Source organism: Peromyscus leucopus, chromosome 15 (assembly GCF_004664715.2).
Source record: "Peromyscus leucopus breed LL Stock chromosome 15, UCI_PerLeu_2.1, whole genome shotgun sequence".
Classification (NCBI taxonomy): Eukaryota; Metazoa; Chordata; class Mammalia; order Rodentia; family Cricetidae; genus Peromyscus; species Peromyscus leucopus.
Window position 1 is genome coordinate 86,176,364 of NC_051076.1, and position 288,358 is coordinate 86,464,721.

General features: G+C 36.0%; 1 protein-coding gene across 1 annotated transcript; it reads left to right on the plus strand.

Annotated features, from left to right (window-relative positions):
• Positions 1-83,623: 83,623 nt before the first annotated feature.
• Positions 83,624-230,506, plus strand: Cdh7 (cadherin 7). The gene is given in 14 exon segments (XM_028859029.1): positions 83,624-84,407; positions 94,566-94,968; positions 138,413-138,707; positions 142,072-142,191; positions 153,046-153,213; positions 156,150-156,337; positions 177,377-177,630; positions 191,929-192,065; positions 192,796-192,917; positions 193,746-193,863; positions 196,713-196,964; positions 229,895-230,035; positions 230,038-230,325; positions 230,328-230,506. Coding segments are annotated over 13 exon segments (2,349 nt in total). The 5' UTR covers positions 83,624-84,407; positions 94,566-94,758; the 3' UTR covers positions 230,384-230,506.
• Positions 230,507-288,358: the final 57,852 nt, after the last annotated feature.

Consider the following 288,358-nt stretch of genomic DNA (forward strand, 5'->3'; position numbering starts at 1 on the left):
CCTGGAGCTTGGCCTGGTGCATAGTTGAAAATCTCTTCATCTGCTTCCATCAGTTACTGGATAAGGGCTCTATGATGACAAATAGGGTCCTCACCAATCTGATTACTAGGGTAGACCAGTTCAGGCACCATCACTACTGTTGCTAGTAGTCTAATCTGGAGTTATCCTTGTGGATTCCTGGAAATTTCTCTAGCACCAGGTTTCTCCCCTACCCATAATGTCTCCTCTATCAAGATATCTCTTTCATTGATCTCCCACTCTGAACCTCCCCCAGGTCGACTATGCTGTTACCTCATGTTCTCATCACCCATCCCCTACCCTCTACTGTCTCCCTTCATCCCCAGTTTACTTATCAGGATCTCCTCTGTTTCCCCTTCCCAAGGTGATCTATACACCCCTCTTAGGGTCCCCCTTGTTTCCTAGCTTCTCTCAAGCTGTGAGTTGCAGTCTGTTTATCCTTTGCTTTACATCTAGTATCCACTTATGAGTGAGTACATACCATGTTTGTCTTTCTGCGTCTGGGTTACCTCACTCAGGATGATATTTTCTAGTTCCATCCATTTGTGTGCAAATTCCATGTCATTTTTTGCAGCTGAGTAATACTCCATTGCGCATATGAATAAGTATATATTTTTATTTTGAAAAAATAATTTTTGAAAGTTTATATAAACAGAAAATTTAGAGACCATTTGTCCAAACAACACAATTTTTAAAAATGTAAAATTATATTTCCAATTTATATCTGTTGAGAAATGAAAAATCAGTTTTCTCCAGTGGAGTGTCAATGAGTATATCCACTAAATTTCAGGATAGGCCCAGGAGTTGTTCACCAATAACAACAGCAAAATAACTCCATGATTTTGTTTTGTTTTGTGCATGCTTATTGTTTGGTTTTGGTTCTATCTTATTGTAGCTTTTTTGTTTGTTTTTAAAGTCTGGTTTTTGATTGGGGGTTTGAGTGAAAAATGGGAGAAAAGGAGGCAGAATCTGAAGTTGGGTGGGAAAAGGAATGGGGAGGAGCTTGGAGAAGTTATGGGAGTGGAAAGAATATGACCAAAATACAGTGTATGGAAAAAAATTAATGAAAGTAATCATTAATTTGACAACAACAAAGTAAAATGAGGATAACAAGCCTTGTGGCAGTTGGGTGCCCAATTCCACAATGCTTTCTTTTATTTAAAGGTAAGTTCTATTAAATTCATTATCCCTACAAATTTACAATCAGTGGAAGAGAAAAAAGTGAAAGTATGTGAAACACTAAACAAGACAAATGCAATAAATGCAAATAAGTTAATTCTTTAGCATATTTAACTAACATATACTCAGTTTATATGAAGACAAATGGTATATATAACCAGAATGTCAATCAAATCTACCGTGACTTTAGAAAGGTTAAGGCATAAAGGTTCCTATATGAGTGTGGTTCTTGTTGTTGTTGGTTTGGGTTTTTTGTTTGTTTGTTTGTTTAATGCTAACTGGATCACCAAATACATAAAAAGTGGAGAAGTGCCAGATATACTTATTATGCCATCCAGTCTTACATTTTAAATATCCCAGATTATTCAATTTATCAAAAAAATACTGTACACTGTGAGGCTTGCAAGAAAACAACCAAGGCACCTAGTCATCCCCATTCTTTTCTGACAAGGTTCTTTGTAGTTGGCCTTCAAATGGATCCTTTGACTCTTTTTAGTTACTTACACCTAGGTGCCATATTCCATTAGATTTACTCTATCTACACTTAAAAAAATTAATGTTCAGTGTCCTGCATATACATACTGCATAGCTGCTATTGTAGTGTTGGGGGAGAGGAAAATATGCTCTCCCCCTTCACCCCTAATTTCTCCAGCTAGTGAGAAAGCTGACCCGCCCGTTTATCAGCTACAACACTCAGGAAAACAGGCCCTACACCTCACCTGGACAGCACAGTTGAACTGATCCTGTTGACCAGGGTATGGATGAGCTGGCCCGAGAAATGGCCCCAATTCTCATGTGCATATGACAGCATGGGTGGGGGATAGATACCCCACCCCACCCCTGCCCTCTACACTTGAGGAATGAGAGTTGTCCCTGAGGTTATAAGAGCAGGAGAGCTGCTCCTGCCCCTCACCAGCCACAGTATTCAGGAGAACAGATCCTGCACCCCATCTGGGCAGCACAGTAGAGCTGACCCTGTTGGCAGAGGTGTGCATGAGCCAGCCCTGAAGTTAGGAGAATGGGAGAGCTGTTAACAACTACCCATCTGTAGTGTAGAGGCATAGGCAGGGTGGAGATGTCCTCCCTTAGCCCTCACTGCCTGTGACAGGTGAGAGAACTGACCCTCTCACTTATCAACTGCTATGTCACTCAGGAAAGAAGGCCCCGCTTCTTGCCTGGGCAGCATAGTAGTCAACCCTGTTGGTGGAGGTGCAGGTGAGCTGTCTCTGGCAGTGTGAGAGGTGGATAGCTGGCCACACACCCCTTTTCTGCCATGTGGTGGTGAAGTTGAGGGGATAGTGCCCTCCGGCCTTTCCCAGTGAGAGAGCTGACCCTTCCCCTTATCAGCTGCAGCACTCGGGAAACTGGGTCCTTCACCTCTTGTGTGCATCACAGTAGGGCTTACTCTATCGACAGGAGTGCAGGTGAGCCAGTTGAAGAATGTGAATATGAGAGATTTGGCCATGCACCTCATCTGCCATAGAGTGGTGTGGGTTGGGGAGAGATGCCCTCTCCTGCAACTCCTCTAGGCCTGTGGCAGGTGGGAGAGTTTGGTCTGATGTCCTAAGAATGGGAGAGCTGTCTTTGCCCCTCACCAGCTGTACCACTTGGAAAACTGGGCCTTACATCTAGCCTGGGCAGCATAGAAGAGCTGTCCCTGATGGTATAGGTATGGGACAGCCCACCCTGAGGGTGAGAAAGCAGAAGAAATAGCCCCACTCCTGGCTCATGGCTGCAAGGGGAGAACTAGCCAGGAGAATGTTGAAAAGTTTACCCTGTTGGTGAGGACAGGAAAGAGCTGCTGTATGGGTTGTAGTATTAAGGCAACTCCACATAGTGAAAAGGGAGGTTTATTTTGTGGGGGTAACTTACAAGTAAAGGAATAGGTTACAGGGTCCAGGAGAGGTGTAGTGCAGTCCAGCAGTGTTCTCTGGAAAACTCTGCTCAGTCTACCTCCAGCGTCCAGGATCCAGGAACCAAGAAAGCTGGCACATCTGGATCTCAGATCTTAAGGGCTCCTGTCTCAGCCCCGCCTTATAGGCATGGCAGTTACAAAAGCCTTAATGGGGGAAGTACTTCAGAGTCAAAGCTGGAACATCTACCCACTACACTGGTGTGTTGACCAACCCTACAACAACCCAGGTCTGGAATCAGGGTTATGAGTTGGCCCACCCTAACATTCACCCCATCTATAATCTGCTGGAACACATGAAGGGGCTTCTCCTACAGACCCAAAGATGCAGGATCTCCATGTCACAGGGCAACAACCAGATATTCAAGAAGGGTCCCAATGAGGGCCTAGCATCAATAGTATAGCAGAAACCAGAGGCCTCAAACCAAACCAATCATTTTGCAATGAACACTTGCAAGTAAAGATATATGGACAAAAGGTTTACTGCGTGACTCACTGTGTCACACTACAACTTCCATGATGAGATTCATCTTTTCCCCTTTTTTTCTCCTCTTAAATTTTATTTTATTTTATTTTATTTTGGGGGTAGGGTTACAAGGGCACAGGGCAGTTATGAAGGGATGGGAAAATAAATGGGATTGAGATGCATGATATGAAAGACACAAAAAATAAAGAAAGAAAGTAAAAAGAGGAAAGAAATGATTGTTCATGTACAGGAAAACATTCTCATGCTGTGAGTCTGAAAAGAGAAGTACAGTGGTTGCTATATCATAACTGCTCTACTTAGAAGAACAAACCCATTTTCTTTCCTTTCTTCCACTCCCTTCCCTACCCTCCCCTTCCCTGCCCTCGCCTCCTCTCCTCTCCCTCCATTTCTTCCTTTTACCTATCATTTCTTCCTCCCTTTGATCTCTGCTTCCTCCTCCTTTTTCCTCCTTGCCCTCTCTTCCTCCCTTTTTGGGGATACTGAGCATTAAACATAAACTTTTGAATGTACCAAGTCAGTGTTCTATCACCCCTTTTTTGGGACATGGCATGCCAAACTGCAAGGTTAACCTTGAACTTACTCTGTACTCCAGTAGGCTGAAGTGAGATTTTACATTCCTAATGTATAATTATTGCAGCTGTTTGGATCAAATTGCCTTTGCAGTGTTCAAAATATCTCCTAAGCAGTATCTAGTTCACAGTACTGATCGAGATGTTACAGATTCAGTGAAGGATTTACACAAGAATTTTGTATCAGGGAAGTAGCCAGGCTTGAAAGAGAATCATCATTGCACAGATCAGAGTGTGAGACAGAGTGGTTTTACCATTTGATAACCTTTTTTTCTTTGCTATTTTACAAGGCATTAAGGCATTGGCTGATCACCTCATTTTACTAGAAGTAAATATTTCTTAATTACTATAAACAGACTGGCTTCTTGCTATGATGAAGACCATAATAACATATGTGTTCATGATGTTTATCATTGCACAGAGGGAAGATAATATACATAGCCATGAATACTAAATGCCAAGGCTTACTTGACATTTGAGGCCTCAAAAAGAACATCTAGTAAAAGATCATAGCCATGTGTAAGAATACACATCAAAATTTTGGCTTGATCTGTTTGGGAGGCAGCCGTGTGTTAGTGCCGGGTCCTGGGCTTGTTGCATGAGTTGACTGTTTGAATCGTGGGACATATGCAGGGACACTTGGCTCGGTCTGGGAGGGGGGGACTGGTCCTGGCTGGACTGAGTCTACCAGGTCGATCCCGGTCCTCGGGGGAGACCTTGATCTGGAGGAGGTGGGAATGGGGGGTGGGATGGGGGAAGGGGGAAGGGGGGCGAGAGTGGGAGAACAGGGGAATCTGTGGCTATTATGTTGAAATAAATGATGTTGTAAAATAAAAAAAAAAAAAAAAAAAAAAAAAAAAAAGAATACACATCAAAATTTAAAACTATCATAACAGGTTGATCATGTATTATGAGAATTCATGGACTGATAATCAGTTTTGAGTAAACTAAGTTCTCCAGTTCAGAAAATGATGGACATCCAACATTCACTCTCTTACCAGCTTCATGCCCAGAGTTCACTTTAATCTGATTCACTGCAGCATGGTAAACTTTGCTTGTAGCTAGAGTTTTCCTGCCTTGCCCACAGTCAGAACAAATCTTTGTCACCTGCCAGTCCTACAGCCGCTCAAACCCAACCAAGTAAACACAGAAACTTATATTGGTTACAATCTGTATGGCTGTGGCAGGCTTCTTGCTAACTGTTCTTATAGCTTAAATTAATCCATTTCCATAAAACTATACCTTGCCACGTGGCTCGTAGCTTACCAGCATCTTCACATGCTTCTTGTCATGGCAGCGGCTGGCAGTGACTCCTTCTGCGTTCGTGTTCTTTCTTTTCTCCTCTCTGTTAGTCCTGCCTATACTTCCTGCCTAGCCACTGGCCAATCAGTGTTTTATTTATTGACCAATCAGAGCAATTTGACACAGACCATTCCACAGCATTTGCTTCATCAACTTCTTCCAGTACCTAAATCTCAATTAAGCCAACTACTCATTGTTAAGGAGACTCATGTATTTACTGAATATATTATTAATCTTACATCATTTGATTTTAAATAACAGTAGAATTGAATGACTATACATCTCAAATTATGTCTGTTGTCTTGAAGAAATTATTAATAATAGGAAGCACCAAAAGCAAACAGTTTATTATATATATGTGCATGTTATATATGTATTTTTTTTAAGTTTATTTTTTCAAAAATAGTTTTATACTTTAACCTATGTACACCATTCTGTGAGGTTCTCCCCTACAAAAAGTGAGCAAACACATCCAACAAAGACCCTTCATGACCATGTAGCTTGCATTTTGCATTATCTCAGAGTTTTTACATAGACATTTACAGTAATGTACAATCAAGAAAGAAAGGGATTCATATGGAGTTGAGAAGTACAGTTTAAATTAATGGTATACAGTTTTATAACATCTAACAACACACTACTAAATGTCAGGAGCTGATTAGATTCTGATAAACCAGGGATATTTACAATAGCATTTCATCAAGAGTTAACCAATAGATTTTTAAAAATAAAATTACTTATTGTTCCATATGTGTTATAATAGTGCATGACTAAGTTTATTTTTATTCAAAGAAACAACAGATACTAATAAAGGGGTTAATCTTTCTTGCTCAATATATTTGTCTTTTGTTAACAAATACAAGTGCAGGTCGGCATCTTCAGATGAAATTGAGGGATGAACTGAGTTCAAATAGACTTGAAATAGAGCAACACTTGTCTTTATCTGATTTGTGATTTATGTTATTTTTAATTTAAAAAACTAGAAAAGGACAATTTATTAATCTTGAAGAGAAATCTTTGTTTTGCTTAAAAAGTTGACTTAGATTAAGAACTCTACTTGAAGTCTGACAGATAAATGTGAAAGATTTTATGAAAGTATGAGATGGTATCAGGAGGAGCCTTATTAAATGCGAATCATGTGCTGACACAGCCCTCATTTAAGAGCACAGAATAAATGAACAGATCCCTTCTGTAGCTGAGATTCAGCTGGGCTTTTACTTGATCATCTTGTTGCCTGTAATAAACTAGGGCTTATTCAAATGAGTGAGCTGGCACTTCTCTTTTTAAAGCTGAATTAGGAAGCATTTCAACTGTGGGTGAAATCACAGGGATTTCAGATGGGCTGCAGTGCCTCCAATGGTAGACAAATCCCTGACGGCACTTGAGGACATAGCTGAGGATGTGCAGGCTTACTCTGACAAGTCTGAAACCTTTTCCTTTCTATCAAGATTGTCATTTGCATTCTAAATATATTTATGTTGAAATTAGGTGAAATGTTGTATTAGTGGTGATTTAATATAATTTAATGGTTATTCTTCCTCAGTACTATAGAAGTTTATTCATCATATGATTCAAAATTCAGGTTCTGCTGATCAGACTCATAGAAAAGCAATACATGTATGGTGCAGTCATTTACTTCTAGTCATGAACACATTCCCAGATTTCTCTTGAAACAGCAGACCAAATGGTAAATGTTCTCAGTGCTTACTCTATGAGGCAAAAAGTATGGTAACTTGTGGCTGGGTCCTAATAGCTGGCTTCCTTGGTTGAGGGGGTGAGAAGGCAGGGCATCAACAACACAGACACTGGGAGTGTTGTGGGGCTGGCAAGAGAGCTCAATGGATTAAAGTGTTTGCTAATGTTTGGATAAAGGTGTTTGGTGCTGACTCCAATCCCCAGAATCTATGTGAGGTAGGAAGGTGAAGACAGCTTCCACAATGCTGCCCTCTGACCACAAGTGCTCTGTGTGGTGTGAAACACCTGCTATGGTTACCATAATCAGAAAATAATAACAAATGATGAAAGCTTTAAAAATAAAATCTTGTGTTAGCTATGATAAACACTCAAAATTTTGACCTTGAATTTAAGGAAATTGAATACATTTTTTTAAAATCCTTAAGGCAGAATGAATAATTTAAGAGAGCCTTTGTTGAAAAAGTAAGTAATAATTTGTTCAGGCACCAGGTTATAATGTTGATATTTGACAGCAAATAACCTTTAGCCTTGGTGAGTCTTTTGCGCTGAAAGCCATTTCATCCAAGAAAAAAGTAACAGAGTCCGCAAAATTGTAAGCCATCTTTACAAACAGATGGATAATCAATTAGCCAATTTTCTATTTTTTTAATTGTAAGTAGTCAGTAACCCTTAGTCATATGCAAAGAAGTATTTATCCTCTTGGATATACTGATTGAAATAACTTAAATCATTCATCACATGCCCAAAATAAGCCTTGTTACAAGATATTAAAAAAAAAAAAAAACTTTTTTTTTTCTTTTTTTGGTTTTTTCGAGAAATGGTTTCTCTGTGTAGCTTTGCGCCTTTCCTGGAGCTCATTTGGTAGCCCAGGCTGGCCTAGAACTCACAGAGATCCGCCTGCCTCTGCCTCCCGAGTGCTGGGACTAAAGGCGTGTGCCACCAACGCTCGGCCAAAAAGAAACTTTTGATTGAGTGCTCTTAGTTTAACTTTAACTGACAGCAATGTGTCAATGGCATATCATAAATTTTCTCCAAAATGTACTAAATAATTCAAGTTTCCCAATCGATGTAGGATATTAACAACCAATAGGCAATAAGTGTCAGGCTCAGTGTATGACTTCGGATAATGACTAACCTTAATATTGAATCTGTACTTCAACTCTTATTTTCTTTTTTTTTTTTTAATTTAACTTTTTATTGATTTTTTTGTGGCTTTCATACCTTGCATCTCAATCCCACTCATCTCCCCACCTCTTCACATCCACCCTCTTCTCCCTGAAATATCTTCTCACCAAGTTAAAACAAAACAAAACAAAAGAAGAATCTTGTTCTGGAAGCTGTAGTGTGACAGTGATTCACACACTATACTTTAGTCCACATATCTTACTTGCAAGTGTTCATTGCAAAGAATCATTAGCCTTCTGGACTCTGGTTTCTGCTACCTCTCATCTTCCGTGTGGTAGCAATTGAAAGGGAAAGATACTGTCTCACTCTTGCTCCTTACCATCTGTGGATGGCAGAAGAGCTGACCTAGGCCCTCACCAAGTGCAGCACTAGGGACACCAATCCCTGCAACTTGCCTTGGCAGCACACTGGAGCTGGTCATGTTGATAAAAATGTCAGTGAGTTGACATTAAGAATGTGAGCATGGGAGATATGACACTACCCCTCATCTGTCATACAGTAGCATGAGTGAGGTGGAGATGCCATGTAGCAGATAGAAGAGTGAGCCTGAGGTCACGATTATGAGACCTGACGAGCTGGCCTAGCAACTCACCAATTGCAGCAATAGGGAGAGCAGGCCCTGTACCTCACCTGGGCAACACAGGAAAGCTGAGCCTGCTGGTGGGGACACAGGTGAGCCTGCTCCAAGGGTGTGATGTTAGGAGAGCTGGCCCCACTACTTCCCTGTCAAGTGGTGGCATGGGCAAAGACAGATGCCCTTCCTTGCACTCTATCCCTTTCAGCCTATGGCAGGTGGGAGAGCAGACCCCCTGTGTCATGATAGTAGAAGAGCTGATCTTTTCCCTCACTGCTTTCAGCACTTGGGAGAGCAGGTGGACCTTGCACCTCACATGAACATCACAGTAGAAATGACACCATTGACAGGGCATGTGTGTGAGCCAGCAACAAGAATATGAGCATGAGAGATCTGGCTCTGCCCTTCATTTGCCATAGGGTGGCTTGAGAAGGGAGAGAATTTGCCCACTCACATGACTGTGGCAGGTGGGAGAGCTGTAGCTGCTCATGAGGTCACAAGATCAAAAGAGCCGGACCTGCCTCTCATCAGTTGCAGCACTCAGCAGAGTAGCCCCTGCACTTCACTGGGCATCACAGTAGAACTGACCCTGGTGGTATAGATGTAGGTGAACCAGACTAGAATGAGAGCAGGAGAAATGGTCCCCAGCCTATAGATGTAACCAACCATCTTATTAAATAAGAAACACAGAACCAATGCAAAAGAAGAAAGCCAAGAGTCAGAGCTCAGACCTAAAACCTTACCCTTCCTCCTGCGGTGGTCCTTCCTCTCCAAACCAGAGGTACTTCCTGTGTTAAAGTCTTTATATAGAGTTTCTGTTCTGCCTTCTCATTGGTTGTAAGCCCAACCACATGACCGCCTCGTCACGGCCTGTCTGTATAGACCTCCAGGTCTTCTATGGTTGGTATTGAGATTAAAGGTGTGTGTATCCAATGCTGGCTGTATCCCTGAACACAGAGACTTACCTAGCTCTGCCTACCAAGTGCTGGGATTACAAGCGTATGCCACCACCACCCTGCTTTCCTATGGCTTGCTAATAGTTCTGACCCCCAGGCAACTTTATTTATTAACATACAAATAACATTTGAATACAAATAAAATATCACCATACCAGCCCTTGCTGCTTATGGCTTAGGGTGAGCCAGACAGGGCAGTGCAGAAGAGCTTCCCCTGGTATTGAGGATGAAGGAGAGCTGGCAGGCTGACCAATGCAGCAACAGACAAAGCCCAGAACCAGAGCTATGACTTAGCCCATCCCAACATCCATGGCATCTATCATCTGCTGGAGCACATGAAGGGGCCAGTTCTGTAGAAACAAAGTTGCAGGATCTCCATGGCACAGGACAACAGGATATCCAAAGGGACTCCAAGTGAAGGTTTTACCCTCTTTATGATAAAAAATCATATCACTGTTTATAAATGAGAATGAATTATTAGTAATATAATGCACAGATCTATATTTTCAAAATTATATAAAATCATTGATAAATATTATTATCACTGATAACGTACCCTCCACATTGATATTTTATATTGTATACAGACATCAGTGAAGGCTTGAGGGATGAAACTTCATTCATCATTTCCTCTCTTAATCTATAACTGACATTGTCCATAGAACCAAGGCTTAAGGAGAACTACTTTTACTCTTTCATAATTCTAGTCAAATGGATATATATATATATACATATATATATATATATAAATTATTCATTTCTTTTCTTGAGAAATATGTATTTACATGGATAACTATCACTTATAGACTCCTGGCTAGAATAAATAATTATTTTCATTTTACTAAATTACCCTTGCTTGATCACAACACAAAGAAAAATAACATAGTATGTAAGACACTTAGCATACAAAAAAAAAATCCTTCAAATTTTAAGTTACATATAGAACTGTGGATTTAGCTCAGGAAGAACTTGCCTGTGTAGAATGTCAAAGGTATGACTGATCCATGGCATAACAAAACAGGAATAAATACATAATAAAGATAAAACAAAGACAAAAGGAACAAATAAAGATAATTACCTTTATTTATTTATTTAACTTAATCTAAAAACTTTCTTTACTTAAGTCTAAATTATTTAATATCACTATTACATACTATAAAATCTGGGGAGAAAAGATATCATATAAAATAATACAGATCTCTCACAAGCAAAGAGGAAAGAGTAACTATTTTAGCTGGCAAATGTTCCTACATGAAGAGAGATCAAACCTCCAAAAAAGATTTCTTTTGCAGATATGTCTGTAGTTTTGGACATAGAATTATTTTACAAGATTAACATTTCTGTGGTATCATAATAGTTATCATAGGGAAATCTCTAGAGACTGTAGGTCCAACATAGTGACCTGAATGATTGTATTTTACAAATCCTTTTAAGAATATAGTATAAGCAAAATGATGGAAGCATGGTACATATTTTAAAGTATACAAGATAATGACAGGAATTAAAATGAGGTGTTCCTTAATGACATTTACCTTAAGATATAATATACACACACTAATAATTATAAACCAAAAATGTTGTGATGAAGTGTCCTTACATGCTAGCATATGTTACCCATGTTTTTGTGCTTACAAGTTATATGAAGAATCACAAATTAGTTGTTTGTCTCTTTACTGTAACCTATGGTAAAGTTGTACCTAGAGTAAAGGCATGTCTCCCCAATTCAGTTCAACTAATCTAGATAATCCTTCATTGGGGTGCTGTTCTGATGGTGATTTGAGATGCTCCCAAGATTAGAATTGGTGTAAACTTTCATACACAGAACATATAGTTATGTGTATTATACATTGCTTAGAAGAGATAAAACATGACTCTGCTCTATAAATTATAAACTATTATAGAATATGGTATACCTTTTAATTAGTGATTTGAAGGTATGATCCTACTTAGAAAAAGTAAATTCAATGTAAAAAAGAATGTTTTGTTATACCAGGAGCAGGTTTGTATCTCATTTTAACCATTTTTTTTTACTTCATTAAGAAGCTATATAAAAGAATTCATTCATACCTGACATTTGGAAGATTTATATCCAAAATACTTGCACTATGATGTTGTCACATTAATGTATTTTTCAGAATGTATCCATCACTTAAAATCTCACATAAACACATATATTTGATCACACACATACACACACACACACACACACACACACACACACACACACACACACACACCATAAAGGGATTACACTAAACCAAGGTAATGAACACAATTTCTACTTCAAATAACATTGTATGCAGAAATATGCTGTAGATATAATCTCATACAGTTTCAAATATATATTAAAATGCAACTAGCTAAGTTATGCATGTTCTGCATTTGGTCTTAGAACATGTGTATAACTGGAAGTTTTCCTTGTTTTTCTTTTCCACTCATTGAACTGCATTTTAAACTACTAATCTTTAAGTTAACAGTTTCCTTGTTCTGTTTGATGTAGTCTGTCTACTACAGTTGATATTTCATTTAAATTGCATTATTTGATATCTTAAGCTCAGTCATAAATTTTGTTCTTTCAAATGATTCTGATCTCATGCAGTTTGTGATGCATTTCTGATACTGTTGAATGGTATTTATATTTAGCTTATTGCATGAATTGATGACTTTTCGCATTGTTGTACCCATAGCTACCTATCTGGACGGAAAGAAATTAACAGAGAAAAAACATGCTTAGGCCCACAGCTCTGGAGGATACTGTCCATAACAGAAGGGAGTGCATGGCTACAGAACAGATAGTACCTGACAACACTGCACCTTCAGTCAGGAGGAGAGATTTGTGTTGAGCGAAAGGGGGACAGTTCAAGTACCAGGCTCTAAGCAGCACACAATTGCTTTGTTAAACTTTCACGTGCTGAGAGAGCTTACAAAACTAGACATAAGTATATCTGTATGGATATCAATTAGACGTGGGGGAGGAGGTTTGGCTTAGCTGTTAAGAGTGCTTGCCTGCTTCTAGAACTTCCAAAGGACCAAAGTTCTGTTTCCAGCTCTCATGTTAGGCAGCTCATGGCTACCTGTAACTTCATCTCCAGGGGATATGCGACTCTCCCAACCTCCACAGGTACCCTTACATCCATGGGGCAGCACCTGCATTCCCCTTCACTTCTGTCCTACATAAATCGGGCCCTCAGGAATGCTGCCTAGGTTGATTCTCACTTACAGTTCATCAAAAATGTATGTCCTCCTTGTGAACATTAAGCTATATCAACTAAGAATATTACTTAGATTTTCTCTCTCTGGTAGCTGGTGCAGGAGAAATCCAACTGTGATTATAGTGGTGACCAGAGGGACAGTGTTTGGTACAAGATGTATGTTCGTGCAGCCAACAGTGATGTCTACTCCTGCTCCTACTTACCCGAATGTTCCTCTTCTGTAGGTTAATTGGCAACTGTCATTCTTCCTCTCCATAGTTAGTGGTGAGAAATTTTTGTGCAGAATGTCAAGTTCCAATTTGTAATGTTTTTATTTCCACCAGAACAAGTAGCAAGCCATAAGCCACAGTTTTTAGAATGATACATATTTCTATCATGGAAATGACATATACTTCCTAATACCTAAAAATAATTCTATACAGCATATTTTGTTACCACAGACACCTCAACACCTATGGTATGAACCTGGTACATAAGGTTTTTTATGTTATGGTGGTGGGGAGAGAATGGTTTATTCCAGCTTATAAGTTCCTCCAGAGGGAATTCAGGAAAGTAACTTGGAAGCAGAAACTGAAGGGGAGACCATGAAGGAATGTTGTTTACTGGCTTGGTTTCTTCACGAGATCTCATCAGAATTAGGCAGGACGTTGTTTAAATCTGTGCACTTGTTAAACTTGTGAACACATGTTCAAACAACACATGTGGGATTTCATACTTTCTGAACTCATAAAGGTCTATGAAAAAACTGGGGCAGCAGAGATGGCTTAGTGGTTAAAAGCACTGGCTGCTCTTCCAGAGGTCCTGAGTTCAATACCCAGCAACCACATGGAGGCTTACAACCATCTATAGTGGGATCTGATGCCCTCTTCTGAAATAAAGGTGTACTCATATACATAAAATAAATATTTTTTTTAAAAAAAGAAAAATCTATTTCTTTCTTAGTGAATTTACCAGATCATTTAATTCTTCAATGTATCACTGGAATGCCCTACCTAGAATACAAGTATAATTTCTAGCATACTCTCCCATTCATGCTCATTGGTTAGAGTGATGCATAATATTTGATGTGGTAATCAAATATTCTTAGAGTAGCAGAGCATGATTGAAAACTGGGAAAGATTGCAATTTGTGAATCCTTGTGTATTCCTCATATATTCAAACTGCTTTTGATGGTTCTTTTTAGGGAAGGGTAAGTATTCATTTGTCAGACCAAAGGCTGACACATGCTTGAAGTTTTCTTTGTGTTAATATAGCTTCCTTTTAATATAACAAAGATACTATGTTCATCACTACAGGTACAATTAAGGTTAGTTTTCCCTTCTGTGTAGCAGTTCTCAGCTACTGTTCTTGTATTTTCTGTAATGGCTACATCTGTGGATTAAATTGTGATGTAACTAATACTACTACAGCTGAATTAATAAAAACTGGGTGGAGATAAATCTAATCATTGCTATTCCTCTTTGGATGCAGGATGATTTTTAATTTAATATGTTGACCGGGGTTGGGAGAAAAATACCAGATACCTCTACTTGGGCTTCCCTTACTTTGGTAGAGGAAAACAATTATGTTAAACTGTAAGAAATAATATTCTGTTCTAGGCAACCATGCTTGGGTAATCTTAATAGCCATCCTCAAGTATAGTACAGTGCACTTTCATTGCATTTAAGCTATCGCAGAGATGTGCAATGAACATATATGATAAATGCTGGCTTTTATTTCAGAAATCCTAGCTAGTTTACAGAGTGACACCATTTTGATTTCTCGCTAGCACTTCAAGAGAGCTCAAGCTCTTTTGCAATCTCATCAGAATGTACTTTTCATTACATAAAGTTTTGCTGTGATCCATGGGACTCAGAATTACTAAAGTCAGAATTGCATGTTCTAGCTTGTGATGGAAATTAGCTAATTCCTGAAACCTCTTTGTTTAACCTACCTCCTCTCTTATTCATTCTCAGTGACACTTGTTAGTACTTAAAGGGACAAGTGCCAGTTGTTTTTTTTTTCCTCCCAGGGGTCAGCTTACCCCATATTACCCCACCATCCTATGTTTACTCATGTCTGGCTTCAACCAGACCCTCAGAAAATACGTCCAGTCTGGTAGTCAATCAGGATCCTATCCAGCCACAAGCAGGATCTCTTCTTGCTAATTTCACTCAGACAGACCCTTAACACAGTAGGAAGACCCCTGACACCACAACCACAGTTGCTGAACAGATGTCATGAGCTAATCATAATCCATTTTGGGTGGGCTCCAGCATGCTGGTCTATTCTGAAAAATAAATCTGCTTTCTACAATTGTATATTGGGTGTTTTCTGCTCATTTGGAGCCATCTAAGGACCCTATGTACTTAATCATGTCCCTTTAAATTTCCAGAAATGATCGTGATTGACTTGTGAAGAAATCACTCAATATGCTTCTTCATTCCTACATTTTCTACTGGGAAGGTAGAAGAGCACTCTGATCAACCAAGGGTGCTTCCTACACTTCAGTGAATTATAGGAAATGCATAATTTAAATTTTTCTGGGGCACATGCCTACATATTTTCATCCCAAATATCAAGGTCTAATCATTTTTCTGCTTACAATGTCCTACAATGACTGTGAGTTTATCCTAGAATATGTGAATATTCCAGACATGGCAGACACATATGTCTGAAGCTTTCTTCCCTATTGATTAAGGCAGGATACTAGGTGTTTCTGCTCATGGTCAGGCTGCAGAAGATTCTGATCTCTACACATGAGTCTGGCTTCACGCCTTGTTTTGAACTGGTGATTAATCACTCTGATCTGATGAGTCATTGTTTGCTGTGAATAAACAACAGAGACCCAACTTAGCAATCTTAAGGTTAGTTTTTCTTTATACTTAAGTTCAAATGAACATTGATTCTTCCAGAATATTTTCTTTTATTAGAATTCCATCCAGAGCATCGCTGGTAAATATTTTAACTATTACACTGGCACAGCATGCCAAAAGCTATTCATAGTCTACCTACGGCACCAAAGTGCTGACACTGCCAGCTGTCCAGAAGTGATTCATTCTCCAAATCCCATTTTAGAATTTGTTTACTAAGATGTTTCCTGATACTAACTGTCCTAGATACAAATGCCCTTGAAGATACAACAGAACATACAAAACTTGATGGAGAATATTTACTCGAGGGCCCTCTTAGAAGCATACAGATAAGGATGGGAGGAATGAGGGTTGGGGGAGGGGGAGTAAGAAGCTGAGTGAACAGAAACTTCACTCAGGTCTACCTGGAGATCTAAAGCAGCATAACATTTTTGTGTTTGTCCGCAAGTGAACTTTTGTATCCTTAGATCTGACAGCCATTGAATATAGTAAAAGATCAGCCTCAGTCTCCAGGAAGAAACATTTGTCTGCTCTTGCTAGTCCTGTTCAGAAATGAATTGCCTACTGCTAAATCTTAAGGTGTTTCCCTGTTTTTTCTTCAAGTAAATTCAATGATCCATGTCTTGCTTCATGGGCTTTGGTCTATCTTGATTATTTGCATAGGTTGCAGGTGAAAGATCCTGTTTTACTTTCTACATTTGGATATGCAATTTTGGCACGTTTGGTATGGGGATGTGATTTCGCCATTGTATGGTTCTAGGATAAAGTGTGACATTTTTATTAGCATATTTCTGTATCACAAGCAGGTGGCCCTCTGTACTCAAATTCCACAACAAAAAGAGGTTATGCTGGTCCTGAACATGAACAAAACTTTTATCAGTGTTGTAGTTGGGAGTTTTTCTACATCATGCCTGGTCCCATGGTCTCTCAGACCCAGATAGACATGCAGAGATTTTTATTATTTTTAAAGTATGGCAATGGCAGGCTTCTTGCTAGCTAGCTCTTATATCTTAAATTAACCCATTTCTATAAAACTATACTTTGCCACATGGCTTGTGGCTTACCAGTACTTTACATCTTGCTTCTCCTGGCAGTGGCTAATATCTCTCTCGCCTCTCCTTTATCTTCCTGTCTATCTGTTTGGATTTTCTGCCTACCTCTAAACTGCCTTGTTATAGGCCAAATGGCTTTATTTAAACCAATCAGGTCAACACATATTCACAGCATACAGAAAGATGCCCACAGCACAATGTGATTGTTCCCTAAACAACAGGTGATAAAAGACATTTCCACAGCATGCATAATGTATTATGTATGAAAGTGGTTTAGAATTAATTGTATGGGAGGCAGTATTGGTTAGATGCAAATACTCTGCATTTGATAAAACAAACTTGAGAATATGTGAGTTTTGTGTTATGGAACCCAAACTGTATATGTGCAAAGAGTGACTGTATCTTCTCAGGCTGAGGTACTCATTTTTAAATGTGATTATATAAAAATCATATCATTCTTTTAGAGATTGGGAAATGTTTTTATTTAAAAATAATCTTTCATAATTGCGTTGTAGGGTATTCCTCTTAAAAATATAAAGTAGTTTTTTTTTTAAAAAAAAAAATCATTGTAAATAACTTCTTTTTGCCCTTCACAATTATTTTCCAGAGCACAAAACTTTTGTTCCTACCTACATCAAAGTAGTACTTAATAGACTATATGCTATAAATATGAATTTTTAATTATTTGTTTCCTACTTAAAATAACCTTTCACTATTGTGTTTTCATCAGAGCTAATTTATACTTGTACTTTTAATTGATCTATATTCACATATTTTGTCATCTTTTATAACTTAAATTTTTAGAGGTTTCCTTCTCTCACTGAAATATATTTAATGGTCTTAGGTGAAAAAAAATGAAAACTGTACCTTCTATTAAAAATAGTACCATTCTCTTAGTCATGTTACTATTTTGTGTCTTCACATGTCTATTCTACACAACCTCCCAAAGCCATTCTTGCTTTGGCAGGAGGCACTTTGACTGGTCTAATCAGCTCATCAATGTGACTAAAATGTTTTCAGAATCTTAGCTGTGTAGGGAAGGAACATTGGGGTGCAATCTGGAGGCTTGAATACTCAAGACTACATTATTACAATAAGCTAGCTAAAATGTGAGAATGGTCTGGAATCACAACAAAGAGAATAGACTAGCTCAAATTTTAGACCTTATAGTTGGATTATTTCATTTATAACTGGATGCATTAGGAGAGAAGAATCAAAATTGGCAGCAATGACCTGCTTCAACATAAGGTATCCAATACCAAGCACAGCCATAAATACATAGTTATATAATCAACAGGCTTGGTACTATCTATCTATCTCTATCTATCTATCTAATGTTTATATGAGTATATAACAATAATAAGTAACCTAGTAGTGACTCTGGAATTGATAAGAAGCAGGGAGCGGGGATGGTGGTTAAGGAAGCTGTTGGGGTGAGATGAAATTTAGAACGTGGTATAACTATATTTAAATTTAAAAATCATAAGAGGAAGAGTATTGTTTTGTATATTAGATTGCTTTAATATGGGACAGATGTAGACTGAGATGTTTATGAGAAACCAAAACTATGGTACAGATTCAACCAGCTTAAGATATTCATTCTCTAAAGTTTAAATTTACTCAAGGGTGTATGAAGAAGAAGTGAAACAAGGAAAGAATGTTCTAGAACATTAATATTTAACAATTAATAGGATGAACTACATCCAGAAATATCCAAGAAATATAAATTCTAGTATAAGTTGTTATCCAGAACAATTGAAGGAATTTTGCAAGAAATATAGCTTAAGTGAAATATTTATGAATAAGAATTTTGAAATGAAATGTACTGTTTCTACTGTTTTTCTTTAAAATGCCTAAGATGACACAGAAACACCAACTTTCATGAGGACACTGAAAGCTTTAATATATTATAATAACCTGAAGGGAAGTACAAGGCCTTTGGGGCAGAGTCGGGTGTTACCATTGGCAGCTGACATGAGCTTTGCCAACAGGAGCAGATGGTGTAGATATGCTTTGGTTCTGTGCCACCACCTCCCCCTGTTGAGAGACCAGCATCTCTGCCAAACGGCGCTTGGAAGCTGTTTGCCTACTGCGTAGATCAAAGAATTGGAGGGGCACAAAGGATAGCTATTTTCCTGTGGCTACCTCTCATATTACATGATGTAACGTTTTGAAAGGTGAAAGGAGGATGGAGACACTGGTTTTAATTTACTATATTCTGAGAAATATTTCTAAAACATGTTATAATTTGTTGAAAAAAGCATTGATAAGAGTGTCACTTTTCACATCTGCTCAAAATGACAGTTTCTTAAGAATTCTTTTTGCACAATGTCAAAGGAAAGATAACAGTTTAATCAAATAGAATTCCATTACAAAACTTTGTTCAGCCCTGAAAAAAAATACATGCAAGGAACAGAATATACACTGCATATTTATGTTGAAGAATGCATATGTATAAACTTATACATATATGCAATATATTAACAATGAAAAAAGAGTTTTTTGTAAGGCTAAAGCCAATGGAATCAGAAAGTCCTTTTTTATAGAAAGCATCTGCAATTTATAAATGCTTGAAAGTGATCCAGAGATATGGAATGGTTTGGAAGGAAAAAATATTGTAATTATAATCTCAAAATTAAAAAAATAAAATAAAAAGTATTTCCAGGTCTAGGAAGTTGGTCCACAGACTATTTGTCATCAATATACTAAATAAAAATCAACAATTTAGAGTTTGTTTGCTTATTTTTGTTTCTACTAAACAAGGTAGAATTCAAATTGCTCTGTCAAGGAAGAATAAAATAAACTAAAAAAGCTTGTGAAAATGGCCTTTCTTATTGCTTTGGCTTGAGCCTTACAAAACTCTGGCAGTCTCTTGCTTGAATGTGAAAACAATTCATAGTACATTAACTTTTTTTTTTTTTATATAACCTGAAAAGTGTACTTCAGGAACAATGGAAAAACAGAGTGTGGTGGTTTTCTTTTCTTTCTTTCTTTTTTTTTTTTTTTAGTAAATCAGTGTTATAGACAGGTCTCCATTCGAAGTAAGTAAACAATATCAATTACTCACATAACTGTGGTAGGGCTAAGGGGCACGTGTAAGGCTGAAGGAAGGGAATCATTATCACTTTGAGGGCAGCCTGGTTCACAGAGTAAGACCCTGTCTCAATACTAACTGAACAAATGGAAATATTAGAATAAAAAGAAATAAATGGGATGGTAAAATTTTGAGAAAGATTCTCTTTCAGGTTTTTTTTTTTTTTCCCTGAAATTAGAACGTCCAATTCCCTCCACGACCAAGTGGCCAAAATTCTACACCCTTTTTGCTTTATTATTTGCTTTTCAACTTAATGACACTTCTAAACTCAAACTTTCTCTTTTTCATTTCTCTTGGTGTCCTTTTCATTATCACTTTGTATCCATCTTAGATTATATGATCTATTTCTTAGTCATAGTCTTGTGAATATAATAAATATTTACTTTTAATTCTAGTCCTCATAAGTTATAGACTGAAATAAATCCACAATTAGTTGTATTCTCTATGCTAATTTGATTTCTACTTATCTATGCTAGGGAAAAAACATTCAGACAAATCCAGCACATAATTCGAAAGACGGAGTACATACTTACGGTTCTTCCATAGAGGAACTTGGCATGATCATTGTCTTCATTTTCTTACTTTTTGCTCTGATAAAATACTCTGACAAAACCAGCCTAAGGAAGAATGGGCTTATTTTTGCCCGGAAACCAAGGGCACAAGTGCATCTCAGTAGGGAAACCAAGGGCACAAGTGCATTTCAGTGGGGAAACCAAGGGCACAAGTGCATCTCATTGGGGAAACCAAGGGCACAAGTGCATCTCAGTGGGGAAATCAAGGCAGGCAGGAGCTACATGCAGCTTTGCATCTATAATCAGCAGCAAGGCAAAGTGAGTGACCGCTAGTGCTCAGCTCACTTGAAGCACTTCATGCAGTTAGGTTCCCATGCCTAGAGACTAGCCTGCTCACCATCAAGCTTGGGATTCCTTCACTAACCAGTGTAGTCAAGATAATCCCCACAGGCATAGCTGGATAGTTTCTTTCCTCACAGTTGGTTCAAACTCTCTCAAGTGAACAATTAACACTAATTATCATAGTCTTATCTTCCTAAGAGTCTTCAAACCTATCTCAGTTTCTTTTCTCATTCTGCACCGGACCATGCTTCACAAAAATGGTAAAAATGAGATTATAATCCATTTTCCATCACAAGAAATAAAAAGTTTCTGTACTGTTACTAGCTTTTATTTCTCCTTATGATGGAGAAAAAATAAATCTGCTTTCTCTGAAAGAAGTGAAACCTGCTAATAATTTCACATTTCAAAGTACTTGAACCTTTCAGGGGATAGGCATTGACTACTATGGTTGCTGAAGAAAGGTTCCTGAATGTCACTGGTTGGAGGGAAACAGTGAAGCAGCATCCTGTAATGTTCAGCGAGGCCCCTCTTGAACAATCTTCTGTCTTGATCTAATCACCAACTGTCTCTCACATTTAAATACTTACAGACTGTTTATAACTGCAGCAATGCAGCACTCCACACTGAGATGCTGTGTGGACTAAACATCGGGAGAGCTGTAGAAAGCAGCTAGTGCAAAACTATAAGGATCTTTTTAGTTTATTTTGTTCAGAATGTATCCCAAAGTTTTCCATTAACTTATATTTGCTGATGATAGCCTTTTCATATAAGTAGTATAATTTTTAAAATAACATGAGGTATAGAAAAAATAAACAAAACTGAGAAAAATAAGTAGTCTTAGAAATGCAATTGTAATTTAAGCATGATGTACATTGTAGATATGTCTGATGGAGCAAGATTTTTGAATCAACATTGGAGGAGGTAACAGATTTCTTTATTAACTTAGATATAAAAGAAAGAGGAATTTCTAAAAAGAACCACGCACATGCACATCTCTCATGTGTAAGAGTTGAGAGCTGAAACAGCACTTGCTTCCTGTACAGTTCGTGCATGGTCTTGGTGTGAAAATATCAATTGCTCAGAAGAAAAAAAATGCAACAACCAAAGATCAACTTCCCATTTAAATCACTCATCAGAAGCAATGTGACTTCTCTAGTACTATCCAAGATTTACAGAAAAATATATTATAATAGTAAATTTTAACATAAATTGAATTCTATGTTTAAAATTATGAATTAGACATTTTACCCAAAATAATTTAATAAACTATAAATAAATAAGTAATCAATAATAAATTATAAATCTTAGTAACATTTTTTGTGAAGAGATACTGGATTTAAAGAGATGTACACTGGGCTGCAGATATGGCTCCACAAATAAGAGCATATTCTGCTTTTGCAGAGGACCTGAATTCATTCTCAGAACCCATATCAGGGAGTTTCACAATCATCTGTAGCTCCAGCACTGGAGAATCTGACAGCAGCTTCTGGATTCTGCAGGTAACTGCACTCATGTACACAAACCCACACACAGTCACACACATAATGAAAAAAAAACATAAACATAAACTCAAATACTTCCAAACAGGTTTCCAAAAAAAAATCCAAATAGTATACATAATTTTTAGTTACATGAAATCATATAAAATTACAGAGGGAAATTTGTAGGCATAATTAAATTTTCCAGCTTAATTTTATGGGCTTTATTTAATATTATTAGATATTATTGTTAAATATCTTGATTTCACTCAATCTATTAAATGCAACATCTAAAGATAAGCTATGAAAACAAGCACTTATATTGATATTACTGTTATCTCCACTAGCTTTAGAGATTACCCTGTAGTAAGTCTTTAGTAAAGCATAAATGGACATCTACCCATAATTTAAATGTCAATATACTTCTTGGCATAAGAAAACTGATACTGCAGAAAACTCCCATATTTGTAAAGAAAGAATTTGGGATGGGAATTTTGAATTAATCAATGAAGTGTGTATTGAGAGTGTGCCCCACTCTGAAGTTTTCAAAATAAGAATTAGAAGTACCATCTGCTAGGCAGAAGATTACTTCTTCCCCATCAATTACAGTTTGTAATCAGTGTAAAAGCTTTTCAGGAATTATCCATGCTTCTTAAATTAAATGCTATTTATAAATCCAAATAAAATATTCATAAATAGAACATGTAAGTATAAACAATACCAATAATTTTTCTTAGCAAGAACTTCCTCAAGTGAATCCTTGTTGAAGGAATAGAAAAAAGCCAATTGTCTATTATATAATTTGCCAAAAGCAGGGGATTCCTGTAAATGATGTCCTTATTTATTCGAACAGAAGGGTTTTAATTAAAACCTTGCATGATATGAAGAATCTTTATCTTTAAGAAATAAGATTTCAAAGCAGAAGTCAAACTGGGAAGAAGACAATGGGAAAATACAAATGGACAGAAGAGGATAAAATGGTTATGAGTAAGATCAAACTTCATGATACATGTACAGGACAGTGTGTTAATTAAATCATCATCTTGCATGATGAATAGACCCCACAAACAATACATGTATGTGAGAGATTTATAGAGATATTTTAGTGTGGGAATTGTGTGTGTGTGTGTGTGTGTGTGTGTGTGTGTGTGGTGTGTGTGTGTGTGTTTGTGTGTGGTGTGTGTATAATACATATATATTTAAGATAATTATGCAGTTAATGCATTTGTATCTGAACTGAAACAAATTATATTTGTTTAAAATTATTTTTTTAATTAAACTGCACTTTCACTTAGTATCACTGATAATACTAATATAATTACTTGCAGAATATTAGGCATCAGAACTAAATGTCTCCAAATCCAGAGAACACATGCTATGGACACAATTGACTGAACTGTTTTACTTTTTCTTAAATAATTTACCATTATCTAAGTATCTCCTACTTAGTAAATAACTTACTATAATTATCTTCAATTTACAGTTAATGGTTTAACATTTTCCAGACTTTTAATAGTTTCCCTAAGTATCGCATATCACATTATTATATTTTACATAGAAACACAATGTATATGTATAATTTGTAGCACCAACAGTGCAATCAAAATATGTAATTTAAGCATTTAAGTTGTTTTAATAATTTATCTATTATCCTTCTAAATATAGATATTTTCTTTTATTATTTTCAGTACTTTAATTTTAATCAAGGTTTTTGTTTTCTGCTTTCAAAACTAATTTAGTTCTTTACTACTTATTTTATCTAGCAATAATGTCTCTTAGGTAAAACGTTTTCAGAATATAAGAAAAAAAAATGGCATGTGATTGTGTTATCTCAAAAGTGAGTTCCAAACAGACAGAACCTCTGTGAGAATACTGGTAGCAGTGTCTCATAAAATGTATTGTTCAGAGCTGACAGAATTCCTGGCTGAGTCTAATGAATCCACAGTGTCCCTGTCAACAATAAAGAACTTAAGGGATTGTGTTTTCACACTGCCTCATCTATTTTGGTCAATCTCCATTACAATGGTTAATTCAAGGCCTTTATCTGACCTATCAATCACTTATTTTCACCAAATTAAGTAAATACTTTAGTTGCAATTGTAGAATTAGTGGTTCCAAGACAATACATCAATTAAAGAGTAGCACTTTTTATAAACATGTAATTTTGGTTATTGCTGAGAATTTATTTAGGGTATTTTAATGGAAGTTTTTCTTTAATTCTAATTGTTTTACATTATTTAATTAATTCAAACTTGTTGAGGGCACATAGAGATATATCACTTCTGACACATTCAAAGCAATTTAAGAAAAAAAATTAAATTTTGACAAGACAGTGTATTGCTGCTCTGACAACCAGCCTTCAGCAGCTCAGGGGTTAAGGGGGATCCACAGAGTCAGTGAACTCATCCCTTAACTTGATGTACCTATCTGAGGGAGTAAAACAATTCCCTGTGCATGGTGAAAAAGGTAAAACACACACACACACACACACACACACACACACACACACACACACACACCTTTAAGGTCTCCCTATCATCTTGTTTTTTCTTTCTTTCTTATCACTATCCAGATGTATCCATCTGTCTCTCATGTCTTCCTTCCATATATTTCCTGGAGTTTTCTTTCTCTCATGTCTTTATTTTTCCCTTACAGATTATATACTCCTACAAAATATTTCAAGCAATATAAAAATTACAATGTGGTAAATCTATTTTTTAAGTAAATGATTACAATGAATTCAAATAAAAAGCAACATGTTTTCCATATCCCTTACATGATTAAACATTTTATGTATAACAAGTAAAAAATTATCTCCATGAACCCACATGCCCAAGCAACTTTTTGTAGATTAACAGAGTGTAAGCAAGCAAGGTATTTTTCTCAGCCAGTGTTTTCAGCAGAAGACTGCATTTTGTGGTTAACAAAGAAAAGATTGGCCAGGCAGTGGTGGTGCATGCCTTTAATACCAGCACTTGGGAGGCAGAGCCAAGTGGATCTCTGTGAGTTTGAGGTCAGCTTGGTCTATAGAGTGAGAGCCAGGACAGGCACCAAAACTACACAGAGAAACCCTGTCTTGAAAAACAAAAGAAAGAAAGAAAGAAAGAAAGAAAGAAAGAAAGAAAGAAAGAAAGAAAGAAAGAAAGAAAGAAAGGAAGGAAGGAAAGAAGGAAGGAAGGAAGGAAGGAAGGAAGGAAGGAAGGAAGGAAGGAAGGAAGGAAAGAAGAAAAGAGAAGAAAAGAAAAAAAAAGAAAAGAAAAGAAGAGAAAGGATTGGTCACTCTTTATTTCAATAGATCATCTTACAAAAAAAATCTTAAAATAATCACAAATCTAAACTTTTATATATGTAAAACACCCAGTCAACTCTATTTTAAAAACTCATTGTGCATACCCATTCATCAACAGTTTTTTTGGTTTGTTTGGGGTTTTTTTTGTATCAGGAAGCTGAGGGCAGAAATGGATGCAAAGAATTATTCATCACCCTTGATCACCCACCCACCCTAGCAAGAAAGTCATATCAGTTAATGACAACCAGGCAGTCTTTGTTTTAGTTTCTTTACCTCAATGAGTCACTCACTCAACTACTTCCCTTCCTAAACTTTAAATTTTTCCCCAAGATCTAACTCAAAACCAGTAAAAATAAATAACTTAACCTAATGTTATCATTTAAAACCTTGTTTCAGCTATGATGCACACTGAAATCAATGACATCTCTCAACATTAAAGTTAAAAGAACTTGAGCTAGCTTAGCTTCTGGAACACAATTGTTTCCCTTAATCATTATCTTAAGCCACAGTCTATATTGTTCCTCAAGAGAAACTTGTAAGTCCTAGATGCATGACACTTCCTTGGTTCTATTTTCTATACTCTGTAGCCCCTGTTTTATCAGGGGTGGGGGCAACACAATATCCCGACTTTACCTATATTCATTTTCCCATTAAACTAACATCTATCACAATCCCTTACTATATTTATTTAAAACCCCCAGCCATCAAAATTCTATTTAAGCTAATACATTATTGTATAAAATTACTACTTTGGTTGGACAGCACAGCTTAAGAGGAAATCATCTTCATAATAATCTAGAGATAAAAATTCTAAGTAGAATGAGATATTTCCATAGGATAATCACACAAAACCAATGGCAGTGGGAATGCCCCCAACACCCATTCACACCATGCCAGGTACCAGAGAAAAACAGCAGAGACAAACATGCAAAGACACAGCAATATCAAGAGACATCCTGGAACTGAAGCCCTTGAGGTCTTGCCTATACAGGGTTCACCCGTCAGGGCCTTGCATTCCAGTGGACCGATCTCCTGAAGTAAAATGCCACACACTGCTTCTCTGACATGGCCACAGGCAACAATGCATACATGTATAAGACATTCTGATTACCCTCTCTCCTAAACCATATCTCATTTCCCTCCCATTCCTATCAAGTCTCACTCCCCTAATCAATATCAGTCACTTTCCCAGATTCATGACATCCATCTACTTGTCTGTCTGTCTGTCTATCATCTGTCTATCTAATTGGGGTGTGTGTGGCTCCTTTTGTGTAACCATCATCACTTGTGTTATTAGTGGATTGTACCCAGCTGGGTAATCAGAGGATATAGAACCTAAAACAACGATTCCCTTTCTCCCTGTTCCTATCAGTGGTAAATAGTTCAACAGTGAGGGATAGGGCACCCTGAACCCCCTCCATATGAAAGGCTGATTTATGATGGGTCCACTTTTATGTAGATCTAGTACAAGTATTCTCAGCTATTGGGAGTTCTGCATTGCAATGGCTGTCTCTCCCTAAGAGATGACATTTTGTGGCCGTTTCCCCTACCTGTTGTCTCTTACATTAATTCTATCCCCAATTTTACAGTATCTATTAAACCTTAGAGGGTCTGATATAAATGTCTGAGCACTCTTCCATCATTTATTCTTAGTACCCTTTGCAACTATGAGTCTCTGCATTGACCACCATTCACTGGAAGGATAAGCTTCTCTGATTAAGGATAAAAGTATCCTTTATCAATGGTAGTAAACATATATATTTAGAAACAACTTGATGTATGACACCACATCAGTTTGCCAACTGAAGTATTTACTTCCTTCATAAGGACTATGATATCCCCCACCATGTTTTTTTTGTTTCTTTGTTTTTTTTATTAAGTTTACAACAACAGGAATGGATTTCCAACTGATAAACAGGTCTCAAATCTAAAAACAAACAAACAAACAAAAACAAATAAACAAAAAACAGTTGGTTACTGCAGTAACAATACTATCACTATTTCACAAGTAGGCACATCTTGCCTTGCAGTCTGGGCTTATAGATCATAGGACTTTCAACCAGGTAAGACCATTAATACCTCTTCTCTCCCAATATTCCACAGAGCACCTTTTGAAACTATGAAAGCTAGTCATATGAAAGGAAATTTTGGTTAATTCCCTACTTGATTTCTCTATACCATTAATTCAAATTTCTGGTATGTTCAGTAATAGGGTCTTATTATCTAGTTGTGAGCACTCAAAGAGAATGGAAAGAGTCTATATTGTTGATTTATGGTAGAGGGTCTATGGTGAATCCCTGACCTGCCACTTAAGGAGATAAATCTACTGTAGAATGAGAATTTTTGTTTAATAACCCAGTTTCTCTGAGTACCCTCAGAAAATGTTTATTTTAAAAATATTTATATAATAAAAGAATTACTTCTATAAAATAAGTGAATTATTTGTTTCAATGACTTGAGTATATATTTTAGTTTACTGTAGATGCACTAAACATAGCTTTGAAAATATTAGGGCTGGAGTGATGGTTCCACTGTTAAGATCATTTGTTATTCTTGTGGAGTACCCAGGTTTGCAGCATACACTATGACTCAAAATAACTTGCAACTACAGTTTTAGGAATGCACCACTCTCTTTGACTTCTACTGCCTCTTAGACACAAATGGTGCTCATAAACATACTTATAAAATAAACAAATATATTAAAATAAAATTATATTTATATAATAAAATTTGCCAAAAATAAACAAATGTCTGTATAAACTAATAAAATCAGACAATCTTTTGGATGAGTGTAATATGGTTTCAAATAAAATGACATGCTTGAAAAGTGACATGAGTATCAAATGACTTTTCCATACTATTAGAAAAAGCAAATGTTACCTTGTTTTAAAATGGTCTAAATATATAAATTTGAACAAAGTGTCCTATTTCTTTTATAAGAAATCACTTTTACCCTGACTTAAAAATTATCTCCTTTTCCCCTAAGAATTCTTTCTTAAAAGGAAAAGCATTGTTTAATAGGAACTGTGGTGGTATTCTAATTGTACTGAAATGTGATTTTGATTGTATGTTAATAAATAAAGTTGCCCGGGGGTCAGAGCTATTAGAGCCATAGACAGAGTGTGGCGGTGGTGGCTCACACCTTTAATCCCATAGATCTCTGTGTGTTCAGGGATACAGCCAGCATTGGAGACATATGCCTTTAAGACCTGGGGGGCTGTACATACAGACAGTGACGAGGCAGTCACGTGTTTGGGTTTACAACCAATGAGAAGGCAGAATGACTATGAAACGACTTAGACACAGGGAAATAGCGCTCTTTTGGGAAGCTGGAACCACCGCAGGAGGAAGGGTGAGATTTTAGCTCTGAGCTCTGATTTCTTGGCTTTCTCTTTTACATTGGTTCTGTGTTTCTTATTTAATAAGACGGTTGGTTACATCTACAAGGAACAAAGATTTTTTAAAATATTTTTATTAAGAAATTTTCTCTTCATTTTACATACCAACCACAGATCCCCCTCCCCTCCCTCTTCCCAACCCCCAGCTTTCTCCCCACAACCCACCTCCCCTTCCCACCTCCTCCAAGGCAAGGTGGAGAGTCATCAGAGCCTCATACACTCAGTAGAGGCAGGTCCAAGCCCTTTCCCTGCACCAAGGCTGTATAAGTTGTCCCACCATAGGCAGTGTGCTACAGAAAGCCCTCTCATGCACCAGGGATGGATCCTGATCCCACTCTCAAGGGTTCCCTAAAGCAGATCAAATTACACAACTGTCTTACCTTTGCAGAGGTCCTACTCCAGTCCCATGGAGGATCCATAGCTATTGGTACACAATTCATGAGTTCCCACTAGTTTGGTTTGATTGTCCCTGTACATTTCCCCATCATGATCTTGCTGCCCCTTGCTCATAGAATCCCTCTTCACTCTCTTAGACTGGACTCCTGGAGCTTGGCCTGGTGCTTGGCTGTGGATCTCTGCATCTGCTTCCATCAGTTACTGGATGAAGGCTCTATGATGACAGTTAAGGTATTCACCAATCTGATTACTGGGGTAGGCCAGTTCAGGCACCCTCTCCACTACTGTTAGTAGTCTAAGGTGAGGTCATCCTTGTGGATTCCTGGGGACTTCCCTAACTCCCTGTTTCTCCCTGTCCCCATTGATGTCTCCCTCTATCATAGTATCTCTTTCATAGGAGCAAAGATTTCTATAAATGAACATTACAAATAATAGCTTCAAAATTATTATAAAAGCATGCAAAATTTGACAAGTTGCATTTAGTTTTGTTGAAATTGCTTAGCCCTAAGTAATACACCAAAGTTACTCTTTTTCAAGACTGTTCTCCTCTGCTCACTGAATTCAGAGGGGAGTGAGATCAGCCACTTCATATTTTGCTCCTGCATTATTCTGACAGGAACACTTTATCAAGTTAGTTGTTTGGCTTTATAACCTACTACAATGTACTCATTCAGTTTACCAATCCATTTGAAAATGGACAGAAGTGTTGGTCAGATGTAGTGAGATTAATTTAATTAAATATTTTAGGTTGTGAACAGCATTAGTTAATATGTGCCATGTAGTAGACTATTAATACATTTGGTCACCATTTTTAAAGCCCAGACCCCTGTGTTAGCTCTTGAGCCTTCCTGTTACTTAGCGTCTTTGGGTCAGTGTATTGTAGCATGGTTATCCTTTACTTCACAGCTAATATCTCCTTATAAGTGAGTACACACCATATTTGTCCTTCTGGGTCACTCAGGTGATCCTTTCTAGTTCCATCCATTTGCCAGCAAATTTCATAATGCCTTTTGTGGAGTATTATTATTTTTTTAACTTATAAAAATTTATTTAAAAGTTTTTTTTCCATTTTGCATACCAACCACAGTTCCTTCTCCATTCCCTCCTCCTGTTTGCCCTCCCTCCCCCATCCACTCCTCAAAGAGGGTAAGACCTCCCACGGGGAGTCAACAAATTCTGGCATATCAAGTTGAGGCAGTACCAAGCCCCTCCCCCATGTATTGAGGTTGAGCAAGGTATCCCTCCATGGGGAATGGGCTCTAAAAAGTGAGTTCGTGTACTAGGGATAAGTCCTGGTCCCACTGCCAGTGGCCCCACATACTGCCCAAGCCACATAACTGTCACCCACATTCAGAGGGCCTAGTTTGGTCCCATGCACGTTCCCCAGCTGTCAGGCCAGAGTCAGTGAGCTCCAACTATATTGGGTCATCTGGCCCTGTGGGTTTCCCCATCGTGATCTTGACCCCTTTGCTAATACAATCCCTCCTCCCTCACTTTGACCAGACTCTGGGAGCTCCAACCAGTGGTCAGCTGTGGATCTCTGCATCTGCTTCCATCAGTTACTGGATGAAGGTTCTATAGTGACAATTGGGGTAGTCATTGTTCTGATTATAGAGAAAGGTTAGTTTAGGGACCCTCTCTGCTATTGCTTGGAGTCTTAGGTGGGTTCATCATTATGGTGTCCTGAGAATTTCCCTGGTACCAGGTTTCTCTCTAACCCCATAATAGATCCCTCTATACCTTTCCTTGTTCTCCCTCTCTGTTCCTCCCCCAACTCGGCCATCCCATTCAGTCATGTTTTCTTGCCATCTTCCCTTATCTTCTTTCCCTCCATCCGCCATGCTCTCAATTTACTCAGGGGATCTTATCTATTTCCCCTTTCTAGGGAAATACAACCTAGCTTCTCTGAGGTTGTGGATTGTAGCCTGGTTATCCATTGCTTTACATATAATATCCACTTGTGAGTTAGTACATACATACCATGTTTGTCTTTTTGGTTCTGGGTTACCTCACACAGGATGGTTTTTTTTCTAGTTCCATCCATTTGCCTGCAAATTTCATGATGTCAGTTTTTTTTTAAAGCTGAGTAAATCAAGTATATTTATATTTTAATATTATATTATATATAATAAATATAAATAAATGTGTAAATGTACTTTACACTTATCTTTATCCATTCTTTGGTTGAAGGGCATCTAGATTGTTTCCAGGTTCTAGTTATTAAGCATAATGCTGCTATGAACATAGCTGAACAAATGTCCTTGTGGTATGAATGTGCATCCTTTGAGTAAATACCCAAGAGTGGTATTGCTGGATCATAAGATACATTGATTCCCAGTTTTCTGAGAAATCATACTGATTTCCAAAGTGACTGTACAAGTTTGCACTCCCACCAACAATGGAGGAGTGTTCCCCTTACTTCTCATCCTCTCCCAGCATAGGTTGCCATCAGTGTTTTTAATCTTAGCCATTCTGACAGGTGTAAGATGGTATCTTAGAGTTGTTTTGCTTTTAATTTCCCTGATGGCTAAGGATGTTGAGCAATTCTTTAAGTATATTTTGGCCGTTTGATATTCTTCTGTTGAGAATTTCTGTTTTTATTTGTACAGCATTTTTAATTGAATTATTTGATATTTTGAAGTCTAGTTTTGTGAGTTCTTTATATATTTTAGAGATCATCCCTCTATCAGATGTGGGGCTGTCATTTTGTCTTATTTACCATGTCCTTTGCCTTACAGAAGCTTCTCAGTTTCAGAAGGTCTCATTTATTAATTGTTGCTCTCAGTGTCTGCTCTACTGGTGTTACATTTAGGAAGTGGTGTCCTGTGCCAATGCATTCAAGGCTACTTCCTACTTTATCTTCTATCAGGTTCAGTGTAACTGGATTTATATTGAGATCTTTGATCCACTTGGACTTGAGTTTTGTGCAGGGCAATAGATACGGATCTATTTGCATTCTTCTACATGCTACCATCCAGTTATGCCAGCACCATTTGTTGAAGATACTTTCTCTTTCCATAGTATATTTTTGACTTCTTTGTCAAAAATCAGATGTTCATAGATATCTGGATTAATATCAGGGACTTTGATTTGATTCCATTCATCTATGTGTCTATTTTTATGCCAAAACCAAGCTATTTTTATTACTATAGCTCTATAGTACAGCTTGAAGTCAGGGATAGTGATGCCTCTGTAGGTTCCATTACTGTTCAGGATTCTTTTAGCTATCCTGGGTTTTTTGTTTTTCCATATGAAATTGAGTATTATTCTTTCGAAATCTGTGAAGAATTATGTTGGAATTTTGATGGGTATTGTGTGCAATATTATTTTAAAATGTGTTACACATGTTTATGCTGTGGAACATTTGTTTAATGATGCAAACATGTGTTGCATTCTTTTAAGTTGCATTTGTTTAACTCTGTGATGCTGTGTTTCTTTGTCTGTCTAGAACACTTGATTGGTCCAATAAAGAGCTGACTGGACAATAGCAAGGCAGGAAAGAGGATAGGTGAGGGTGATAGGCAGAAAAATCAAATAGGAGAAAAATGGGAGTAAAGCATATAAGAGCAAGTGAATATGGAGCAGGAAAAGGAAAGGCCAGGCACCCAGCCCAGACACGAAAAAAAGAAGGAAAGAAAAGATATAAATAAATAGAGAAACATAAAAAGTCCAGAAGCAAAAGATAGACAGGACAATTAAAGTTAACAGAAGATAGCTAGAAACAAGCCAAGCTAAGGCTGAGCATTTACAAGTAAGAATAAGCCTTCATCTGTGTATTTATTGAAGAGTTTGGTGGCAGACTCCCCAAAGAGTAAAAGAAAAATAAAAAACAACAACAATATTTTGGCATACCAAGGTAGGGCTCTTAAATACCTTTCTAGAGCCTGAGAAAGATTAAAAAAATAAAAAAGAGGACACAGCTCCTTTAAGAGTTTCTGCCTGACAGTTTCTGCTAGACAGTGAGCCCTTGAACAGCCAATATGTTAAGGTTAAATAGAAACAAGAAACTAAGTGAAAAATGCCTGCACAATGTAGGTCACTGGCATTCTACAGTTCAGGAACTATGCAGTTCCTCGTCAAAAGCACCCAACCTGTCCTTGAGCTTTATGCTTGGCTTTCTTGGACTGAGAACTGGGCAAAGCCAGAAAATAGAGCTGACCAGAGAACTCAGCTATAACTTAGCAGTTTAAGTCTGCTCACGAGCTGGAGAGATGGCTCAGGGGTTAAGAGTGCTGACTCTTCTTCCAGAGGACCTGAATTAAATTCCCAGAACCCACATGGCAGTTTACACCTGTCTGTAACTTCAGTTTCAAGGGACCCTGACATGCATGGCAAAAACACAAATGCACATAAAAATAAAATAAAATATATTTTTAAAAAAAGTTTGCTCACATGGTCAAAAAAGACTAGTGATAAAAAAGGTCCAGACAGGAAAAACCTCTAAACAAGTTCCAGTGTGATTTATATATAATGTGCTTAGGTTTAAGAAAGAAGAGACAATGAATATAGACAGTCAAAGAAGGAAACAGAGTTAAAAAAAATAAAGTCTTTAAAGAGACAGTAAAAGTAATATAAAAAAGCCACATAAAAATGGAAATATGCAAGGAGTCTGAATCCTATGTAGGATTGTGTTGATTTTGAATATTTTGATTGTTGATAAGCAAACTATAGCTGTTAAGAGACATGTATTGAAAGGACTGATGAAATAAACCAGTCTAGATATTTTAAGAATGGCTTAACTTTAAAATGGAACTTAAAAGATGCATTTCTTTTGAGAAGCAGTTTTTCTTTTGTTTCCTTAGGAAACAAGAGGCTGTGGATTTGTTCCAGGTTAGTATGAATCAGGTTTGATCAAGAGAGAGTTCCTGAAAATTGACAGATGATATCTATCAAAAAAGGATATAGCTGGTCTTCCCAGGACTTGGCCATTATCTCAATTTTTCTCAGGGACCCCTAAAGATGCTTTGACCACAGACAACAGGAAGCAGTCTGAAGAAAAGGATTACCTAATTCCCAAGAGATGCTATGGGTGGTCTTTGGTTACTGGTGAGTTATGGATATTTGTTATCATTTAGGGGAATATAGTATATTGATACAAATTTAAAGTTATTTTTGTTACACTTTATGTAAGTTTCTACTCTTGTTTAAGATACTGTACCTATGCAGTTAATTTAAAAATGTAAGGTATAATTCTAGTTTTTGAAAGCTATTATTATGAACTATTTAGAAAAATCAAGAAACAAGGGTTAATAATTAGTTACTTTAACAATCAAATCTGTAGATATGTTAAGTGTGCTTTCAAGGTTAAACATATATATTTTAGACATATAGATGATTTTCAAACACTTCAAAGACCTACAGAATATGGCATTGACGATGTTTAATAACCTAAAGTTTTTATGACAATGACACACATCTGCTCCTGGCAGCACCAATTTATTTCATAAAAGGGAGATGGGCATTGAAGAAACTCCTTAAGAGGATGCTTTCAGTGTGACAAGGTTATCCATTTGGGCAAGAAACTGCTTTTGTCTTGACTGTTTGACAATATGCTGTATAAACTGAACATGCAGGACCCTCAGGAAAGTGACTGCTAAACTTGGTCAAAATAAGGCAGGACAGTCTTTTAAAATCCCTATGTTATAGAAGAGTCTGCCAGATATTCTGCAGAACACACAGGAAAGTGATTTCTGAACTTTACCAAAACAAAGCATGGCAGTCCCTTAAAATTCCTGCTTCATAGAAGAGTCTGCCAGATACTCTAGGCCTGTAGGCTGAGGATGAATGCCCCAATGTTGCAGAGGAACTTTGGGTGACTGTCCAGGCAGTAAGATATCTCTGTTGTTAGGTAGTATTCTATCCTTCTGTGTCTTTGATCGACTTAAAAGCTAAATAATTAGAATTATAGTATTCCTTAGTTATGATAGAAAGTAAATTAGATATAAACTTTGGATTCACTAACATAGAATAGATAATTGAGTGTTTTCTCTGAATTTGCTAAATACAAATGGACTGAATATCGTAAATTTAATTCTTTTTTTTTTTTTTTTTTCGGTTTTTCGAGACAAGGTTTCTCTGTGTAGCTTTGAGCCTTTCCTGGAACTCACTTGGTAGCCCAGGCTGGCCTCGAACTCACAAAGATCCGCCTGCCTCTGCCTCCCGAGTGCTGGGATTAAAGGCTTGCGCCACCACCACCCGGCCGTAAATTTAATTCTTACTTGGTAATTGTTTGTGTAGTATGTAGTTTAACTATGATAAAGTTAAAAATCTTTCATTTTTATTTAGACAAAAAGGGGGAAATATTGTAGAATATTATTTTAAGATGTGCTACATTTGTTAAAGCTGTGGAATATTTGTTCAGTACTGTAAAGGTGTGTAGCATTGTTTTATGTTGCATTTGTTTCACTCTGTGAAGCTGTGTTACTTTGTCTGTCTAAAACACCTGATGGTCTAATAAAGTGCTGTACAGACAGCAGCAAGGCAGGAGAAAGAAAAGGCGGGCCTGAAAAGAAGGGGCCAGACATCCAGTCACATAGCCAGAAATGGAATAAGAAGGAAAGAAAAGATACTCAGAAATAAAGAAAGATTAAAAAAAAAAAAAAAAAAAAAAAAAAAAAAAAAAAAAAAAAAAAAAAAAAAAAAAAAAAAAAACAGAGGCAAAATGTAGGCAGGACAATTAATTTAAGAAAAGTTAGCCTCTCAGTCACTTCTCTCTGTGTCCTGTAGAATATCTGGCAATTTCCTCTGTGAAGCAGGAACCTGAAGGACCATTTTACCAAGCAAAGTTCAGTGGTCACCTTCCTATGGGTCCTGCATGTCCAGTTGATGCAACATTTTGTCAAGCAGTCTAGGCAAGAACAGTCTCCTGTCCAAATGGCTATCCTTGCCAAGAAGAAGATAAACTCCATATGGAGTGTCTTCGATGTCCCTCCTCCTTTCCCAAGTAAATTGGTGCTGCCAGGAGCAGATGTCTCACTGTCCAGAAAGTCTACATTTTTAAAACACTTTAATTGCCATATTCTGTAGGTCTTTGAAGTGTTTGAAGATTACCTATCTATCTGAAGCATATCTATGTATATCTAGAAAACTAAAGTAACATGACTATAAGTTTGATTATCATAGATAATTGCTGTGGATATCACTCTGTATAAATAAAATGCTGATTGGCCAGTAGCTTGGCAGGAAGTATAGGCGGGACAAGCAGAGAAGAGAATTCTGGGAACAGGAAGGCTGAGTGAGGAGACGCTGCCAACTGACACCATGAGTACCAACATGTACAATACTGGTAAGCCACGAGCCATGTGGCAAGGTATAGATTTATAGAAATGGGTTAATTTAAGATAGAAGAACTAGATAACAAGAAGCCTGCCACGGCCATACAGTTTGTAAGCAATATAAGTCTGTGTGTTTACTCGGTTGGGTCTGAGCAACTGCGGGACTGGTGGGTGAAAGAGATTGGTCCTGACCTGGGCCAGACAGGACTGGAGGAAACTTCAGCTACAGATGATTGACTGTTAATCTGCATTACTTAATGATACATTAAATTTTTAAATCAGTTGTATACACATAATACTTTAACCAAGAATAAAAATATACATACAGTATAACAAAATTAACTTCAAATTTCTATCAATAAACTAAAATCCATAGCAATGTAAAGTATTTCTAAACAAGTTGTTGCTCTTTAAAAATAGGTTCATTAAGCTATCATTTCATTTTATCATATCTATACTATCCCCTTTTCTTCTTAAAAAAGATATCACATTTATAATCAACCTGCTTTAAATAAAAATATTAGAGACTTTAGGCCTGTGGGCTGAAGACAGATGCCCCAGTTTTAGGGAGGAACTTTGGATGACTGTCGAGACAGCCAGCTCTCTGTCATTCTAGATTTTTTAAAGTTGCTTCTATGTACTTCCTGTTTACTTAGGTAATATTATATCCTCCTGAGGTCTTTGATGTAGTTGAAGACTAGATAGTTATAATTTCCTTAGTTATGATAAAAGATAAGTTAGATATGAAACCTCAGACTCACAAATATAGGCTAAATAGTATATCTTCTTTAATTTTGCTAAATACAAATAGACTAGATATTATAGACTAGATAATTGTAACTATAATTCTCACTTGACAATTGTTTTGTTATATGTAATATTACTATGTTAAAGTTAAAACCTGCCCTTTTGAAAAAAAGAAAAGAAAATGGGAAGTGCTGTGGATATCACTCTGCATGCAGTGATTGTGTTGCTCTGATTGGTTAATAAATAAAATGCTGACTGGCCAGTAGCCATACTGGAAGTATAGACAGGACAAGCAGAGAGAATTCTGGGAACAGGAAGGTTGAGTCAGGAGTCACCAGCCAGACACAGAGGATGCAAGATGTAAAGGCAAAACTGAGAAAAGATACCAAGCAACATGGCTAAACATGAATAAGATTTATCGGTTAGTTTAAATGTAAGAGCTAGTCAGTGGTAGGCCTAAGCTAATGGCCAAACAGTTCTAATTAAAAAAAAAAAAATTGAAAGAAAATTTAGCCACATTTTCTTTATCCATTCTTTGGTTGATGGACATTTTGCCTGCTCTTTGGACACTTTCCTCCTACTAGTTGCCTCATCTATCCTTAGTAGGAGAGGAGATGCCTATTCTTGCTACATCTTGATACCCATGACTGGCTGATATACTTGGAAGGCCTACAATTATCTGAAGGAAGGAAGAGGAGGGACTGAGGGGAGGGACTAGACAGAGAGGAGGGAGGGGGGCAAACTGTAATTAGTCTGGTAAAAATTAATTCATAGATTAATTTTCAAAAAGACAAATATTCATTTGTACAGTTTCCAAATGACTATTACTCCAGGTGGTTTAGTGGTCTGTTCTCTAACCTGCCTTCATTTGGAGAAAGGGTTGAGATAGTGGAGAAAGGCAGTCATCAGACTGAGAAGCAATGCACAGGCAGAAGACAAGGTTCTGGTCATCACACCTGGGTGATCAGACTCCACTGTGTTTGCCAAGATTCAGTGTCAATGCTAACAGCTATTGCTTGTTCTGCTTCTAGAAAGGGTTGAACATCAATGTTAACAGATCATCAAATAAACCATTTCCCAGATCAAGATTATTGATTTATATTAACAGTAAATTTTCTCTTTATAACACATACTAATGAAATTATCAATAACATTAATACTTTAAAATACTGGTGTATTTTTATTTTAGTATTTTTAAACCACTTTCCAGACATTCATCTATTATTTTTCACTTTATCCTAAGAGGATAAACACAGTATTAAGCACATTAGAGCTATGCTAAACTAGCCAGGTGTCAAAGCCTTAAAACATTCCCTGATGTCTTCAGATTATAAGATTTATATCTGATTCCTTGTGTTATTTGGTAATGTTCTCAGTTTTCTAAACAGGACACTAGAAGTGTGAACTTTTATTCTTAAAGCTAAGGCCTTGGCTGTTATGCCCAGATTGTGACCCCCCAAAGAGACCACCGTAGACCTTGGATGTCCAGAATGCAACAGCAAGGTTTATTCTGCAGATACAAGTCTAGACAGGGACTCATTCCTACACCCAATACAGTGAGGCAGGGAGGAGTCCCTCTTTCTTGGGGAAGTTAATTTTTATAGGCAAAACCCATAAAATTTCTTAGAGGGGAGGGGGTTAGTACGGGTCCATCCTTGATTGGTCAAGTTTTTCCTGGGCCTGGACTTTATCTTATTTTATCTTATCTGTTTGCCCTGTCAGGAGTTTTACAACTCATCTCCAGGGTCTGGTCTTGTTATCTCTGGAGAGGGGCATCTCGTGGTTAATTGGTTACCATCAGACATCCTGACTCTGTTCTTTTGTTCCTGAGACTGGCGCCATCATTTCTGGGGACTTGAAACTGGCCTGGCCTAGATCACAGTCCCCAAAAGCCGCCACTGGAGAATTTAGGTACAGAATGCAAAAGTAAGGTGTTTTCTAAGTTTACAAGTCTCCAGGGAGGCTCTTCCAAATTTCTCACTCACAGCAGGGAGGTTGGAAGGAGCGCTCCCCTTTCTTTGTGAGGCTAGTTCTTAAAGGCACAGACCATATAATTTATTTTAACCTGCCTCCCTTTTTAGTCTTTTGGTCGAATATCCTGACTGTTTTCCAAAGTTCCTGTAGCAGATACAGCCACCTGGGAAAAGGGGTCTAAGTTCTTATCTACACTTAGGAATCCTGGTTTAAGCTTCTCTTTGTCTGTAGGGGATAGAATGGGGGGTTTTACTGAGGTATCACATTGGCCATTTATAAAAAGAAACACAGCAACCCGCTGTAAGCTGTTGGCTATCAAACCAATGAACAGCTACATAAATACATTAATGATCATGTTCACAAATAGAAAATGAAATTACTTAACATAAAATGAAACATTCTGCCTTATTTAGGGTTTCAGTTTCTCTGAAAAGACATCATGACCATGGCAACTCATAAGAAGGAAAACATTTAGTTGGGGCTGGCTTAAACAATGTCAGATTTAGTTATGGTGGGACACATGGCAGCGTGCAGCAGACATGGTGCTGGGAAAGTTGCTGAGAGTTCTACATCTGGATTGACAGGCAACAGGAAGAGAGAGGAACACTGAACCTAACTTGAGCTTCTAAAATGTCAAACCTGCCTCACAGTGACACACTTCCTCCAATAAGGTCACACCTACTCCAACAAGGTCACATTTCCAACAATACTACCCCTGATGAGTTTATGAGGGCCATTTTCATTCAAACCACCAAACAATCCAATTCCTGTAATCCTTGCCATGGATCCCTACTTGACACTTTAGATAAGATCTCTAGTTTTAAGGCTACATGTGTATATACAAAAATTGAGGCAGTTTTGTTTTAAGAAATATGCTAAGGTTTTATCTGACTAACTTCTTTTAAGTAGATATGGTGGTGTGTGTTTATGATTACAGATAACAAAACATGTAAATCTATTATAATTACTAATAGGTGTTTCATGTGCTTCCTGACACAAAGCTAAGGAGTTAGTTAACTGCTAACACCACAAATTGGCTGTTCATGTAAGTTGCTTTAATTACAATGTAATATTTAGGGTTTTTAATTACGATGTAATATTTAGGGTTACTATTACTCTGATAAAAAACATCATGGCCAAAGCAATTTGGGCAGGAAAAGGTTTATTTCAGTTTAACCTCCAGGTAATAGTCCAATACTGAGGGAAGTGAGAACAGAAACTCAAGCAGGGCAGGTATTTGGAAGCACGAGCTGATGCAGAGGATATGGACGAATGCTGCTTACTGACTTGTTCAATATGGTTTGCTTATCATGCTCTCTTATAGAAACCAAGACCACCTCCTCAGAGTGCCCCAGACACAATAGCCTGGGCCCTTTGCCATCAATCACTAATTAACAAAATGCCCTGCAGCCTAATCTGATGTAGGCATTTTCAATTGAGGTTTCCTCCTCTCATATGACAATACCTTGTGTCAAGTAGACTTAAAACTAGCCAGCACACATGTGGTGAATGGAAATATTACTAATGAACTCTTTTTAAAATAAACAAAAACAAAAATACCCTCAATAAATGAATAGGGTTGTATTATGTCAGAAGTCATAACAGCATTAAAATTGCAAATCTGTCAGAAGAAAGCAGATAAAGAAAGAATGTTTTATATATTCATAAAACTCTTGAGAATCTATCTGATTCAAACATTACCTTAATCTTAAAATCATTTAGATTTGGCCTTTACTACTTGAAACAAATCCTAAAGGTGCTTGCCTGATAACAAAGATTCAGATTTTGAGGGATTATAAGTTAAATATTTGGTACTGATTATAACAGGATAATGAAGTCTTTTAAAATCTTAAAGTAAAATTCAGGAGATATAGAATTGAAAGATAATTTTATTCTAGATATGAGCACAAATTTCCTTTTAAATAGAGAGCTATTATAATGATGAATCAAAAATGCCGAGACCTAGGAATAAAGTACTTTTTACTTTTGAAGTCAATAATATGATTATCAATAAAGTTTATAATATGATATTATATTATATGTATATATAGTATATATAATATGATAATAATATGATTATCAATATAACATTCATCTCATATTAATCTTCTCTCTACTTAAGAGTGTCCATAAAGAAATTGAAAGTATGTTCTTCAAATATTGAAAATTCTTCTTTGTTATTACTTATATAATTTACCATACTCAATAATTCTGTTCACTTTTCTGTAAATAATAAGGTGATGTTAGAAATGGACATGGAATTACTTTAATGGACAATAAACTGGTGAAAATACTTTATGAGAAATTCCTTTTTAAAACGTTATCATATAAGATATGATAAAGCATTTAGTCTTAGAAATTCAGTCTACAGTTAAATCCTGAATAACTGGTCTTTCTCAAATTACAGAGCAGTATTATAAAAATTAGATTATAGGAAATTTCAGGATGATACTCACAGAAGTAGAAATAGTATTTTTAAATGAAATGAATTATGCAAAGCACAGAGATACAACATAGAAAAATCTAAATGATTTGTCTGAAGCCTATAAAGCTATAATTTGTCTAGACAAACAAATTTGGACATACAATGGTGTATGAATGGTGTACGCTATTAAAGGTAAGTTACTATCAATTTAGCATTTGACATGTAATTGCCATGAAAACTACAAATAAATATTTCAAAAACACACACAAACACACATACACACATGCTCACACTCACCCACGCACACACACATGCATACACACCAAAGAGACTCCAGTTTACTAAAATCATGAATTATCCACAAACCAAGAAATTGCCCCAAAATGTAAGGGATGGAAAGAAAACCCCTACAAGGAAACAGGGTACTGGAGAGATGCCTCAGCAGTTAAAAACACTGGCTAACTACTGTAGAGGATTCAGGCTTGATTTTCAACATCCACATGGCAGTCCACAACTGTCTGTATCTCCAGTCCCAGGAGATCAAATGCCCTCTTCTGGCCTCCTCTGGACCCAACCATAAATGCTACACACACATGCTTGGAGATAAAATACCTACACATGTAAGATATTTTTTTAAATATATAGAGAAAACAAATGGTAAAATAATCAGTCTTCCGTTCTCAATAACTGCTTCAGTGCTGAGCACGGCAGTGTACTTTTGTAAATCCACTAGGGAAGCTGAGGCAAAAGTCATACAAGTGTACAGCCAGCCTCAATCATGAGGAAAAATGAGAGAGGTGGGGAAGCTTCAAATGAAACAGGTGAAACTTTCAAGTCCAAAGACAATAATCAGCACAATTACATAAAAAAAAGATTACTCCCTGATGCTCATAGAAGTCTCATTTTTATTTTAAAAAGCAAAAATAAATAAAAAGTAGAAAAATAGAAAACTACATTGTGTATCCAAATAATAACCAAAAAAGGGCTAATATAAAAATATGATTATTAGGCAAAATATACTCTATATTTAAACGGTTGCAAAAGACATTATGGGTGTCATATACTGATCAGTTTTAATTCCTCACAAAGGCATATCAATTAAAATATATACATCAAGCAAAACTAATTTCCTCTCCAAAACATGAAATGAACATTGACAGAAATAAAGGAGGAAATGGCATTTCTATAATAATTGTTGGAGACATCAATATATCCCTTTTAACAATGGATAGAACATCGAGGCAGAAGATCAATGTGGGAATAGATGACTTGTGCAGCACAATAAATCAGCCAGGACCACAGACATATCTGAAACACTTCACCTAACATTAGCAGCAAACATTATTTTTAAATGCACATGGAATATTCTCTAAGTTAGGTTTAAAATTAGTTAGTCCCTAAAACAAGTCTCAGTGAATGAAAAAATATGTAGTAAGAGTCATGTTATAAGGTCTTTATAAACTATAAAATTGTACAGTCATCACCCACCTTGTGTTGATGTGAACTTAATTTTATAATGAAGCACCTGGTGGATATTAGTTGCTACATTTGATTTTTATCACTCTTTTCTAAGTAAAATAAAGGTTAATTCAGTGTAAGACCAGGAAGAGAGCAGCAGCATACAATATACACATTCCACATACAAAATGGTTCATGAGCCAAGCACACAGAATGGGGTGTGTGAGTTTTCATCATGCTACTCAGAATTATGTTAAAAGCAGTCATTCATAATTTCTGGAATTTTCCATTAAACGTTCTCAGACTATAATTTACCATAGGTAACTGAAACCATAGAAAATAAAACTGTATCAAGGCACAAGTACATCCCAACACCAATTCTGCATAACATGAGCATTTGAATCTCCCTGTTATGTGGAATTTGAATGGAACCCAAGTAGTTAAAACAAGTTTGGAAAAGAATAAATCAAATGCTTAAGACCCCACAGTTCCTAATTTCAAAATTCACTGAAGACTGTAGTTGTAAAAATAGCATAGTGCTGGCGTAAGTATATACAAAAATATCTATGGAATAGCAAAGAGAGACCGTAAATATGATCTTCCAGTTATAGTCTATTTGTGAGTTACATTTCATTAAGTCCACTTAATAGGGGAAAAATATCAGTCTTTAAAAAGAAGGATGTTCCAACTGGATTACACATACAAAAACTGATTGAATCTTACATCAGTATATACAAAACTATCTGCAAATAGATTACTCGAACAAAGAAATAAAACATAGCTTATAGGGAATCTTAGAAAGAAATTGTCATGACCTTGAAATTGCAAATGGAATCTTAGCTATGACACTAACAATATTGAAGTTGATCAGAATAAAAAAATAAACACTTGGAATTGGTAGATACAAAAAAAGAGTATGTACATAATAAAAGAATTTGTAAATGTTTTTTTCTTTTTGTTGTTGTTTTGCTCTTTTAACACAAGGTTTCTGTAGTTGGAAGTTTTCCTGGGTTCTACCTGGTCCACAGTTGCTCAGACCCAAATAAATACATAGAGGCTTATATTAACTATAACTGCTTAGCCATTAGCTCAAGCTCATTACTGACTAGCTCTTACAATTAAATTAATCCATAATTCTTACTTATGTTTAACCATGTGGCTTGGTACCTTTTCTCAGTTCTGCCTTGTCATCTTACTTCCTCTGTGTGTGGATGTGATTCCTGACTCAACCTTCATCTTCCCAGAATTCTCCTTGTCTGCTTATCCCACCTATACTTTCTGCCAGGCTACTGGCCAATTAACATTTTACTTATCAATCAGTCAGAGCAACACACATTCACAGCATACAGAAGGACATTCCACAGCAGGTTTCACTGTGTAGTCTTGGCTGGCTTGAATCTGGCACTGTAGACCAGGCTGGCTTTGACTTCATAGAGATGTGCTTGCATTTCCCTCCCGAGTGTTGGCATTAAAGGTATGCAGCACCACATCCAGACACAAATAGTTCTTCAAATAGACTTTATGTTTATAATATACAAAGAAACTCTAAAATTCAACAATAAGAGGAAAGCATTAAGTTTTTGAAAATATGCATGTTTTTGCAGAGACTAGCCAATAAGTGTAGGGAACAACCCTCAACATTAGAGACACAGAAGTACAACTGAAACAATTAGATGGATTTAATGTCAGCATGCAGTTATCACAGCAGCAGCAACTGTAAAGAAAAAAACAATGTCAATGTTACAGAGAATTTGGAACCTTTAGACAAATCTTCAATCTCTGCAGTTTCCCTCTTAAGCATGTACTTCCACAGGCATGGGAATGTCTTCCAGTTGTAGAACTATGTACAGTTGAAAGGACTTCAGAATAATCATTGAATGAATGTATGAGAAAATAGCCGAAGTTCTTTTTAAAAGAACATATCTTAAATCTCTATGGACTTGGACAGAAATAGAAACATCCCAATGTAAGAGAACTTGATTTAGCTGTAAGTTGTCTCAGGTCCCGTTCTTCCTGGCTAAGAAGCAAGTCCATACTTTTCCACCTCTCCCTTGCCTCCTCTCCCCAACATACCTTCAGTTCACATCTCTCTCCCCTTCCCCTCCCATCTTTCCTTCTCTTTCTCCCTACCTTTTCCTGTCCCCTTCATCCTCCTTGTTCCTCCTCTTCTGAGATGGTACTCATAACAGCCAGGCTGTCCTTCAAGCTTGCTGTGTAGGTGAAAATGTTCTTGAACTGCTGATCTTCAAACCACATCACTCTGCTCTGCATTTGCTTGTGCTCAGATAGTATGGATTTGATGGTAGCACTTATTTTCCAGTACATCAGTATGCAAAAACTCAAAAATATTTTTGAAAAATCATTTATTCGTAGGCAACTTCTTAAATCAGATAGTATTATCCAAATAATAAGAACAACATCTCCTTCCATAAGAAAGAAATCAATCTTTGTAATCACCCACCTAATATTTTACATATAGCCTTTATTTTTTACAGGGTGATACTATGGAGACATTTTGTCTATTTTTTAACCTGTCTGTAGTCTTTCAGTGATTTTAACAGGAGTCTGAGATTTTTCACTAGTTTCATATGATGAGAACACAGAGAATCATAACTCACAATCCGTATAGCACAGATGTAAGAACATGTTTATGCATATGAGAACACAGAGAAGCATACATACAATATGTAAAACACAGATGTAAACATTTTCCTGCAGTTCAGCAGAGATTTTTACCTCTTAATTACTGTGTTACACAAACATTTTCCACCTTTAGAGTAATGTGTAAGCAATCAAAATCCAATACCTCTTGCTTTAAAGATACAGGAAACAGGCTAAACTAACCCACAAATTCAGATGGTAAACACATGGTACACATTCTTGGATTTGCTCATCTATTTCCTTAGTGATTTATTTATTTTTGATACACGTGTTTACCCCTTCCCTCTTATTCTCACTAATCCAATCTTAGTATTTTAGATGTGTGCCTCTTTCTTTCTTTTCATGTCTGGGATGAATGTGTAGGTTGACTTTGAGATCTCCCTTCGCAGTGAAGCAGGTGGTAGCCCTGAAGCTACTGGCACACTTATGCTATTGCCCCTCAGCAGACTACAGATGGCAGAGTCACCGATCGAGACAATGGCCTCATGTGCAAATGTGAGCAACAGGGACAGCCTCTGCCCTTCTGTGCTCCTCACCCCAGTTCCATCAGGGAATGGATTCTATCACTCAGGTAACAGTGACTGTTTATGAGGCAACCACTGGGTGGGGCAAACGTGCACTTTGTAAGAGGAATCAGACCCAATAGACAATTATTTAAAAAGAATAGATAATGTGTTTACTAAGGTATTTTTATGAACCAAAGTTGAAAGTTGCAGTTCAGATTCTAAATGGATATGTGAATTTTCACTATCCAGTTTATCTCCTTTATAATGTTTTATTAATTACATATATATTTTTGTCTATTAATGAAAATATGGTCTCTGTCCCTATGACATACACACATTCTACACAATAAACACAATCATTTTATGCAATGGAAAGGAAATATCAAGTTATTGTTATTTATAATAAAATTTTCTTTCCAACAGATTTTATCTAGTGGGTAATTTATGTCTTTCAGAGTATGTATGTTATAATTTTGCTTCAGTGTGGCAATTTTAAAAATGACAGTTTACCACGTTTTTCTTCTTCGTTCTATTGCTTTGTGATTGTTGTAGTTACATTCATCAAACACCACATTCATATGCAGCAACATAATTGTGGCCATTTAGTGTCTATAATCACTTGCAGAGAATGAGTAGGAATTAGCCCTTCTTTGGAATGTTTAAGGAGGGAAACAGCGAGCTTTGCTGTTTAAAAACAGATGAGCCATTTTCTACCTTCAGATTTCTTGGAGAATTTATGCCTTGTCTGATTTTCTTTAGATTGGGAAAAGTGTGAGTATCTAGGAGGAATGTAAATAAGTATATCATACAGCTGTTACATTCAGAAGTAATATAATATCATGTCCTGTTTTTAAGGGACTCACACACTTAAAGTTTGGCTTAAAAATTGTTCCATTCATATTTTGGTGATCTATACATTCCATGAAAATTAAGTATTTAAAGAAACATTTTAAACATAGGGAAGGTTCTTTCTTTTCATATGTTTCTTACATAAGTATGGAAACCCTCACTGAAGAAGATACCATAATTATAACAGCATCACACTTAAATTAAAACATTTACTGATGCTTTTTATTTTTTTAATGTGGTGTTTTCCTTTTTGTCAAAGAGGCAATATTCATCTTGCTTTTAAATGTGAAAACACTACACGTATATTGACACCAGCAGTTTGGAGAGAGAAAGAAACTCAATGCTGAGTGATAACACTTTTCCATTTCAATTTCCTTCTCATTTGTTCACTGCCAGGAAATTTATTATAGCTAAAAAAAAAAATCCTCTTTGTTTATCATCAGCTTTAAATGTTTTAGAAAGAAATCCCCTCTTTTTCTTTTTAAATGATGAGGATTTGTCCACAACAATATATGCAGTGAAGGCACAAGATTGTCTGCTTTGCTACATGCAACCCAATTTTGTTTAAGTGTGTTACAAAACTATTTGAAAAAAAAGCTGAAAATTGGATTCAGCAACAAAACGTGTTGTATTCAAGGTTTCCAGTACTTGATTGCGACTGAATGGGTAAGGGAACATCTTAGTGTGAATCTTCCTCTGCCTTCATCTGTGACCATTGATTTTTCTGAGGGAGTGCTTAAGAAGAAATTCTAAATAAAGATGATGAAAATTTAAAATATGTATAAATTAGTCCATTCAAACCTATTATAGAAATACTGTGATTAATCAGTGATATTAAGAGGCTAAAGTATCAGTAGGGAGAGCTAAACAGTAAGTAAAACATTTGAGAAACATCAACAATAATGAGGATGATTATAATTAGCAGTAATAACAAAAATCTTAAATGCTGGATAAAGAACTGAGTTCTGTGTAAAGATGTATGTATTTCTAAAGTTCTACATTTTAAATCCAATATTTTGTCATAGTTGAGCAACAGAGTTAATCCCCATTATGAGAAGAGGAAACAATGAGGGAAGATATACATCTACTCAGACATTAGCCAGAACATTAGTGACTGATAGATGGGTGGGAGATTCAAGGTGTCTTGATTATACTTGTTAAAATGAAGTTTATAACTGTTCAGGGTCTGTAGAAGTTTGAGTGAGATGCCCCCCTCCTGCCATAGTCTGAGACGTTTAACTTTGTACACAGTTGTCAGGGGAAATTTAAGTGGTACAGCCTTGCTGGAGAAAGTAGGTCAGGAGGCGTGGGCTTTGAGAGTAAAGCGGTATCACTTCCAGTGTGCTTTCTGTGTGTCCTGCTTGCTATTCTCAGCTTAATGCTCCAGCTGCTGTGCCTGTCACTTAGTGCCGTGCTTCCCCACCATTACAGCCTCTAACTCTCTGGAACCTTAAGCTCAAATAAACTCACTCTTCCATATGTTGCCTTGGTTATGGTATTCTATCACAGCAACAAGAGATTAAGTAATACAGCATCCTGAAGTCTACAAACAGCCTTGCCGTGGTTTGCTTTTCCAGAGACCCCAGGAGATAATATATATTGTTACTAACACTGTCTTACAAATAAATAGTGACCAAGAATCATCTATTTGATAAAGGACACAAGCTCCAGCAGCAAACCAGCTCAGTGCTCTATCAAATCACAAGAGCTGGCTGTGATAAATGATTGAAAGGAAAGAACCAGGAGCAGGGAACGGGTGGGGGAGGTATGCACATAAAAGCCAGTTCAGATGAAGATAGGGGCTTTTTATATTTATCCTTGACCTACAGATTACAAGAAGTATGTGCCAGTGGTGGGGAGGAAGGAAGAGATCAAATATTTGAGAAAATAAAGGTGACTTACAAAGGCTCTGTGTGCTGGCGCAGACCTGGAACATCTAAATCTGTCGGCAATTATGGGAAGCAATGAATCATGAGAAGAATGCTCCAGGAAGGAAGACAGCTGTCATGAGTTCTAGGCTAGGCTTCAATACTAATCGTCTGAGAGAGACTGGAGTCATCTAACTTCTTGGTTATTATTTCCTCCTCTTATAAAATTAAATGAACAAATTTGTATGCTATCTACTGGAATTACCAACACTAAAAGGTTATAAATATATAGTAGACCAACAGTTTAATTTAAATTGTCAACTTTACACAATTTAGAATCACCACAGAAGGGCCTCTCAATGAAGAATTATCTAGATTAGGAGGGCCTCTAGTTTGTTCATGAGGGATTATCTTGATTATGTTAATAGAGGTTGGAAGACTTGCCCTCTAAAGATGAGACCATTCTTTGGCAATACATTTTAAACTGAACATACCAGGGTATGGGCAGTAATTTATGGCTCTATACTCTAAACTTTAGATACAAAGTGAAGAGCTGCAGCCTTGACATCCCTATAGTGATAGACTGTAATCTAAAGTTGGGAGCCAAATAAACTATTTCTTCCTTAAGTTGTTTTTGTCAGAGTATTTTCTCACAGAAACAGGAAAAGAAGCTAAGATAGTAAGAAATTGATATTCATAAGGGAAAAACAATAGACTGGATCAAGAAACAGGAAATCTCAGAAAGATACCTTACCTGTTTTCCTTGTACCACCTCCTAACCCTCCACACCCCAGTGACAGTAGAAGTATTCATTCCTTAAATATCTCTACTTGCTATCTTTGCAATTAACTCAGGTGAAACGTAGTAATACTGTTATAAACTAACAAAAGGACTTTTGTTATTATGAGTGTAAGGCTTATTTTATTATATTTTAATTCGATTTCAATATTTTAAAGAATAATTATATCATACTTACTATGAAAGGAATCCTTGGGTATTGGGTCTTTCTTACAGATATAAAACTAACCACATTTTTGACTAAGGGGCTCCTTTCTAAGTTGGATAAGCAATGATTCTCTTTGTTTTAATGTTTCTTTAATGTTCATGATTAATTATAATTGTTAAGAATGGGATCATTATTTATCCCCATATGGATTAGAAGCAAATGGTAAACAAAAAAAGGAAAAAAGGAAGAGAGAAAAAGAAAGAAAGAAAGAAAGGAAGGAAGGAAGGAAGGAAGGAAGGAAGGAAGGAAGGAAGATGGCACTGGTGCTGGTACCACTCTAGCCATTCTTATAAGCTGTTCAGATGACACCATGTGCTGCCTGTGTTATAGAAAATCAAGTGGCCAAAGCACACAGCTCAAAAGACATTCTCTCTCTCTCTCTCTCTCTCTCTCTCTCTCTCTCTCTCTCTCTCTCTCTCTCTCACACACACACACACACACACACACACACACACACACACACACACACACCAAAGACATTGTCACTATTCTGATGGGGCCCTACTTACTGCAGACATGGTAGGAAGAATCATAAGAACATAAGGCTTGAAAGCACAGGTTTTGTTTTAGGAAACAACATTCTGGGGAACTGAAAAAGAACACTCTACAAGTGTGAGCAGAGGATGCTTTAAGAGAGAGAAATAACATTTGAAGGGAGAGTTAAAGGTCGAATAGGCTTTGTAATAGTAGAAGAACAAACGGTATCAGCAAAATTAATTGGCATAAAATTTTTCTATGTTCAGGGAATGGTAAGTTGTTATCCAAGTATGAAGGTGTGCTTCCAAATATGGTTCTAAGGCCCTCAGGGGGCAGATTCTGTGTATTGGAGAAATTTTGGCAGTTCTTTTTAGGTAATAGGGGCTTAGCAGGTTTGTGACAGAAGTTATTGAAATAATCTAAATAGTTTAGAGAATTGACTGTCAGCCATATAGAGTCAATCAATCAATCAATAAGTAAGTAAATATGTAAAAGCAGAAGCTACAAAGCGGAGGCGTTGAAAATCATTAGGAATGTCCTCCACTGCCCAGCTAGGTATCAGGCGAAGGCTGAGCACTGATAGGGAGAGGATAACAAGGAGAAGAGGTAGAAGACAGAGCAGCATCAGATCTCTTAAAGCAGGGATTACAAACGTTAAGGAGGAAAACATGAGTCCTGTGCTCTTTCTGCTGTGATATGGATCCGTAAAGGAGATCCTATAGCTCCAGCAGAGAAATAATGATATATTGACTATCCTAACCATAAATTTTGTCCCAATAATGTTGATACAGATATTTAAACTATGCTAACACCCAAAAAATCCTAATTTTAAATACCAACTGTCTTCATGGAACAATATTGGCTAGTTTAAGTCATTCAAAATATAAAGGAGGTCCACTCCTGCCTTTAAAAAGTAAAGGAATAACAAAAACATCCATTCATATGGTAGGCAAATCTCATTAGCATATTCACAAATGTTCGCAAATGGACACTGTGATTTTAAAATATGCACCACAAATGTTTCCTTCCAATAAAGCCAGATGCTTACATGAATTAATATATGCTAGGCTATGACTTAATATGATACTATGCAGAGAAGTAAGCTGAAGCTGAAGCAGATATTTGGAGCCATGAATATTCCCCCAAATAATTCTAAGAAGCCTATTGCTCTTGGCTCCTCTGAGGATAACATATTCTCATCTCTCACTAAATGCTGCTATTTTCTTTTTCTATTCTTTCTGTTGTTTCACCAAAGAATTTCATGTGCTTTTCACTCAGACACAAAGGCTGTCTCCCTGTGACAGCCTAATTCTAATATAGTATAAAGAAAGCTACTATAATTAGTGGGCTCTTATATAAAACACTACTTTTATATAAGTCTACTATCATACCTCCTAACCACTGGGAAATGTTGCTGTTGTGATTCTGGCAATGCTTTTGGTGGGTGTCTTAGAGTTTCTATGCTGTGACAAAACACCATGACCAAAGAGCAAGTGGGGGAGGAAGGGTGTATTTGACTTACATTTTCACATTGCTGTTGACCACTGAAGGAAGTCAGCACAGGAACTCAAAACAGGGCAGAATCCTGGAGGCAGGCGCTGATGCAGGGGCCATGGAGGAGCACTGCTTACTGGTTTGCTTCCCCTGTCTTGCACACCCTGTTTTCTTATAGAACCCAGGACCACCAGCCCATAGATGGCACCATTCACAATTGATTGCTAATTGAGAAAATGCCTTACAGCTGGATCTCATGGATTCATTGCCTCAACTGATGACTAGCTTGTGTCAAGTCCTCTCTGGTGACTCTCGCTTGTGTCATGCTGACACACAAACCTGCCAGTACAGTGGGAGCTGGCAGAGAAGGAAGACTTCAGAACTAGACAGAGCTCTGTGTGTCACTTAAGGGAGAGGGAGCGATGAGGGATGAAGTGATGAAATAATAAGGACAATAACTCCTAGAGAAGACAAGGTGTGGAGTAAAATACACAGCAACGATCAGTCAAGCAAACAAAAGTTTCTTTTTAACATATCTAGAGGTGCATTAATAAGAATGAGAGGTTTATCAGAAATAGAAATGCATAATAGAACATTTGGCTAGGCATACAGGAGCGGCTGAGCCTCTTGCCTTTATAATTTTAAATCATAAATCTAACAACCCTCATTGTGATTTCATGCTCACCAAGTATCAGCCTGATTACACTGTGGCTTCCCGTGTGGCATGCCTGCAGGTAGAGTGTCTGGTTGCCTCTACAGTTAGATTGCTCATTATAAATTGATAAACTCATGTGCATCATTCTTTTTGAACTAGGTTAACTGGAGAAGCTTGCTGTTTCCAGGATGTTGAAAAATCAGCTTTCGAAGCTCTCTAGTCTTTGAGCCAAGACTGTACCATGATGGATTTGAGAGTGTCACCCTGAGAAGCTTCTTGGGAGACAAATAGAATTTCTTTGCTTTAGCTTTCCAACTTCTCATTGATTGCACCTTTTATGAATTGCATCACTGTAATTGCCACTATTGGCAGAGTGAAGGTCAGGAGAAGATAAAATATAAAGTAGCATGTTTGGCCGAATGCTGTCACAGAGTCAAGGTGAGGTTATAATTCAGAGCTTAGTGGCAGATCATATATATGAGTGAAATGTGACAACCAAAAAAAAATTAAAGGATGAGGATGTTATTCCACTATTAGTGGAAATTGGGACTATTCCACTAATAGTCACCTTTAAAAAATGAGATGGTTGCATCAACCTTGAAATTAAAGTGGATATTTTAATGATGACTATTTTCTTTCAATGAATTTGTCATTATCCAGTAGTACATAAAGCCCCACCTCTGCTATGAGAACATACAGATATCCTTCAAAGCAACATGATGCTCTTCTGTAGGTTTTCTGCCTTCTGTAGCTCAGACTGTGAACTTCAAGATGAAATCCATAACTAGTACATATAACTATGCTACAACATTGCAGTGTTTATTATTTATTATCCAAGGACATATTTCATTTATTGTTTTCCAGACTCCTGGAATTTCTTACATCTATTTATTTATTTATTTATTTATTTATTTATTTATTTATTTATTTATTTGGGGTTTTTCTGAGACAGGGAAACCTGTGTAGCTTTGGAGCCTGTCTTGGAACTCATTCTGTAGACTAGGCTGGTCTTGAACTGTAGCTTGAGTTTTCCTGCCCGGCCCACAGTCAGGACAAATCTTTGTCACCTGCCAGTCCCACAGCCGCTCAGACCCAACCAAGTAAACACAGAGACTTATTTTGTTTACAAACTGTATGGCTGTGGCAGGTTTCTTGATAACTGTTCTTATATCTTAAATTAGTCCATTTCTATAAATCTATATCTTGCCGCGTGGCTCGTGGCTTACTGGTACTTTACATCTTCCTTGTCCTGGCGGCTTCTGCAGGCAGTGACTCCTGCCTTCCTGTTCTTTTATTTCTCCTCTCTGTTAGTCCTGCCTATACTTCCTGCCTAGCCACAGGCCAATCAGGTTTTATTTATTGACCAATCAGAGTAATTTGACATACAGACCATCCCCCAGCACAGCCAAGTGCAGACCATCTCAGACACCTGCACTCAGGCCCGTGGTCCTAATCATCCTCTATATGGATCTGCTGGGTAGAGTCACGAGGAACCCAAGAACAGGCTCCCACAGGACACACAGAACATCCCACAGCACTTCCCACACAGCCCCCCCACTTTTTTTTAAAGGAAGGTTTTAACCTTAACAAAGTAAAATTACATATAATTTGGGAATTTGGGCATAGCTTCTTTTACTACTTTCTGCTGGAGGGGGGCGCTGTATCTTATGGGGATACAAAGAAAATTTTAGGATTATGGAATAGTCCATGAGGCTGTATCGTCTGAGCCAGTTGCCTTGAAACCATTCTGGATGTTGGATCACCTGGACCACGGTATCATCAGAGACCTTTCAGGGGGTCTTGGCTGGTCAAACCTGATGTATCTTAATCTGGAACAAATCCATAGCCTCTGGCCTTCTGTGGAAACAAAAGCAGAGCCTCCTTTCCAAAGTAACACACACTTACATCCAAATTTTAAAGTCAAGGTATCTTTAATATATACATACTGGTTTAACTCAACATCTTTAACTATCAAATGTTTTTCTGCAGTTAAAAATCCCAAAGACAACACAATCCAGATTCTCTGTGTAATATTCATCTTTACATGGCTTATTTTTATATTACTTTTACTTTCTCTTTAAAGACTTTTTAAAAAACTTTCTGTTTCTTTATATAACTGTCTATGTTCCTTTTCCCCTCCCTTCCAAGCCTATGTACATTCTTACATACACTGTAAAGCATTTAAAGTCTTGTTCCATCTGAATCTGTCTTATTGTGAATCTATTGCTTTAAAATACAGCAATCTACGACTGAAACAGTGCTATGGCTGCTGACTTTGCCCACCTCAGCTTCCCAACATGGTGGTGGTAGTTTCCTGCCAGCTCTGGGAGCTATCGTGGGTCTATTCTTTTATCAAAGCAGCGTGTAGCCCAGAAACCTCTTTTTTTGTTTTGTACTAGCAAAGTCCACCACGCAGCTTAATGTGCCACTTGCAGAGGCCTCATTCCACACACTCTAGGAACTCACCAGGAGCTCAAACCAGCAAGCTGCTGCTCATTTGAGAGAGACAATTAGGAAGCTGTTTTTAGTTCCGTTTTAGAATCTTTTCTCAGGTTTTAGGTGGAAACTCTTGCCCACTCGTTGGGTGCCATTTGTAGATGTAACCAACCATCTTATTAAATAAGAAACAGAGAACCAATGCAAAGAAGAAAGCCAAGAGGTCAGAGCTAAGAGCCTTACCCTTCCTCCTGCGGTGGTCCTTCCTCTCCAAACCAGAGCTACTTCTTCTGTCTTTTTATAGTGTTTCTGTTCTGCCTTCTCATTGGTTATAAACCCAACCACATGACCGCCTCATCACGGCCTGTCTGTATAGACCTCCAGCTTTTCTATTGATTGGTATTGAGATTAAAGGCATGTGTATCCAATACTGGCTGTATCCCTGAACACACAGAGACTTACCTAGCTCTGCCTACCAAGTGCTGGGATTACAAGTGTATGCCACCACTGCCCTGTTTTCCTATGGCTTGCTAATAGCTCTGACCCCTGGGCAACTTTATTTATTAACATACAAATAACATTTGAATACAAATAAAATATCACCATATTGAACTCACAGAGATCTGCTTGTCTCTGCCTCCCAAGTGCTGGGACTAAAAGTGTACACTACCACCTCCCAGCATCCATTTAACTTAAAAAAAAATTATACATTTTTTAGGAAAGTAACATTGCTTTTCTCAAATTTTTGAAACATTTAGGTAGTCATACAATGAAGATCCCTGTTCATGACATAACTTGAAGAGAGAAGAAATATTAAATTTTTGATTATCACTGGGACTTGTACAAATAAAGGAGAATTTATATATTTAATAAAGTATTCTTATATGTGTATGTATCAATATCATCAGGGCCACTGCTTCTTGCAATGTTTTCTCTTTCCTGGATTCCTTCAGTAATTATCTTCAGTTGAAACACTGAGAAGTCTTACTGAACTCTCTGTGGTATGCAGAGCAGAATATCTAGTACAGACTTTATTTTCTGTCAACAATCTTCAACACACATTGCAGAAGGAGTCTGCTGCTGTAATTCTGGTGAAATTAATTGAATATTTCAATTTCTTCAAATTAAAACATATACTAGTAAAGGAGATCCTCACATAGTGATGTTTCTCTCCTGGACCACAGGTTAGACACAAACCACACCCAAACACCTGTTTTCAGAGTAATCTTTTATTAAGCGGGGAAGAAAAGTTAAAGTGGCTGCTTTCTAACTCAGCCAAAACAAACAAACAAACAAACAACCAGCAGCAAATGACCTTGCAGGTGTACTTTTTTAAGAAGAGAAGAGGGAAAGGTATGTGTGATACTGGATTAGGATATTATGCTGTATTTTGACTGGACATGTGAATTAGGTGAACAAAAGGGGGTTGTGATTGGTGGACTTTAATACTTTATAGTTGGATCTTGGTAGTCTGCCTCAGGAGGAGGCAGTGGCCAAAGAAGGGAATATACCTTGGTGGCTAGCTTTAGTAATGTAATATAATGGTTTTTTAGCAAGGCAGAGGGAAGCAGGAAGAAGAGCAAAGCCTGCCAGAGCTGTGCTTGCCACACTAGAGTTGGCCAGAGTACCTTCACAAGTGAGAAAATAAAAATAGAGAAATAAAATGACTCTGAACTAAAAAACAATCCAAGGACTGTGGTTAAAATGGGCTCCCTTTCTTTACGGTCACTGCTTCTGTGCTTGTCTTGTCCCATGTGAGACAGGACCCATGTTGAGTCCACAGCAAGGCTGGACTCAAGTTCACAGTCTAGCTAAAGATAACCTTGAACTGCTGATCTTATTGCTCCTGCTTTCTTCATGCTAGAATTAAAGTAACGTGTCAACAAACCTAGCTGGGTTCCATGCTTGATGTTGTTTTCTGTTACAATGCCAACAGTTATAGAAAATATACTATGATAACTTACTCTAAAGAAAGACATTGCAGTGTAAGTGGTCATAACAATATAAATCAGAGAAATTATATCTAAGGGGGAAATTTCCCATACAACGCCTTGTCTTTTCATGTAGATAGTACAATTTCAAACAACCAAACACAAAACAACAACTGTAATAAATGAATAAAGTTGTTCTTAGTGCACTCACTAAAAACAAATCAAAGAGGAAATAACAATCTTTGCTATATAGTACAACCACTGTTTGCCATATGACTTCTTTGCAAATCTTATAATTCAAGAAAATCGCCGGGCGGTGGTGGCGCACGCCTTTAATCCCAGCACTCGGGAGGCAGAGGTAGATGATCTCTGTGAGTTTGAGGCCAGCCTGGGCTACAGAGTGAGTTCCAGGAAAAGGCGCAAAGCTACACAAGAGAAAACCCTGTCTCGAAAAAAAAAAAAAAAAAAAAGAAAGAAAAAAAGAAAAGAAAATCAAGCAGAACAGTACACTCAAAAAGAGAGCAATGACAAATGGTTAACTGTCACAGATATGATTGAAGTAGAAAAGGGGTCAGGTACATAGAATTTGCTCTCAGTGAAGCCAGTTGGAAACTATATGACAGTTTTCATAACATGAAAATATAACAACATATCTTTCTCAACATTTCCATTTAAATGTCTTCAGGCTGGTAATAATGAATTAGCCATCTTGACGACTTTGCTTCAAGGGAGAAGTTTTTGTGTATATAGAAATACTAATTCTTAGTCATGACTGCAAAATTATGATTTATTAATTATATATTGGTAACATTTGTTAAGTGCTTACAAAAGAATTAGATGCTTTTAAGTTACTATACGTATGTTTATCTATTCTAGTAGACTGGCAATGGAGTAACTGTTTATTTCCATCTTAGAGATGAAAAAACTGAGGTCCAGTGTCTTACTCAACATCATTTTGCTAATAGACATCACAAGCAAAATTCTAAGTAAAGAAATCTGTTCCTAGAATTCTCACATTTTGAAAACATCTGAAGATATAGCATGGTGGTTAATTACAAAATATCAGTATAGTATGCATCATTAAATAAGGTGCCCAAGTACTAGAATGTTGTATAAGAAGTTTCACTGATTTAAATTCAGAATCTATGCATTTAATACATTTCCAGTACAATTAATTTAAAATATTTATACTTATTGTAGTCATAGTTATTTAGAGATTATGAATAGCTATCAAGAAGAAATGTAATAGTTGATTATGAGAAGCATTGATTAATTGAAGTTGGCAAACTCTGATAATGGAGAGAACCCAAAATGCAATGGTCCAGACTCAGAGATGCCATTTATCACAGATATAATATTGGGTGAGGGGTAAGCTGTTCCTTGACAACAAAAATCACGTAAGACTTGGAACAGCAGTCCTTCTGCCACACAGACCACATGGAATCCAAGGTTGTTGTGAACAAATTCTTCCAAACACTAGGAAAAGGGGACACAGAACACAATGTTGCAAATTTCCTCATAAGCAGATGAAGTGATAATTGTATTATTTAATTCATATTTTACATAGGGAAATATGTATTTTTTACTGTTCCCTGCTCAACAGAGATTAAAAAATATATCCCATTCTTATAACCTCAAAGAAGCTAAATGCCAATATTCATGTATAGATGCCAATTTTAGACAAGTGGTCATTATAGGCATTTTCCCTTCAGATGCATTACTGTTAATTAAACAAATACAAACAAAATCACATAGTAAATGGAAATTATTTCCAAATAACTCCCCATTTGCTATTTGGAAGTTCAGTGAAATCAGAAAAGCCCTTAAGAACTGGAAAGAGAAATGTAAAGTATAAGTAAGGGTGGCATGCATGCCTTCCACTGATGTAAGGGAACATTCTATGAGAAATAGGCGTTAACATTCTGGAACAGAGAGTGGGTATGTCTTGTCTGGTGGCCAAGGCCAGATGTTTCACTAAAAGGAATAAACTTCCCATAATATATTTAATTTCATGATACTGTACCACAGGGCTGAATATTTTCCTGACCCATCTGTTGAACAGCTTCTGCCCTGAAGCATGAAGATTGATAGCTGCTGCAATCTTATCGTAGCTAGTGTACTGTAACTGCAGATGTAAGTCTTCTTCCTATGAATGTCTAATTATTTTAGGGTAACTTTTTCATTCACATCCTGTTGCCCACAGTTACAAAGGGCTGAGTTGTGTATTGTTGTTGTTTTTCTTTTATTTTTCTTCCAGCTGTCTCTTCCTGTACTCTGTCATCCCTCCTCTCCCTGCCATCTGATCCCTCATGCTCCTGACCTCACCCACCCCCATTTCATTAGCAAAATATATTCTAGTTCCCCTCCCAGGGAGATCCATGGATCCCCCTAAATAGATTGTTAATCCTTGAGAGTTACTCAACATAAAAGCATATGTGCATGTTTAATGTATTGTTCTGTCTTCTTTTGCTATAGGCCAACTTTTTTTTTGAAATTAGCAATTCCCTCTCATTTTGTGTTTCCCTACATAGTTGGAGGAGTACCTTAATAAACTCTTTTTTTTTTTTCCTGAAAATGCATCCTTGGTATCACTTCCATGTCAAGTGTCTATTATTCACGCCGATATGCGGCCATGTATAAATTTCCTTCTACTGACTTCCCTGCAAATTGCAATTTGTTCTCACACACCATCTTGATTACATCCTAACAAATGAATACACTGACTTTATATGTGGCATAGAGCTATTAGCTAATAGTGGTATTAGTAGAGAAATTAACTTCCAAACAAAGATATCATTCCCTATCTTTACTATCAATAGAATATGTCTAGAAGATCTACTCCCATTTATATTGAATACACTTAAGAAAAATATATTGACACTTTCCAATGTCATTGTGAATTCTAATTATTAAGGTATGATTTCTAACCTCCAAATAGTTTTAAGATAAATTAGGAAAAGAGAAATAACAGCATATTTAAATTCCCAATTACAAAAGAGTGATACATGGAGGAACACACATGGAACATCTTCATTTCAAATGTTATAGAAAATTTAGAAATAGTATCCAAGTATGATTTAAATGACTATGGAATTAAGTGACATGTACACTTTTAGTTTCAGGAAATGGCTCAGAGGAACTGTGAGGACTTTGGTTCATATCCTGAAAACTTACTTAATTTAAGGCTCTGTGTAATCTGAGTGCTCATGTGACAAGACTGGAGGCGAAGACAGTAGAATTCCCAGAAACTTGCAGGCTGATTATCCTTGCAGATGCTGTAGTGATGAAGAAGAGATCCCATTTAACAGAAGGAGAGGATGAGGACCAACTCATAAGGTTATCCTTTGACCTTCATACTCATGTTCTGGCATGTGTGCTCCCCTGCACACACACACACACACACACACACACACACACACACACACACACAGAGTCACACACAGAAATCCAATAAAAACACAAAATTGAAAATCATAGTATGTAAGTAAAAAAGCTATAGGGTATGAAATATAGAAGGAGAGCTAGAGTGAGGGCGAGGGCGAGGGCAAGGGCGAGAGAGAATGAGAGCGAGAGCAGGCAAAGCATTATGAAACAAAAAAATAAAAACACCATTGACTGGTTTGTTTGGTACTGGCCATCTACAGGTAGGCATGCTGCATGGATTTAAGATTGATTTATATACCAAGTGAGACTCCATTGGAGGAAACTAATTTTTCATTTGCAAGTGGTCATCAATTGGAGATGGTTTCATAGTAAGGGAGGGGGGCATATGTCCACTTCCACTATCAGCACTGGGACCCCATCAGATTCAGACCTGCGGAGGCCCTGAATGCTCCCACAGTTCCTGTGAGTCATATGTGTATTGGTACCGGTGGGTTTAGAAGGCCTTGATGTTACCTTGGTGTTCTCTATAGCCTGTGGCTCTTCTTACATGAATGCTGTCTTCTCTTCTACACAGTTCCCTGAGCTCTAAGCAGAGGGATTAGATGAATAAATTCACTTAAGGACTGAGTTTTCCAAGGTCACTCACATTTTTCAGGTGTGTGTCTCTGCACATGTTCCTGTCTACTATAAGCAGAAGTGTCTCTGATGATGCCATTTCAAGTCACTAAGCGGTTACTACACAAAATCTCATCAAGAGTCGTTTTGTTGCTACTTTCCTTAGGTTCTTGGCCACCTGGCAAGTGTTATAGATGGGTTCCATCTCATGGAGAGGGCCTTAAATCCAGTCATCTATTAGAGGATTAGCACCACAAGATTTGTGCAACTGTTGCACCAGCGTTACCAAACAACAACGAAAGAGAATTCCCCTTACTCCATATCCTCTCCAGCATGAGTTGTCATGTGTTTTATTGATCTTGACTATTCTGACAGGTGTAAGATGAAATCTCGAAGAAGTTTTTATTTGTGTTTCCCTGAGGACTAAGGCTGTTGGACATTTAAGTGTTTCTCAGCCATTTATACTTCTTTTTTTTTTTTTTTTTGAGAACACTCTTTAGATCTTATCTAAATTTTAATTGGTTTGTTTTCTTGATGTCCAGTTTTTTGAGTGCATTATGTATTTTAGATATTAGCCCTCTATCAGATGTGTAGCTGATAAAACCTTTTCTCATTCTGCAGGCTGCTGCTTTGTCTGCATGATGATGTCCTTGGCCATGTGGAAGCTTTTCAGTTTCATGAGGTCCCATTTACTAACTGTGAAGAATGGATATTTTAGCCAGACCCTCCAGTGTGCATAAAAGGAAGAAAATACTGCAGGGATATTTCTACATCAGAAAAGCTCATCACTCCCTCTGGATGGGAGAGCTGAGACTGGTTGTCAGGCAGTAACTCTTTGAACTTTAACCTTACGTTAAGTTTTGCATCCTGAGAAAAGTAAGATAGATGCTAAGTCCTATATTCAAAACTTCTGTATATTCTTAAACAAATTAAGAAATTCTGAAAATTTAATGTAAAACTAAATAAAAGATCACAGAAGCATGCACACCTGATTTTCTTTGTGTTACCATTTCCAAGTTTTCAATTCAAAATGAGTGTCATTTAATTTGCATTTGTTTAATTTCAGAAACCATTTGAAGTTTATTGTCTTCTGAGGCCTTTTCATTTTTGCCTGTATAAGTCTAACTTAATCGTTTCAAACTATGTATACAACTTTACATTTATATCAGAAGGTGGCCTTATTAGCTTTATCTATCACTATGTATCCTAGGTACTGTATATTATATCTGTATCCTGGGTACTGTTTGTTTCACATTCATAAAAATCCCCAGCCAGACCTTTCACAAGAGCATCTCATGAGCAAGCTGTATACATGTATACCCTTGAGAAATCCTCTAGTACAGGAAACTGGGAACCTGAACCCAAGGGCATTTGATGTTTAGGTGTAACCTAATAATGCTCAATTATGGTTTCTCCTCATTGTCATTCATACAACTCTCTTATGTCATCATTTCCTACTTTCCAATATGACTGTGTCTTCATGCTGAGTAAATTGAATCTAATCCTATGGTTTATGGTAGGCAACCCTGGTTGGTCTGCTCTGAGCATCCCTTCCTTCCCAGTAAATGGAAGTTATATTTATTCCCTGCTGGTGGTTTGAATCACCTCAATTTGTTCTGACAATCAGAGGCAGCTGTTCTGTGGGACAGGCACTGACCATCACATTAGGACTGCCCTCAGACAGAATGTAAAAGGCTCAGCCCTTTTGGCCAGGCCAGCAGAGCATGTGCAAACAGATCTGCTGATGTATAAAATGGTGCAATGATTTAAAGCAAAGCTTGGTCTCTAATCCCCTTTCTCTTGCTCCATTTTTTTTCCTTCTTCTTCTTTTAAAAATGAAACAGGATAGCCAACAGGCTGGTATATTCTTAGCAACGACAGTGGCCTTTCACAAAGGTCTTTGCTGAGCACAATAACGTTTCAAAAAGGGGGTAACATCCTGATGAAGTAGATAAAATAAGTATCTCTATGGAAGGGAAAATGGACATGTTGCCAGGCACACAGTAAACACTTTTATGACTTTAGTTAAAATGGGTAAATAGAACGTTTTCTTTTTGTGATGAAGCTGCCAGAAAAAAATAATTTTCCCAATCAGTGACTAATGAACTTAAGGAACTGTAGATATGCTACATTTCGCTCCTCTTTGCTTTTATCCTCAATAGCTTGATCTCAGTCTCAGAATATTAGCAGTGTGAAGAAACACATGCATTGCTTTATCTCCTTCTTTGGAGTTTTCCTTCATACTATATCAATATAGTTTTTCTATCCATCGAAAGAATAAGTGGCTTGGATTTTCCTATGAATTTATCTTATCTTGCTCTGTATAGGAAAATCATGCACTTCATTTTGCAAGAAATTGTTCACAAAAAGTATCATTGACTTAGATCTTTACCTTTTTCTTTCCATAAATAAGAAATATGTATAGCATGGTATGCATGTGTGTGTGTGTGTGTGTGTGTGTGTGTGTGTGAATCAGGGGGGAAAAACAAAGAAAGAAGGAAATAAAAATCAACCTCACTATCTATGCTTTCAATAACTGCATGTGCACATGGGTATATATATACATATATATAGAATTCTTTCTGCACTTTTGAAAATACATGCAAAAAAATGTAACCATAGATATTTAAGCCTACAAAGACAATGACTGTTTTGTATAACATTTCAATGTTTATGAAACATATTTAATAAATACATATAATCATGTCTGATAATGTTTGATTTTATACTTGGGTCTTTATAATATGTAATAATGGGTCTGGCATCCTTATCATTTACTAGTGTGATATGTGATATGTTTAAGAATTAGTTAAAATTTTTAAAGTGGTTATAATTTCTTTTATTTCAAAATTAAAGCATAATGTCTCAAAACTTTAAACATACTCCTCTTAGATTAACTGCATTATTAGTTTTCTGGCATTTAGTGTGTTCATTTTTATTTGTTGTTATCAAGTTTTCATGTTTTTAACTACCAATGAAAATAAATATATCAAATAAATTAGTTATGATTAGAATGGAGGAATATAAAATCTAGTAATATAAATGTACTAGAATAGCCTGGGCATGAATGAAGTAACTATTTTAATGAAAGATACGCTTAGAAATTTGCATTGATTGGTATGTGGAGTATCTTTTTGGTACAGAGAGACTCTAAGACCGTGTCTTATGTGGGGTTTCTATTGCTATGACTTGATATAGAATATTATTTTAACATGTGTTACATTTGTTTATGCTCTGAAATATTTATTTAATGATGGAAAGATGTATTACATTTGTTTGATTAAATAAAATTAACCTGTGGTCAGGAGGCTGAGTCAGCAACTAGCTGACAGGAAGTGGTGGGGAGGTCCGTGTGTACCTTGGGTTCTTAAGTGAGGGTGGGGCCGAAGTGTGCTGTATTTTTTTCCAGATATATGAGCTAGGAGACGAGGTTAGCTACTTGCTATTCAGCCTCTCTGAGCAAGTCGAGTTTCACCTCAACCTTTGAATCTTGAGTTGTTTAGAGGGATAGAGATCTAGATAAATTTTCCCTTAGTGGCCTTGAGAGGGCCAGAGCCTGAGGGAACAGAATTCTTCTGGCTGTGGCCCTAGTAGCTAAACCAAACTCCTGGTGGTGGCTGAGGAGTTGCAGTTGCTTAAGGGGCAGCTACAAAATTGAATGAAAAACAGCACTGAAGAGACACCATAACATAGCAACTTTTATAAGGAAAACACTCAATTGAAGTGGCTCACTTAAAGTTTCAGAGGTTCTCACTGTCATGGTAGAGCCTTTGTCCAGTGACTGATGGAGGCAGATACAGAGATCCACAGCCAGGCCCCAGGCTGAGTTCCGGGAATCCAATTAATGAAAGAGAGGAGAGATACTGCAGGTGAGGGACGTCGAGATCATGAGTGGAGGGCATGCAGAGATGACCGGCCACACTAGTGGAAGCCCATGAACTGTGGATTGGTGGCTGTAGAGCCCCCATGGGACTGAACTAAGCCCTCTGGATACAGAAGACGGTTGTTTGGCTCAAACTGTTTGGGGGGCACCCAGGCAGGGGGAATTGGGATCTGTCCCTGGTCTATGGGCAGGCTTCTGGAATCTGGTGCCTGTGGTATGACACCTTGCACAGCCTTGGTGCAGTGGGAAGGGGCTTGGACCTGCCTAGGCTCAGTGTGCTGGGCTCTGCTGTCTCCCCATGGGAGACCTCGATTTGGGGGATGTGGGGGTGCGGGGTGGCTTGGGAAAGAGGGCTGGGGGGTGGGAGGAGGGAGGAGGGAGGAGGGGGATATGTGGATAGTATGTGGAGTGAGTAGAAAATTTCTTAATAAATAAAAATAAAAATAATTAATTAATTAATTAATTAATTAAAAGTTTCAGAGGTTCAGTCCATTATCATCAGCTGGGAAGCATGGCAGCGCGCAGGCAGAGGTAGTGGTAGATAAGTAGCTGACAGTCATACATCTTGAAGGCAACAGGATGTCAACTGAAACACTGGGCAGCATCCTGAGCACAGAAAATTCCAATGCCCACCCACACAGTTGCACCCTTCATCCAAAAAGGTCACACCTCCTCCAGAAAAGCCACTCCTCCTAATAGTGACACTCCCTATGAGACTATGGGAGCCAATTACATTAAAAAACTATCACAGACAATTTCTTGTTTTTATAGCATATGGTAATTCATGTTTTGCCTGGTTTTCAAAACAAACAAACAAACAAACAAACCTCCAGCTGCTAATGTCCATTTGAAAAAAACAAAAGGGCCAAACCCGAAAGACTTTAATCACACAGCAGTGGTCATTTTCAAATTGTCCTGTAATAATGTGTATTCAATGTAGTGGATGAAGTAAAAATTCCCAGGTATGGAGTCATGCAGACAGACTTGAACTGAATTGAATGATTCCATTCATTTTGACTACTCCTAAAGTCAGACCAGTAGGCTTGGACTTGTAAACCTAGCTATTCAGCAGGCTGAGGCAGATTTCATATTAAAGAACATCCTTGGATAGAGTGACTAGAAGCCTTCTTGTCAAATCCCAGAAGCCTTGTCTCTCAAAATAAAAGGTAAAGTTGAGCTGGGGACATCTTGTTGGTAGAATGTATTAGGTTCAATCCCAAGTGCAAAGGCAGGAAAAAAAAAATGTCAGGGTCTTGGAGGGAAAAGATTCCATGAATACAAAGTCTTAGCCTTTGAAGTAACTTTACTTATATGTCACACCACTAACATGAAGAGTCTGAAACCTGCTGGGCTGCAGGGGCTCTACCTGAAAAATGGATAAAGGAATTGACTATGGTGAGCTTGAGAACAGTTCATCAGACAAGTACAGACTACCTTGAAATTCAGATCCTACAATATGAAAACAAAGATAAGGAGTCAGTTTCACTAAGTTTAATATTATGCAAAGTCTTCCAACAAAAAACATTAGAAACCATGTAAAAAATGAGAACAAGAATAAAATGGCAATAACAGGTGACAGGATGTGTCTAGACTCACCTGAGGCTGGATATAAGTGAAGAAGTTGTTGGCAGACCTTGATTATCCAATAGGAAAAACATGCAAACACTTTGAACAGTTCCTTTTATTACCTATTTGTATCTGAAACTTCAGTTAGGACAATTTGCATGGTTAATTAAGGAACTGTTGGGGAGGAATTACCAAAGATATAACTTGATTTCTCAATCTATAAGGAAATAATTAAATATTTACGAGTATCTAATACATTTCAAACAAGTAATTTATAACCATGTTTTAACCTACTACAAAGGGTTTAACTGTCTAATATCTGGAAGAAAGTACCTTGATATATCCTGCTAGAAGGGACTGAATTATAAATTGATGTGGCTAATTATGACATATTCTTTTTTTCATTTTTATAGTCTTCCAATGTATCAGCACTTTACTCTTCATAAAATGGCTTATTTGATTTTCAGTCTTCTATGAATTGAAGATTTAAATTAGTGTTCAAATATAATTTTAAGGAGTGATGAATCATGTTTACAGACTTATGAAAATACATACAATTTTTTGCTCTAAGCTTTAGGCAAAGGGGCACAACCAGTTGAAGGCCAGCAAGCAGGGTGATTGCAGGCAGGCCTACCACCATCCCCCACCATACCCTGTAACTTACAAGCCCGATCCACCCCCTAAACCCAGCCATCCTCCCTCATCCTCTGAGATCATTGCTGCTCCCTGAGACACAGACTTTGCCAGCTCCAATTGGACCAAGAGCCCTGATTGTACCAATTGTGGCTCCCTGTGAACAGGCACCATTTACACCAACTGGAGGAAGAGATGGTTAGACACCAGTGCAAGAATACTATCAACAACATAAAGAGCAATATGACACCACCAGAACCTAGTGGTTTTACATCAGCAAGACCTGAAAATCCCAACATAGAAGAAGCAGAAGAAAACAATCTTAAAAGTGACTTTAGGAAGATGATAGAGATCTTTAAAAAGGAAATGAAAAATTCCCTTAAAGAATATGAGAAAAAGACAAACAAAAAATGGGAAGAAATCAATAAATCACTTAAAGAAAACCAAGAGTAAGCACTTAAACAGGTAAAGGAAACAGTTCAAGACCTGAATATCGAAAAAGAAACAATGAAGAAGACACAAACCAAAGAATGCTGGAAATAGAAAATCTGAGTAACTGAACAGGTGTGGTGATATTTTATTTGTGCATTCTAACAAATAAAACTTGCCTGGGGTTCACAGGACAAAGCCAGCCACTATATTAAACATATGGGTCAAGCAATGGTTGCATGTCTTTAATCCTAGCATTTAGGAGACAGAGATTCATCCTGATCTCTGTGAGTTCAAGGCCACACTGGGAACAGAGCCAGGCATGGTGGCACATACCTTTAATTCCAGCATTAGTTAACCATAGAGATCTGGAGGACTGGATAGACAGATAGGAAGTGATAGAGCTGGGAGGAAAGAGGAAGTGATGTAGCTGGGCAGAGAGAAGATGATGGCAGGGCACATAAAGGTATATAAGATGTGAAAATATAGAAAGTGGCTCTCTTGGGCCAAGGATTTCCTAGTGGTAATAACTGTGCCTGGCTTTTTCTATTTCTCTGATTGTTCAGCTCTGGGTTTTTAATTAAGACTGTTTAAGTGCTCGTAGTGGCTGAGGCTGTGCATGTACCAAACTGCAGAAATATGGGAACTCTGTATGCTTTCCACCCAATATTGTTGTATATCTAAAGTGTTATACATGAACTAGATTAAATTGTTATTTTTGTATTTTGAACAGTACAGTGTGTTAAAGTTTATTTTAAGACATTCCTTAGGTTTTGAAATGAGAAGATTTACAAAGTGGTAGGTGATTCCCCAAGGGTGGATAAGCAACTCAAGGCAAATTCTTAAATATTATTCATCTTCCTCCCATTTCCTGATCATCACTAGATATGTATATGTTCCAAACCTAAAGAAAGAAATGCTTATAAAAGTACAAGAAGCTTACAGAACAGCAAATAGACTGGACCCCAAAAAAGAAGTCCCCTTTGATGAGAATGTCATTCTGTATGCTGTGAATATGTGTTGCTCTGATTTGGTTGATAAATAAAATGCTGAATGGCCAGTAGCCAGGCAGGAAGTATAGTATGGGCAGGATAAGCAGAGAGAAGAATTCTGGGAAGAAGAAGACTGAGTCGGGAGATGCCAGCCTGCCATCCAGGGAGCAGCATGTAATGGCACACAGGTAAAGCCACAGAACACATGGCAACATATAGATGAACAGAAATGGACTGAGTTTAAGTGTAAGAACTAGTCAGTAGGAAGCCTGAGCTAATGGCTGAGCAGTTTTAATTAATATAGGCCTCTGTACGTTTACTTGGTCTGAGCGGCTGTGGGCCCAGGCGGGACTGGAGAAAACTTCAGCTATACCACTTACCATATAATAATTAAACTACTAAACATGCAGAATAAAGGAAAAATATTAAGGGCTGAAAAAAAAAAAAGGCCAAGTAACATATAAAGGCAGACCCATCAGAATAATACCTGACTTCTCAGTGGAGACTCTGAAGGTCCTAGACAGATGTTATGCAGACACTAAGAGACCATGGATGCCAACCCAGACTACTATACCCAAAAAAATTATCAAATGCCATAGATGGAGTAAACAAAATATTCCATGATAAAACCAGATTTAAACAATACCTATCCACAAGCCTACAGAGCCCTACAGAAAGCAATAGAAGAAAAATCCGAACCAGGGAAGTTAAAGGCACTGATGAAAACACAGGCAAGAGATAACCCCACAACAACAAATACCAAAGAAGGGAAACACACAACACTACCACAAAAATAACAGGAATTAACAATCACTGGTCATTAATATCTTTTAATATCAATGGACTCAATTCACCTATAAAAAGACACAGGCTAACAGAATGGATACAAAAACAGAATCTATCGTTCTGCTGCATACAAGAAACATACCTCAACTTCAAAGACAGATGGTACCTCAAAGCAAAGGGTTGGGAAAAGTCTGTCTAGTCAAATGGACTTATGAAGCAAGCTAATATTCTAATATTTAACAAAATATACTTCAAACTAAAATTAATCAAAAGAGAAAAAGGACATTACATATTCATCACAAGGAAAAACCATCAAGATGAAGTCTCAATTCTAAACATTTATGCCCCAAATACAAAAGCACCCACATATGTAAAACAAACATTACTAAAACTTAAATTGCACATCAAACCCCACACACTAATAGTGGGAGACATCAACTCCCCACTCTCACTAATAAATGGGTCTGCCAGAAAGAAACTTAACAGAGAAATAAGGGAACTAATAGACATGATGACTCACATGGACTTAATAGACATCTACTGAACATTCCACCCAAACAAAAGAGAATTATACCTTCTTCTCAGCACCCCAAGGAACCTTCTATAATATTGACCACAAAATCAGTCACAAAGCAAATATCAACACATATAAAAACAATTGGAGTAATTTCCTGTATTTTATCAAGCCACCATGGCTTAAAGTTAGAATTCAACAACAACATAAACTACAGAAAGCCTACATATTCATGGAAACTCAACAATGTTTAACTGAATGATCACTGTGTAGACAAATTTCTAAGTGGTCTTATTAAATAAAGAACACGGAGCCAAACATAATGGTAAAAGCCTTAGAGATCTGTTGACTTGGCTCTGTTCCCTAGTATGACCTTGAATACACAGAGACCCTGCCTGCTAAGTGATAGGATTAAGGGAGTGTGCTATCACTGCCTGACTTTTGTATTAATGCTTCCTATTTTCTCTGATCTCTAGGAAAACTTTATTTATTAACATACAAATAAATTTCAGCACATTTCAGCACAAATAAAATATCACCATATTACTGGGTCAATGAAAAAATAAAAAAAGAAATTAAAGACTTCCTAGAATTCAATGAAAATGAATGTACAAGACACCCAAACTTATGGGACACTATGAAAGCAGTACTAAGAGAAAAGTTCAGAGCTCTAAATGCCCACATAAAGAAGTTGGAGAAATCTCACACTAGTGACTTACCAGCACACCTGAAAACTCTAGAACAAAAAGAAGCAAACTCACCCAGTAGGAGTAGATGAAAGGAAATAATCAAATTGAGGGCTGAAATCAATAAAATATAAACAAAGAGAACAGTACAAAGAATCAATGAAACAAAGAGTTGGCTCTTTGAGAAAATCAACAAGATAGACAAAGCCTTATCCAAACTAACTAAAAGGCAAAGAAAGAATATACAAATTAACATAATCAGAAATGAAAAGGGAGACACAACAACTGACAATGAGGAAATCCAGAGAATCATCAGGTCATACTTCAAATCCTGTACTCCATACAACTGAAAAAATCTAAAAGAAATGGACAATTTTCTGGGTAGGTACCATATACTCAAATTAAATCAAGAACAGATAAACTATTTAAATAGATCTATAACTCCTATTGAAATAGAACCAGTCATTAAAAATCTCCCAACCAAATAAAGCATGGGGACAGATTGTTTCAGTGCAGAATTCTACCAGAATTTCAAAGAAGAGCTAATACCAATACTCCTCAAACTGTTCCACACAATAGAAACAGAAGTAACATTGCCAAACTTTCTATGAGGCTGAAGTTACCCTGATACCCAAGCCACACAAAGATGCAACAAAGAAAGAAAATCACAGGCCAATCTCTCTCTCTTATGAACATTGGTGCAAATATACTCAATACAAAACTGGGAAACTAAATCCAAGAACACATTAAAAAATCATCCATCATGACCAAGTAGTCTTCATCCCAGAGATGCAGGGATGGTTCAACATATAAAACAATCTGTCAATTAATCCATCATATAAACAAACTGAAAGAAAAAAAAATGATCATCTCATTTAATGCTGAAAAAGCCTTTGAAAATATCCAACACCCTCATGATAAAGGTCCTGGAGAGATCAGGAATACAAGGAACATACCTAAACATAATAAACATAATAAAGGCAAGTTACAGCAAGCCAACAGCCAAGATCTAATTAAATGGAGAGAAACTCAAAGTGATTCCACTAAAATCAGAGCAAGACAAGGCTGTCCACTCTCCCCATATCTATTCAATATAGTACTCAAAGTTCTAGCTAGAGCAATAAGACAACAAAAGGATATCAAAGGGATATAATTTGGAGAAGAAGAAGTCATAATTTTCCTAAATGCAGATGATAGTCTACATAGTGTCCCCAAAAATTCTACCAGGGAACTCCTACAACTGATTAATACCTTCAGTAGTGTGGCAGGATACAAAATTAACTGGGAAGAAATCAGTAGCCCTCCTATACACAAATGATAAATGGCCTGAGAAAGAAATCAGAGAAATACCACCCTTCACAATAGCCACAAATAATATAAAATACCTTGGGGTAACACTAACCAAACAAGTGAAAAAATGTATGATAAGAAATTTAATTCCTTGAAGAAAGAAATTGAAGAAGATATCAGAAAATGGAAAGATCTCCCATGCTCATGGATAGGTAGAACCAACAGAATAAAAATGTCAATCTACAGATTCAATGCAATCCCCACTAAAATCCCAACACAATTCTTCGCAGACCTTAAAAGAAAAATACTCAACTTCATATGGAAAAACAGAAAACCTAGGATATCTAAAACAATCCTGTACAATAAAACAACCTCTGGAGTTACCACCATCCCTGACTTCAAACAGCTTAATATTGGCATAAAAATGGACATTTGAACAATGGAATCAAACTGAAGATCCTGACATTAATCCACACACCTGTGAACACCTTATTTTTGACAAAGAAGCCAAAACTGTACAATGGTAAAAAGAAAGCTTCTTCAACAAATGGTGCTGGCATAACTGGATGTCAACATGCAGAAGATTACAAATAGATCCATATCTGTCGCCGTGCACAAAACTCAAATGCAAGTGGATCAAAGACCTCAACATAAATCCAGTTACACTGAACTTGATAGAAGACAAATTAGGAAGTAGCCTGGAATGCATTGGCACAGGAGACCACTTCCTAAATATAACACCAGTAGCAAAGACTCTGAGAGCAACAATTAATAAATGGAACCCCCTGAAACTGAGAAGCTTCTGTAAGGCAAAGAACATGGTAACTAAGATAAAATGACGGCTTACAGAATGGGAAAAGATCTTCACCAACCCCATATCTGACAGAGTGCTGATCTCGAAAATATATTAAGAACTCAAGAAACTAGACAGCAAAATACCAAACAATCCAGGTTAAAAAAAGGGCTACAGATCTAAACAGAATTCTCAACAGAAAAATACAAAATGACAGAAAGAAATTTAAGGAATTGCTCAACACCCTTAGTCATTAGGGAAATGGAAATCAAAATGACTCTGTGACACCACCTTACACTGGTCAGAATGGCTAAAATAAAAAACACTGATGACAGTTTATGTTGGAGAGGGTGTGGAACAACGGGAACACTCTTCCACTGTTGGTGGGAATGCAAACTTGTACAGTCACTTTGGAAACCAGTATGGCAACTTCTCAGAAAAGTGGGAACTCATCTACCTCAAGACCCAGTGATACCACTCTTGGGCATATACCCAATGGATGCTCATGCATGTCACAATGACACTTGCTTAACTATGTTCATAGCAGCATTGTTTGTAATAGCCAGGACCTGGAAGCAACCTAGATGCCCCTCAACCAAAGAATGGATAAAGAAAATATGGTACATATACACAATGGAGTATTACTCAGCTGTAAAAAACTGTGACATTATGAAATTTGTAAGCAAATGGATGGAACTAGAAAAAAAAATCATCCTGAGTGATGTAACTCAGACTAAGAAATACAAACATAGTGTTTACTCACTCATAAATGGATACTAGATGTAAAGCAGAGGATAACCAGACTGCAACCCACAGCTCCAGAGAAGCTAAACAACAAGGAGGACCCTAAGAGGGATGTATGGATCATCGTGGGAATGGTAAACAGAGGAGATCCCCATGAGTAAACTGGGGATGATGGGGGTCAATAGAGGGTAGGGAGTGGGGGATGAGAATACGAGGGAACAGGGTAGTAGAGCTGGGTGAGGTTCAGAATGGGAGAACAACGAAAGACATCTTGATAGAGGGACACGTTATGGGGTAAGAGAGAAACCTGGTGCTAGGGAAATTCCCAGGGATCCACTAGGACGACCCCAGATTGGAATATCAGCAACAGCAGTGATGGTGCCTGAGCTGCCTACCCTAGTGATCAGATCGGTGGGTGAGTACCCTAACTGTCATCACAGGGCCTTCGTCCAGAATAGCAGTGAGAGTGCCTGAGCTGCCTACCCCAGTGACCAGATCGGTGAGTACCCTAACTGTCATCACAGAGCCTTCATGCAGAACCTGATGGAAACATGCAGAGATCCACAACCAAGCACCAGGCCGAGCTCCGGGAGTGCATTCGAAGAGAGGGGAAGAGGGATTACATGAGCAAGGGGGGTCAAGGTCATGATGGGGAAATCTACAGAGAAAACTGAACCAAGCTCAAAGGATCTCACGAACTTTAGACCAATAGCTGTGAAACCTGCATGGAACCTGACCAGACCCTCTGCATACAGGAGACAGTTATGTAGCTGGGTCTGTTTGAGGGGCCCTTGTAATGTGATCAGGATCTATCCCTGGTGCACGAGCTGGCTTCCTGGATCCCATTACCTATGGATGGACACCTTGCTCACCACTAATAAATCAGGGAGGGGCTTGGTCCTGCCTCAGATGAATGTACCAGGCTTAGTTGTCCCCTCATGGGAGAACTTACACTTTTGGAGGAGGGAATGAGGGGTAGGAGGTGAGCAGGAGGAGGAATGAGAAGGTGATCTATGCTTGGTATGTAAAATGAATAAAAAATAAAAAGAAAATATATTCAATTTTTCTAATAATAAATCCATTCAATGTCAAGTTAAAATAAATGCAAAATTTTAAATGAGAATAGTTATAACCAAATATTTGTTCTAATTCTTCCATAAGTTAGGAAATATAAAGTAAAAATTTTCTTGGTATTTGTAATTTGAAATATCAAATTATTGTGCCTGGATATGAATCCCTTTTTGAATAGTTCAGAATACACCAGCCAGGCTTTAGAACTGAGTTTTGATTCTGTTTTGCATACCTAAAGTTCTCATGAGGTTATGAGCTAATCTTTCTGCATTTCTGCATTTCGATTCAATCACTGGTAAAATAAAAGAATATGATTATGTGTCTTCAAAGCTGTTTTATATAGGTCATTTCATGCATAAGGTATTGAGCCCAATTACCTTAAGTGACTGTGTTTCCCTTGTAATTTTGCGGCTTAATGAGGCTAATTACCTCCTTCAAGCCCCCTCCCTTTAGATCTACAACCATCTTTCAAAGCCAATATTTCACTACATACAACACAGTTTCTAAAGTCAAATGTGAAAAACTCTAAGCAAATAATTAAGACACAATGCTTATTCATGTTCAACAGAAGCTAACCCCAGGAAGATGAGCTAGGGAGTATCATGCTTCATTTTTTTCTTGATATCTATTTTTTTATGTTATTCCTAATACATGGTATTCTGCATCCTTCATCGTGAACCACTCTTGCTTAATTTTGGGTTCAGATGGGTATGGTATAGGCAGAGATGTATTTTATATTTATTTAAGTCATTAAGATGTGAAAGGAGAAAATGGAAACAATGCACAGAGAGATAGTTACTCCTTCAGAACTCACCTTTGTGTATGAACTAGTTCAAGTACATAAAAAGACCATAAAAAGACTGCTGCTCTCTTCTGTAAGTACCTTCTAGGACAGTGGTATTTCAATATTTTATTAAATGTTCTTACCTTCCTAAAATTTTACCTTTGAAGAAAGTGGCTCATTTCATCAAAGCCTCCTTCCTTGGGTATACAGTTTCCTATTTTCCCTTACTGGATATTCGTTTTGAATATGAGTTTAACCCCAAAGTCACACACATAAGGGAGTTGCACTCTTGCCTCTGTGCAGCTGCTGCCAGTAGGGTCATTCCTGCCTGCACATTTTATGTGTGTTCAGAGAGCACTAAAGAGAATTGAGTAGCACCAGCTATAAAACATGCAGAACTCATAGCAAGCGCACACAGAGGGCAGTGAGGGCAGTGTTACTGAAGAAGTACAACAGCTATGAGGAGCATAAGGAGCTATGTCCCATACACAAATACAAATAGAAAAACTGGGAGCATTCTTAAGGAGGCTCTTTTCTGCTTAACAACAAAAAATAATTCATGAGAATCTCCTTTAATTTAATTAAATTTTTATTAACCCTTTATTTTTCTCCTTGGACATGGAATTTTTCCAAATATTTCCCTGATTTTTCCAGCATTTTTGTCTCCATTTTATGCACTTGTTGGACCAACATGAAGTATCAGGTCACTACATGCTATTAGAACTCTACATATAGCATGCCTATGTTGTCAGACTTTCTTTGAACCACCAGCCCCCAAATAATGACCCAGAGACTTATTGTTAATTATAAAAACTTGGCCTTAGTTTAGGCTTGTTTCCTCATAATTCTTACAACTTAAATTAACACATTTCTATTAATCTATGTCCTGCTATATGGCTCTTTATCTATCCTCCATAATGTATGCTTGCTTCCCTCTGTGTCTCACTGGTGAAATATGTCTCTCTTTATACTGGAGTCTGATATCTGCCTGGAAGTCCTGCCTAGCTATTGGCCATTTAGCTCTTATTAAACCAATCAGATGCCTTAGGAACTCAAGGTAAAACAGCAATACATCTTCACACACTGTGATATAATATCCTACTACATGCATATTTTTTTTAATCCTATACCTCACTGTTTGTTATTCACTCATCCATACAGCTTTATTGCTTTTACATAGCTTTGCATGTGTGAACTCTTCTCTGGGGGCTTGGCCTTATTTTCTTTGTAGAGCCTTCAGTTTGTGCCATTAAACCTGCTATACAGAGTATATCCCATATATATTTTTGAACTAAGTTATTTTAGTGTAAAAACCTACTTTCCCCAAAGAATCTATAGCTTATCACAAAGAGATAGATAGACCAGCATTCAGTGGAAATTTGTATTATTGCTTTTTCTCTCAAGGTTTTAGAAGGCTTTTATAGAAAAACTATAATTCAAGAGACAGCACAGACCTAGTTGTATTATTTCTGACAATTTTGATTTGAGTTGCATTTTAAAAAGTAATTTTTAATCCCAACTATACTGAATCCAGAAACATAATGACACATTAGTAACATCATATGCTCCTTAAATAAGTAAGTGATCACTCTCTCCTTGGCATTTGATATTGAATCAAAATCAAATGTTTATCCATTTGAATTTGTTCCTCAGTAAGAAAACACTGAAAAACTTGACATGTTGCAGCATAAAATTAAATTTCTACTTTGAAATATTAACCACTGACCGTCTGTATCTCAGATATTCTCAAGCCAAGAGAGGATCCATGACTACGCAGAGGAGATTGGGGAGTTTGTTTGCAGAACACAAGGCTAAGTGTATCCTTTACCTCTGCTTTACATTTTGCCTCCACTTCATTCATGTGGGATTTGTCTGCCAAACTCACTGGAGTATGTTACTTCAAGCGGCACCTTGTTGGAATCCCCAGAGAATGAGCCTGGGGCTTGTCCATTCCTTCATCCTGGTCTGTGGAACCTTGGGATCTTGAACCCATCAATGAAGCAGATCCTTCTAAGTTAGTATTTTAAGTAGAGCCAATGTTTATAAATAACATACTATTAAAGATATATTGTGTAATATACTATAGATAATTCTATTCAAGAAGTCTTTAAATATACTTATATTTGCTGACTATATGGAAAAGATAGTCATATATGACTGATGTCATGATGATAGTCTAACCCAAGACTTTTCTTGCCGGTGTTTCAGCAACATCGCAAATATTTCCATAACCTTCAAACAAAGAGAGACTTAATGCTTCTAATGGATTACTTCTAACAAAATATGATCCTTTCCTGCAAAAAAAAATTACTTCAACACAATGCTCCTAATCCTCCTGGAGGATCTCAAATATTTTATCTTCTCTTTTCAGACTTTTCATCATATGGCCCTTCTTTGTGTTCCCACACTTGAGGCTGTGTGTCCTCCTCACCATGTGCTGTGTGAAAATGTTTGCATACACTGGTTCATAATAGACTAGAAGGTCCTGAATATAAGACAGTTCATATAATCTATCACTGTGTTACTATTCCTCAGCCTAGGAGACAAAAAAGGAGTAGTTCTGGTATTGCTTACCAAATAACTGAACAGACCACCCGAGGCGGAATCTCCCATTTAAAGTGTTACCTTTTCAAGAAAAGAATTATGTTTTCCTAGGCACAATAAATTAAAAATGGACAGATTCAGAAAATGCTAATATAATGAAAAATATATTTTATGAACGTTATATTTATAATGAACAAGTTTAAACAGTATAAACCTTTTGAGATCTTGCTTCAAAGAGAATATTTTGACCTCGTGCATGTCTAGTTAATTTTGATTTCTAGCACCCAAGAATGTTTTGAACTGGGTCCCCCAAAATAAGCTCCTTGCATTTAATAGCTATCAGTTACCTGAATTACATTTTGTATTGTATTATTTATTTACTGCTGTGGATATCATTCTATATAAATAAAACACTGATGGCCAGTGACCAGACAGGAAGTTAGGCGAGACAAGGAGAGAGGAGAATTGGGGAAACAGGAAGAAGGGGGAGAGACACTACAGCCACGGCCAGGAGAAGCAACATGTAAAGATGCCGGTAAGCCACAAGCCATTTGACAAGGTATAGATTTATAAAAATGGGTTAATTTAAGATAAAAGAACAGTTAGCAAGAAGCCTGCCATGGCCACACAGTTTGTAAGCAATATAAGTCTCTGTGTTTACTTGGTTGGGTCTGAGCGGCTGTGGGACTGGCGGGTGACAAAGATTTGTCCTGACTGTGGGCAAAGCAGGAAAACTCTAGCTACAATTTACTTATTTAGTGTATGTGCGCATGAATGTTTGTGTGCGTTTATGTGAGTTTATTACTGAGTGTGTGTAATAGTGTGTGAATATATGAGCATGTGTGAGTGTGTGCGCATGTATGTGTGTGTTGTGTGTGTTTGTGATTGTGAGTATGTGTGTATGTGCACATGAATATAACATTGGTAACATATGATAGTCAGAAGAAAATAAGTAGGTTTCAGTTTTTATCTTCCACTCTGTGAGTCCCAGGTATCTACCTCAGTGTGTCAGGTTTGGTGGCAAGGGTATTTATGCATACTGAGCCATCTAGCTAGCCATACATTGGTTTTAAAGAAATATATGAATAAACTGGATGTGAAGTTGATGTGAGTGGCAATCTCACCAGAAACTTCTCGTAGAAAATCTACTTCAGAGAATCAAAATAGTTTCCACACAGAAAGAAGCCATGATAGACTTATTCATTTTTTCTGTTCTGAATATATAATTTACTCAAATTGAAAAGAAGGCTTTCTAAGTAATGCAAAAGAGAAATTTATAGTTTATCAAATAACCTTTCATATAATAATGAAGAAATAAAGCCTTTGATTGAGCAGATCTCACTCTCCCTCCTCTCTCATTCTCTCTCTCTCTCTCTCTGTCTCTCTCTCTCTCTCTCTCTCTCTCTCTCTCTCTCTCTCTCTCTCTCTCTCTCTCATGATGTTGGTTGTTTTCACTTTTTGCTCTTTGGCTTTTTGAGGGGGCCTGCCACCCAGCTCCCAAATAAATCACAAATGGAGGCTTATTCTTAGTTATAAATGCCCAGCCTTACCTTGACTTCTTTCTTGCCAGCTTTTCTTAACTTTAAATTATCCCATCTAATTTTTGTCTCTGGGCTTTTTCCTTTTCTTACTTCTGTATATCTTTGATTCTTCCTCTGTGGCTGGCTGTGTAGCTGGGTGTCTGGCCCCTAGCATCCTCCTCTCTTTGTTCTCCTGCTCTTCTTTTTCCTCACAGATCTCTCCGTCACAATCACATACACACAACACACTCACACACATGCACATACACACATGCTCATACATTCACACACTATTACACACACTCAGTAATAAACTCAAAAGGAGCTAGACTTGCACAAGGTCAAAATATTTTCTATGAGGCAAGATCTCAAAATCCTTGCCTGCCAACACCACCTATCCTTTCTCCTGCCCTGCTATTGGCTCTTCAGTTCTTTTTTACACAGGCAAAGTAACACAGCTTCACAGTTAAACAAATGCAGCAGAAGAATGCAACACATCTTTGCATCATTAAACAAATGTTTCACAGCATAAACAAATTAACACATCTTAAAATAATATTCCACTATGTATGATATATATTATCAATATAATATGTATATGCATATGAATAGAGATACTATAAATCAAATGTGGAACTTATAAGAAAGTATATTATCATGTTTGATATGCATGTACATAAGGTTGTTGATAGCACATTTGGGTTCATATACTGACAGCAATTTTATTTGTGCTATTCAGAAAACTAGGTTTCCTAATAGGCAAGGAGCCACAAGGAAAGGAGAGCAGTAATAAGCCAATAAAGCATGTCTTTGTCCTAATGACTGCAGCTTAAAGCTGATAGCTCTTCTTTTACTGTTGGCCTTAATGTTTGGCTTCTTGCTAGGAATAAAGTGTAAATATATCTTCCAAGAATGAGAAGGTCCTGAGAGACTCAGGACATAACAGTTGCCCAGCTTTCTTCAGTGAGTTATGCTTCTCACGTATACCCACCCTTTCTGCAGCCTCCCCCTTGTTTACTCTGCACAATTCATTTCTCCTCAGATCTCCACAAACCCCACAATTCTTATCACCCTACTTCAGCTTAAATGCCATCTGCTTGGAGAGGGACTGACATATTTATTCTTGATTGTCGACCTGATAAAGAAACACCTAGGATGTTATTAAAGTATGCTTCTGGGTATATCTGTGAGGGTGTTTTCAGAGACAACTATGACCACCAGTCTTCTAATATAATTGTTTATTTTGTTGATGTATTAAATTTTTAAACAGACCATTGGGAGTCAAGGGAATGGTTTAGAATGGGAAGTGGCTGGAGAAATTAAGTAACTGGGCATCTGTCCTTGGGACTGTATGCTGTCCTGTCTACTGTTTCAGCTACCTAGTGCTTTCTTTCTACCGAGAAGTATGGAAGCTTCTTTGGCCTATGCTCCAGTCATCATTGACTGGGCCTTCTGAAGCTCTGAATATAATTGTCTTTCCCCATACTGTGAGGTATTTTGTCATTATAAAAATCATATGACCAGCAAATAGTTCCTGATCATCAGACGTGAGTTTCTTTCTGCTTCTGCCTTATCATCCCCCGTCCTCACCCTGTCTCTTTCAGATATGCCTTTTTATGGAAAGGAATCTATACCTTCCTATGGGATGAGAAGCTGGGTAAACACCTGCTGGTGGACAGGATGACCAGGACCTCCCCTGGTTGACTGAATACACTTCACCCTGTTTCACTGTTTTGTAAGGAAGTCAGGTAAAATGACAGTATCTGGTTTAGGATGACAACCAACATTTATAATCAGTCTTTATGCACAGGCTCAATGTAGGAGGGAAAAGTGGAAAACTAAAGTATTAAAATAAATTGTTTTCACTGTTTATAAACATTTTTTATTTTATATAATGTTCTTTGCTTTAAAAGAGGTCTGGAGCTCGAGGTTAGCAGTGACTACATGGAAAGATTGAAGTTTGAAGCTACAAAGGACCATCTCTCCCAAAAGTAAATTGAAAAGATGGTATTGTGGCCGACTGCAACTACCGCCAATCACAGTGTCATCTTTCTCAGTGGAATCACCCAGACATGCAGAAAGCAGTCTACAGTTAGTCTAATAAAATCATAGTTAAATGCCAACAGATACACAGACATTCACATCTTCATTACAAAAACATCCTTGTCTTTTCCCTCCTAGAGTGTTCATTCCAGACAGGTCGTAGGAAAAGTTACTGTTCCAGAAGGAGGCGAGTGTATGCAAGGTTAGACCGGAAAAAGAAACAAACAAGCAAACAGCGGTGCAGACTGCATGCCAGGAGCCAGCAAACACTTAGGACTGAGCCTCTCAAAGAACCGAAACCATAGCGCTGGGGATTAAGGGCTAGATAGTGATATCTGACAATGAATTTTTCCTGGTCACGGGAGTACAGTCTTGGGCAAATTAACACGAAGTGAAGTAATAGCAAATAAGGAAGTACAGGATTAATGAGGAGTTCAGAGACTGGCTTCCTAGCACAGAACTCGTTTCCATATTATATATATATTTTGTTTATATTTATTTGAGACAAGGTGTCTCTGTGTAGCCCAGATAGCTTCAATTTCACAATCCAATCCATTTTTCTTAGTCACTTGAGTGCTGTCCACTTTAAACCCTGGCGGCGGCGCGGGTGGGAGGGAGGTGGAAGGTCAAAGATCAGGAAGGACTGAATTGGGTCAAGATGAAGCTTGCGCCAGTGAACAGGAAATCAAGGGATCAGAGCCTGGTGGACAAGTCTTTGCTCTTCTTGTGGAGCTGCTGCTTAAGTTGAATAGGTAGAAGGAGGAGTCCATTAGAGGAACGGGTAAAACGAAAAGCAACGATACTGATCTGTTCAACTCTGATTTCCGCGGCTACCAAACACCAAATTACTGGGTTAAATCAGGCACCCAACAGAGACAAACAAACCGTGTTCCATTGCGCTGCGAGCATTGTGAATAAAAGCCCAGCTACTCTTTCCTTCCCCTTTGGCGGCCTCACGACTCTTGGTTTCCACCCAGCTTGGAAATCACACAGCTCAGAAGTTTTGCTTTAGAGAGCAAAGCTAGGAAGAGTATTTTCTGCAAGTAAAGAAAGTAAAAGTAGGGCAGTCCGAGGAGAATGGAAGGGCAAGACTATCAAGCAAGAAAACTTTACGTTCTGGCTAGTTTTATGACTGCTTTCCTGCCTCAAGAGCTTAATTGATAAAGGCTTCCTAGACAGGCATTGGAGGGATGGGGTACGGGGACTTGAAAAAAAAAAAAAAAAAAAAGAAGAAGAAGAAGAAGAAGAAGAAGAATTATTCAAACTCAAAAGTCTCCCACTTTCTCGCTTTCAGATGCAAATACTTTGGGGGCAGGGAGGAGTGACCGGGAAGCTTGAGCCCCTCCCGCTTTCAACCGTCTTCTTTATTTCCCTGAGAAAAAATCCATCTGCGCAGATCAATCAGTCAGGAGGAGGAGGAGGATGCGCGGGTGTGGGTGTGTGCGCGCGCGTGCGGGATAATTGGCTCCCTCTTGGAGCGGACAGCCAGCAGCCCTTCCCGGGTCTCAAGGAGGTTCTGAAGTCCCAGTGGCTTCTCCCACTAGGTGCTGTCAGTGGTCACCCGCTGGGATGCGCACCACCCTCTAGCGCTCAATCCCGGGCGGGCCCTAGCGCTCTCTCTCCTTGTCATCCGCTTTCGCCCTCTCGTCCTCTCCGGGGACGCGCGCTCGGGTCTCCGGAGACTACCATGCTGAGGAGCTAGCGTGTGTGTGTGTGTGTGTGTGTGTGTGTGTGTGTGTGTGTGTGTGTGTGTGTGTGTGTGTGGCGGCGGTCAGGGGTGGGGGAGACGATGGCCCATCCAGACTCTACAGGGAGCGGGACCCTGGCATTCAAGGCCCCACAGGGTCCCCGCGCCCCGCGGAGTGCGCTGTGATTGGAGGAAGAGCGACGGCCGCGGGCTAAGCAGGTGCGGATCGCCTGCCTCCATGTCCGCCTAGCGCGCATAGCTGCGAACACTGCGTCTCTGGGCACCCGTGGGCCCCCCATCCCCATCCCCCACGCCAAGCGCTCATCCTTTCGGATGCAAACGCTGTGGTTTCAGGGATCTGACGCGGCTGGCAGGGTAGCGAGGCACTAGGTGAGTGTGTGTACAGGGCTTGGGGCTAGGGAGGGCGCCCAGGCAAACGCGCACCCTCGCAGCGCACCACAGGGAGCAGGACAAATTTGTGAGCATAGAGAGCGGGCGGGGTATCTGTGAGGAGTTTCCCGCGGCGTTCCCAAGTTACTGCGTGCTGTCGTGAGATGTGCTTCTGCCTGGCAGGACAGGCGTGAGGACTGAGCTCTCACGCGCTTGGCCAGGAAAGCAATGTTGACAGACACCAGTCGCAACGAGAGACAAGTAGGGTAAGAGCGAATCTCAGCTCATTCCAGATGCAGAGGTAAACAACCGCCGTTTGCACCGCTGTCCTCAAAGAGGTACCCAGCGGACCCTTCCCTGAACCTTGGACTGATGCTGGCGCAACTCCGGCAGCCTGTACCGCCGGCTTCTGCAGAGGTCTTGGCTGGAAGGAGGTGTGTGCCTGTGGGAGCAGGAATCCTTTGAACTGTCTACACTAGACCTCTTTGGCCTTGTGTGGATGTGGAAATCACTTAAGGCTGCTTTCCCTCCTTGTAATTAGTATTCGAGTGCATCTGCAGGGTTTGCCTCTGGCTCCTCCTCGTTGAACCTTAGGTGTGAGCTGGGAAAAGGGCGCCCTGCTTCTCTGGAATGTATGCTGTGCTTGGACTTCTTCGTGGGTTCACTTGGCACAAGGCTAGTTGCTGGTATTCAGCCTTCTAGCGTGGATTAATACAAAAGGATCTTTGCTCTGAATGCCTTCACGTTTTATATCCTTAACCCTTCGGATTTCTTAGATGTCATAGTTCAGGTGAGTAAAGATTATCAAAATGAGTTAAGCCACCACTGGAGTAATCATAAGCTGTTGAAAAAAAATCATAGATTGAGCACCTTAAGACTGGAAATCTGCATACTAAACCATGAACATTTGTAGAACACTTTTTACTTTGCAGGAAACATTTTGTCCTTTTTAGGTCATGTACTAAATTCAATATTTATAAAAGTAAGACTTGCCCTTCACGATGTCAGTGCCTAGCAAGTTTTTTAAAAATATTTTTTATATAGAGGCAGGTGGACAGAACTTTATATCTGTGTCTATACAGAGAATAAAAATTAATATCACTATATCGACATTGCAAATTGATGATATACATTGGTAAAGACAGATTGCCAACACATACAAAAAAAGTGTGTTTTAAAGAGTAGCAAGCTTTAAAAAAGGAAAGTTTGTGTTGATGCAATATAAGCAACATCTAAGTAGTTTTTTTGTCTTTATAAAGAGAAGTTGTTCATGGGAAGGAAGAGCTAAGGGAAAAAGCAATTACATTTGCAGCTACCAGAAACCCACCAGAACAGATTATTTTCTAAAGAACTAGGTAGACATTATGTTGACCCTAATGCTTTTCTTGTTACTCTGTGTGAAAGAGAAATCCATTAAAATGTTTTTCTTCATTTTGAGGGGCTATTTTGAAAAGTGTGATGTAAAATGGTAAAGTGTGGGTGCTAGTCAGGCCAGCAACTTTATGGAAATCTTTCTTGTGTGTTGTTTAGTTGTCAATGACTGGGGGGAGCTGTGAGGCAACATCCAATTTTAATTGTTTTGTCTGAGAAAGCGTGCTGAAATTCTGTGTGTGAAGAAAAATAAAGCAGCAAACCCATCCCCCTCCTTGAAGGTATTACAGTTTGTGGTGTAACTAAAAGGGCATGTGCACTCACAGGGTGCCATATTATTGTAATTAAGGACTGTGATAGGTCACTAGAATTCTGTCAACTCTCGGTTGACAGACACACCACTCTTCCTACGTCTGTTTTTATTGATTAAGTAGCAGAGAACTCTTTCTTTTTTTAAAGGGGTACTTGTAAGACATCTATATTCTTGCAACTCGTTGAATTGACTCTAGATTTTAGTGTCCAATGGGGAAGAGAGAGGAGAGCACATTTTGTTGGCCACTGTTCAGTCTTCTTTGGTCTGAAAAATCGAACCACTGTCTCGTCTCAGGCATCATTTTCTTTCCAGCATTCTTATTATTCAGCATTTTGGTTTCTAAATGGCAATGCTGGTCTAAACTTCTCAGACTGTATGTGGATAAGATAAAGTGAATACATCTATGTTTCAAGTTCAATACATTGTTAGATCTCTCAAAAGTGTATTATAAAGTACTAAATCCATAGCTTGTTCTCTGTTGTATATATTTATTGTTGGGTGATTTCAATTTTCGTGGATTTTACAATGTTTTACATTTATTGCTATAACAGCTTTCATCACATCCAGTGCTCTTCCTCTTGGTTGAAAAAAATATATGTTTTTATTTGCTTGGAAGGTTTTAAAGGCATAGCTTAAATTGGGAGTTTCAGAAACTTCTAGAATAACCAGCATGCATGAGTTAATCTCAAAGGGAGTGCAATGCAAGTGTTTCTACCTGGAATAAAGAAGTCTGATGCTCCTTACTGGGGTGACACAGGGGAGCTGAGGACAAGCCACTAAGCCATGAGATGAGTGAGTCCTGTGTGACCGGCTGCCTTGCCTCTAGCAAGCAGAGATGATCTAGCTGTGACCAGCAGTGCAACAGTGCCTCCCATGGGAACTTGCTGGCTCTGCAGAGAAGCCCCTCTGATCACTGCCCCTCCTCCACCTTTGTCATTCTGCAAGACTCCTTAGTGACAAAATTTCCAGGGTAATCGAATATGCAGACGCCTGCCCATGCATTCATTTCTTATTATAGCACAGATTTTTCATTATTACAGACTTTACTTCCTGCTATTTTATATAGTGTTCACTGAAACATGAAGCCTTTCTTGGAAATCACACCTGGCACAAGGTAAATACAAGGGCAAATTAAAATTTAAAATTGGAAAAGTCATGATTTCTTATAAGAATAAAATATAAAGATATAGTCCTGTGAGTGCAATATCTCCATTCAGTTATTACATAAATAATTCAGAACGCCTGTGCTTTGTCACTTTGTTTACTTTTTAATTTATACAGGCTACTCTCCTCCTTCCATATAAAACATGTGTCTTTCTCATTTTTTATTTCTTTCTCTCAAAGTAGTGGTTGTCTGTGCTTCAGTGAAATCAACTCTATAGTTCACTTAGGGAAGTTGACCCCCTGTTTGATAAACAGATGCACACTACAGGCTATGTGATTCATTTCCAGGGCCCCTGCCTGCATACTGAGGCTAGATATCAGTAGGAGATTGTGGTATGTTGTGTGGCCTAGGGAGCTAATGGATTTCATCATGGTTTCATTCCAGAGAATTGTCATATCACAGAAAGTCCCAAGGCTCACTAATTGAAATTATATATATATATATATATATATATATATATATATGTGTGTGTGTGTGTGTGTGTGTGTGTGTGTGTGTGTGTGTGTGTAATTCATAATAAAAAGGGATGGAATTTCACCAATATTAAATTCACAGAATGTTATGAAAAACTTTAAATAGTATAGACATTCAGCTAATTGCCCAGTAAGAATTGCTATACCAGAATCTGAAGATGGAAAATTAAATTTAGAATGATAATAGTAGCAGACATCTTCAAATGGTAGGATTTATGGTAACAACACATAAGGTACAACTGGTATGTTAGTAATTTTGACAAACAAATTGGTCCCATTTATTCATTTTATATTATAAAATACTGTTCTAAATTTATGCCCTATTTCTAAAATTCCTAGTGGAATACTGTTCAGTTTTTCCATGGAAATGGTTAACTTTTTAGCATATTAACTTACCTTTTGATTGTCAAGGTATTTTAGTCATGAGACGCTAATCCTAATTTTGGATACTGTGCATTGTCTATTTTTTAATACGTTGAAGAAAGTTGCTAGAAAACAGGTCCCTTAACCCTTTACCATTATCCTGCCCGCCCCCACCCTTCTGAATGACAATCGAAATGATTTCTTACATTAAAAATTCCAAGTTAAGGTTTAATAAAAACTTTTAACATGATTGTGTATACTTTGCTCATGAGAAAGAGGGGATATCAGAGGATTGTACATAACAAAGGGATTGACTACCTAAGTAATTCTTAGCAAACATCTGAAAATACTGCCACCACCTGCGTTTCCCCACTACCATCAGGAAGGATCTGTGCGACCTTGGACTTTTCATGAGGATTCTGTAGAATTCATTTTTCTTATGTTACTCCTCTGTGGCTTTATCAACACCTTTCAGTAAGTATCAAGAGCAAAATATCTGTGAGTTCTTCATGTTTTTCTCCAGCATGAACTCTCAAAAAAAAAAAAAACCAAAAAACAGAGTATTTCATTCTTAGTATTGAAGTGACATTTTCTTTGACTGTTTCATAGAAATTGCTTTACTCGCACGGCTTGTATTGACATAGTAGGAAAGAAATGTGGCTAATATTCTGAAAGGCTTCTTGTCTGAGTTTTCTCTCTCAAATTCAGAATTCTGACGTGCTCAGCCATTAATTGAGAGATATTATAATGCATCTCTTTATTTAAAATGTATTAAATGATTTTACTTTATAAATAAAAGCAACTATGAGATGTAATATACATTATGTCAAAACAACTAGTCTAACTTTTTTAAATGACAGAAAGGACCTCATTGGTCACAGGTGCCTGCTATCCAGAAGAAGCAAGGGTGCATGAAGATCTTAAAGGGATATACATATATAATTTACATATATATATATATATATATATATATATATATATATATACAGAATATGTATATTCTGTACAGTACCTTCCAACTACTGGTGTTCTTACATTTCTGCTTTTAAGCAAGTGTGTTGCTTTTCTTTCATAAGGATTCATTAAAAATGTGCTGTTTCTCAAAATGTACTAAAACTTTAAAATAATCTTGGACATGACAGTTTCCTTCCAATAAATCAACAGCACAATGATTCTTCAGTTGTTATTATCACATCAATAATTTTGTATTAGTGATTATTAATGATAAGACAACAACGCACCCAAAGGAATAGCAGTTAAGATTCTGGAAGTGCTTGTCAGGCAACTGTGATGGATTTGTTTCTGGATCTCATGGTCCCTTCTACTAAATGCATTAACAGTCTTCAAATATAAAATGTTATACTGTTACTTTTCTAAAAAAAAATGCAAACTGTTTCACTTGCTTTTGCACTATCCTGTTTTATTTAATCATGAATTATACTAATTTTAAAGTGCTAGGCCCTCTTGCTTTAAATCAATATTATCAATAGAAAGTAAATTATGTGTTAGTATGAGATCTATTAACTATATCTTAAAGCAGTTTCAGAACTAGACTTGATACAGACTCCAGACAACATAAGCAGTTGTTCCTTGTCTAGAATTTAGCAAAACTGTGAAAACAAAAGTTCTTGAATTGAGATAATCTGTTGCTTAGTTAGAGTGGACATCAATAAATATATTCCAATTACTACAAAATCTAAGCCAGTAATGTGTTTCCTGTCATATTATCCATGATTACATATCCCATCTGTTTCTATAAAGCATTTAACACAGTGTTCTTTTCTCAAAACACAATAGTACACATCTACACTGTCAGACAAATCTTTTAGTTGTTGTTCATATTTGTTTTCAACCAAGGTGTCTGAATATAAGCTAGGATAGCCTTGAGTGCTATCCTCTGCCTCCCAGGTACTAGAGTCACAGGGAGCACCTCAGTGCATTTTAGCTGTAAACCCTGCCTTTTAAAGGCTGAGCCATCTTTCCAGCCCTTAATGCGTTCTTAGGTATGCTTTAAAAGCTCTTATAGCTATCTGCTATCATGCAGGGGCTGAATATGAGCTACTTTACACTGCTCATCATGTTCCTAGTGTGCTAACTTTAACTCAGATGGCGCAGGCTCTAGGCGATTTGCACTTTTGCTGATTGATGATATGCTGAAGCATAAAAACTTTTACTATTTTTTTTTGGTTAGGGAGGGACCCTCAATCATTGCTTCTAACTATAAATAAAACATTTCATTAAGAGAATAACAAATACTTGTTTAGATTTTAAAAGTGGTTTGACAGAAATTACAAGAAATGAAAATATTCAAAAATTTATAACAATGAACTCATCTTGATAAAATAATATTCTCTAGTAAGCCTAAATATATAATAAACAATCTACTCAGAAATAATTCCTTGCAACTCTGGTGATGCTAATGTATGGAACAAAGTGGTTGCTAATGCAGTTATTTTAGTTCAAATAACTGGTGTTGGTTAGGTAAGTACTGTCAGATTGATTGATGCTCAGCGTTTCCCTTTTTCTCAATACATTTCCCTTTTTCTTCAATACATTTAACATTTCCTTTCCAAGGCACTGATATTTAATCTGATTGATTAGTAAGTATATCACACTTATCATAGTAATACTTGTAGTAAAATTGATATAAACAACTTCAGAAAAAATTATTATAAATAAAATATAAATCTTTCCCTTAAAGTATAAATAGCAAACAAAAGTATGTTAAAATCTCTTTCAATATTTTGCTTTCACATTTCCAGCTAGTGCAGTCCCCTCATAAACAGTTTTCTCTGAACCACTTTTAGTCCTCTTCTCAGATATAAGGAAATCCTTTTTTCTTAGTTGCAGTGCTCCAAATCTATTATCATCCCAAAAGTGATCACGATTTGTAGAAATTATCTCCATTTTATATCGGTACATTTGTTTATACATTTTCTGAGCCATCAGTAGTAAAGAGATTAGTTGTTCAAAACCCCAGAAAGTTGACCACCCAACTTAGTTTTTCCACAGGGACAGGATATCCAGCTTAGAGTATGGACACTGCTGTCTTTGTGCATTTCTGACATAAGTTCTTTGTTAACATGTGTGTGTAAAACTCAGACATGTGGGACGGCAGCAGGAAAACCAGGAAGAATCATTCTTGCTTTAGGACACAGATTTAGGAGATAATGTTGAGCTTATTATGAAATATTGACAAATGTGATTTGTTCAGTGCTTAAAATCATTCACATGATAAGGGGTACTATGACTTCATCATTACACATATCATGAGAACAAAGGAAAACTATCTGGAGAAGTTACACAATGCATGATGAAATTTCAAATTTTAGTTATTTCTGTTTAATATATACAGAAATAACTCCAGGGTTGTTGTTATATTTTTGTTTATCTTTATTGAAATAAAAGTTAGAGTTCTTTTTTTCTTACATGATATACCAACTCAGGGCACAGTGAGTTTGTTGAAATGCTATATAGTCATTTTATCTTGAGAATCACATTGGTTTGCAAAGGAAGCAAAGATTTAGAGAATGTTGACCTTGAAAGACATATTGGTGAATATGACACAAGCACACTAAGTTCAGATCACAGTTATAAAAATACTATGTTCTGGTTTTTAAAATAATTCTATAAAGAGTATTACAGTGACGTCTATCTGCATCGCATAACAGAAATCCACTATCCTATCTTATACACAAAACCAATGAAATTATTCTGGTGTAATATTTCAGGCTAAAAGAAAAATAAAGATGATTGGTTAAGAGCATAACAAATAATTCAAATGCTAGAGCAAAATATATTACAGTTGTTTACAAAATGATTGATATTCATTAACATTCTAGAATTGCCAAAGAATTCATATATTGACTTGTTATGCGGTTACTTTTCCACACTGCAGATTAAATAGATTAGAATATATACAGACATTCTCTGAAGACGTTTCTGAATTTCTACCCTGTTCTAGATTCCATAGCTATAATGACAATGTGTACATACCTGTGCATCAAGGTTAGCTCTCATTTCAGCTACTTTTAAAATCCTTTATTAAACAAGAGAGCATACAATTCTCAGGTATCTTCCTTTCTTTATATTTTCTCAAGAGTCATGATGTGTTCAGTGATTAGACTTGTCTCTGTGTTCTAGTTGCTTTGACCAATCTCCAACGTTTTTGTATAGATGAGAAATAATCTTCAAGAGATAATAAAAATAAGTTGAACAAGGTTTGTTACACAGCACACTGTGCTTCAGAAGGCCAAGTGCTTCTTTTACAATCTGATTCCATTTTAAACTTCTCAAATTCTTCATCTTTAATTATTAACAATAGGCTCGTCATCACAGTTTTAGAGCTGGCAATATTACTCCTAAGCAATTATTAAAATCCTAAAAGTAGGACTTGGGAAAATACCTCGGACTTTGTAGTGATATTTACTCTAGGCTTTTAATTTTTTTTACATACAGAAAATGAAATTATACAGGGATCTAAGGTTGTATATCAAGACCCTAGTCATCTGGCCCCATTAGCATTATGGTCTCTTTCTCCAGCGTAAGTGAATATCCTTGATTAACTTAAAATAAGTTCTGTTTTCATCCAGTGTTTTATTTACCAAAACGTCTTGAAAATAGTTAAATTTCCACCAGCAAGCATTTGGAGCCTCTCATCCATGGGGCTGTTTTTGACTCATGAGTGTGCTGTTCCGTCCCCCCACCCCACCCCCTGCCCATCAAATCCCCTTTTTTAGAATGTTTTCTTTTAGGGTAACAAGTATCTAAATGATTTTACTATTGGTAATATTGAAATAAAAAATAACATTAGTTCACTAACAACCTTCAGTTTTCTTATAATGTTTCAAACACAGAAAATGATTATGATAATAATAACTATAATAGCTATTTTAATAGCCTTTACATATTCCAAGAACTATTCCTGGCATTTTATAATTTCTTGCCTATTTCTACCAAGATACTGTTGCTGTTCTGCAGTTACTTTCATCAGGTAGGTTAAGGTGCTTGAGACCTTATCTTGGAGTTTACTCAGTTTCTTCTAATTTTTTGTTATCAAATATCATGGAATTTTTTATTCATAAACTTAATTATGAATTGTCAAATTTAATATTGGTGTATCAGATGGAAACACCCATATTCTTTCCCAACATATATTTGGACTAACCCCCCAAGTTTTGAATTCAAAAAATAATTTGCTGTTAATGTTTATTTATTTTAAAAATTTGATATATTTTCATGCTGAAACAATGGCACAAAGTTCTCTCAGGCATTCCATAACTTATGTAATATAATTTGGTTGCCTTGTATTTATTTATTTATTTGTCCTAAGGAAAAATCCAGTTTGAATTTTAAAAAAGTAATTTCTCCAAAGAAATGAGAGCTGAGAAACTGGACCTCCTCTTTGTTGTGTGCCATCTGACTACTTTGACCACAGTATCTTTTCCTGGTGCCCAGAAATGTACTCTGTTGTTAAATGCAGGAAAGGCAGACTGCTTTGCCCCTCCTTACCCACATTCACTGCACCCTTGGGCTTGCTTGACTCTCCCTACTGATCTGCTGTGTTTGAAACACATAATAGATCACAGAGTAGTTTTAATCTACTCTGCTGCACATTAGCCTTCCTATCCCTTTGTATTTTTGTAACTTAATCCGCGCATCTTCTCTGTCTCTTCCTGGTCTCTATTTCACTTCACCTTTGGCCCCTGGATTTGGGGACCTTGAATTCACCACAGGCTATAGTTCCTATAGTTTAATGGAAGTACCTCATTCTGGTGGTTAGAAGAGTATATTATTTTCTGAATATTGGATCTTTCTGAAATCCTCTATGGAATACCAAAATGTTATACAGATAGTTTTTTAAAGTTATATTATAGTTTTTACAAAGCTAAAGGTCAGTTGGATTTGTTTCTTCTTCCAGTTTTGAACTGGTTTACATTCTCAAGAAATTTAGATAATTCTATGTTCATTTTTCTTATGTTTACATACTATTTTCTTAAATTTTTAGCTGTCTAAAGAACTTATCTATTGATTGGTACATGTTTTATTTCAAAGTAGAAAGTTAAAATATGAAAGATATAAGAACTTCTAAGGATAATACTTTTTCTGTTTTAATATGTAGGGAACGTTTGGCCTTATGTTATTGATATTTTATCTGCTCGTAAAACACACACACACACACACACACACACACACACACACACACACACATCCATACACACACCACACACCCAGAGAGATAGAAAGAGAGAGGGGTTGGGGAGAGCCTTTATATTTATCCTATTGTAAAATGAATTCACAGAGTGTAACATAGTGATTTAAGTGAGAATCTTGTAGTAAATTCTTATTCCTCTGTGTTTTGGGGGTATAGAAGGAAGTTTGTTTTGTAACTGATTTTATATCTCTTGCATAATCAGGATTCTGTGCCTGGAGTAAGTCGACACCAGAGAAAGGATTTTTTTCTTATGCTGTCCCTAAAGCACCACCTGGTTGCAAGCCAAAAATCAATAAGATTCAACAAATACAGTTGTTTCCTTGCCTACCTATGGTGCATTATGGGTCAATTCTGTAACTGCTTATGGAGGAAGGCCCCTATGCAGAAGTTGTATTATAAAGCATTTAATAAAGATTCATGGAATAACAAATGACTAAGTGAACTAGCACAGCAACCATGCTGCACAGTGCACATGACAATAAGTTTGAAGGGTAGAAAATGGAAGCCACTCGGCTTTTTGGATGATCACAATCAAATCAGAACACTTCAAAACAGCTGGTGTTCTGTGACTCAGAATCAATCAGTCAGTAGTGAATCACTATGTACTTTATTTTTCTTTACAGTTTCACTGAAGAGATTTAAACCAGCATATATCCTTCCCAGTTGCTTAAATCCCTGCTTTGAGATATTTAGTTTTCACATCCTAATAACAATGACTGCAACTGACATTAAGATCTATAAAGAGGCTAACTTTAAAATAATGTTTTAAAATAATGTTCTACATTTGTGTAAAGGAAATCATATGATTAAATTCTATACCCTAGAAGAAACTTGGAAATTGTGCTGTAGAAAAAAGATAATTTTTGCAAATGGCAGTAATTATGTAATTTATAAATGTATCTACTATTATTGTAATTTTCTAAGTGTACATATTAATATTTTAATGATTATCCAAACACTATTTTTGGAAATTCAGTATTGTTCATGACTAAATTCTTAGCCCGATTACCTGTTCTAGTTTCTGACATGAGCTCTTGTCTTTGTTCTAGGTACCTATTACACCATTCCTTGGCAAAGGCTACTCAGCACTGGTGACCTCTTCCAGTGCAGCACTCTACAAATTATTATCTCTGGACTCCCAGCTGACACACTGCCGGAGGCAAAAGCTACCAAGCCAGCTGGAACTGCGCCTATTCTCTTGTCAAGGTTTTTTTCTTATACAGGGAAAAAGAAGAAAAAAAGATGAAGCTGGGCAAAGTAGAGTTGTGCCATTTTCTACAGCTTATAGCTCTCTTCCTGTGCTTCTCTGGGACAAGTCAAGCTGAGCTGCCAAGGTCCAGATCCAAGCCGTATTTTCAGTCAGGGAGATCCCGAACCAAGCGCAGTTGGGTGTGGAATCAGTTCTTCGTGCTGGAAGAATACATGGGTTCAGATCCCCTCTATGTAGGCAAGGTAGGGAATTTGGCCTTTCAAAGTTCCAAATGGCTACTGTCAATGTCTGTGGTTGGATGAAGAGCTGCTATCTTTTTATTTCGTGATAAAAGCAGAAATTGTTCCTTTTTGAAAGAGTTTATGATGGTTCTGTCATTAACTACTGTGTCAGGTGAAATAGTAAAGCCATAGCTTAAGGAGTGGTGCTCTTGTCTTAAATCTTAGAGGCTTGGTTTACTACTACTGGAACATGCTGCTAAGCTCTTATTACCACAATTAGAACAAGATGACCTACTAAAAAATGAAGTGATGTGGTTCTTCCACCAGTTGATATTGAAAGGTTTTCGCCAGTATATAATAATTGAACATGATGAGTTTCATTATAACAATTTCATACATGTATATAATTAATCTTGATCATATTCAAAGCTATACCTAATATTCTCAAGAAATTCCTTCCTCCTACTTCCACTGATATCCTTCGCCTCCCTAGCTAGTACCCCATCATCAGCTTTCATGGTTTTTCTTTGCGGTGTTTTCTTGTTTTGTTTCATTTCTGTGATCCACTAAGTTTCATCAGGGTTATTTATAAGAGCATGGGTGAGACTTTGTAGAGTTATTTACAGGAATATCCTTAACTTACCAGTGTCTGTGCAATAGAAAAAACGATCTGCTTCTTTCTCAAAACATTACTGTTGATTCTCTAGTAGGCAGTTTTGTGATACCTTGTCAATTATGTCTATACCTTATCAATTATGTCTACATCTATACTTAAGTATCTTTCCCCATACTTAGCATTACAAATTGCAACATGAAATTCTTTGACCTCATGGCTTCAATTATAAGCAGTTCAAATTCAATTTCTTGGTTATCTTCATAAAACTGTTATTTTTTTTGATTTGGAAAATGTTCTTTTTGTTACATATGAGCATGAGTAGAACTCAATTTGAGATGCTATTAGATAAATCAACAGTTCATGGTGTATGCATTGGTGGCATTTGGCAGCCAAATGGAGATTATTTTTTTTTAACTTTTGAATTTTTTTTTGTCTAAATACTTGGATAGGAAACATTCATTTGAGAACTCTGACCTAAAGTGTGTGTTAAGAGAACATGGCCTGATGCTCACTTTTCTTAGATTTTATTCCCAGGGGATAAGCTTTTCAAAGTATTAAGATGTCCCAGATTCCTCAGTGTGGAACTCAGCACTAGTAAAAACGAGTTCTGAATAGAATGGATCAGTCAGTGAACTATACCGCTATATATTTTTCTTCCATCTCACTAATTTTAACTGTATATTCCTCATAAAATATAGCATAGTTTACTGAAAAAGTTGCTGAGAAATCGGGTTTTTTTTGTTTGAAAGATCAAAAAAGAATATTAGATATTTTATATTGGTGGTTTTTTTTCACAAGAATAGGTCAAAATTTTGAAAAAAAAGTTAATGAATACCTACATAATTCAAGTTAATTTTTTTAATATTTATTGTTTCTTTGTAATGTGTAAGATACCAATTGGTTTTTTATGGGAAGCAGAAAGATATAAATTGTTAATATGTCTTAGGCCTGTGGATCAGGACTCAGTTTGGATCAGTGATTGCATTTTCCTTAAGTTAAAAAAAAAGCACACTTAAATATCAAGGAATTATAATATATATTACAGTAATTCCCTTATGCAACTATTAAGATCATTGATGTTTTATATGTGCCGAAATTTCTCTCACTCCATTTTAATTTGTTTCCTTGCACAAAAAATAATACTGGAAAAGCCAGTTGCCACCAAGCAATGACACCAAGCAATGATGTGAATTTTATCCCCAGGACTCACATGGTGGAAAAAGAAACTAAACCTTAAAGTTGTGCTCTGAATACCACCCATGCACCCCTAACATGGGTACCTAACTGACAGATAAAAGAATTTAAATGTTAAAAAATAATGAAAACAATAATTATAATCCAAGGTTTTGGCCAAGAATCTAACATTTTATGCTATGTAATATATGAATTAAGCTTTCTTTAGTCTTTCTTAGATAGGTCATGATATTCAAATAATTCACAAAGAGAATATTTTTGCACAAAACTATATCTTTTTTTATATAGATACTTTTAGACACAGCCAAAATACTCCTAATCGCTTGATTTAAAACTGAATAATTAGGGTCAAATTGACATTTTTTAAATCTACAAAATTATAAAATATGTAATATATCCCTCTTTATGTCTCATATAATAATTCAGAATAGATGTAACTCTAAATATCAAGTTAAAATTACAAAATAATCGTGCTGTAAGTTGCTTCAATTACAAATGTAGATTAGGTTATTAAGCAATATTGTGTTTACTTCCTATGGCAAATATTACAAGATTTGTAGGCATGATTGTGCATGTCTTCAATCCCATTTGAGAAATAGAGACAGGAGAATAAGGACTTCAAGGTCATCCTTATTCTTGGCCACACAGCAACTGAAGACCAGACTGTGCTGTGTAATAGTCTATATCACAGAAGAAGTTGTGTGTGTGTTACACAATCAGAACTGATGACAGATATTATTGGAATGCAAGTAAGTGTGTTTTTTCTTGCATAATGTGCATTGAAAGGTGTTAGTATAAGTGTTCCCAATGAAGGGCACAAGTCACAAATGAGTACAATAAAACCACTCATGACTAAAATACAAAAGTAAAAAGCTGTAAGAACTTGAGATGGAGAGAGGGACTTATATTCCAGAGCAACAAGTATTAGACCTCATAGTAACAATTTGTATTTAACACAGAGCATATATATCCCGTAAAGATAAACTAACAATTTGAATTTTGGGGGGGTTAGGGATCTGAAGAAGCAGAAAAATGAAAATAACTTTGAACCCATTACATTTCATAGGGCAATAAAAATTAATGTATTTTTTTTGCTTAGTTAAGTTATACAATGACTGTGATCAGATGTGCATGTAGGACAGAGAAGTAAATATTGTAGACAAAGATATGGAGTATACCTAAATACCTAAGCAAGTGATCAGAAAGAGAGACAAAGTGACAGCATAAATGCTTCTCAAAGACATCGGATAAAGTCAAACCATTTTAATGCTAACGAGTTGGCCACAAGCTAAATAACTAGAATTACAGATATTAGAAGAAGTCACAGATGACTGTGATAAGCTTCATGGCTTTACTGGGTCATAAAATTTAAGTACAGAGAGTTTTATATTGACAGGTTGTGTTGCTGATTCCGCCACTTATTGTGGGTGTATAATGTGTGAATTTTTGTTTCCTCACATCTAAAACAGAAATATTGACATCTATTATTTATTTTTATTACTTAATATTGATGTAAGATATTGGGGAGCAGGTGAGATGTCTTTAAGACTAAGAATAAGCAGAGGGCAGAAGTACAGTTCCCTGTACCCAAGTAGAGTAGTTCACAGATTTCTTCCATGACTCTATACTCATGTGAACAACCTTCCACAAATATACACACAAACATATCAGTTAAATATTAAAAATATACAAAATATATTTGGATTGGGAATTCAATGTAGTAATCATTATCTTTGCTTTTGTAAAATATAAATTAATAAATTATTGATTGTAAATACACACAGAATTAAAGAAAAAGCCCCTATGTTTCCATGGTTGAGTTCTGTTTAGAGTAACAGTGTACTTTCCTCAGGGTTAATTACTGCTGTTCAACATTTCTTATCATTTCTTATGGGAGGAAATGGAGTGAAGAGCCTTTCTGCTTCTGCTGGGCATGTCAGAGTGTACCTGTTTCCTGTACACTGGAGGCCACATTTCCCACCCACCACATGACACTGGTGTAGTTTTTCAGCACAATTTTCCACTCACCTTGGTATTTCTCACTTAACGTGCCCCAATTGCTTGATCCTATCCCCCCAAAAAAATCTGTTTCCAAAACTACCAAGACTCTGTCCCAGGTATTAAGTGGTTATGAACTACCAGCTGATGGCTGCACCTAGGCCATTACTTTCACAGAAATATGTTCTTCCTGCAACTTCCACAGTCGGCTTCTCTTCTTGCTAACATCACTCTTGGCTTTTTTTTTTCTGTTTCCCCTTCTTCCTCACCCATTCAGGGAGAATTTATAGCTATTACCCTGTAGAAATCAAATTCATAGAAAGGCAGTATTCCTGACTCGCATTCCTTTAAATTGAAAGTGTTGGTGAACATCCCCCACTCATGTCCTTCAGTACACACAAGCTCACCTTTCTCCACAAGCTTCAATACCTCCCAATATTGTGGCTGCACTCACTGCTGCAGAAAGGAAATTTCACCACAAAGTAAATAGCATCAATGAGATGAATTTCAAATGATATTCCTTTGGGATGTTTTAAAAATAAAACACACAAAAGGAAAATAACAAATCCAAAGTACTAATTACTTAGGAAAAGCATATCTCTATGGTTGAATATATGTTATATATACTGCAGTGTAAAAAATATATATGAAACAAAACTGTTCATACTCTAAACTTATATGTTGTGTTTAGTCAGATCAAAATATAAGAAAGTGGTGGCGTTTTTGTCCTTATTGTTTTTGTAGGAACAGATAGGAAATAGTTTCCACAATATCTCTATAACCAGTTAGTTGGTGAAGACCCTTATCCTTACTTTCTTAGCTTGCTAATAGAAGCCTGGAATTCCTGTTGGTTTCAAAAGAATTTAGACATTGATCAGCTCTGTGAGATACAAATAAATTCATGTTTTTAAAGAAATACTTCCAGGTAGTTATTTTTTAGCTCATAACAATACAGTATCAGATAAAGAATTCAATAAATTTTCTCCACATAAAATCAATAATTCAAAATTTGTGTCTGGTATGTATTTCACACTATTGGACAGAGAATATATCCTAATGTGATAGTAAAAATCAGAAACCCACAATCATTTAAGTGTATATTTCCATCTTTACTATTTTATTAATTTATAAATGAAAATGACAAATCCCAAAGACTATTGGAGAATTATAAAACTAAAAGTCAGAGGATTGCAGATATGGATTGGGTTTCAGACAACCACATAGCTTTGGATGAAAAGTCCCTATTCAATCTATGCTGATCAGAATGACTGAATTGTCTTGCTCACCTTGATGTCTGTTTCTGCTTATTGACATTCTGTTTGCCAACCGTTTTGTAACAAAAGCAGTGAAAATGAAGAATATAATATGGTCTACACTGGCTTTGTTTTTATGCTGTGTTTTAAGTATAGAAGACATGACATAAACTGAAATATTGATTAGGTCTCTACATAAAGTGCACTGTCATTATTTTGACATGTTCTAAGTTGTTATCCTGTTGACACAGAGCCATTGATTTTACTGCAGTTTCTCTGGCTCACTATGATAATTAGGAATTAAATAAAAATAAAGCAGACACAGGTGTTCTGATTTAAGGATATAGAGATATTTCCTATAAGGATAACTTTTGTCCTAACTGTTTTGATGAATTAACATATTACTGTAAGTCTTGGTTAGAACAGGTTTATTATTGTGTTCCATTAATTCTCTTTCAGGAGTTGTTAAGCCTGACCTTTGCATTTTTTTTCTTGCTTTTATCATTTCTTTCTCAAATCTATATGACAGCACTACTCTAAGAGACTCTGTGCTACAGAGCTTGATGGGAGAGCTAAGACTAAAGATTTGTTTTAATATAATGTCCACTCTGATTCATAAGCAAAACATGTTACCAGCTGGCAAAGGAGTTTAGTGAAATTCAAGATTAAACCATATCTCTGGAGAAGGGAAGAACAGAAGTGTTGACTTAGGAACTCGTGAACAAATGTTCGCATGAGTGTCCATACCTCTCTGTGAATTGTTTTATATTTTACCTGCACTCTTCAAACCAAGGTAAAAAGGGGTAAGTGACTTAGGAAGTGTAGCAAAGCCTTCTTAAATGGGTGATCATTATCAAGCAGGAAAATCAGTAAGCAGAAACAAATTACAGCTGTGATTTTTCTCATTATTTTGAGCAAGTCATTGAAACAATTAGGTTTAATTTCTTTATCTGTCAAATGAAGATACATATTTTTAAAAATTCTAAGTTATTTTAAGCTACTCTTCCAAAATTCAGTTCCATCAAATATTAGTATCCTAAGTATTGTAAATAACACATTTACTAATCAAGTTCTGTTCAAATTTTGTCATAGGGAGTTTCTTTGTGGAAATCAACCCAGTGTCATGATTTTCTTTTGCTCTATCTCCTTAAACTTTCCCAACCTGATGTAATTTATAGCTGAAAGGCATTTGGGGTTCATGTTGTTTTGTATTTTTGTGTATGCATTGTTTGTATCTATGTGTATGTATCAATGTGGGTCCACATAGAGGCCAGAGGTGTATGTCTCTGCCATCCTCAATTGTTTTCCACCACAGTTTTTAGGACAGTTTCTGTTCCCGAATCTGAAGCTCACCAGTTTGTCTAGCTTACTTGCTCTTTATGAGCTTCACGGATGCTTCTGTCTTTTGTGCTGGGATTACAGGCTTGTGCCATGATGTATGGATTTTGTAATATGGGGATTATGGGGATTCAAACTCAGGTACTTGTGTTTCTACAGCTAACACTGTACAGGGTGAGCCATCTAGCTAGTGACTGTTGTAATTCATATGTGTGTGTGTGTGTGTGTGTGTGTGTGTGTGTGTGTGTATAATATATATATATATGTATGTATGTATATACTTAATTGAATTTTTTTTCATAAAATATATTCTGTTCAGTATCTACTCCTCCAACTCATCTCAGGTCATCTCCACTCTAGTAATTCAACTCCCTCCTTCATTCTCTCCATCTTTAGAAAACAGAAAAACAAAAAAATCAGAAAAAAATGCACACAAGAAACCATACTCATACACACACAGGGAGGGAGGGAGGGAGAGGAAGGGAGGGTGAGAGAGAGAGAGAGAGAGAGAGAGAGAGAGAGAGAGAGAGAGAGAGAGAGAGAGAGAGAGAGACATCCAAAACACAAAATTGGAAACCACAATATACAAGCAAAAGATCTGTAAGAAAAAAAGGCCCCAAATGAGATGAAACATGTACAAAAAGACCATTGAGTTCATTTTGTGTTGTCCATCCGCTTGGGTTTGTGGTTGTTATACCCAGTGAGAATCCATTAAGGAAATGTACTTTTTCATTTGCAAGTAGATGCCAGTTGGACATAGCTTCTTGGTTAGTGATCACAGCTCATACACACTTTGCTGTATCGGGGCTGAAGCACTGCCTGGCTTGGGCATGCCCTGTGTTATAAATCTTTACAGTAACCTGTTAGAATATCACACAATACTAACCTGCCTTGTGTCTCTTTGAAATGAATACAGGGGAGGGGGATGAACTTTAGGCAATGATACAATTTACTATGTCAAGAGCTACTGCATGGTTATCTGATTCATTAATAGTGAAGCTGACTTGACTGCTTGGGTATGGGGATATCTGATGGTTTCCTTCATTGGAAAGGAATATAAAAATTCATTTATTGAAATATTAAAATCTAAAAAAGTATGAAATTTTCTGAACTGAGATAGTTCTTTAATAACAATATACAGATAAGAATAAACAATGCAGTCAGTTTGGTAAAGACACAAATGTTATTGGTATGTTTTTTCACACCCATTTTTAGGGTGCACAATGTGTTCATTTTAAATGTGAGTCTAATTTAAATCCACAATGCTGTTTCTAAAGTCACTAACTTTGTAGTAATAACATTTTTCTTAAAGGTACTTTAGTTTAGGACATCCAAGCGAAAATAACTTCTGTAAAATAACATCGTTTGTTATCTGGAAACTCAAGAACATTTAGGATTATCTAAAATTAAAATATCTGCTTCCATTTTGTTACATAGAAAAAATATAAAGAATTTTGACATAATAAGATTGATTTACAAATATATAGCCATTATAATTGTAAATAAATCATTGTTTCAGAAAATAATAAGTCTTTAGAATTCTATATAGCAAAGAAACATTGGAAAATATAATCTCATAACATATTTTAATATACAATTTTTATAGAATTATATCAATATAAAAAAGACTAATTGTTAACAGTTCCTTCTAACCTTTTTAGAGATACAACTGGGTTCACTGTCAATAATAAGTACACCTTCAAAAAGCCTTGAGTTGTGTCAAAATTATATTGAAAAGTTAAAATAGATAATAGATACATAGGGATTAAGACAAATGGGAATAGAAATTGGGGCTATATTTAGAATTAGAAAGATTACCTTATGACTACATTAAATAATGTCCTTATTTTTATTTTTTCAAGCAGTTTGAGGTAACAAAAGTCATATTTTAAAACTTTCAATGTCATTTTAGTTTCTTTAATTTGCCACAAGAAAATATTAGACTAGATTGTTTGAACAACAGTGAACGGTATTTGTATAATCCATATAATTCTGGAGGCAGAAAGTTTAAGGTCAAAGCACCTACGGAGCCGTTGTCTGGAGATGATTCACTTCCTGATGTGCAGTCACCTTCTCTCGGCACCTCACAAGGTAAAACAGGGACCTGCTGATTCTTGTGAGGCCACCATTGCTACAGGGTGGAGCTTCAATCTTATAACCTCATTTAGTCCTAACCACTTCTCCCTTCATTTCTAGAGATAAGGAATTACATATAGTATATTGCACATAAGGCATATGTACAATGCAGTCTTTGAGAGTGCAGCATTAAGCATAAGAATTTTTGAAAGAAGTCATAATTCAAATTTTAATATATTTTAACTAAAAATACAAAATTGTTAATAATATTTAACAATAGTCCATTAATTTGGCCCTTTATACTTACAAGTACAACATTCATAGCTTGAGCCATTCATTAGACATAATATTTTTTATAAAGCCCATTAGCTTTTCAGTAAACACAAAGACTATATATATATGCCATTATTTCATAAACAATATATCTTACAACTATTTACATAGCAACTAAATTATGTTAGTAATAATAATCTAGAAAATTCTTAGACTGTATGGAGGACATTTGCAAGACATATGTCATTATAGGGGGACATAAGCATCTGAGGATTTTGGTATCTATGGAAAAAAATCTATCAAATTCTTTTTAATATCATTTAATTAAAATACAATGATTTTACATATTATAAAGCCAACTACATATTCTATAGTTTGGTTTGGGCTGTGGTAATTAGAAGTTCTCAGAGCATTTTTTTAATAGTAAATTTTCTTTTTTTAATGTCTCTTTTTTATTTATTCATTTTTACATACCAACCACAGATCACCCTCTCATTCCTCTTCATGCTACAACTCCCCACCCCGCCTTCCCCTCCCTGACCAACCCCTCATTCCCTCCTCCAAAAGTGTAAGATCTCCCATGGAGGGACAGCAGGTACATTCAGTTGAGGCAGGACTCAGCCCCTCCCCACTGCATCAAGAGTAAGCAAAGTGTCTGACCATAGGTAATGGGATCCAGAAAGTCCACTCATGTACCAGGAATAGATCCTGATCATACTGCCAAGGGCCCCTCAAATAGACCCAGCCACACTTCTCTCTCCAGTATGCAGAGGGTCTAATCTGGCCTCATGCAGGTTCCACAGATGTTGGTGGTCTAATGTTTGTGAGTTCCTACAATGTTGGTTCAGTTGTCTTTAGATTTCTCCATCATGATCTTCACACACACACACACACACACACACACATACACACACTGCCTTGCTCATGTAATCCCTCTTCCCTCTCTTTGACTGCCTTCCCAGAGCTCGGCCTGGTGCTTGGTTGTGAATCTCTGCATCTGTTTCCATCAGTTACTGGATGAAGACACTATAGTGACAGTTAGGGTATTCACCAATCTGATTACTAGGGTAGGCCAGCCAGGCACTCTCACTACTGTTGCTGATAGTCTAATCTGGGTTTGTTCTTGTGAATTCTTGGGAATTTCCCTAGCACCAGGTTTCTTTCTTATCCCATAAGGTCTCCCTCTATCAAGATATCTCTTTCATTGATCTCCTACTCTGTTCCTCCCCTAGCTGGACCATCCCATTCCTTCATGTTCTCATCCCCCATCTCCTACCCTCTAATGCCCCCCCATCCACAATTTACCCATGGAGATCTATGTTTCCCCTTTCCAAGGTGATCCATATTCCCTCTTAGTGTCCTCCTTGTTTCCTAGTTTCTCTGGAGCTGTGTGTTGTAGTCTGCTTATTCTTTGCTTTACACCTAATATCCACTTAGGAGTGAGTACATACCGTGTTTATATTTCTGAGTCTGGGTTACCTCACTCAGGATGATTTTTTCTAGTTCCATCCATTTGCCTAAAAATTTCATGATGCCTTTTTTTCCTACAGCTGAGTAATACTCCATTGTGTATATGTACCATATTATTTTCTTTATCTATTCTTTGGTTGAGAGGCATTTAGGTTGCTTCCAGGTACTGGCTATTATGAATAATGCTGCTAGGAACATAATTGAACAAGTGTCCTGGTGGCATGATTGAGCATTCCTTGGGTATATGCCCAAGAGTGTTATAGTTGGGTCTTGAGGAAGATTGATTCCTAGTTTTATGAGAAACTGCCATACTGATTTCCAAAGAGGTTGTATAAGTTTGCACTCCCATCAACAGTGGAGGAATGTTCCCCTTGTTCCACATCCTCTCCAACATAAGCTATCACCAGTGTTTTTGAACTTAGCCATTCTCTCCGAGCATTTTTGAAATGTATAGATTAAATAATTTCATGGAGCAACTGAAATTCATCAGGCTTGTTTCAGACAGAGCTGGTGTCTGGCTATGAGCTAGAGACAAAAGACAGATTCAGATTCATGTGTGATGAAGCAGTGTGGCAAGGCAATCATCATTTCTAGTTTGACTATATTTCCTGTCTTCTAAAAGATAAATGCGGAAGGGCAAGTTTTCAAGATGTGGCTGTCTTACATGAATTGTAATTAAAGTACCAGTAACAAAGTGATTAACATCATTCTAGCAAGTTTTGTATATAAACACTCTACAATTATCTGATAAGAATGCTTTCCTTCAAATCTTTTCTTGGAATGTTTCCTTAGTTAAAATGCTGATGTGTTTTAAGGTACTTAGCTGGAAACACACAAAATTCGGCCCACATATACATAATGTTCAACAGATGTGTGTTTGAAAAATTTGTGATAATCACTAGTGGAATTAGTCAAACCATGCTCAAATTAGATTTTTCTGATTTGTGAGTCATTTAAGGGTCCACATTGGAGCCGAATATGTATGGAAAGAGTATATATTCTGCATTTGGTTCTCTCGAATGAAGAATAAATAGGATAAAAACTGGCATTTTCTTTCCCATAGCATCCAAGATTCTCAGTTCTGAGTTGCACATCTTCCTTATTTCTGACATAGTTTACATAATATTCTGAATTGAATCACAACAGAGCTGCTACATCTTGCTTATTCAAGAAAAGCAGAGATTAGTAAGCTCCATGCACTAAGATTAAATTTAATTATATACCAGAACATGATGAATTCTACAAAGAGCTACAATTCTCATAAAAAATATAGTATTAAAAACATCACCAAGCATTATACATTGTGACATTGGGATGGGTACCTTTAAATAACTAAAGCCATACATAGAGTTGATAAGAAAATATTTATACTAAAATAAAAAGGAGGCTTATATATATGAACTTGAAATTGTAATTGTTCTAAGGATAGTATCAAAGTACAGTTTAAGGATTGATTTTAATTGTAAACGTCAAAATTCATTACAGAGGATAATTTTCAATATGCTTGACCATTGTAACACCTGAAAGTAGACATTTATCTGTGATGGAGCAGCTATGATCAGTGAATTTGGTAGATGAGTTTTACAGTATAATGGTCCAAAACAAGACTATTTTCCCATTGACTAGGTCATTTGTGGTAAATATGAGTACAATAGATGATAGAAAGTATATATAAGTGAGTAAGGCTTCAGGGCTTTGGTAAAAAGACAATGTTCACTATGCATCAGACAAAATAATTATTTTACAGTGTACGTGTCTGATCAAAATCTGTATGTGAATAACATATTCTGAACACACACACACACACCACACACACACCACACACACACACGCACATACACACACACATTGATTAAATGTTAGAGCTGCATGGGAATTAAAATTCATTAGCCCTTCTTTCTTCAACCAAGAACTCTTCATGATGTATTCCTAATGAGTGACTGAGCAGTCTGTGCCTCTTTTTTTAGAATGTATAGGAATTATGAAAGCAATATTTCAAAGGTATTAGGTCTGTGTTTGTGCATTTGCTCTGCCACTTTGAAATGTGATTTCAAGTGAGTTGCCTGGTTCCCCTTTCATTGTCATTTATGAAAATAAGTGCAATAATGCAAACTTCATAGGACTATTAATGCACATTAAGTAATACAATGAGGCCTCCAAAGGAGAGTGTGTATTTCTATAAATCAGCAGGTTTCATGAGGGGATTGTGTATGACCCAAGTCTAGGACCTGTTCGTCCTCCGCAGCAGCGTGGAATTGCACTGTAGCTCACGACAGCCTAAGGTTCGATGGGCACTGCTGGGAGCAAAGGCTGGGCTTTATGCAAACTGTTGGTTTTAGAAATTCAAATTAAAATATTCAAAGGAAATAATTAGCCTCAAGCATTTTATGTGATATGGTTCTGAGAACTGTCTTCAAACTTAGCTGTGCTTGTTTCTAGATGCCTGAAAATATGACAAACTGGACCAAGGTCCACATAGTATTTTATATTCTATGTCCAGTTCAAATACAGGCACCAAGACCCCTAATGGCATTGATACTTAGTGTGAATTATCTGCTTCTAGTAACACCATAAGCTGTGATTGTCTTCGTCTTTTAATTGTTATTGACTTCATTATAATGGTCCTTTCAAAAGGACAATAACACAAGCAATGGTAAATTATGGAGTCTTTATATACTGAAACATACCCAAGGAATATGCTAATAGGAATCTATATAAAAATTAAATTCTAGCTGTAAAAGCCAAAATGAATCTCTCCAAAATCTTTCCTCAGAAATATTAGTCATTTTAATAAGACTTTAGTGTTTCCTCATCTATTATAGACTCTGAAAACTACACCCAAGATTCTATTTGCTTATCCCCCATATCTCTTGGGTCTTTCTGTCTTATTCTGTGTAATAAGATAAAATAAGCTTTTCTTCATTATTATTAAATTTATTTGCTTATTTTTATATTCTCCTCCCTCCTCTCCTCCCATTCTCTCCCTCCATCTCCCCTCTGCACCCCCAATCCACTCCTCCTCTATTTCTGTTCAGAAAGGGGTAAGCCTTCCATCAGTGTTGACAAAGCATGGCATATCAAGTTGAGGTAGGACTAAGCTCTTCCCCTTGTAGTAGGGCTGAGCCAGGAAACCCAGTATGAGGAATAGGTTCCTGGAAGCCAGCCAAACATTAAAGACAGGCTCTGCTTCTGCCACTGGGAGTCCCACGAGTAGAATAAGCGACACAACTGTCACACATATGCAGAGGCGCTAGATCAGTCCTATACAGGCTTCCTAGCTGTTGGTCCAGAGTCTGTGAGCTACTGTAAGTCCAGGCTAATTGTTTCTGTGGGCTCTCTTGTGATGACCTTGACCACATGGCTAGTACAATTCTTCCTCTCTCTCTTCAACAGGATTCCCTTAGCTCAGCCCAGTGCTTGGTTGTGGACCTCTGAATCTGTTTCCATCAATCTCTGGATGAAGGCTCTCTGATTACAATTGGGGTAGTCACAAATCTGATTACAGCAGATGGCCAGTTCAGGCGACCTATCCACTATTGCTGGATGTCTTACTTAGATGGGGCCATTCTTGTAGATTTTTGGGAGCTTCCCTTGTACCAGGTTTCTATCTGATCTAAAATGCAATGTCTCTTTCATTATTCTCCCCCTCCATACATTCCCCCAACCCAATTTCTCATGTTCCCATTCCTGAATCTACCTAAGAGATCTTTTCTATTTTCCCTCCCTAGGGAAATTCATGCATCTCTGTCCTCCTTTGGGGCCTCCTTGTTACCTTGCCTCTCTGGGGATGTGGATTATTGCATGTTTATCCTTTAATTACAGCTAATATCCACTTATGAGTAAGTACATAGCATGTTTGTTTTTCTGAGACTGGGTTACCCCACTCGGTTCCATCCATTTGCCTTCAGATTTCCTGACATCATTATTTGTAATATCTGAGTAATACTCCCTTGTCTCAATCTACCACATTTTCTTTATTTTTCAGTTGAGGGGCATATGCGCTATCCTCCATGTAGAAAATGTTGTTGTTATCTTACGTTGTTAATATGCTATGCTATCAGTGTTGGATTCTGTTTTTCCCATGTTGCTGAATATGATGCAAGTGTAATTTTTTTTTCATTTCTGGCAGTATTTAAAGCACTATCATGACCCTGACCATTATATGGCTCATAGATATAAGGACTGTATTGTTCTAATGTGTAGCCCAGGGTACAGGGAGATCTAGACTGAGTTGTGGCTATATCACCTAAGCATATATAATCATCAAGTTATTTTATAAAATTCTTACCAGAGTCCTCACTCTATTTTAAAATTTTTAACACTCAAATGGAAGGAAATAAAGTGAAAATGCGAGTCACGGAGAGATTTGGATGCATCGGTTGCTGTACAAATAATTCAGTCTTTAGCCATCCTTCTGCCTGACTGAGGAACACAAAAAGAAGACTTCAGCTCGTTGTCTGGTCAGTGTTGCAGAGAATAGAAAGTATGAGTTGTACCTGGAGAACTTTGAGCTTTAGAAAAATTGAGAGTTTTCTGCTTTGTTATTTATTGTTTTCTTTGTGGAATTGGACAATCTGTATTTTGTATCACATTATTGAATATGTTATGTAACTAAGAAACTATATATAGTAATGAATTCATAGACTACTCCAGAATATTGATAAGGACTGTACCTTTCTTTAGCTATTCATAAAACACAAATAATATGATTAGCATAGTTTGATTTTTATTTAATTAATTTTTTCTTTCTCTCCCTCTCCTTCTCTACCTGACCCCTCTATCTCTCCATCCTACCTGTGCCCAGTCCACCTACAGAATCTATTCTATTTACCCCTTCCAAGGGAGAGCCAAGCTTTCCACCTATAACCCTACTATTTACCTATCTTCTCTGTGTCTGTGGACTGCAGCTTGATTTCTAATTTATTTAATAGCTAACACCCACCTACATGTGATATTTGTCATTCTGGGTCAGGGTTACCTCACTCAGAATGATTTTTTTCTTCTAGTTGCATTCATTTACCTGCAAATTTCATGGTGTCACTTTTTCAGCACTGGGTTATACTCCATTATGTAAATGTACCACATTTTCTTTATTCATCCTGCAATAGAGAGACACTAGTGGATATATACCTAAGATGTTCCATCTTACCACAAAGACCCTTGTCCAATTATGTTAATTGTGGCTTTATTCATAATAGCCAGAAACTGTAAACAACTTAGATTAGCATATATTTTAAATATTAGAACCACTTGAGGTTTTAAAATACATTTTCTCTGTTCTGTGTTGTCAATGAGTGAATGAGAATCCTTTGGTTCATTTATTAGAAAGTACAGGAATTGTAGAAACATTAATTTTAGAGTGAATTCAGGTTCATGAGCCAACGAGATCCAAGTACCAGTGTCCCACATGATCCATTTCTCTCAACCTCGTCTGTGTCAAATGGGTTTAATAGTACACACTATATAAGGTGATTCTTATTTGAACTAGGTAAGGTGTTCTATGCAAAAACACTTCATGTTTGCTAAGTCAAAAACATTTATACTTTGTGTGTTGCTGTTGCTTAAATAGTAAAAAAAAATTTTTGCTTCACATTTGCTACTTTCTATACATCACTAGTCTAAGATACTTTCTTTTTAAGCATATTTAAGGATGATCAAAATCTCTAGGGAAAACAAGGATGAGTCCATGCTTCATCACATTGGCACATTTCCTGACCATAGACAGTATCTCTAAACTAAGTTTTACTTCTTTCTTCTCTATCACACTAGGACAGTAATGTCATCTCTCCCTTCTCAAAAAAAAGAACCAAATTTTGATCAAATGTCTTAGAAGCTTCTCGATGTTCAAAGTATCAAATATTAAATGGAAGACTTTAAATGGAAACCTTGTAAACAGGTTACATTGTTAAAATGCTAGGGTAGGAATGGTGTCTGTAGTGCCAATATTGTTGGCAAATAAGCATAAATGATACTTGGACAAGATCTTTTGGTGATTATGATAAAAATATACCCTAAATTGATCTTTTGTTTTAATAATTTACTCCCAGAGTAAAACTAGATTTGACTTACTTAAAACAGTTTTTCAAACAATAAATTTATAATACAAACAACATAAATGATGAAAAGATAATATTAGTGTTAGTGTGTGCATACACATATATAGATATATATGTACATACATGTACATACATATACATATTTATGTTACATGCATGCCTTACACTAAATGTAACAAATGCCAAAAATTTGAAGAAGAGTTGGTAGGGGAATATGGGAAGGTTTGTAGGGAGGGAAAAGAAAAATATAATACATATAATCACAATTTTTTTTTAGATGTTGAACACCTCACACATGCATACATAAGAAAGTTTCATTTACAAATACATTTTAAATCTTGGAAGACAATGAAATCTTTGAGAGTTTGCCAGAATGCAAGAGTTTCCAGAACCATTAGAATGTTACTGTAATGCTTTGTGGAACCAGATAAAGGGGCTTGATAATCTTTCTGTTCTTAAGACTATGTCATAGGTCAGAACTTCATTTATTCTGAAATTAAAATCTGACATATTGCTAGGGCTTAAAGATGTTATAAATCATTAAGTTCTGAATTCAGGAACTGTGTTTGACTAAATCAGAAATCAGTTGGGCAACTGGTAACATTAAAAATTTCCACCTTAAGAATCAATAAACATCACATTTCTAGAGAGCAGTGACATTCTTATATTTTAAGGAGAATGAAGTTTGAAATATCTTCATGCAATTTAAGTACTCACATAAGCAATATTCATTTCCTCTATTCTTTAAAAGAAGTGTATGAATAGAATCTAGTGATTTTCTATTGTGATGACCTTACTAATATAGAGAAATAGTACACGTCTATAAGGGAAAATATTACAGGGCTTCTGAGAAGTGTCACTCAAAGACAGTGATTTATATAGGCAGATGTTGCACAGTATAATTAATCAAACACAGGAAAAATGATAAATGAGCTATTTTCCCTTTTTTCTTAATTGAAATAAAGTGAAAATCATGAAGCTGAAATCCAAAGGACAAGTTTGTTAGAGAAGGGGCAGGGGGCTTCTGGAGATATACGGAACTTCTAGTTTGCTTTTCTGTTGCTGTGACAAAACACCTCAACCTAAACAACTCGGGGAGGAAAGGGTTATTGCATAGTTCAGGTTATGCTGAAACACCGAGGAGAGTTAATGCAGGACTCAAGGCAGAATCTTAAGGCAGACATTTTGAAGGAATTCTGCTTACTGGCTTGCTTGCTCCCTCTGGCTTGCTCAACTTAACTTTCTTATATAATCAAGACAGCCTACTGATGGCATCCCCCACAGAATCAAGTAGCATAAAAGAAAATACCTCAGAGACATGCCGAAAGATGCATCTGATCCAGGCAATTCTCATCACTGTTCCTTCCTCCATGCGACTCTAGGTTTGTGTGAAGTTGGCAGCTGAGCTAAGGATGACAAAGATGAAGATGAACATCGTGTTATGTTTTTCTTGAAGAAACAGTATCCCTGCTGATCACACATTAAGATGTAAAGTGCATGAGTGTTAGGACAATGCTAGAGGAGATGATTATTAACGCTATAAAAAACCTCACATGACACTTGGTATATGTCTTTTGCAATTGATTAGTTAACAGAAGGAAGGCAACACTGCAGCTCTATAGTAAGGATATCCATGGATGTGGATAAATTGTTTTAGAACAACAAATCGATGCATCTGAGAAGAGAATGAACTTCTCAGTACCACAGACTATTCACAAGATAACTTGAGATGATGTACTTTTCCCCTTCTCTCTGCCATTCATGAAGTGAAAAGTTCTAGTGAGAATGCAAAACCCTCCTCTATGTACTACATGAGTTAACCTAATATCCAGCTAAGAATAACTTGACAAGCATCTGTAGGATATAATAATTCAAAGCATTACTTTTGTCAACTTTTCACTGGTGTCCGCTTAGACAATCTGACAATTTTTCGATTATTTGTTTCAGCATTTGTAATATATCATTGAGAGAAGTCATCAGCCATTGAATTATTTTAGTGAATATATTTCACAGTAAGTTTGCAAAGTAAAATAATAAGCATGCCTAAATGACTATCGCTGTCATTGTTGTCAAACACCAGTGTCCCACTACTATTTCACAAGCACATTACAATGTACTCATCTGTGTTTTATGAAATGTGCTAGAATCAAAACCAAATTGTGGAGGATTTCAGAGGGAACATCTTATTTTTATTTTAGGGCAAATATACTCTTCTATCTTCATATCTGTTGCTGTGATAAAACAATCAAACCCAAAGTAACTTAATGTTAAAAAATACAAATACAAATAAAAAGGTTTGTGTCAGCTTCAGATTGTCAAGGGAAAGCAGAGCAGAGACAACAAGCAGGGGTTTGAAGTAGAAATTATGAAGGATGGATGCTTGCTGGCTCACTCTAAAGATCACATTTAGCTAGCTTTTTATTTTAAGTTTTAAAATTATGTTTATGCATATATGTCTGTGTAGGGGATATGGATCACCTAAGGACAGTTGCCCATATATGCTGCAAGAGGGTGTTAGATGCCCTAGAGCTAGATATACACATAGCTGTGAGTCCCCTTGCATGACTACTGAGAATGAAACTTGGTTGGGTCTTCCTTCTGCAAGCAAAGTTTACATTTTAGTGGCTGAGCCATCTCTCCATTTTGGTTAGCTATCTTTCTGTACAGCCTAGCAACAACTTCCTGAGAATGGTGTTATCCACAGGAGGGTGGCCCTCAAGACAATCCACCAATGACATGCCCACAATCCAATAACATTTTGGTTCTTTTCAGGTAATTCTACACTGTGTCAAGTTGACTGCCAATACTAATTATGACACATACCATCTTTCTTTTTTTTTTTTCCTATTCTACTGTCAGAATTGGTGTAATTCTTAGAATGACCTCTTGATTAGATTTTATGCTGTGAGAGACTCAATATTAAGAAAGTTCTTTGGTAGAGGTGGTGGTACAAACCTTTAATTCTCGTACTCAGGAGGCAGAGAAGCAGGTAAATCTCTGAGTTTGAGTCCAGCCTGGTCTAAAGTGAATTCTAAGACAACTAGGACTACACAGAGAAACCCTGTCTTGAAAAACAAAACAACAACAAAGAAAAAGTTTTAACTTTTATGAAAATGCAAGGGCAGAATTACAGTTACCCAAATTGAGACAGATGTCCTCCTTAAATGTTGCAGGTCTGATTGCCATGTTTGTCTCTCCTACATCCCAGCACTTAAACCAAGAGTCAAATAAGAGAATTTCCTTCCCAGGTCTTTGACAGTGACCCTCCTGTATTAGCCATATTCCTATCTTCACTAGACTCTCATCTTCTCTTGGTCCTCACTAATACTTGCACTCAAGAGTTAACAAAGTTAGAAAATATATGTGAATATATGAAATCTTATACAAACATTTGTAATGTAGCTATGAGTCCCCTTAGAATTTAGATAATTTGGTTACATCTACATAATTCTGTCCAATGCTGTCCATCTGGACTTACTGTACTTAAGAGAAATGGCATATAAATAAAAATTTTGGGCCTTTGAGGGATGATAGTATAAGAAAGAAGAGAATACAAAGCAATATATAAAATGAAAACTTAGTTTTTAAAATTTATTTATTGTGAGGACGAGAAGGCATGTGCCACAGAACAGAAGTGGGCAGTCTGCTGTGGAATGTCTTTCTGTATTCTGTGAATGTTGTTACTCTGATTGGTTAATAAACAAAACTGTTTGGCCAATGGTGAGGCAGTATAAGTGTAGGCGGGACCTTCCAACTAGAGAGGATGAAGGAGAAAGGCAAAGGGGAGGAGACACTGCCAGCTGCTGCCAGGAGAAGCAAGATGTAAAGTACTGGTAAACCACGGCCATGTGGCAAAAGATAGATTTATAGAAATGGGTTAATTTAAGATGTAACAGCTAGCTAGCAAGAAGCCTGAGGCATTACCATATAGTTTGAAAATAATATAAGCCTCTGGGTCTGAGCAGCTGCAGGACTGGGCAGGACACAGGAAAACTTAGCTGTAGGGGTCAGAGGACAGCCTATAGTGAGGAGTTTTCTCTTTCCATCTTCTGTATCCCCGAGATCAAACTCAGATCCTTATGCCTGGAAATAAGAGTGTTTGCCAGCTGAGCCACCTTGCAAGTCCCCACTTCAAACATTTTACTTTCACTTTTCCCTGTTTTCTTCTCCTTCCACTATCTTTTTGTTTCCTAACTATTGTTGCTTCTCATTTTAGTAACTAAACTACATTTGACAGGGGAGTAAACTTTTTAAAATAGGGAATTATTCTTGCTTTCAAATATTGAGTTCTATTTATAGATAGTAATTGAATTTTTGGGTGATATTGATAAGAAATTTGGAACACTTATTTTGTTGTATGGGAGAATATGAATGTGTAATTGACTCCTTTTATATGGTGCTTCTCCAGTATAGCTACTCTGAAAACTAGAGTGACTAATGTTGAATCATAGGAAACTTTCATTTTTGTAATTTGCATCAATTATCCAACTCTTAATCTGTTTTATGTCTATTTCAGCTTAAAGACACCATATTTAATATAGAATGTGGATCTGTTAACATTTAACTTACAAACAAAACTCAACTCATGCTTTAACAAGTTGATTCAGTGTACAAATGCTGGACCCTCTATGATAACTCACAGTCAGTGAACACTTCTGCACTGGGGCCATTTCAAACTGCCAAATCATAAATAAGCCCCATGTAGTCAAAAAGATGTACTGCTAGGCTGACAATTGTTTACAGCATGAAATCTTAAATAAGAGAGCAGTACTATCTTTAGCTTTGAGGCAGTTATGTAAAGCAGGACAATAGCTTTATACTTCTTTTTTAGTATTAACAAATGACCACAGGTTACCTCATTGTATTTCATAAATTAATTATTAAAAACAAAGCCCCAAAATAGTGAAGTTGAAGTGCTTCTATTTGGCACAGAAGAAAGAAAACCCATGTGGCCCACAAATACTTAAACATTCAGTTCTCAGGAAATTGGTTCTGTCAAATAAATCAATAGTAAATCCATAGGTAACTAAACATGATGGTGGCAGAAGAGGAGTAAAACAGTTGTAAAGAGATTGTAGTCATGAATGAAAATTGTGAAAACATCAAAAACATCACTGAAAAGCTATGATCCTCTATTAAAATACAAAGCAGATTTTCATTTCATTGTGTTCAAGTATGTCACAGGAGATTGGTAGAGCAGCACAAGGCTTCGTGGCAACTCTGTTACTTCTAAGTGATCATCATAACCCAGCCAGTTATGAATAGCTAATTTAGTCAGGAACTTATACTGACTAATCTCTGAGTGACACAGAGGCTGCCTATGGAAAATCCAGCAGCAAAACAAACAATTCTATGGAAAGCTTGAATCCCCACATAGGCTGAAGAAGGACAACAGATATTGTGGACTCTTTACAAGTGCCTCTTATCACTCTTTATTAGTCTAGCCTTTATGATGAGGATCTTGACTTTGTCATCAATGCAGTCATGACTGAAACTAATGTCAAGGAAACACACCATGAAGGTAATGGAGTTCATACTATGGGAGTTGAGAATTACAGGCAAAATAAAATAAGTAAAATGTAGAATGTCATGCATGTTTATAAACATGTACAGGAAATGTACATGAGGAGGAGGGAGGTGGCTCAGTGATTAAGAGCACTGACTAATGTTCCAGAGGACCCCGATTCAGTTCCCGGGCCATTCAGTGTCTGATACGCCAGAATTTAAAAAAAAAAAAAAAAAAAGAAAAGGAAAGAAAACATACATGAGAATGGATAATATACCAATAGAGAAGTAATAGTTCCCTGGGCAGTGGTGAATCTCAGCACTTGGGAGGCAGAGGCAGGTGGATCTCTGAGTTTGAGGCCAGCCTGGTCTACAGAGTGAGATCCAGGATAGAACCAAAACTGCACAGAGAAATGCTGTCTTGAAAAACCAAAAATAAATAAATAAATAAATAAATAAATAAATAAATAAATAGAAGTAATAATTCTTTTTATCAGAGTTGTTAGCCACACTTGAAGACAGTATTTTATAGTGTAAATGAAGGCACAGAAATGGCTATTAAGCAAGGGAAGTCAGAGCATCAGAAACAGAACCTCTCAGCTGTCTAGTTATTGTAAGGTAAACAATTAGTAATCACATGGTTAGTTTGTGTTGAGAATCACACAAGAGGAAAGGGAACTGTGACCAGCTCATCACTAGGAAGGCACATTTTCTCTCCCATCACAGCATTTCTGTTACAGTTCTCTTAGATAGTTCAAGGTTGGCCTGAAGCTAAAATATGCCATAACAAAGCAAAGTACTAGATAATACATCTCTGTGCTTAATGTACAGACATCACTCATGACCCCCATTAACTCTATTCCACAGAAGTGGTTTTATCATTTTCTGGGGAAAATTCAGTAACATATTATAACGTCAAAATAGTGTGCTTAATCTTGAGGCTCGATCTTTAAAGCTGTAAGCTCACTCCTTTAAAAAAAATTAGAACTTACTTCATTGCCAAGTGACATGCATGAGTCCAAAAGTTCTCTGTGTCGTATTTTAATCTTTTTATTGTTATGTGTTCCAACTATGACATAGTTAAACATATTATGTAACATCTAAAGTAATTTTTCTATGAAATTGGTTATGAAATGTCTGCATTTGATGTTAAATTAATTTATATAGCCAACTCTACTAGATTAGCGAGATTAATGAGATATGCCTTTGGATATGTTTGTGTGTGTGTGTGTGTGTGTGTGTGTGTGTGTGTTTTGAAGGAGAATTTACTCAGTGAAATGCCTGCCATGAATGTAGGTAGCCCTACCCCAAGGCTAGAGTCTGAGACTAAGTAAAAGCTGGGTATTGGCTTTTCCCCTTTTCATTTTCCTAATCAGAGTTATGGTCCATGTGGTTCCTTCCAGTATGCCTCTCAGCCATTATGGGTGGGATGCCTCAGAACAGGAAACCCAAATAAACCCTTCCTTCGTTAAGTTGGCTTTGCAGGTATTTGTTTGCAGCTCTGAAAAATACCAATAAAATAGCTGTGTGAAACATAATTATACATGACATAAGATTATGGCTTATAAAATATATTTTCAAAAAATTTCTGAGATCAAGGAAATAAACATAATACTATTTCCTTGGAAAATGCTAAAAATGTTTTGGACATTATTTTACTTAATTTAAATGTTGTTTCAGTGAAACTATACCTTTTGAAAATGGTAGCATAGCATTGTGCTCTTGTCAAGGTGAATACTATTCATTTAACAACCACATTCTGTACATAAAAACAAGATAACATATAAAAAGTGAATTCCTAGCCAGCATTTCAAGATAACTTTTCTCCATGGAGTAGAAAAACTTAAACATAGTTCAGCAGGAAAAGTGAACAAGACAATGGAAACAACAAATATTGTTTGTAAACCATGTTTCATTTCCTTCATAGTACTAGTTTATGGTTCATTGGATCATCCTGTAGGGAATATTCACTTTTAATAACTGTATTCTGCATTCTATATTGTTGAAAAATTCTTAGATATTTTGGTGACACAATACTTTCTATTATACAAACATTATCCTTCTGTATAATAAAATAAAACAAAGTCATTAACAGAATTGAGCTTTTCAACACAGGAAATGCAATGTGGAATCATATAAAGAGTGAAAGAATATTCTGAGCATGTATTATCCGACTACTCTAAATACATTAAATGATTTAGATTACAATTGCTTTGGCATCTCATTGCACCCATGCATCATTGTCATAGGCATTCAGAGTCTTTCTTTCTCCAAATTCCCATGTTCTCTGTACTAAAATATATGATAGCACTTTCTCTAAGTTAATGCTACTCAGTAACATACCTACAACGTGAGTGTTTACAGTTTTGAATAGGGCATTTTTCATATATTCTAACCCATATTTCTAAAATTAATGTGCTTGGTTGTATTGTGGTGATCAATGATGAAATATGTTTTCATATAAATATATGTCATATTTAATACATGATATCAGAATTATATCAAACCCTTAAAATTAACCAGAGATAAATATGAGATGTTGTGGCACAGGTTGATATAAAATAAAAATATGTATATAGTATAATTTCATTTATCTAAAAATTAAAATTTTATAATTATCCAATATTATAATTATATTGCTTAGTCTTTACCCCGGGACATAGAGCCCCATGCATTCATGACTGATTGGAAGACCCATCCTCAAATTATACATTCTCAATAACTGGCAAATAACCGAATTATTTTTAATATACAAAACAGACACATGAAATTAGTTTCAAAGCAGACTGAGACTAATTGTGATGTGCATTCACAAGATGTATAGGTAATATATTTTCTAAAAAAAAGTTTGGTGAAATTTAAGACATAACAAGGAACCAGTATTGTGAAGAATAGAAAAAAGTAATTGCATTACCATTCAGCAAAAGGGACCTTAGTAAAATAAAAGCTATGAAACCTTGCTTTAGTATATTAGGGAAGAAATAAAAAAAGAGAATTTAGCCATAATAACTTCTACTTCTTTCAATACATTTATTACACTTTGAAGTTTGTTAGAACATTCTCTGAAAACATGCATGTACAATCATAAATTCAACTATGATGATTGTGTGAATAATTTATTAAAATTTGACTGGACAGAGGCTGGCTATACGGGGAGCATGAGTTGCACTGTATGTCCTGAGTGAATATAGGAGTACTATATTTTCAAAGGTCTTCAAACCTAGTTGATGCTCTTAAATGAATTCCAACTATATTTTGAATCAAATTCTATCCTACCTTGTGAAGTGATCAATGCCATTTATAGACAGATAAAAGCTTAAATTCTTCTGTAGCCCCATTTATAAAGGAATTGGGGTTTTACAATCTAATCTGCTTATCTTAAATCACAAACAAAGCACTGAAATCCAGGAAAGAAAGAAGATAGATGAACAATGAGCAATAGAGGCAGGGAGGATGAATGCAGTAAGGAAAGACGGAAATAATTTGTCGTATCTTATGTAATATCAATTGTGTGTTCCTAGATGATCACTTCTAGTGTAGAGATTAGGACCATCTGTTAGTTGTTTAACTAGTACAGAGATACTGGGTCTCTTCTGTCTCACAACCGCCCAAAGTTATGGCCTCTCTGACTAGATGATTTTATTGGCGCTGCCTTTTATCAGATATCTATGTAATCTAGAGAAGGAAATGATATGACAGTAGAGGGATTGGATGAATAAGTATTACTAAGAAAATGGAGCAGTTGTGAGAAGCGTAACAATTAACTTCAGTTGATTATTTAGGAGGGACCTTAGAGCCTGTGAAGGGATATTGTCTTTTATTCATGCTTGTGTTTACAGCATCTGCCATGGTATCTGCATTTCACAAGTATGTTCAATCTACACCCAATAGACCACATGTGGCTAAGGATAATGACTATGAATGTGACCTAAGACAAAAATATGAACATACTCAAAAGGTCATGAGATTTCACAATGTTTTTCCTTTGTAATTCAGTTGCTGGGTTCTTAGGTTGGAACCTCATCAACATACAACAATAACAGTGTTGTAATAACAGTGTTGCAATAACACTGTCTATAGGTTTGAGATTCCTGAAGGTCAATGCTGAAGCAGAGTAATAAACTTAATGTTTCTGGATTCAAAACAAGAAATACCAATATAAGTTGTGGCTTGATTAATCATGTTGAATGATGTTGCTTGAGGGATATCCATATGGATAGGTGAATGAAATACTCATGTTTCTATTCATAAGCAGTACTTAGGAAATTGTTAATTGTATTTAATTGGAGGCAAAGCATCTGATATTAAGTGCCTTTCGATCTATAATTTGCTTTTTAAGATTTTTATAAAGGACCTCTTTGTAATAAAGATATGGGACACACAATCTGTAATACATCTTTTAATTTTTAATTTTTTTACATTCTCTCTGTCTTCATTTACCATATTTGATCACTCAAATAATGAAATATTTGCATTTTATAGACTTTGAGTCTCTCTAAAACTCATTGTTAAGGACTAAGAAATATAAGGCCTCGAATTAGCTTCAAATACACCAAAAATAGTATGAAGCATACATTTTTAGAGACTGTTCATATAACAATAAATTGAACATCACCAAAGGAAAACAATTTGGGAAATAATATTGAACTTCTGTTATAAGAAATAGCACTAACATTTTTTTTTTTTTTTTTTTAGGGAAAGGAATAGAGCACTTGATTAGGCTTTATATTGAAATTTGTATGTAAACACACTGTTACTGCTGTGTTGTTTACTACAGTCTTTGAAAACTTGGGAAATTACTAAAAAAACAAACATAAGCATAGCTGAAGTTAATAACATTTTAAGATAACTTATCAATTATGATGTATGTGTATATAATTCTCTCTTGTCTAAGACCGATATAATATTATATATATATATATATAAATGTATGTATATATATATATATAATTTTCACATTTTATCACATACCTTTTCCATCTTACTAAGTACTGCTAAGACATGCTTACTTGAAAAGCAAGAATTACAGAAGATGAACAAGTATTACAATTTACTTTAGCTTTCCTTTTGATGTTATTATTTTAAAATTATACTGAACATCAATGTACACAAATTTAATATAAATTTCTGATTTTTGTTCTAATGCATATTTATTATATATTTAACATATGTATGTAACACAAAACATTTCACAAAGTATAGACAGGTCATAGTGATAGTGTTCTTTCTCCTATTAGTTGCCTGGTTTAACTGGTGGATATGTATTTTTTAAGATTTACTTTATTTCTAGTTATATGTATGTGCCTTTGTTAGTATATGTGAGTACTGAAGCCCATAGAAGACAGAAGAATCTAATTCCTTAGAAATGGAGTTAAAGGTGTTTGGAGGCTACACAATATGGGTGTTGGGATTCTAACCCAGGTCCTCTGGAAAAGCAACATATGCTCCAGGGGTCTGTTATTTTGAATATGAAAAGTTCTTTTTCTGTATCTTTTCAGAATATTTTTAAATAAAGCCATTTAGTTTATCTATGTTTCCTGGTTTTTAAAACCCTTAACATTTCACATTGGAACACAAATATATGAGGTAATTTCTAGATATGTTTTCATAAAGAGTACTGCAATAGACTTTTTACCTGACTCATTTACATGCTTCCTAGTAAACTCTGATATACATTTATTCTTTCTTTTTTTAGTAAATTTATTTTACAACATCATTTAGTTCAACATAATAGCCACAGATTCCCGTTCTCCCACTCTCGCCCCCCCTCCCCCTCCCCCCACCCCACCCCTCATTCCCACCTCCTCCAGATCAAGGTCTCTCCCGAGGACCGGGATCGACCTGGTAGACTCAGTCCAGCCAGGTCCAGTCCCCCCCTCCCAGACCGAGCCAAGCGTCCCTGTATAGGTCCCAGGATTCAAACAGCCAACTCATGCAACGAGTCCAGGACCCGGCACCAACACACAGCTGCCTCCCAAACAGATCAAGCCAAATGACTGTCTCACCCGTTCAGGGGGCCTGATCCAGTTGGGGGCCCCTCAGCCTTTGGTTCATAGATCCTGTGCTTCCATTCATTTGGTTATTTGTCCCTGTGCTTTATCCAACCTTGGCTTCAACAATTCTCGCTCATATAAACCCTCTTCTTTCTCACTAATTAGAATCCCAGTAGCACTAACATTTTTATAAATAATTCTTCTAGACAATTTTAATGTTAAAAATAACACTCCAACTAGATTCTTATCAATGGCACTTTTCTATTTCAGACTGCTTATCATTATCTTAACATTTTTTGTGTACATATATGCAAATTGAATTTAAATATAAGAATAATCAACCAATCCTATGAGCTCATTTGTGTATACAAATCAGTAAAGTGCTTCAATATGGGTATCATTCTTTTTTTTGGGGGGGGGGTGTTCGAGACAGGGTTTCTCTGTGTAGCTTTGCGCCTTTCCTGGAGTTCACTTGGTAGCCCAGGCTAGCCTCCAATTCAGAGATCCGCCTGGCTCTGCCTCCCGAGTGCTGGGATTAAAGGCATGCGCCACCAACGCCCGGCCAATGGGTATCATTCTTTACATGAGTATGTTTAAACTAGCATAGTGAAAACAGACCTTTTCTAGTGGAGTGGGCTGTATAATCAAATCTCCTTTCAGTATGTCATTAGAGTCTCACAGCTTTTGAAGTTGGATCCCACAATGTAACTAGATGTTATCTCTGTAACTGAGAAGGCATAAAGCTGAAAGAGAGTTTCATACTTTAACAGAAGAAGTAAAGCCAAACCATGGCCTCACCTCTCTGATTGCAAAAACACTTCTTTTGTGGTGGCAATATATATTTATTCATTTGCCAAACATCTCAGTGTCACTGTGGAAATGAGTACAATAATATTACAATTAGCAGAGGAGACTTGTTTTCCATTCTTTAGAAACAAGGACAATATCTTAAAGATTCATTAGAGCTATATTGTGTCATATAATATTTGTAATCATTTAATGGCCATTTTGCGATTATATATGCCACTAGGCTCACAATAATTCATTGAACATTACAAAATGGTTAGAAAACAACACAACTTGATTAGTTTCGTTCCTTTTGCCCTGATAGTTGTACGTTTTCTCTGTTATTTCTAATCCTTCTTCTGCTTCTCTTTGGACATTGTTTTAAATTGCTGCCTTTGTCTTTAATTAAATTTCATTTGACTGAGTAAATTTAATCATGCTAGTATACTTATTTGTTTACATCATGCTTGGATATTACATTTTAAGACAGCATTAATTAGCTACTTATTCTGTAATGACATGCTAGATGTCCTCTTTAAGGGCTCCTCAGGCTGAGAGTCAGTGCTTTTCAAATGTTCTTTAGACTTTCTTTCTTTTTTTTTTTTTTTTAGTTTTCTTGTCTTTATTAATGTACATGCTGAATCAGTATCCCCCAAGTTAACTATAGTACACATAAGTCATTTGAGTGTGTTTAAAAATGTCTGAATTATTTTGCATGTAGAAAAAGAAATTATTTTTTAAATAAATTATTAAAGTAACAATGATAGTTGTAAGATTCTTTTTCTTTCCAGCTCTAAATTCTTTTTATTTATTTATTTATTTATTTATTTATTTATTTATTTATTTATTTATTTATTTTACAATACTATTCAGTTCTACATAATAGCCACAGATTCCCTTGTTCTCTCCCTTCCTGCCCCCCTCCCCTTCCCCCCAGACCACCCCCCATTCCCACCGCCTCCAGATCAAGGTCTCCCCCGAGGACTGGGATCGACCTGATAGACTCAGTCCAGGCAGGTCCAGTCCCCTCCTCCCAGATTGAGCCAAGCGTCCCTGCGTAAGTCCCAGGTTTCAAACAGCCAACTCATGCAATGAGCACAGGACCTGGTACCACTGCCTGGATGCCTCCCAAACAGATCAAGCCAGTCGACTGTCTCACCTATTCAGAGGGCCTGATCCAGTTGGGGGCCCCTCAGCCTTTGGTTCATAGTTCATGTGTTTCCATTCATTTGGTTATTTGTCCCTGTGCTTTATCCAACCTTGGTTTCAACAATTCTCGCTCATATAAACCCTCCTCTTTCTCACTAATTAGACTCCCAGTGCTCCACCAGGGGCCTAGCCGTGGATGTCTGCATCCAGATTCCTCAGTCCTTAGACTTTCTCAATGCACCCAATGGCGCCTGAGAAATGCGTCTGCAACCGGTGTTTACTCAAAAGGTGCAGAACAGGTAAAATATATTAGGGAATGCAGAGGATAACAAAGGGAAATGGGAAGCTTTTATGATTCCCATACTGTATAACAGGGGTTCGGCAAGTCCACTATAAAGAACAAGCAGTCAACTGTGTCTTTGTACTACTTGTACAATGCGACACACTTGAACTTTGGAAAGCCTCCTCTGTTCTACCCACGATAAAAAAGACTGTGGGTGAAACAGCAAGCCCTGTCTGTCTCTGTAGAAGGTTTAGCTATAATATATTTTAAATTTTCACCTTATATTGAACCAGCCAAAGCAGACAGTGCACATGGAAGGACATGAGTATCAGCCCTCTAAGACAGTTATTGTATGGGTAATGCTATACCTAGTATTTGATTTATAGCTTTTCTTCACATATTCAGTGTGGCATTCAGAGGCTTAACCCTCTGTATCAGTCAGGCCATGCTCACCTCATTCTCTTCATTACTGCCCCTTTTCCAAAGCTGTCTCATCTCTGCAGCCTGATTCTCTTCTTTGTGCATCAGAATGAAACTCTTGGCCAGTAGCCAAAAAAAAATCCAATTAAAATGTGTATTTTTCAGTATTTAAAAAATAACTATTAAATATAAATGAGTCATGCCACTTCTCTTAGCAAGTCATTATCTGATGTTTTTGTCCTTGGCTCTTCCACTTCCAGCATGCTGCACTGAAGGTTTCTGAGTTCACCATGTTTCTCTGTAAGGCTGTCAGCTGTAAAAAGGAAGCTTTCCCTTTCTCCTTTCTCAACTCACCTTTCTTCTCCTCTCCTTCCATGTTTGTTCCTCTTATCTTTACTTATACCTAAGAATTTATACACTATCCCTTATAAGTTCAGCATTCCTGTTCAGGATATCAGGGTATTGCTCTTCATCTGCAAGTCTTGAGACATTTACTCTATGGAAGTAAAAATATGAGGAGTTTCAGTGAACGTGCTTATTTCTATTTTGTTAAGCAGAACTGCATTAAAAGCTCCTAAAACAACGTTATCACAACATAGTTTGTAGAATACTTCAAGAATTACATAAGATATTTTGCCAATGGTGGTAACAATAAATGGCCTGAAACATGTCACTCAGTCTGACTGCAATGGAAATTTGATTTTGAAAGAAAAATAGAATTAGAAAATCTGTTGTAAAAAAAAATACATAGGCAGTAACAGCACTTAACAGAACGCTAGCATTTTTCAAAACTCTTACTTTGAGTAATGTGTAATGATCATTACTTCATGCTATTTGCTGTTTCTTGATTTTTATTTTAGGTATATGCAACACATGAGTAAATGCAGCATGGAATCTGATGGATTTGTTTGTCCAAAGGCCCTAGGCGTTAAAGTGTGGCTTTGTGAAGCTGCGGCATGAAGGGAAATGTAGAAAAAAATTGGAAAAAATTAGAGTTAGGAAGTGAAATACAGGAATCAAAAGGCAAAGCATATAGTATCAATGATAGGCTGCAGCATATTACCATAATTTCCATAACAGTGGTGTAGGTTGTAATAAATAGCATGATAAAATGTTCTCTTATGGTGTATTTCCCCATTTAAATATAATTGTAAACTATCTTGCATATTACAGACAGAGAAATCAGAGAGTTAACATATTAACTACCAGTCTAAACTTTGGCATGCAACATTCTAAGGAACTATCTGAAGGCTAGCTAATATTATTGTGTTTTAGTCAGAAGCATAGGGAAATCACATAGCACTGTATGCTACAGGCATTAGGTTATGGGAGGCCAAGTTAAGATTGGTGAGTTCTCGGCTTTTTTCCCTGTTTCATGTTACTTTTTCTGGGAGATGTGAACAAATGTCTTTATTCCCTCCTCTCAGTGTTTCCTCATAGGACAACAATGACAGGTCTAAGAATTGGCTCAGCCCTAGCCTAGATTCTTGGACCAGTGGATTTCCTGGAATTACTTACAGATGCATCAGTGAGGGGCCACTTGCGATAGCATAGGCAAGTCAGCCAGATGTAACAGGACGCACTCCCCACCCAGGGAACTGTTACTGACTATAGAGCCTCATGAGTCTAGGAACATTCTTTTGCATCCTGAAAACTTTGCTATGAGTCTGGTGATTTCTGTCCTGTCTCCTGGAGAAAACATTTTAATCCAGAGGAAATCCCTACACAGTATACATTGCTATAGTGTTAGTCAATTGCAGAAATAAAGAAATCCCAATCTAGGCTAGTCAGGAATGAAGCAGGGATAGAGTTGAGGGTGAAGGTCAAAAAGTGAGGAGGAGACAGAGACAAACACTTGACAACTCAATAGTTATAAATTCATATTTCCCTATGGAATGGTTGGATTTTTCACATTCAAGGATATCCAGGCCATCTCTTAGAAAGAGAGAAGAGCTGTCATTGGCAGGAGACATACCTAGCTAGCGAGAAGGCAAACTTTATCTTCAGAAAGACCTACATTCAAATATGGGCAACTATTACATGAGATAAGAAAAAAAAAAAAACCACTAAACTTTCTAACTCATATTTTCTCATGTGTAAAATTACAGTATAATCCCTATCATAATACTTTCATAGAAAAATTAAAGGCCTCTTTTCCAGAGTGTTTGGCACAAGTTATTATCCCCTTGCCACTTGAATGAAATAGACTTAACACCACCTTCAAGCAGAGTGGGTAAAGGCTGGGGTTATTAATATGAAATAAGAAGTTACAAAAATAAGAGAAGAATTGCTTTAATGGGAGGGATGAAACTTCAAATTTGTTCTGGTCAATTGTTATGAAATATTCTGTCATAACTTGGTGACAAAAACTTACTACATTTTCAAAGTCTAACAACATTTCATCTGTTAGAAGGCTGAATATAATTTTGTGAAGCCCAGCCATAATCAAGCTACAGTGTTATGTGGTGATATATTGAGGGACACAATATATTGTGCATCTTAATAAACTTATCTCGGGTTAGAGGACAGAACAGGCACTAGATAAGCACAGAGGCCAGAAAATGGTGGCACACATACCTTTAATCCTAATATTCTGGAGACAGAGATCCATCCAGGTCTCTGTGAGTTCAAAGCCACCCTGGAGACAGGTATGGTGACACGTGCCTTTAATTCCAGAAAGTGATGGCAGGAAGCAGAAAGGTATATAAGGCATGAGGACCAGGAACTAAAGCCTGTAAAGCTTGCATATATTGTATATAGTTATTGTACTTACAGGATATAGTTTTTCTTATATTAATTATAACTTTTTTATTCTTTTTTATTTTTATTAGGAAAAAAAGGGGAAATGTGGTGATATTTTATTTGTGCTGAAATGTGATGATATTTTATTTGTATGCTAATAAATAAAGTTTGCCTGGTGATCAGAGGACATAACCAGCCAATTTTAAGTAAATATAGAAGTCAGGCAGTGGTAGCACACACCCTTAATCAGATCACATGGCAGGCAGAGTCTCTGTGCATTCAAGGACACAGCCAAGACTGGGCGGTGGTGGCTCACGCCTTTAATTCCAGCACTTGGGAGGCAGAGGCAGGCAGATCTCTGTGAGTTCGAGGCCAGCCTGGGCTACCAAGTGAGTTCCAGGAAAGGCGCAAAGCTACACAGAGAAACCCTGTCTTGAAAAAAAAAAGGACACAGCCAAGTATGGTGGCACACGCCTTTATCAAAGTACCAACCATAGAGACCTGGAGGTCTGTGCAGACAGGCAGTGATGAGGAAGTGAGGTGGCTGCGCTAAGAGCCAATGAGAAAGCAGAACAGCAAGGCAATAAAGACGCAGGTTAGACAGGAAGAATTTGGTTCTTTTAGGAAGCTACAGCAACATGGTGAGCTAAGATTAGCTGGTGACTCTCACTATTTCTCTGATCTCTATGGCTTTCACACTTGTATTTGGCTCTGTGTCTCTTATTTAATAAGACTGTTTAGAAATTCATCAGCAGTGTTATTCAACCTCACTTATCCTGTTCTCTTTCCTTGGGTTTACACTGTAATGTATGGTAGCCCCTTGCTTTTAGTTTTCCTAGTATTGTTCTCCTGCTAGCATTAGAAAATCTTACATATGAAAAGACAGAAAAGCAATAGCCAGTCTCTTCAAGAAAATCCAGATATATTCTTAAAGATGCCTCAACATGTCTCATCTAGTTACTTATTGTCCTCTGGTGGCAGTTAAGTACTCGTTGTACTCTTCTGCCTTCTTTCTATTTCTTTAACATGTTCAACACAATGGTTTGTGAAGAACTTTATCCTTAGGGCATTAAATGCTGTAGTCACAATGGTAAGTGTAGAAATTCAGGAAATGAAGGTCAGTACAGTTGCAGACATGTGGAAAGGGAGCAGAGTTTTCAGAAGAGACTGCCATTTAGCTCTGTGTGCTGTTGCTTACAGGATAAAATGCCCTTCAGGGCTTATGTCAACAAAGTTGGACCGTGAGTCTATTCATGCTCATATCTGCTGTATTTTGGACAAGACATTTTCCAGTCTCATAGAAGATTCCATCCTGCAAGCTTGGCTTATTTTGTTGTTGTTGTTTAGGAAGTTTTAGAGTTTATTAAAGCTACCCCAGAGATTTTTTTTGAGGGATTCTTTAATTTTTTATAGTTTTACCACATTCTTGTCAAAATTCTGTCGATACATTTATTTTTTCCTTTGACATTTAGTTAATTATCCTATTTTTTCCCTGTCTTTCAAACACAATAGAGTGTTTTTCTCAGATGCACTGTGTCATTCTTTCTTCCTTTTAGATCATTGGTTAATATCTTGCATGTATAATAGTTTGATTCAGACAAACGAGAAAGTCTGACTTACAGATAAACATTCTGGTTCTGTTAGTTTTTAGTGGCCTGAAGCTTTATTGCTGATGAAGGAAGTAGGTAGGTTTATCAAGTCTAGGCAATTTTGCTTTTGTCAAATAAAAACACCTAAATGATATACTATTAATGAAGTTTGATACAACAAATACATTTGTGAGCATGTGTAAAACAGGAGTTTCCAGTGGAGTACTCTATTATGGGTTATGACTTCTATCAAGTTTTTTATACTGCAATGCCTCTTTCAGCTATTGCTGCTTAGATTCACAAATCTCTCATCAAATTGTGTCATTATGTCTCTACGGTTGTTCTCAGAAGGAGAAATGGTGTATGTTAGCACCAGCATTGACTTGTGTACAGCAGAGGTGCTCTTCCTCATTCACCGAGGGAGTCAATGTATGGACTAGCTTGTCAGGTTCTTCGGAAAATGCACTGTGAGGTAGGAGTTACCTCTGGAGGTTGATGGCATAAGTGTTTGTGAATGGAAAAAGAGTAAGTGGGATTCAACACTGCAAAGAGTTGAACAAGCTGACCAGAACTCCATGATTTTTATAGTGGCTGATAATTGTCAGTAGTTGTGGAAGAGGGAAGTTTTTTCAAACTTGCTTACTAAAAACTAATTAAGAAGCTTAATTATTGAACGGTTAATGCACTCACTGCCTGAATTCTTATTGGGCTTTTTCCAGTTCTGTTTGCCTCCCTACCTTCCTTGCTCAGTGTTATTTATAACATTGTAGTCATCACTGTCTTTTTCCAACCACTGACAGTATTAGTTAACATTGGACACATGTTAATGTTAATCTTCTATTTGAAATGAAGTTATTAAACTGTTTTCTCTTTAGATTACACAAGTGTTGATCTCTTTCCCTTCAATTCATATTCTAACATTGTATTTCCACTTCATCATGTAGTAATGTTTCCATTTTCTAATCCACAAAAGAAGACATCACAGTTTGGAAAATTTCAGGAAGTGTATTGCAGGACCATTGTGGCAATGTACTCTATAATGTGTGTTGATGCTTTTTCCAAAATGCCAAATGAAAGTCTGATGGATGATCTCTATTTGTCCTCTGTCTTTATTGTGCCAAATACCATCGTTGAAGTTAGGGCAAGGAAGAGGGTGTCAGGTTAAGACTTTTCAAGTAAAATCAAACCCACTGGCTGAGATCTTCACTATGATCTGTGAGGAAGGGCTACTTTGGTATAGATGGTAGAATTTTTTACTTACTTTTTATTTATTAATAACAGAGAATACAGAGTTTCTTAATAACACAGGATGACTTTCTAGTAATTTTAAAAATGCTACAAGATGAATTACTTACATTAAAATCCACCCCTAATGTTTGTTTCTTATTTTTGTGTAGCAACTTTATGACATACATCAATATAACAATTACTAAGCATTTTATTATCTATTTCTTTTCTTACCTCTTCTTAGGTAAAATGATACAGGCTTCAGATAATACTTTCAATGGTGTTGTTTAACTCAACTCTTTAACTAGATCCAGTTTAAATAGTAAAATGAACCATTTTTCCTTGAAATAAAACATGTCAGATCTTTCAAGAATTTGCTTTTAACTGCTTCTGGTTTATTCTTGGAGCTGATACCTGACAGATGAAGGTGAGGTTCTCTCTGGAATGTGAAGTGTTCCCATTTGCAGTAAGCAAAGATGATTCGGGAAAGATGTCTTTAGTGGCATAAATGTTTTTCATCTGGCCTGGGTAACCAGTAGGAGCTACAGTGAGTTTGTGAAGTTTTTGTCAGGGACTGAACACTTCTATGTGAAAGACAGGCTGCTTTCTCTGTGAGCTGCTGTCTCCTGTCCTCGCATCAAAAAGCCATAGCTATGACTATCCGGCTCTGAGTAAGTACACTGTAGGCCCCAATATACATACTTCTCAAACAAAAGCAAGATCATTTTCTCCAAGGCGCACAGATCAATGTATTCTACCATTGGATAACCATTTATAAATATGGGTACACATTTTTGTTTTGTAGTATTACATCCATAAGCATTATTTCATTTTATCTGCTCTTAAACATTCAAGTCCAAGTGATAATTTACAACACAGTCTATAGCAGATGAGTTAAGTGAGAATTAATGATGATGAAGAGAGCACAACAAAGAGCAAAAAGGAGTCACTGTCCACACCTGTGGCTCCTTGCACTGACCCTGAAGGGGCACCATTCTCTTGAGTAAATGAACAAAGATTCCAATTTGAACACAGACCACAAGTGGATTACTGAGAAATCTTTGTGATTGTTAGTACAACATGAGAAACCCAATCTTTTTATTTATTGTTGGCTAAAAAGTAAATGAAGTTTTCTTGGCAGTTTTGTCACTGCCTCTGCACTTCCTGAATCTTGTCGCTGTTTCTTGCTTCGTTATGTATGGTAATTAGTATCTAAATGTCTTAAACCACGCGTCTTAATCAAAGATGCTTCACAAGTAAATTGTGTTTCATTATCCTGGACCACTTGATAATTATGAACTAAGAATACTTCAACCAGAAAGAAATGACTCACTCACTTGTTTCTATCTTCAATATTTCTTCAACAGCTCAATAATTACAAGGTGTCTTGTGACACATGGAAAATATTTATTAAAAGTCATAAGGAGAAAAGAAAATCTGGAGGTAGTATGTACACCACAGTAACTTCATTTCTACCAAATATTGTGTAAAACTACCCTCTGTATAGGATGTTAACATTGTAAAATCTACCCTCTGTATAGGATGTTAACATTGTAAAATCTACCCTCTGTTTAGGATGTTAACATTGTAAAAGTAACTTGCACAGCTTGGAACAATCCAAAATACACTATCTTAAACATTAAAAGACAGTAATATATATTAAATAAATCACTAGTAGAACATTCATTTTAGATGACTTTGTTAATATTTAATATGTCACTCCATGTTGTTCAAAAGAATATGTCTTTACTTTTTGATGAAAGTCACACTATAGCTCCCATGTTGGTCTCAATCATGCATAGTTTTCCGAGTCCTAGTCTCAGAGGTGTCTACCATCATCCTTAGATGAAAAGAATTTACTTGTTTTATCCCAACATCATTATTCCATTTTCTTATGCACAACTCCAAGGACTTATAAGATTGTATTTAATAGTTCATCTGCATTTTTTTCTTATCAGGACTACTTACAAGGAAAAATAACTCTTATAGAGGTAGAGTAATGACTAGTCTTCTCATAACTGAATCAGTGTGTATAGGTGAGTCTACAATTTAATGTTACTTTGAGTATCAAAATTGTCATGATAAATATTAATTCCTCCAATGGTTCTACTATGTGTAGGTTTGTATTTTATATGATACAAAATTTTAGTATGAATATATTAAGAAGCACAATACTAATGGTAAACTAATTTGCCTTTATGAATTATGCTCCATGCAATATTTCAAATAATACTCATAACTCCTCATTGAACTTCAGATTTCTTTATCTCAGCTTTACATAGGGCTGGGATACAAGTCATCAATAAAGACAAGCTTTTAAGGAAAATCACAAGTTTTCAGTTTAAGGGTAATATGTAGAAAAGAAAAGTTTACCAATATATGGATCTTCTTTTTAACCTCAGTCTTCTTTGAGTAATGTTTATCATTTGTAGTTGATATTTTAAGGAAACCAATTAAACATGGTTGGTTTGGTAATGCTTACCAGGATGTCTGTGGTTAAAAGATATGCACAAAAATCTTAATTTGTCTTCACAATCACAAGTTGCAAAATAAATAATTAATAAAGAAATTGATGAAATATATAGAGACTTTGTCATTCAAAGACATAAAAGTCATTCAAATATTTTTATCTCCTTTAGATTTGAAGCTCCTTCCATTCCCTGGAGTCATTAAAACTTAAAATGACCAGTAGCGAAATTAAACAAATACTGCCATTTTATAAAGTGGATTATGAATTTACCAAGTTTAGTGCTAACATGCTATTTATTGAAAGTGGAGTATGTTGTGTATGTAGTTAATATAGAGATTTTACATTGGCAGAACTATGGGAGTTCAGTAAAAATGAGCATTTGTGCATCAGAATTGGACATGAGTTGGTTACAGTTCACTGAAGGGCATGTTCTGAAGGATGTACAGTACTAGTTACATTCATGCAACAGATGCTATTTCACCTTTCTTTGGTGAAAGGACATACTTTGTGATAGTGAGTGAAAGGTAATGCTGGATAGACAGAACAAAGATAGATTGACCCCATGTTTAGAAAATCTGAAAACACATTGATGATAAATAATCATATTTGATGAACATGTGAAAAAGAACAAAAATGTGATGAAGAAAGTCAATATAACAGCAATGTTATCTTCAGTTTGAATTGATACATCTAAAGTTAGATTCTCAGCAAAGATATTATTTCTACAGGATCTTAATAGAACATAAATACTTCAACTGAAACTCCATGAAACAGGTAGCCACCATCTGAGGGACCATAGGCAACCTCTGTCAGGTGTCTGTGTTTACCCATCCCTGAAGTCTATAAAAATCAACCTTTCTGATCAAAGGTGAGGTGGGTCCATATATCAGCAGTGAATTTTGGTCCTCATCATTTCAGATACTCTTAACACCAATATATACATTTACCAAGGGGAATAACATAATTAGTACTTTTCTAAGGAAAATTGTATCAGACAATTATAATAGTATAGATAGTAAGATAGTATTAAATGTGTGATAGCATTAAATCAAGGGATGAATGAGAACTTTTATAGTAGATTAAGTACAAATTTTAAGTATTGAATGAAAATATTGAAACTTACAAATATTTAATTGTTACTTATATGTAACATTACACAGACTGAGCAGGCTGTATTTATGTATTTATGAAGATATAGATATATAAATATATGTATGTAATGACAATTAATGAAAAAAGGTCATAAATTTGAAGGAGGAAATGGATACATAGATGGAAAGGAGAGAGAGAGTAAAGGGAAGGAGGAAATGATTTAATTAAATCATAATCTAAAAAATAAGATAGTGTTTAAAATATAGAATGGGAGTTTAGTCCAGGGAAAATGGGCAGAAAAATAACAAATACAAAGAAGATACTGCAGAGAAAGTGAGGAGTAAATTTAAGATATAACAGTGGATTGTAAAGAAACACATTTTAGCAGATTTTTATTGATCGTATCCACACACCACTACTTCCTTCCCACTCCTGGTACCACCATCCCTTCTCTCTCCCAGCTGCTTGTCTTTTTCTTTCTTTTTTTTACTATTAAAATATCCTGAGTCCAATTAAAGTTTCTTATATGAACATGGAACCAGTCTATGAAATTTTAAAATATAAAAAAATGTTTTAAATTATAATAGTTATTCACAGAGAAACACACACATATAAACACATACACACAGAGAAAAATACCGTGTGTGTGTGCATGACTATAAGGGAATGGTCAAATTATGAATGTCAGACTGTCATTTGCTGGGCTGGATTAGAGTAACAGTTAAAAGCAGTTGCTGCTCTTACAGAGGACTCAGATTTGGTTTCAAGTGCAGTTACTAGGTGGCACAAAACTTCCTTTATGTACAACACCTGGGGACCCAAAACATTTTCCTGGGCTCCACAGGCATTTGCAGTCATGTATACACACACAAATACACACACACAGGCATAATTAAAACTAAAAAAAAAATTAAGAATGCTGTTTGATATTTTTGTTTTGTTTTGTTTTTCGAGACAGGTTTTCTCTGTGTAACTTTGCTCCTTTCCTGGAACTCACTTGGTAGCCCAGGCTGGCCTCGAACTCACAGAGATCCGCCTGCCTCTGCCTCTCAAGTGCTGGGATTAAAGGCGTGCGCCACCACGGCCTGGCCTGTTTGATATTTTTATGAAACATTTTCTTCTTTGCTGAGTATTCTTTTTCACTAGAAAGAGTAAACAACAAATTTTTCTGCCTCTTAAGGTTGTGATAGTACACCCAGGTTTATAGTGTACTTCTCTTAATATTCAAGGTTGGTCACTGTTTTTAATCAAAGTAGCTTGCAAGAACAGAAAATAGATTCCAAGTAAAATTCGCTGTTCAGTGTGGCAATGATCACAACCCAGTGATCATATCAGCTGAGAGGAAGTTGTTAGTGATAGGGAGGAGTTAATGTTCTGCTCCTTCAGAAATCATATGTATAAGTGTGTCAGGAAGAAGAGGGGAAGATAAGAAGGATCCAAATTCTTGGAATAATGGGGAAACAAACAGTATTAATTATCTGTCTTTAAACTCGTGATATTGCTCATGGAGAACAATCAACATGATAATGCAAAATGTAGCATCAAAGCTCAGGCTGAATTTCACTTTTATGACTGAATGTATATTATCTTTTCCTGTACCTATCATACAAAAGGCCACTCTGCAACCATGCCATTAAAATAATGATGAGTTGATTGGAATTAGTTAAATGTGTCATATGGATTGGATATGAAACTGTGAATACTGGATGTAATTTACACAAAAGTTCTCAAGAGACACGATCTGTGTGTCTACTGTGTCTCATGAATCCCCAAAAGTTCCCTGATGCTCCACAGGACTCTCATAGGAACCATGAGGACCACTTCACAGATGCTGCACCTAAGGTGTCAAGATGAAGGCAGGGTTAAGAAGTAGCTACTTAACAACAGCTTATTCCATGTGCCTTTGTCTCAGAATGAAGTATCTTGATTTGTGTTGCTGAATATGGTATTTATTAGTCTTATAAAGTAGGAAGAGATGACTGTTTTATGAGTCAGGGAATGAATTCCTGAAGACAAACTTGAAGCTTTGAACTTGAGTTGTGGCCAGTCCACAGGTGGAAGTCAGCTCTACTTCTTTTTCCCAAAATTTCCTTTGTGGTATTTCCATATGTTCATCCTGCACAAGACGGTAGCTCCATCCCAAGAAGACAGTTGCTCTTATCCAAGAGAAATGATCGATTTTTAAATAGTGTAGACAATACTTACACAAACTAGTTAGTTTTCAACATTCTGTTGCTTCAGAGAGCAGTTTGTGTCTTGTCAGGCAGGTACTTAGTTTTCCCCTTCATCAGCTCCTTCACCTGTTGATGGGTTTAGTAAATAATTCATAAATATTAAATAAGATACCATGTTGATAACATTAAGAAAGTGATACTTACGAGGGTCTAATCTATTCAACCATAGAATTCTTACATTTCTTACTTCTTAAGTTACAGGGAGACATACACACATATATGCACATTATAATATATATATATATACTATTACATAAATTACTAATATATATGTATATATTAGTAATTCTCAGAGTTATTTGATATAATTAAGAGATTCACTTCCTTCATCAAGTGGTAACACACATGATTCAAGTAAACACACACTCACAAAAAAACACATATAAATATATAACTCATGTGAAAATGCCATTTTGTGCTGTTTATTAAGAAACCAAAGCATAAAACCTGAAGCAGAGTATAAACACAGCTGTATGAGTGAAGGAAAATCACTTGCAGAATTGCAGAGGACACATGCTACATGCTTCATATCACAGAAGGATGAAAATGGTGTGCCCACAATGTCTTAATTGGTTTCCCAAATTTTTATAATTTTAGAAACTGGTCCCTTGAAAATTACAAATGTAGTTCTATAGGGCAATGAAAAGTTTTGTTATTTGTTAAATTGGGTTTTTATATTCATATTAACCAAAGTCCAAGATGACAGCAGTAAAGGTGATGAACGATTGTTGAAATAATGGATTGAGTGGCATGTTTCTAAGGTTATGAAGTTCAGGAAAATATGTAATTATTTCTATGTTTCCCAAGGTTGGTCTGTTCAACATTATGCTATGACATACGGCAGGGTCAGTTTCAGATATTAAATTCAAATCAAAAGATGCTGCCCTGCTGTTGATGCCTGCGTTAATCATGCAAATCTTGGTATTTCAGGAACTGCTGAGGTGAAGTCCCATGCATGTATTGCTTTAAAATCACTACTCTCCAGAGCAATAATTTCTTAACTTCAACATTAAACTGAATAAGCTTTGGAGACAGATTTGAAGACTGGACATTCATCCATGCTGGTTAATCATCAAGTGAACTGTAAATGGGGACAGGCTGGGGAGACAGGAGATAGAGTTCCTAAGATAGAATTTCATATATATACATATATATACATATATATGTATATATATGAAAATTAATGAGTATATCAGAACCAAATTTACAAATATTGTACAGAAAATCTCAAAGAAAAAAAGTCAAATCAAGTATATATGCATATGTACGTGATGTCTGCCCACTTAGAAAATGGCAAAAAGCTGGCCTTTGAATACAAATTTTAAAAAATGTGTATCTATATCTATAGATATATTATATATAGATATAGATAAATAGATATGGATTTAAATATATATCTAAATATTTATATATTTAAATCCATACATATTTCCATCTACACATGTAACATTACAAATTCTTAAATTTGGGAATGGGATGGAGATATGTTTAGAAATGAGACTATTTACGGAAAGAAAAGAAATCAACTTGTTCACAGCACAGAATATCAAATTGTAACATGCTGGCTTCTGTGCACAATCAGCTTATCTTACCAAGAACAATGAAATCTCACACAGCTGTCTGACATGAATGACTTTTACATACCTCCATATTGCTGACTGTCTTGTAAGTTAATCTCATCTTACATGAATTTTTCACCAGCTTCACTCTGATGTTGATAAAGGAGATGGTTCCATCAAATACATCTTGTCAGGCGAAGGGGCGAGTTCCATTTTCATTATTGATGAGAACACTGGGGATATTCATGCCACCAAGAGACTGGACCGGGAGGAGCAGGCCTATTACACACTCAGAGCCCAAGCTCTGGACAGACTCACCAACAAGCCTGTGGAGCCCGAATCCGAGTTTGTTATCAAAATTCAGGATATCAATGACAATGAGCCCAAATTTCTGGATGGCCCATACACAGCAGGAGTTCCTGAAATGTCTCCTGTGGGTAAGTAAAAAGCATGCTGTTTTTGTAATAAGTATGTGAAAAAATACACTGGTATATATGCAGTGACGGTCAGAATGAAAGAAAAGTGGTGACACACAGCAGCCAAGACACATTCATTCAAACCCTCACCTACCTCTTTGGAAGATTAAGAGATGGTTTACTTTGGTGTTTTTTATTTTTGTACTTTGTATTAACTTTATACTGTTCCTTTGGCCCAACTCTCATTGTCTTTAAGAAATGGCTTGTGCATTTTCCTTTCTATCAAATAATTATTGTTTAGAAATTTGATTACAATCATGTCTGACAAATTATTTTTTAAAAAAGTATCTTTCACTGTATGTTCTTTCATCCTTCCTCCTCCTCCTCCTCTTCCTCCTCCTTCTCATCCTTTTTCTCCTCCTTCTTTATTCTTCTCTTTTTTTAGTGGAAGATTGATCTAGAGACCCCCCCCCCCAAAAAAAGCAAGCAAAATAACAAACTCTTCTCTGACTATTAGGGCAATGATCCCCTTATCTGTTGTTACAAGAAGGTTGCTGGTGGCAGTCCAGGTCAGCACAGGGTTGCTGCTCCACTACCTACCTGTATTTAGTATCCAATGCTCACCACCACTAATCCTTTTGAAATTTCTTCACATATAAAGTAAATATTGAGTTGTTTTTCATAAAAGTAAAGAAATAGTTAGAGAAAGAGAAAACAATAAAAAGCCTCTTACTCTAAGGTCTTTCAGCAATTCTCCATTACAAAAATATGCAAACTACTCATTTTACTTTATGCCAGATATTATAAATTCTGCTTTAAATTTCAGTGTTTAGAGTACTTCTCCAACAGCATGTTTTTTAAGCTGGTATGTAATTAATGTATATAAATTATTTTTAATGGGATTGTAAAATAGGAAATCTAATCGTTGGTTTTATTATTGAAGGAGGAAGCTCATTTAAGACATTACTGAAGTTTATAGCACATGGACATTTTAACCACAATGCTTTGTCTTGTTTTACTCATTCAGTCCTTTGACTCGTGCTATACCACCGGGGTGCGGATTGCACAGGTCTGCGCTCCACACAGGGCATCACAATTCACAACCCAGTCTGCTGGGGACATGTGGCTCTGGCTGCTAGAGAAATTCAGTCTCAAAACTGAAAACCATCAGGACTTGTAGTTATTAAATGTTCTAAATCACAGAGGGGGAGGTTCTAGCAATAATATAGAGATGTGCATGTCTATTACAAAGCAAATGTATTCCCTTTTTCTTAATTCTGGCCATCCTTTCAAAGTGTTTCCTGCAACTGCTCTTTGACAAGAATAACAGTAGCAATACAGTGACAATGAGATTTGGGTGGGGGTTTGTGAGAAGTTGACAATTTCCTCCCCCAATTAATAATGTTTGGTAAAACTAATTTTGAGGTCAGTTTGATTGAGCTTCATACTTCTGTCTAATGGTATTTGTGGTATTTTTCATTGATTAGTAAATTTAGCATTGAATATTCTAATTAGTTGTATGCAAAATTATATTTTAGAGATTACCTAAAGAACCACTGATTTGATTTGGAGGACTCTACTTCAGTATCAAGAAGTATGCTTATTATACACACATGCAAATTATTTTATTAAATTAATTGCTTTAAATGAGTTAAAACATTTAAGAAAATTGTTTTTAAATACCTTTAGAATTTATTGAACACCTATTTAAACCACTTGATTAATAAAATTTTCAAACTTTGAACACTGAATATCAATAAAAACTGAAATTTAGTAACAATATATTGAAGCTTACTAAAGTGTTTAATTCTCACAAAATAGTTATGATAGCATTGATTGATACGGTGAATAGCTCATAAGCATTCAGTATCGAATACTAGAGTTCTTCTTTTTAAATTTACAGTAGGACATGTTTTATAGCTGATAATAAGGCTATAGGATAATTTCTAATTTGCTACAGAGCTTAGAAAAGCATAGAAGTCTTCCATTCAGAGACTAGGAAGAAAGCTCAGTCAGCAAAGTGTTTGCCATGAAAGCATGAGGCTTTGAGCTCAATCCCATGACCCAAAGCTGGCAGTGCACACTTACAGCCCCAACCCTGGGAGGCCAAAACAGGGAGATTCCATCTACTCAGTGAGGTCCAGAGGAGGACCCTATCTCAAAAACCAATGGTGTTTTAGTAGGATGCACATATTTGACCTCCAGCCTCCAGACAAGTGTACCAAAAACACTCGAGACACACACACACACACACAGCCATTGAGACACTCTCAAACTGTACTTGCAAATATGCCTGTATATGTACTTATTAAATAACTTAAATGTGCTGGTAAACTAAAAATTGACTTAATTTTCGTATTTACAAATCTTTAAATTGTAACTTTTAGGTTGATTTAGGAATACACATCATTCACAATATTTGTTTTATGAGACATAGTCAATGAAGTTTACCAAAGAAGGTACAAAGCACAAACAATTTTTATAACTTAACTTTAAAATTTCTATTCAACTATAAGGGAAATGGAATTAGTAAGGAATATCATATTATGGAAATTGAGTGGAATTCTGAAAAAAAAAATATTTGAGTGAAATAGTCATTAAGAAAAAAATCCATGCAAAGCACAAGTAAAGATGATAGTAGATTTAAAGTTCCATATTTAGGAGCAATTTTAACCAAACTCATACTCATAGTACCAAACTGGTACCTTTCCTTATGCATCAGTCAGAGCATGATGCGCGAGACACCTATTATCTAACCTCATTTGGCTGTAATATTCATCATTCTGTAGTGTCTTTGCCTACATACTTCCATGTTGGTTGAAATATTAATGCAACTCCACATAGTTAAAAGGGAGGTTTATTTTGTGGGGTAACTTACAAGTGAAGGGAAAGGTTACAGGGTCTGGGAAAGGAGAAGCACAGTATAGCAGTGTTCTCTGGAGAACTCTGCTGGGTCTACCTCCAGCATTCAGGATCCAGGAACCAAGAAAGCCAGCACATACATCTGGATCTCAGGTCTGAAGCTCTCCTGTCTCGGCCCTGCCTTGTAGGCCTGACAGTTACCGGAAGCCTCATTGGGGGTGGTACTTCCAGGATAAAGCTGGAACAGCTGCAGACTACATCTCCCCCTTTTGTCTAAAAAAGAAAGTTAACAGCTACCAACTACACTTTCATATCACCTATTTCAAGAATTTTTATTAACATTTATTTCCTTTGTTTGGTTTAAATAAAAATATACTAGATTGATAACTCATGTGCTTTGATGAAGATAACTAAAACTAACAAAAAAAAAAAAAACGAAGCCTAGAATTTGTGACAGTTTGTGAGCCTTTAGTGCCCCCATACTTGGGAAATTTAATTCAAAGACTTTTTGGTTGTCACCTAGGGACTTCAGTGGTACAAGTGACAGCCACAGATGCTGATGATCCTACCTATGGCAACAGCGCTCGGGTGGTCTACAGTATTCTGCAAGGACAGCCATACTTTTCTGTGGAACCAAAGACAGGTAGGAAATAAAATTTGCACTTACTGTAGTTATCATTTATATTCTGCCTTATTATAGCACAAACCCTAATTGGTCTAAATAATAAAAACATGGAGTTAGATACAAGGGTAAATGCTGAAAGATCAAAGAGACAAAGAACAAACCACAGCCACCATCTCTTATCTTGCCAACTCCTCAGCCTGAAAGAAATCAGCTCCTGTCTTCTCTCACCTTATATTTCTCTCTCCACCCGGCCATATCATTTCCTGTCTCCACCTCTCTAGTGCTGAGATTAAAGTCATGAGATCCCAAATGCTGGAATCAAAGGTGTGTGCCACCACTGTCTGGCTCTGTTTCTCTTTTAGACTGGATTAATCTTGTGTAGCCTATGGTAGCTTTGAACACACAGAGATCTTCACCAAGATAGGAAAAATAATATAGTATTTTTCTGAATTTGTCAAATATTAATAGACTAGACATTATTGATGTATTTATTGCCTGTATATATTGTATATAGTCATTGTACTTATTGTGTATAGTTTCTTTTACATTAGTTACAACCTTTTTTTTGTTTTAGACTAAAAGGGGAAATGTGCTGATATTTTGTTTGTGATCTAACAAATAAAGCTTGCCTGAAGATTTGAGTATGGAGCTAAGGCATTAGTTAGCCATAGAGGCCAGACATTGGTGGCACCCATGTTTAATTCTAACATGCTGTTAGCTGTCGAGGTGAGGGCACTTTTTTGCCCAGTGACTAACTTTTGCCACAAAGAAAGTAAACTCCATATGGAGTTTCTTTGATGCCCATGATCTTCTCTGAAGTAGATTGGGGCTGCCAGGAGCAGACTTGTCTCATTGTCATAAAAAAAGAACCTAAGTTGTTAAAACATTTTAAATGCCATATTCTGTAGATCGATCTCTGAAGTGTTTCAAGACCACCTGTCTACCTAGAATATATATGTGGGACCCTTAAAATGTACTTAACATGACTACAATTGTGATTGTAATAGGTGATTAACTACTAACCTGAATTTTTTTATTATCCTAAATAGTTGGTAATATTAACTGTCAAGGACTAGTAATTTGCATTACATTGTTAAATGAAATGTATAGGTACAACACCTTGAACAAGATTAGAAATGTATGTACAGTATGTTCTAACAAAAATAATCTCAACTTTGTATCACTATACAAAGATCCATATAAATGTAAAATATTTTACATTAGTAGTTGCTTTTTTGGTTTAAAAGTAGATTCTATAATCTACCCTTTTGTCCTATGATATGTATATCCCCTATTATTCTTTTCAAAACAAGGACCCTGAATCTAAACTCCTTTGTTCAGCGTTTTCCTGACCATTACCAGTAACAACTTGTAGCCAACCCCCCTAAACAATAACAAATATCCATAACCCACTGAATGACCAAAACCCACCACTCTACCTTTTGGGAATGTGGTCATTGTGTTCTTAAATTTATTTTCTGCTGTCTGGGGGTGATGGCATCTTTAGGGGATCCTAAAAAGAGAAATTTGGGTTAATTGTCAAGTCCTGAGACAGGTAGCTGTATCATTTGTTGTCCAGTCTCTGTGTAATGGGAAAGTGCAGGGCTTGTCTCAAATCCTGAATTGAGTAGTCTGTGAAGCTGGATCACCTCAGCTAGACAGCTTGACATTGTCCTGAGCAGTTTGTAGTCCAAAGCTGATCTTTAGGTGGTGTTTTCAACTCAGTAGAGTTATCATAGTCCCTGTAGAATCATCATTGTGGGGTCCCATTATCCTTTTGGAGACTTCAAAGGTAATGATTCACTCCAGAAAACTGATAAAGATTCAAACCCAAAATCAAGTACAGAAAGCTAGATGAAGTCTTTTTTTCTAGAAATAATTAGTGCTCTATAGGAACATTAATATCATGACAAAAAGTTTAATATATATATTACACATATATTTATCAATATATATATAGTGATCCTATAAATTTTGAAATAATATTCATACCTTAAGAAAAGTTTCAGCTGGGCGGTGAGGGCACATGCCTTTAATTCCAGCACTTGGGAGACAGAGACAGGTGGATCTCTGTGAGTTCGAGGCCAGCCTGGGCTACAGAGTGAGGTCAAGGAAAGACACAAGGCTATCAGAAAAACTCTGTCTTGAAAACAAAAGAAAAAGCAAAGAAAAGCTTCAAGGAGTCAAAATAAAACCAAGGATCATGAGTTTAGTAGTAATAGTGATAGTTCCTTAACTATAGTTTTTCATCTAGCACCTATCAGCTTATACTTAATATTTATTTTCTATCAATATACTAATACTGAATATTTTTTATTTTGCTTTTCTCCATATGTCAAAATTACCAAAAATAACTATTAGGAAGGAGTTCACCTTATTTTATTCCATTTACCTGTATCCATGAAAATACTAAATCCAATGCTATTCACAATTATTTCAGATGTGACTCCTGAACTTATTAGGCTATTTTGTTTACCTGCTTGCATATTTCATTTTTATTTTCTTTAATCAACCCATGTGGAAAATTAGAAAATTCATAATTTAAAACAAGCATAATGTTTTCTTGTGAAGCCTACGATATGAGGTATGTCTAATTCATACTTCCAGATGCCAATTTGTAGGAAAATTAGAAGAAACTATGAAGGTTGTTAAATACTAAATATAAAACAAAATAAGTTCTTTTCATTTTATATTAAATTTTAGTAAGATGCAAAGTTCCATTAATATAATATTTATAGAGTTGGCTTAGAAATAGTTTTGTTTTAAGTAAAAAGTATAGTATGGATTGATGTGGCTGGAAGTTTTCTTGTGTGCCGCCCAGTCCAAAGCCACTCAGACCATTTAGAAATCTGTCTACAGGTTGAATTGCCTGGCAGTAGAGGCATATACCTTTAATTACAGCAGATGGGCAGGAGAAGCTAGTGGATCTCTGTGACTTCAAGGCCAGCCTGATCTACAGAGTGGGTTCCACAACAGTCAGGGCTACACAGAGAAACCCAGTCTTGAAAAACAAACAAACAAAAGTTTAAATTGAGTTATATTATACCTGAAGCATTATTTTTGCTACAAAATGATTATTGGCTTCTTTACTCGCTGTCATTGTATGGAGAGCTGGCTTGTTTCGATATTTTAAATATGCCTTATTGAATATTTTGTCCCGATTAAATTACAAAAATAATAATAAAAATTTAGCTTTTTAAGTTGCAGAATTTCTAAAGTGAATGCATTTTTTTGGGGGGAAGAGGAGGAGTCAAGAGAGGGTTTCTTATTGACATTTTGGTACCTGTCCTGGATCTCTCTGTTGACCAGGCTTGCCTTGAACTCACAGAGATCCACCTGGCTCTGACTCCCAAGTGCTGGAATGAAAGGCGTGTACCACCACTGCCTGGCAGGTGAATGTATTCTTAACGATATTGGATTACAAGTATGATTCAAAATGAATATTTTAAAGGCAACAATTACATTGTTCATATTTCCCAAGGGAGCAATATTATTTCATTCTTAAAGCAAGGGCAAATATTCTGAATGCTCTTGTAAATAATAGTACTTATGTGCATAAGACGTAAATAAAATCCTACTCAGTCATTAGAAGTTCAGTACAGTCAGCAATATATGACGTGGCCTGATGTACATCAAATCAATGATTACTTTGGAAAATACATAGAAATCGAATAGAGAAGAAATTGTTATAATTAAGCAAGTGAGTGTTGAAGGTGAAAAATGAAAACATTTGACTTATTATGTGAATCATGTTAGTGTAGAAGGTGTGTGTGTTTAACTGAATGTCAGATTAGAGAAACTAAATTCAATCAATCTTTCTTATGAATGGGAGTCTTCAGCCTGGAATGATTGTGGACCATTGAGAATTTGCTTACAAATTATATGTTCTTGCATTACATAACCTACTCCAAATGGCACTTGGTGATACCAAGAGATAAATATTTCTCTCCCAATGCTTGCCTTGTGACTGTTAGTCTTGATGCAAATTGTGGAATTTTCCTCCAAAATGTAGATGTGAAATTGCACTAATTAGTCACTTGGCCAGTTGTATGTGCCATAGAATTATATTGTTAGTATTGAAGAAAGTAAACTTGATTTTTCATTTCAAGATATAATACATCCTATTTGGCAGGAATTGAAATAAATTATTTTAATACTGTAATCATGGCAATTATTGGGGCATCTCTCCCCACAACCATTAGCTCAGACAAATTTTGTGCATCTTGGTTTATTAAAATATTTATACTATTTAGAATATACTTTTAAAATATAATTGTGGAAAAATGGAAAATTCTTCAATCATCTGGGCCTAGAGAGCAGGAATCAAATTTTAACATTTCCCTTACAGGATTCCCTGTGACTTTTATCTATGAGAAGAATAGTATTGTTTACCATTTCTTCAAACTTAAGGATTTTGTATAAGAAAGTAGAATTTTGACACAAAAAGGTGTTGATAATATACTAAATAAAGATTATTGTTTTGGTTTGAATGTGTATGATTGGTTTTTCTACTTGCATGTCTGTACATTGTATTAATGCATGTTGCCAACAGAGGCTACAGGATTCAATGGGACAGGAAGTACAGATGTTTGTGATCCATCATGTAAGTATTAGGAATAACTTCTGAGCCATCTCTCCAGCTCCCATTGAGGAGTTCTTTCTTGAATTCACTAGTTGTGATCACTTAATTCTTGCCATATTATCTGAGGACTTGATTTAAAGTAATTTTGTTAGTAATTTCATCATAACATCTGAAAAATCTACCCCATATGCTTTCCATTAGTCCCCATTCTCTGAAGTGATTCATACAGTGTTTTAAAGACAAGCTCTCTCATCATTGACCTAGACCTCTTCAAGTCAGGTAGGCTGGCTGGCCAGGAAACCCAAAGATTTGCTTGTCTCCACATCCTCAGTGCACACTACAATGTCTAGCTCTTTCAGTTGGGTTCTGGAAATCAAACTCAGGTGCTGATGCTTTCAGGGCCACCATTATCTTCATAGCTTATGTCTGAAATGAATTAGGAATTAGAAATTGATTTGGCTCCTTAAGTATGGCAAAATAATCCCATATAACAGCTGGAGTGGCCCTCTCCACAACTACAGGTCTTGCAGCATGGCATCATCCAAGAATCAGAGAACTCAACAAAAACTACAGTGGGCAGTAACCTTCAAGATACAATCCCCAGGGACTAACTTCCTTTAGCTTGGCTCATGCTTCTAAAGATTGAACAGCCTCCAGAACCAATAGCACCAGGCAGGGACAAAGTGCTAGAACATCTGAGCCTTCAATTCACATTTTACATTCAAATAATCACTTTAAAATATATGAAAATTAGGTTAAAATTAAAGGAGAAATACAGAGTTTAGGAAGTGTTAATATTTTTCTATACCAAGTACTAGTTATTATATAATTATATTTAAAATTTCTTTTTGAAATTATTTCTGCTCCTAAGAATTTTTTCAGGTAAAGGGGTAGCATTCTCATGCAAAAGTCATGCTTTGGTGTAATCATGGATGTCTGATGAAGATTGCTAATTAATATCAGTAAGAAATGTACCAAATTTGAGCTTATAGATCCTTTTTGGAATTAACACAATTACCATTGTATTAACTCTAATAAGAGATATTTGCTTAAAGCAGCAAGATTTAAATGTTTTAGCAATTTAATTTCTAAATCCCTTTGAAATCTTATTTTCAAGATCTGTAAAATTGAAGGGTGCTTTATCAAAGACTTATTTCATCATGGCCCTGTTTCAGAATTATACAAAGGCTGTTGGTTTACCCTAGTTTGCAATATTTCTGTAAATTTATGGATATTTTACACTATAACTCTCAACATTTAGACCCGATAGCTTCTATTATATAATTCTGTGCATTTATTTTCCAAGGCAGTGTAAGCCTCACAGGTAAACACTCCTAAGAGTGTCCCTTTTCTGCACTCAGCTTGACGTCTGATTTTTATTTCCTAATTACTTCCTGACTTACTACAGTCTCAGATATTTGAAATTCATTTGGTTTTCACCAGTTTCTAGGTTTCATTACAAATGAGTTACTGGGTTTATTCTGCTTAGAAAGTGGCATCTGTTATAAAAAAGAAAGTGATATTAGGGCAGAGATTACAGAGGCCACTCTTGCTACCCAATCTCAATACCTATGGAGTACTGTCTAGTTCTCACATGTAACTCAGCATCTCATTATACTGTGTTAAAACATGTAGTTAGATCTTAACTAGTGTACTGACTGGCTTTATGTGTCAACTTGACACAAGCTAGAGTCATCAGAAAGAAAAGAGCCTCAGATGAGGTAATGCCTGGGTGAGATCCACCTGTAAGGTATTTTTTCATTTAGTGATCATTGAGGGAGGGCCCAGCTCATGATGGGTGGTGCCATGCTTGGGCTGCTAGTTCTGGGCTCTATAGGAAGGTGGGCTGAGTGGACCTGGCAAAGTAATTTAGTAAGCAGCACTCCTCCATGGCCTCTGCATCAGCTCCTGCCTCCAGGATCCTGCCCTGTTTGAGTTCCAGTCCTTCAGTGATGAACAACAATGCTAAAGTGTAAGCCAAATAAACCAATTCCTTGCTTTTTGGTCATGATGTTTTGTAACAGCACTAGAAACCCTAACTAAGACAACTAGCAAAGCATTGTGTTGGAGATCTTTTCTAGTTGTGCACTGTTTCTAAACATTATGTAACATAACATTCATCTATATAAAACCAAAGAAGCTCATGCTGGTAGTAATTTTAACATTTGTAAGGTATATTGACAGAAACTGAGTACAGAGCATATGTATATACTCAGTTCATAGTCACATATATTGTCCTTATTCACAGGTGTATATTCCCATAAAACTATTATCTTTGAAGTAGCTACCAAGGTCACTGACTTGAAAACCAATTAAAAACAAAGGAAGGGGGCAGATGACATGATTTTTTGATATACTATATGTACACATACAGTCCTGGCTAATACTAGCAGCATCCTTTCCAAGATGGGCTCTTCCAATTTTTCAGAGGTTTGTGTCAAGCATCTTTATGGCCCTCACCTCTCACATGCATTATTAAGTCCTCAGAATTCACAAGGAAGCTGATATGGCTAATATTTATTTTATGTTATTGGAACTGTCACAATGACTATGTAAAATAAAGGCTGTCATGACATTTGCGGTTTCCCAAGGAAGTGAGCACGGGTTCTTTGTCTTTCCTGAAGAAATCTTCTCAAATAATGAAACACCTGAGAAAGCAGATATCTCAACACTGAGATGCAAATTTTATTACTGATCTACTCAACGTATGATTCTAAATGTTGATTTAGTTGTAATAAGTTAAATGCCAATGAGTTGACCATTCACAACATAAATATACCAGTGTTCGCCAAGAGCATGTACATTCCGAGATAGTTATATCAAAGCAAAGTGTGCAGAAAAATTGCAAGCACCAAGCAGTTACCTACACTGTGAGTGATTGCAGGAAACAAATTCTTACCTGTTACATGTGATCACAGTACAAAATTAATCTTCCCAACAGAATATGTCTTAAAAAGCCATCATAGTTTGTGGCACGTTAGAAAATATCAATGGTTTCCCTCAGACTACAGAACAGACAATTGTTGAATGAAGCAAAATATATTCATGCCTCGTGTGTGTGTGTGTGTGTGTGTGTGTGTGTGTGTGTGTGTGTTTGTGTGTGTGTTTGTGTTAGAAGGCTTTCTCTGAATGTGAATTCTAAATAAAAGTTTTTTAGTTATAAAAATATTTTACCAAGCATAAAGTTCATATTTGATGTATTAGTTTAAAATTAGAAGACATAGAAAGCTGAAAAGAAGGCTAAATATTTTCTCAATAGTTAATGGCCTATTTATTTTTTCACCATATATGATTATTGAAAAATTTTCAATTTCATAAGGCTACCACAGATTATAGGGATAAAGTTATATTAAACTATCTTCTACCAGTTTATAGAAGATTATATTTAAAAATTGCTGAGTGTGTACATGCATGAGCCTGTGACTACATAATTATTGACAAAAAGAAAATATAATATCTAAGAATTATTTTTGAAATGTTAGTTTGTAACTAAAAGCAAACAAAATTTAAATAACTAGAAATGAAATATTGCCAAGTATTTGTATCTAAACTCAAGTGTTACCTATTACTTCATTGCTGTTTAGTACCTAAGGGATTTGGAAATTGCTTCTGCCACCTGCATTCACTTGTAAGCTTTTTGATTGTTTTAGTGTTGAGAAAATGTTATTTGTAAGGTCTTTTAAAAAGAGACAGTTAGAGGTTTGAAAAGTAAGTAGGTAACTTTGGTATCCTGACTTATATTCTAATGATGTTATAATTTCTTCAAAAAATAATGTCAATAAGTAAATCTAGGAATTCAGAGGCATCAGATTCCTTTCCTTTGTGTGTGTGTGTGTGTGTGTGTGTGTGTGTGTGTGTGTGTGTGTGTGTGTGTGTTATGCATTTCCTCATGTGTGTGAAACCATTTCTATGTTACAGTGAGCATGCATGTATTCACAAAGACATGTGGAGGTCACAGGTTGACAATGGAGTGTTCCTCAAACTCCCCCTATTTTATTTATTCAGGAAGGTCTCTCACTGATCTTGGAGCATGCCAGCTATTTCTATTATTGTAGCTGGTCAGCTTGCCCCAGTGATCCACTGGCTCTGACTCAGAAAGCTAGGATTAATGAGGGCCACCACACCTGCTGGACTTATCCATTGGCACTGAGCATTAAAGCTGGTCTTCACTCTTGCAAAACAAGTGCTTTATTCACCAAACAACCACATTTACTTCCCAGCATTTCTTTTTCTGATCACGTTAAATGTCTTTCTAACATACTGTTTTGCAAAGGTGATAACAAACACACATTGATGTTGGAAGAAAGATGGAAGAATGCTTTGAAATAAAAGCGTTAAACTATGAATAGAAAATTTTTTAAAAATAAGTCTTTTTTCATAAAGATGAAATATGTTTATTCTCCAAATTTTCAAGATTATCAGTCATTAATTAAAAACCACACTATACTTATTAAAGACAAATAAAAACAATTAAAAAGAAAAAGACATAAATACCTAAATTCAAGAATCCATAGCATAAGAAAGTTCATTTGTAAATAGCTATGCTGAGTGAGATCCATATGCTTGTTTTGCTATAGAGTTAGAAATAATGAAGAAGCAAGAAATATTCCTAAAATCACTGCGATTCACAAAGGATACTTTTGTATCAGACACTCCACATATAAAACTGTTGAGTATGTAACATTTTTTTCAGTATACGGTAACATTTGAAAAATAAATAAGTAGTATATAGAGTTTTCAATTTACGGTAACATTTGAAAAATAAATAAGTAGTATATAGAGAGCAAAAAGCCACCGAAAATGTTAGTTTGTGATGCTATGCAGGTACCCATTGCTCCTAGTTATACAGATTGCTTAGAAAAAGTGAATGATGTCAAGAAATAAAATTTGGCCCATGTGAGTATGTGTTACTCAAATGTATAGATGCAGATGCATTGCTGATGTGATGTGTGCATGTGTGTATTTGTAGGTGTGCTTATGTTTGAGAGACAGTGGTACAAATAAGCATAAATATATGGTTATACAAGGTACGAATGCCATTCAACTTGGAGTCTTGGTACTTGATAATGAATTATTATAAGTATTTGAAGTGGGAGAAGAAAGGATAAATTAATTACCATATCCTTTGTCTTGTGTGTTCACATTTTTAGAAATAAGAAGACTACTTTGTTCATTTTTAAAGTGCTATCGATTTCACTATTTTTGTTCAGAACTTTTAGTAGCTCTTGCTTCCCCGATGGTCTTTTTACCACTTTGCATTGTGTAACCAAAAATAAGACTGAGCATCTGCTGAGCAGCAGAAGAGAGTTTTGGATGTTGTTCTTGTTGTTGATGATGATGATGTTGTTGATGATTTCTGAGACAGAGTAATCCAGGCTGTTCTGCTGCTCACTTTCATTGAGGATTGATTGCCTTCAGCACCTGACCATTTGTTCCCTACTTCTCACATGCTAGGATTATAGACTTCCTCCACCTGGCCATGTGGTTTTGATTTTTAGATACCAGGGTTTACTCTGCAGCCAAGCTGGCGTGGAAGTCACTGTGTAGCTGACTTGCCTAAGTATAGGCAAGGTAGCAGATTAAACTGGCCAATCAGTTTCTCAACTGTTTTGAGGTGAAGAGGTAAAAGATACAAAAGAGAAGAAATGAGAAAGGATAAGCTGACAAATGGGAAGAATGCTCACATCTTCCTGTGAGTGCATGAGGATTTTCTGAGAATTCCAAGTGCCATCTCTTTTTTTATTTGTGTGGTTTCTTCTAGTTATCACTATGGCAACTGCTAACTACTCGAACACTTGAAGGTGTACTATTTATCATTCAGAGGAAGTTATAATGAAGTTAGAGGTTCTCTGCCAGTCCCTCTGACAGCTGTCTTAGATACTGCAAGTTAAATAACCAGAAGAAGAAATTTGGATCTACAGACATAAGAGATATGCAATATTAGAGCTGAGTAGAAGTTTAGCCATGTCATACAGGCACTAATCAGGGTAACAAAACCTAAGAATAATTTCCTCAAATAAATACTGATAAGACTATACTATAGTATTTTCTCTGCTGTTTATTATACTGTTTAAGTATAAACATATATATTTTTAGTATGATGTGCAGGTGAATGTACCTAAAGTACATACATACACCCATAATCTCTAATCTATGCTCAAAAAACAAAGCAGGCCAAAAAAGTCAAAAGACCACAACTGAAGAGTGACATGTTGCTCCTTTATAGATGTGTGTTGCTACTATAATGCAGTGAATCATGGTGCTATTTACTGAGATTTAAAATCTTACAGGAGTCATCAAGACTGCCCTTCCAAACATGGATAGAGAGGCTAAAGACCAGTATTTGCTTGTCATTCAGGCAAAGGATATGGTTGGTCAAAATGGCGGACTGTCTGGAACCACTTCAGTCACCGTGACCCTAACTGATGTCAATGATAACCCACCTCGCTTTCCACGACGTAAGTTATTCAATGTGATTACTGCCTGTAAGAAACATCTTTACAATTCCTTTCAAATATTACTTTTCTTTCTTATTTATTCTTCACTAATATATTGCATCCAACCCGAGTTTTGCCTCCTTCCTCTCCTCCTAGTCTGTCCCCTGACACCTCCTCTCTCCAGCAGATCCATTCCTCCTCCTTTCCCTTGTAGAAAACAGAGGCCCTCCAAGGGATATCAATCAAACATGGCATGTGAAGTTACAATCAGACTAGGGACAAACCCTCATATTAAGGCTGAGCAAGGCAACCCAGTAGTAGGAAAAGAGTCCCAAGAGTAGGCAAAAGACTCAGATGAATTTCTTCCAAATTTGTATTTTATCAAAGGCCTAATTTGAGCTCAGACTATGTAGTAGCAAGGCTAGTAGGGAGATGATATCACATCTTCATATTTCTCTTTAAATACAACACAATCTGCCTTGAAATTATACTTTAAATTGTGTATAAGTGTTAATTAAAATTGTATATTTATACTTACCAAGGTTTTTTTTTATTTTAATTCATACTGTTTCTACAGTTGCTGTCAATTACAAACATTACTTCTCTGTTCTAAACACAAAAGTTTTGCTTTGCTTTTAAGGGTTTAAAATACTAGTGCTTTATTTTTAAAGTAAGTTTCATTATAACTATTAACATTTTAAGTGCAACAAATTAATGATATGCATCATACTATAATCATATGTTCATTTTAAGCTTTTTGACCAGATCATATACACTGAGCATTCCTTTCACAGTTATACCATATTCCTCTCATGCAAAATTAAATGTCTAAAAATAATGCCATCTAAAACATCAGAAATATAACCTCAGATGAGCTTCTGTCCTAAGTGGTTTTTTGGCTTATCCAGAAATAAGGAGCAAAATGAAAATAAAAACCTGTGTTGTCAAGGAAGCTGTGTCTTGTTTACAAAATCATTTTGTCCTACGCTTATTTTGTAACGTGAGATTCCTTTAGAATGTTAAAGAAAACTTCTTTCTTTCTTCTTTCTTCTCTCTTTCTTTCTTTCTTTCTTTCTTTCTTTCTTTCTTTCTTTCTTTCTTTCTTTCTTTCTTTCTTTTATAACTGCATCACATATATAATTTACCTTGATGATATTCTCCATTATCACCAACTCTTATTCCCTTCTCTCTTCCTCAGAACCTCCTTCTTCCCAATGAGTCCTCCACATTTTGTTTGTTGGTGGCCCACTGCATTTACTTTGCATTGCCGGAATGAGCTTGGGCAAATGGGCAGATCATAACTAATACAAGGTTATCTTGAACTTGACCACTTTAAGGAAAGGAGCTCCTTTTCCCCAGAGTCCATAAACTACCATTTTCCTAAAACTCACAGGTTAGGAGGTCTGTCTGCAATGTCTCTAAAATGGTTATCCAGTAGAAGCAAGAAACTCAATTCTATACTGAGAGAGAAATAAACAATATGAAACAACCATTGTGAGCTACTGTGCAAAGTCTTATTCTTTTTTTCAATCAATTAATATGTTTGGATATTTTGTATATTTCAATACTTGTTTGATTTTACAAGAATCATAATGGTGCTTCCAGAAAACATAAAAAGATACATTTTTAGTTACACACACACATACGCGCACACACACACACACACACACACACACACACACTCCTTTCCTTTGTGGTTTTTCTGGCTTATCATGGGAAGACGGAAAGAGCTTTAGAAACTAATTCTATTGTTATCTTAGTTTCCTTGTAAAAAGGCTGCTTTCTCTAAAGCTGGTGAAGAGATGATATTGTCACTTTCAGGATCTGTGCTTCTCCCAATTTCCTCACATGGAGCCCAGGTTTTCTAGTCTCAGAGCCTTTCCTGGATTCTAAAGTGAGGAAACCCAAATACTTTTCATTTTTTCCCATTTCTCTACAAATTATTTAACTACTGTATCTTGAAATATTTGAATTTTACTAAGGACACATCTGTGTGTGTGAGGAACCCATTGAAAATGATACAGATATGTTGCAATCATTATAAAATTGTAGTATTCAGTATTCTAGAAATTACAGTCCAAAATGACAGTGCACCCTTACCTTTCTAGATTCCTCTTAAAGACAGTCTGTCCCTTTTATATGCCCAACTCCAAATGCATCATGGCTTTACAATTAATGCAGAATGAAATAAGGTCAAGGGGCAAGAAAAATAAATGATTAGAAGAAATTGTTGGGGATCATATTCCTCAACCAACTTCAACATCAGCTCTTCAATATACTATTTTAGCTGGAAAAGGGTGAAAGGGATTAATACAGCAGTGAAATAAAAGGTTGTATGGGTCATTTCTCTTTTTCTTTTTTTCAGCCCTTTAAAAATAATATTACTTATTCATTTGCACTGTTATGTCCAAAATCACGGCTATAGAAATCACAAATTCACCTCTTCTCTCTAAAAGAATATTAACATTTTACAAACAGACTTATATTACCGTCCCCACAGCTGCTTGTCCAGTTTTGTGGAAGTTTCTTTGTAAAAGATACTAAGTAAATTCCAGCACTAACTTATCAGAAATATTAGTCATGCCTTTGGACATTTGAAGCACCAGGTGTTTTGTTGTTTAACATTATTGTGGTGGTTAATTTTATCTAAACGGCACCATAAGTTTAATCATTATACTTTAATTATTAGTTTAGTTTCATTGCTTTAGGAAGCACATTTATCCCTAATAGATATACATCTAATCTGAATTTCTTCAGTAATCTGTTTCTGTCACTTGTCATTGCTGAAACATCAATCTCAAATTTCTTGAGGCTTCAGGAAACTTATCATTCATTTTATATTGTCTTAGCTTTTCTTTCTTTGGAAAACAGAACAATAATATATTATGAAAAATCAGTAGTTCTTGGAAGTGGGTGATTACAAATTTCTGTTCATTGTTTACTTTGACATTTCACAGGATCTTACCAGTATAATGTTCCAGAATCTTTGCCTGTGGCATCAGTCGTGGCCAGAATTAAAGCTGCTGATGCAGATATAGGAGTTAATGCAGAAATGGAATACAAAATAGTGGATGGTGATGGATTGGGTATTTTCAAGATATCTGCTGACAAAGACACACAGGAAGGAATCATTACAATACAAAAGGTAATATTTCCATGGTTATTTTAATTCTTTAAGGGTGATGTCATGGACTATCACGCTACAGGGTCTGCTTTGATGGAATAATGTACCAGACACACTCAATGTCATAGAGAACCATTCCTATTTAAATTTATTATAGGATAACCTATGTATTTATATTTATTTCTCAAATTCTTATAGGAATTTGAATGGCATTTTCAATATCACCTCTCAATTCTATTCACCTCTTAAAATCATTACTATTATCCAAGGCCCTGTAACAATTTGACCACTGTCTAGTATGTACATTTGAATACTCACAAAGAGAGAAATGCTTCTTTCTTGAATATTACAGTAATGGGGCCTTAAATTCAACCCAAAGCCATTTCATTCAAGACAAACAGTATTTGCTTCACATATGAAAACAATATACATACAATTAGAAGAAGCAAAGTGAGGAAGTCTTGCTGCATTAGCAATTACTTTGTTTAAAAATATATAATAATTATGACTTGAGGAATTTATAGTAAAAGACCATGACTACCTTTAAATTCTATTGTAATCTTTTACACAAAAAGCTAGATAAAAGAGCAGTATGGCCGGGCAGTGGTGGCGCACACCTTTAATCTCAGTACTCAGAAGGCAGTGGCAGGCGGATCTCTGTGAGTTCCAGCCTGGGCTACAGAGTGAGTTCCAGAAAAGGCTCCAAAGCCACACACAGAAACCCTGTATCAAAAAAATCAAAAATCAAATAGCAGTATAATAAAAAATATTATTTCTTTATTTTGGCATATTTAAATTGCTCCCATCCATCACTGATTAAGTATGGGTACTTATAACCTTATCCTTTCTTCAGTGTTGATCTTAGAACTTTGGAAAATTTTAGCAAAAAGAAAATTAACAGAGTTGATTGCAAAATAAGAAAATAGTAAAATATCAAATTCATGAAATGTTAAAAGTTTGTGGACTCCCAATCTTCCTCAAATTGGGATGTCTATAAGGCTAAAAATCCAGGTGCATAACTCTGTAATTAATATTTAGTGATAATTAACACAGCAATAAAGAAATTTATAGTTTAATTGTTATATTAAGACATATGTTTGATTTCAGGCCAATGTGCAAAACATTTCTGTAATTATTTCCAGTGGACAGATGCTATTTTAACTCTCCATATAACCATCTTTGTGCAACAGTTTTAATAAGTAGGATAGGCTAACTATTAGTAAAATGTTTTGCTTTGTTGTCTAAAATAAAAGGAATGCAATAAGGTACACATCTGCTCAGAGATTTCATATAAAAAAATTTGAAAACATACTGAAAGTATTTTTATTCATTACATGAATATGTTTTATAGCTGTTAATGGACATGCTTTAAATAATTGAAATTATATTTAGTATAAGATATTGAAGTCAATAATAGAAAACTTAAAGGTTATACTTAGTTTTCTATTTATTTTACTAAATATGTGTTTGTGCTGGTATGCAGTAACAGTGTGTGGGCCTTATGTGGTAATATGTGGAGATTAGAAAACAACTTTCAAGATTAGTTTTCTCTTTCCACTTTGTGGAATCAAACCCAGTTCCTCAGGTTGGTAGTGGAAGCCTGTACCCTCTGAGCAATCGTACTGGCCCCAATTCTCAATTTTTAAATATTAAAATAATTTCTATAATTAAAAAATATTAAAAGTGCATAGAAGAACTAGAGGAAACCATTAATGAACTGAGCCAGTGAAATGAACTTCAAAGGGAAACAGACTCTAACTTAGACATATATAAACAGCACACAAATAAACTTCCATTGTATGTGGCTATCAATATCTATCAGAACAATATACTTATTTATTAATTAATTAATAAATAATTATAATTAATAAATATACTTACTTGCATATTCTTCCCAGATCTTTCCATCAACATTGTGAAGCTATTATTTATTTCAGCTAAAATATGAGAAAATTATTAAATGTCTCACAATGGATGAAATGGTTATGTAACAAATTGTAGACATGATGACATTTCTTTATCATATTAAGCAGTTTGAAAATCCTTAAAGAAAAAAAAACTGAAAACAAAAGTATTATTTAATTTTTCTGAGCCTTGCTGTAATTTTATGACAATTATATTTATATAGAATGAAATCTTATGAAATAATTGTCAAATAATTAATGTATACTATACATTTTTACTCTAGTGAAAAAATTCTGAAATATATTCATGCACTTAATATTCAACTCTTTTGCTTAGAAAAACTGATATAGGTGCAGAAATAACTCATGAAAATTATATTTAATGGGTTTAATCTTATTTTGTTGATAGAGCATTAATAAGTACTAAAAAGGTATATTCTTCTGTCTAATCAATTAAAATTGTAAAATATTTCAGTTCCTTCTAAATTTACACTAATGTTTTAATTTATGATGATGGAGAAATTCTCTACTCAGACAAATGAATCTGAAAGATCACCTTCATCTAATTATTATTCAATAATTTATCATTGCAATATCAATTTAATATTATATGAAAAGCTACCTAATTATCTTATATTTGTATCTGGATAAATATGAGATTAAAGTTATTGATAATTAAAATCAAATTTTTTCTCTAGCAGTTTCTAATGTATGAATAATATAATAATCATTCTTATATAATGTCAACAACTATTTTTAAAACTGCTGAACACACATAGTATACAAAAGTACCATACAAGACAATGTCTTTAATGTCCCAAATATTGAGTCTTTAGTATGGCAAAAAATAATGACTGAAGGAAAAAGAAAAGTACAATGAAAATAAGCCATTTCATTATTGTAATGCCATAGCATAACTAGGCAGAAAACTTTACTGTGAAATAAAAAATTATTTAGTTTGACATCTTATGTATGGAAAATCAAATTCTGCTAATCAAATATCAACATAATATATTTAAATTAAAAAATATACCAGGCTGGGCTGTGGTGGCGCATGCCTTTAATTCCAGCACTCGGGAGGCAGAGGCACGCGGATCTCTGGGAGTTCAAGGCCAGCCTGGTCTCCAAAGCGAGTTCCAGGAAAGGCACAAAGCGACACAGAGAAACTCTGTCTTGAAAAAACAAAATAAATAAATAAATAAATAAAAATAAAAAATATACTAAGAACACTCAGCTGTGGAATCCTAACCTGATTTTCTGTACTGATCTAAACCTACTAGGATAAACTTTTATTTAAACAGAAGTCTTAACTGGGGAGTCAACAATAGTAAATTAGTCTTAATCAGGCTTCATAAATTTACTTTACTTCATTAAAGAGACAGATTGATATGCTTTCTATATTTTATCTTAATTTAGAAGATATAGTCAACACAGTGATCAGAGCTATTAAATTCTAAAAGGTCGCCAGTCTAGGTCAACAAATAGCATGACCCACACAGGGTGTCTCTACCAAATGTTAATGTTATTAGCTTATAATCATAGAATAGATTCTTATTAAGAGAGGATACCAGAATCTTTGTCACTTGAAATAGTAATTTTTAAAGAACCAATGGTACCTATAAATTATATAAATATCTACACAAAACCAATTAAAAGCACAATCTAAGGTTTTTTGTGAAAGGTAAGTATCTCAAGCATTAAAAAAATGATGCTTCACACTTACTTAGTTTCTACTCTTCATGTTGTTTACTAAGAGACACTGATTTTGTTGTTGTATATCAATCTAATTATTATTTCTAAAATTCTTCACTCTGAAACACCTTTCTAAAATTATGACTAACTTAGATAAACAAGGTGAATAATTACCATATTTAAAATAATTATTTTGAAGGTATTAACTTACTTAAAATAATTTATGATTTAAATAAGAATTCATTAAATTACTGAAAAATACCTAATTACATTTTTTTTGGTCAAACTAATTAATACAGTGGTCCATAAAGTGGCCTCATTTGTTCTTTCCTTCTTTAAACATTAACAAAAGGAGGCAAATTTTCTTATATATCTAATTTCTTTACAAGAAAGGAAATGAACATTGGTGTGAATACTCATGTCTCCCAAATGAAGGGAATTACTTTACAAACTCAGATGCTCCAATTTAGTAAATATTCCAAGTTCTAAATTGTATTGACCTAAAAGATTGTGGTCATTATCCAAAGCTTGGGAGAAGGTCTAAGAACATTGAAAATGGTACTCAATTGATTACTTTGAGCAAAACTAACATCAATTTTGAATGAAATCTAAAGAAGTAGCTGGACCCCATAATACGTTAAAAAAAAAAAAAAGACCCATTGTTCAAACATTCTTGAGACTGAAATGAAATGCTCATGAATTTGAGGCCACCATGGACTGCAAAGCTAGTCCCCTCCCCAATTTCTCTGTAATAGTTACATTTCCCTTTTCTGTAATAAAAAAAAAAATACCCTGGTAAAAACAAATTAAGAAAAAGGGAGTTTATTTTTCTTCATAGGGTGTGGTCCATCATGGTTGCAGGAGCTTGAGGAATTTGTTCACATAGAATACAGGAATCAGGGAGTAATGACTGCTAGTACTTATGAGAAATGCATGGAGTCTGCTTTTAGGGTAAAGGAATATACTAAGAAGGCTCACTACAGAACAGGAGATTTATTGTAGGGTCCTGGAAGGCTGAGGTACAGTGCCACGCTGTTCTTCTGCCCGAGTCCATCCCAGCATCTAAGCCCACGAGGGAGAGAAGAGAGAGGCATATGTGCATCTCAGGTCCTAAGGCTAGCCCTGAGGTCATGCCCACGGGGCAGGTACTTCATTGTCATAGGTAGGTAAGACACTTACCTACTACATCTCTAGGAATGGTGCTTCAAGGTCACAGATAAGACAGATATCCACTACAAGTACTCTTTGACTCAATCTGAGACACCAGCTGATGGAACAAGGCCACCCAGAGTTAAGGTGGGTTTTCCAACTCAATGGCCCCAATCTTCATAGGCTAACTTATCTAGCTCACCCCTCACAAGCATACTCATAATCTTATCTCATATAATTCTAGATTTTGTCAGGTTGACAATTAACCATCCCTTATCAACTTGATACTCTAACATGTCATATTTAAGTCATAACTATCTGTCTTAATAGGCTCATGGCTATTTCATGTTATAAAATACATTCAGTCCAACATCAATAGTCTCCATAGTCTTTTAGATTCCCAAGATAGTTTAAATAAAGTCCAGTTCACTTCTCAAACTAAAGGCAATATCCAAAATGTGAGCTTCTATATAATAAAACAACAATAATAATTAATTACATAGTTCTGCTATCCAATGGTGTAAGAATAAAAAAAAACTATTTAAAAAAAGAATGAATGGGAATATAACAAGGAAAGAACCAATAATAGCAATAATTAAATCCAGCAGGGAAATTGCAAAATCCTGAAGCTCCATGTCAGGAATCTAGGACTTGATTTAGACTAATGTATGATCTAAATCTAAAGATGTGGTTTAGATAGCCACATCTTTGAATCACAGCTGCCCACAGCACATAGCCTCTCTCTTCATCTAAATCCAATTCATGTTTGTAGTGTTCCTGGTATTCCTAATATCCCGGGGTCTCCATTGCAACTTAGTCCTCACTTCACAGATTCACTATGGGCCCTTTAAATGCTTCCTTGTCAAGTTACTGACAGTATAGTAAATTCCCTGGCCCATATACTCCATGACCCTCTAAATCTTGAATGTTCCATGCCTGAAAAACCAGTACTACATGGTCAACAATGACAGTTAGGGATGGATCCTGGATCTTAGACTAGAGTGGCTGCAACTTCCTTGCTAATCTTTGGGGTATCCTTACCTAAAAAGTTGCTCTCCATTAAGGAGGTACCCTTTTGGCATTCACAGTTTAGACTCTTCCATTCAAATGTACTTGTGTTTTCACAAATTGGAGCTTTAGATGAGAGAGTTCTTTTCCTCTGGACACCTGTCCTACTGCCCTATGTAGAACAGGAGGTCCACCTCTAAAAGTTACAAACTTTCTTGGGTTTTCCCTTTTTGTTGCTCTTTGCCCTGTAGAACCTGATAAGAGTGATAAGTAACATCAGTGCTACGAAATGAACACTTTGCTGCCTTTGTATTTCCTCAGACAAATACACTTTACAATTTAAACTCACTGACATTCTCAGAGAAAAGAAAGAATGCAGCTAAACTCTTAATAATCTCTAAACCATTTTTCTCTCGAGTTCTCTTTCCCCTGAAGGCCCTACAGTCCACATATCTCTTGACAGTCTGGTTTTCCAATACTAGATTAAAATAGCCCATTAAGCTCTGTTTACAACATCTTATAAAATTTCTAGCCCAAATTTCCTAATGCTTCTTCATGCCTCCCACTTTGTGGTAGGAACCTGCTCTGATGGCTCTTTTCCTCCTTACTGATAAAAAACAATGTACAAAAACAATTCAAGAAAGAAGACTTTGCCCCCAGTTTGAGTGTGGTCTATTATGGAAGAAAGTCATAGAGACAGGACTTGGGACTGCTTCTCACAGTTGTCCTCAATCAGGAGGTAGATGAAGATCAGAGGTAGAGAGCTGGTGCTAAACTCATTTTCTTTTTATATAATCCAGAATTCCAAGCCCATGGAATGGTGTCACCCACAGTTGAGACTGACATACCCCATTCAATAAATGCATATAAAATTTCCCTCACACACATGTACAGAGACTTTTCTCTAAAGTGATTGAGGATCCAATCTAGATGGTCATTGATACAAACAATCACATTTTCCTCAATATGAAAAATAAAAGATCATCACTACCACAAACTAAAATTCAATACTTGGACAGTGAATGAATTGCTCTTTTCCTCAGGTAGAGTTGTAAAAGCAGGACCTCCTTGCAACAGTTATCATTCAAAGATTTCTCTATAGGAAATGATGTGTCATATTCAGGGACCTGGGATCAGGCTATTTACTTGGATAAAATGTGGGAAGTAGTATAGACAATGGTAGAGTCCAAGAGAGATGAAAGATTGGCTGCTAAAGTTCCCTTCAGTGGTCTGCACTTGGTGAACATAGAAAAATGTGCTCATTGGCATAGAGAAACAATGGGATGCAAATAGTAAATATTATAAGGTACGTTTCTTCCAGCTTCAACTGAATAAATTGTGGAGAGAGAATGTAAATCTTTGCTACTTTCATCTGAGCCTTATATTAGTGTAATGATTCTAATTCATTGCAAACACTCATTCTTTTCTAAATACTAGTTATAATGAGGATCTATGTCTTTGATATTGTCTCTTTCTGTCATACTTTTTCTTTTTTACTTCTTTGCTTTCTTGTCTGTTATTCTTATATTCTTACTCTTTCAAGTTTATAGACTTGCATTCATTTAAGTTTTTTCTTTTCTTGTTTTTGACCTTTGCTGATCCAGAACAGCTTGATGATCATGGCTTCAGTCCTAAATGATTTTAGTGGTTGATCAGACAAAGAACATTTTGTACCTGCTCAAATCCTAAATCATTACTTTTAAAATAATTGTTGTTCCAGAATCAATAAAAGTTGTCTCTATGGTTTCAACTAGTTTTGAAATAGTTTAATTTGTGCTTGTTTAATAAGGCATTTTAATAACTAATTTAATAGAAACAGTGAAATGCTCATTATGATAGAGTGTAGGAATTAGATACCTTACATTTTTATACTTTATACTTCTAAAAAATTGTTCATTTAGTAGCATCACTTAAGAGTAATGAGATTTCCAATAGTGACAGCTAATAAAATTACACTAACATCAATAGCTTTACTATACTCACATTATCGAAATGCTTGTGTGATCGTCTAGCCATCATGCTTACCTGAAAGGCAAATTTGTGAGAATTGTGTGTAGACTCTCAATCCCTCTCTTTCACATTTCTAGACTCCCCAAACAAGTGCCACAGTACCCTTAGGCATCTTGGAATGACCTTCAAACCCAGAGTTTTGAAGCCAATGAAATCTATATTTACTTTCTTCACCTCAGAAGAGATTCTTGGCTGATATTTTGTACCTGAAGTTGTGCTGGAGTAACCACAGAATTCAAATTTCTATTCTTTAGAATTCATATATCTGGCTAATATCTAATTGTGTAATCAAAATGAGGGATTTTCATTTTCATTATGTTGCCAAGACCTCGGTGAGCCAAGGCCCATATAAACATTTCCAGAGACCCTGCACAACCTATGAAATTTTCTGGGCACTGAATGGCACATCTAATTTCCATGCTTTCTTGTGCCAAAACCTTGTGGCATTGTTTGTGAAATCTGAAGGGCCTTTTCTTATTCATATTCTAAGTATAACTGAGCAATCCTGAAATAAAAGCATTGAACTCTCCTTTTTTCTTGCTGTGAATACTTAAAAAATTCCTAAGACAAACAATAAAACACTATGGACAGTTCACAAAAAATTCCATTTGTGAGTAAATTTTCCATTTCGTCCTAGATACAAGAAAATGTTTACAACCAGATTGTCAATTCACTGGCAAGATTTCAGATAAAGACATGTTTATTTATTTCTTCTATTCATTCCAAATATGTAAATAGTCTCTCACATTTTGATAAGTGCTCCAGTGTCCAATTAGTTATTATAGTTTGATTATAAATTTTATCTGGAGTGTATTCTTTATGATCATCTGAATGCATTCTTTTCTGATTCATAGCATAATTGAACTTAACTTCATATCCTTTTCATTATCTATATAGTCTCAATGTAGTCTCACATAGCAATGTTTATTGCAATTTGAGTAATTTGTTGTCACTTGTCTTAACATTTGCATATTTTAGAGTTAAGATGGAGTGAACTCAGGAACAAGGAGAAACAGGAAAATTGAACCTTTACAAATTGTGAGAGAGAATTGTGAAAGACTACTTTCAGTTATGAAATTATTGCATGAATGTCTTTACAGAAAATGCTTAAGAGATCAGCAGTACAATATCCATAAGACTTGGTGTGTGCTTAAGTACTTACACTATTTCCAAAATTTAAGCACAGCTTCTGTGAATAATGAATAGAATGATTATGTTGTAAAAAGATGAAAATGATGATAAAATAACAGTGTTAGACATTTAGAGCAATGCATAGGCTAATCTGTGGCCATTAATGAACACTTTCATGATACTATTTATAATGAGTCAGATAGGGATTTGGGATTCACACAATTTCAAGATAAAGATTATCCCATCTGAGTGAAACTGAATTTTTCACTCTACCTAAAGTACATTTCTATACCTTAATTTACAATGTAAGAACTTCAGTCTTTTATAAATTTCCTTAGAGATGTGTGCTTCAGTTTTCAATATAAACCTCAGCTGGGATTAGATATGGAAGTTTCTTTTATAAAATGTATTATTGTAGTTATAAGGTAGTAAAAACCGTGCATTTTCAAACTGTATTTCCTTTGAAGGCTAACTACTTCCAGCCTCTGCCCCACAAATGGCTTGTCACAGTGTCCAGACAATATGTTCATGTTGCATCAGGACAACACTATCTACACAGTCTCCTCATATCCACAACTGGAAGGGAGGGAATGAAGCCAAAATTGTAGAGCATAACTGTAGAATTTTTGGTAATTGTGCTGTCTTCTCTCTTCTGCGAGGAAGAAAGAGATAGAATGTGTGCTGTTCATTCAACCTTTGGCTCATATGCACAGAACTGTCACATCTAGAGTTTACTTTCCTGTGTACAAATGTGTATGTTGCCTAATACATGAAACAGTGAGGTATTCATTCCCAAAGGCAAGTTTGAATTTCACTACTTCTTAGATTCTTGCTGAGGCTGCATGGAGAACACAATAGAGTTTCAGGTGTTTTTGTTTTTCTTTTTTCACTCAAATTTTTCTTCATAGATTTGATTTAATTAGCTAAGTTGCAAACAAGTTTTCTCATGTTGTAGTAAAAGTAGTTTTTTATTTTAGGCTGTGAATAAAGGATACACTTGGGGTTTTTATGAGAACAAGATAGGATGAGTCAATACAAACCCTATGAGTGATTATTTAGATGGATCTCAAACAATATATACATGTACATATGCAGATGTAACATCTACTCCATCAATAAGGAATCAGCATTCTTTGATGAAAGTTGATATTAATCTAGATGCCAATACATGGTAAATTTGTGAAAGACACTAAGACTTTTTCCTTAGATGTTTTTTCCTTTGGTTTTGACAGTTACTACCACAGTTATTTCAGAATGTGTGTGTGTGTGTATGTGTGTGTGTGTGTGTGTGTGTGTGTGTGTGTGTGTAAAAGAGAGAGAGAGAAATATTTTTCAATAAGTCATGAAATTTATAAGGCAAAAAATATTAATCATAAAAATGAAAATATTTCCTTACTTTCTGTCTTTTAAGATGACATGTTGATTTCTAAATGAGTTTTACTGGCCAATTCCAATAAAGTCATTTTAAATGCTGGAGAGGATATGGGGCTAGGGGAACTCTCGTCCACTGCTGGTGGGAATGCAAGCTTGTACAACCACTTTGGAAATCAATATGGCGCTTTCTTAGAAAATTGGGAGTCAATCTCCCCCAAAACCCAGCTATACCACTCTTGAGCATATACCCAAGAAATGCTAAATCATACCACAAGAGCACTTGCTCAGCTATGTTCATATCAGCATTGTTTGTAATAGCCAAAACCTGGAAACAACCTAGATGCCCTTCAACTGAAGAATGGATAAATAAAATGTGGTACATATACACAATGGGATACTACTCAGCAGAGAAAAACAATGACATCATGAGGTTTGCAGGCAAATGGATGGAACTAGAAAAAAAAATCATCCTGAGTGAGGTAACCCAGACTCAGAAAGATAAACATGGTATATACTCACTCATAGGAGGATACTAGATGTGGAACAAGGATGACTGGACTGCTACTCACATCACCAGGGAGGCTACCTGGAAAACAGAACCCCAAGAAAGACACGGGGATCACACAATGATGGAGAAATGGATGAGATCTACATGAACAGCCTGGACATGAGTGGGATAATGAAGAGTGAGGGTCGAGGGAAAGAAAGCTTGGGGGATTGGGAGATCCCAGCTGGATCAAGAACAGAGAGGGAGAAGAAAGAATAGGAGACCATGGTAAATGAAGACCACATGAGAATAGGAAGAAGCGAAGTGCTAGAGAGGCCCACAGAAATCCACAAAGATACCCCCACAATAGACCGCTGGCAATGGTCGAGAGACAGCCAGAACTGACTCTGGTGATGGGATGGCCAAACACCCTAATTGTTGTGCTAGAAACCCCATCCAAGGACTGAGGGATCTGGATGCAGAGATCCATGGCTAGGCCCCGGGTGGAGCTCCGGGAGTCTTATTAGTGAGAAAGAGGAGGGTTTATATGAGCAAGAATTGTTGAAACCAAGGTTGGATAAAGCACAGGGACAAATAATCAAACGAATGGAAACTCATGAACTATGAACCAATGGCTGAGGGGCCCCCAACTGGATCAACTGAGTCAGTTGATTGGCTTGATCTGTTTGGGAGGCATCCAGGCAGTGGGATCAGGTCCTGTGCTCATTGCATGAGTTGGCTGTTTGAAACCTGGGGCTTATGCAGGGTCACTTGGCTTGGCCTGGGAGGAGGGGACTGGACCTTCCTGGACTGAGTCTACCAGGTTGATCTCAGTCCTTTGGGGAGGCTTTTCCCTGGAGGAGGTGAGAATGGGGGTTGGACTGGGGGGAAGGGGAGAAGGGAAGGAGGGGGGAGAACAAGGGAATTCGTGGCTGATATGTAGAATTGAATTGTATTGTAAAATAAAATAAAATAGATTCCACAGGATTAAATCATTATATGATATACACAACGGTCAAAGGGAACATTTAAAAGCAACAACAGTGACTAATAGATGGATATTTTTGTTGTTCCTTTAGGATTGGGTTATACAAACTAGCCATATACCTAGGAATGTCCTTTATGACATGCTTGTTGAATAGCAGTAAATATTATTGGGTCATGAGCAAGGTTTGATGCTCAAGAACATAAAGCAGGATAGATGTTTAAAGGAACAAGCTGTGTCCCTGTACATGCAATAAATTTACAGTGTGGTTGAGTACACTTGCAAAATGTGAATGTATGATAAGGATACAAGAATGATAGACATTGCTTGTTAAAACAGCAACAACAAAAAAAACCAAAAGAGATCAGAAAAAGACTCAGAGAAGCAAATTGTTTTATTCTTCCAGAATGGAGACATTTAAATTATTTTCCTGCTTGTCTTAGATGAGCTCAAAGACTCAGCATCAGCCACATGAGGTGAAGTAAGTTAGTTCTACCTCTGTGGAGCAGGCTTGTGACTGGGAAGAAGAAAAGAGTTGTAGCCAGAAGTTTCTCTTGTCCTGCCAGGCCCACAGTAAGGACAAATCTCTCTCACCTGCGTCCCACAGCCACATAGGACAAATCTCTCTCACCTGCGTCCCACAGCCACATAGTACCAAGTAAACACACAGAGGCTTATATTATTTCCAAACTATATGGCTTATGTGTCAGGCCTCTTATTAGGTACCTCTTACAACTTAACCCATTTCTATTGATCTTTATACTGCCACATGATTGTGGATATTATGGTCTGCTGGCATCTTGTTGCTCCTTGGGCAGCAGGCTGGTGTCTCCTCACTCTCCTTTCTTCTCCTTTCTCTCCAGTTGGAATGTAATGCCTAACCTTATTCTGCCTCACAATTGGCCAAACAGCTTTATTTATCAACCAATCAGAGCAACACCTATTCACAGCAAAGAGGGGTTGAGTGTGTGCTTCTTATTAGAAGGCCATTATCCTTAATTTATGCCAGGAACACTAAGAACAGACATTACTGAGGTCTCTTCACACTCACATCCCAAGTAATATCGGTTCATTACCAACACATTATTAAGGTAATAACTAGTAAAATTCTGGATTCTTCAACTATGCATTGGGTTTTGATGTAAGTATTTCCTTCCCTTTCCTGCTTTCTTCTTCCTCTTTTGCTCTCTATCCTCTGCCCCTTCCGTTATCATGAGGTGAGCAGCTACATACTACTCTGCATTTCTCTCTGATATGATTGTCTGCTTCACTACCAGCCCACAGCAATGGAATCTTGTAAACATGAATTCATATTTCTGAAATCCTGGAAAAATTAAATTTTTACTTGTGTTATTTTCTCAAGCATTTTCTTACAGTAACAGAAAACAAACTCATTTTATCTTTTATTTGTTTGGTTTGGTTTGTTTTATAAAAAATAGACTATTTCATATAAAATATTCTGATTATGGTTCACCCCCTGCAACTCCTCTTTTATTTAATGGAAACTGCAGCTTCTATGAAGGAATGCAACTCAGTTAGGAACTTGAATTTCAACTCCTGGTACCAAAACTACTAAATAATAAATTCATATTTTTTAAACATGAAATTTGTATATTTTTGCTATCATATCTGTAGGAAAATAATGGAGAAGACAAGGTTGAGCATTTCTATGGGAATGAAAACAAATCTAGATGAAAAAATATAAAGGAGAAGGAGACACATTCATTAAAACCCTTGTAGACTTAGCCAGGCATTCTGTACTTAAAGTTGACATATAATGCCAGTGGGCACTGGTGAAAAGGAGTATCATTTTGTTTCTCTTAAGTTTATAGTGCTTATTCAACTTTTTTATACCTTCTGAAAATCTCTCTCTCTCTCTCTCTCTCTCTCTCTCTCTCTCTCTCTCTCTCTCTCTCTCTCCCTCTCTCTCTCTCTCTCTTCCCCAGTGTGTGTGTGTGTGTGTGTGTGTGTGTGTGTGTGTGTGTGTGTGGTGTGTGTGTGTGTGTGTGTGTGTGTATGTATGTTTTGCTTTTGACTCACTCTTAAATACTTAAACTTTATTTTGGTGTATTTCCCATAAGTTGTTTTACCTTAGATATTTTAGTTTATTTACGAATCAAAGTATCTCTATGGTATCCAAGATAGTGGTCATCTACTGTAGATATCTATGGTTACTATTTTATTATCCTGTCTTAAAACTACTATGATGGACATGAAAAAGTCGATCCTCTCACAGAGCAGGCTATACCAGACAACACTTGTCATCCTTAACTTATGAACCTCTGTGACATCATCAAGAGTGTACATCAAAATAAAACCAGAATGTATTCCCTATATATTATCCTCACTACCTTCCTATAATGAATTACTTCTGTTCATAGGTTAGTGTAGGTTTCATGATTCAAAATAATAACAAGACAAACCCTCATTTTTCCAATATGACCTGTAGTTGTCACACAAAAAACAACACTGGACAAAATTAATCAGACAAGGTGGGCTTTAATTCAAGACAATTGCTATAAGAGAGAAAAAAATCAAAGTTGCTACATAAAACTGAGATCTGAATACAACTTTATTAACTCAAACTTTTTTTATAAACTGAATTTGAAAATGAGAAATCATGACTCATTAGTGTTTGCTTACAGCCATTCTTGCTTCTTTATGACAACAGATAGTTCTACACTATGAAAAGGACCCTTAAATCTAGTCACCAACCCCTCCCTTGACTGGATGTAAGAGGTTGCCTTATCTCGGTGGCTGCATTTCATTGTGTTTGCTCTTTGGTCATAGAAGGAGATAACCCTGGGTTGTGAAAAAATGGCTAAAAGATTTTAAAAAGGTTTAAATCTCAAAGGAACAGAGAAACAATTTACATGAAATGATTTCTAAAGAAAATGTTCTTGGGAAAAAGAGGCCAAAAGCAGACTGTCTAAATTTACCAAAGATGAAGAGAACATTAAGACCTTCTTGGTCACAACCCAGGGAACAATAAGAAATGACAGGAGTGCAGTTGTGCATAATAAATAGGTTGTGTTTGGCTTTTAGAATCTACTGGGGAAATAGCTTAATTATTATATGATATGTGCAGAATTATTTTATGCAGGCATGCTTTCTCCATGGTTGTAGATCACCTTGAAGATTCAAAGAAGTCAGTATATGTAGAGTAAAATTATCTTTAAGGGAGAGTTTTATTACAGGCTATTTTGCCTATTGACATTGTCTTAATCACAGACACTAACCTAGAAATAATAAGTTTGATAAGCATCAAATCAAGAAGGAAGGGTAGTGGAAGACAAGATTTATGTCTGCTACAAAACAGATCAAGTCAGAGTAGAGTTCTTTTTAAATAGTATTTTATATTTATGTGTATGTGTCTATTTCTATGGCATGTCTTTATATGATATGTGCACATATCTGCCAGAAGCCATGTCAGATCACTGGGAACTGCAGTTATAGATGGTTGTGAGCTTTCTGATGTGTGTGCTCAGAATTAAACTTGGGACTTATGGAAGAACAGCAATTACTTTGAAACACTGAGCCATCTCTCCAGCCCTTGAGTGGAATGTTTTTTAACAGCAAGAAACCAGACATATTTTATAGCAAGTCAATATTAAACATAAAATCACACACACACACACACACACACACACACACACACACACACACATCATACACATATTAGTCTGCCAAATTGGCACCATGGTGTTATACTTAATAGAACAGAATGAAAGACTTAACTTGGATACATTCCTAATTTATCACCAAAAGCTTTGGCCAAAGGTGCAAGACCTAAAGGAGATCACTGACCAGAACAAGAATGTGCTTGGTTATAGAACAGGAGCCAAGGTGGACTGAACAGAAAAATGTGGTGTAATTACTTTATGAAATACTTTAAAAAGCATATGTTGATAAAATGGCAAAAAGCATGCTTGGCTCTATTATTTTTATTGTTTTGTGAATGAATCGAACATATCTTTATCCTACATGGATATAGATATGAGAGGAAGCAGAAATGAAAAGCTGTGGTACTGATATTTATTACCATTCTTTCCTTTTTAAACATGTATTTATTTAAACTTCATCTCAGCTGTGGTTTAATTGTATATGCCATTGAGGCAATGGTGATCTTGTTCATCTGTGATGTATCTGTTATTTCACAGAAAGGACAGGAACTAATGTGTATATGGTGCCCCCATCCTCTATTGATAACTTTTGTAGTCTTCCAAATTTATAAAAGTCTTTATTGTTAGTGAAGTGTGCAGGTGTCCTAGACATGATAATATACAATACAAGGTTACTCTGAAATTTTGAAGAAATCCTGTCTATTAGAGCAGAAAGGGAATTGATGGGGAGCCTATGTGGCCATGAGTTCATAGGACATTTCTGTCTTTTAAATATGGACTTTTTGAACTTTCTCTAAAACTCTTTACTATTTTGCATTCACAACTCTTAAAAAGACTATACATTCTCATTGAAGCTTCTATAATGAAATAACAAATGGTTCTGTCTAAGCAATAAAAATCTATTGTGAAATTAGAACCTAGGCAGTCCAAAGTCAATGCAGAATCAATTACTGTTGATGACCTTCTTCCTAGCTCTGAGATGATTCTGCTCAGTGTGCCTTCATATGGCAGATAGAGCATGGAGTGTGTGGAAGCTCCTTCTTACAGGCAAGTTGAGGAAAGACTGCCCCCCTCAAAGCCCCATCAATGCTAACCTCCCAATGCCATAGAGGTAGTTAAGACATCAGCATGACAATTTGAAAGAGCATAAATAATCAACCCAAAACAAATGCTAGCTTCACATTTACTTAAATGTGTTTTAAAGATATGAACAAAGAGGCCTGAGAGATGACACAGAGGTTCAGAGCATTCATTACTGTTGTCTCCAAAACAATTTCCATAAATGTAAAAAAATGAAGTTGCAGGAGAAAGAGGACCAGCAGGTGGCATGTGTGCTTTCTATGTGCACAGCTCCTTTTTTCTGTTTTCATTTTTTTTAAATGTTCTTTTTTTTTTATTTTATATACCAACCACAGTTCCCCCTCCTTCCCCTGCTCCTGCTCAGTTCATTTTAATTATAATGAAATGTTTGGAAGGAAGAAAAGTGATCACTTAGTATAGTGTGGTTGTTGTGGACAGCCTTGAATGGTAGTCTTGTCATCTGTGGATTTTTTATTCAGTGGTTTGAAAACCACTGTACTTGTTTTTCATAAAACCATGGGTCACAATGTTTTAGAATTTTAAGCCATTGGGAAACAAGGATGGATTGGGATACATAGAAATTACACAGACTTTGAACCAGTGTTCATCTTTGTAGAATCGCTGATGTGAAACTATGCCTGTCCCTTCACATGTGGTGAGAACACACAGTCTGCAAAGTCTGAGGTTTATTGTCTGGCTCCAGGCAGGAAACCAGCTGACTCTGGCCATATATATGTATATATAAAACTTTATTTTAATGCTAATTTTTTTCATCCTTGCTGATAGTAAATTTGAAAAAATGTCATTTACCCTCAGTGAACAAATGTTATCAAACCAGCTGCTTCTGCCTTTGTTTCTGTTTCTGACATCAGAATCCATTCACAGGTGACAAAATGGCAGCTGTAGTTCCCATGTGACTTCACTAATTGTGATCTTTATGATTCAGGGAAGCCCAGCCTCATTAATCTTACTTGTACACTTATGTATTTGAAGCATCTATGTGATACTGGTTTGTTATATGATTCCCAGTCTTATGTGTCTCAGACATTAAAGAGAACAAGGTCAGACTCTGTCCCTGTGTCTCTATGTCCATCTATTTTCTCCTGAGTCTTTTTCAGTTATCATTGCCACTTTGTGAAGGATTATTCTGATAAACAAATATAATAGTTTTAAATGTATTTCCTGCATAGCATAACAATAATGAGGAAAAAATCAATTAAAATGTCATTTCTAAAATATGTTCAAGTTGTTTCATAATACTATAGAATTTTATAATACACTTCCTTTTTGAACAATGGATTCATGACTTATTTTGACATATTCTGCAACTATCTTTTATGTACCAATTCTTTGAGTCTTGATTTATAGTATTTTGCATAAATTCCTTGATAATTCTATTTTCATAATGCTTCTAGACAGATTGTCTTCATCCATATTGCTGTTTTTATATTAATTTATAACAGCCAGATTCTATAATTCTTGTTGCTGCCTTCAAGATATATTTACAATATGTTAGTACAAAATAATTGCATTCACTTTCATAGTTAATTTTAAATTGGTTTTTTTTTGTATATGAGACAAACTTTTTCTTGAACACAGAAGTATTTGTTTTAACTTTTGTTAATGTTGAAAGCCTGATTGAATATCTTGAAGGTAGTTGAGAGGTTGCACTGGTTTGCAAAGAGATAAGAAATGCAACCGTAACCTTCCCTGTTTGATATAAACATAATATTGGATAAGAACCTTTCTCTTATGGTTTGTGTTATATACAAAACGTTCATTGTCTGTCAAGGTCTGTGTGAAAATGCTTTCAGATGAATACAGATTCTCTGCTCTCTTCTTGGCACCCCTACTAACAATTGTTGGATTTTTTTTTTTTTTTATCACCAATCTTCTAAATGGCCAGAATGCAACTTAAAATGCTACACGGCTGCTTTTTGTGAAAAGTGTGTATTTACAGGTTAGGAATGGGGGCTTTTTTTAAATTTTACAATACTATTCAGTTCTACATAACAGCCACAGGTTCCCTTGTTCTCCCCCCTCCTGCCCCCTCCCCTTCCCCCCAGCCCACCCCTCTGGAGAGATGGCTCAGCCATTAAAAGCTAGGCTCACAACCAAAAATACAATTGTTGGATTTTAAGTGTAAGTTCAGGAAGATTTCAGTACATTTGTAAAGTTTTTAAATGAGAATTTGTGTCAGAATTACCTGATGAACTTCCTAAAAAGACATGTGCTTGTACATATCCAGGTGCATAACTCTGTAATTAATATTTAGTGATAATTAACACATCAATAAAGAAATTTATAGTTTAATTGCTATATTAAGACATATGTTTGATTTCAGGCCAATAGGTAAAACATTTCTGTAATTGTACATATCCTGAATATCATAAATCAAATCCTCATAGTAGGAGCAGGAAAATCATAAGTCTCTGTATATGCTCGTAAATTATGGACAAACAGGCAGGGTCTCAGGAGAGGCCTCAGTTCTGTGGTAGTCCTTTCATAGCAAACATGGAATATTTGGTTGATTTCAGGGTCCCACGTAAAGGTGGAGCGAGATAACTGACTCCACAAAATTGTCCTCTCATTTCCACAGGTATACCTTTGTATGAGTTTAGAAACATATGCAGTGCCCACAATAAAATAAAAATGAAAAACGTAAGCTTGAAATTATCTCATTAAAATACTGCAGAGTTTCTACCAAGATATGTGTCACCATTTATCCAGCAATTTGTATGGAAGCTCCAATTTGATTCACACTATTAAATCTCCTCCATGGAGCTGTTAACACAGTTAGTTTTGTTTTGCTTTGCTTGTGATCAAGAGCAAAATATATGTCATTGTGTTTCTTTCCTTGTGTTCCATTTGGATTATAAGGATCATCAGGGTCAAAGGTGTAATTCGATATTTAGGTGGTTTGTGTGCAATATCAATGTTTTAATTTGGTATTTTTGCTCCAATTTGGTGAGAATTAGTTGGGCTTCTTTTCTAAACTTAAAGCAAATTGAGTACTGAGAATAAGCGTATGGGACCAAACAATCTGGGTAGCAACTATCATATGAGACATATTTGTCTAGGTGAGGAAATGAACCAATTTTGTGTGTCAATTTATATATTTTTCCTTTTTATTAGCAAAAGAGGAACAGCAAAATCTCATTGAGCAATAAATGTTGTATAGTGTGGATGTGTGATATGAATATGTGTATAAGAGTGTTGATACATATATGTAAAATATAGTTTATACTACAGCTACTAGAGTATACATAATATACATATAAATATATGTATTTTATATTCATAGAATAAAATAATATAATAACATTATAGAATATTATATATTCTATAATAATAAAATATATTATTTCATTTATAGTATACATAAAACATAGTTTATACTATAGGTACTATATACATAGCTATTATATATTATAAGGATATATAGGATATAGTATATGTTTTGCATCTAATATATGCTAATGTATTCTATACTATGTAAATTATTTAGAATACATTTTAGTTGATTTTATACCCTTTTTGAGATGAATTGGATTATCTTAATACCCACATATGTGCATACATATGCCTGTAAGAACATTAGGTAAATTTGCATTCCAACTACCACTATTAAATTTTCAATGTATTTCTTGTTAAATACTTCTACTAAGTAAAATGTCCTTTGGAATTGGCCATATATCTATCGTGTTCTTTATTATTAAAGTCTTTCTGTTTTGTATCATTATATGTAGAGGACTTGAGATTTTCTTCAGTGAAGAGACTGAGAACAGAACCTATGAAAAGTGATCACTCTTCATGAGTTATTGTTCCAATCATCTTCATACCACATATATATATAGTTCTTTATTTGAACAGATGTTGCTTTTTTTAGTGTAATATTTAATTTTGTAAGCAAGCTTCCAGTGAATGATTTTAAATAACATTTTAACATCATTAGTCTTCTTAGGAAATCACATACAAATTTAAAATTCTGAAATATAACTATCGGACATCTAAATAGAGAGCTTTTTTTTTTAGCAATGAGCTGTTAAAGAAAGCAGCATTGGTGAGTGCTTTAATAAAGAAAGGAGCAGTGCTTTACATAAAGGCTGTAGAATGAATCTGAAAAACATTGATATGCTTCCACTCCCATTAAATCTACATTTAGAGCACCTGAGAACTCTAAATATGAGCACAGCCTCTAAGCCACTTATTTTTTAAATGAGAGATTGAGTGGACACAGGGTTTTCCTTTAAATTTTAGCATATATTCCTAAGTAAGGTAGATGGTTTGTATGAGTTAAGAATATTGAACTAATGCTCTGTTGGAAATTATTTTAAATCAGACCTTATTCTTTCAGATAATGTTATGAAGACTTGTATCTGCCCCAGATGTGCATGGCAGTAGAGTGGATTAAAGTCAGCTCAAAAGCACTACCATAGTCTGAGCCAGAAAACTAACAAGGACTCTGATTGGCATAAACTCTTATTGTGTTGGAATGCTGAGGGTGCATTTTCATGACAGAGTCTCCTCTACGGTTATTGACATTCATAAATGAAAAGGCTTGCTTTGCTGACTATCTAATTGGTAATTTAATTTCCCCAATAACTTCCTTTACAGGAACTCGATTTTGAATCCAAAACAAGTTACACGCTGCGCATAGAAGCTGCAAATCGTGATGCTGATCCCCGCTTCCTAAGTTTGGGTCCCTTCAGTGACACAACAACCGTAAAGATAATCGTGGAAGATGTGGACGAGCCCCCTGAGTTTTCCTCACCCTTGTACCCAATGGCGGTGTCAGAAGCTACGCAGGTGGGAAATGTCATTGGCACTGTAGCAGCTCATGACCCGGATTCTTCTAACAGCCCTGTAAGGTAAAGGCTTGTGGCTCCCCCTTTCCTACTGTTCTCATCACTACTTGTTCACACTCATGCTTCTGCATAATGGTCTTTTCTGGTTTGTAATAAATAAACTGCTACTTTCTTTCTGTGCAAGGCCATAGTATAAAACTCTCAACAGGATAAGAACCACACAGCATCTCTACTAATTCAGTGTAGGGATTAATTAATTAATTAATTAATTAAATTGCATATTAATTAAATAAGTATTCTTTCAAATTGATCTCCGTGGACAGCTTGTGCTTATTAACTTTATTGTTTCTAGTTGTAAAAATAAAACAATACCTTATGTATGCATGCAGTTAATTTAAATTACCATTCTTAGAATTAGAATAAACACATTGTTATAAAATAATCTCATGGAATATAATACAATTATGTTATGTAAGCAATTCAAACTATCTACACCCTTCCATCTGAGATCTGCTAGTGTGTTAGCATGTATGCATATGTTTGTGTGAATGTGATGAATGATCTCTGTAGCTTTGGATGAACATAGTAGGAAAAATATGCTTGAGCAATTATGGACATTGTATTTTATTTTAAGTATGTAATATATTTCCTCATTCAATGGCTGTTCTAGTTTAATTTCTTTTTCTGTGCTAAAATATCCTTACAACAATCAACTTAAAGAAAAGGGTTTATTTTTCTCACAGTTCCATGTTACAGTCCATCATGGCAGTGGGAACATAAACAGTTGACCACGTCATATTAATAGTCAAACATAGAAAGTAAACAAATGTATGCATGCTCAATTGCTTCTTATCAGTGCTTGGCTTGGATTCTTTACTCTTTTATGCCTCTCATTCACCCATTAATTGTGATATATATCATATACACACATATAAATTTACATATACAGCCTGCTGAGTTTATTTAGTGTTTCTCATATGTACATGTATTTAGGGTTGATGATGTGTGATTAGGTAATCTATCAAAAAGCTTGTCCCTAGAGAAGATTAATTTTCTCTTTCAGTAGCCATTAAGTGCCTGTAACTCTTCATCTAGAGGTGTAACCTTGTGCAATTTCCTAAAATTGTAGAATATGGATAGGAAATGTTTCCCCACTCTTACACAATTTAGTTCCTCCATAGGCCTAGAAATCTGAGTCTTTCCACATTAATCAATTTAATTAAGACAAACCCTCACATTCATGCTCACAGTAAGCATAGATCAGATATTGATGATAATTGTACTTCTACTTAAATTATTTAATTTAATGAGGGGGATCATAGTCTTTTCCAGTGGCTGAGAGTATTAAAAGGGATGAAATCATACTAGCATTTACCATTATTTAGTGCCACAATGAACAAGGGTATTTATGAACATGTAAAGAGTCCATTGGTATTTTTTATCTTAATTTTATTTTCAATATTAAATCCCTTGTAGATTTTCCTGAGAAACCATTGCATTTATCAAAATTTTTTATGTGAAATGAGGCAATAGTAATGATATAATTAAAGGAAAGAAAAAGCAAAACAGGCTTAAATGGATAGTCACTGGCATTAGGATAGACGAAATATGTTCCAAGGTTGATCTCCAAAAGAGATAGCCATGCCTAAGGCTACGTAGGTTAAAATCATATGACTTTTACCAGTGAAAGAACATGCCTGTCCACTGTTTATCACCTTGTTTTCCTTTTCTAAAATGTATGGAAGATGAGTTGGAAGTTAAAAACAATCTTACATTATTTTCTCACAGAGAAAAAAAATCCACGATGTCAGTGAGAAATAAACTGTTTCTATCTGAGGTGTAGAAAAGAAGCACACACGTTCTGATGGTAACTTTATTACTGAATCTTGAAAACTCTTTTTCTCTCAGAAAACTCTAGACAATATAAGGGTTACATTTTGAGGGTCACATTACATTTCTTGAATAAACAATAAGAAGCAGAGTCATTCTGATTACATACATGGTATTACAGGGTTTCTCTCAGACTTGGAATGTTGCACTGACTAATTGAAACCAATGCTTGGCTGTCAGCCATGCTCCCTGGTAAACAGGCAGGAGGCACATCGTGCTTGAATGCCCCTCACTTTCTCAAGAGACAATGACCTTAAAGCATCACAGGACCTAAACATAAACAGTTAGTTGGCTGATCCTCGAGTCTTGTATCATAAAACTAAGATTAGGAGTTCATGAAGACAGTTAGAATTTATATAGGGAGTTATGTATTTAATGGTACTAGCTAGAGTTTTGCAAGCAAAGAACTGGCACTAAAATTGCTTCATGCCTGACCTTGGTTCAACATAATTGCCAGTATAATCAAGGTACCCAGAACATTCTGGTTTGGTGACAGCATATATATCAAGAAATGACAAAATGCTCTTCAACATATCTGAACCTTAAGCAGGAGAGATGTAAACAGACTCATCCTTGTTGTTGTATCCAGAGACTATTCATCATTGCTAATCATTTCTTACAGGGAATCTTACTCTTTCATTTATCTCATAAACTAGAGGTTTATAAGTTTACTTTCTGTGAGGTTTGTTAATTTGTTCCATAGGTTCCCTTTTTCCCCAAGTTAGTCATTTATTTTCTATAGATTACAATTAAATCATGTTAGCAAAACAACAGAAGATAAATCAGATTGAGCTCTGGAAACTTTCAAACTCATGGACAGTGGCTTTGTGGAAGAAAAATTGTATTTTTATCAAGAGATCAGTTAGTTTTCAGACTGTAAACACTCCTTCAACTTGTATCTACAGAGAAGCAACAGTCTTCTGAGGAAGGAGGGAACAAGAACTTCCAGGTGGCTGTAGAATGTGATGAATATTCATAGTTATGATCTTGATTCTATGACTTTACAAATGTTGTTCATTTTGTTTCACATTTATTTAGTGTGTGTTTCTTTTTACACTTGTGCATATTTGTGCACATACAAGTCTGTATATACTTTCACAAAGTGGCTATACAGTGTAGAGATCAGAAGTTAGTTTTTGAATCTTGTTCTCCCTTCTTACCATGTGGGTTCTGATTGCTAACCCTATTGTCCTTGAGATATAAAAAAGAAGTGTTTGCTTTACTGTAGTTATTTAAAGGGAAGGCAGTTTTATTAGAAGTGCTAAATAGTGCAGACATTGAATCATCAGTTAACATAATAATGTTAACAAATTATGATACCAGATGGAAGGCTGACATATGCCACTCATGTTTAGGAAATTTACTCTTACATGGGGGTGATTCTAAGTAGAAATATAAGTACAAATTTCCAGTAAAACAAAAATAAGATAAGATACTCTTCTTATGTGATGTGGATCATGTTACATCCATATGTATTCATATCCAAAAGGAAAACTCAGTTTGCTAATGCATTAAACACAGCCTACATATGTAACTTTTCTGTGTGCATCTGTCCTCTGCTGAGAAGAAATTGCATGATTGCATCACTGTCATAACATTGTCATCTTGACTGTTATAGATGTAATTGGTACAAATGAAAAGGCTATAGGAACCCACACCTGTGTGATTGTCTACAGTACAACACCATTAGGAAATATTAGGTCTCTCTGTGGCCTTACTCTCATCCAGATAGCTTATTTAAAGTGTACCATACTACATTTAATTTGCTTTCCATTTTCCATATGTGAACAAACAAATCTTCAGTGAAATACAAGGTGAAAATTAGGTGATACTTAAAATTCCTCAGGGAAAAAATAGTGACTATTTGTTCTTCTCTAAGCAATTGTAGATAATAGAGAGTAAGCATTTCTCTGGCTTGTTTCAAAATATTTGTATAGTATTTTATGTCATTTCAGGACTGAGTGCTAAACATGTGGGTATATCTACTAAAAAAGGAAGGATGGGTTGCAGCCCATTCTATCTCATTGTCTTTTAAAACAGTAGCAATTTCACTTTGTAGTTCTTGTCCAAGATTGTAAGAACCATAAAGGACCGTAGGGATTACAGAACTTCAACTCATTCTTCAAGTCAGGATTGGCAGGCTGATCAATGGCTCAGTATACATTTATTAAGAACCTGTTCTGTAAAAAACTCTTGGGAAAATGCTGATAAGAAATAAAGATGAATAAAACATTTCCTCCAACACCTAGGAACTCACGATCTAGAGGAAGTACCAAAATCTCATTAAAAATAAGAACTACAAGGAAAAAATGCCTTTGATGTAATGTGGAAAATTGTGAGACAAATCAAAGCAACTCAGATCACTGGACAAGAGGCTTCACTCAGAGGAATGATAGCATCAATAGAGCTTTGGGTATTACAGTCTTTGGACAAGCTGATAACAAATATAATGCAGAGAATGATGATGTTTCATTTAGTTATATTCTAAGAACCTGGTGCTAAATTATGAGAAGACTGATTACTAAAGGACCAGAACAAACTGAAAGACAGAATGCTAAAAGTAGCTGTGTGTTGAAGAATGATATTAGTACAAATAAGATTCATTGTGAAGATGGCTGTATAAAAAATATTAAGCAATATTTTCATGATTTCTTACTATTTCTATCAAAAACTACATGTCAGTGTTACAGTATGCTTGCACTGTATTCACTACAGACATTAACATTCCTTGTGTTGCATGTTCTCAGATAAAAGACAAAATTGTGTCAGAAATACCATGATGTAGTATGGTAGTGTGAACACATTTGGGGTGTTTGAATAATTTAGTGTGTGCTTTTAAGTAGCTTGTATGCATGCATATATCTGTGAGCATTATTCTACATAATTTATGAATTTTTCATTTTTATACTGCAAAAAGTGAACTAGTGCTATGCAGAAACAGCGTTAACAGTGCAGATGGTTAATCTGAAAAGTAGCAGGAACCAGTTCAGTGAGGAAATTAGGAGTATGTTCCATTTCAAACTGTTGTTCATTTTAACATAATTGCTACTAAAAATGCTTTAAAAATATACATCCCAATACTTAAGAAACCAACAAAGTGTTTTGTTAGACTAGTGTTCTTTCTATGAAGATATAATTTTAAAAGCATGTAAAGCAGAAAATGACTAATTTATTAGAGTCGTTTTTGTTTTTTAATTTTGCAAGATATTGTCCTGGAATTAAATTCTTTGCCAAGACTTCTGAATTAGCTTTATTCAAGGCTATAGATAAAATGAATTTATTGAAAATTACATGTTGCCATACTTATCCCTCACGAGTATTTCTCATTTCTAAAATACCAATTAAAGCATCAGATTAGTTGAAGAACACAAAAATCTACATTTTTTGTGTTTGTGTGTGTGTGTTTGTGTGAGGTGGAATTGTCCATGAGTTTGAAAGTTTCCAGAGCTCAATCTGATTTATTTTCTATTGTTTTGCTAACATGCTTTAATTGTAATCTATAGAAAATAAATGACTAACTTGGGGAAAAAGGGAACCTATGGAACAAATTAACAAACCTCACAGAAAGTAAACTTATAAACCTCTAGTTTATGAGATAAATGAAAGAGTAAGATTCCCTGTAAGAAATGATTAGCAATGACAAATAGTCTCTGGATACAACAACAAGGATGAGTCTGTTTACATCTCTCCTGCTTAAGGTTCAGATATGTTGAAGAGCATTTTGTCATTTCTTGATATATATGCTGTCACCAAACCAGAATGTTCTGGGTACCTTGATTGTACTGGCAAATTATGTAAGTTTGAGAAGGTTTAAATCACCAAAGGGAATATTGAGTTGCTGATACCAGAAGTGAATGAGGGCTCAAACAGTGTCTTCTATCATTATGTACAGCACTCAGTGGTTGATTTTGAAGTATATTCTCAGTCAATCAGTATAAAAATCATTATTATAATCATAATTTTTAGATAACATATAAATGTGGCTTGGTCACAGAATTAGAGTGTTCTGGGCCTCAGATTAGTGTGATCTATATAAAATTTATGTTATATGCATCATTATACCCAAATACTATGTAGTACAACATCTAAACATTTGCAAAAAAAAGTTAGCAATTGCACATTTTTATGAACACATCATTTTATCTAATGAAAGCAAAGTGAAATTAGGAATAATTTGAGTAAATAGAATTTAGATGCTCAAATAGAAGCCTCTCCTACATCTAACATTATGTATCAATAAAAAATCAGGGAAAATGGTAGCCTATGTATTCTGAAAATGAGAATAGTAACATACAAGGTAAATATTCTTTGTTTGTTTTGTTGGGGTTCTTTGTGGTGGAGTGGCTGATGGATTTTTTTTTAGAATATATTGTGCAAGAATAATAGAAGCTTTACACGGCCCTCTACAAAGTCTCCAAAACAAATTTGGGGGTAGATATTTGGATATATTGATAGATGCATATCTGTAAAAGGACAGGGCAGCTTAAGTGTCATTGCTACAATAACATGTAAGTCATCTCTAAAACCAGTCACTACAGCATACACGGATGGAAGCCTCGTAATCAGGCTGCTGTTCAGAAGGAGCTAGAACAGTCATTCTGAGCCCTCATACTGGCAGCATCAGAAACTGCAGATAGGTGGCTCCTCACCAAGAAAGCCGCTCGCCTCTCACTTCTCATTTTGCCTTAAATTAACCTGGCAGTTCTGAGATTCTAAGCTTGGCTCTCTGTCGCTATAATAAAGAGTTGGCCAAGTTCATTTGGGGGAAGGAATGATTTATTTGAATTATAAGTTTAAGTCTGTCATTGAGGGGAGGTAGGACAGGAACTCAAGTTAAGAACCCAGAGGCAAAATGAAAACAGAGAAAGGGAAACTGCTTTCTTGCTTCCACAGTCTTGCTCAGCTACTTTTTTATACAGCCCAGGACCATCAGTTTAGGGATAGCACCTCCCATAGTGGGCCTGGCTTATATATAGCAATTAATAAAATGCCCCACAGTCATGCCCAAAAGCCTGTTTGATGGAGATACTTCCACAATGACATCACCACTATGCAGATGACTCCAATTTGTATCTGGTTGACAATAATTAACTGGCACAGTTGCAGAAAATGTGCCACTCAAAGCTTCTCTAAGGCTCCTCCTTTACATTTTGTTCACTCTATTTTTCTATATTATAAGGTGAAGAAAGATTGAACTTCCCATACTAAAAAAAAGAAAAGAAAGAAAGAAAACCCACTCACTTTCTTTGATTTTTTTTATTTAAAGGGTTAAATTTCAACTTGTATTTTCACAAAGTAATTGGACATTTGATTTATAATTCATCTGCAATTTATTGGTATGTCCATAAGGACTTGTGTCTAATGAGTGAATAAAGAGTAACATAATATTTTAGTATTTGGTTGTCCCAATCCTGTCGTTAAGGAACATAAAGAGCACAGAATTCCCTGGACAATATATCTGTCTACTAAGGTGCATTGTTAGCCTCCCATCTCTTCTTGAGTTAATACATAGTTCTTTCTCCATAGCTTTACTTTCTCTGCTTAACATTACCAATTAAACATATTGTATTCCTCTATTTATAATCAATGTTATTACTTCTTTATGTGTGGTTTCCAGAAAAGGAGTGTCAATTGAATGTGCTAAAATAGTTACCTAATGTATGACTGAATAACAAGAAGAAATGAGGAAATTTTAACCATTTATACACATTACCGACACACTTATAGAAATACATACCAGCATTACAGATCCATGTAAAGATCACAGCTGCTTAGATACACATTAAATTAAATCAATAGAGTTCATAATTGCGAATGATAACTTTTGAATGATTGAATCTTTGGTTTCCTGTTAACTTCAAGATCCTCAATTATTTTCAATTCTTGAAATGAATACTGTCTGAAAACATCATAGAAAATGAACTCTTGACTTACATGCCCTTTAATCTAATTCTGGAATCATTGAGACTATAAAGAATAGAGGCAAATATTTAGTCATTAGCTTTAATTCAATGAGGAATTAAATAAATACATTTCAACTCTCTACCCATTCTTCTTTTATTACTTTACAAACCAAAGTTTACAATATACTTGATTGAAAATGTCTTTACAAAACCCTTCATTATGTAACTTATTAGAAATTTTTATAAATCTATTTTATCAAAAGTATCCTGATAGGGCTGAAGAAATAGCTCAGTGGATAAAGTGCTTGCATGAAATATGAAGACTGAAGTCCAGATTCCCAGAATCTACATGAAAAGAGAAAAAGCAGAGTGGGAATTATTCACCTTTAATATTAGTGCTTTAGGAAAGAGACAATAGATCCCTGGAACTGGTGAGTCCCATGTTAAGCTAGAGGTCTGCCTCAAAAAATAAAGTGGAATGTGATAGAAGAAGACACTCTGTGTCAAATTCTGTTATCCACATTTATGTACATATGTAGCATGAATCTTAAAAGTTCTTATTAATAAAAACAAACCTGAGGCCAATTATTGGGGTGAATGCTGGAAGATCAGAGAAGCAGAACAAGCCACAGCTACCTCACCTCACCAATTCCTCAGTTGATGCTGTTTCCTCGGACTAGAAGCTCCTGAGTCCTCATCCAGAATGAATCTCAGCTGAACTGAGCTGCTCAAAGCCTAAAAGCTTAACCAGCCAAATGCTTCTACTTCCTGGTCTTCACGCCTTATATACCTATCTGCTTTCTGCCATCACTCCCTGGGATTAAAGGCTCAGTTCTTGGGATTAAAGGTGTGAGTCACCATGCCTGGGTGTTTCTGATGTGGCCTTGAACTCACAGAGATCCATGCCTCCAGAAGGCTAGGATTAAAGGCGTGTGTGCCACCATTTTCTAGCCTCTGTATCTAGTGACTGTTCCATTCTTTGGCCCATGTTTATTAGGGTGCACAATATTTTGGGGAACACAATACCACCACATACATACATGTACGTGTACATTTAAGTATATCACATACTCATTAGCATGCAAAATTTTAAGAATGTGCTGACATTGTCTTTTGATTAGTTACAGGGCTAAGAAAATTAATGAGCAATATTTATAATATTGGCTTCACCTGATTGCATGAATGTTATTATAATCATCTTAACATAATTGATATCAATTATACTGTTGCTGCTGGATAAGGTGTCCATAAAAGTATATATTATTTTTAGTATGTCTATACATGTTGGTGTATTTCAATGTCTCAATTTATTTTTTTTGGGGGGGAGGTTCTAGACAGGGTTTCTCTGTGTATATTTGGTGCCTGTCCTGGATCTCACTCTGTAGACCATGATGGCCTCAAACTCACAGAGACCTGACTGGCTCTGCCTCTCAAGTGCTGGGATTAAAGGTGTGCACCACCACCACCCGGCATGTTTCTATATGTTTATACATGAAGAATAGATATACACGTACATAAATAATCCTGTTCCTGAGAAATAGAGCCAATCTTGTCACACAGAATGCAGCTATAAATTTTGGGTAGGAAGCAGATATTGAAGTTTCTAGAAAGCAAACTGTAGGGTCTTTTAATAAATAACATTATTCTTCATAGTATCTCCCAAATTTTGATTTGTTTACCATTATTTTCCCCGTAAAATAATTTGGTGTGCATTAAATTTTCAAAAAATATTTTTTAAAAACCAAAACATGCTATTTAAATGTGGTGATGAAAGTAAGAGATCCTTAATAAATATACTTGAACATTAATGAAATATTGAAATCATAAGCTTGTTATTTGAATACTATGAACTATCAACACTGACAAAGGGCCAAAGTAATAGATGCAGGTCATACATTTCAGCAGTTTACTCACAAAGTAGGTAAACATAATAAAAGAAAATCAGTATGAAACTATTTTCAACTAAATAATTGAAAAATTCCATCAATATGTAAAATAGTATTTCACAAAGTTACCATAAAATTCACTCCAAAAAGTAAGGTTTCAGAAACCTTTAAAGGTTTTTCAATACACAGTATTCTATGTTAATATATAAAGAAAATCACATGATCATATCAACTGTTGAAGAAAAATGTTAAGGGAAATTTGTCATTTACTTCTGGTTGTAAAGAAACCAACAGTAATTAAAAGTATAGTGCTTTCATCCAAATGAGAAACATCTAAACTTATAGCTAATCTTATAATAAATGGTAAGTGAATTAACACTTCTTCCTGTAATTGAAAAAAATAATAAAAAGACTGGGCATTGTGGCTCGTACCTACAGTCCCAGCAGAGGCAGTAGGAATGAATAAAATTTAAGACCAACCAGAATTCTAACTGAGTTCTGGTCCAGCCCTTGCTAAAACTTGTGTCTCAAAAAAAGAAAAAAAAAAGCGGGGGGGGGGGGGGAATGAGAGTCCAATAATTAATCATGGTGCTCACCCCTGGGGGAGGCTAACTCTTCCTCTCTTCAGTCATCAGTTGACTACAGTTCTTTCTCTGGGGTGGAATACCATGAGACTTTATCCCTTACACACTAGCATGTCTATTGATATTATCATTATTCAAGCCCCGATACTTGAAACCATATACACACAAACAACAGTATTGACTAAGCACAGTGGATTTTATATTTGCTTGTGTGTGTGTGTGTGTGTGTGTGTGTGTGTGTGTGTGTGTGTGTGTTTAATAATAATAATCAAAGAGGTTGTCAATTTGAGATTTGGGGAAAAGGAAAAGTTAGAGAGAAGAAAAGAAAAGGAAGGGTATAATTATGTTTTAATTAAAATGTACATAAATAAGTTAAGTTATATTTAACATGTGAGACATGAAAGCATGAAAAACAAAGGAAGCCCATATATGCTAGCAAGGAAGGAGCATGCTGTTGGTATTAATCGACAATTACTATATGATGGTAGGAAATACCCAATGAATAAACTCTCCTAGAATTGTAAACACTTTAACTATGATCAAGAATATTGACTCTATAAGCAAATTCTGCATTCATATATTAGCCTGGAACAACCAAAGAAATAAAGAAACTTGAAATTTACAATAATTATAAAACGTAAATATGTATTTATGTTTAGCCAAACCTGTAGAGAATTGCTAGATAGGTAGAAAGAAAAATTAGTGATACAAAATATCACAGTAAAGTAGGTGGAAGTTTCTGTCCTTCCAGCAACTTCCAAATACCCAGCAACTGCTTCCCAAATTGCCATACAAAGGCTTATATTAACTATAAATACTCAGCCAGTAGCTCGGGCTTATTACTGACTAGCTTTTAACCCCTATTTCTTATCTGTGCCTTGCCATGTGGTTTGTGACTTGTTACCTCATTTTTCACATGTCTTGCCTTCTCCTTGGCTGCCTGGCATCTCTCTCACTCTGTTTTTCTCTTCTCTTCTTATTTTGGTTGTCCTGCCCATACATTCTGCTGGCTATGAGTCAATCAGCTTTATTACTAGCAATGAGCATAATCTACATCATTTCCCCCCTTTGTTTTTTTTTTTTTTTTTTTTTTTTTGGTTTTTTGAGACAGGGTTTCTCTGTGTAGCTTTGTGCCTTTCCTGGAACTCACTTGGCAGCCCAGGCTGGCCTCGAACTCACAGAGATCCACCTGCCTCTGCCTCCCGAGTGCTGGGATTAAAGGCGCGCGCCACCACCGCCCGGCAATTTCCCCCTTTTGTTTAATCAAAAAAATAAAGGTTTTAACTTTAACATACTAAAATTACATATAGCAAAACAGTTATCAAGCAAGAATTAGAGTTACGGCCGGGCGATGGTGGCACACGCCTTTAATCCCAGCACTCAGGAGGCAGAGGCAGATGGATCTCTGTGAATTCAAGGCCAGCCTGGGCTACAGAGTGAGTTCCAGGAAAGGTACAAAGCTAAACAGAGAAACCCTGTCTCAAAAAACCAAAGGGGGAAAAAGAAGAATTAGAGTTACAATATCTAGTCTATTTGTATTTTGCAAAATTAAAGAAAATGCTCTATCATCTATCTTGTCTTTGTGAATCTAAAGTTTCATATCTAACTTAATTTTTATTGTAACTAAGGAAAACAATAACTATCTAGTCTTTAACTTCTTCAAAGATCCCAGAAGGATATAATACAACCTTAGTAACCAGGAAGTGAATTGCAAGCGACTTCCAAAACTCTAGAAATGACAGAGACGTCTGGCTGCCTGGACACTCATGCAAAATTTCTCTGTAACATTGGGGCATCCAACTTTGGCTTATAGACCTAGAATATCTGACAGACCTTTTTCATAAGCAGAAAAATATGAAAGATTGTCCTACCCTGTCTTAGTAAATTTCACCAGTTGCTTTTCTTTGTGTCCTGCCTGTCTAGATTAGAGTGCATGCTTCCTGTCAGCAGTCAAGATAAGGGCAGTTCCCCGCCCAGTAAGCCAGTTTTTCTAAAAGAAATACATCCTCTTGGGAGTCGAACAGTGATGCCAGGAGCAAAGTGTCTCATTTCAAAAGAATTCTAAGTCATTAAATTATTATTCTGTAGATATTTGAAGTATTTTAAGATTGCCTCACTGTTTAGGACATATCTCTGCACTCATAGAAATCCTAAATAAAATGACTCTAAGTTTTACAAGATAGAGTGACTGACTATTGACCTGTAATTCTTATTAACCTGTATACCTTAAGGACTAAGCTTCACATTATAAAAATAAACAAGCTATGGAGATAATATCTTTTGCAAAATTGAAACAGATGTACAGTGTAAGGACAATAACCTTGAAATAGGGAAAATATACAAAAATATCTTAACTGGGGTAGAAATGTATAATGCAATATGACAAAAATAACCTTAGTTTGTGTCAATATACAAAAATATCCTAAACAGACATAGAAATATATAGAGAATATAACAAAAATAATTTTGCATTTGTATCAACATACAAAAATATCTTAAATGAAGAAGGAATCATACATAATATAACCAAAATAATTTTGAACTTTATGAATACACAAAAATATCTTAGAAATAGAAACATATACAGTATAACAAAAATAACTTTGAATTTGTATCAATATATAAGAATCCATGCCAATGTAAATTATTTAAAACTGATAATCTACTTTTTGATCCTATCATGCTTATCCCCACTGTCTTTTAGGAAAAGATTGACTATGACCACTAATAATTTATAACCAATCCCCCTTAAATGAAAACAAATATTCACAAGAAATATTTTGGGAATTTGGGCATAGTTCTCTAAACTACTTCCTGTTGATTGAGGGTGCTGGAAATCTTATGGGAAACTCTGAGAAAATTTAGAAGAATGGTCAAATCCTGACTTTTATTCTGTGAGTCTGGATCATCTCTGCTAGTAGCCTTGAAGTTCACCATATGTATGTTGAAGTTTCTGTCCTGCCAGCAACTCCCAAATACCCAACAGTTGCTTCCCAAATTACCATACAGAGGCTTATATTAATCATAAATACTTTGCCAGCAGCTCAGGCTTATTACTGACTAAGTCTTACATTTAAATTAGCACATATTTCTTATCTATGCTTTACCATGTGGTTTGTGGCTTGTTACCTCATTTTTCACACATCTTGCTCTCTCAGTGGTGGCTGGCATCTCTCTCACTCCACCTTTCTCTTCCCTTCCTTAGTTTGTTTGTCTCACCCATACTTCCTACCTGGCTAACAATCAATCGACTTTATTATTAACACTGAGCATAATCCACAGCACAGAAATCTGGACAGAAATAAAATTATTCACCATTTAAATGGCTCAACATACTAAGAAGTAAAATTGTCAGTTATTTACAAGTTAATTCATTGGATTAATGAATTCCCAGCGGTCATTATATATATATATATATATATATATATATATATATATATATATATATATAACTTGTATAAATATAAAGGACTTCAAATGTCTAAATAATTCTGAAAAGTATGATTAAAGATTTGGAAATCTTTATCAAATTTCAGGACCTACATGTACAAAAAATAAAATGCTGTACTGTGGGCAAAGTCAGGTAAGACACAAATAAACAAAGATATTCTGAGTTTGGAATTTTACAACCTAAAATAACATTCGATTTTAGGTGTTCAACTTTCTTTCATTTCTTTGGAAAGCCAGTTAAGACTTTTGAGTAATGATTCCAGTAAAAAAAAAAGTTATTAAGATTGATATTATCAAAACAAAAGGTTATAGGCCCATAAAACTAAAAGATTTTACAGGGACCTATGTATAGAATTGGTGCTAGGAACAATTGTAAATAGTAATAGTGATACATGTAGAGATGCAATGGAATGTTCAAAGCCATGCTGAAGTAATGTATTCTATGATTATCATTTCAAAACCTTAACACATAAGGAAAGAGATTACTAACACACAACCTATGGGCATATAGCTAAACAGAGGAGTTTTAAACATGACATATATTAGTGGTATTAGTCAGCAGGATTTAGTGGTCATCTAAGAAATCAATGAAAAAATAATATTCTAACCAACCATGAATGTGAAATATTTTTTTTAATTTTCAACTAGATATTCAATTGACAGAAACACAGACTTGGAGAGATATTTCAATATCGATGCCAACAGTGGAGTTATCACTACTGCTAAATCATTGGATCGAGAGACAAATGCTGTTCATAACATTACAGTCCTCGCAATGGAAAGTCGTAAGTCGAAATGCTTAAAATGATATTAGGATTAAGCAAGGTAAAAATAGAGCATGGGTTCCTATGAGATGAGGTCAATTTAAGCTGTAATAGTTGCTTGATTAAGTTGGACAAACCCCAGAAAGTCCCAAATCACTAAACTGTAAAATATTTATAGATTTACTGGCCCCTTGTGCTGATATTTACATAGTTAATTCAAAATATAGAAATGCAAAACCTGATAGTTGTGAACTGAACTAATTGAAATAATTTAAGGGAAAATATAATTATATCTCTATTACTAAAATATATAGTATTTTATAAAATATATAGAAAATGCATGTATACATAATATACTAATACTGATATAAATATGAGCTGTGACATCATTGAGCTGAATTTCATGGTTCACTATTCCTCATTCAGCACTTTTCTTATCAGGGACAAGACACACATGCATATACATATATACATACATTATTTATATATTTATATGGAATGCATAAATACAGATACAATTATGCATTATATACAAACATAAAATATATGTTTGAATATATACATGTTTAAATTAACAAGTTTATATGGGTCAGATTATCTGTGGTTTGGTTTAGGTAATATGGTATTATAAGTATTTTTATTTGAGATTATACTTTAAAAAAGTAATTTTCAATTTTTTGGTTGATTTTCATGTTTATTGATTAAAATAACAAATTCTAAGTTAATTAGAAAATATTTTCCTATTTACCAGAGAATCCATCTCAGGTTGGGAGAGGCTATGTGGCCATCACTATACTGGACATTAATGACAATGCACCCGAGTTTGCCATGGACTATGAAACCACTGTCTGTGAAAACGCTCAGCCTGGGCAGGTGAGACGTTTGAGTCAACTTCTTCTTTGTTTGGAAATGTTTAGAAGCATCCAGCAGTGGTGTTGCTGAAACCTTCCAATTTTAAGATAACTCACAACCTGCATGTTTCAGCAAAGCTAGCATGTTGATGTGTAGCACAAACTAATATTAAAAGAACTTTCAAATTCTAATTTAATTGGGTGATGAAAATTCCTCAGGAAGAGAAGATAAACATTGAAAAAAGCCCTGTTATATGTTTAAAGGCTTGGATTCCTTTAAGAAGAAATAAAACATATCAAGCTTGATTGGGCTGTTTCCCACATTACATTACATAGCAGAATTTAAATACCTCAACTTCTAAGAATTAAATGCAGTTCAAAGTGGCTTTGGCTTGTCCATTCATATTGCTCAGAGTTGTGTGATGACTGGGATGTCTAATCAATTGTTGCAGCTTGTTTCTGAGGTTCACAAAAGAACGTTTAAACATACACTTTGAAAAGAACATGATTTACACCGAGTGCTGGTGCATGCCTTTAATCATAGCACTTGGGAGTCAGAGGCAGGCAAATCTCTGTGAGTTCAAGGCCAGCCTGCTCTACAGAGCAAGCTCCAGGACAGGCACCAAAACGACACAGAGAAACCCTGTCTCAAAAAACAAAACAAGAAAAGGATATGAGTTGTTTTCCAAAGCCTATTTTAGACTGAGTTCAAGTTTGTACACCTGATCCATTCCCTGAACTTATTCTTGGGAATGACATTTATGATGAGGTGTAAAATAACTGTGACCCTCTGTAGGTAGGAATCTCAGCAGACTGCACCAGTAGGCTTTCTCTTTTACATTCTCTTTAGGTTATCCAGAAAATCAGTGCTGTAGATAAAGATGAGCCATCTAATGGACACCAGTTTTACTTCAGCTTAACAACAGATGCAACAAATAACCACAACTTTTCATTGAAAGATAACAAAGGTAAGGGAGCTTTGCCTTTGCAAGCACTGGCTCCTAAATAAGCCCTGTTTCTCCCTTAAGGATGCTTATTATGGGGAAAAACAGCAAGGAAAGTAATTAAAAGGCATTGTGCTTTCTGAGCAGTTTTTATCCATGAATTTGCTGTCATAGAGGAGAAGCCACTGTTCAAATCATTTTAGGCATAAAGCCAAATGCAAAAAGTTACCTGTATTTCTCTTGTCTGACTCCTGAATGTTTGCCTCCCATTAATATACCATGCTCTATTTAAATGATCTCAAAAATTAAATGCCTGTTAAGGACCTTAGTAAGGACTGTGCTATTTTAACACTACTTGAGACCTTAGAAAATAATTGTATTTTATTCATTTCAAGTTAAATCAACATTCACATAATATTATCAATAATAACCCATTTTATTTTTACATGAAAATAAATGTTATATGTGAAAACTCTAATAATAAAAATCATTATAAACTAAGGTAAAATAGTAAATAATATGAAAAAATTCTCATTCTCATGTCAAATTTAATTTCCTTGCTTTTTAGTTAGCTACTCCTACCAAGTCATAAGTGTAATTGTAGGGGCACTTTACAAGTACCTGTAAGCAGATTCCTGTTTTGCTTAATACTTATTAATAATCATAAGACCTTCTAAAGAAAGCATTAGAATTTACTTACATATTTATTATACAGGTTTTTATGTGATTCAAGTTTTAGTTTTAAAATAAAGAATCAAAATGGCTTACCAGAACAGACATGCTTTCAGATGAAATTTACAAAGTTTTTTGCCTAAGGCCATAGCTTTAGTGCAAAAACTATGATCTCAGCCAGGAAAATTCAATCTGAAAGTAATAATTTTTTCCTGATCCCATTGATGACCTAATGAGAACACTCTATTGTCCCATTAGTAATATAAAAGAAGTGCATTCTCTGGGTGTGTAATCCCAAACTCTCTGACTTAATCATTGTTGGAAAGGTTTACTCTCAATTCTTGGAGTCCTTGAGCAAGATGTAGGCCAGGGAATATATGACCTTCACAAGAAGATGGTGAATATATCCCTCATGTGCCACAGTCCAATAGCATCAAGATTTCTGTACCGAATGCACAAGAAAATATCTGGTTTTATAAAGCATCCATACTGCCACATAGCTGGAAATATCCCTGTGTCACATACAACAAGCCCAAAGTTCCTCAGGGTATACCTAGAAGGGCATCAAAAGAATAGATAAAAATCATTCATGTTGTCTTCCACTTTTGGGGAGCAATACAGAGCATCATGCATTCTACAACTCTTTCTTGATCATAGCATTCATTTTTATATGCTGAGCATTTGGCCTGTGCTTCTCAATTTAATGTTGTGTGTGTGTGTGTGTGTGTGTGTGTGTGTGTGTGTGTGTATGTGTGTGTGTGTTTATAGTGTCTGTGTACATGATTCTGTGTCTATGTGTGAAAGATTTTTATATCAGTCATGTTAGACTACCAATAAACAACTGAATGAATATATTCTCTAAATTCATAATGATGGGTAATATCAACATTGGTGTGAATCAAATCATCAACCTGTATATTATTAAGTGTACATAAGGAATATTCCTAGACAATTCCATGATTAATTAATTCCCTAATGAATTTTGCAAATCTATATTGTATGATCAAATATTTTCAAACAGTAAGATTTTAGTAACATTTCAAAATCTGCACATATGAAAACAGACAAAATACAAAATGACACTAATTTTTTATTTTATGTAATCTAAAATCACAGTAAATTCTTTGCTTAATGTTGGTTATAAACTTTTTGCTTTGTGCTGCTTAAGACAGAAATGATGTCAGCTTGCTTTCTTTAAAATTTTATTAAATTTTTCATGTCAATATTAGATAAGCAAGTTTTAAACTATTAGGGATTTACGTACTGGATGACAGTATGACCCTGACTTCTTTTCTTTTCTTTTCGCCTACTAGTTAGTTTGTAGAATCCTATAAATTCTAATTAGCTTATTAAAAGAAATACCCTCAAATTAAATTTATTTTGGTAATATAAATGGTAGTTATATACACATATTAATCACCTTTCAAATCATAGTTACTCTAACTTTCTTAGGTCAGATAGAATATAAAATATAAATTAAATTCTGTGCTATTAATAAAACATTTTAAATCGTGTTGCTTTAGAAAGTGTGAATAATAATAAGATTTATAAAACTTATTCAATAATTCCCTTTGTGAATATCTGTGTTTGACAATGTGCTGCTTATTGATTTTTTTCAGTTATTGATGGACCATGTCTATGATGATAGTCCCATAAAATTACATCAACTAATGAAATCAAAACATCTTAGTTAGTTTGTGCCAGTAAACCATGATGTGAACATAGGAAGTATACTGGCTTGTTTCACAGAGCGTATGCCCTAGTTCAAAGATACTTGACTACATAATCAATTAAATAAAACTATGGTATCCTATTTTACTTTTTCTTTATTGATCTAGAAACCTGCCAAACAAGGGATAGATTTGAAATGATGCTTAAAAGAGCATCTACTAACTGGTGACTTTTACCAATCTCTCTACAAGTATATGGTTTGAAATTTTAGGTATGCAAAAATATAAAAATTCCATTTAATAAAACATTTAAGTTTACATTGACTGTTTCTTTGCTATCTTTAGAAATACTTTAAGATGAATTCCATAGAAAATATGCCTCTCTGTCTAAAAAGATTTATTGTGGGATGTTGAAAAAAAATATGCCACATCTGATTTACAATTAAGGAGCAAAAGGAAAAGAATGACCTTAAGTTTGGTAAGATAAAGTTCGTTAGAAGGCTTATTATATGTTTTTGTTCTTCATCCTAGACAACACAGCTTCAATACTCACCAGGAGAAATGGCTTCCGCAGACAGGAACAGTCAGTTTACTACCTGCCAATTTTCATTGTGGACAGTGGATCTCCTTCCCTGAGCAGTACCAACACACTTACCATCCGTGTCTGTGACTGCGATGCCGACGGCATTGCGCAGACCTGCAACGCAGAGGCCTATGTTCTGCCTGCCGGCCTTAGCACCGGGGCCCTGATAGCAATCCTGGCCTGTGTCTTGACACTGTTGGGTAGGTTCCGTTTTTCTGTTCTTGCTTTGTAGGAGCAGTTACCAAAACAACCAAACACCACAAGTTTTCTTACTTCATTTTCGTTTCTTTTGACTATCTTTTCAAGGACATGTAAATAATTTACCAGTTATGGTAACACTAGCTGCTTATCTTTTCTATCTAGCAGTGTGCTTTAAAGGACAACACATAATAAAAGAATATGAACTTCATTTTCAAAAAAAAACACAGGATAAATTATCTGAACTTACTATGAGTGCTTTTCGAACATTTAGTTTTAAATTTATTTCATCCTGTTTCTTTGTGTGAGAATTATCAACATGAACACTATATTAGTATAGAAGAAGTATTTTTCATGTTGTTTTGATACTATGCTTATTTGAGAAATTATGGCATAATGGACAAATTTTTCAAAAAAAATATATGTCTCTTAAATTATTTTGACTTTTAAGGGAATGAAATTGTAGCTACACAAACAATTTCTTGAGAATTGCTGCCTAATTTAATTCTACTTTTCTAAGACTAACTTATTATTTGGCTGAACTACATTTACTTAAATTTGGATAGGAGATTATACAAGATCCTTTTTAATATTAGAAGTTATCTAACATGGCCACTAGGATAATGAATGGGTTTATTCAAAAGCAATGTTCACATTCACAGTGTAAGTTCTACAGAGATGATAAGCACTTAAGTTTGCACTTTTGATTGCACCATGTAACATGGAGTGCTGGCTTCTCTATGGAATATCTTCATAATCTCATTGGTGAATTCATATAACTAGACTCATAATGATTTGAGAATTAAATGAGATGATTCATGCACAAAACTGCATACCTACTACATAGTGAATATTCAGTGTGTACATTTAAGTGTAATTGGTGGAACGACAGTCCTCACTTTATTAACCAAGCTAAGATTTAGCTGCTAATACAGTGTAAAGAGTCTCATAAAATAGAAGTAATTTTCTTCAATAACTTTAGCTATCCAAATAAATCTAGAAAAAATAATTATACTATTCTTTAAAAAAAAACTGTAAACAGGAGTCAGGAACTTCCTGAAATTCATTAGAAATGACCAGTAATTCACAGTTAAAAGATGATTATAATATAAGGACTAAAAGTAAATATGAAAGAAATTTGGAGACATTGTGAATAAATGATTATTGAACTACTTTGGCTTCCAATGCATAATAATAAACACAAAAGTCTAATATTTACTTTTACTTTATAAAAGAGTAATTACAGACATAAGATATAAAATCTCCATTCCATTTAAAAAGACAATGCCTTCACTTTGAAACAACCAAATCATGGGAATTGAAAAAGAGAGGTAGACAATGTGTGAAAGTTTGACTATTTATCACACACACACACACACACACACACACACACACACACACACACTCCATTGTACTGTGCTTCCAGGAACAAGTTACAGATAACTGTACTCTCTCAAATTTGATTATCTCTGATAGTGATTTAACATTTGGATTTTAAAAGACTGTCTTATGAAGATTGTTTCACTTCCAATATATAATGTCTTATGTGTCATTTAGCTTCTTTTCAATCAATGTTGCTTGATTCTTCTACAGTATATAATCACTAAACTGTTATTTACAGTAAAACAGGTGTCCCACTCCTTTAATCTCTGTAGCTGGAAAGTTTCTCTCCAGCTCCCGCCCAGTCCCAGCAGTCCCACAGCCCACTTATAAAATAAACACACAGACTCTTATGTAATTTAAACTGTTTGGCCTAATGGCTCAGGCTTCTAGCTATCTAGTTCTTACATCTTAAATTAACCCATTTCTATAAATCTATACCTTGCCACATGGCTCGTGGCTTACCAGTACCTTACATATTGATACTCATGGCGGCGGCTGGTAGTGTCTCCTGACTCAACCTTCCTGTTTCCAGTATTTTCTTCTCTGCTTGTCCCGCCTATACTTCCTGCCTGGCTACTGACCAATCAGCATTTTATTTATACAGAGCATATCCACAGCAAATCTCAGCCCTAGGGAGGCAGAGGCAGGTAAATCTCTGAGTTCAAGATCAGTCTCATCTACAGAGTGAGTTCCAGGTCACCCAGGGCTACAGAGAGAAAGCCTTTCTCGAAAAACCAGAGAGAGAAGAAACAGATGTATTAGTATCTATTCTTTGGTTTTCTCTCTCTCTCTCTCTCTCTCTCTCTCTCTCTCTCTCTCTCTCTCTCTCTCTCTCTCTCTGTGTGTGTGTGTGTGTGTGTGTGTATGTGTGTGGTGTGTGTGTGGAGGGATTTGCAGTGAGTGTGTGTGTGTGAGTGTGTGTGTGTGGTGGGGGGTGTTGTGTATGTTTATGTGTGTGTGCATGAGTGGGAAGTGTGGGGGTACCTGTAGTGTTTTGTGTATGTGTTGTCTCTGTGGTGTTGTCTTCATGTATGTATTTGTGTGTGCTGTATATCTGTATGTATGAGTGTTTATGGTATGTGTATAGTATATCTGTGTATGTGCATATATTGTGGCTGTGTGGGTGGTGTATGTCTGTGTGTGTGTGTGTGTGTGTGTGTGTGTGTGTGGTTTGAGATGTGTGTGATGTGTTTGTATACATGTGTAGAGTGTTTGTGTTTGTTTGCATGTACATATATATGTGTGCCATTTGTGTCTATGTGTGAGCATGAGTGTGTGTGTGTGTGGTTTGTGTATATATGTGTGTGTTCTGACTTGGGAGATTGTAAGTGTAAGCATCTCTCTACTAATTTCAGACTTGTCACCTGAGAATTAGAAAGGCTACTTCTATATCTAAGTATCAAATTTCTGTGCATGCATTTCATTTACTTTTTAAAGTTTCTATGGCTTTACCCAAGTCTCAGTGAAAGCAGAATGTTTTCACAATGACTTGAAGTTTTGAAACAAGGACTTCTGCCTACAAAATTCATATCTACAGTGAAACTATACAATAGCAGAATCTTTCAAAATCAGCCATTCAGATTATTATTATAATCTTCAAATTTTATTTCTTGAGTTGATGGTAACAGTTTAGTAGAAAATTTGTCTTTTTTTGTTGTTGTTGTTGTGGATATCTCTCTATATAAATAAAATACTGATGGCCAGTGACCAGGCAGGAAGTAGGTTGCCAGGCAGGAAGTAGGTGGGACAAGGAGAGAAGAGAATTCTGGGAAGCGCAAGGCTGAGGGGTGAGACACTGCAGCCACCGCCAGGAGAAGCAGCATGTAAAGACTCTGGTAAGTCACCAGCCACGTGGCAAGGTATAGATTTATAAAAATGGGTTAATTTAAGATAAAAGAACAGTTAGCAAGAAGCCTGCCACGGCCATACAGTTTATAAGTGATATAAGCGTCTGAGTGATTATTTTATAAGTGGATTGTGGGACTGCAGGGCTTGGGGAACCTGGAGAGAAGCCCTCCAGCAACTTTTTTTCTTTCTACCTTCACTATTATTAACTGGCATTTGAGATGGTCAGTTTTGAAGCCAATGAAATTCAGATTTCACAGGTGTGGACTTGGAGTACATATCTTGAAAAGTGCCTGATTCAAGTATGTAAGTGGCTCATTTTTATATCTTATCAAAAAGTGATGTGAATCCAGAATCTGGATGTTAGATGCCCAGATTTTCTGCACCTTCCAAACTCATTAACAAATGTTTTATATTAAAATGAACCAAAGGATTTGCCCTTGGTAACAAAGAACTTGAGACTGATGTTCATAAAGGAGGAAACTATAGAAGCCTCTTGGCTTGGAATTCTAATAAAGGTAAATACTTTTCTGAGTGTCAACATTCTTCTTCTGTGATGTGACAGATCAAAGTGACTTGTAACTTGACAAAACATGATATACTGAAGTTGTTAGAATAACACTGGATAGTATCCCATAAATCAATCCTAACCTTGAGCCTATACTAGGATAAGAAGCAAGATTTCCTTATTCTATTGCTTTTGTTTGTTTAAAATTTTTAAGTGGAAAATGGATTATTTTCTCAAACAATATATCCTAATTACAGTTTCCCTCCTAGTTAATCTCTACCTCCCCTCTTCTCTGATCCACTCCTTACCTCTCTCTCTCATTAGAAAAAAATAAGACTTCTCTGGGGTGTTCTGCCTGTGGGTCCTAGCCCTCAGGGGAGAGCTCCCTCTCAGGGTATGAGTTTCCAGCTGGACAAGTCACTAGATGGTCACTCCCACAATTTCTATACCACCTTTACCCAGCTCATCTTATAGGCAGGACAAGTTGTACATTGAAGGGTTTGTGGCTAGGTTGATATTCCAGTCACTCCACTGGAAATCTCGCCTGCTTATAGGAGATGGTCAGTCTGCTCAGGCTCTATATCTCCTATTGCTTGGAGTCTTAGCTAGAGTCACCCTCGTAGATCCCTGGGAGATTCCATTGCACTAGGTTTCTAGCTCATCCCAGAGATGCCCCAGATTCCAATTGTTTTTCCTAGTACTCTCTCCCTCCACTTGATCCCTCCTTTTTCTATCCCCATTCCCCTTTCCAGGTCTCTCCACAGGCAATATCCAAAGAGGAATGACAAAAAAGTCAATGAAATCATTTCTAATGATATTGTACTTCACTCACAGATTGATGCCCAGCCAAACTCTCATCAATTAGGTATTGATAGAAACCTGATAGAAACACAAGAAGAGACCCACAGCCAAACATTAAGCAGAGCTCAGGGAATCATTTGGAAGAGGGGAAGGAAGGATTGTAGGACCTAGTGATGTAAAGGACACCAAAAGGAAACCCAGAGAACCAACTAAGCAGGGCTCATAGGGACTGACAGAAACTGAACCAATAACCAGGGAGCTGGGACTGACCTAGACCCTCTGCATAAATGTTAAATTTGTGTAGCTTGGTCTTCTTGTGGGATTCCTAACAGTGGGAGCAGGGGCTGTTTCTCATTATGTTGCCTGCTTTTGAGACCCATTCCTCCTACAATTTAACTCATCCAGCCTTAAGAAAAAAGGAGAATCCTAGTTGCACTGAAACTTGATATACCATGGTTTGCTGATATCCATGGGATGTCTGTAGATGAAGAGAAACAGTGAAGGGGTGGATGGGGGTGGGGGCTGGGAGGAAGATCTTGGAACAGGGGAGAGAGGAGAAACTTTGGTTGTAACATAAAAAAATAAGTGAACAGAAAACAAACAAAAAATAAAACAAAAAGAAAAAAACAGGCTTCTAAGAAATAACAACAAAACATAGCCACATAATATATCATAAGATGAAGCAAAAATGATCATATAGAAGTTGGACATGGCACCCCTACAGGAGAAGAGTCCAAAGAGGAGGCAAAAGAGTCAGAAAGCCATTGTTCTCACAGTCAGGAGTCCCATAAAAATACTAAGCTAGTAACTATAATATATTTGCAGAGGAACTGCTGCAGACTCATGTAGCTCTGTGTGTATTGCTTCAGTCTCTGTGAAATCATTTGTTTCTTGCTTAGTTGATTCAGAGGGCCTTGTTCTTCTGGTGTTCTCTATTCCCTCTGGCTCTTACATTCTTTCTGCCTTCTCTTTCATGGGATTCCCTGAGCTCTGAAGCAAGGGATTTGATGGAGGTATACCATTTAGACACTCTTCTTGTAATGTATGGCTGTGGGTCTTTGGCTTTGTTTTTATCTGCTGCTAGAAGATGCATCTCTAATGATGACTGTATAAGGCATTCATCTAAGAGTATAGTATATTATCATAAGAAATAAATTATTGATTTTTAGACCAGTAGTGTTGGTGTTATCTGGGTCTCTGAACTATGTAGTTTCTGGTCCTTGATTACCCAAGCAGTGCTGGGTATGGGTTCCTTCTTATGGAGAAGGCCTTACATCAAACCAGACATTGATTGGCTACTCCAACAAATTCTGTGCTATCATTGCTCTAGCATATTTTGTACTAGATTTCCACTGCACTAGGTTTCAACACAACACTGTCAAGTGCTTCCCCCTGATTCCATCTATCATCTCTGCACTCTGTTCTTTGACCCCATCATCCTTCACCTGATCCACCCCCACTATCACTTGCCCCTATTCTGCCTATAAAATCTATTCTATCTCCCCCCTCAGGGAGATGCTACATGCCCTCTAAACTCATACTCTTTGCCTAACCTGTCTGGCTCTACAGATTGTAGCTTGATTATCATTTACTTAGTGGTTAATATCCCTTTATAAGTGAGTACATACCATATTTGTCTTTCTAAGTTGGGTTACCCCACTCAGTATGAGTTTTTTTCTAATTCCATTCATTAGCCTGCAAATTTTATGATGTCATTTTTTAAACAGCTGAATAGTACTCCATTGTATAAATGAAATATATTTTCTTTCACCATTCTTCTGATGAGAGACATCTTGTTTTTTTCCAGTTTCTGGCTATTATGAATAAAGCTGCAATGAACATGGTTGAGCAAGTTTCCTTGTGGTAGGATGGAATGATCTTTGGGTGTAAACACAAGAGTGGTATTCCTGGGTTTTGAAGTAGATCAATTCCTAACTTTCTGTGGAATAATTATACTGATTTCCATAGTGGCTATGTAAGTTTTCATTCCCACCAGGAATGGAAGAGTGTTCCCCTTACTCCACATCCTCACCAATATGAGTTATCTTTTGTGTTATTGTTCTTAGCCATTCTGACAGGTATAAGATAGAAATCTGAAATGAGTTTTGATTTTCATCTCCCTGATGATTAAGGATGTTAAACATTTCTCTAAGTGTATATTTGAAATTCTTCTATTGAGAATTCCATGTAACCAATTTTTGATTGGATTAGTTCATTTTTTGATATTGAGTTTTTGAGTTCTTCATATATTTTAGACATTAGCCCTCTACCATACGTGGAGTTGCTAAGGTTCTTTTCCCATTCTGTAGGCTGTTTCTTTGCCAATTAATCGTGTTCTTTGCCTTGCAGAAGTTTTTCAGTTTCATTGGGTTCTATTAATCAATTTTTGATCTTAGTGCCTATACTATTGGTGTTCTATTCAGAAAGTCATTTCCTGTGCCAATGAGTTCATGGTAATAACCACTTTCTGTTCTATCAGGCTCATTGCACCTGGTTTCATGTTGCTTTTTAGAGCAATATATTTTAATATATATGATTATTTTTATTTTATGCATATATATGTTTTGTCTGCATGCATATATGTAGTGAATGCATACAGAGGCCAGGAAAGGACATCAGATCCCCTGAAGTTACAGTTGTGAGACTCCATTTGGGTGCTAGGAATTAAACATAGGTGCTCTGGAAGAGCAGTTTGCTGAACCTCTGAGCCATCTCTCCAGAACCCAGTTACTGCTACTTGATTGAACAGGAAAGAAAGTGATCTTACCATTCACTTGCCAACTTTTCCTCCTTTGGCTTAAATTTCATGATGTGGAAATTTGGAAACATCCATCTCCACCTCCATCTGTATTTTTCTAATCTTTTGAGTGATTTTTATTTCTTCTGATTTCTCTGACCTTTGTTTGAAGCACATTTATACCTCAATACTCTAAATGAAAGTGATAACCCAAAACTCAGAGTATGAGGTTTATTTTATTACGACTGAATACATCATGAATGAAGTCAGAATGTTCAGCTTCAGATTTCATCAAACAGCGACCTTAAATACTTTTTTGTAGAAAGGTTTTAATCGATATATGGAAAGCATTTTATTATTCTAAGAAAAGAATAAAAACTATGGCCGAAAACTAATAACGATACTAATTTGCTCTCATGTGTTATTAAGTTCAAATTCATATTGTATCAAATGCAGTTGTTTTTCTATCAGAATAAAAACACTAATTAAAGAAAAGTGTGTACAATTGACATATTCAGTCATTATTGAAGTAAATCTTTCAGAAATTTAGAGGAAGAATTTCACCTGCTTTGGTCTAAAATATTTCTCATCGTTAACAGTTGCACAAGTATTTTGGGGATATTACAGCTGGATTACCTTATTCTGCTCAAGGATGTCTATTTCTTCTTCTGATGCTGCATTTACTATATTAGGTTCTATTTGCTTTCCTGTTTGGACCATAACTCCAAGTGTTTGAAGTGATGTAGTCTCCCTTCGTGTTCTTCACTCGTCACACAGAGTGGCATCACTCCATAAGCCTTGGCTCAATAGGGTGTTTACAGAAACTGGTCATTCACCACACAAAGTTCTAGCTAGAATTCCAGTATGTCTAAGATGGGCAGCCTGACATTCCACCGTCATACATCCTTTCATTGTGCTTTGGTGACCTTACAAATCTAAACTAGATTTAGCCTCCTGTTGCTGAGGCTGCTTAGGATTTGTTCACCTGGAAAATGTTTTCATGGTTTTTTTTTTTTTTTTTAGTAGAGTCAGAATTTTACTAATGTGCAAAAATGTATACCAAGTCGCTGAGAATAATGATGACAGAAGAAAAGACATGTAAAAAATGTATTATTCCTCATGATCTATAACAATGGAAAGTCTTCCACATCTGTGATAATGTTCAGCCTCTCAGTTGCTAATTCATAATGGCAAATATGTTCATACTTAAAGGAAGCATAAAACAGAAAGAAGGATAAATATATTGCTTTCATAAGCTAATGAAATGAGCTTGGCATTAACCCAAGTACTTTGCTATTTTTTAACATTGTATGATTTAATGTTCATAAACTGTTTCCAAGGCAACTATTATTGTATGCCCCTTTTCTAGAGCAAACAAAACATTAGGGAAATAGTCACAGAGTCACAGGGTGAATGCCAATCATACCCAGAAACCTAACAGAAACAGCAGAAGGGAAGAAACAGGTGCCCTCTAAATATTCTTGAAAAATCTGTTCTTCAAAGTGTGTCTTCCAACATGAAATGCCAAGATGCCGTGGGAAGTGTCTAAATATCTCTGAGTATTGCAAGCCTGATAGCTACCACAATAAAAGCAGAAATGTTTACTGTTTCATGGTGTGAGTTTCTAGATCTTGAGTTAATTCAGTGTTTAATTTGTGGTATACTCTAGTTAATTCTGACCTTTAGAAAACACATTTGCAATTATATATTTTAATTTCAAGAATATATTTTGGTACAGAATATAGCACACAAATATTCATTATACTTTGAACAGTTTTGGTCTGTGTTAATTCAGGTTCAAATGAAATCATTATTATGATCACATTTAAATAAGAGGTGCCTTGGGATACTCATCTTCAGTAAAGAAGGATGAATTTCAGTAGTAATTAAATATTTCTATGTCTTGAGACATGGTAATAATTATCTATTTTTGCATGTCATTTGCAAATCTCTAGTTGGTATAATTTTAAAGCAGGTCTTACTATGTATATTCCATGTTCTGTTAAATAGGTGAAATTAGAAATCCCAATAGAAGTATCAAATCTTGAACTATATTCCTACATCCTGTTCTTTTCTTCCTTTAGATTCCCATTTTATTTTTTTTCCAAGTCAGCTTTCCCTCTATTTCATCTTCCATAATGAATTAGCCCCAATTTCACATTGTCAGTTCTTTAAGTTGTTCATTTATTCCCTTGGTGCTGCCCTGGATTTTACAAGGGTCCACCTTCTTACTCTTAAATTTTGGAAACTGCTCTACATTTTTTTCCTTTTATTGAAAATAGATATTATAGTTTCACCTTTCTCTACTCCACCCAGTTCCTCTCCACTTCCCTTCCCATACAGATCCACTTCTTTCTTGTCTCTCCCTAGAAAACAAACAGGTATCTAGGGAATAATGATAATGTAATATAAACATAAGAAAACTATCATATCAAAACTGAACAAAACAACAAGAAGGAAAAGAGTTTAAGGGAAGGCACAAGAAACAGACCCTCTCAGTCACATTCTCAGAAATCCCATGAAAACAGAATTACAGCATAAGTTTTTAAATTCCAAATGTGCTTGTGTAAAATATGTCTACTTTAAAATATATTTCCATGATTCCTTTTTGTCTGCAGACTGAACTCTGATTTAGAGACCAGAGTTTAACTCTCAGGTTTATCTTATTTGTTTCTTCTCTCACAGTGTGCTTAGGCCAAATTGTACACATTGCTTTTTGTGGGCTTATTTTTCTTGTCTTGCATGCTCTAGCTTGCCTATAAGAGGACCTTTTTGTTTTGCGTTCCAGACACTATTTGTTGGCTTCTGGATCCAAGTTATGTGCTCTCACCAAAGGCCCTTTAACACTGTGGTTATAGTAGTGTTATTACATACATACTAGCTGAGAAATATCTACTGCCACAAATGCTTGAATCTATAATTTTATTACTCTGTGTCCCTTATGAACTGCTACTTCCAAAGTCAGGGGCTAAAGATTATTGTGTCATTATATGTGGTACCTCATGAATTGATTATCTGACAGAGAAAGAATTCTATATGTTTACACTGAATAACCCAAATGAACTGAATGTGCTCAGTAACAAAAAAAGAACATTTGTTTTTATTTTTAACATTATGCATGAATGCTATGTCTATTGGAATATAGTTTTCCTCTTTGTCCTAAGGGCCAATATTTGGAAGATCATTTTATGGTTCAATTAATAGCTCTGTGTGTGTGTGTGTGTGTGTGTGTGTGTGTGTGTGTGTGTGTGTGTAGAAAAAAGCAGGAATGAATCACTAATAAATAAAGGACACATTCCAGTAGAAATGCCAGATATCTTGTCATCAGTTGAAAATTTTGTATTTGTATTTTTTTATATTTGTCTCATGACTCACTTGGGCTACATCAACTATAATTAATTCCTTTTAAAGGATGTGTCAAATGGGCCTAAAAGTGTAAGTTAAATTGTTGCCCCTTTGTTTCTGGGAATATGTGTGTATTTCTGATTCTACAGCCCATAGATCCAAACTGAAAGCCTTGTTCTCTAGTTGTCCTTTAGAACTGACCTTAGGACTTACTTCAGATGACATGATTTTTCTGATCTTCAGTAGTATCCCCGTGTTCTTCTTAGAATGTAATTGTAAAACAAGTTGTTATATTTATCTTCTTGAAAAAATTTAGAAGGAATGAATATATTTAAAGAAGCCAAAAGTTTTCCTCAAAGCAGGACATATTTTTTTACAGGTCACCACCAGAAAGGTATCTGCCTGTGTGATCCTTCATCATCCCTGAGGAAGTGCTGTGGGAAACTTTGTTTCCATCATTTTTAAAATTACTACTTTCCTGAAATACTCTTCCTACATCCTTTCAGGTTCACATAATACTTTATACCCTACATTTATGTTTGCGGTTCTAGGAGCATGTTCTCACCACTGTGAATAATCATAAACAAACTTCACTCTCATTGTCCTCAATATCACAATACCTACTTATTATGTTTTTAGCATTCATTAAACCTTTCTGTCATCTATTGACTTAGCTTTCAGGTACCATGTATAAATTATATGTATATACAATTTGCTGAAGCCTAAAAGCCCTGTGAGACTGATGAGATCTCCCTTCTTCCTTCCCCTTCTTTCTTCTCTTTCTCTCTGTTACTCATGTCTCACTCTCATTCACATCCTCTCTTTTATCTAGCATATTCTTACAATATACAATAAAGCACACAGGAGACAAAATGGTTTTTAATGAATCCATAAATATCATTTCACTATACATAGATTTTATAAGCTTTGCTATATATTTAACACACTCAAGAAAAGCCCCAGTACTGATTATTTATTGATCATCATTCAGAAGATACAATGATTATCAGATTCATTAGATATATTTTTGGTGATCATTATAATCATTATAATCATGTGGACCAAAATATAATCAATAATTCTTTTTTGTCTACTGGCTACAATGTTGGAAGAAATAGGAACTAGTTTATATAAGGCTTGACTATGTGAATTACTTAGATATGTATTAGTATTTAATAGGACCAGAAATGTTTATTATGTATTACTTCATAAATACAAACTCACCCATTCTTTACAAAATTACTATGAATTAGAGCTTATATGATAAAACGCTAATATTATCTCTATTTTGTATTTAAGGAAATGGAGATAGAGGAAAGTAAATTATGCTTAGAACTACCTATCTAGTAAATAAATGTTAAGAGTCTCACATCTCTCTATTACATTCCCAAATTATGGTTGATTGAAGTAAAATGTATACATTAGATGAAGACAAGAAGGAAATTGACGTTGGAGTCAAAGATGAACTGGAAGTTTCTGTCCTAAGTATTTTCCTATTTGAGAAAAATCATATGATATGATACAAATTACATGAAACATAGTGATATTAAATCTACATTTCTTAAATGCTGTGAGTGAAAGTAACATGAATCTGAACAGTGTTGGTAAAAAGAGAGTTAGGGTGTTGGAGATTTAGCTCAATGGTAGAGTGTTTGCCTAGCAAGCGCAAAGCCCTGGGTTTGGTCCTCAGCTCCAGAAAAAAAAAAGAGAGAGAGAGAGAGAGTTAGTGATAAAATAATACAAAAGACTATTACAGTTCTGGATACTTTATTATGTTCTGCTTTGTTAATATGTTCTCATTTCAGTGAACTTGTCAGCAATCATTCTAAAATAGGGTCTGTTCATCCAGAAAAGCAGAAAGGGTATTTGGATGTGGGAATACCAGGTTTCTCTCTTCTAAAAATTGGAAAAAGCATGAGTGCATTAGACTCACCAAGGAAAAATGAGGGGGGAAAGAGGAAAGAAACCAGTTAAAGAATTTGAGGATTATTTCCCCTCATTGTTTCTTAACATCAGTGACAAAGCAAGTACAACAGCCTTTAACCTTTCCACTCTCCCTGTCTCCCCCTTCTCCTGCTCCTACTCTCTTTTAAACTTGCTATGGAGAACCCCATCATATCCTGTCAAGAGTACAGATAGTTGACTCATGTTAAGTTTCTAGTGGTTGAAACTATGTTCCCACATAGTTTCATAGAACAGATGTATCATGTATAAAAAGGGTAGAAGTCCCACAGTAGTTTTAGCAAACAAAATATCCACTCATTGGTCTCCTTGGTCTCTGAAATATAACACAAAAGCCTGGTGTTTCTCTAATTTAAGAGCAATCACAATCTCAGATGGAATACCTTTGGATTCAGCTAGCTTTTATCTGGAAGGAAAAACTATTGTGCTTAAATATAAGTGAAGAAAATGGATTTTGTTTGGAGGAATTCAGCAAAGTGTTTTCAGTTAGTTCTCTCATTGGCTTGGGATGAGGGAATGGGCCGTGGTAGAATCGAGATGTGGTAATAGTGGACAAACTTTAAGAGATTGATCCTCAGTGGAGAGAAAATTAGATGTCTATTCATTATGACTGTTTATGATTTGATGCTCATAAAATCCAAATTCACATGAGGAATAACAATAAAATTAGTAAAATGCAATTCATATCCAACAGATACACACTGCAATTTAAAAATGATTTATTATTATTAGTGTTATTATTGTTGTTGTTGTTTTATATTCTGACCACAGATGCACCTCACTTCTCTTCTCCCAGTCTCTTCCCCCTACCTCCCCAATGCCCCCCACCATCCAATCCTCCTCTATCACTATTCAAAAAAGAACAGGCCTCCCAGGGATATCAACCAAACATAAAATACCAGCTGCAGGAAGAATAGGCATCTCCCATTGTATTAAAGCCTGGCAAGGCAAACTTGTATGAGGAATAGGGTCCCAAAAGTCAGCAAAGGAATCAGAAACAGCCTCTGCTCCCATTGTTAAAAGTCCCACAAGAATATCAAGCTACCTAACTGTCATGTATGTGCAGAGTGCCTGGGTCAGTCCCTTGCAAACTCACTTTCGGATCAGTCACTTTGAGCCCCACTGTTAGTTGATTCCGTAGGTTTTCTTGTGGTGTCCTTGACTTCTCTGGCTCCTACCGTCCTTCCTTCCCCACTTTCTCAGGATTTCCTATGCCCCACCTAATTTTTGGGTGTGGGTTTTCTGCATCTGTTTCCATGAGTTGCTGGATGAAGCCTCTCTGATGACAATTGGCTAGCCACCAGTCTATGAATATAGCAGAATATCATTACAGCATCATTATATTGGCATTTTTTTCCAGTTGTGTTTGGTTCTATCCTAGGTCTGTGGGCCATCCATCTTCTGGTTCCTGGCCCTCCTGGCAGTGTCAGGGATGGGCTCCCTCTAGTGGCATATGTCTCAGACTGGACCAGTCATTGACGCCACTCACACAATTTCTGTGCCACCCTTACCCCAGCATATCTTGTCTGCAGGACAAATTGTAGGTTCAATATTTTGTGACTGGGTTGGTTTCTAAATCCCTACACTGGGAGCCTTGCCTGGTTATAGAAGGTGGCTGGTTCAGGTTCTGTATCCAGTATTGCTAGGAATCTTAGCTGAGATCACCCTTGTAGATTCCTGGGAGTTTCCATTGCACTAGGGTTCTACCTACCCCAAAACACCCTCCTTTTCCAGCTGTCTCTTCTAATACTTTCATCCTGTACCTCAGCCCGATCCTTTCTGTTCCCATCTCCACCTGCCCATAATCCACCCATGAGATATATTCTATTTTTTCTCCTGGGAGATCTATGTGTCTCCCATTGAGCCCTGCTTGTTACCTAGTCCCTCATGCTCTGTGTATTACAGCATAATTATCTTTTACTTTACAGCTAATATCTACTTATTAGTGAATAGATACCATGTTTTTCTTTCTGGGTCTGAATCACCTCACTTAGGAAGATTCTTTTTTTCTGGTTCCATCCATTTGCCTGCAAACATCACAAATTCATTGTTAACAGATGAGTAATACTCTCTTGCCTAAATGTACCACATTTTCTTTATCCATTTTTTTGAATATATAGATTCATTCCAGGTTCTGTCTATTATAAATAAAGTTGCTGTGAACATAGGTGAACAAGTATCCTTGTGGTATGATGAAGAAATCTTTGAATATATACACTGGTTTAGCTAGGTCTTGAGGTAGATTATATCCCAGTTTTCTGATAAACCAACATGTTGATTTCAAAAGTGATTGTACAAGTTTTTACTCCCATCAGCCATTGAGGAATGATTGCCTTGTCCCACATTCATGCCAGCATGACCTGTCACTTTTTTTTTTATCTTAGCCATTCTGTTATGTATATAATGGAATCTGTCATTTTGATTTGCCTTTCCTAGATGACTAAGGATGTTGAACATTTCTTTAAGTGTTTCTCAACCATTTGAGATTCCTCTGTTGAGAATTCTCTCTTTAGATCTGTACCCCATTTTTAGTTGGATTATTTGTTTTGTTGATATCTAATTTTTTGATTTCTTTATATATTTAGGAGATCAGCTGTCTCTCAGATATGAGGTTAGTGAAGATCTTTTCCCATTCTGTAGACTGTGGTTTTTTTTCCTATTGACAGTGTCCTTTGCCTTACGAAGCTTTTTTAGTTTCATAAGGGCCCATTTACTAATTATTAATCTTAATGCCTGTGCAATTGGTATTCTGTTAAAGAAGTTGCCTCCTATTCCAATGCTTTCAAGGCTATTCTGCACTTTCTCTTCTATCAGGTTCAGTATATCTGCTTTTATGTTCAGGACTTTGATCCACTTGGACTTGAGTTTTGTACAGGGTATAGATACTGATCTATTTGCATTCTTCTACATGCTAACATTAGTTAGACCAGCACCATTTGTTGAAGATGCTTTATTTTTTCCATTGTGCAATTTTGTCTTTTTTTTTGTGGAAAGTAAAGTGTCCATAGGTGTGTGGATTTGGGTCTTTGCTTCTTTGGGTCTTCTGGGCCTTTTATTCAATTCCATTGATCAACTTGACTGTTTTTATGCCTATCCAAAGCAGTTTTTATTACTATAGCTTTGTAGTAGAGCTTGAAATTAGAGATGGTGATACCTCTGGAAATTATTTTATTGTACAGGATTGTTTTAGCTATCCTGGGATTTTTGTTTTTCCATATGAAGTTGAGTATTAGCTTTTTCAATGTCTCTAAAGAATTGTGTTGGGATTTTGATGGGGATCAAATTAAGTATATAGATTGCTTTTAATAAGATGGCCATTTTTATTATGTTAATTCTACTGATCCGTGACCATGGGAGATCTTTCTATCTTCTGATATCTTCTCCATTTTTTTTAAGACATGAAGTTCTTGTCACACAAATTAGTACTATTTAATTAATATCTCACATACAATATGACAAACTTTTAATGTTATATCTTAAATGAAAAGAAACAAAGAAGATACCATAAATAAAATATAGAAAGATATTAAAAGCCTAAATGGTATATCAATATCTAGAATTTTTCAAGAAATTCTTCAATTCACATATAGATTTTTAAGCTAGAGTTTTTCATTTTGTCAAATACAAATGTTTTGGATACAGGAATAATTATAATGATAATATCTATTTCTATTGTCAATTTTTAACTTTGAAATGAAAATTTAGTAAATAATAATTTAGTACTAATAAAATCAAGATTTCCTGGGATTTCTAAATCATACATTTAGATAAGCCATCCAAAATAAGTCTATTGGGAGTCACTGATACATACCACATATATAACTAACAAATTTAAAGTAGGCTTTTTAAAAAATAAAATACAGAAAAGTAAAATAGATACTAAGAATGAATTATATTTTTATAATATGTATATATATATATAAATTATCCTCTAGTATAATCCAAAATAATACAAATCCAATATTTAATTATTAAAACAATTAAATCGATGACATATTTGTTTCATAAGTAAAACACAATTGAAATACAAGTTAAAATTTAGGTATCTTTTCCATCTACTAAGGAAGTGTTTGTTCATACAAGACAGAGAGAAAAGTACTTTATAGATGCTAACTTGTCACCAAGTTAACTCCCAGGTCACTCTTCTGTTCACATCACAACAATATTCTGGGAAGAAATAATCAGTTTTCTCATAAAGTATTCATAGTATGCTTTATATTATTATATAACCTCACTCATCATGTATAGCTATTTGATTCTTAATTTTGTAAAAGATTGTTTAATTTTTTTAATGTGTATAAGTGTTTTGCCTGCATGCATGTATGTATACCCCATGCATGCAGGGAAGTGCCCCTGGAAATCAACAGAGGGGGTTGAATGCCCTAGGACTGAGTTGCAGACAGTTGTAAGTCACCATGTGGATTCTGGGAATTAAAACTAAGTGCTCTTAACTGATGTGCCATCTCTCAGCCTACTGGATAATTGATTTTTAATATATAAATATTAAAATCATTTGAAAGAGCTCTCTGTATCTGTGTAAACATTTAAAAGAATAATGCTATAGTCTCCACAAAGAGCAGGTGTAAGAAAACCAAAGGACGGAGGCACTTTGATGCTAACTACTAAAAAGTTGTGTTTAATTTCAAATGTCTTCATGATTATCTGCCATAGATCAACATGTAATAGATCAGAATAGAAATCAATAGTACAAAATAAAGGGACACAATAATTTAGGGATGGCACATCTTTGACACTTTTGTACATTTTGCTGCTTCTTTTCCTGTCATCTTCCAATTCGGAGAGATTGACACTCTTGTGGACTGCAAGCTTTTTTTAATACTCTGGATCATATAAAAAGGGAGGCATTTTGATTTCTTGACTGAGTATACATTGCCTACAATGTGTGAACTATTTCCCACATCTTGTTACAATTTTTCATGTATCTAATAGGATTTCCTATGTAGATTCTCTTAGAAATGCTGATGGAATGTTATCAAACTAAATTCTAAATCTATAAAATTAGGGCAGTAGCAAAACCTTTACTGTGTGACTGTGCTGTAATTTATTGCCCAATAATCTTTTGTTACACCTCCTCTTCTCTACTTGCTATCACTATCCTAGTACAATTACTTGTTTTGAAAGTCAAATCTGTATTACAAGAAGTCTTCAAAATGTTTGTCTTTGGGTCCACCTCTTCAAATCGACATTTCCACATTTTCCACCAACCTCTGATGATTGTGTTCCTCTTGTCAAGGCACCTGTGCTATGCCACATCTCCTCTCGTCCCAGCTCTCAGCTCTTTGTACTTCTCCACGAAGCCTTCTCCATCTGGATCCCTTTACTCAATGTTTGTTTACATCTGAGGAACAGAGTTTCTTTCTTTTGAATAATTATCACAGTTCCACTTCTAAATTTCTTTTTTTTATTTAAATAAATTCCCTCCCACATGGAAAGATACGGTATTTAAGATTACATATGTATACATGTCTATGTATTCATATAGATATGCATATGTATATCTTTGCTTACTTAGGCAAAAATATGTCTTCTTTAACAATAGTCATCCCCAAAGTCTTAGAAGAACAGTTACCATGTGTTCTATATAAAGATTAATTTAATTTTCAGATGTGCTAAAATTGCTAGAAATTAATTATCTCCCTAGTCATTGAAATGTTAAATTATACATCCTCCCAAAACGACTAGTATTTTTCTTATCTTCAAGCAAGACTGAAAGACTTCATGTTCATATTGTACCTGAGGCTGATCCAAACTAGCTGACCTCGGAGTTCATGTCTATGAAAACTTGAGTGGCAACAGCAAGTTTAATATTAGAATAAAATGCATTTTAATGTGACATAAGAACTACTTTTGACAAATGTAAGAATATGATTGGTTTGTATAAAATATGCTATCAATAGTATAAAAGACTGATAATTTTGAAATATTTTTTTTACTTAAGCATTAATTCAATTTTAAAGAAAGTCTAATAGTTACCTAGCACTTGCTTTCTTCACTTTGTACACATAAGCTTATGTATTCATGGAAATCTTCTTGTCATTGCTCTCATGTGCCATGTCCACCTTATTACCTGTCCACTGATCATCACACTCTTCATTCTCATACTTTCCTCTCCACCCCATCAGTACACTATCCTTTTGTTTTCTCTGTCAGAATTCTCATTGCCATTTGTTGTCATTGCTTTCATTCTGAGGAGATCATGGAAAGCTGCTAAAATGAACATGATCTATAAATTTCCAATAATTAGCTTTGTTTTATAATAGCTTTATTTTTTAAAGTATCTTACAAGAGCTCTAGATCTTCCTTCCTTCCCTCCAACCTCTTTCTCTTCTCTCCACATTTAGGATATCATTTTTATTATTGTTATTTATATATGGACAATGAATATAAAACCCACTAAGTCCCTTAGACTTTACTCATATGTGCATGTGTCCAAAGATGACCTCTTGGAATAGGACTATGTATATGTAAACAACCATCTTATTAAAATAAGAAACACAGAAAAAATGTAAAAAAGAAAGCTGAGAGGTCAGAGCTCACAGCTAAGATCTTACCTCCTGCGGTGCTCCTACCTCCCGAAAGAGCTACTTCTTGTGTGTCTGTCTTTAAATAGTCTTTCTGTTCTGCCTTCTCATTGGTTGTAAACCCAAACACATGACTGCCTCATCACTGCCTGTAAGTACAGCCCTCCAGGTCTTAAAGGAGTATGTCACCAATGCTGGCTATATCCCTGAACACACAGAGATCTACCTAACTCTTCTACCAAGTGCTGGGATTAAGGGCATGAGCCACCACGACCATGCTCTTGCTAAGGCTCTAATAGCTCTGACCCCCGGGCAACTTTATTTGTTAACATACAATGAAAATCACATTTCAGTACTAATAAAATACCACCATATTTCCCCTTTTCTATTTTAATAAAAAGAAAAAAGGCAAAAGGTTATAATTAACAAAAGAAAAACTATATACAAAAGTACAATAACTATATACAATATATACAAGTAACAAATACCTAAACGATGTCTAGTCCATTTGTATTTGACAAATCAGAGAAAATAATTCCATTATCTATCCTATTTTGGTAAGTCCAAAATGTATCTAATTCACTTTCTATCCTAATTAATCTTCAACTATAACTAACTATCGGGGACTATGGGGGTCCAGCCCCTCGATAGCCCCCTCCCAGGGTCCGGGAAGAATCTACAACCAGCTGATAATTAATCTTTGATGAGAAGAAATGAATCTATGTACACGAAACTCCTTAGTCCATGTATTTTATTATTCTGTGACAATTATAAGCTTATATTCTGCTCTCATATTTAGGTCATCTTAGCCTGATTGCTCTCTACACTTGTCTGCGATCCCCTCTAGGTTCTATCTTAATTCCTTCATCTAGTTCTGCCCCTTCTAGGTTCTCATCCATCTTGTTCCTTCCCATATCATCTCCTCTCCTGTCACCTCTCTCCTCTTCTCGTTCTACCTCATCTTGTTCTTCTCCATCTGGCTCTTTCTCATCTTCCATCTCGTTCCTCTAGTACTGTCTTGTAGCCCTTCAATCTACTGCTTCCCCATCTCAGTTTGTTCCTCTCAAGTTCTTACTCATCTAGTTCTTCCATTCTCTTTCCTCTGCTTTACAGTTATATATCTCCCCAAAATCACAATCCTCCCCTCCACCCAGGACACTCAGCCTGAACTTCCTCAGGCAGTGATTGTCCGCTATCAGGATTAAATGGAGGGTTGATAAGAATTACAAAGAGGGGCACTAGTTGTTAATTATCATTTGTGACCCAAAGGGGAAGTGACTAATGAATTAACTAAAGGCTAAATACTGGTAATAACTAAGAAGAGGGATCTTATGTGCACAACTATAATCTTAAATGTGTTTGGTAAAAGATGTTAAAAATCTATAAGTTGCTAGGTCAATGGGAGAAAATAAAACTGTCTTCTTTTTTCCTGTGGCTCCAATCTGTCCAAGCTGTCTGTTTTTCTGCAGGGTGGGGGAAAGTGTGCTTAGTCTCTAGGCAACCTGTCTACAGGTAGATGCCTCTGGTAATAGATAAAGGGAGATCTGGAACTGGAGGTAAGATTTGGGAAAGGAGGAAGTTAAGCTTAATTAGCACATCCACCAGGCCTTCTCAAACAGGTAGCCTGGATGCTTAAGTCTGTTCTTAGAGAGTACAGAGGTATCTCTGATAAGGTACTTCCTCTGTCTGGGGATGCACCTGGCTGGATGCTGCCAATGATGATAATTACAGGGAGGCTTGAACTGGGAGTTCTGGCTGAGCATATCTGTTAGCACAGAATGTTATCTAAATATTCCCAGAAGTGGTTAGGTAAGTAGTTAGAGGTCTATAAAGTTAGTAATGCTGTAAGAAAGGAGGGGTCTGAGCTAAATTGTGTAAAGCTATTACTGACCTAGGCAGTGTCCTCTTGTGGAATTTACCTTAAGTCAGGAGACTCGCCTGTGGATTGTTATCACTGTTAATCCTCAGAAATTGGGTGACCACCTGGGTGATGTCTCCTTTAGTCCTTGAAAGTGGCTAGGGGAGATATCTGATTCCAGAGAAAGCCTTTCCTGAGGCTGTTCTCCAAATGCCTGGAATGTATATGTCTAGAGAGTGATCAGTCCACATTGTTAGCCCTTCTTAGGGAAAAATCAAATGGGAAAACTATGAAGGCACACATGATTTTCATAATAGAATACAGCTGATATATAACAAGCCAAGTAACACCAAAATCCCCTTGGGATTTGCCTTCCTCTGGAGGAATTCCCTGATTCCTCCAGGTAGTGACTTTGCCATAACCAGCTGAGTTCTTATGATATTCCTGCGGCCCACAGCAACTAACTAAACTTCAACTCCCTCAGAGACCCAAGAAGGAAATAATATTAGCTAACAAAAATAAAAACAGGAAGTGCATGCAAGCAACTTCCAAAAAATTTGTGAGTTGACAGAAACAGTCAGCTGCCTGGACAGTCACCTGAGGTTTCTCTCCAGTGTTGGGGCATCATCTTCAGCCTATAGGCTTAGCGTATCTGACAGACTCATTTGTTAAGTAGGATGTACACAAGGTCAACAGTTCAACCTCACATTGGGTGAGAGCAGTCCATGTACCAGAAACACCTGAATTCCACTAGTGTCCTGTCATGATTCAGGATTTTGAATTCTGGAAATAGTTGATGGTTTTTGAGTTCAGCTGTCCATTCTTCTTGGCTGTGTATATATGGCTTCATCTCAGCATCCCCTTCTTCTCCATCTCCCTCTATCAAATGTCATTCTACTATCGAGAGGCGTGAGCATTCAGCTGCTGTTCCATTGCACAACAGAAGCCATCGGCCCTTTGCCTGTTAAGCTGCCTTCGAAGAAAAGGGCACTGTACCTTTTACGGATTACAAAGGCCACTTCAGGGATGGTGCCATATTGTCCTGGCCTCAGAAGATGCCTTTTGATAAAGCCATAACCACACTTGATTTGGCAACAACCAGTAGTCCTTTGTTTCGTGTCCTGTCTGTCCATTTTGTCCTGTTGATTCAAGGATACTTTATTGTCCAGTGGCTAAATTTTGCCACAATGAAAGTTGACTCCATATGCAGTTTCTTCAATGGCCATATTTTCTCTGAAGTAGATTGGTACTGCCAGGAGCCGATATGTCTCAAAAAATAAAAATTTCTAAGTTATTAAAACATTTTAAATGCCATATTCTGTAGATCTCTGAAGGGTTTGTAATGACCTGTCTGAAATATATCTGCTCAATTTTTAAAACATATCTAATATGACTACAAGTTCTATTGTAATGTCTAACTACTAACTTTCATTTCTTTATATCCTAATAGTTGGTAATAATAACATTCAAGGATCAGAAAATTGCATTACATTGTCAAATTAATGGTATAAATACAATTAGAAATATACATATAGCATTTTCTAACAATATCAATTTCAAATTTTCATACAATATAAAACAATCCAATCCAATGTAAAGTATTTAAAACTAGTAATTGTCTTTTTCTTTTCCTTTCTTTTTTTTAAAACAAGAACGTTAAATCTAATCTCCTTTGCTTAGACCTTTTCCTGACCCTTGACAACAACTTTTAACCAACCCCCTAAACAATGAAAATTATCCCAGACCCAAAACCCATTAAAAGAACCGAAAAACCACCCGCCCCACACCACCTCTTTGGGAATGTGGGCGTCGTATTCTTAAAATTGCTTCCTGCTGGGTATGGGCGAAGTTTTCTTTATCCTGAAAGTAAAATTTTAGGTTAATTGTCAAATTCTAGGAAAGGTAACTATATCCTTCATTATCCAGTCTGTGTATAATGTCAAAGTTCAGGGTTTATCTCAAGTCCTTATTCAAGTAGTCTTTAAGACTGGATCATCTCAGCTAGTCATCTCAAAATTGCTCTGAGCACCTTGTAGTTCAAAGTTGATCTGTAGATGATGTTTCTCAGCTTAGTGATATCATTATTGTCCATGTGGAATTGTTGTTGTTGTGGGGCCCCATCTTCTTCCTGGAGACTTCAGTTGATGTTAGGCCTGGCCGTGATTTCCTGCAGAAAACTGATAAGAGACTCAAACACAAAGACATATATATGCAGCTAATTGAAGCCTTTTTTCTAGAATTAGTTAGTACTCTATAAGACCATTCATATCTTAACAAAGTTTAAAATGTATATATATGTATATATATACATATATATACATTAATCTTGTAAATTTTGATATAAAATTCATACTTTAAGAAAAGTTTAAAGAATCAGAATAGAATCAAAGAGTTGAGATTAGTAATAGAATAGTCCCTTAATTAATTTGGCTTTTGTTCTGTCCCATAGCAGAAGATGGATCTTTTATTCGGGCATGATACAGGGAGTTTGCATTTTCCTTTTAACAACATGCTTGAGATTAAAGAAGGAGAAAGCCATTCTCCAACTCCAAATTCAGCTTTAAATTTTAATTGAACCAGGACTATTAGAAGACCAATAGTGTTAAATCATTAGAGAAAAGAAGAAACAAACATTTAGGAAGACATAAAATTTTTTAGATAATATATACCCATACACCATTTCACTCTGTTTCCTGGGATAGATGATTTGTCCCTTTTCTTCAGTTGTCTCATTTGTCCTGTGTTCTTCAGATTCCTTAACCTTCATTCTCCTAAAAGACACAAAGAAAAACCTTTCCCAAGACTAATTTTGGGGATGTTCCTTTTTGTCAAGTTATTATCTGATTAAATGAAAAGGCATGTGTTACTGGTACAAGTTAGTTTAAATTGGATGTTCATGCTGGTTGATGAACTATTACCTCCTCTAATTAAGAGGTTTCTCTTGTTCAAATCGAACCTTTATCAGTTTTGATGGTACCCACAGCTTATCTTCTCCTGTAGAAACAAAGGCAAAACCTGGTCCCCAACGTAATACATACCCTGGTTTCCATTCTGAGGTCAGCACATCCTTAAATTATATAGGCTGATTTAGTTCTGTAGTTTTTTTCTATTATCCAATGTCTCTCTGCAGCTGTTCCTTTCTCATTGGCATTGAGAAAATTCAAAGTTAATAGAGCATTATGCAGTCTATTTCTGGGGGTTTTTGTTACCCATTTCTGTTTATTTAGCATATCGTTTAGAGTTCTGTTTGATCTTTCTATAACTGCTTGACCTGTAGGATTATGTGGCATACCTATAATATGCTTTATATTATAATAAGCAAAAACTGTTTCATTTTAACAGAGACATATGATGGAACATTGTCAGTTTTGATTTGTGCAGGTATACCCATGATGGCCATAACTTCTAGCAAATGAGTGATTACAGAATCAGCTTTTTCAGAAATCAAAGCAGTTGCCCATTAAAATCCTGAATAAGTATTGATGCTGTGGTGTACATATTTCAGTTTTCCAAATTCTGCAAAGTGAAACACATCCATCTGCCAGATTTCATTCCTCTGAGTACACTTTGGGTTACATCCTGCTCTTAATGGTGTTTGATTGTAGAAGGAACAAGTAGGACATTTCTTTACTATTTCTTTGGCTTGTTGCCAGGTTATGGAAAAATCCTTTTTTAAACCTTTACTAATGGCATGATGTTTTTTATGAAATTCTGAGGCCTCCAGCACATTTCCTATCAATAATTTATCAATCTCATCATTGCCTTGTGCTAGAGGGCCTGGCAGACCAGTATGGGATCGTATGTGAGTTATACATAAAGGATGACTCCTTTTCCTGATTGTATCTTGTAAGTGAATAAATAGTGAAGTTAATTCAGAAGCATCAGGGATAAATTCTGCAGTCTCAATATGTAATACTACTCTTTCAGCATACTGAGAGTCAGTTACTATGTTGAGAGGTTCTGAAAAATCCATTAATACCAACAGAATAGCATACAATTCTGATTTTTGAACTGAATTATAAGGATTTTGAACCACTTTACTTAAATTTTCTGATTTGTAACCTGCCTTTCCTTGTTTGTTGGCATCTGTATAAAATGTACGAACTCCAGATATGGGTTTTTCGCATACACTTTGAGGGAAGATCCAATCAGCTCTCTTTATATCATCAATTCTATCACTTTTTTGATATTAGCTGTTAATTTCTCCAAAAAATTACTGCAAGCTCTTTGCCAAAATTCACTTTCTGTCCATAATTTTTCAATGTCTTCCTTAGTTAAAGGTACAACAATTTCTGCTGGGTCTATTCCAGCTAATTGACAAAGTCTCAATTTTCCTTTCCAAATCAAGTCAGAGATTTTTTTCCCCATAAGTTTTTAATTTTTTTATTTTGTTTACTTGGTAAAAATATCCATTCCAATACAATATCTTCCCTCTGCATTAATATTCCAGTAGGAGAATGCCTAGAAGGTAAAATAACCAAAATGCAATACAGCTTTGGATCAATACGATCCACGTGCCCTTCATGCACTTACTTTTCTACAAAGGCCAATTCTTTCTTAGATTCAGGTGATAATTCTCTTGGGCTACTTAAGTCCTTGTCACCTTCTAAGGTTTTGAAAAAATTAGTCAGTTCATCATTTTTTACCCCAACAATAGTTCGTAGATGAGAAAAATCTCCAAATAATCTTTGAAAGTGATTAAGAGTCTCTAGTCTATCTCTTCTAATTTGCACCTTTTGGGGTCTAATCTTTTGTAGCTCTATTTTATATCCTAAATAATTAATAGAATCTCCTCTTTGTATGTTTTCAGGCACAATTTGTAATCACCAGCAAGGCAAAATTTTCTTTACTTCTTCAAACATTCTTTCTAAAGTATCTGCATTTGAGTCAGCCAGTAAAATATCATCCATACAATGTTAAATTATACATTTAGGAAATTTTTTATGTATCACTTCCAATGGCTGTTGTACAAAATATTGGCACAGAGTTGGGCTATTCAACATTCCCTGTGGGAGGACCCTCCACTGAAATCTTTTAACTGGTTGAGAATTATTATAAGTAGATACTGTGAAAGCAAATCTTTCTCTGTCTTTTTTCTTGTAAGGGTATTGAAAAGAAACAGTCTTTTAAATCAATAACAATGAGAGCCATCCTTTTGGTAACAAAGTAGGCAAAGGAATTCCAGATTGTAGAGAGCCCATTGCCTGAATTACTTTGTTAATTGCTCTAAGGTCTGTTACCATTCTCCATTTACCAGATCTCTTTTTAATAGCAAATACAGGAGAATTCCAAGGGCTGGTTGATTCTTCAATATGCTGAGCATTTAACTGTTCTTCTACCAGCTCTTCTAAAGCCTGGAGTTTCTCTGTTGTTAAAGGCCATTGCTGGACCCATACAGGCTTGTCTGTTAACCATTTTAAAGGTAGAGTTGTTGGTGTCATGGGAAGATCATCAGTTGTTGTGCCCTGTTCTTGTATAATATGGATGGTTGGTGACACTCAAAATAATGCCTTCTAATATTCCTCTCAGAAACATGTACTAGTTTATGATTTGTTTCTGAGATTGGAGGATGTTAATCTGAGTATTCTATTGTTGCAACAAGTCTCGACCCCACAGGTTCATAGCTATGTTAGCCACATATGGTTTTAATTTTCCTCTCTGTCCTTCTGGACCTATACATTCCAGCCATCTTGCACTCTGTTTCACCTGAGATAATGTCTCAATTCCTAACAGTTAAATGTTTACCTTCTGAAGAGGCCAAGTTGGATGTCAAAATTCTGGTGCAATTATGGTAACATCCGCACCAGTGTCTACCAGACAGACAACAAAACACCACTTATTTTTATCCTTAATTTTGGTCTTTGTTCATTAATAGAAGTTTGCCAAAAAATTTCTTTATGTTTTTTCCTGAATTTTCTATTCTCTCTGTTTCATCTTCCTGACCAGCATGATTTATTCCAATAGGCATTTGGTTATTTAATTGCTCAGAGCAGGGATTTCCTCTATGGCTGCAGGAAAGGTTTGAATGGACTTGCTATGGGGGTGTGCATGAAGCCCCTCTGGGAGTTTCCCGAAGACTGAGGCAAAAGATTACCCTGTCTGTCCTCTGTTGATCTACATTTGTTGGTCCAGTGTTTTCCCTTACCACACCTTCTGCATACTCCAGAAGGAAGGGGCATTCTGTTGCCATTGTTCTTGAAGAAACATTGTTTCTAGGAATGACCTGTTTACAGTCCCTTTTTCAAATGTCCTTGCTTTCCACATCCAAAACATCTAACATTCCTCAACCCTTTTGAAATTGCTTCTCCTTCCACATATTATCATGCTCATGAGCCTCAACATTAACTGTGTCTCTAATCCAATCTTCCAAAGGTGCAGATCTTGCCTTTAACGGCCTGATTATTCTTTTGCCTGCTGCATTCACATTCTCAAAGGCCAAAGATTCAATTATTATCTTACTAGCTTCTGAATCCAAGACCATTCTCTTTACTACTGAAGGCAGTCTTTGTAAAACTTCTGTGAAAGATTCTTTGGGCCTTGCATAACCTTTGTAAATGACTCAGTTTTTTTTTTTTTTTTTTTTTTTGCTGGTTCCTCAACTCTGTCCCATGCATTCAAGGCTGCCATTTGACATAAAATTAGGGTTTGGACATCATATAAACATTGTGTTTGTACTAAGCCATACTGGCCTTCTCCAATAAGCTGATCCTAGCAAACTTGTATTCCTTTATCCCTTCATTGTTTTTCTATGTTTTTCGTTTCATCCTTGAACCAAGTTAAAATTGAAGCCTCTGGCTGGGTTCAAGAACAGCTTGTGCCAGCTCCTGCCAGTCCTGTGGTACAATCCTATTATATGTTGACCAAGAGTTTAAACATTTGCTTTACATATAGGAATGCATGCATAAGATACTATTGCCTCCTTAAACCTTTTTAAATCCAACATTTCAATTGGAGCCCAAATGTTTTGTGTAGTCATTTGATTAGGCTACTGCTGTACAGTTACAGGATAAATTAAGGGTGACTGTGTGAAAACAGGCTTTCTTCTGTAACCTTATGATCAAACTTGAAAAACTTAACTGTTAATTTCTTCTGTCTGAATTTTTACAGGTTTAACAAGTTTTTCTAAAGCTGTCATCCTGGCACTTAAATTGACTATCTTTTTAAATAGTAAAATGAGGATAAGCATAGTGATAAACTGCATAATTCCAACAATACTAATCTTTTCATATACTTGTTCCATTGTCAGATTGCCTAAAATTTCAAACAAAACCCAATTTTCTTCAATGTACACATAAAACCCATTTTTTTAATGTAGAAAAAAATTTTCTTTTAAATATTTTCCTTTAAAATATCTGATATGTTGTGACTTACCAAATCTTTGTACAACAGTAGAAATCCGAGGGAATTTCAAAACAGCCACCTAGTGTCTGAGGTGTGAATCCAGAGAGAGAGAGAAAGAGCGATAGATGAGAGAGAGAGAGAGAGAGAGAGAGAGAGAGAGAGAGAGAGAGAGAGAGCATAGCTGGTCAAAGCTTAAATCCAGCCACGTGTTCCCTCTTGAGCCAAGTCAAAGCTTAGCTCTGCTTCCTTAAGCTCTGACCACCTGCGTTGGCTTTACAGGTAGGGGCCCTGTTTTGCAGGGCAGGCCTGAGTTGTTTGTAGCACTGATTTTAAGCAAGCAGCTCATGGTTAGTCCTGCTGAGGCCAAACAGTCCGACCGCCCAGGCTAGGGAGTCAACCACACTTGCGGAAAACCAGACCTGCCGCCAAGCAAGTGGTTTTTAATGGATTCTTGTCACCACATTGGGCGCCAGATGTAGATGTAACCAACCATCTTATTAAAATAAGAAACACAGAAAAAATGTAAAAGAGAAAGCTGAGAGGTCAGATCTTAGAGCTAAAATTTACCTCCTGCGGTGCTTCTACCTCCCGAAATGAGCTACTTCCTGTGTGTCTGTCTTTAAATAGTCTTCCTGTTCTGCCTTCTCATTGGTTGTAAACCCAAACACATGACTGCCTCGTCACTGCCTGTAAGTACAGCCCTCCAGGTCTTAAAGGCATATGTCTCCAATGCTGGCTGTATCCCTGAACACACAGAGATCTACCTAGCTCTTTTACCAAGTGCTGGGATTAAGGGCGTGTGCCACCACGACCATGTTCTTGCTAAGGCTCTAATGGCTTTGACCCCGGCAACTTTATTTATTAACATACAATGAAAATCACATTTCAGTACAAATAAAATACCACCATAGGACTACTTATGTGTAAGCTCATCCTGAAGGCAACTGGTTCTCCTCTCATAATAGTCACTGCCCTCTATAGTTCTTCATCTGAAGTGGAATTTCCATCATTTCAACTGTAATTGTCATTATACTTGTCATATTTAGGCAACCATATTGTTGATAGTCCATTGGTGCATTATACCAGCTCTGTCTAAGGAACCCATTCTATCAGCAGGTGTCCTGAACTTCTGGTTGTTGCAATCTTTACACTGCCTCATACATGATTTCCCTGACAGTGATACAGATTATCCTTTGGGATTGAGCTCACTACAATTAACTTATTCTCTGCATTTCTGAGCAAATGTGCATTTTTATAGTAGTGTCAATCAGTTGCAAAAATAAACTTTGTTCATATGGTATGTGAGCAATATTTTTTGTATGATTATAGATTTAGGCATTTAGAAAATAGTTGATGATATAATCTTATGAACTGGGAGTAATAGGTTCTCACTTCAAGTCTCAGATCTCTATACCGAAAATGTACTTGGATAGATTGATAGTACCGGCCATGAGTTATCTCCTATGAGTGGGACTTTCCTTAATTGATGGTGTATCTGTGTAAGTATAGTGTATTTTAATGTGTTTGTGTGTGTACTCACTTATGTAGATGCATATGGAAGCCAGAGGATGATGCTGGAATGTCTTCCTCAATTACTCATTTTTTGAGGCACTCAAAGTCACTGAAACCTGGGTCTCATTATCTTGTATAGAATGCTGGTCCATGAGATTCTGGTTCTACCTGTCTCTGTCTCTCACACTTGGGTTGTTGACATGCTGCCATGCCTGTGTTTTAACCTAGCTGCTAGTCATTTTCACTCCAAGCCTCAGGCTTATGTTTTTCACATTGAACTATTCCCCAGCTCCACCCTTCAGTCCTGTTCCCTCAATCTAATTGTTCTTGTTCCTATCCTCACCAGCTCTCAGTCAGTCCACTCACGAAATCTCTTCTATTTTTCCTTCAGACATTAACAGCAATGACACTTTATAATTAGTCCAAACCCCTTATTTGTTTTTAGGTTTTGTAGTGTTAGACATCAGACAGAATGCATTGTACATACTGGACAAGTCCTCTATAACTGTGCTACACCTTCTTGCCCATTAAGCACCTTTTTAAAAAATATGCTGACTCCTGGGGATCTAGCTCAAAAGGTAACATGCTTCTGCACAATGTGAGAACCTGAGTGTGAATGCCCAGAAAGCATATAAAAACCAAGCCTGGTAGCGCAGCACTCTTTTAGTGTTGTGGATGGAAGTGACAAGAAAGTCCCCAGATGTCTATGGGTCAGGTAGTCTTTATTTCACAGGCGTAAAAAAATGAAACATAACTCAAATAAGGAGGAAGTGAGCATCTACACCTGGCACAGTCCTCTGACTTCTGCATGCACACCATTTGAAAAGCTCATATCCTCTCTCTGTCTCTGTCTCTCACTGTCTCTGTCTCTCTCTCTCACTTGCTCTATCTGTCTCCCCATTTACACACTTAAAAATAGGCTAAGAATAGCATAACCCAAACAATAATATAATGATGTGTGTATTTTCAGTCTTCGAAACCTTCCAGAAAAATTCAAGCAAATGTAATAAAAATTATCTTAAAAAGCATTTTGGTTTTTAGCAGGCAATAAAATATAATTCACCCCTTTTTTGACTGGAGAGACAGCTCAGTAATTAAAAACACTGGTTGACTTCCAGAGGACATAGGCTTGATTACTAGCACCCACATAGTTATTAACCACACTCTGTAACTGCAATTCCATGGGAATCTAATGTCCTCATCTTTTGTATAATAGTGGTGTGTCCAGCCTTAATATTATAACTATCCCAGAGTACCCAGAAGTAATGCCACCAGCAGTAGCGTGGGAATGAATCTAGATACATCGAGCTCTTTCATCAAACTCCTCTTATTCATCCACCACCATCATTCTGTCCAAAATTCTCTGCCCACTTCTCTCCGGACTTGTCTATGTCTTTTCCAAGACAGCAACACCTTCATGTTTACAATACAACAAAAGAATTTCAAGATCCTCACCAGAAGCTTCCTGACAACTTCATTGGCAACCAAAAGAGGAAGAGAATAAAGGAGAAGTTAGATAGGAGCTGGAATAAATCAGAGAAGGAAATTTATGTGGTAGGAATATATCCTTACTGTGGTTAAGTGTAAACATTACAGTCTATCCTAAATATGCCCAAACTATAAACCTACAAGTGATAGGGTAAGGAAATCTATGTCACTAAAAATAAAGCTGCACTGTTCTTGACAGGATGGGGAGAAGTTCTGATAGCTAGTCAATCTGCATCACAGTTTGAAGCACTGGAGAGAGGAAACCCTTTGATCTAAGAAGTTGTTCTGGGGCAGTGGAAGAGCTGAACTTGATTTGTACAGTAAACAAAGCTATTCATATGGTAGCCTGTTAGTCTCCTGGGCTCAGCGGGGGGGAGTTAGTACCTAGTGGAACAGTGGCCAGAAGCTTAACTGTTTGCCAAAATGGTTTGGAAATATTTGGGCACACAAGAATTTCATAGCAGAAGATAGCTGAAATATTAAAAACTGTGTAACACCAAATATTCATAATAATGGCTTGCTTTTTGACAGACCTTGGCAGTCAAAGTATAGCTTTAATAACACTGAATCTCTACAATATATTCTTGCAGCCTGAAAGACTTATCTAGTCTTCATGGGCAACAGACATATACAATGTACAGGTATGCCTGCAGGAAAAATATCCACACACACAATAAAAATAAATGCTTTTCATTAAAAAGGCCATTTATACTTTTGTGTTGTTTTAAATACATTTTGAATCACAAAATTCAAAAATTGCCATTTTACCCCATTTTAGTTCAAGTCTGGAAGGTAACCTGTTCTCAGTCTTGGGTCAATGTAGCTAATGAAGTCTCCCTAAATTTGTTTGTATTAACAGTGCAGAATGCATTTAATCTGTGTTATACTAAGGCTGTCTTGTTGCTCTCTCTTGCTTTCCAGAGACACTGAACACTTCAATGCTCACTATGTCTGTTTAGGTAGAAGGGAAATCCTGATGTTAAAGTAATTTGTTCTTAAATCTTTGGCTATTGCTGAAAGCCTCGCCGCCACTTTCTGCTTTTGGTGTAATACAGAGTCCAGGTTCAGTATTTCACACTTGAAAGAGGGACTCACTTTATTATAGAAGCTTTTAATCTTTCTACATGACAGGGCATGCAGGATTTCATTAAACAGCTGAATTTCATAACAAGGACCAGACATTTCTTCAAAGAACCTGATCAAATTTTGTAATCCATTTCCTTTTGGCCTTGCACTTGTGAAATTAGACACAAAACATTTATAAATGACATTTTTCCTTCCAGCAATTAAGCAGTTCAAAGGTTCCCTTTGTGTTGTGTGGCTTTGAAAGTGTTTATATTTATTCTGAACTGGCCCTTCAATTTGTTCTATCAATATTTTGGAGGTTAGAGCAAGACATCGATTGTGAACAGGTGTGGAAAGACTTTTTTGATGTATAAAAGCATTCCATTTTATAGCCATCGTTTGCAGTTTTAGCTCATCTACTGATTGAATTCCCGAGAAGGGAAGCCAGCCCTTTGCTAACTAGGTGACAGAATGCCTGAGTCTACCACACAAGAGGGGCATTCCTCCACTTGCTGACATTTTCTCTCTGCCCTTTCACATTTCAGTGCTGATCCTGCTCATCGTCACAATGAGAAGACGGAAAAAAGAGCCTCTTATTTTTGACGAGGAGAGGGATATTAGAGAAAACATTGTCAGGTACGATGATGAAGGTGGGGGAGAAGAGGATACCGAAGCCTTTGACATGGCGCTCTGAGAAACCTCAACGTGAGGGACACCAAAACCCGCAGAGATGTGACTCCTGAAATTCAGTTCTTGAGTCGACCGACTTTTAAAAGCATCCCAGATAATGTAATTTTTAGGGAATTTATTTGGGAAAGACTGAAAGAAGCTGACGTGGATCCAGGAGCTCCTCCATATGACTCTCTGCAGACCTATGCTTTTGAAGGAAATGGCTCAGTTGCTGACTCACTCAGTTCTTTAGATTCCATCAGCTCAAACTCTGATCAGAATTATGACTACCTAAGTGACTGGGGTCCCGCTTTAAACGGCTGGCTGACATGTATGGAAACGGCCCAGAGAGTTTGTACTCATAGCCTTGGACAGTTCACTTGAAATGTACTGAATAAAAAGGCAGCATCAAAAAAAAGAAAAAATAAATAAATAAAAGAGAAGGAAAAGGGGGAAGTATTACATGCAGTAAACAAGAACTTTCACTTGTGGGCAAAAGAGGTTGTAAATATGTGTCCATTTTTAGCTATTACGGTTTCTGCCTTGATGAAACATTCACTAGATTATCCAAGGGATTTCACTGACCAGACTCTGAGTATTTAAAGTTTTTTTTTCTTTCTTTCTTTTTAAATTGTAATTGTTTATTTATTTGATAAAAAAAATACTTAGTAGTTTGTGAATAGATAGCAACTTTTGTATAATTGCAAGGGCACCTAAACTGCCTGACAAAGTCATGTCCTGTGTTGTCAGTGAGCCAAGGACAGCCTGCACAAACATTCGTGGTACCCTCTCTGAGAAGAATAGAGCATGCTGTGCCATTGAAAAATCCCAGAACTTCTTGCTTATCAAATCTTGGGAGAGTTTAATTTCTACTGAAGCTTTTAGGCTTGCTATATGATAGAGTTCAACACAATTTTATTTCTGCTGGTGCTCAGAAATGTTTTACTTTATTTATTAATATATAAATCCTCACAATAACTTTCCTAAATGAAACTCTCAATAAAAAACCAATAAAATTGAATTTAAGGCAACATAAATTATTGTTTTGCCAACAAATTATAGGAAGTGTTCCCAATAAGGAAAAGGTAAATAATTCTTCAAGGTTCAAGTAGTTTTGAAATGCTTGTGTAGGTATGATTTAAAACAATAGTTGCTGTCTATTTGTTAATATTTATGATCTCTTCTGATTTATACAGGAGAATATATTTTTATTTGACACATAGTGTTGTGTTTATTTGGAGCTCCAGCCTCCACTCTGTTCAGGTTCATCTTACTGCCTCATGGTATTCAGCTCATCAGCACGTGCTGGCTTTTCTGCAGTTTGGATTACAGGAAGGAGATGAAACATGGAAATGGCAAAATAACTGCACAACAACTGAGCCTCATTGCCATCCATATCTCAAAGAGGAGCCAAGCTCCAAGGATGTACAAAGTTTTCCTCTGAGCCACTAGAGAGAACAAAACTGTGGGAAAAAAAATATTTGTATTTCATTAAGACTTTGGGGAGAGTAGAGATTTTTTCTTTGATGCAGGAATTATTTTCCAAAGTCATGAGCTCTAAGTGCTCCAAAGCCTGTTCAAGGACTGTTTCCCAACTTCTTTTGCTCTAAGCATTGACTGAAAGATTGAGTTTTTAAATATATTTTAAAAAGTATGATGCTATACATTTTCAACCCATTGTGTCCCCCAAGAACTGAAAGACATGTAATTTCTCTATGGTTTAGATGTGCCAAAGGGAAGGGAGAATTTTCAAGTAATTGTATGTGTTTAAGATTAAGATGGATGTCTCAGCATAAGATGACTTTTATAAATAATAATATTTCTACTTATTTTCCTAGATTAACACTAGTTTATTGTGCATATAATCAAGTAAGAATGAATTTATTTTTTTCCTTACTTTCTTCTTTCAAAATTAATTCATTGTTGGGTTCTGAGTAAACCTACAGGTGAACACTGTAAGAATTGTGTTCTAAAAATCCTCCTTCTGAGAAGCAGAATTCAGAACTAGAATATTATGTTGATTAAGTGAGGAGAAGTTATGTAGGATGCTGTAACTTGCAGTCCATTATTAGAAATGGAGTATGTGAAAGAGGCCTTCAGCTTCATATTATCAGTAATTCAATAAATTTGATTATCTGCAAACAGACCTTTAGTTGAATAATTTATTTAGATGCTGGTCCTTGACTAGAGAGACTACACTTCTTGCTGTATTCACAGACATACACATAAAATTTTACAATAGAGTAAAATGTCCTGTTGATAACTCTTAGACATGTATGAAAGTTTTTCCAATTAAAACAAAATTCATACTTACCTAGTTCAATAAAATCAGATTGTGGTGTCAGAATCATATAGAAGCTGAATCTATAAAAGTGCTAAGAAAACAATGTATTACAAACCCCAAAGTCTGGGAGAAAATGAAATAGTTACTTCAGGGAATAGTGGCATCAAAACTTCTGATTTTCACACATATCACAAAATGATGATGTGGTTGCTTTTTTGCAAAAGGAAGCTACCATTGTCATGCAGATTTTTCTCACCTTAAAAAGTGAATGGATTTTACCCTTTAAATCTTATCTAGCTTTTGCTAGTGGTAGCTTGAGAAAAAAATAATGGTTCTACTTTAACTACTAGTCTGAAATTGATTGTATCTATCAAACTACTGATTTGTTTCTGTTGTAGTTTTTGATATTGATGAGGATAGATAGACAAAAGTCCTTACTATCAGTAGAATTTTTATGACACTTCAAACTTAACAGCAATGGGATAAATTGGTTATTATTTATTCTTTTAGCTTTTTTATGTTCTAAAATCTAATGCTATAACTGGCATAATACTTCAGAGCTAAGAGATTGCATCAGTTGACTGAAGATATGAATTATTACATATATTTTGAGCTTTTTCAAAGTTTATTTAAACATATGTATTTTTCATTTAGTGGTTTAAATTTGTCATTGTACTGTAAGCAGTAAGCAGTTGCTCAAGAAGCAACATGTATCTCATTTTTCAAATTCACTTACATTGATATGATTTTGATGTGAGTTGGCTCTGTTGGTTTTCTTTTTATTTGGGGGCAGGATCCTATCCAATAGCCTATGGTTGCCTCATACTCACAGCAATCCACTCTCTTCAATCTCTGGTCTACCTGAATTAAAGTTTTAAGTGACCATGCCTGACTTTTAAATCCTGAACTATTTTATAAAGTCTTAACTCATTATTATAGGTATATTATGAATAAATGTAACATCAAATAACGATCCTAAAAGACTTACTGAATTATATCCCTAAGCACAGATGCACCCATGGAAGTAAACTGTGGACAGAAGAAACCCATGATTTATTATGATACTCAGCGTCTTAACAAGTCTAGTCCAGAAAACCAGGGAAGTAACCCACACATTTAAATAGTTTTCATTTCTACAAAACAGCAATTCATCGTGTGCAAAGTAATTTTTACTTTGAACAGTTAATTTCGTTAAAATCTAATATGAACATTTATTACTATGTAAATTGAGGAAATACACCCAGGTACTTTTTTCAATTATTATTTTTGTGTAAATTTAAATCATCATAAAAATATAAACCATCCCCAAGACAATACACCTTTTTCCAGTGGCAAACAAAAATCAAGAATGAAATCAAGAAAAAAAAATTGATATGTGATCATTGTACCATTAATTTGCTCAGTGGACCTGGCTCTCTGTTCTATTGCTATAAACTTCTGCTGGGGCAGAGTGCAGTTGTGTCTGGGTACAGAATGTGCAGGGTATACACGTGATAGTGATCTGATGGTTCTACTATCTATAAACATGTTCAATTACCTTAACTCTGAACCCATTCCATCTATACTTGCCTTGGTAATGAACAGGAACAGACAACAGTTCTTCACTATTAGGAGAGCCGTACAGGGATGAGCAACATCCATCATATGACTCACAAGCAGCAATGGGAACACCAACACAGTGTTAACACTACTATTCAAGTCTCAACCTGGAAGGAGCTGAAAATAAGCTGGTAAGTACATGGTATAAGGAAAACAATTCAGTTTAAATTTTCTAAGCACTAACAAGAAATATTAATCACCACATTTCAATTTTAACCCAACATCTGTTAACTTACACACTGTTTTAATTGCCCTAATTGCTTTATTTAATCACCATTTAGAAGTTTATTTATAGTTAATCTAATTTAATTATATTTGATTAAATCTTCATCTTAACTCTTTCAGGTCAGAGATAGCTGAAGGCAAGTAAAAGATGTGATAATTAATACATGAGTTCATCTACTTTCTGTTAGTCTATATTTATTTTGATCTTGAATAGGCAGTCTTAATTATTCATAATAAGTAGTGTGCATAGATACAATGGCATATAAAACTTTGGCAGGGAAGCCCAATACAGTCATGTGTGGTAACTAAATATAAGTGAAAAAGATTGATACTCAAACTCCAATGCCTTGAATATAATAAAGAATACAAAAGAATTTACAACCCTTGATTTTTTCATTTAATTGGATTATTTTCCAAAGAAATGTAATGAATGCTTAAGAACATGAGAGATAGCTAATGCTGCGATTTGAAAACAATTAGAAAGAGAAAATTCCCAGTATAAAATGCAAGCAGAAATGAATTTGCATCAAAGTCCCACACATTTAATTGCATTGCTGATGTCTACACACTTGGAGTTTACCTGAAACTGACAGTTGTCCGAGTATCCATTCATGTGTGAGATTGGCATCACTGAGAAACTTGTCTGAAGCAGCTGAAAACAAATTAGTGCAATGTCAGCTGATTAAAGTTGTATATTATGCCTATTGCCAAATTTAAGTATGCTTTAAAAAATGCAATTTTTATTTAGATGTATATTGTCATGTTTCCCTTGCCATGTAGATGTGATCTCATTTTTCACTCAGGATCTGAAATGTAAACTGTTTTTTTGTGATTTGCTATCAGACTTTTCTTCTTTAATATTAGTTGTCCAAGGTCAACAAACCTATTCCAGGAATCAAATGTAAGCACATACGTCTGAGCTTTTATATCTTCATTATTTAAACAGAATCATTGACTATATTATTTATTTAAGATGCTCATGAGATTAACTGAAAGTATTTTGCAAAGTGTAAAGCAGAGTAAACTGTTAAGTTTTATGAAATAACATGGAAATTCTTTTAAATGGTTGATTGTATTTGCTTTATGTATTAAATTCAATTTTTGAATGTTGAAACAGATAACTGGTGTAATTAATAGAAAATAGACTAAAAAAAACTACTAGAGCATTTTCACACATCTGACCTCCGTCTATTTAGTCATTTATAAAAGTTAGAGCTATCAATTTATATAACAGGTAACAAATACAGTAAAATTTTTCTCACTCATGTCATGGCTGGGTGGGAAATCAAGGCTCTTAGATGATTTAGTACTACTACCGAACAAAACATATGCCCAAATGTTAGAGATTCTTGAAGCAATGATACTCAGAAGTCAGTTGGTATGTAGGCACCCAGAACAGAAAAGAAAAAAAAAATCAGATTTTTGAAAATTCAGTAACTTTGCCAAACACGCGTGCGAGCACACACACACACACACACACACACACACACACACACACACACAGGTACATATACAGATTCAAATGTCTTCAAATTTGCATACATATATAGTTTAAAATTGTGAAACATATATACAACTTAAAATTTTATATTTATAAAGACATTGATATTGCAAACACACACACTATATATACATATATATATATATATTCAGTGTTTTCACACATTTATACAAGTGTAGGTTAAAGGTTAATTTAAAAAGTGGCTTTTGATACTTTCTTTCCATTTTTAAATTAATTATACCTACCAGATCTAATCTCTACAATGTTATGTTAACACATTTGATAAAAGACCACAATGCTGAAGCTTCTCACTACTATAAATTTCACAATTCTCAAAATGTAGACAATGAACATTTCATATAGGAAATTACTGCAGCATATCTTGCACTGGAGTTATAACTGAGTATTAATGTGATTCTAGGGTAGCTCTCTTAAAAATAATTGAAATCCCTTTTATAGATTCCTTTGCTTATTTGAGAATCACTTATCTAAAAAGATGCCATAGAGTACAGAAATGCTAATTCCACTGAGTATAGATTCAATCCCAAAAATCCAATTACATTTGCCTTTGAAAGTGAGACTAAAAAAAAGCTAAAGTTTTGGTTTCAATATGTGGCAGAAACTCCAAAGGCACTTTCCAATCAGGATAAGTACTACCTTGCAGTGAAATAAGCATAGAACATTTTAATATAGATGTGGGAAACAACATACAATTCCCAAACCTCAGTGATAAAGAGATGTATATAAAGTGTATAGTAAACTAATGGGTCAGGTGTAGAAAAAAATGTGGGAATACTGTAGGAGCTAAGATTGTTTCAAAATTTTTTTTTGTGTGTGTATTTTTTTTTTAGGTTTTTTTTAAATGTGTATTTTGTTGTATTAAGAAAAGTAATAGAAAACTTATCCAGATGTGTTAGCATACACCTGTAACCCTAATACTGGGATATTGAGGTAGGAAGACTGCAATTTTGAAGCCAGCATGGGCTATACCAAGATCCTATCTCAAAAAAGCGAAGAGTAAAATAAATAATGAAAATTTGACAGAAAATAAAATACTCTTGCAGTATTTTTCCCAATTCCTACTTTCTCTGTCTTCATTCTCACTACAATTTATTCTGCCTCACAACTTGTTACAATGGGTATTATTGTTATTAATCTCTGATGTTTCTTTGTAAGCAATTGATTTTGTATGAATTATCATAATAAATTTTTTCTATGGAAATGCAATTTTAAGTTCCAGAAAATCCTGATGAATTGTGTGAGATTCTTTCCTTATGAGAAGAATTGTTAGGTTCATGCACTATTTCTGCAGAGCAGGCATCCCTCTTTCAAAGGAGAAAACTCAGAAGTTCAGAATTTTTGCATTTTATCTCAGAAAACACAGAAGGTAAATGGTAGAGATGGAAAATGAAAAATAATCCAGAGTTATTTTGTCCATCATCATTTGTAACATCACTAACATTGAAGGGATGGCATTCTGTTTCAGAAAGATAAGAAAAGAAAGTCTTAAAATTTATTTTCAAAGTATGACTTGAAATTTAAATAAGCTCCAGTTCTTTCAAAGTCGATTAGATTTTTATCTATTCTTCTAAAATATCTTAATCAGAAAAATGATGTTAAGTTTGTTTAAAAATAATGAGAAAATAGAATAATTTTAATGCAAACAACTATCACTTTTTCCTATTCTCTTTCCTATTATCTGTTTGAGTTGGTACACTAAATGCAGACAAAGTTGACAATATCAAAGCAGAAGAGCTGCTTTTCTGATGATTCATATAATTTGAGACCTTGGTTCAGAAGATTTGTAAAAGAACACAAAAGTTAAAACAAGCAAAAAACAAAAACAAAAATAAAATTGAGGAAAAAAATTAAGAGGGATGAATCTATGAAGCTGTAGATTCAATAAATAAGACCTGTAGGTGCCTGGGTGCTCTCGGGCAGCTGCCAGCCTGTGAATGGAACTTTGTAAATAGCCAGAGGACCTGCCAAAACCTACGGAGATTCCAAATTCAAGAAAAGATAGTTATGTCTCCAGTGCCTGCATTCATTTCAATTTGACTGAAAAAACAAAGAAAATCACCAAACACACAAGACAAATTACCATGAAGATGGTATGAAGAAATTCTCAAGAACTTAAACTATTACTATGAGAAACATAAAAATGTATGTAATAAGTTGAATATTATAAAAATGAACAGTTGATTAAAGTGTGAAGATAATAACCATATTTAGTGATTCTTTTCTTAAAGGAAACAAATTAATATAACTGAAACAAATTAACATTTGAAGCTAAATATTGGAAATAGATTCCATGAGAATTAAAAGTGGTGTGGATGGAAGTGGAAAAGTAAAAACTTATTTGGTAACAGCTGGGGGTGGAGAAGGGCAGAGGGGAAAGGAGGATCATCCAAACTAAATACATATAACAACACTGACACAGCTGGCCTCGGTACATTCCCTAGAGACATAGGTAAGAGTTTTTCTATGAACTCAGCCTGTAAGAGAAAGTGAGTTCTAGGGAAGCCAGGAATGTATCTTGAAATAGCTATGTCTTAAAAACAAAGACAAACAAACAAAAGCCCCAAAACTTAACAAAACATTTTATTTGTATGCTACTTTAATTAAATTTAAAAATACAATGAAAATAATATTTAATATATTAAATTACTGCGAGAAAGATAATTTGGCTTAAGGTCAGGTTGGATGAAATTGCCATTTTAGTGCCCTATACTCTGCAAGACAAGTAACAAGTAACAAGGATAAATGAAAAATAAGCATTACTTTTCAAGTTCACATTTTATGTTCAGTAAGACCGAGGTCATGATTATTCATTATATAAAGCCCAGTGTGTTTCAAAATTGTGAAAACTTACAGAATGTACTGTCTGATTACAATAAGATTATTAGGACAAAAGAGAAGGCATATAGAAAACATTAGAAATACTGCCAAGTACATTAAAATTTAAATAAAATCACAAGTTAAATTAGAGAGTGTTCTAAGGTGGAACACAGCAAATAAAACTTCAAGATATATAAGGTACAGGTAGAATGATCTACAGAGAAATTATGCCTGCTTAGATATTAATACTTACTGTTTATATTAGTCAGGGCTCTCTAGAGGAAACAACAAATAGCATGAAGATGTATAAAAGGGGAATTTATTGGATTTGTTTACCTAATAAGGTATGGATAGTCCAACAATATCTCTCTTTATGTTGGATGCGCTGAGAACTCTGTACTTGCTTGTTCCAGGATGTTGGTGTTCAGCAGTCCCAAACTGTTACAAGTCAATTCCACTTCTTCAATGCACATTGGAAAGCTGAAGAAGTCGGGCTATGATTTCAGGGAAGAATTTTAGAATCAGGAACTGGTGCAGGGGTAGCATCCACAACCTAGATGAACTTTCCAGTGAGATGTGAAATCAAGCATCAAAGAGGAAATGTTATCCTCTGTCCTTGTCTAATTCGGGCTGTCACTGCTGGGAAACCCCACATCTAGACTGTAGCTTCCCTTATTAATTAACCTAATTAAGAACAGCCTCCAGGGGTGTGTCAGGCTGCTTGTCTCTAGTTAATTCTAGATCCAGCAAAGTGCAGGCTGTTGAATTTTATGTCCTTACCAATAACTGCTTCAAGAAGCCCCCGATCCTTCCATCAACATAAATTAACTTATAGTTAAAGAATTTTAATAAGCAAACTTATGCCACACATCATCTTTTATCATCCATTTTATTGTATTCCACATAGTTTTATGCTTATTTCTCAATTCTGATGATTCACTGGTTTGTTCTTCTTACTGTTTGTAGATACTTAATGATCTGCATACAGATACATTAATGTTTGTTTGTCCACTCATGTCTTGAGGGGTATTAGATTCATTTTCAGTTTTTGTTTGCTATGAAACTCTTGTGACTTTCTGTATACAATAATGATTTTATATCATAGGTTTTAACTCTTCTGAGAGGATGCTACTTACTTTAATTAGTTAAAAGTTCAAAATGACTTGGACAAGCATACTGCCTATGCATTGAAACAACTTCAGTCCCAAAAGTCACATGGCAGGGCACTGTTGCTGGATCTTGAGGTTTGAAACACATGCTTCTGCATTTTATCCATGCCTTCCTTTTTTGTCTTTTCTATAATTTTTTTTGATTCTCATTCTAAAGTTTATATATTACTGTATACACTCAATGAATGGCTTGTAAATGAGATAATAAAAATGGAATTGTCACTTACATGAATTTAGATTTAAACAAATTAGAGGACTGACTTACCTTTCAGATAACATGCTTCCTAATTCGATGTGTTAAAATGTTCTTTCTCTAGAGTGATTTGTGCAGCAGTTGTAATTTTTCATTTTATATTATCCATCCTTGAAAGAACACTGCCCAAACTATACTGAACTGTTCCACTTAATCTTACAGATATGTGAAAAGATGCCTATGCTTTCCCCCAAAAAAACTTCACAGTTCACCCGCCCCAATAGCTAGACAATGGCCCCATAAAAGCCCCGATTCTCCTGCAGAAGCAGCTCACTGTTCTACCTGGAATGGATATAGGACTGGGTGACTTAATATACAGCAAGTTTAAAGTTTACAGGATTAATAAGAAAGAGACCCAGGCAGCCATAATTTCTTCATATTATTTGGCAAGCAAAATAACACTTGAGTGGCAATCTTTGCAAAGAACTTCCCTGATCATACATAAGCTGTTCAAATGATAGTTTTTTATCATATACATAGAGAGATAATAACTAAAATAAATTAATAATATATAATAATTAAATTAGTCAAAAAAGATGATGAGTTAACTCTTGAATGACAGATGTCTTTGCTGCCAGATACTCTTAAAGATCAAATGCTTATATTGAATTATCTTGTATTGTGATTACAATTAACACATTGATACATTTAAACTGCTAATAGTCCGCCACTGATACACTAACAGTGCTGCATAGCTATTAGGGTTGTTTTTGATGTTGTGATTGTTTTGTTCTTAACTTTCTCTTTCCCCATCTGCACTGTGTGCAAACTGTTTTTAGGTACCTGCTTTTGGCTCTTAAATCTAATGAATTACAGTAGAAAAGGCTTTTGGGACCAGCGTGTGTCCCTGTCTTGTGCTTATGAGGACCTCAGGCAGGAATCAGCATGGCAGAGAGTTACAGAGAGTCTGTGTTTCTTAATCTCAAACTAAAACCTCGTTTAAAAAAATCATGGTCATAGATTAAAGATAATTATACTAAGAAAGAAATACAATTTTACAGTTAAAAATTCAGTAGTTCAAACTTTGATCTACATAGTGGTGGAAATAAACTCAGTAAGGTTGACACGGGTCAAACAATTAATGAAACTATGTACTTTAGAAACAGAGATAAGCAGTTACTAATTTATCATATTTTTGAAGAATTTTTTCAATTAAAAAATGTTTCAAAAAACTTTAAACTATTACCTGCAACTTTAAATGTCTTTTGTCTTTGCTGGCTACTAAATATACCCTTAGAATACCATGAAAATCGACAACTTGTATACTACAGGGAGGAAGGAAATGTCATTTTAGCATTTAAATTGTGATCTGACTCTGGGAGTAGTGTTCACTAGACTGAGAATATTTGTAAATTGCTGTGGTTTCTGAGTGGTTACATGGAATTTTCTTGCTGTGGTTACCTATGCCTTTGCAGAAGACTGTTTTGGGGTGGGGTGTCATTTTATTGCAAGCTCTTTTTGTAAGTATCAAGAGAAAAAAATCTTACTAAAATAATGTATATGGATTTATATTTTTATGCAAATGAAATCAGTTCTATCAATTCTAGATGTTTGTTTTTATTTTTAAATTTTATATCATGCATGTAGTCGGAGTTTTCCTGTGTCCTGCCTGGTCCTGCAGCCACTCAGGACACAGGTAACACACAGAGGCTTGTATTATTTGTAAAGTGTATGGCCTACGGCAGGCCTCTTGCTAGCTAGTTCTTATATCTTAAATTAACCCATTTCTATTAATTTATGTTTTGCCGCATTTTCCATGGCTTTACCAGTGTGCTGGCATGTTGCTCCTTGAGTGGCAGGCTGGCATCTCCTCCACCTCTGCCTTTCTTCTTCCTGTCTCCTGGATTTCCTTCCTGGCTATAACCTGACTTGCCATAGGCCAGAGCAGCTTTGTTACTAACCAATCATAGCAAAACATATTCACAGCATACTGAAAATCATCCCCCAGCAAATGTATTCATCAATTAAAAACCTATGCATATGTCAATTTCTCTTATATATTAACAAAAATTTCAGATCTAAATATCACCATCATTAACTACAAAGTAAAATGTAAGGAATTTTATCTACAAACAAAAGTAAACTACAGTTCTTAAAAACTATACCTAAAATATTTAGTTGTTTTTCATTGTGAAGCTGTAATTTAATCAAAATTGCTTTTAAATCATAGATTCTACTTTTAAAAAATTGCTAACTGTAGATAGTAAGTACAATGTGATTTCTTAGCTTTATATGTTTGCAATTTTATGATGAAATTATAGAACAGTCTATGTGTTTTAATTCTCCTTAGTTAAATTCTTAATAAACATGGTTTACTGTACTGATTTGGGTAGGGGTGCACTATAACTTTTGACACAGAATGCTATTCCAAGTTTTTAATTATCTTTTGCCAGGACAATATGTGGATTTTTTTTTCACTAATGGATTTGTCTGAAGGCAGCAAAAGGAAGACTTCAGCATTGCAATGATCATAATATGATATAAACATTATTCAATGGGATATTCAAACATTTACTGTCCATATTCTATTCTTATCTATAAAATACTTACAGATGGACTCAAGACCAGAAAGGAAAGGATTTACTTAAAAATGGAAGTATGTAGGCTAGGTCCCAAGAAATTTGTAGTATGTAGTGAAGGGGAAGAACTGATTGTTGTCCTCTGGCCTCTCTATACATACACTTTGGCATATGTGCACTCAGACACATATACATGTAGACATATACATTAAAACTACTGTTTTAAAAGTGGATGTATGTGAGAAAGGAAAAACCTGTTGTAGAGAGAAGCTGTGGTGGCAGAGCAAGGGTTGTGCTGAGTGTAACTGGGGTTGCTTTTAATGTATTTTTTTTACAATAAAAAACATTCCTTTACCTTTTTGAGATTACAATTACAATTATAACTACCCTATTATCTTTTTCCTTTCCTTCAACCATTTCCCCTCTACAGGTAACTACTGACTGCTGAAAGATGGAGAATTAGCCTTTCTCAGGAATGAGTGCCCTCATGGGTCGGAATTTTTCAGCATGGAGGATTGAGGGAGAGTACCTGTGTTCAAGAATAGACTAGACCATCCTAAGACAATGGATGTGGATGTCTCAAAGCAGAGTTGTGCTTATATTTGCCGTACACATATTTTATATATAGTAGCTCTCAACTTACAACTCAGTGGGTGGCTAATCTTTTTATTCGTTTTTCTGATAAATAAGATTTTAGTGGTTCCAGATGTGCTTGGGATGTTGTTAAAATGATGTTAAAATCTGATAAGACAGCATAATTGATCACAAAGTTTGCACAAGAGAGCAAAAACATGTCTTTTACTCTACACAGTATGGTGGTATTTTATTTGTGCTGAAATGTGATTTTCATTGTATGTTAATAAATAAAGTTGCCTGGGGTCAGAGCTATGAGAGCCATAGAAAGAGCGTGGTGGTGGTGGCACATGTCTTTAATCCCATAGATCTCTGTGTGTTCAGGGATACAGCTAGCATTGGAGACGTACACCTTTAAGACCTGGAGGACTGTACATTCAGACAGTGACGAGGCAGTCATGTGTTTGGGTTTACAACCAAAGAGAAGGCAGAACAGAAAGACTATTTAAAGACATACACACAGGAAGTAGGTCTCTTTCGGAGAGCTAGGAGCACTGCAGGAGGAAGGGTAAGCTTTTAGCTCTGAGCTCTGACCTCTTGGCTTTCTCTTTTACATTGGTTCTGTGTTTCTTATTTAATAAGATGGTTGGTTACATCTACAACACAGGGATCCTCATGAATTTTCTAAAAAAAATGTAGATCAAGTGCTAGGAAATTAGAAAGATCACATCTACCTAGACCTTTGGCATGATCAAACTGTTAGGGTCCGGAGAAGTCCCACAAAAGACCACCGTCCACATATGCAATCAACATGAGAGTTTTTATTCCAGCATGCTGGGAATCCTACACAAAGGCGTAATGGTGAAACCCCTGAGAGGGATGTGTGGGCCCCTTTTAAGTATAGCCAAGGGGAGATCCTAAAGCAGTTACATCATTTTAGATATGATTGGCTTAAGCAAGTGACAATCATATTAGTATGTTCTATTTGGCTGCGGCTAGTCAGGGATAGATCAGGGCTAGTTTTCCATTTGGGGCAGGCCTGGACAAGTCCCAGGGTTTGTCGTTATTTGGTTATCTCCTTGAGCTGTTTGTGGCTTGGGCTACCAGGCTTCCTCGCAGGTATTAGAGATACATTGTCCTTTGTTTATGGCTATTCCTCAGAAACTGCTTGCTCATTTCTAAAAAGTAGGAACCAAGGCCTAATTCTTAACTGAGTTATTAGGGCAGGCTGTCAAGATATTTGCCTGGCCCTCTAAAAACTACTTTAACCTTCTTATTTTGACTGTATATAAATAAATGTCTCTATGTATTTATGCTTCACATCAAATATTAACTGTTCTGGCATTCTTGACTTGAAGCTGTCTAGAGTCTCCAGTTCTCTAGGGCAAGGTGTTTATTTGTCTATCCTTATTTCCTTAACTTTCTGTCTTTCAATCAGTATTGAGAAACTACTAATAATTACCATTCTGAAAAGTTATATAATTAAAAAATTCTGGCTTAATTAATGATTTAGACATTATCCAAAGAAAATTTACTGTGGATGCTGTTATCTCTTAGAAAGCAATCGAAAGGATTTAATAAAAATCAACCAATTTTGAAGCAAATTCTCATTCTCTTTTCCCCCACAATATTTATGCATTTTTTGAAATATGCTTTCATTCTCCTCAGTCAGCTGCCCATACAGGTTTGTCTTTGTCTAAAAACTATGAACACACATTTCTTTTCTCATTGTACTCCTCTGGTGGGTCTAACAGGAATGTAAAGATTGTGTAAAATCACTTCACTCTAAATTCCTTTTGTCAAAGGTTTTCTGTACACTGCTACTAATAAATACATATAAGCAAACATGTATAATGTCTTCATTCCATATACACAAAGAGATGTAACATTGTAGGCAATGTTAGCATTTATTTTTATTTGTATTTTTATTCTAGTTTTCAACTCTTGAGTCCAATTGAAGTCATTCTATTCTACTAGTAATAGTTAATTAATGTGATCTATACCCCTCTAACATAATCTAATTGACTAAGTTACCAGTTACTAATATCATCAAAATTTTAAACTTTATTCATGTGAAACTGGCCTTTAGAAAAGGAAACAAAACAAGATAAGTCAAAGACCAGGCAAAGTATGCCCTAGAAACACCAGAGAAGACAAACTATTATTCACTTATAATTAGAAGTTCCATTTTAGCTTTATCTATACATAAATATATGCATTTATGATGAATTAATTATGACTGTCCATTATGTTTCATGACTTCCCTTCTATCTCTTATAGTTAGTTATCTCTGTTACTATCTCCATAAGTAACAGAGATAACTAACTATAAGAGATAATCTATCTGATAGAACTTACTTCAGAACAATAATTGAAACACTGAAGAAATATTAAAAACTTGCATGAATATGCTTCAGAGATGAATTAGTCTTTAAGAAGATATATTACTCTGTGGGAGCCTAGGTTTAGATACCACCATACATGTCAGGCATCTCACAGTCATCTGTAGCTCTAGTTCCATGGTATCCTACACACTGATGTGGAATATACTGGCACCTGCTCTCATATGAGCACATACACAAACAGAGACCCTTATAAATACATAACAAAAAACACAATGAATCTCTTAAAAATTGTCTACTAATATGAAAAGCAGGAAGCATTTGAGTGTAAGATCAGCTCAGCTCAGTATTACAAGTGGAAGTTCATCTTTCCTCTAAACTAAATTTTAAAAGTAATTGTAATTGTTTATTTTAGAGAACAAAATTTGATATTAAAGCAACAAATCCCAAGGCAAGACTTCTCAAGTCGTGTCGGTCCTTGGCAAGCTTCATGATGTTAAAGAGGAAACAGTTTGAAACTAAATTTCCCATCCCATGTCAAAACTGAAAATCAAAACTATCATAACTTTCATGAAAATATCACTATGTTCACATTAATAATTTTTTGCTGTGTGGCCTGTCAGGTTGAGCTTGTTTTGACTGATATTCAAGACAGAGCCTAGGTTTAAGTAAAATTTTATGCTATTGACATTTTCTTCTGTGTCAAATTTACATTTCTGTAATTATTATATTATTATATGAAATTATCAAGTTACCAACAGGAATAGTGGGAAAAAAGTCTTATTGTATTATAAATGCAGTGATTTTTAGTAACAAAATGACTCATATTTAAAATTATACTTTTAATAAACACAATTAAGTCATAGTGCCCATAAAGTATATTCTGGGAGAAGCAATTCAATAGAGTGCTATTTCATATTGAAATAAAAATGTCTGAAATTCCATTAATGACATTTTTTTGTCTTTGCATTGATAGAACTCTATTTTCCACAGAAGTATGCAATTTAAAACTTTATTGAAAATTAACCAGAGTCAGCAAAGTGATAATGTAATTTAAAGAAACTCTCCTTCATGGAATTAGCACAAATCAAAATTTAGAAAATTACATTATTATAAACACATAATTCAACCTGGTATGCTCTGCATCCAGGATGAAAGCAGGAGTATTACCTCTGAGAAACTTGTAAGTCTGCAGTAATAGGGTTTAGTCAGGATTGGTTATCAAAGGGTTCTACTGGAGTGTCACATTGTGTTTGTATCAAATCATGCTGAAGAACAAAAGAACTCCAGTTTAATAAAATAGAATGTTTATTTTTGCCACCTGGATGAAACCATGCTCATGTAGAACCTGGATTCCCCATGGTCTAAGTGTAAAATTCTTATGTTAGGTGTCAGTTTATGTTGTCTTTAATGAACCAAGACACAGACTGGAAAGAATACTTACAATTAATATAGGGGAGGTTCAGGAAGGTCATTGTCATTTTTTTTTTAAAGATAATTCTTATTATTGTACTGGGGAACAGATGGCCTGTAATTCCTCTCTCATTCACAAGCATTGACCCAGATGTGGCCCCCTGACTTCAGAAAACAGCAGGCGCAACGTAAAGCCCAGAAGGAATGTCCTCTGGGACAAAAGAAGGCCATAAGGACATGAGAGTTCAATAGGAATATCTCAGTTAAAATTTTTGCAGGGAAGTGTGGAAGGAAGCATTCAGACGAAGAGTTAGAGAATCTGTTGGATCAAGCCCTGATTGCATTGCTAACTCTAGTAGTTAGCTAAACAACAGATAAGCAGTAGCTACCTACATGTTTTAATTATTTTTTTTTTCTTTATTGCTATGAAGACACACCACATCCTAGACAACATACAGAAGAAAGAGTTTGAGTTTTCAGTTTCAGGAGGTCATTCCAAGACCATTGTGGCTAGGAGCACAGCAGAAAGTAGGCAGCATGGTGTTTGAACACTAGCTGGGAGCTTAAATCTGACCCACAGAGAGATACAGTGCTAATTGGGAATGGTATGAGCTTTTGAAACCTCAAAGCCTATCCCAAATTCCACACCTCTTTCAACAAGGTCACAACCCTTAACCCTTCCTAAACAGTTTCACCAATCAGGGGCCAATCATTTAAATAATATGAGCCTATATGGGACTTTCTCATTCAAAATACTACATTAGAAAAACCCAAAATGAAAAGAACTACTGGTAATTTTAAATGCAGTATAAAAACATTGGCCATTGACTGTTCTTTGGTCCTTTGTAATAGGAGATTCAGTCTTAAGAGATAAAATATATTTACTTGAAAAGAAATATGAAAAGGATTAATTCATCAAGATCAATATGGGCTTTCTATTTTGTAACTTATTGGGTATGATTCAATATTAGATATCATATACAATAAGATTTAGGATTAATATTAAAAAAAAGATTACTCCCTACTTTCTCTTCTATCAGGTTCTGTGAGGCAGAGGGAGGGCTTGGGCTTGCCTCTACTGGATGTGCCTCTCCATGGGAGGCCTTGCCTTCTTGTGTAGGGGGGTCAGGGTGGGTTGGGGGGATAAGCTCAGGGAGCAGGCGGAGGGGGCCCATTGGTTGGTGTGTAAAATGAATGAAAAATGCTCTTAATAAAAAAAAATTAAAAACCAACAACAAAACATTAAATGTTCTAGGGTTACTATTGTTGTGATGAGGCACCATGACCATGAACAAGCAACTTGAAGAAGGATTTATTTTTCTTACATTCTATATCACTGTTTATCATCAAAGGAATTCAGGACAGGAACTGAAATCATGGGCCAGAAACCTGGAGGCAGGAGCTGATGCAGAAGGTGTGGAGAAGCACTGCATATTGGCTTGCTCCTCATGGCTTTCTCAGCCTGATTTCTTACACACCATCCCAGAGATGGTCCCACCCACAATGGCCTGGGTCTTCCCACAAAAATCGATAATGAAGAAAATGATCTACAGGTTTGTCTACAACTGTATCTTATGGAGGCATTTCTCAGTTGGGGTTCCCTTCTCTCAAATGACTGTAGCCTCTATCAAATTGACATAAAAGCTAGCCAGGACAATAACTTTAACGAGTATGGTATAGTGAGGAATAGTTCTAGCACATACTATAGTTCCAGTACACAGGATCCACAAAACACACACACACACACACACACACACACCACAAAACAAAACAAAACAAAACAAAAAACAAAAAACTTGCTCCAGGAAGCAAGGGATAGTGATGTAGACCATTAGTAAAGGTCCATATGTAAGGCCCAGGGTTTGATCTTCATTATTGCACAAAATTTGTGCAGTATTGCACAAAAAGGACTCGGAGTCCTTTTAACATTATCTTTTACAAATTGTGTGTGTGTGTGTGTGTGTGTGTGTGTGTGTGTGTGTGTGTGTGTTTGTGTGTGTGTTCATGTAGCTCTGTGTATACTGGTAACCATGCATGTGTGTCCAAGAGTGTGGGGACCAGACCAAATTTAACAGCTTAGGTATCATTCCTTGGTAGCCAGAAGCCATCCATCTCTTTTTTTTTTTTCCTTTTTGGCATGGAGTGTTTGCTTGGGAGTAGGGGCTGGAAAATTAAGCTAGGCTACCTGTCCAGTAAACCCACGGGGTCTGTCTATTCCTGACTCTCCAGTATTGGTATGGCAAACACATGCCACCAATAACACAATACCCAGTTTTTTTATGGGAGTTGGTACTGGGGATCAAAGTCAGATCTTCATGCTTGCCTATCACATGCTGTACTGATTGAGCTATCTTCATTATTAAAGCCAGAGGAATAAGATGTACTGAAGTACACTAGAGATGATTTTATTTTAGGAGTCTTTCTCTAGAGAAATCAAACAGACAGGGCCTGGGTTGTAGACAACTGGGCTGCCTCCTCTGTAAAGTGATGATTATAGCTTCCATTTTTGTTGTATTCTGAAGTTGTTTTCTTTATTACTGTAAAACAAGTACTTTAAAATCATATCACCGTCCTACAATTGGTACAATGCTACTGGTGTTTCAGTGGTTGCTAATGACTCAGCTTTCTTTAAGGAACTTTTGTAATAAACAGTAAAGAAATAAACACAGATACACTGGCAATGATGTCACTGCATCACAAAAAAAGCATATCACCATAATTTCTCCAAGATGGATAATATTTTTTGTTAAGATGCATATTTTTTCATCTTTTAACAATCTGGTTCTCTGACAATCATAGCAATAATATAGAAAGTTAGAAGGTTCTGGTCTTTGTTTCAACTTTATTCTACACACTCACTTCCTCATGAATTATATATATCTATGAATAAACTTTTATTTGCAACAAATTAAGCAATGGACTGAGTTAAGAGAATGGAGCTGCTGAAATACAAACATCTTCTCTCATCACAGCCTATGATGACCAAGCATAATGGACGGTTTTCACTTCAGAAGAACCTCTGAAATTATTGTCAATTTAATATATTTTCTTGAGATTTATATATCTTCCAGCTCCATGGTCTCAGCTTTAATGTGTGATTGTACCAGTCATTTGAACCAATTTACCTTGAATTATAAACTCCATATGTCCCATATTTTTTCTTTTCTTTTTTATTTATTAAATTTTTTTTATCCATTTTACATGCCAACCACAGATCCCCTCCCTTCTCTCCTCCTGCCTCCCCCCAGGCTCCCTCCCCCACCCACTCCACATCCCCTCCTGCAAAAGGGTAAGGCCTCCCATGGGGAGTCAGCAAAGCTTGGTACACTCAGTAGAGGCAGGACCAAGCCCCTCCCTCCTGCATTAAGGCTGAGCAACAGCTGAAAGCCTGCATGGTACCAGACTAGGTCCTCTGCATATGTGAGACAGTTGTGTACTTTGATCTGTTTGAGGGGGCCCTGGCAGTGGGGTCAGGATCATATGTCCCATATTTAATTATCATTTTAGTTTCAAATAGATTTTTTTTATCCTTCAAATGTGCTAAATTGTACATTAAAAAGGAAGAACGCCTGTAAAATACCTGTGACTCTTCGTTAATAATTGAATTGTTCTAAGTGGCCTTGTAGTTTATGATCCTCACAGATACTTCTCAAGTAATTTAAAAAGAAAAAAAACAAGTAGTAATTTTCTGTTTTTCCCATAATTCAGTACTCAACTAATGTCCCTAAGAATAAGGATGTATTCATTTACTAATCTTTGACAGAATTTTGTTCTAGAACTCCCAACCTGATCCAACAAGCCAAGCTCACTGTGACTCAGTATTGACACTAATGGCCACTGTCAGTTTCAACAATTACACAGACTGTACCATAGCTTGAAATAGGCCATGAAAACAGATGCTGGTCAGTTTTACAGCTGAACATTGCAATTCCCAGATATATTTCCCTCCTTTTCACACCCCTGGACTATACAACATGCCATACAAATCAACTGAAGGGGAAACACTTGATTCTGTTCTCTCGTTAATGTCTGGGCTGTTCCTAATTCTTTCCCAAGGTGAGAGATTTAACAGGATACTAGATCATGAGAGCTGTCTCTCATGATTCATGAACTAACTGAAGCCTTCATTATAGGGGCATCCTTTTAACTTAGCCGGGCGGTGGTGGCGCATGCCTTTAATCCCAGCACTCGGGAGGCAGAGCCAGGCGGATCTCTGTGAGTTCGAGGCCAGCCTGGGCTACCAAGTGAGCTCCAGGAAAGGCGCAAAGCTACACAGAGAAACCCTGTCTCGAAAAACCAAAAAAAAAAAAAAAAAGAATGAACTTGGTCATTATTGTTCTTTTATTCACTTTTTGGGATTATTTCATGTATTAATACAGCAGGAAAGCCCTTGTCAGATATCCGTCTCTTAAACTTGGTCTTTCAAGGCTCCAGAGCCATGATTCAGTAAGTTTGTATTCCTTCCGAATTAAAAAGGTCTATGACATTTTTTAAAGTAGCACAAACAGATTAACATAACTACCACTAGAACACTGCAGGACTACAAATCTCACACCCACACTTCATATACCTGGGGTTTTTTGTTTGTTTGTTTTTGTTTGTAGTTTCGGAAGTTTAAATGCGTATAGAATGATATCTGTTCATCATTTTAACTTGAATTTACCTGAGCTATATAGGCCTACAACATTTTGCACATGTGAAATAGTTGTTCCTATAGTGTTGTGTGAAGCTTTCTCTGTATTGTAACATTCTCTCCTGTAGGGAATGAGGAGGCTAATAAACTCATAAGGTCTTTCTGAAAATGTACTTATGCAGCAAAAAACGTAAGTCATTGCTGAAGAACAAAACATTTTTCAGTAACATAGCTTCAGTAATAAAACTAGCTGCTTGAAAATTGATTAGAAGCATTGTGAGCCATTGCCCATGTGGGCCAGTTCATTCACCTGTGTTCCTTTTAGTAAAACCCTTACTTATGCTTTGATAAGTAAACCTTCCTCCTTGTCTCCTGGCCTCTCTTCCATTCATCTTCCTGATGTCTTCTGTGCTTGGAAAACCTTTCAAGCTATTGACCATTCAGTTTTTTATTAGACCATTCGGAGTGACACATCTTCAGGGTGTACAAGATGATTATTCCACAGCAGTAGTGTACCTAGTCTAGTATCTTAGGGAAAATGTCTTCAGTGGTTTACTTCTAATCTTCTAATCTGTTTTCAAGTGTCTGAGAAATTTTCTTCACTGCTTTATAGTTTTTTGTTTGTTTGTTTTTTTTTTGTTGTTGTTGTTTTTTTTTCTCCTGGCTGTGTAATTTTTCCCAATGAAAAGGCAAAGATTTGTTTTATTTATTTATTTAGATAGGTTTTGTTCTTGTGTTTGTTTTATTGTTTTCGTTTTTTGTTTTAGTTGGTGGTTCCCATGATCCCAGAGAAGGTACTCAGAACTGCATGGGAACTTGTCACAACTGTAAATCATGCGTTATCCTAAACCTGCTCAGAAACTGTGGGTGTGACCTAGCAATCTTTTTATGCGTCACTTTCAAGTAACTACAAGCATACCAAAGTTTGGGAAGTACAGACATAAATGATCTTACTTTGTTATTTAGACTGACTGAAGTTGCCCCAGCGTAAAGCCCAGAGGGCAACTTTTTTCTAATATTTATCCTGGAACTTTGTTCAACTGACACAAAATTTCTTGTATCAAGCCAATTTATTGGTATGTTTGAAAGATATAATTATGCATGTGTAACTATAGGAAGTTAAATTTAGGCTAGGTGCTTAAAGACAGTAAAATATCTCTCTTTACATCATAAGTTTAAATGTTTATCTTCTACAATGTTTACTAATTTGAATGAGACTTTAAAAACTAAGCCAGAACTTAGTCTAGCTAATATCCTATCCAATGTACTAAAATAAAATGGTTAGATCAGTAGAGCTGCTTCCAACATCAGAAACCTTCAACAGGACTGAAAAGTGAGGGCTGTGTTAGAACTTGGAACCATGTATCAAAGTCACCCTTGATGATCAGGGGTTGATAATCATAAGAATGTAGGTTATATTTGAGGAACTTTAGCAATTAATGGATGTGAATTACTCATGGAATCTGCTTAGTCATTTTCAAAGCATCTTAAAATTTTCCAGTTTTCTAACTCCAGGTGCCTCTATATCACTGTATTTTCCCAAAAAACACTTTTTATGTAATGGAACTCCTCCTTCTTATTTGTCCTATTATCCCAGAAACTTTAGGTAACAGTAAGTAAGTCTAGAATTTGGCTTCATGCCAATGTCTTTGTGGATGGAGTTCTTATAATAGGACCTTGGATCAGACACTGCTCCTGTATGCACTGAGGTGATAGAAACAAGACAATGGAAAGGGAGGGAAAAGAGACTTTTTGAAACAAGTTTATGTTATCATTTTTTAGATTGTTGCTGCCTTCTAAGCCAGAGCAGTCTGAATCAGCAACTGCAGCTCCGTTGCTACCAGCGTGGTCAGGCTGCAACAGTTAGTTAGGCTGCAAGGGCCGTAGCCGGAGGGAAATCTGTTCCCTTAGGTTCTAACTCTTGCAAAGCTACAAAAGAAACTCACTAAACCTCTGCCCCTCTAAAGAACTCCAGATTCGAAGGTTAAGGTGGAATTCTGCTCTTCACAGAGGCTGAACAGCAAGTCGCTCACCTCCTCTCCTTGATGGAATCCTCCAAAAAGCCCTATGCTTCTTCTTGCCCCTCCTTATAAACCCTTTTTCACCTGGCTCCTCCCTACCACTTCCTGTCAGCTAATTGCTGACTCAGCCTCCTGACCAGAGGCGAATTTGATTTACACAAACACATCTTTGCATCATTAAACCAAAGCAACACACCTTGAAATAATATTCTACAATAAATTTATGTGGTTAAGGAGGTGACTATTCCTTCGTGCTCTATTCTTTTGGATTAGTGTCATCTTCATCTGTAATTTCATCAACTTCTTTCGATGGCTCCATGGGGTTTAACATCCATGTCTCTCCCCTGAATTGGATAATTTTTAGTACCTCCCTTGGTGATTTTATGTCTTAATCAATCAAAATAGTTTACATTGTGAGGACTAAAGTTGTATTTTAAGTGTAACTTATTAACGCCTCTGACCTGTCAGCCCCACTCGCCCAAGGGCAGATCACCTCCTGGAATGCCGGGGCTGTCCATGTAAGAAAAAAGCCCTGTATTTTCACTTTCAGAAGTTGGTTGCCCCAACTGCACAGGATATGCTTGTTCACAAAAAGGTGAGAGGTATGTCGGTAGGAAGTATATCAGGATGCATTCTTGCCCCTGATGTGGAAAAGAAGGAAGTACATAGCCCTGCAGGTTATGCTTTTAAGCACTTCACTGATATAATTCATAGCCATTCTCTGGGAATCCCAGGTATGGAACTGGCAAGTATTTAATAAAGCTAGGTTCAATTTGTCTTAAAACATTGTGGTAATGGTCTTATCCTCACCTGGTGGGATTAACAAGTTTGAAGGCAATGATTGGTACATTTTCTTTAGTTATACTTTTATTTAAGACAATGATTTTAATTTCATATGTTTTTATTTTGCTTTTCCTACATTTCATCAGTTTTAGTAAGTTTAGTTGCATTCTCCAATGCTCTCCTCATAGACCAGAATCTAAATTCAAATATCCTTTCAGTATTAAATATTTAATGTTGCTTGAATACTAACTTCTTAAGGAGGTTTTTAAATCATTCTGTAAATATCCTAGTGTAAATCATAGTCTTAGATCACTGACAGATACAAAAGGAAACAAAGAATTCATGTAAGTTGCATGAGAAATTTTATTTGATAAAGAAGACAAATAATATATTGTCATTTTTTTCTTTAGAGTGAGAAAGTTATTCTGTTAATTACTGGTTAATTATCATAAAGTGTACTGAAAATATGTTAGTCCCCTCTGCGATCCTTAAAATGGCAGGGCCTTTATGAATCTTTCAAGTTATATGATCATTTAAGGACATTTGGAAACCTCGTATGTTAATTGCCTCTCCTAGACATTTGCTTTGCAGGGTGACTGCTCCCATTCTGAAAGAGAAATATTTATACTCTCTGGGTGCTCATCCTGTCTTTGGTGCATGCTCTTCAGCTTTCATATTTGACCTTGGCTCAAATATCCATATAATTACTAAACTATATCTATATCTCCAATTGCAATAACTAAATAATATCAGTATAATGGATTTTTTTCTTTTTTCTTCTTACTTTAAAACTCAACATTATTAGGGCTTAGGAGATGGCTTAGTAGGTAAAGTCCTCTTTTTGCAAGCATAAAAATCAGAATAGGATATCTAGCATCTATCTAAAAAGTCTGGCATAGCAGTACACCCCTATAATTCCAGTTCTGGGTGGCAGACACAGGTTCTAAACTTTTAGCATAGTTAGAACAGCAAGTTTCAGGTTAGTGAGAGTCTGCTTTAAAATAAGATAGAGAGCTGCCTGGGAAGATGCCCATTGTTACCCTGTCTTCACACACAGATCAGGATTAAACATACCAACTCATATATCACAGACATGAAAATATAGAAGAAAAATATCTTTCCTAAGTTTTATTGAATGCTTATGCATCTAGTACCATTTTTTTGAAATTCATAGAAACTTTTTGCACAAGCGTGTAGCTGAAGTTTTCTCCAGTCCTGCCCAGCCCCATGGACCACACAGCTGTTTATAAAATAATCACTCATAAACTTATATTAATTAAAACTGCTCAGCCATTAGCTCAGGCCTACCTCTGACTAGCTCTTACATTAAACTAACCCATTTCTGTTAATCTGTATGTCGCCACATGTTGTGTGGCTTTACCTGTGTGCCATTACATGCAGCTCCCTGGACAGCAGGCTGGCGTTTCTTGACTCAGCCTTCCTGCTCCCAGAATTCTCCTTGTCTACTTTTTCTGCCTACACTTCCTGCCTGGCTACTGACCAATCAGCTTTTTATTTATCAACCAATCAGAGCAACACATTCACAGCATACAGAACATCCCAAAGCACCCCACCCCCTTTTCTGTCTAATCAAAAAGGAAGGGTTTAACTTTAACATAGTAAAGTTACATATATCAAAACAGTTTATTTCCTACTTGGGTCTCTGAGGGAGTTGAAGATTAGATAGTTATAGTTTTCCTTGTTAAGAATTTCAGAAAAGAAACTCACTAAAGATGGGTAAAGTGTATACGTTTGAAAAACTTTATAAGATAGTTTTCTGTTGGTAATACAAATTAGGATAGAAAGTTAATCAGGTACATTTTGGACTTACCAAAATAGGATAGATAATGGAACATTTTCTCTGAGTTTGTCAAGTGCAAATTGACTAGACATTGTTATATATTTATTGCTTGTATATATTGTATATAGTTATTGTACTTATTGTATATAGCTTTTCTTATATTAGCTTTAGCTTTTTATTTTTTTATTTTTATTAGAAAAAAAGGGGAAATGTGGCGATATTTTATTTGGGCTGAAATGTGATTTTTTATTTGTATGTTAATAAATAAAGTTTGCCTGGGGATCAGAGGACATAGGTAGCTAGCCATAAATAAAAGTCAGGCGGTGGTAGCACATGCCCTTAGTCCAATCATATAGCAAGCAAAGTCTATGTGTGTTCAAGGACACAGCCAAGTGTGGTGACAAGCCTTTAACCCCAGTACCAACCATAGAGACCTGGAGGTCTATACAGCCAGACAGTGATAAAGAAGTGAGAAGGCGGAACAGCAAGGTAATAAAGGTGCAGGTTAGACAGGAAGAGGTTGGTTCACTTGGGAAGCTATAACAGCATGGTGAGCGAAGGTTAGCTGTTGGCTCTCACTATTTCTCTGATCTCTATGACTTTTACCCCTGTATTTGGCTCTGTGATTCTTATTTAATAATACTGTTTAGAAATTCTTCTACACAAACACATCTAACTCATATCAGTGCTAAATGTCATACCTCCTCTTTTAAAGAGTTTACAATCTTCCTTAAGACCCAGCTATACCACTCTTAGGCATATACCCAAGGAATGTTCAATCATATCACAAAGACACATGATCAACTATGTTCATAGCAGCGTTATTCATAATAGCCAGAACCGGGAAACAACCTAGATGCCTCTCAACCAAAGAATGGATAAGGAAAATGTGGTACTTATACACAATGAAGTATTACTCAGCTGTTAAAAAAAAAAAAAAAAAAAAAAAAAAAAAAAAAAAAAAAACCAATGACATCATGAAATTTGCAGGCAAGTGGATGGAACTAGAAAATATCATCCTGAGCGGGGTAATCCAGACTTGGAAGGACAAACATAGTATGTACTCACTCAAAAGTAGATACTAAATGTAAAGCAAAAGATAAGCAGACTACAACACACAGCTCTAGGGAAGCTAGCTAAAAAAGGAGGACCCGAAGAGGGATGAATGCATCACCCTGGGAAGGGGAAATAGATGAGATCTCCATGAGTAAACTGGGGATGAGGTGAGGCAATGGAGGGTGGGAGATGGAGGATGAGAACATGAAGGAACAGGAAGGTCAAGCTGGATCAGGGACAGAGTGGGGGAGCAGTGAGGAAGATACCATGATGGAGGGAGACATCATGGGGATGGGGAGAGGCCAGGTGCTGGGGAGGTTCCCAGGAATCCATAGGATTAGCCCAGCTTAAACTACTAGCAATAGTGGAGAGGGTGCCTGAACTGGTTTACTCCAGTAATCAGATCAGTGAGTACTCTGTCATCATAGAGCCTTCATCCAGTAACTGATGGAAGCAGATACAGAGATCTACAGCCAAGCACCAGGCTGAGCTCCAGGAGTCCAGTAGAAGAAAGAGAAGAGGGATTCTATGAGCAAGGGGCATCAAGATCATAATGGGGAACCAAACCAAACTAGTGGGAACTCATAAACTTTAGACCAACTGCTGTGGAACTTCCATGGGACTGGACTAGGCCTCTGTATAAGCGAGACAGTTGTGTAGCTTGATCTGCTAAGAGGTCCCCTGGCAATATGATCAGGGTCCATCCCTGGAGCATGAGCTGGATTTTTAGAGCCCACTACCTATGGTGGGACACCTTGCACAGCCTTGATGCAGGGTGAAGGGCTTGGACCTACCCCTACTGAATGTACCAGGTTTTGTTGACTCCTCATAGAAGAGAATAGGGGGTAGGTTGGTTGCGGGGGTGGGGGGTGGAGGCAGGAGGGGCAGAAGGAGGGAGGAGAGGGGATCTGTGACTAGTATGTAAAATGAATTTTAAAATATTCCTTGAAAAAAACAAAGACATGTTCAATTCTCTTAATTCTCTTGTGAATGACTTGGCAGCACTTTTTTGTTATGCTTTTAGAATTCTACAAGAGGGAAATAAAGTTGTATGCTTGGATAACCTTTCAAGGTTTGGGAAGATAATTGTGAAAGTAAAACATCTATTATTTGCCCATATTTGTTAATTTTAACTATGACATAATATAAAAACTGGTTGTTTTCTCATCTTTTTTATTATTAGCTGTTGTGACTCACGCTGACTTTCTCTCTTCACTCTGTAGATCATGTTCCCTGATGCTCAATTCTGTGTCTGAGCTGAATCTCAGCAATTCATTTATCTATCACTAAGCAGAGAAAATCAAGATGGAAAAAAATAAGGAATATGTTAAAAGGAGGCACGTGTTCTCCTGTCACCTAGATTTACTTCTTTTGAAACCAAGCTATAAGTGTGTCATGCAACAAACTTAACAATGATTTATAACCATTAATTATTTACATCTGTCAAATGTGCCTCATGACATATGATGAAAATTATTTTCTAACATTATATGCACTCATGACCTCAGAATTATATTGCTTCACTTGTATTTATCATTACCACACCAATTTATTAAGGGTAAATATCAATCATGCAATGCTTATTTCTAAAATGAGTCAACATTACAATCTGTTTGTCATGAATTTATTTTTATAATCCCATAGGTTTCTATAATTCAGCATTTAAAATTAACATTTTCAGCTGTTCTATGTATCAGATGTCAAAACAAACATGAATTTCACATTTTTAAGAGAATATTAAATTAACACTCAGCATAGTGTAAATGTTTTGCCTCAGTTTTGATGATCTTATGCTTAAAACTAGAAAGTTTAACAATTCATGAACCATGGTGCCCACAGCTCTAAGTTTTACCCAAAACCATAAGACAAGGGTCCTTAGGAGAGACATCCTTTTGCTCGGGATTGCTTTTGTGGTTGTGTCCACATTTGTGTGGCAGATATGTGTTCACGTGTATACATTGCAGCCAGTGGACAATATTTGGTGTCATTTTTCAGGTTCCATCCATCTTGTTTTGTGAGGAGTCTGTGCACAGAACGCCAGGTGTCTGTGTCTCTTCCTTCCTAATTCTGTGATTATATTCACCATTACTCCTGGCTTTTTTTAATGTTAATTCTGAAGAACAACTTCAGGTCTTTGGGCTTGGAAGGTAACTGCTTGCAAGGGCCATACTATTTTGTAAAACTTCATTTTGGTTGAATTGTAACATTTATATTAACAATTTGATTTCTAGAACTAATGTAGCTTGTTTATGGAAATCCTTGGCTGCCCTACCCAAGGAACCCCCTCTAAGGCCAGCCAGGAAACATGTTTGCTAATAACCTAACATTTTAAACAGTCTACTTACTGGTTATTCACCCTGAGCAACAGCATACTGTGGACAAAACAGGGAAATTTCAACTCCTTTTCTTTTCCCCTTTTGATCTATAATTACCCAAGCAGATGGTAGACTTTGCTTCCTGTAGTCACCACCTCTACAAGGTTCCCTCTCACATAATGTCCTCACTATAACAAACAACTTGTCCCTTGACTATCTTTTGACCTACCTAAGTTTCTATTTGGTGACCTGAATGACTCTTTGTTCCATTTTCTCATGCTTTCCCCCTCCAATTCCTCATATATTCTGTCTTTTTCTGTTGATGTGATAAAACACCAAGAACAAGACAATTTATGGATGACTTAAATTACCCATTTAAACCACCAATCACATTTTCACTCAAGCAACTTTGATAGAAACCATCTCACCACTGAACTCTTCACATCCACCATTGGTAATACAATGTTGGGTGAGTATTGAGACTTTTTATTTCTACTCTGTTTTTCTGAAAACACTTTCTTTCTGTCAATCAGATGGACTTTTCAAATACCTGGGTGCTGGGTGGAGAGTATCCTCCAAACCAAACCAATCAGTCTTCCTGGATGAGTACAACACACCTAAACATTTTGACAGAGCCCTCTTACTGAATAGAACATTAGGTTGTGATAGAACTTCCTGTAAGCCTGCTTTCCTTTAAGCACCCCCCCTCCCCCAACACACAAGTATGACTACCTAAAGACTCTTCACATTTTTTCTACAGTAACATGATCTGGCCACAATACTGCCTGATAAAGGCTACCAAGGCAAGAGGGCAATGTATTTAACTTCCATATTCCAAGGACCTTATATCTGATGGCCATACACTGATACAATGGAAGGTGGTTGAGGATTTTGGCGTTCAGGAATTTGTCTATGATTAGCCTTTCGGTCTGCTCTCTCTGCTTCTGACTTTCAGGTTCTCCTGCATCAAAGATGATGACTTCCCCCACTGCCAGTCTCCTAAAATTGATCCCCCCCCCTCAAGTTGCCTTGTTCATGAATGAATACTGCTTACTTTCCCAATTTTAGCTTCTTTCTGAAAACTGCTGCTAAAGATCTACTTCTCTAGACAACCTTCTTCCTGTAGTTGTTTAAACAGCAATTGTTTCCGTATGGTGTATTCCTTTCTACCAGTGTCCTACACAAAATTTTCAACTTTCTTTCTTTTTTTATGTTTTGATTTCTTTCCCATACACACACACACACACACACACACACACACACACACACACACACATTTGGCAGCTCTTGACTGCTGCCCTCCTTGCAATAGGAGTTTCATGCCCAAGCCTCCCATTTCTGTTTTCAATACCTTTCCCTTAGGAGGTGCCAGCACTGGCAAAGTACTTCTCTTCCACTTTGCTCTGGCTTGAAACCTGCCTCTTATACTCCCACAGAGAAACTCAAAGGTCTCCCCGGGAAATTCCTCTTCACCCATTTAGCTTCCATCACAAGTGCCCAGGAGCTTCACTTCATTGCTGACTTCCAAGATACCTATTATTTTAAAAGCTAATCTATGTTCAATATGCAGAATTGCAAACTGCTTCTCCAGCCCGAAGGGTGGTTTCAATCACCTTTCTGACCTTTTTCTTTCTGACCTTATCCTTGAACCTCCTGCCTACCCCACCCCCCCAGCAGCAATCCAGTTCTCAGCCACCTTGCAACATATGAGGTGTTCTTCTGTAGAAATAAATTAGTTAAACTAACTGAATATGTGAGAAGTCTTCTTGGCTACAAAAGTCTCTCTCTGTCCTTCACCCTCTTAGCTATTAAATCTAATTCTTTTGTTTCAATGTGTTCAGTTTGTTTAGATCCTGTAGCTAAATATTACATGTATGTAAATGGTTTTATGTGTGCAATAAGATGCATGGACACTGTTAAGATTGTGTTATACTTATATTCCTGGTTTTAATATGTTTGCACGTGTGTGTATGCACATGATCAGGTGTATATGTCTATATGGGTATATATATTATATAATTCAAAAGTGATTTAACTTTTGTTAATGTCTTATGGAATAGCTTTATGTTACCAAAAAGGAAAATATTCCCTGGAAAAAAAGATAGCATTTACAGTGATACTGGAAAATCATAACTGAATCACATGCTCTTTCAACCTCTTTATTCCCATTCAAAAGACTTCTGTTTATTCATGCAGTCTGAAATCAATTGTGTGAATGTTTATAAAAAGGTTTTGGGAAGTGGAAAAAATAAGGAAATAAAAAAATTTTGCTCCAATGCCCTAATTTCTATGATTATCACATGTTAATCTTATTGAAAAAAAAATGGAGATGTTTTCCATAGTGGCTAATAGCATTCTCCATTACTTTATCTTTAATCACTCAAGACACCTCTGGTGGAAAGTCTGCTTCCCTGGTAGGAATGGCCAGCATGTTCCCAAGGAATCAAAGATGATTTAACTTTGAAAAGCTGAGTGTGAAGTGCTATTTCTCAGTATATTTAAATGATTAACATGTTCTGCCTGTATGTACAACCATTAAATATTTGGAATATAGCATACCCATTTCTCAGTGTTTAAATTGTAGAAATTAGGGCCATTAAAATAAAAAGATGAAATCTGAAGTATATAGTGGCTGAAAAGTTTAAAGAAAAAAATTTTAATAACATGATGTTGATGTAGATAGTTATATGATGCTTATAATATGGCTCTAAATTTACTGTAACTATTAAGGTAAAAATTTTCTTACATCCAGATAAAACTGCTGCCTGATCCTCTATTATAACAAGATTTTCTTATGTCATGATCAGCTTTTGGTAATGTCTACCAAATCACAATAGTGTTTACAGAAACAATAGGGTTTTTTTTTAAATACTTTACTAAATGAGACATCTATAGCTTGTCATTATAGTTTTTCAATATGATTCATGTTTTTCCCACTAGATAAAGCTTTTGCTTGCTGGATGCTGCCTTAATGTAATTCTATTACTAATTGATAAATTAATACTAAACTATATAGTGATAATAGAGCCAATTTTACTAGATAAAATCTTATATCCATTTGGTCCATTATACGAAATTTTATTGTGCCTATTATCTTGAACCTTCTATATTAATAATTAAATAAAAAGCTGTCAATAATAAATAAGAACTTTATTCAGTATAAATGTAAAGATTTGTTGCTTTAAATGCATTAAATCTTGCTATATTTGATACTTTTAACGTTTTTTAATCTTCTCTAATACAACACATCCTGACCACAGTTTCCCTACCCTTTTACTCCTTCCAGTGGCCTTCTCTACCTTCTTTCTCACCCAGATCTACAACTCCATTTCCCCTCAGAAAAAGAGTGGGCCTCTCGGCCCAAAGATAGAATAAAATGTTACTATTAGAGTAGGCAAGCAAGGCAACCCAGCAGGAAGAAAAGGGTCCCAAGCATGTGTGAAAGAGTCAGAGACACACCCACTATTAAGAGTCACACAAGAACACCAAGCTAACAACCAAAACATATTTGCTTCAGAACTAGTGTAGACCCATTGCCCCATGATAAAAATAACCACTCTTGAGTCTGGTAAAGCTACAGGTAAAGACAACATTAAGTCCTTCTGCTGTGACTGTTTGCCAAGATGGACTACCTTAGTTAAGCTCTTTTAAATGTTCATATTGTTAAACTCAATGATAAGTATAGGGAGTTAAAATATTACAGGAACAAAATAAAAATTATCTTGGACTAGCTTACCCACGTCAATATATTACCTTCTTATGTTTAAGACTAAATTTGGAGTCTAAAACATAAATATTGTTTAAGTGTATTAAATGTAAGAAATCTCTTAACAATTCCATGAAATCTTATATTTATTCTTCTAACTTTGCTACACCATCCTTTGAAAACAAAATGAAATAAACAAACAAAAAACCCTTTACGTTACAGACACTCCCTCTTCTAGTGTTTGTTCTTTCCTTAACTCTTCTATTTACCATCTCCACAAAGAGCTACTCAAGTCAGGAACATCTACACTTGTCTCTCCCAACCCTCATGTGTTCCATTCTCTTACCTACCTTTCATTTTTCTTTGGTGGGGGTTCCTGGTGATTCCCCCCACACTTTGCCACAATATTGAGGTTATGATGGACCCTCTGAGATTATTTCCTACTCTCCAGGTTCTGTTGGCCTTCATGAGCTTTTGCCTTACTTCCAGAATTCTGATGTCTTTCCTCTTCGCCTCTTTACTACAGGGGTCTCCCTCAACCCTCTTTTCTTGGTTTGTGCTCTTACTAAAACATCTTCTCCTCATTCATTCACTGTTATAAACTTCTGAGTTCTTCTTAACCTCTGTTTTCTGTTCAGTAATCCATTCCAAAAGGTAAATTGAGGCTCACAAAGATGTCTGTCTTCTCTCTTTCCCTTTACTGGACTAAGGTAACTTACTAAACAAACACAACCTTCCCAGTGGTCACTGCAGTCTTGTCTATACAAGGATTCCTTCCTAGTCTGTCTTGTTTATGTAATGCTTAATGAGTATAATGTTTTCTGAGTATCTCTACTTCCATGTGATAAGGTAAATACATTTCTTTTATCAGACTAATTGGATATCAGACCTGCACAGTTGATTCCTACAGAATCTTTTTCTCTTGACCTATACTTTTTATCTGTTCTGTTAAATACTTTGAGCCCTTCAATGGACTTGACAGTGAGTCTCCTACCCATCCTAAAATCACTTCTTCATTCTCCTGTGATTCTTTAGGACATTACATGTTTGCTTTCTTCAGGGATACAGGGAAACATATGTTTTTTCTATGTATATTATCTTGGTAGATTTACATGTGATGTTTAAGCTCACTGATGAAATGGCTTAGTTTGTGAAATTTAATCCTCCATCTTCAGAACAAGTATATTTACTGTCAATATTTCCTTCAAACTCTCCTGTCCTAGGTCAGGTTGTTCCCTGATGTTGTAAGAGAAAGAAAATAGAACAAAACAAATGCCTGTAGTGAAAGCAGTGTGCCTTTTAGGACACCTGAAAGGTGCACTATTTCCCACAAAGGCAGATAAGCTTTATCCAGGATGTGAAATGCTTTTAGGTGAATGGCTAATGGAAAACCTGTCTGTGGAGACAACTTTCTATCGAAAGCCCCTTGGTCAATGAGTGTATCATCACAATTTTAACAGAGCTTCCTTATCTGATTTCTGCTAGATGTTGAAAACATTGGTCTGATGAGATATTGCTCTTTATCCACTGCTTCTCTCTATTTGCTGCTTGTACTCATTCAAAACCAAAAGCACAGTTGTGTTAGATCAAGAAGGTTTTTTGACTGTCTTATCTATGTAAAGCCTGATAGTTTAGCAATATGTATCCAGGCAATAACAATTTATTACATCGTGCTATAATATGTAATTTAGATTTAGATTTTTTAAATTAGATACTAAATGTACATCTTAAAGTTATTGTATCCCATGGCGTAAAAAAGAAATGTTAGAAATATGTAAGAATATAAACACTTTTAGTTAAAAAAAGATTTGTGAATAAAGATTATGTTTTTGGATATGTTTACAGAACAAGAAAGAAAACTAAAAAACCTAAGCAAATGATTAAATGTCTGAATAATAATAATAAATAGTAGTGGCAAGATTTGAAGTGCTTTAATTCAAAGAAGTTACTTTATTATCAAAATCATCCCATGCTTTATTAAATAATTTCTGAAAGATGTGAAATTTTATTTGTGTAGAATATAGTGTATGGGTAGATCATAAGAAAATTGGAAATCTTGATTTAGGAATCTAATAGTAATAAATCTACTATTTATGTGTTTAATGATGTTATTTAGATAATGAAGAAAATCCCCAGTTTAACAATATAACATGTGATTGTTGGGATTTTATAGAACATAGGGAAATAAATGAGGGGAATTGAAACAGTCAGAAAAAAGCAAGGTATAATTATACACTGTGTTTTAAATGTAGCAACAATGATGAGTAAGGAAAACGAAGCTCAATTGCAGCTGGAACCTAAGGGTTTAGTCTTTGGATGCTTACAAAGACCTCCTTATTTTGTTCTGAACATCTCATTGCAAGAAGCTTTCTTCCATTTTCTTAGCTCCAATATACTGAAACAGTATCTTTTTATCTAAAGTACTAATTTTAATACACTCCAATACCTTCAAAATAGTGTTTCATTAAATTAAAAATAGTGTTTTTTTCTCATACGGCTACATTCTACTCACTTGTAAGAGCAAAACATCATATTCATAGTGAAGTTTGTCCTGATCCCTATATGTCAGCAGGCACTTAGGCAACCTGCTTAGCAACATCCATCCCTTGAACTTCCTATCTTTTGTAATCATCCATTCACTAGCAGTGAATGAGTCATTGAAACAAAGATTCAGGCTTTCACGTGGTAAAAACTCAAAAGATATCTTAGGAATAAATAAAGTATAAACTCAATTTAAAGAATTTGCAATTTAAAGTACATAAAATAATTTCCAGTTTCTTCAGAAGACTGATGAGTTGGGAAATACAACTTTATAAAATTTTTATAACAAAGTGATTCCTAAATCAAAAGTAAAGAATGAGCTATGGAGTGTGCAGAGAAAACTGATTTGTCTAAGGGAGAAAATGAAACATATGCTTTACTTTTGACACCATCTGGATTAAAAGCCTAATTATGTAAAATATTACTATACTTTCAGTATCACCTGTAGAGTGATAAAAGAGTGCTATAAACAGGATGCAAAAACACACTAACAGGAGTCCAGTCATAAAGTTAAAATATGAATACACCACATTCCTCAAGAAACAAGAGAGACTTGGTTCAAGGACACTATCACTCTATTTACTAAACAATGTAATATTGGCATATAACTTATACACAACACCCTTAAATTTTAAACCACCTCTAGATTGATAATATATAGTTTTTTGTGTTTTAGTTTTCTTTCTCTTTCTATGATAAAATACTCTGACCAAAACCAATATGGACAGGAAGAAGTTTATTTGGTGTACGTTTAATGGTAGCAGTCCGTCAATGAGGAAAGTCGGGGCAGGAGGGATTCCAGTAGGCACTGAAGCAGAAGCATTCTTCTGCTACATTTAGCTCAGCATCTTATTTCCAGGGTTAAGTTCAGGCCTACTTGCCCAGGGCTGATACTACTCCCACTGAGCTGGGCTATCATATATCAGTTACCAAACATTTAAATTTCCTTATGGACGTGCTCATAGGCCAATCTGCTGGAGACAATCCTCAACTGAGGTTTGTTCTTCCTATGTTATTATAGTTTGTGTCAAATTGACAGCAAAAATCAGACAGTACTCTTTGTAAATATTTGTTATGGAGTAATTTTGAGATCATATGGTCAAGAGAAGTCTGTACAAGTTCAGTACAGTCAGAAATGTCTATTCATATACAGTATATTATTTTAAAAAACTTTTAACTTCTTGGTTAAGTGTAGGATGTGGGAACCATGGAAACAGAGGTTATATAAAATTAAAGTCTTCTCTTCAATAGGACAGAATGAAAAATACTACCAATCAGCAGCTGTTTGGAAAGAGATTTTCACACACTAAAGCAAAATGTGTTTGTATTTAGAATAGAACCAAAATTACCAAATTATCAGTAGGAGAACCTAAGTGGATAGATGAGCACATGAAATGATTGAAAAGAATATGAAAGTTATTCCAAATATTTGTAAGACTTTAAAATTTTAATGTTCAAGAATTTAAAAAAAGTGTATACATAGTAATTAGAATACTGTAAGGAATTTCACGGGTCTAGCAATATGGTAGAAGCAGGTTCATTTTTAAGTTCCATGACCTCACTAACCCTGGAAATTTTCTAATTTTCCAGTGCCAGACATGATCTTTTTCCTATTCAGTGGGCCTAAAGTCCAATTAGACAGAGGGTATTAACTACCACTACCAAATGAGTGCCACTTAGTGTACCCTTACACATACACTGACATGCTGGCCATTGTCTTGGTCCATAGGTGTTTTATCTGGGAAGGACTATAGTCACTTCCCTTCCTTAGCAACTTGCACAGTATTGAAAAAATCTTCCAAGTTATATGAAGTTCAAATAAACTTAGTCCTCTGTCCTAAGTGTGAAGTGTCTTCTGCAATAGAGACTTAACTTTAAACTTTGAGGGGCAAGCAAAGGTAACAGTAATATTCTGTATTACTTTGTGAGTAATGTGGACTCCCTGGAACAATCTTTTGAAAGGAATATTTTCATGCCTGTCTTAGTGGAGTTTTGTTAGCCTATCGTTTTTCTGAGCAGCCTTGTCCATCAAAAGGCATAACTTCCCGTAATTATGCATAGCTGTAGGTAAATATAAAGTAATATAATACCTTGATTAGTTTCCTTTCTCAAACTCAGTTTAGTTTCAGATCTGTTTTTACAAAAACTTTGTGAAATTCCAATCGTATGATACATTCAGTAAAAAAGAAAAAAACTTTTTTTTTTAAATTGAAATTAGATTCTTCTCTCATACAAAACATCCTGATACCAGTTTCCCTCCCTCCCTCCACTCCTCCCAGAAAGAGACTTGTTTTAATTTATTTTATGTTGCTGTGAGAACATCCATAGCCTAAAGAAACTTTGGAGAGGAAAAGGTTTGTTTGTTTCCACTTCCAGGTCACAGTCCGCCATTGAGGGAATTCAGGGAAGGAGCAAAAGGAAAAAACAGGAAGGAACAGTGCTTCACAGCTGAGCTCATGCTGGTTTGCTTCATTTCCCAGCCCAGCCTCCCTGCCTTGGGATGGTAATGACTCGGTGGGCTGGCTGGGCCTTCCAACATCAATCATGACTAAGGACAGTCACTCACAGATGTGTCCCCAGGCCAACCTGTTTGCAACAATTCTTCAGCACAGGTTCGTTCTCCCCAGATGACTTTAGTTTGTATCAAGACGACAAGGAAAAGTAACCAGAACAAGATTTTTAAAAATAAAATTATCCCCTATATACAATAATGGATGCTTCTCTTCTCAGTCTGCTTCTTCCATCATGTGATTTCTCTCCTTGATACTTTCTAATTCTACTCATAATTTTCCCATAATTTTGTCTTTATTTATTGTTCAGAATCTAGAATTCACATTTCTTTAACTACCACAATGCTTAGATTTAGCAAATTTGGTTTGTAATTAGGGGGAGTTTAGGAAGATTGAGTAAAAAGTTCCTCCTGAAGATTTGGAATCCAACAAGCAATTAGATATGTATTTTTTTTAATAAATAATATGTTGTTTGCAGTTCTCCCCATCAGAGCTCTATTCGCCTGCACTCATGAGTGAAACCTTTTGCAACTATCAGAGCACTGTTATTTCCTGGAATCAGAATCCCACAAGACCTACTGACATCTTACCAAGTCCTTATAAATGTTGTAGTAGCTTGTGCTCTATATTAAGCAATATTTTATTTAATATTACTAAACACTTTTACATTGTCATGATCTTAGAAACATCTATACAGGAACAAAATGGTCTCATCTATTTTCACTTGTTTCTCTATTTTTAATTAAAATACTCTTCTTGTTAGCTATTTTAATTTCTATGCACCACTTAAAACTTAGCTTAAAGTCATTTCTTTTAGGAAGACTCTTAAATTATAAAATTTAATTGTTCTTTAGCTTGCCTCTCTTTTATGTGTAGTTCTAAGCTGATGAAATGAAGTCTACACCAAACACTCAAAGTCCCAAACATATGTGTTCTTAAAGAAAGCTATAACTCATGAAGAATAACACATATCCTTAATTTTTCACGTGAGATCACAATAGGGGCAAACTCAGGAATGTAAGCAGAGACATTTCAGTGCTATTTCAGATGGCATCAAAGTTATAAATCACCTTTATCCACAAATAAAGTGATAATTATTCACATTGCAACACTTTGTCTCTCCATATCTATCTATCTGTCTGTCTATCTATGGATGCATTGATCTATCTGTCTATCTGTCTATCTATCTATGTATCTATCTATCTATCATCAATCTATCTATCCATCTGTCTATTATCTATGCATGAATCTATTAATCTCTTTATTTTCAATATCTGATTATTTGTTATGCTTATTTTAGCTTATTGTTAACACTTATGCTAAGACTTAGTTTTGACTAAACTTAAACTTGGAAGTAGAAGCTCCCAGCAAGAGCAGCCAATGTATCACACAGTTTTTCCCGGGTGTTTTTCTTTGGTTTCATTTATTCTCTTGGACAATAGTTTAGCATATTCTTCTGCCTCCTCCTCATTTTTCCTAATGTTATGTTTCTTCAGAGCATTTGTGTTGTAGAACAAAACACTGAACCATGGGTTCTTTTGTCCAGGCTTCTTTTTAAAGACCTTCTTTTTAAAGTCTTTTTGACATCTCAGTCATCATTTTCTTTAGAGAAATTGAAAAGATTTTGGTTTGTCCTGGCTGTTTTGACATCCAACTGCAGAAGCATGATAGTACCTCTCAGTCCAAGAGTATCCTTCTCTCTCTTTTTAAAAAATAATAATTAAGTAAAGAAAATGCAGGTTGGCATCTACAATGCATCTTTGAACTGACTTGTGCTTCTTCTCTCATGTTCTCCTTAGTCTATAAAAAAAATGACCCTTACTCAACAGAGCAGGAAAATTCTGTTATTGCTTCAACTTTCTTGCTTCATAAGAAAAACATCCTTAGCACCAGTGATTCAGACCACATATCACTTCCCCTCTTTATCCCACACATTAGCAGCTACTTTTGTAGCCATTCACTTCTCACAGAAAGTATTAACCTTGTGTTCATCATTAATTTTAAGGAGATTCTGATAGCTGATGGCTAGAAAGGAGATACTCAGCTTCGTCTTCACATAGTTGACTACCTAGAAAGTGGTACAAAAAAGAAGCATATTCTAATCTTTACATCTATGGCTTAGTAACAGTATCACTAGAAATAGTCACTTAAATAGCAGGGTTTTACTAATAATTCTATGACATAAATATTTAACATAATAGTAATATGCAACAAATATTGTAAATGGATATTAATCATCATTACAACTTGAAATTTGGAGAATCAACTTTACATAATTTGATTGATGTTTTATTTTATTTGCTTATTTTACTTTATCTTTTTGACATGCAAGCAGTGGACTTTTTTTCACACATGTTTACATGAATCACCTCTCCTCCTTCACAGTCATGTATTTTTTTTCCTTTTTTTATTTTTAAGAGATTTTCTCTTCATTTTACATACCAACCACAGATTCCCTCTCCTCCCTCCTCCCACCCCGCAGCTTTCCCCACACAATCCACCCCCCATTCCCACCTCCTCCAAGGCAAGGTCTCCCATGGAGAGGTAGCAGAGCCTGGTACATTCAGTTGAGGCAGGTCCAGGCCCCTCTTCCCTGCACCAATGCTGCACAAAATGTCCCACCATAGGCACTAGGTTCCAAAAAGCTGGCTTATGCACCAGGGCAGGGTGCCAATCCCACTTCCTAGGGTCCCCTAAACAGTTCAAGCTAAATAACTGTCTTGCCTATCCAGAGTGCCTAGTCTGGTGTCATGGGGGCTCCTCACCTATTGATTGTTCATGAGTTTCCACTAGTTTGGCTGGTCAGCTCTGTACATTTTCCCATCATAATCTCCTGTCCCTTGCTCATAGGACCCATCATCTCATCGATTGGACTCCTGTAGCTCAGCCTGGGATCCGGCCATGAATCTCTGCATCTGCTTCCATCAGTCACTGGCTGAGGGCTCTATGATGGCAGTTAGGGTATTCAGCCCTCTGGTTACCAGAGTGGGCCAGGTCAGGCACCCTCCTCGACTATTGCCAATAGTCTAAAGTGGATCATTCTTGTGGATTCCTGGGAACTTCCTAGCACTCTATTTCTCCCTATTCTAACGATGTCTTCATTTATCATGGTATCTCTTTCCTTGCTCTCCCACCTTGTCACTGTTCCAGCTCGAACCTCCTGTTCCCCTATGTTTTCATCCCCACCTGTTGCCCTCCATTACCCACATCACCCCAGTTTTCTCATGTAGATCTCATCTATTTCTCCTTCCCAGGGTGATCTATGCGTCCTTCCTAGGGTCTTCCCCGCTAGCCAGTCTTCCTAGAGCTATGGGTTGCAGCAGTCTGGTTATCCTTTGCTTTACATCTATTTTCCACTTATGAGTGAGTACATACCCTGTTTGTCCTGTTGAGTATGGGTTACCTCACTTAGGGTGATATTTTCTAGTTCTATGCATTTGCCTGCAAATTTCATGATATCATTGTTTTTCTCTGCTGAGTAGTACTCCATTGTGTATATGTACAACATTTTCTTATCCATTCTTCAGATGAGGGGTTTCTAGGTTGTTTCCTGGTTCTGGCTATTACAAAAAAATGCTGCTATGAACATAGTTGAGCATGTGTCCTGTGGTATGATTGAGCATTCCTTGGATATATGCCTAGAGTGGTATAGCTGGGTCTTGAGGAAGATTGATTCCCAATTTTCTGAGAAACCGCCATAATGATTTTAGAAGTGGCTGTACAAGTTTGTACTCACACAAAGTGGAGGAGTGTTCCCCTTGCTGCACATCCTCTCCAACATAAGCTGTCTTAGTGTTTATTATTCTAACAGGTATAAGATGGTATCTCAGAGTCATTTTGATTTGCATTTCCCTGATGACTAACATCTTTTGGCCATTTGACATTCTTTTGTTGAGAATTCTCTGTTTAGCTCTGTAGCCCATTTTTTAATTGGACTTGTTCATATTTGATGTCTAGTTTTTGAGTTCTTATATATTTTGGAGATCAGCCCTCTGTCAGATGTGGGTTGGTGAAGATCTTTTCCCATTCTGTAGGCTGTCATTTTGTCTTATTGACAGTGTCCTTTGCCTACAAAAGCTTCTCAGTTTCAAGAGGTCCATTTATTAATTGTTTCTCAGTGTCTGTGCTACTGGTGTTATATTTAGGAAGTGATCTCCTGTGCCAATGTTCAAGACTACTTCCTACTTTCTCTTCTATCAGGTTCAGTGTAACTGGATTTATGTTGAGGTCTTTGATCCACTTGGACTTGAGTTTTGCATGGTGACAGATATGGATCTATTTGCAATCTTCTACATGTTGACATCCAGTTATGCCAGCACCATTTGTTGAAGATGCTTTCTTTTTTCCATTGTACAGTTTTGGCTTCTTTGTCAAAAATCAGGTGTTCATAGTGTGTGATTAATGTCAGGGTCTTCAATTCATTCCATTGGTCCATATGTTGGTTTTATGCCAGTACCAAGCTGTTTTTATTACTATAGCTCTATTAGAGCTTGAAGTCAGGGATGGTGATGCCTCCAGAAGTTGCTTTATTGTAAAGGATTGTTTTAGCTATCCTAGTTTTTTTTGTTTTTCCATATGAAGTTGAGTATTGTTCTTTCCAAGTCTGTGAAGAATTGTGTTGGATTTTGATGGGGATTGCATTGAATCTGTAGATTGCTTTTGGTAAGATTGCCATTTTTACTATGTTAATCCTACCTATCCATGAGCATGGGAGATCTTTCCATTTTCTGATATCTTCTTCAATTTCTTTCTTCAGTGACTTAAAGTTCTTGTCATACAGGTCTTTCACTTGCTTGGTTAGAGTTACCCAAGGTATTTTATATTATTTGTGGCTATTGTAAAGGGTGATGTTTCTCTGATTTCTTTCTCAGCCCTTTTATCATTTGTATATAGGAGGGTTACTGATTTTTTTAGTTAATCTTGTATCCTGCCACATTACTGAAGGAGTTTATCAGCTGTAGGAGTTCCCTGGTAGAATTTTTGGGTCACTAATGTATACTATCATATCATCTTCAAATAGTGAAAGTTTGACTTCGTACTTTCCAATTTCTATCCCTTGATCTCCTTTTGTTGTCTTATTGCTCTAGCTAGAACTTCAAGTACTATATTGAATAAATATGGGGAGAGTGGACAGCCTTGTCTTGTTCCTGATTTAGTGGAATCACTTTGAGTTTCTCTCCATTTAATTTGATGTTGGCTGTTGGCTTGCTGTAAATTGCCTTTTTGTGTTTATATATGTCCTTGTATTCCTGATCTCTCTAGACCTTTATCATGAAGGGGTGTCAAAGGATTTTCAGCACCTAATGAGATGATCATGTGTTTTTTTTTTTCTTTCAGTTTGTTTATATGGTGTATTACATTGACAGAATTTCATATGTTGAACCATCCTTGCATCCCAGGATGAAGCCTACTTGGTCATGGTGGATATTTTTTGATGTGTTCTTGGATTCAATTTGCCAATATTTTATTGATTATTTTTTCATCAATGTTCATGAGGGGATTGGTCTGTAATTCTCTTCTTTGTTGCATCTTTGTGTGGTTAGGGCATCAGTGTAACTGTAGCCTCATAAAAAGAGTTTGATTATGTTCCTTCTGTTTCTATTGGGTGGAACAATTTGAAGAGTATTAGAAATAGCTCTTCTTTGAAAATCTGGTAGAGTTCTGTGCTGAAACCATCTGGTCCTGGGTTTTTTGTTTTGTTTTGTTTTGTTTTGTTTTCTGGTTGGGAGACTTCTAATGATTGTTTCTATTTCCTTAGGGGTTATAGATATATTTAAATAATTTATCTGATCTTGACTTAACTTTGGTATGTGCTACCTATCCAGAAAATTGTCCATTTCTTTCAGATTTTCCAGTTTTGAGGAGTACAGGCTTTTGAAGTATGACCTGATTATTCTCTGGATTTCCTCATCATCTGTTGTTATGTCTCCCTTTTCATTTCTGATTTTGTTAATTTGTATGCTCTCTCTTTGCCTTTTGGTTAATTTGGATTTGATTGATATTTTAAACTGCTACTACCTACTATCTTATATTGTAAAACAAAAAAGATAATGAAACATTCTCTACAATCAAAAATGTATATGAACTTAATATTAGAGATGAGATGAAGTGATAATAAATAGCAATTGTAGAATGTGTACATATATAATGGCATTTGTACATGACAATATTAGAAAAATCAACAATGGTTTGCATTAGGTTATAAAACTAGTAAATAACAAGCCCAATGCTTCTCAAGCAAAATGTACTTAGTAAATCATTCATTAGAAATTTTGGAGGAAGTAATTAATGTAGACCAGTACTATGAGATTTCAGGGAAAAAGAAGATACAATTACCTTCTCCCCTGTCACACAATTTCTGCTTATTCTTCACCTCTCTTGCTTCCTGTGGTTTTTTTTTTCTTTTCTTTCCTTCTTTCTTTTTTTTTTTTTTTTTTTTTTTGGCACAACAAAATGATCATAGAAGATCTTCCTGATCATATAACAACTAAGGATCGTTTAAGAGCAAAACAACACATTAATAAATCTCACATTGCTACCTTTATGTGAGAAAGCACCATCTGCTCTCAACCAAGGAATTTCACAATTTCATGAAATACAGATAAAATCTGAGCATTTTTTTTAGAAACACAAAAGTGCATATAATTCAGAAAGTTCCTATGAAAGGCAGTTTTCAGATAATTTAACATATTTTTTTCTTTAATTAAACTTTTTAAACTATTTCTCTATACTGCAATCAACTTTTTCTTTTTTTGTGCTAAATAAAGCTTACAGATTGTGCTGGAAAGTCTTATGTCAACTTGACATAAGCTGGAGTCATTTTTGAAGAGGGAACTTCAATTGAAAGAAATAACTCCACGAAATTGTTCTGTGGGCAAATCTGTGTTGCATTTGCTTTATTTGTAATGTATATGGGAAGGCCCAGCTCACTGTGTGCTATTCCACCTCTGAGCTGGAGGTCCTGGGTGCTAGATGAAGGCAGGCTGAGAAGCAGTAAGCAACGTTCCTCCACAGCTTCTGCAACAGTTCCTGCCTACAGGTTCCTGCCTTGAGCTCCTGACATGATTTTCCTAGTTTACATTCTATTTTAGTTTTTTACTGGAGACATTTGTATAGTAGAATTTCTTACGGGGTTGTTTTGCAGCTAATCATAAAACTAACTAACTAATAATAATAATGCATGTTATGTTCTGAAGAGCTTGTCTCTGTAGGCTTTTCTGGTCAGCCAATCGTCATTTTTCTAGATCAGACTACTTTTACTAAAATATTTTCTTTCATAGAATTCTTTCTGATTATGGTTTCCTCTCTGCTAGTTCCTATTTCCCTATCCATCCAAAGCTACTTTCTCTCTCTCTGCCTCTCTCTCTCTCTCTCTCTCCTCTCTCTCTCTCTCTCTCTCTCCCCTCTCTCAGGGTACACACTGGTAAGATTTGCTGAAGGATTAGAAGACAAGAGAATCACAAGTTACAGGTTTGTCTGATCAGATTTCTAACAAATACAACAGTGATGATATTTGTGACATACATACCTTGGGCATTTTGATTCACTGCTACGTAAATCTTCACAACAAAACTATAAAGTTAGTGGTCTTATCATTTATCAAGTCACAAGTTAACTTGAAAAAAAAAAACAGAATATCACATGATATCAGAGAGGACAGTGGGACATTGGCCCAAGTTTATTGGTCAAAAGAATTTGACAGTAATGGATACAGGTTTACCACAGAACAATATTTTCCAAACTGTGATACATGAATACACACTGTCACAATCTCAAGCTGTGATTGGAAATGCAAATAAAGCTGATTGTAGGCTGTTTTCCCATCACTCTTTTGATGGCATATGGAGACTATTGACTGTGATGAGAGTACTCTCATTATAGGAATAGCTAATTCACACACTGAAGTATTATTTTCCAAGTTATTCTACATACCCTGGAAATGTAAGATATAAGGTAACAAAATGATATTTTCATTTTTTAGACTATACCTTCAAAATTTAATGTTTATCTACATAGTGGGCTCTTTCTCAATCTGAGATAAATTATTTTTAAGTGTATATGAAATTTAAAGACATGTTATAATTGCAAAACAAAATGTTCCTAAATGAATTTTTAAGTGTTTTTTAAATTAGTGTTCAATGAATTCTACTGTCACAAATAATTATCAAATGTGTGAAGGCTTTATATATGTGGTATATGTTTGCATGTATCTGTATCTGTTCATAAAAATTCTATGCACTGCAAATATAATTTTTACTTAATCATTAAAGATTTTTATTTTGATATTAATAAGTTACTATTAGTTAAATGTACCCATTGTAGTATGATGTACTAGTGTCAGTGACTAAATATTCAGTATATAATAATTCATACATATATATATCAACAGTGCTTTAGACTTTACATTTTATGTAGTATTGTCATTATATAATTACAAATTTTAAATTTTAGATTATTGAGGTTCAGTAACAAAATTGTGTATATTTCAAATGCTTAAGTCACCATGTTATATAGCATACATACAGAATCTTCATATACATATAATACATATTTAGAATATGCTTGGTAATATGCACGGTGTAAAATCATTAAATGTAGAAGTGTTGGTCAAATGTCATAAATCTGGTTATGTAAGATAAAAAGTCATTAAGTTTTAATATATATGTAAAATGAAATTCAGGTCATAGACATTTCTATTTCTAAGGTTCTTATAAATTGGATCATTTAACCTAAATATAGTGTGTAAAAGTTGTAGACCATAAAGCTAGAGAGACAATCATGAGATGGGAGAGAGGACTGTTCAAGGTTTGATAGAGATTAGTAGAATGTAAGTGTCATGAAAGTAGAAGTGGTTATTTGGGGAAAGAAGTGAATGGGTAGGGGTAACACTGAAGGATTTGATATGGAGTAATGATGGAAGATCAATAAGATCAAGTTATGAAAATGGCATAATGAAATCCAATGCTTTATGTGAAGTTTTTCATACATATAAGAATATGTAGTTGAATTTTCAACCATAAAATCAAGTTAGTTTTGTTTTGTTTTTCAAGACAGGGTTTCTCTGTGTAACAGCTTGGCTGCTATGGAACTCACTTTGTAGATCAGACTGGCCTTGAACTCACAGAGATCCACTGCCTTTGCTCTTGAGTGCTGAGAATAAAGGCATGTGCCACCACTGCCAGCTTAACTTGGTTTTATACTTTGCTAGCAAGAGTAAATGGTAGTCTGTTTTCTGAATTTCTTTTTTCCTAACATCTAATAACTTGGTATTCAGACAATAATATTTTCATCCAAGTTTCTATGTTCTAAAATAGAATGTAACATTCCAGCATTCATTAATAGATACAATTCCAGTTCTTTAGAATGTGAGGCAAGAAGCTGAGTGAGGCAACTGCAAGTTTAAAGAGGGTGCTCATAAACTTCCAAAGGGGAAAAAAAATCAAGTGACATAAATTAAATCAAATAAAAATAATAGGAAAAGCATGCAATTATGGCACATTAAAGTATAATTTTATTTTGTCTGGTTTTCTTTGAATATTTTGTTCAGAATGCAAATAATTACCTTAACTAGATATTTTAAGACAAAACTAAAATCACAAGGAAATGTAATCATCTAATAGTCAAATAATGTCCTCTCAATGACTATGTTCAAATCTCTGCCACCTATATAAATTAAAAATAAGTAGCAGGTTGAATTAAGGCTGACCTTAGAATAGAGAATTTATCATTAATAATCCCTGTCTGCTGTTGGGTCTGGAGTCATGCAATAATGGGGGACAGACCACCAAAATCTATTAAACCAGAAGCAAACTTTATTCCATAGAAAAATAAATAAAAATTTAAATTTAAATAAAACACTGCAGGGCACAAAAGCTTATCAGCTAACTGAGACCACAGCCAATGTTGGAATTCTGGGGTTGTAGCAATGGTGGTGGTTACTGGCCCCTTTTATAGTATCAGGCACAAGGTGCATGCTAGGAGCCATGTAGAAACAACTATAAAAGTTAACTTTGGTCCATGCAGTTGTTGGCTATAAGGGGCAAGAGGGTTAAAAGTTAACCCTTGGCTGTTGACAGAGGACCTGGCTGTAAAGCAGACAGCCATTGTTAGCAGTTAACATTTAGAGCTGTTAATTGTCAGTTTTTGTCTCTTAAACTTATAATTTTTCATTTTTATATTACTGGAGCCTTCACTGCTACAGGTACATAATCCACTAATGTGAAAGGAGGAGAATCAATGCTTGAGTTACATCATGTGTAGAAGCCTCACATCACTTGTCATATCTGGCTTTGATGATGGAGAATATGGATCATGATCTAGTGAATGTAGTCTACTCTCTCAAGATCAACATGCTAAGATGGGTTTTTATATATCAGGCCTCAGATACTGAATATATCCTTGGTCAAAACTTGTTTTTGTTTCAGTATAAACTAATTCAGGTTTATAAAATGTAGTATTCAGGAAAATAGGTTTGTCATTACAGAAATGATATCTGTGCTTAAAGACAGGCTAAACTGATTATACATATGTATATACACATATACACACATATAATTTCTTTTAATACATATATATTTTCTATGTATATATTAGTTATTTTAATACATCTTAGTTGAGAATTTTTCATACATTTTGTAGAGTAGATTTTGGGAATTAGGGTGATACACTAATAATATTGGGCATATACAGATACTTATTTTCCCAAATTCAACACTAGGATTGAACACATTGTCAGTAGGTTTACATGCTAGCTTTGTCAAAATACTGATTAAATGAATAGAGAAACAGCAACTATTTTCTACGTAATCTTGTGGCTCTGATAATTTAGTGAATTTATAAGTTTCAAAGATCTGATAAATCCAAATAACAAATAATTATAACTATCCTGAAAAGTTTGAAAACATTACAAATAGGTTGAATGTTATTAGTGGATTCAAATTCCTTTAAAAATTCTGAACAAAAGATACTAAAATAAACTTTGCTGCAAGCTGCAGGAAAACATAATAAAATTCATCTACTATCAACAAAAGCTACTACTTGGAAAAGTCAAGGACTTCTCCAAAGGTCAAACTATGTTTAAGTCTTGTGGTATTTTAGCTTTCGTATATGTATTAGCTGGTTCCTACAATGACTTTCTTGTAATGCTATGTGTGCTTTCAAGAACTCCTAACAGTGTATTTATCTAAAATACCTATCAAGCATCCAAGGCCAAAACAATACCTGTCTCCTAGGTCTGCAGGATAGCTTTATTTCTTGTGCAATTCAGGGTGAGACTCTGCTTTCTTATACAACCTCACTAACAGACCCCTAACTTGCAACCTAACCACCTATAGGAATGTAGACTGAGCACATAGACCCCTTTTGAATACTAACCAATCATTAGCACCTCTTTTACCACTCCCTTTTTGGGTTATAAAAGAAAGCCAGTGGGTCACTGCCTGAGGAAAAGTCTTACCAGCCTTTATGACTCCATAGAATTCCAGCCTGGACCTGGCTGGAGGGGGAGGATTGCTACTGCTTGGGTTTATCACTGAATACCCTAGAGAGAGGGATAAGGAGGATTTTAACCAGAGAAACCGTGTGGACGTGATGGAAGATGAGGAAGAGCCAGAGGAAGTACCAGCTGGGTAAGAATGAGATTGAGAAGGACCTAGATGAGGCAGAATTAAGATGAGAGAATTAAGATGATAGAACTTAGAGGGGACAGCAGATAAATATAGAGAGAAATCAGGCAAGAAAGGAGCTAGGCATGAGAGCAGAATAGAAGCTTGTAAAGAGAAAATTGGCATAGAATAGTAAAGTATATGGACTAAAGAGTTTCATGTATGTAGATTCATTTCATATCATCAAAGATTAATTATCAGCTGGTTGTAGATTCTTCCCAGACCCTGGGAGAAGACTATTGAGAAGCTGGACCACCAAGTCTCTGATAAAACTTTTTCCAAGTTTTCTTTCTGTTGTAAGAAACCACAAGAACAACACCAACTTGGCGAATTTATTTTACTCACAGTTTACAGTCCATCACAGAGGAAAAAACAAAGCTGGACTGAAGGGCAGACCATAGATTGCTGCTTATTGGCTTGCTCCCCATGGCTTTCTCGGCTTGTTTGTTCTGTTGCAGGACTATGTGCCCTGGGTAGCACTGCCTACAGTTGATTGTACCTCTCACCTCAATTTTTAATAAAGAAAATGCCTCCCAGATATGCCCACAGGCCAATTTGATGGAGGAAGTTCCTCAGCTGAGATTACCTCTTTCCAAATTAGTCTAGTATGTGTCCAATTGACAAAGACTAACTAACACATCTGTCTAGCACATTTTTAGTATTCTTATAGGAGACAGAATGTCTTCCTCAAAAAGTTGATGGACTAATTGTTGAAAATTCTTACTACCAGCCACCAAAGCTGCAAAAACATTTTTTCTCATATAAAAATTAGGGTTGCTGATTTTCAATAATATTTTCCTGGATTATCTAGGTATTCATAAAGGTCCTTCAAAGTGGGGTTTCCTTCACTCAGTGATGCAATAGACTGTGAAATTCCAAAGATTTGAATCCTATGAAAACCTCACCATCATTTCTTTCAGAGTCTCCAGAAGCAAAGGCAATTTCTGGCTATCAGTTATCAATGACTATGAACCTAAGATTTATAACACAGTGAACTAAATCTAACCAAAAATGAATAGTGTTGACATGGATTTTTCCTTCTAATGTCTAAAGGAGCCCAGTCTTCCCAGCATCTTGATTTTAGGCTTGTGAGATTCTAAATATAGAAACTATCAAGTCCAGATAAATAGAGTTTGTGAAAGGTACGGGTGCATTTTTTTTAAGTTTCTAAGTTAGAGGTGATCGTGAGCTACCATGTGGTTGGTGGGAATTGAACTCAGAACCTTTGGAAGAGCAGACAGTGCTCTTAAGCACTGAGCCACCCTCTGGACCCGCATAAGTGAAGTTGCCATCTGGGCTCTGAGAGGACCCCTGGAACCCTTGGAGGAGGTCATGCCACAACACCTTCTGTATTGCTGTAAAAGAAACTGAGGTAGGTATGGTGGCTCACACTTCCAATGTCCGCAAGACTGAGGCAAGAGGACCGCCAACCTAGGCTATCATAGCCATCTTGGGCTACAGAGTGAGACCCTGTCCTGAAAAACTTAAAATTAATTAAAGGGCTAGAGATGACTGTTCTTCCAGAGGACTTGGGTTCAATTCCTGACACCCACATGGTCGTTCACAACATCTGTAATCTCTAGTTCCCAGAGATCTGTCACCCTCTTCTGGCTCCCATGAGCACCAGGCACAAACACAGCGCACAAGCATACATGCAGATAAAACACCACACACTTAATAAATAAAGAAGTTATAGGTGCCACCTCCCCAGAGCCCATGAGACTCTCTCTGGGGAATGGCTTGCTGAGTAATAGGTTGTCATCCTGATTTGGGAGATCTGGTTGGACATGAAGATTTTAACATACAGCTGTATCTTAGACAAGCAATGGATTGTTGTTGTTAAAACTTCTCGTAACATGGTGTCACCCACTTCCTCCATTGTGGAGATTCTCTTCCTTACATTTGTAAACTTGAAAAGGAAACCAAACCTGATAATCTGGTCAAATGAACACACCCAAGCCTATGAAGTCTACCTTCAGCACAACCATGCCTAATACCTCAGACACAAGCAAAAACAAGAGAAGGAAGACCAGGAGTCTCCAGAGGCTTTACAAAAAGGTTCTTCATTGTTTTGTGTGTTTTAAAACAGAAATATTGCATCTAACCAAAGCTGTGAAAGAAATGGTCTCTTTGGTCATGTACTCCAGTCCCCTCTCCTTGTTTTCAGTGTTTTAAAACAGAAATATTGTATCTAACCAAAGCTGTGAAAGAAATGGTCTCTTTGGTCATGTATCCCAGTTCCCTCTCCTTGGATTTTATTCTGATTAGTCAGCTCAGACCCATAAATGATGTTTAAAAAAAATGTGAATTAAAAAAAAAGTTCCTAAGTTAGTGTGAATTGTTTACAATGAGAACAGGAATTAAAGCAGTTCAAATAGGACAGAGACCATAGGCAACAGCTCTGTGAATGTACTTTGTAGGGCAAGAAATGCCACAGGGAGTCTCTTTCCTCTTCCTTTGTTACCTCCTAAGTAAACATCTCAGCCTAGAGGCTTTATGTACCTAAATTACAGAAATTGAGAGGAGGCCCTTGGACACCTGGTAAGACCAATGGGACTGACCAGATTATCCCAATCCCCACACCTCACCTTGTTTTCTATTGTAAATCTTTTGAAAGTCCCAAAACTAACAACTAATGGTACCTTGTTTCTGGGACCCCTTCTGCAATACTGGAACTCTCAGTGGTCTCTCTCTTTCCTTTCTTTCTTCCCTCCCTTTCTCTCTGTCTCTGTCTATCTGATTCTTTGTCTCTGTCTCTGTCTGTCTCTCTGTCTCTCTCTCTCTCCTCCCCTCTCTTCCTCTCATCATTCTCTCTCCCTAACTGTCTGTAGTCTATAAATAGCATTCTTTGAATTCACAAGATAAGAACCCTTAATACACTGGTTCTGGAGGAAAGCTTCCTTTGCCATCAAGGTTCCAGGGCTGCATTTTCCTGCAAAAGACGCCATTGTTTACAAAACACCCAGATATTCCTGTATCTGCTCTATTATAGCAGAGAAGGAGGAGAAGGATGAGGAAGAGGCCTAGAATGGGGACTAGGACAAGAAGGAAGAGAGAAGAAAAAAGGGGACAAGAGAGAGAATGACCAACATCACCACAGAGCCACCGGAGTGCACTGTAGAATCTGATGGGGTGCAGATCAGATGTCAGAGCTGGGAGAAAAGCCAGGAAGTGGAAAAGCCAAGGATTATCACTGTAGTTATTTTCCTCCTTCAACTGAATCTATTGCCTGTGAATCTTCTGTGACACTGCAGCAACTACAAAGCTAAAAATAAAATAAATTCAAAACTTTTATTTTGGTGTGGAACAGTGCCCTGTGTTTTTGATTCATCTATCATATTACTCACTACACCACCTGGCTCAGCCTGAACCTGGGCTGTGAAGTGTAACTTTAATAATCTCAATTTTCTGTTGCCATGAAATATGTTAGAGGAGATTTTGAAAAATTATTATTATTTTTTAATGCTGCCAATTTCTGACAATTTCCATTCCAACTCAAATCTCTCCGTGGAGTTGTTCCCTTAACAGGTCTCCATTTCAGATTTTACTTGATTTTATTTTCAGTTGAGTAAATCTCTACATTTTAGAGATGTTTTTGTTTCTTGTCAACTATCTATAAATATAAACATCTGTAATTGCTATTATTCATTTGAACATTTTATTAAACTTTTTTAAAGATTAAATCAAAATTTGTTTGACCATTTTTGAGAAAACATATTTCTTGTCTTCCTTATTTTGACTTTCATAATTTCCTCTAGGTTTGCCATATATCTGTGCATGTGCCATATTCCAGTTAACTATGCTCATTTAAATGAAGGTCACCTGTCCTTGCCGTTAAATAGTACCCTATCCTACGAATTTAAAGACCTCCTAGTAGAACACAGGAAAGGTTAATGGCAAATGAACTGGTGCATTTCGGTGTTACTGTGGACTTCATTAAAATTTAGTATTCATTATTGGTCTTTTCTAAGATGATGAGCGCCATTGAAACACTCGATTCTGTCCTTGTGGTTTCATTAATAATTCAAAAGCTTTGTTTTAAACATCCCTTGTCAGCTCCTTTTAGCATTTTCTAATGACCATCACTAGTGAACTTCAATAAAGACCTCTGATACAGGCAGGATCTATCTACCATCACAAATCTTTCTTTTCAAGAGCACAAGTCTCTCTTTTCAAAACAACTTCATGAATTCACAAAGTCTATATTTCCTTTCCTGAAAGGAAATAAGTTGTTTATATGAAGTAACAACTGTTACCATTTTATTCCCTCTACAGCATATGTGCATTGTATTTAAAAATATAGAAAACTAAAGTGAAAATTCATAAACATTTTGTATTTCTTTTAAAAGACAATACAGTATCACCTTTTGTATTATTATCCCCATAGTTGTTCATAACTAAGATCATGCAGAGTATATAGATTTTCTCTTCTTTTGCATGACTATATTCATGTATTTTTCTTCTCATTGAAGGGTATCAGAAATCAGAAATTGTAAAGATGATTGTAGAGAAATAACAAAACTATTCAACTATTTTATCTTATTTGATCCTAGTTTCTCAATGATCTGTCATCACCATAAAACCAAACTTAAAATGTACAAGATGTATGTGAATGCAAGGCATTTGCTCTAAGCACAACAGAAACCATTCCAAGATATTTTTGCTGGGAGCCTCTCTTCATTGATGGACACACAGAATTCCAAGAGCTTGATTTGAATTCTTGTAAACAAAGCATCTTTATTTTTATTAAACATCCATTTTAAACCTCAAAATAAAGTTCAGCAAAGAATTGTAAGAAATGAAGACTTGTAATTTGTCATGGAAATGAATCATACCACTATATAGTGGCTACAGATTTCTCAATTCTACATTTGTGTTTGTCCCTAACTTAATGTCTATTGATTGGAGAACGGATATGATTCTAAGGGAAGGAATTATACTTTCTATTCCATGAACCCCTACGTTTTATTGTTTATATTCTTATCTGGAAAGCTGAACTATTTACAATATATAGTAATAGATGTATGATAACAATCTTACTGTAATTTTATGTATTTTATTTTGTTCACTTAAAACTATTAGTAGGAGATAAGGTTTGTGCTTTACTGGGTAACACAACAATAGGGTCAGTCAAATTTGATGGAGATTATCTACAAGGTTTTGAAAAGTAGATTGAACAACACAGTCATTTGAAAGGTTCGTACACCGATTATTTTATTATTTGCAGGTATAATGAGGAAATGCTGAATTTAAGAAACTATCAAGTTTGATATGGATAGGATAGCAGTAGTAAAACTATTAAGTTTGAGAGAATTAAGGTCCTGACATTTGTGATCCTGAAAGTAAATATGGAAAAAGAGAGGAACAAATGTAATCCAAGTCAAGTGGTTTTTATTATTTTGTTTTCCTAGATTTTTTTATAATTGTGTGTGTGTGTGTGTGTGTGTGTGTGTGTGTGTGTGTGTGTGTGTGTCCTTCTGTGTGTATAGGATAGAGGAGGGCATTAGGGACCATGTAGCTGAATTTGCTTCATAACTGCATAATACGGGTAGTAGGAAGCAAATGTAGATATTCTTTAAGAGCACTACCTACTATTTACTGCTGAGCCTTCTATCCATCCCCATGTGTCAAGTGGTTTGATACATGATACACACCTGTAGTTCTAGTACTTAGAAGACTGGGCAGGAGGAATATGAGTTTAAAGTGAACCTGAGTTATATAGCAAACTCCAAGCCAACTAGAGTTTCATGGTGAGACTTGTCTCAACCACCCCTCCTCCAAAATAGATGAAAACAAAACAGAGAATATAAGATAATTCAAGATTTGTTATTACTTACTCTGAATTCCCAAAGCATTGGTTTGAAAGAAGATTTCAGAGAAACACTATCAAAGCTACCCTTTGAAATGTGTCTAAGATTTTATTGCTAGGTGGGTGTATATATCTAGTAGAAGTTCCTTGCATGTAAACTATCAAAATATGTTGATGAAAACAAATAAGCAAGACTTTCTTAGGTGATATATCAATGAAGAAACATCAAGACTTTTCAGTATTCATCATTTTCTACCTCAGGAATAGTAGTAACAAACTGAAGTATAAGCCACAGATGGAGAAAATATTAACAAATTATTTATATAATATATATATATATATATATATATATATATAGTGTGTGTGTGTGTGTGTCTGTCTGTCTGTCTGTCTGTCTGTTTCTCTCTTTGTGTATATTGCTATATTATGGATAAAACCCTCATAACTTAATAAGAGAAATAATCTTTAAATGTAATAAATTTCTGGTCAGAAATTCATCAAAGAGTTTATGAAAATAATCAATACATACATAAGGAGAAATTTCAAAGATATCAGTTTTTCAACAAATAAATTAATGCTACTTCACATCCACAAAAATATGAACCACTTCACGTCCACAAAAATATTTCAGTTAAAAATTACAGCAATAACTATGGATCATATTGTGGAGAAATCAAAATCCTCATACTCAGCTTTGGGGATGTAAAATGGCAGCCATTCTGGAAATTCCGGGCAGCTTTGCCTTCTCTACTTTTTCTTTTAGAAAATAATTTGGGGACTGGATAGATTATTTAGCAGTTAAGAGCACTGGTTGCTGTTCTGGTGGGTGTGGTTTGATTTACAACCCTTTATAACTCCAGTTCCAGGGAGCTGATGCTCTCTTCTGGCCTCGGTGGGCACCAGGCACAGACATAGTACTCATATGTAAATGCAAACAAAACATGAAACACAAATAAGTAATTGAAATTGTTTTCATAAATTGCTGTAGTGAATTTTAGTTTACTGAACCTCCCTTCTCATCCCTCTCTTTCTTGCTGAAACCTTTCCAGTGGCCCATCCTACATCCTACTTAAAATCTTTCTTTGGTGGGGACTCACTGAGTTTAATTAGTTTAATTCTTGCCCATGTGTGGTGGGAAGATATTTACTGGAACAAGGGTAACTTTTCAGAGACTACATCAAGGAAGAACATGATTTTTCCCTCCAACAGTTGTTAACTGCTTATAATCTCTCAGATAAGAATGGGGATTCATGATCCCTACCCCTTCCCCATTCATGATGACAGGATTATCAGTTCAATCCAGTGCAAGTGTTGTGCAGATCGCCACAGCAGCACAGAATTCACCACAAAAGTCAGTGACTTACCTGTTGCTGCGCATCTTCCCATCAGTGGACTCTGTCTTCTTTCCTCTGTCTCGGTCACGGTCCAAGCCCGAGCAGCATTTTACCCATTGCTTACTCGCACCTCTATGTCTAGTCACAGTTTTCTGCATTTAACAGTATCCACTGCAGTGAGAAGCTTCTCTGGTGAAGAACATGAAAAACACTAATTAATGGCTATAAGTATGACTACTTAGATAGCAGTTTGATGATAAGACCGTTTAGCAAAAACAATTATAGTAGTTTCCTCCATAAGTAAGTCACGTGGCCTCCCCACCAAGGGCTTTTGGCCAGGGTTAAAGAAATAGGCATGAATTTTCTCATGTAGAGTCAATGACCACAAATTTAATGAGACAATAGTTGATTAAAATGATACACATGTCGGGCAGCAGTGGCGCACGCCTGTAATCTCAGCCCTCAGGAGGCAGAGCCAGACAGATTTCTGTGAGTTCAAGGCTAGCCTGGTCTACAGCGTGAGATCCAGGACAGGCACCAAAACTAAATAGAGAAACCCTATCTTAAAAACAAAAACAAAAACAAACAAACAAAAATGTTACACACAAACTTACCAAATGTTTCAGCATTTCCATTGGTTGGTATGTATGAAAAAAAAAAAAGAGAACAGATGAAATGAACAGCCAAAGACTATTTTGTAAATATTTGTGATAGCATGGTTATGCATTATTATGCCATAATAATCAAAAAAAAACAGAAGAGAGGTCAACTAACTGTTGCTGGAGGGTTTCTCTCCAGGTTCCCCAAGCCCCACAGTTCCCAATCCACTTATAAAATAATCACTCAGACGCTTATATCACTTATAAAGTGTATGGCCGTGGCAGGCTTCTTGCTAACTGTTCTCTTATCTTAAATTAACCCATTTTTATAAATCTATACCTTGCCACATGGCTGGTGGCTTACCAAAGTCTTTACATGGTGCTTGTCCTGGTGGTGGCTGCAGTGTCTCCCCCTCAGCCTTCTGCTTCCAGAATTCTCCTTGTCCTACCTACTTCCTGCCTGGTCACTGGCCATCAGGTTTTATTTATATAGAGCAATATCCACAGCATTTCCCTTTTTTTTCTTTTTTTTTAAAAAGGAAGGTTTTAACTTTAACATGGTAAAATTACATATAACAAAACAATTACCGAGCAAGAATTATAGTTACAATATTAAAGAAGATGTCCTATCTATCTTATATTTGTGAGTTTAAGGTTTTATATCTAACTTATCTTTTATCATAACTGAGGAAATTACAACTATCTAGTTTTCAACCACATCAAAGACCTGAGAAGGAACATAATGGTACCTGAGAAATGGTAGATGGATGCAAGCAACTTTCGGGAATCTTGCAAAAGTAGACCAAGACAGCTGGCAGACTGGACAGTCACCTAATGTTTCTCAGCATTGTTGG